At 38.5% G+C, this 288,358-nt stretch overlaps 1 protein-coding gene, 1 long non-coding RNA gene and 1 pseudogene across 5 annotated transcripts, besides 11 other annotated features; all 3 read left to right on the forward strand.

Annotated features, from left to right (window-relative positions):
• Window positions 1-4,371: 4,371 nt before the first annotated feature.
• Window positions 4,372-30,242, forward strand: LINC01525 (long intergenic non-protein coding RNA 1525). The gene is made up of 3 exons (NR_126408.1): window positions 4,372-4,609; window positions 5,426-5,539; window positions 30,030-30,242. It is a non-coding gene; the product is annotated as a long intergenic non-protein coding RNA 1525 (long non-coding RNA).
• Window positions 8,745-9,282: an enhancer, noted in NCBI's record as "NANOG-H3K27ac hESC enhancer chr1:117842461-117842998 (GRCh37/hg19 assembly coordinates)". NCBI's record gives its function as "activates a minimal SCP1, AML or CMV promoter by ChIP-STARR-seq in naive H9 embryonic stem cells {active_cell/tissue: H9 hESC(naive)}" and the evidence as "EXISTENCE:reporter gene assay evidence [ECO:0000049][PMID:30033119]".
• Window positions 9,283-9,820: an enhancer, noted in NCBI's record as "NANOG-H3K27ac-H3K4me1 hESC enhancer chr1:117842999-117843536 (GRCh37/hg19 assembly coordinates)". NCBI's record gives its function as "activates a minimal SCP1, AML or CMV promoter by ChIP-STARR-seq in naive H9 embryonic stem cells {active_cell/tissue: H9 hESC(naive)}" and the evidence as "EXISTENCE:reporter gene assay evidence [ECO:0000049][PMID:30033119]".
• Window positions 66,703-67,344: an enhancer, noted in NCBI's record as "H3K27ac-H3K4me1 hESC enhancer chr1:117900419-117901060 (GRCh37/hg19 assembly coordinates)". NCBI's record gives its function as "activates a minimal SCP1, AML or CMV promoter by ChIP-STARR-seq in primed H9 embryonic stem cells {active_cell/tissue: H9 hESC(primed)}" and the evidence as "EXISTENCE:reporter gene assay evidence [ECO:0000049][PMID:30033119]".
• Window positions 72,611-72,670: a silencer, noted in NCBI's record as "silent region_1238". NCBI's record gives its function as "represses an Ori minimal core promoter by ATAC-STARR-seq in GM12878 lymphoblastoid cells {active_cell/tissue: GM12878}" and the evidence as "EXISTENCE:reporter gene assay evidence [ECO:0000049][PMID:35858748]".
• Window positions 75,591-76,410: a silencer, noted in NCBI's record as "silent region_1239". NCBI's record gives its function as "represses an Ori minimal core promoter by ATAC-STARR-seq in GM12878 lymphoblastoid cells {active_cell/tissue: GM12878}" and the evidence as "EXISTENCE:reporter gene assay evidence [ECO:0000049][PMID:35858748]".
• MAN1A2 (mannosidase alpha class 1A member 2) lies at window positions 76,355-237,778 on the forward strand. 4 transcript variants are annotated; one of them, XM_006710302.4, is made up of 14 exons: window positions 76,355-77,391; window positions 111,092-111,347; window positions 114,455-114,551; window positions 123,619-123,737; window positions 129,475-129,555; window positions 151,137-151,231; window positions 169,395-169,518; window positions 175,240-175,333; window positions 202,053-202,168; window positions 205,669-205,888; window positions 208,288-208,460; window positions 211,761-211,876; window positions 231,731-231,843; window positions 232,156-237,778. In XM_006710302.4, the coding sequence occupies exons 1-14, from the start codon at window positions 77,090-77,092 to the stop codon at window positions 232,161-232,163; spliced, it is 1,914 nt and encodes a 637-aa protein (XP_006710365.1). In that variant the 5' UTR covers window positions 76,355-77,089; the 3' UTR covers window positions 232,164-237,778. The 4 variants fall into 4 exon arrangements, with proteins under 4 accessions (XP_006710365.1, NP_006690.1, XP_011538838.1 ...); NM_006699.5 differs by having other exon boundaries at window positions 231,731-237,778; XM_011540536.4 differs by lacking the exons at window positions 231,731-231,843; window positions 232,156-237,778 and adding an exon at window positions 223,755-227,287.
• Window positions 77,281-77,420: an enhancer, noted in NCBI's record as "active region_1581". NCBI's record gives its function as "activates an Ori minimal core promoter by ATAC-STARR-seq in GM12878 lymphoblastoid cells {active_cell/tissue: GM12878}" and the evidence as "EXISTENCE:reporter gene assay evidence [ECO:0000049][PMID:35858748]".
• Window positions 84,446-84,970: an enhancer, noted in NCBI's record as "H3K27ac-H3K4me1 hESC enhancer chr1:117918162-117918686 (GRCh37/hg19 assembly coordinates)". NCBI's record gives its function as "activates a minimal SCP1, AML or CMV promoter by ChIP-STARR-seq in primed H9 embryonic stem cells {active_cell/tissue: H9 hESC(primed)}" and the evidence as "EXISTENCE:reporter gene assay evidence [ECO:0000049][PMID:30033119]".
• Window positions 115,159-115,359: a silencer, noted in NCBI's record as "peak388 fragment used in MPRA reporter construct". NCBI's record gives its function as "represses an SCP1 promoter by STARR-seq MPRAs in K562 erythroleukemia cells {active_cell/tissue: K562}" and the evidence as "EXISTENCE:reporter gene assay evidence [ECO:0000049][PMID:32103011]".
• Window positions 243,982-244,051: a silencer, noted in NCBI's record as "silent region_1240". NCBI's record gives its function as "represses an Ori minimal core promoter by ATAC-STARR-seq in GM12878 lymphoblastoid cells {active_cell/tissue: GM12878}" and the evidence as "EXISTENCE:reporter gene assay evidence [ECO:0000049][PMID:35858748]".
• Window positions 244,072-244,311: a silencer, noted in NCBI's record as "silent region_1241". NCBI's record gives its function as "represses an Ori minimal core promoter by ATAC-STARR-seq in GM12878 lymphoblastoid cells {active_cell/tissue: GM12878}" and the evidence as "EXISTENCE:reporter gene assay evidence [ECO:0000049][PMID:35858748]".
• Window positions 258,301-259,019, forward strand: VPS25P1 (VPS25 pseudogene 1; annotated as a pseudogene).
• Window positions 271,827-272,071: a silencer, noted in NCBI's record as "fragment chr1:118105543-118105787 (GRCh37/hg19 assembly coordinates)". NCBI's record gives its function as "represses an EF-1alpha promoter that drives an FKBP-Casp9 reporter gene in an ReSE screen in HepG2 liver carcinoma cells {active_cell/tissue: HepG2}" and the evidence as "EXISTENCE:reporter gene assay evidence [ECO:0000049][PMID:32094911]".

Raw genomic sequence — 288,358 nt, forward strand, 5'->3', positions numbered from 1 at the left:
CAGAGGTATATGTGCCAAAAGGCACACTGGAATGTTCAAAATAACACCCATGATATTTCCAAACTTGCAACAGCCCACATGTCCATTAGCTGCAGAATGTGCAAACAAATACATATGCACAGAATGGACTACAATATAAGAATAAAAATGAATGCACTACAGCTAGAACCATTACTTGGATGAATCTCACAAAAAGAAGCCAAACACAAAAGAATACTTACTCTACGGTGCCATTTTAATAAAGTTAAAAAAGTAGACAAGACTGATTTATGATGTAAGGTATCAATATATTGGTTACCTTTAAGGAGGAGGGGCAGTTTGTGATTGGAAAAGCATGCAAGGTAGGCCTTTGAGATGCTCATGAATGCTTTACTTCTAGACCTGGATGATTGCATGGGTATGTTTATTTGGTGATAATTCATCAAGCTGTACTCTTAGGATTTGTGAATTTTTCTGTGTTTTGCAATTCAGTACGAAGTTTATTTATTTTGTTTTTATTTTTATTTATTTATTTATTTAAGATGGAGTCTCACTCTGTGGCCCAGGCTGGAGTGCAGTGGTGCGACCTTGGCTCACTGCAACTTCCACCTCCGGGGTTCAAGAAAGTCTCCCTGCCTCGGCCTCGTGAGTAGCTGGGATTACAGTACCTGCCACCATCTCTGGCTAATTTTTCTATTTTTAGTAGAGATGGGGTTTTGCCATGTTGGCCAGGCTAGTCTTGAACTCCTGACCTCAGGTGATCCACCTGCCTCGGCCTCCCAAAGTGCTGGGATTACAGGCATGAGCCACTGTACCCGGCCCAAAGTTTATTTTACAAATAACAAGAATAATGAATTCAAAAGTTCATAGTGACAGCTGAACACAGTGCTGTGTTCCTGTAGTCCCAGCTACTTGGGAGGCTGAGGCAGGAGGATTGCTTGAGCCCAGGGGTTCAAGGCCGTAGTACGCTATGATTGTGCCTGTGAACAGCCACTATGCTCCAGCCTTGGTAACAGAACGAGACCTCATCTCTAAAAAACAAAAGTTCATAATGACGCTAACAATTATACATAAATTGATGAAAATTAAAAAGATAAAAATATAAGATTGGAGCTAGCTTGGAGTGGTAAATAGTGAGTTCAGTTTGAATATGTTGAAAGGGAAGTATTGGAAGAACATGCAGGTGAAAATGTTCAGTAAATAGTTGTATACGGGTCTGGGGCTCAGGGTAGAGCTCTGAGCTGGAGAGGAATATCTGGGAGTCATCAGTGTATTGATAGTAATTGAAATCATGGAAGTAGATGAGATCTTATACAGACCAAAAAAAAGCAATCTGAGGAGAGAACCTTAGGGGATTGTCTAGACTTATAGAAAGAAAGTTCATGAAGGAGGTGAAGAAGGAGCATTCAGAGAGAGAGAAGACCTAGTAGAGAGCAGTAGAAGCCAGGGGTAGAGGTTTTAGGAGGAGGAAATGACCCCAAAATGCCAAATGCCAGAAATACAGAAAGCAAGTTAAAGACTGAAAAGTCTCCATTGGGTTTAATGACTAGGTCACATGTGACTTTGGTGAGAATAGAGTCAGTGGCATAACGAGGTCTAAGATGGGTTTTCCACACGGATGTCATCTAGGAAGATGGCAGAGTTTGGGAAGAGAGGAGGAACTTAAGATTTTGGTGGGGTTGGTGATAAGGAAGTGCAGAGAACAAAGTAGCTAGATGGCATGAATATTGAGTAGTACGGGTCTAAAAGCAGCGTGGGGCCTGGAAGAATGCTGACTATCTACCTTCCCACTCTTTGGTATATAGGACTAAAAAATTCTCAGCCTCTATTCAGGAGGCTACAGTCAGAATATATGTCAGGAGAACACTGGGTTTCACACCAGATCAGGAAGCTGAGGAAACATTCTATGAAGTGATTGAGGGAGTCTTTTTATTATGGATGGTAATTATGCTTGAAACTAAAGGAGAACAGACAAATAGTCTTCCCCCCTTGGCTGCTTAAGCTTTACCTCTTGTAGTCTGAATGTTTATCTTTGTAACCATTGTAATCAATTAATGAGAATCCTTAGGTAGAATATTACTCTCCTCTTCCCTTTCTCTGTCTGTTCACTTCCTGGGCCCTTGGCTATCCAGTAATTCTACATTCTTGTTAGTCCCAATCTACTCCTCAATCAAAACATTTTCTTCTTCCAGCCCCAAACTTCAGATTCCTCTTTGATTTTTTGTTATATAGAAAATTCAAAGCCAGTACAGCCCTCCTGGGTGGGAGACTAAGGTGTGTTCTGTTAATTCATGAAAAATCAATTACACAGAAAAAGTCTGAAGATACAAAAGCTGTCATAGATTCAAGGGAAAATTGGAATTCCTGATTGGTCATTGAGAAGAAATCTAATGGTCCAGGGCCTGATTCCAGACATGTGCTGTATGCCCATGACCATTATGTTCAGAGGTTCCTGTATCCACGGGACTTAACTTTTTCATGTGAATAGGATTTGATGGGCAGATGAGCAGAAGGAATGTGAATCCATGCTCTAGTCCATTTCCCTATGGCTTCAATTTCATCCTCTACCTTTTGAGCAAAAGAACGACACCATAAAAACTGCTTTCCCACTTCCTCTTCTACTTGGTTGCCTCATTCTCTTTCCATTCCTTCTTTGGGGATTTGCTCCAGTGGGTGGCACAAGCTAGAGTAAGAACTCCGTGGGTCAGAGTATGGGGAAAGCCTGGTACAGTGTCTAACATGAAACTCAGGTGATTTTCTTCTTCCCAAAGTGGGAAATCTGGGGCTGGGTGTGGTGGCTCATGCCTGTAGTACCAGTACTTTGGAAGGCTGAGGTGGGCAGATCACTTGAGGTCAGGAGTTCGAGACCAGCCTGGCCAATATGGTAAAACCTGTCTCTACTAAAAATACAAAAATTAGCCAGGCATGGTGGTGCGTGCCTCTAATCCCAGATTCTTGAGTGGCTGAGGCATGAGAATTGCTTGAACCCAGGAGGCGAAGGCAGTGAGCTGAGATCGCACCACTGCACTCCAGCCTGGGTGACAGAATGAGACTCCGTCTCAAAAACAAAACAAAAAACCAAAGTGGGAAATCTGGTGGGTGGGAGGTACTGGACCAATGAGTTCACACAGGCTAATCTTTCAGACTTCTGGGGTTCATTCCAATAAAGATTTGATTTAATTAAAGAAGAATCTATAAAGTGTCTATTTTGCATGCAGAGCAATATGAGAAATACATAGAAGAAGCATGTGTAATAGGCTGCATAATATCCCCCAAGGGCCTCAGGTCTTAATCTCTATGATTAACCTCTATTTTTCAAATATGTTAGTGTTAACATATTTGGGAAAAGGGTCTTTGCAGATGTAATTAAGGATTTTGAGATTAGAAAATTATCTGGGATTATCTAAGTGGGCCCAAAATGCAATCACATGTATCCTTAAAATAGAGAGGCAGGCCGGGCGCGGTGGCTCATGCCTGTAATCCCAGCACTTTAGGAGACTGAGGGGGCCGGATCACGAGGTCAAGAGATCAAGACCATCCTGGCCAACATGGAGAAACCCCATCTCTACTAAAAATACAAAAATTAGCTGGGCGTGGTGGCAGTTGCCTGTAGTCCCAGCTACTTGGGAGGCTGAGGCAGGAGAATCACTTGAACCTGCGAGGCAGAGGTTGCAGTGAGCCAAGATCGTGCCACTGCACCCCAGCCTGGCGACAGAGCAAGACTGTGTCTCAAAAACAAAACAAAAAACAAACAAAAAAGAGGCAGAGGGAGATTAGACACACACGCAGAGAAGACCATGTAAGGATGCAGCAGAGAGAGATTTGAAGATGCCAGCCTTGAAGATGGGAGCAATGCAGCCAACGAACCAAAGAATCCTGGCAGCTGCCAGAAGCTGGAAAAGGCAAAGAATGGATTCTCCCCTAGAGTGTCTGGAGGGAGCACGGCCCTGCCAACACTCTGATTTTGGCCTAGTGGTGCTGATTTCAGACTTCTGGCCTCCAGAACTGAAAGAGAATAAATTGCTATTGCTTTATGTCACCAAATTTGTGGTAATTTGTTATAGCAGCCACAGGAAATTAATACAGCATGTAACAGTTTGGAAAGGACATAGGAGTAGGTATGCTGACTTACACACACACACACATCCCCCAAGGTGATGAAACAAAGGATACAGGGTCAAATCCAGCACTAAAGCGCATGCCATCCAGCAGCAGTATTTTATGGTGTAAATGTCTTAGTTCACTGGAATCCCTGGTGTCATTCAGTGCCTCTCACTCAGCATTTCCACACAGGCCCACCTCACACATGACACCACCCTTCACAAAGCTCTGCATAAGGACCAATCAGAACCTCAAGCTCAACACAGACAAGAGTTCTGTTGGAACTCTAGGAAGAAAGCCATTCTCTGAAACCTTTCTGGGGCTGGAGCACTTGTCAAGAGTAAACAGAAAAGGAATAAAGCTTGCCTCTTTTTTTGAAAAACCCAGCTGGACAATGGGCATATTCAATGGCCAAGGCCTCCTCTAATTGCTGGCTTGGGAAGAACTGGAGATAACTCAGCAATGGAGAGACAAGGAGGGCTCCTAGGGAACAACTTGGAGACCGAGGAATCTTGCTGAATGCCAGCAGGTTGTAGACACCAAGTGGTGGCTCTTTAGTTGCCATTAACAGCCCTGAGGATTGAGTGCGGATCTATTTCATCTTGAGAAGTTAATATTATTTAATCACAGAAAGTAAAGGCTCCATGTAATTTCATTGGAGCAATCAATGAAAGCATGAGAAATGCCACGCCAGGTCATAACAGTAAATACCCCCAGCACCACATTCTGGCTAGCAGAGGTATCAATGGAGGTCTGTGGGTAGACACTCTCAAAAGGTTAGGAATGTGTACTTCTCTCCCTTCCCGAACAACTCTAACTCGTCTAAAGTGTGACCCATTAGCACCATTAGCATCCACTAGTTGTGTAATCCTTTGGTTTGAGAATTTAGGGCAAGAACTCTGGCTATTATATTTTCTGCTTAGATGCTGAAAAAGGCAGGGCTTCCCTTCATAGTTCAGAATGGTCAGTGGTACCTTCATAAAGTCCTTAACAACCAGTCCCAGATTAAGGTCCCTGTCAGCACAAGCCTTGTCCAGGTGACAGTTTATTTTCTATTGCCCTTCCATACGGAGAAGAACAATGTGAGCTGTCCCAGTGACCACTATATTATGCTACTTCTGATTGTGTTTGCACAGGCTGAATTAACCTCCCTGTGATTTAGAAGTGGAAGGGTCTGAATTTCATTATAGATACAACTTCCATGTTCTTCTCCTTGGCTGGGGCACAGGGATTTTCTTGGAGGGGTCTTGTCATTACTATGCAGATTGCTTTCCTATCATTTGATTGAAATTTCAGGAAGAAGGAAGGTCATTAATGTAACTTCTTCCTCAATTTCTCATTTTAGAAAATCTGGAAGCAGAGCCAGTATAATTCAGCATTACTGAGCCCACTGAGCTCTCCAGGGAAGTATAAATTGAGCACAGAAGCTCTGAAATGGATTGTAACCACAACATCAGAGGTATTCTCAAAAGATCCATTCTCTTGGAAAAAAGTTTGCCAAGTGGAGCTGGATCCACAGCTGCCACTCAAGGCCTGTTTTCCGCAGAGCGCTGTTAAAGAGATTTTACCTGCTTCATAACCCATCCAGTTGTGTAAAGCAGAGGGTGTGAGGGCAGCCACTGCAGGGGTGAGTGCGTGGGTCATTCTATGGGTCTCTTCAGAAAGAGAGCTGCTGTTATATCAGACCTACAAGAAGCAAGGCATGTGTTTCCCAATGCACCACCCTGTCATTTTACCCCCAGAGCCTATTTGGCATCAGCCACCATAAGTAAGGCAAATCTGTTGAAGGCAAGAGACTTGTCAGGCCAAGTTCCCACCACGGCTTTTAGCTCACTGTAGCCTGAACTGGACATACTGTTGTGATTGCACTTCATTCTCCTTACTTAACCAGGATATCAAGAGCGATATAAAGGACATTTACTGAAGTATCAAAATAGTATGAGATCAGAAAGAATCTAAATATCTAATAACAAAAGACTGATTAAACTACAGTACATCTATATCATGGGATACCACACATCCAGTTAAAAAAAAAAAAAAAAGACATGGGCCGGGCGTGGTGGCTCACGCCTATAATCCCAGCACTTTGGGAGGTTGAGGCGGGCGGATCACTTGAGGTCGGAGTTTGAGACCAGCCTGGCCAACATGGAGAAACCCTTTCTCTGCTAAAAATACAAAATTAGCTAGGCGTGGTGGTGCCCACCTGTAATCCCAGCTACTCAGGAGGCTGAGGCGGGAGAATCGCTTGATCCTGGGAGGCGGGGGTTGCAGTGAGCCAAGATCATGCCATTGCACTCCAGCCTGGGCAACAAGCAAAACTCCGTCTCAAAAAAAAAAAAAAAGAAGAAGAAGAAAAAAGAAAGAAAAAAGAAAGACAGGGATTAACATAAACCATATGAAATTACTTCAAAATATATTAAATGAAAAGGGTAAGGTGCAGAAACTATGTATCATGGGAACACTTCAGGTAAATACAAAATTATTTGTAAATGTACATATCTATATACTAGTATAGAAATGTTATACATATAAATTTTATGCTAGACATTTTTTTTCCAGAATATTCAAGGAAGCGTCAAGAGTGGTTGCTTTTGGGGATATAGAGCTTCTTACTTTTACTTCTTTCTATATTTTTTAATGCTAAGTATATATTGTTCTTAATTTTACTTTCATAACAGCTTTCCAAAGTCTCTCCGACCATCCCTCAGAAGGCTTTCCAGCCTCTTCCTCTTGACTCCAGGGTACCTTCTATGGTTATGTAGGCTGCATTCTGAATGTAAGCTCCTAGCCCATGGGACAGAATCCAGTCTGAAGCACGCTTGTCTAGCTGTGAACCCTGTCACTGTGCTGTATCCACTTAGAGGCACATCTTTTTTTAATTCTCCAAAATGCCACCATATGCGCTGGTGGCAGCTCTGCACAGCTCTTCATTCTACCTTTCCCTACCACCCACCCTTTATTTCTGCCACAGTTTGATTTGGTTCTTGCTTCTCACCTACCCTCTTCAGTTTACCTCTTCAGAACATCCCTCATATCCTGCCTTCCTACGCTTAGCCCAGGAATCAGTGAAACTCCAGGCCCATCCACTGCCATGCCCAGCCCAGGCCTGAAATCAAGCAGCCCTCCCAATTTACCCGAAGGGAAGCCATGCTAAGGTGCTCCTGTTGCCCCAACTTCTGCATGTGTACCTGCTGGTATTTATCATGCATAGTTTATGGACAGCAGCTCTAATTATCCACACAAAGGGCAGTGGGTATTGGCACATATCATTCAAAACAGCAGATGACCACAAAATTAGGGCTTCAGGAAGTTGTCCTTGGAAGGTCATTGGTGATTCTTTTTAATATAGATTTTGCCACCGTAGATTTACTCGAATTAAAATTAACTCATATTCTGTTTCGTATCTACTGAATGTAGTAGGACTGAAGTAAAAAAAATCTACCAGCAATTAAATTGACCAGGGATAAAAAAAAAAAATGTGTTTGGGACAATCTGCCTAAAGGGGGCTATATTTAAAACCACATTTAGATTTTTCCTTTCTGTTTTAACATAGGAGCCTTTTCTCAATACTAATATTCAACCTAAGGCCAAAGTACACTTTCTTCAAACGTTTTTCTTATCTTTTATAAAAATCTTGTGTGAGTGCATATGCTATTAGTGAAATTGGTTTTACAAAGCACCCAAAACCTACTCTTATTTAGTTGTAGCCACTTGAATGTCTGTCAGCTTCAACTCAGTTTCTTTGCTGCTCCAGTCTTTGAAGGGAAACATCACCAGCTTATTGATCTTTACATTGCTGGCACTAAATACCATTATTTCGGCTTGCTTCTTTGTCACAACTATAAACATAAATGAAACTTCACATTTTGACTGTTGACTTAAAGGCTTACGGTACCAGAAGGATAAAGGTTTCCAATATATTAATTATAATCACTAGGGGTGTGTGTGTGTGTGTGTGTGTGTGTGTATGTGTGTGTGTTGGTGGGGGGGGCTTGTTTTGTTTTGTTTTTCTTTTGAGATGGAGTTTCAAAAGGCTGCAGTGTAGTGGCGCAATCTCGGCTCACTGCAACCTCCACCTCCCGGGTTCAAGCGATTCTCCTGCCTCAACCTCCTCAGTAACTGTGATTACAGGCATGCACCACCACGCCTGGCTAATTTTGTATTTTTAGTAGAGGTTGGGTTTCTCCATGTTGGTCAGGCTGGTCTTGAACTCCCAACCTCAGGTGATCTGCCCATCTCGGCCTCCCGAAGTGTTGGGACTACAGGCATGAGCCACTGTGCCCAGCCGTGTGTGTGTGTGTGTGTGTGTGTGTGTGTGTGTGTTTACTCATCTTTTGTAATGGTTATGCTTGACTTAGCATATTGGCACATTTTATCAGAGTAATATATATCCACAAAGCCATACTGCTCCTACATGTGAGAATTTAGTTTACGCATTTATGAATGGGTCTATCCGTATCCATTCATGAATGGACATCTTCTCTAAAAAGTATAAAATAGATTATTGTATTCTACAACTATGAGAGCATTAAGAAACAGTAAGTTTTCTTTCTTTCTGTTTTTCTTATTTTCATGGGGTCTCTACTGCCCTGCATGTGGCAGTCTGTATGCTACATGTGATCCCAGAATTTCTACCTAAGGAAGGAACAAGAAGTATCTACCTAGCCCACAAAAAGACATGACTCTAGCAGCAAACTGCAGCTTGTAGCTCCCAGATAAGTTTGTCAGGATGGAAATGTCAATTTGAGCCAGTGTGCTTTCTGTTTTTATAAGACAATTTAGGGAGGTGGAATGGTTGTCACAGCGTAGGAGTTGTTATCAAGAGTTTTAAATTCAATTGAGAAGGAACCAGGAGGTACATACATAAGCAAGGAATGAGAAAGGCATTTCATAATTTAGCAAGAAACTGACACTTCCCTCTTATCCTTTACTGCAAATATTTTTTCTTTTTCTTTTTTTGACAACTGTTATAGTTTTACTTTATTCTAGTTAACTTCTTTTTTTTTAAATTTTTTTAGTGTTTATTGATCATTCTTGGGTGTTTCTCAGAGAGGGGTATTTGGCAGGGTCATAGGACAATAGTGGAGGGAAGGTCAGCAGATAAACATGTGAACAAAGGTCTCTGGTTTTCCTAGGCAGAGGGCCCTGCCGCCTTCCGCAGTGTTTGCGTCCCTGGGTACTTGAGATTAGGGAGTGGTGATGACTCTTAACGAGTATGCTGCTTTCAAGCATCTGTTTAACAAAGCACATCTTGCACCGCCCTTAATCCATTTAACCCTGAGTGGACACAGCACGTGTTTCAGAGAGCAGGGGGTTGGGGGTAAGGTTATAGATTAACAGCATCCCAAGGCAGAAGAATTTTTCTTAGTACAGAACAAAATGGAGTCTCCTATGTCTACTTCTTTCTACACAGACACAGTAACAATCTGATCTCTCTTTCTTTTCCCCACATTTCCCCCTTTTCTATTCGACAAAACCGCCATTGTCATCATGGCCCGTTCTCAATGAGCTGTTGGGTACACCCCCCAGACGGGGTGGCGGCCGGGCAGAGGGGCTCCTCACTTCCCAGACGGGGCGGCCGGGCAGAGGCGCCCCCCCACCTCCCAGATGGGGCGGCGGCTGGGCAGGGGCTGCCCCCCACCTCCCGGATGGGGTGGCTGGCCGGGCAGGTCTTTTTTTTTTTTTGAGACAGTCTCTCTGTCACCCCGCCTGGAGTGCAGTGGCTCCATCTCAGCTCACTGAAACCTTTGCGTCCTGGGTTCAAGAGATTCTCCCACCTCAGTCTCCCGAGTAGCTGGGATTACAGGTGCCCACCACCATGCCCAACTAATTTTTGTATTTTTAGTAAAAACAGGGTTTCACCATATTGACTAGGCTGGTCTGGAACTCCTGACTTCAGGTGAAGTCCACCTGGCTTGGCCTCCCAAAATGCTGGGATTACAGGCGCGAGCCACCACACCTGGCCTACTACAAAGATTTTTAAAAATCAGTGATGATAACTGTAATTGCTAACAGGTATGCCATGTAGAGATGACCAGAGTTGTTCTGTGATGAGAGGAGCCTTGTTTGTAACCAACTTATTGCTTCATGCCTGAGAGCAAAAGTGGCTTAGGTTTAGCTGGGGTTAGATCTAGGGACTGGCACTTACTAACTATGTGACTTTGGAAAAGAGGCCCACTTCGTTACCTACAATATGGGGTTCATAATAGTGCCTATCTAGTAAGGTGACTGAATGGATTATGGCTAACAATACATGTGAAGGGTTTAGCACAGTGCCTAGCACATAGTAAGTGCCCAATAAAAGTTTATTTACTGTTTTGCTTAAGTATTTGAAAGCAGTTTACCTTGTTAAGTAGGCTAACCCATTTTGAATATTTTTCAACAAATGCTCTCTTCCCAAAACATATACAAGTAAACTCCAATCAAGTCTGGGTGAAATTATTATAAATTCCATATTAGTGGTGACCTAAATAAATGAGGTGTCACTGTTTTCCACTATCTGTGTCAATACTTCCCTCCTTTTGTACAGATCATTGAGAGCTGAATTAGCCTAAATAGAATGTTAAAGTTGTAATGCCCAAGTGGACTTATTTAAGGAGTGATTATGGCTAGAAAGTGGTCTGTAAAAATAACTCTCGCCCTTACATCACATCACTTGCTTCCTGCGGCGCCTTGAAGTTGTCCTGACAAACAGGCCTGCCCTCCTGCAGACCCAGGATTCTATTCTGCCTCACACATCCCTAACACAACTGCCAGCTGAGTTCTAATTGCAGAATCTTCATTACCAGGGATGATTGAAACTATAAAAAGAACCCAGCTGAATTTTTCACATCCTGCTGGGTGAGCACAAGGACCAGCTCTCCTGTTCCTGCTCCCTCCCCCAGCAATTATCCTTGGTACATGTGTGGTCTAGCTTCTGCAGGGAGCTCTGAGCAATTGATAGATGTTATCTTCCTTCTCCTCCAAACCTCCCTGCCAAGGAGGTGTGTTGATGACCGTGACAAATATGCCTGGTCTTCCTCCACAGCTGTGGAGACAGGAGGTTCATTTCTCAACCTTTCCTACCTAAGTATCTTGTCCAAAGTCACCTAGAAGTGACAGATCAGAGAGAGATAAGAATCATTTCTCCTAGCCCCCTAGGCCTTTGTGACAACCTATTATACCCTATGTGAAAATTTGCCTTTTTTTGTTTTGTCCTTTCTTATTTCAGTGAGCATTTCTAAAGCACCTGCTGAGTGCTCAGTACTGCATTAATTGTAGTGAAAGGGGATATCCAGAAATAAGAGGCCACCAAGGAATTTAAAATCTAGTTGGAAGGCAAAAGGCAGGACTGTTCTTGGTTCTGTAGCTAATAACTTTAAGAATCAAGGAAAAAATGTATGCAAATTTTACATAAAATTTATGCAAAAAATAACTTTTCCTATCTGAAAGAGAGAGAAAAAGAGCACATGTATCTGTATATTTAGAAAGAAAAAGAAATGTCTGGAAGGAAGTGCATCAGAAAAGTTAATGGTAGCCATCTCTGAGACGCTGTGTAACAAAACGTTTGAGAAGGTGGTCTCTGAAGACACAATGACACAATCTAGGTTTAAATCCTAATTCTGCCACTCACCATTGCCTTGTGCATGTTACGTTTCACCTAAGTTTCAGTTTTCTTACCTATACAATGGGATGGTAATTGTAGTATCTGCTAGGTTTGTTGTGAGGATTAAATAGGATAATATAGATAGAGCATTTAGCAGTGCCTGGCATTTAAATTCAAGTGCTCTAAAAATGTAACTGTTTCTAGTGATGAGATATTGAAGGAGAGGCATAAGAGGGGAAGTCTTCGAGGAGGCACGACTTGAACTGGTCCCTGGTGAATGGTGAAGACTAGAATAGTCAGAGGGGAGAGCCAGGGGTATTCTGGGTTAGGGAAACATCTTGAAGGAAGAGACAGAAAGGAGCCTCGGCTGTTCTCAAAAAGAGAGAGGCCTGTACATGAACTAAGAAAAAGGTTGCATAAGGAAACACACAGTGGAGACAGAAAGTTTCGTTGCTTTCTCTTTTGTCCCAGCCCCTACGCATGCACAGCCTCTCCCATCATCAACATCCTGCATCAGATTGGTATATTTGTTAAAACTGATGAGCCTACCTAGGCACATCATTATCACGCAAAGCCTATAGTTTAAATTGAGGTTCACTCTTGGTGGTGTACATTCTGTGGGTTTGGACAAATGTCTAAGGACTTTTATCTAGAAGGTCTGGTTTTTTCAACTCCCTGATTCCCCTCCACAAAAAGAGACACAGCAATTAAGACAGCAAACAAAACCAATAAACAAAACCACCTGCAGATAACATCTTGAATAAAACCAGGTATCAAGGCACCTCCATAAACTCCAAAATGTCAGAGGGTGAGGCCAAAGCACCAAGTAAAATGACCTTATTGATGTCAACAACAAATTAGAAGGAAGCAGAGGAAAGACAAGGAACATATGACAGTTCCAAGGGCCAGGGAAATCAGAGATGACTAATAAATACTTGGCCTCAAAAAGAGGGGACTCCACTAAGGGGATAAACTGAATAGACCCAGCTGAGGCTGGGAGGGGTCGACTCAGGCTCTAAATGGTGGTTTGTAGTTGGCCAACTTCCCCTTCAGGGGGAGATTCAAAATAGAGAAAACTTTTTAAATGATTCTGCCCGCCCCAACATTATTGAGAGGCAGAAAAATTGAGTTCTAGGCCAGTAGAGGGGTGGCATGTTCACTGTATGACTCTGGAAGCCTGCTGTGAGGAGGAGGGATGGACAGGAACAGAAAGGAATACCTCAGTGCCCTTTCTTTCTGCCTTCCCATCAAGACAGTACAACGCCTATGGAAAAAGAAAACAACAACAAAACCTCAACCAGTATCTAGGACAGAGCTATGAGGACTTAGATTATGGGGGCAGGGTCGCCTTATGAAGAGGCAACAACCAGCAATGATCAAACCCAGGCTCTGATCCGTTGACTCCCTTCATCCTCCTTACAATCAACAGGAATGACCCCAGTGAGAGGCTGAGATTAGGCTTCTCCCCTCTAAGTCAAATGTCCTGTCAAATAGCTGACACCTACATGGCAAAACGAAATTACAGTGAAAAATACCAGATAACTGAGGAATGCAACCACTAAAAGAAAGGTAATAAACTTCATCACTCCTACTAGATGGGATCGATGTTAAAAAATTAAAATAGGCCGGGCATGGTGGCTCATGCCTGTAATCCCAGCACTTTGGGAGGCCAAGGCAGGCGGATCACTTGAGGTCAGGAGTTTGTGACCAGCCTGGCCAACGTGGTGAAACCCCGTCTCTACCAAAAATATAAAAATCAGCCGGGCATGGTGGCACATGCCTATAATCCCAGCTACTCAGGAGGCTGAGGCAGAAGACTCACTTGAACCTGGGAGGCGGAGGTTATAGTGAGCCAAGATTGAGCCCCTGCGCTGCAGCTCGGGCGACAGAGTGAGACTGTGTCTCAAAAATTAATTAATTAATTAATTAAAAATTAAAATAGGCATAACATATACTATCAAAGAGAGAGATTATCGTATATTATTTGTTGTTGTTGGCTTTTTTTGTTTGTTTGTTTTTGAGATGGAGTCTCGCTCTTGTTGCCCAGGCTGGAGTACAATGGCATGATCTCGGCTCACTGCAACATCTGCCTCCCAGGTTCAAGCGATTCTCCTGCCTCACCCACCCACCCAAGTAGCTGAGATTACAGGTGCCTGCCACCATGACCAGCTAATTTTTGTATTTTTAGTAGAGACGGGGTTTTGCCATGTTGGCCAGGCTGGTCTCGAACTCCTGACCTCAGGTGATCCACCCACCTCGGCCTCCCAAAGTGCTGGGATTACAGGCATGAGCCACTGCACCCGGCCTGATCGTATATTGTTAACATGAAGTGAATACAATCATTTTTAAAAGAACCAAGCAAAAATACCAGGTAGAAAAAATATAACAGCTTAATTAAGGAAATTAAGTGAAGAGAGAAAAAGCAGAATAGATTCAGAAAAATTTGAATTTGTGAACACAAGATTCAGCTGAGGAACTTCACAAGGGACCAGGAAGAAAAAAGTGAAAAAAAATTAGAATAAAAATATTAACATCCATGTAATAGAAGTCCCAGAAGGAAAGACAAAGGAATTGTGGTAGATTGCAAAACTATGCTCCTCAGTGAATCTCACCTCTTACAATGCATGATCAATCCCATCTCACATTCATGCTGAACTTGATCATTTGCCTTATTTTGACCAGTGGGACATCAATAAATGTGATGCAAGCAAAAATGTGTTAAGTACATGTGCTTTGGGGTTGGGGTGGGATATGTGATCATGTAACTTACTTTAGCCAATGAAATACCAGTAAATTTGAAGCAAACAGGCTTAGTAAGCACTTGTGCCAAAAGCTGCTTTGACCATCTGAGGAAGCCTACTATAGCTTTCTTAAGGACAAAAGATCACATGGAGAGAGGGGCCTAGCCACTGCTGTCTAGATGAACCCAGCCCTCTGGATTCTCTTCAGCTGAAAGCAGCCACATGAGTATGGCCAGAGAAGAGCAGTGGAACCACCCAGCCAACTCACAGAACCACAAGAAATAACTGTTGTTCTTGCAAGCCACTAAGTTTTGGGTAATTTGTTATGTATTTAGCAATAGATGATTGATATGGGAGATAATATATGAGTAAAAAAGACCTAAAATTCCCAGAATAAAAGATTTTAGACGAAATAAATATTTTAGATAGAAAGACTAACACAATACCAAAAGAACAAGAAAAAAAAAAGGCAGAAAAAACCTCCCTTAGGATTTATAGTATAATTCCAAAAGGCAATTCTACAATCATGCAGAAAGAGAATATATGACTTACAAAGTAACACAAATACATTTGACATCATTTGTCTCAATTGTGACATGGGAATCAATATGTCAATGGAGTGTTATTTCCTTTTTTTTTTTTTTTTTTGAGATGGAGTCTCCCTCTGTAGCTCAGGCCGGAGTGCAGTGGTGTGATCTCGGCTCACTGCAACCTCCGCTTCCCGGGTCCTGGTTCAAGCAATTCTCCTGCCTCAGCCTCTGGAGTAGCTGGTAGCCGGGATTACAAGCACGCACCACCATGCCCAGCTAGTTTTTGTATTTTTAGTAGAGATGGGGTTTCACCATGTTGGCCAGGCTGGTCTTAAACTCCCTACCTCGTGATCTGCCTGCCTTGGCCTCCCAAAGTGCTGGGATTACAGGCGTGAGTCACCACACCTGGCATAATGGAGTGTTATTTTCAAGGAGTAAAAATAAAAGGACTTCTAACCTAGAACTAAACTTTCCCATTTAAATGTGAAGATTCAATAAAGATATTCTTGGGTAAACAAGGCTAAAGGAACTTTAACATGCAAGAGACATTCCAAAAAATACTCCTTGGCTAAAAACTAAAATTAACTCATCAACTCAAAAAGTTAAATACAATAAAGAAGAAAAACAAAACCAAAATTGTTTTCTTCAAAAAGATTTGTAAGATAGACAAACCTCTGGCAAGAGTAATGAGGGAGAAAAAGTAAGATACAAATAAATAAGATATAGAATAAAAATGGAAAATAACTAAAAATATAATAGATTTTAAACATAATGAAAGAATATTATGAGGAATTATATGCTAATAAATTTGATTACACAAATAAAATGGAGGCAGAACTTTCTCAAGCAAAATTATTGAGGCAAGAAGAAATAAAAAATTGGAATCAACTATAATCAATTAAAATAGTCATCAATAACTTTGTACCTAAATGTGCACACACGCACACACACACACACCCCTCTTGCATGCACACCCACACATGCCTCAAGTAAATTTTACAAAACTTTCAAGGAATAGATACTCTCTCTCTTATCAAAGATGTTTCAGAAAATTTTAAAGGCCTGAAAGTTACCCAACTCATTTATATATAAACCGGGTTCCAAAATTGAAAGGACACAAAAAAGCATCCTGTATGCTAGCAACAGCCAGCTGAAAAATATAATATAAACAAAATACTATTTTCAATAGCAACAAAGTAATAACATATCTAAGAGTTAACCTAAAAAAAGAACCTCATAGAGAAAATTTAAAAACTCTATTAAAGGATTTAAATGTTTATGCACAAATAAAAAGACATACCATGTTAATGAATGGGGAAAGTTCAAAATTATAAAGAGGTTATTTCTCCTCCAACTTAATCTGCCTACTGTAATTTTAATATTTTAAGATCTTAAACATATACATGGAATTAAAGTTTATAAATAGCTGGTAATCTTGAAAATAATGAGTTCATGACAAGAGGGAGAGATGACAAAAGAGAAATAGGGCAGAACTCACTGTGGCAGATATTAAGTATAGAACATAAAGCTGTAATAATAAATATATTGATATACTGGAGGAAAAAACACATGAAGGTGTACTGGAGACAAGGAGATCAGCTGAACTCTCAGATGATCACAAAAGTACAGGCAAGGAGTGATGAGTCTCAGCATTATCTTGGTAGACTAGCAGTGGGAACAGCACAGCAGGGTCTGTGAGATATATTTTATCAAAAAGCCTTGAGGATTTCCCGACTGAATGGATATAGGAGTGAAGGAAAAAAAAAGATTGAGTTGTGCAATGGGAGATGAGTCTGACAAGATGGATTAAAGATAGACTGTGCGGGATCCTTTATAAGAAGTTAATCTTAGAAAGGTTAAGTGTTGGGGCACATAGGAAATGAATCAACAGAGAAAGAGGCCAATTAAGCTAATTGGAGAAACACCCATTAAACTGTTGCAATTGTCAGGTAGGGAATGATGAAGGATGGAACTAAAACTGTGGGAACTGGGATGGGAAGCGGAGAGGTAGAGATGAGAGATATTTAAAATGTTGAATCTAAATGACTTGGTATATTAGTTAAAGTGGATAGCAAAAGAGGAGAAGGGTTCAAGAAAGCTCTGAGTTTTCTAGCTTTGTTAGGAGGTAGGTGGCAGCAGCCTTAGTCAAGGAAATTCAGGGGTCACCATTTCAGCCAGAAGTCAATTTAACTTTGAATATCCAAGTTTGGATGCTTCCTACAAACGGGTAACCGGAAAGGAAGCTCTGGAACTTCAGAGAGAGTTTAGGCCTGCAGATATAGAATCGAGCATCTGGCCAGAGTTTGGGAAAGTAATAGAAGCCATGGATATGGCCATATTTCACAGGAAATGAACATAGAAGAGGAAAGTCAGGTGGTCGAGTTCTCCAGGAGTCTGTGGTCCCAAGGCAGAATCCAGCACTGCCTTTGAGAGGCCCAGGGAATGCCAGGAAAAGTGAGAGCCACACTTGGCAACTGTCACATCACATCTGCTCTCTGTGGCATGGTTTCCTCACTGACTATCAGAATACATAAATATATGTAGCACATCAAACAGACAAATCCACTCTGCACAGATCTGCCTAAATATTTAGACAGAGCAAAGCAGTGACAGAAATGATTAAGAAATTGAAATTCCAGTCACTAAAGGTGATCAGTGAAACAGAGAACAACTCTCATTTCAACCTCTCGTCATCAGACCCATGGTTGACTTGTCACTTCCAGAATGAGGAAAGAATAGTTCAGCAAATGTGGGAGGCTTTGTAGATTTCTGATGGTGTGTGGGTTAGCCCTTAATTCTCCTTTGGTGAATTTTCTTCTTGTGGCATTCCACCATCAGAGGTTAGACTGGGGAAGTGAGCAAAGGACAGGGGATAGGTGCAGTTAAAAGAATATTGAATTTGGCACCAGAAGATTGAGTTGAAGTCCCAGATCCACGGGTTACTACCAATGTGACATAGCCTCCCTGAACCTGTTCTTATCTGTAAAATAAGAATGTTAATTCCTGACCTGCCTACCTCCCAGGGCAGGTGAGAGTCGAGAGCTAATGTGTGCCAGTGGTTTTTGAACTGTGTTCTTCAGGGTTCTGGGCTTCCTCTCTGAGACCATAGGTGCCACAGCTACAAGGGGGAATGAGCTTAAGAGGTATAACCAGAGGCAGTGCTTTAGCTCCCCCATGCCTGGCTATCCCAAAGCAGCCTGACTTTTATTTGTATCTGCTACTAAAAATACAGAGGGCAAACTCACTGCCCTGAATTAATGTTGGATGAAAAAGAACATGTGGCTGAGCGTGGCTCACGCCTATAATCCTAGCACTTTGAGAGGCTCAGGTGGGCAGATCACTTGAGGCCAGGAGTTTGAGATCAGCCTGGCAAACATGGTGAAACACTGTCTCTACTAAAAATACAAGAATTAGCTGGGCGTGGTGGCATGCACCGGTAATACTAGCTACTCAGGACGCTGAGGCAGGAGAATTGCTTGAACCTGGGAGGCAGAGGTTGCAGTGAGCCGAGATCATGCCACTGTACTCCAGCCTGGGTGACAGCGCGAGACTCTGTCTCAAAAAAAAAAAAGAAAGAAAGAAAGAAAGAAAGAAAGAAAGAAAGAAAGAAAGAAAAACAACAAGTATCTGAAATGAGCTTTTTGGATTATCTGTGAACTGCAATTTCTGGTATCCTCTCTTCATTATCAGATAATTAAGAATTCATTGTATGTGATTTTTTATTATAATAAGTTGGCTCCTAGTACTATCCTAAATTACATCTCCTATAAGACCACAGATTTACTTATCGTGATTACGTCTATGGACCGGGTGCTGAGTTGCCAGGTGAAGACTGCTACCATCCTCTACTACTCCTGGTTTAATTGCAATGCCCCATCCTGCAGCCCAGCAGAACTGCTGTGAAGATGCAACGTCCCAGCTGTTCTCTACTGCAGAGACACCATTCAGGAGACTGAATCCCTGCTCAGCACAGAGTTCCTGGGGAAAAACTCAATTTCCCTCAAAGTTTTAACACAGGCCGGGCGCGGTGGCTCACGCCTGTAATCCCACCACTTTGGGAGGCTGAGGCAGGCGGATTGCCTGAGCTCAGGAGTTTGCCACCAGCCTGAGCAACACGGTGAAACCGCGTCTCTACTAAAATAAAAAAATAAAAAAAAAAAAAAAATTGCCAGGCGTGGCGGCGTGCGCCTGTAGTCCCAGCTACTCGGGAGGCTGAGGCAGGAGAATTGCTTAAACCCGGGAGGCGGAGGTTGAAGTGAGCCGAGATTGTGCCACTGCACTCCAGCCTGGGCGACAGAGTGAGACTCCGACTCAAAAAAAAAAATTTTTTTTAGCACATTATTTCACACCATTAGACCAAGCTCTATCACAAAAGAAGGTGCCAGGGACGAGAAGCAGAGCTTAGGTTTTCTGCAGGCAGATCATTAATGACTTTACTCTGGTGTGTCTTAACAGGGTTCCCAGGAGCTCAGGATCTGAATGGTCTGTAGCAAAGTAATGTGAAATGGGTTGACAAAGGAAAGAATCAGCTCTGCTCTAGTTTTACAAAGAGTGGCATAAATCTTGATCAAAATAGTGACCACAGGAGCTGGAGATAATTAATTATTATTTGTATATAAGAATATCATATGTTACTCACGAGTCCCTCCTTTATAGCAATAACACCCAATAAATGGTAGTCAGAAATAAAGGGAGTATTTACTTTAGGAAAGCTCTTAAATTCTCAATTATCTTAACCTCTGAAGACTGTAGGGCTTTCAATCCGCATCTCTCCAGGCAGTAGGTATTGTAGTCAACCCACTGTTTCCAAGGTCTGTTTCTACCTTCTCAGGGATACATCACACAGGGTTTGTCTCTCCTCAAGTGTTGCTTTCTCTAATGCCACCTGGTCATCCAGCCAGGACATGGGAGGAAGTATGGCAGATTTCGTCATTTCTTTCAACCAGGGAAAAGGGAGGATTGGAATAGTGTTTCCTAAAGTTGTGTTCAAGGCCTTGGTAGTTTCTGGATATTATTCTTTTGTCAGATGAGTAGATTGCAAACATTTTCTCCCATTCTGTAGGTTGGCTGTTCACTCTGATGGTAGTTTCTTTTGCTGTGCAGAAGCTCTTTAGTTTAAGTAGATCCCATTTGTTAATTTTGGCTTTTGTTGCCATTGCTTTTGGTGTTTTAGGCATGAAGTCCTTGCCCATGCCTATGTCCTGAATGGTATTGCCTAGGTTTTCTTCTAGGGTTTTCATGGTTTTAGGTCTAACATGTAAGTCTTTAATCCATCGTGAATTAATTTTTGTATAAGGTGTAAGGAAGGGATCCAGTTTCAGCTTTCTACATATGGCTAGCCAGTTTTCCCAGCACCATTTATTAAATAGGGAATCATTTCCCCATTTCTCGTTGTAGTTTCTAGCATTATAGGAAAATGAGAAAAGTTTTGGGTCTTGAAGTATGGGGAACAACAACACCCTATGTAGGAACTAAAGGGAAATTCCAGAATCCTTCCTTCATTTGCCCCAAGTTGGAGTAGGAAAGAGGCACACTGCCCTGTTGGCAGCTAGGAGAGCCATAGGATCCCAGCTCCCATCAGCTTGCATCATGGAGGTCTGGAGTGAGGACCATGTAAACTGAACGGCCGGGCCCAAAGTACAGAGTCCATACTGTCAGACCTCATTTGGAGATTTCTAGAACCTTACCAGGAACTCCACTTGCTTCTTCAGAGAATTTAAGAACACAAGAATTACCACATGAGCTCAAAACATGATCCATCCAGCTTAGAAGTTGCTTTATCATGAAAATTCCAGAGATGTGTTATGGCAGGACATGCTGCCCCCAAAGCCTCAAACCCCAGATGTCTTTAGCTATTGAGAGTATTTCTAAGAGCAAAGTCTCCATAATTTGGAAGAACGCTTCTATAGCATAGGCTGAGGAGAAAAACAGAAACTGGGAAGAAAACTAGTTAGTTGTGGAAAATCTATTTGTACAAAGCCCTGTGATAGGTTCTTTTACAATAAGCATCTTTAAGACTTTCAATAACCCTATGAATTGGGTAATATTACTGCCTATTTTCCACATGAGGAAACAGAGAATTAGAAAGGCCAAGCCCTGTGCCGAAAACCACATCACTAAAAAGAGGTAGACTGAGATTTTCTTCAGCCTTTGCATTCAATTAACTAATTGCTAAATCCTAGGGGTTCTGCCTCTTAAATAAGTCTCAAGTCAGTCTCCTCTTTGCCAGTTTCATTACCATGAGCCTGCTTCAAGTCTCCACTGTTTCGTTTTGACCATCGCAATGACCACTTAACTGGCCTTCCTACATGTGTCACTACCCCCGCTTTCCCCTTCCCTCCCCACCCCACTCCACCCACCACAGCATCCTTCACTCTAGCCATGTTTTGCCCATACCACTCACTACAGACTGTCTTAATAAAGTCTTTTTTCTTCCTTTAAGTCCCAACTTATGGCATCACCCCCTCTGAGAAGCCCACCCTGATATCTCAGGCACACTTAGAAGCTCCTCCCCAGTGCAGTACCTTGCGCGTGGGTCCTTCACAGCAGTGGTTGCATTGTAGCAGAACTGGCCCTTTAAGTGTCTATATCTCGCCAGACAGACACCAAGTCTCTTTTCATCCATTTATCCCCTGCACTTACACTGTCTTGCCTACAGTAGGCACTCGAGAACTTGTTGAATAAAATGAATGAATGGAATGAGTGAAATTTTTAAATACTTATCAAATCAAAGAAATGAGTAAATGAAATTTTAAACAAGTTATCTCTGACTCAAAAGCTACACTAATAAAAGAATCTTGAATCACTACTAGAATGTTAGATTTCTCTTGTAAACACAAAATGAACTAGAAAAATAATTACAGAGTAAACTTGATATGTAAAATTTGAATTTCAAACAGATGAAGTAATATTATTACTCACTTCAGCTACAAAAGGTACACATGGACCCATAATACATTATATTTATGCAACACTTCATAGTCTTCAAAGGATGTTTATATACTCTATTTCATTTGAATCTAACAGCAATCCAGTAGGGTAAAGCAGAGGAGGTATTTATTAACCCAGTTTTTCAGATGAGGAAACTAAGGATCAGGGAGGTTAAAGTGACATACCCAAAGTCACACAGAGGCAGAAATAGAAAAGATCCTGGCCGGGCGCAGTGGCTCACGCCTGTAATCCCAGCACTTTGGGAGGCCTAGGCAGGCGGATCACGAGGTCAGGAGATCGAGACCACCCTGGCTAACACGGTGAAACCACATCTTTACTAAAAATTAGCCTGGTGTGGTGGTGGGCGCCTGTAGCGCCAGCTGCTCGGGAGGCTGAGGCAGGAGAATGGCGTGAACCCGGGAGACGGAGCTTGCAGTGAGCCGAGATCGCACCACTGCACTCCAGCCTGGGTGACAGAGTGAGACCCCGTCTCAAAAAATAAAATAAAATGATAAATAAATAAATAAATAAATAATAGAAATAGAACAGATCCCAAGAATTCAAAGTGCAAGTTCATTAGTCTTGTCTACCAGGTGACCTCTGATAGCAGGCTTTGATCATTCCATTGACAGTGAAAAGGTGCAATGATTATCATTCTCACAAACTTCGAAAATCCCCTCCTGACTACAGGCAAAAGGGTCCCAGACATCTTAAGAGGCCAAAAGACTGAGGGCAGGCAACTCCTTCAGAGTCAAGACTCCATTCCGTTTGACAAGTCTCAATCTTCCTAGCAGACAGCTGACACTATGATTGATTCGGCTGCTCCATTGTCTCAAGCTCTAGGTTCCTTTCTGAACATTGTGGCCAGAAAGGATAGGTGGGGCAAAGTCAAGGCATGGGAGGAGGGCAGAGAGGTAGTGAGGGGAAATAGAGGCAGACAGACCTGGGTTCAAAATCTAGTTCCATCTCCTTCCTTTTCCAGATGGATATCCAATTGCTCTAGCACCAGTTGTTGAAAACACTTTTCTTTCTCCATTGGATTGCTATAGAGCTTTTGTTGAAAATCATTTGACTGTATGTGTAAATGGTCTGTTCTAAGGCACTCTATTCTGTTTTAATGATTTATTTGTTTCTCCTGATGCCATAGAGTCTTAATAGTGTAGCTTTATAATAAGTCTTGAAGCCAGGTAGTTTAAGTCCTTTAACTTTGTTCTCTTCAGCTTTTCTGTAGGCATCCTAGGTTCTTTGCATATAAATGTGAGAGTCAGTTGACAATTTCTACAAAAAACTCTAGTGAATCTATAGATCAATATGGGGAGAAGGTGATATCTTAACAATATTGAGTCTTCCAATCCATAAACATGGTATATCTATCTACTTATGTAGGTCTTTAAAATTTTCTCTTAGCAATGTTTTATACTTTACAGTGTAGAGATCTTGCACATCTTCTGTTAGATGTATTCCTAGGTATTATATGTTTTTGCTGTTATTGAAAACAGAATTATAGGTTTTATTTTTTTACTTTTCAATTATAATAACAGCAAATGTGAATTTACCTTGGAGTTAATACAGCTTAAGCTCCAGAGTTCTCCTTTGCAAAGGCCCTTTGCAAAACCTTCTGAGGTAGCCTAGCAGTTTTATAATCATAATTTTATATTATTTTTATTAAGTAGGGCCCTCCAAAATTGTACACCATCCAGATCACACAATACTTAGATTCATCCCCTGCCTGCTAGTAATGTTCTTGTCTCTCTGAGAGCCTCAGTCTTCTTATATCTAAAATTGAAATAATCTTTATCTATCTCCCAAGCTTATTTTTTCTAATGTGGTAAAACACACACACACAACAAAATTCGCTGGTTTTTTTTTATACTTTAAGTTTTAGGGTACATATGCACAATGTGCAGATTAGTTACATATGTATACACGTGCCATGTTGGTGTGCTGCACCCAGTGACTCGTCATTTAACATTAGGTATATCTCCAAATGCTATCCCTCCCCCCTTCCCCCACCCCACAACAGGCCCTGGTGTGTGATGTTCCCCTTCCTGTGTCCATGTGTTCTCATTGTTCAATTCCCACCTATGAGTGAGAACATGCAGTGTTTGGTTTTTTTGTCCTTGCCATAGTTTGCTGAGAATGATGGTTTCCAGCTTCATCCATGTCCCTACAAAGGACATGAACTCATCCCTTTTTATGGCTGCATAGTATTCCATGTGTATATGTGCCACATTTTCTTAATCCAGTCTATCATTGCTGGACATTTGGGTTGGTTCCAAGTCTTTGCTATTGTGAATAGTGCCACAATAAACATACGTGTGCACGTGTCTTTATAGCAGCATGATTTATAGTCCTTTGGGTATATACCCAGTAATGGGGTGGCTGGGTCAAAATGTATTTCTAGTTCTAGATCCCTGAGGAATCGCCACACTGACTTCCACATGGTTGAACTAGTTTACAGTCCCACCGACAGTGTAAAAGTGTTCCTATTTCTCCACATCCTCTCCAGCACCTGTTGTTTCCTGACTTTTTAATGATTGCCATTCTAACTGGTGTGAGATGGTATCTCATTGTGGTTTTGATTTGCATTTCGCTGATGGCCAGTGATGATGAGCATTTTTTCATGTGTCTTTTGGCTGCATAAATGTCTTCTTTTGAGAAGTGTCTGTTCATATCCTTCACCCACTTTTTGATGGGGTTGTTTGTTTTTTTCTTGTAAATTTGTTTAAGTTCTTTGCAGATTCTGGATATTAGCCCTTTGTCAGATGAGTAGATTGCAAAAATTTTCTCCCATTCTGTAGGTTGCCTGTTCACTCTGACGGTAGTTTCTTTTGCTGTGCAGAAGCTCGTTAGCTTAATGAGATCCCATTTGTCAATTTTGGCTTTTGTTGCCATTGCTTTTGGTGTTTTAGACATGAAGTCCTTGCCCATGCCTATGTCCTGAACGGTATTGCCTAGGTTTTCTTCTAGGGTTTTTATGGTTTTAGGTCTAACATTTAAGTCTTTAATCCATCTTGAATTAATTTTTGTATAAGGTGTAAGGAAGGGATCCAGTTTCAGCTTTCTACATATGGCTAGCCAGTTTTCCCAGCACCATTTATTAAATAGGGAATCCTTTCCCCATTTCTTGTTTTTGTCAGATTTGTCAAATATCAGATGGTTGTAGATATGTGGCATTATTTCTGAGGGCTCTGTTCTGTTCCATTGGTCTATATCTCTGTTTTGGTACCAGTACCATGCTGTTTTGGTTACTGTAGCCTTGTAGTATAGTTTGAAGTCAGGTAGCATGATGCCTCCAGCTTTGTTCTTTTGGCTTAGCATTGACTTGGCAATGCGGGCTCTTTTTTGGTTCCATATGAACTTTGAAGTAGTTTTTTCCAATTCTGTGAAGAAAGTCATTGGTAGCTTGATGGGGATGGCATTGAATCTATAAATTATCTTGGGCAGTATGGCCATTTTCACGATATTGATTCTTCGTACCCATGAGCATGGAATGTTCTTCCATTTGTTTGTATCCTCTTTTATTTCATTGAGCAGTGGTTTGTAGTTCTCCTTAAAGAGGTCCTTCACATCCCTTGTAAGTTGGATTCCTAGGTATTTTATTCTCTTTGAAGTAATTGTGAATGGGAGTTCACTCATGATTTGGCTCTCTGTCTGTTATTGGTGTATAAGAATGCCTGTGATTTTTGCACATAGATTTTGTATTGTGAGACTTTGCTGAAGTTGCCTATCAGTTTTAGGAGATTTTGGGCTGAGATGATGGGGTTTTCTAGATATACAATCATGTCATCTGCAAACAGGGACAATTTGGCTTCCTCTTTTCCTAATTGAATACCCTTTATTTCCTTCTCCTGCCTGATTGCCCTGGCCAGAACTTCCAACACTATGTTGAATAGGAGTGGTGAGAGAAGGTATCCCTGTCTTGTGCCAGTTTTCAAAGGGAATGCTTAATAATTAAGAGCTTACCAACCAAAAAAAGTTCAGGACCAGATGGATTCACAGCCGAATTATACCAGAGGTACAAGGAGGAGCTGGTACCGTTCCTTCTGAAACTATTCGAATCAATAGAAAAAGAGGGAATCCTCCCTAACTCATTCTATGAGGCCAGCATCATCCTGATACCAAAGCCTGGCAGAGACACAACAAAAAAAGAATTTTAGACCAATATGCCTGATGAACGTCAATGCAAAAATCCTCAATAAAATACTGGCAAACCGAATCCAGCAGCACATCAGAAAGCTTATCCACCAAGATCAAGTGAGCTTCATCCCTGGGATGCAAGGCTGGTTCAACGTACGCAAATCAATAAATATAATCCAGCATATAAACAGAACCAATGACAAAAACCATATGATTATCTCAATAGATGCAGAAAAGGCCTTTGACAAAATTCAACAACGCTTCATGCTTAAAAACTCTCAATAAATTAGGTATTGATGGGACGTATCTCAAAACAATAAGAGCTATTTATGACAAACCCGCAGCCAATAGCATACTGAATGGGCAAAATTCACTGTTTTAACCATTTTAAAGAGTACACTTCAGTGACATTAAGCACACAATGTTGTGTAACCATTACCTCTATCTGGAATTCTAAGTGCAAGTTCATCAGTCTTGTCTACCAGGTGACCTCTGATAGCAGGCTTTGATCATTCCATTGACGGTGAAAAAGTACAATGATTATAATTCTCAGGAACTTCTAAAATCCCCTCCTGACTACAGACAAAAGGGTCCCAGGCATCTTAAGAGGCCAAAAGATTTTAACCTTTTTAAATGGTTAAAATGGCTGGCCTTTTCAAATGGTTTTAACCATTTTAAAGAGTACAATTCAGTCATATTAAGCGCGCAATGTTTTGCAACCATTACTTCTATCTAGTTCCAGGACTTTTTCATTATGCTAAAAGGAAATCCTACAACTATTAAGCAGACACTACCCATTCTCCCTTGCAACAACTAATCTGCTCTATTCATGGGTTTGCCTTTTCTAGATATTTCATATGAATGGAATCATACAATATGTGGCTTTTTGTGTCTGGCTTATTAGCATAATATTTTCAAGATTCATCCATGTTGTAGTATGTATAATCATTTCTTTTTATGACTGAGTAATATTCTGTTGCAGTATACCACACTTTGTTTAACCATTCATCTGTTGACGTACATTTTGGCTGTTTCCATCTTTTGGCTATTGTGAATACTGTTGCTATGAACATTGTGTGCAAGTTTTTGTTTGTGCACCTGTTTCCAATTCTTTTGCATGTATACCCAGGAATGGAATTGCTGGGTCATATGGTAATTCTATGTTTAACTTATTGAGGAAACACCAAACTGTTTTTCCTCCTAGAGTTATTTTGAGGATCAAATGAGCCAACACATTTATAAAGCTTTTAGTATAGTGCCTGGCACATAGCAGGAACTCAATAAATCATTACTCAAAGATATAATTCAAATTATACACAAGTTATCAGCAATAGAGTACATCTGCTGTAAAATGTGTCATATGTTGGAGGGAACAATTAGTCCCTGCTCCTGATTTTTTGTGTGAAGTGACCTCCATTAGAATAACATTCCAAGCCTCTTGCTCCATCCCCTTTCTCATTCCTTCCAGAAAAAGAGGAATGATTTACCATCTGGAAGACCAAAGTAGGCCTGTTCTTGTCAGTCCATTTTACTGTTCCCTTGGGATCTACATGCCTGTAGGGAGCATGTATTTCAATCTCCTCTATAATTCTGTGCCGTAGAGTTCTAAGGGGCACGCCCCTATATTGGAGGTCTGAGGCTGTTTCACTCAAAGATTGGCATGGCAGATGTAGTGGGCAAATTTAATCTCAGGGCACAGTACTGGCAAGTATACTCGCTAATGGAGCCAAACCACCTTCTCTAAGCACCTTCATGAGTAATAAAGATTATATTTTTGATTTACAGCTGCCTGACCCCTGTGTATCTTACACAATTGGTTCTGTCAATGAGAAGAAAGGGATATTGTATATTGCTTCCCTCCAAAAAAAAAAAAAAAAAAACAAAACCCTGATATACCCAGGTAAATTAACAAGGCTGCTTCAATCCCCAAGTTCTTCTACTTCGAATCTAAGTAGGTTAAAAAACAAACTTTAAATTGAGATCAAATATAACGAGTGACTGTCTTTTTCAGAGAGTTTTTTATTCTTTGATCTTGGAAAAGTTAAAATTAAAATAGAAAGGCATTGGGCTATTCTGTGGTATTATTATAGTAAACCTTGATATAGAAAATGCTTTGCAAGCAATTCTCCATTGTGGAGAGCCTTTATTTCAACGTCCTTATATTCTTAAATTACCAACTTTGAGGTGGCATTCGTTTTCATTTTTGCACTTAGTAGAGCATAATATCACATTCACTCTTTTTTTCTCCTGGGGTGAATGCAGAATTGATAAGTAGTGAATGTCTTCTTTTAATTCAATTCAATAAACATTTATTGAGCACCTGCTATGTGCTAGGCACTGTGCCAGGCATTCTGGGGGAGACCAAAATGTGTATCCTTCAGTTTCATATGCAAACAGCTTTTAGTCTAGTGGCAAATGAAAAAAAATGATACCTACGTAAGTATGAGGCAAATTTTAGTTGATTTGGCTTTAAATGGGTTTCAGCCATTTGGTTTGGATGATTAAAATCTGATACATCTCTACAAAGGAAATTGGATTCAGAATTTTTATTTCATTGCTATTCCCATGCTAGTTATCCTCCCTTCTGTCAGACTAAATTTCTCTCTTTGGAAAATGACATGTTTTCTACAGTTGCAAACATATTCCAACCTATTCAACTAGTTTATTAGCTTATTTTATCTTTATGAACTAATCCTTTAAGCAGCTTAATTGAGTAATTTTTTGCTGCTATTATATTTTTCAGACAGGTAATAGGCAACATCAGGCTAGTGAATGAACAAATTAATGGATAAATAGAATTCCAGACTGAAACTCAGAAAACTCGAATTTTAGTTTTATCCCAAATATATCCTTTAGAAATTCCTTTCCCCAAAGTTACTTCTCAGGGTTTGGGATCACACTGTCTAAATTTATGTGTTTGTTAGGTAGATCGAAAGGTGTGGAAAACAACAACATCTAGAGTATTTATGTCCAGGAAAACCTAAGTATGAACATATTTCCATAGATGGATACATTGATCCATTCAAGGCCCAAATGAAAGGTGGCTGTAGCAAAATTATTTAAATGGGGCTATGAAGCCAGGCTGCTCAGCCTTGAATCCTGACTCTTTACCCTTCTAGCTGTGTGACCTTGGACAAGTGAGGTGACTCGGTTTCCTCATCTGTAAAATGAGGATAAATCGTATTGTCTGCTTCGCAGATTTGTTTTGGGGAATAAAAGTGAGTTAATATTTGCAAAGTACTTAGACCAGTCCCTGGCACATGGTAAAAACTCTGGAACCTCAGTTGAAATGCAGTCATGAGTTTGGGATACAGAAAGAGGGCTAAAAAATAGTGCCCCCAAAGGACATAAGAAGGTAGAAGAAGGTAGAATGAAGTGAAACAAAAGAATGGGCCAAATGAAGAGAAAGTTGTAAAAGAACACAAGGCAAGTGTTTGGCTCAGAGATAGATAGTGACTCCATTGCAGCGTATAGAAAGAAAGGACCCAAACCTTTTTGTTTCTTGTTCTATATGACCCTGTACAACTCACTTGACCTCCCTGTCCTCTAATTCCTCCCCTACAAAAAAGATGACAGGCAGTAGAAAGTAGTGGTTAAATACCAGCATCACCATTGACTAGCTGTGTGACCTTGGGCAAGTTACTTAACCTTTCTGGGCCTTAATTTCAACTGTTCCATGAGAATATTAATAGTTCCTAACATTGGGGCTCAGAAAATGATGCCCCAATCATGGTGCTTTGGCATGCTGAGTACTTTGAACTAAAGGAGATTGGAAGCCTCAGAAGCAGCCTCAGAACCAAGGTTTCTCCAACCTTCTCCTGCCCCTCAGTCTCTTGCCCCTCTTTCTTCCCCAAAGTGTCATCGAAACCAGAATTCCTCCTCCCCAACGCAAATCATAGAAACTGGAACACCTCTACCCCCAGAGAAAACCGTAAAACCTAGATATTTCTCTAACTTTCCCCTGCCTTTCTGTGTAGGAGCTGGTCATAAAGAAATTCTCTGACTTACTGTGTCTGATTATAGGTTATAAGACCCTCATTCCAGAGTGGTACTGCCCTGCGTCTGGGAAGAAGGAAGGCCACACAGAGAGACCAAGAAGAATCCTAACAGACAGGGCTTGCTTGGTTTCCCCCTCAGTCTCTTACCGTTAGATCAGACCTCTTTGGTCCTACCACGTTTCTACATGGCTGTCCATTCTTCATCGAATCTAAGAATAAAAATGGATAGTTTTCCCTGGGTCTTTGGGTCTTCATTTCTGAAGGCTTCCTGTATCAGGTAAGACTTTGATTAAAGAAATCTGTTCTGTTTTTCTCTTGTTAACCTGCGTTTTGTTATAGAAGTATCAGGCATCACCCTTATGATGGGTGAGGAAAGGTATCAAACAAACACTCAAGAGGTCTCAGGATATCAGTTTGCATGTAAAAGCATTTTATACACTTCAGAGGCCTCCACCCTACAAATATTAGAGCTTATTACGACCTTCAAATTTATTTACTGTTTTCCATTTAGATAGTGATGTGGCCTAAACATTTTCCTTCTGTCTTCATCTAACTGATTTTTAAAACAAATTGAGAATCTCGGTCAGTAGTGAGATTTCATAGCTTCTATCTCTCCTCTCTGTGGGCTGACTTCCTAGCTAATTCTTTCCCTCTGGATAGCTGTAAAAGCAAGAACTACTGCCAGGACAGCTCTTATCAAAATATTTTAGCACTTCTGCATCTGGTCCTGGCCATAAAATAGAAGTGAAGAAACACTTATGTAAAGCTTTCAGAGCTGTGAAGGAAAAAGAAAGCTCTTATATTATTGGCTCTGGTTCATATATCTCCAGGACAGCAACGAAAAAATAACTAAGATTTAAACCAAAAAGGCATTCAGTGAAAGAAACTGAAAGACATGACATGAGCACCAGCAACTAAGATAAACAAGAGAGCAAAAAAGAGTCAATGTTGTTGAGTGAATTATCTTTCCCCTGAGCTCTGTTCAGCTCTGTGTACCCAGTAAACTAATGAGCTGGGCCAGTGGGAGAACTCAATATGCTAACAAATCAGCTTCTGAGCAATTGTTCCCACCCTTGTCCGATTGCTGTGCTGGCAGCTCATGTCCATGCCAGTGGGTCCCTGGGTCCCGAAACCTCTTCCTCCTCTGCAGTCAAGTTCTTTCTGTCCTAGTACTTCTCATGATCAAATAGGAAATGGATAACACAGACAGCATTCATTTAATATTGACTGGGCATCTACCATGCTCCAGGCACTGAGCTAGGATCTGGGGTATGCAGATAAACAAGACAAAAGCCTTGCATTCAAAGAGTTCTCTTAAGTAATGGGAAAGACAATAGCAGTAAGATGTGGCAAGAACTAAGGAGGTGGGATGCCCTGAGCACACACTTAAGGGAGTTACTGTTCTCTCCGAAGGAGGTGGGAAAGACAAAAGCCTTAACGTGGCATTTCTTATATATCAACTGTCTTATAATCCTCATGACATCTCTTATGAAAGGGATATGATTTGTATCACTTTATAGATTAGGAAACTGAGGCTCAATGTAATTAAGTCACTTATTCCACGTAACAAGACGCTGAATCTAATTCTTACTCCAAAGCCTCTGCTCTTTCCAGTAACCTTATTTTGTTGACATGACAGGATGATAATGCTGGTGGGATTGAAAGGGAAGGGGAAAGGGTGGGTAGGAAAACTAGGTGAAATTGTGAGTAATTTCATGGCAGAGAGGGAAGGTAACTGAAAGAAACAGGGAGGAGTGAAGAGAGATTACATGAAGAAAGAGAGAAGGCAGCATTGTTGTACTGAAGCCTGCCCTAATCTACACTCATATTCAGGAATTTTGCTATCTGGTTGTTATACCCTTGGCAGCTTAATCCACAATGGTGGGAGTATTTATAGGACAGAAATTGGCAAATCTTACAAATTAGTGTGTTTCTCTCTCCCAGAGACCCAGTTAACCAGCACACCGCTGGTGAGAAGGCTGGGAGAGCACGTGGATAGCTGTGGAAGCATTTACAAATAGTAAATTTCTTCTGGGGGAAAACTGAAGTCTTAAGTCATATACATCCCATCTGTTCACATACCTCTATTTCTAGTGATGAAAAAAGTGCGCTGAATGGAGACACTGGTGTGTAAACGCTAATTGATTTTCCTCTTTCACATGCTATAATAGTGAGGATTCTTTGGAATGCAAGTGACAGAAACTAGTGCAACTGGCTTGATCGAAAAAAGGGGTTTATTTGCTCAGACACTCTTATCAGCAAGTCCAGGGAAGGATTTGACTTTAGGGATCCCTGAGAGTTAACAAGTGCTCTCGGTTGTCAGCTCTAGGTTCTTTTTCTCCCTCTCCATTTTTCGCCCTTATTTCTGGATGTTTGCCTTGCTCTTTCCAAATGCATAGATGCTTTCTACGCAGAAGTAGTGCAGAGAAGGGAGTCCTGAGTGGGAAAGGGATGAAATGGCCCCAGGCATTGCCATGCTTGCATCACACCAGCTTGGTGACCCCAGAGGAAAGAGACAGCTTTTCCCTTCTAGCAGCCAACTCTATCCCAGGGCACCATTGTGATAGTCCTGGCTTAAGTCATACACCATGTCTGGGTCAATCACTGTGTTCAGAGGAATGGGATACTTTGATTGGCTAGACCTGGGTGATGTGCACACCCCTGACTCCAGGGAAAGTAGGATTCTGTTTGGTAGACCTACCTGGATTGGGGTAGGTCAAGAGGGTACAGTTACCAGAAGAAGTGAGGGAAAGGTGTTAAGTGGACTAAACCAAAAGATTTCCTTTATATCTGCTCATATTATTTTTAGAAGCACTAACATTCTGGATCTTTAGGGTACCTTAAATGAGGCACTTAGATGACATGGGGAAGAATACAATCATTTGACCTTATGGTTATCTCCCTACAAAGTTGATTTATTTTGAATAAAGTCCAAAATCCTTGCGAAGTCTCAATGAGATCAGGCCCCTGCCCACAACTACATTTCTAGCCTCCTTCTCTATCACTTCCTAGCCACCCCAATTCTCCCTTCATTTATGCCACTTCAGTCACACTAGCTTTCTTTCTGTTTCTAGAAGAGGCTGTTTATCTTCCAGCCTTTCAATGACCATTTACTCTGCCAGAAATGCGCATCTCCTAGACATTCCCATGGCTGGCTCCTTCTCATAATTCATCTCAAATATTACCTTTCAGAAAAGACTTTTTCTTAACCACCGTGTACAAACTCGTTGTTGCCCCAACCATAAACAACTTCTATCTCATCATTCTGTTTTATTCCACTTGCATCTAGCACCATGTCACATTTTCTTTTTATTAATGTTTCTTTGTTAATTGACTGTCTCCCTCTACTAGAATGTAAGCTTAATCAGAGCAAGAACCATGTCTGTGTCTTATTCACTGATGTGTCCCTCTATCCTAGCACAGTGCTTCATTCGTAATAGTGCTTAACAAATACCTGTGTGATGAGCAAATAAACAGAATCGATGTATAGTTGACCCTTGAACAACACAGGTTTGAACTGCATGGGTTCACTTATACAAAGATTTCCTTCCACCTCTGCCACCCCTAAGATAGCAAGACCAGCCCCTCCTCTTGCTCCTTCTCTTCAGCCTACTTAACCGAAGATGGTGAGGGTGAAGACCTTTATTATGATTGAGTTCCACTTAATGAATAGTAAATATATTTCTCTTCCTTATGATCTTTTCTCTAGTTTACTTAATTGTAAGAACACAGAATATAATACCTATAACATACAAAATACGTGTTAATAGACTATTATGCTATCAGTAAGGCTTCCAGTCAACAGTAGACTATTAGTAGTTAAGTTTTGGAATCATAAAGCCATACACAAATTTTCGACTGCACAGGTGGCTGGTTCCCCTAACTCTCGCATTGTTCAAGGGTCAATTGTCTTATGCTACTGTTATCAGCAGAATAAGCTTGAGGCAAGATAAGAGGTTCAGGATTTATGGGTTATTAACTCAATGTTCTTGAGGCATTCTCCATGTCTTCTATCCTGCCTTTCCTTCCACTTAAACTGCTCAAAAGTAAATGATAATCACTTTATGGCCAAAGCTAATGACATCTCTTTGATTCATCTTATCTTGATCTTTCTGTTGCCTTTGACACTTGCCCAATTACTCACTTGATTTTTCTTTTTCTAGTTTCAACTTCCACAATTCTGTGATATATTCTCCTTCCTACCTTTTCTGCCTTTCCTTATCTCTCCTTTCCTGGCTTCAGGTCTTCCCATTAATCCTGGGTATCTATCAAGTCTTAGTCTGTTTTAGTTGCATATTTACCATCATGACAACACAGATCAGCCCAAAAGCAACTTCTAGAAGCCATAAGATTTACAGGATCAAGAGCTCTGTAAACTAACCAAAAATAGGAACCATAATTCTCAGTGCTATTGACATAAACTTATAATGATTTTTCCAGGAACTTTACTATCTAAATCATTTATATAGTAATGAGAATGGATTTAGGAGTATTACCAAGGAAGTTATCAATCTATTCACAAAATCTGGTGTCAGAAGATATTACTTTAATGCAAAGGGAGAAATTAGAGATGAAGATGAATATTTATACCTAAAGTTCTTCCTCACAGTCTTATTCATGATTTTAAAAATAGTATGAGAAGAACCAATGTTCAATAAAAGAGGAATAAATAAGATACCTTTAGACATCATGATTGTTTAAAATACCTAAGATACCTTTAGACATCATGATTGTTTAAAATATTTAATGTGTGAGAAAATAATCTTGTTATAATCCTGAGTGAAAAATGGAGGACACAAAATATGTAGGAAGAGAGAAAAACAAAGAGCAGACTCTTTTATGAGTGATTTTCAGCATGTCATTAGGTATTTTTATACTTCTAAAATATTTTCTAAACTGTCTACAATAAGCAAGTATGATCTTATGAAACTATTAATTTTCAAAAAGAATATATTACTTTAAAATAAATACCTTCAATAGGCTGGGCGTGGTGGCTCATGCTTGTAATCTCAGCACTTTGGGAAGCCAAGGTGTGTGGATCACCTGAGGTCAGGAGTTCAAGACCAGCCTGGACAACATGGCAAAACCTTATCTCTACTAAAAATACAAAAATTAGCTGGGCGTGGGTGCGTGCCTGTAATCCCAGCTACTCAGGAGGCTGACGCAGGAGAATCGCTTGAACCTGGGAGGCAGAGGTTGCAGTGAGCCAAGATTGTGCACTGCACTCCAGCCTGGGTGACAGAGCAAAACTCTGTCTCAAAAAATAAAAATAAGGGGCCAGGGGTGGTGGCTCAAGCCTGTAATCCCAGCACTTTGGGAGGCTGAGGCAGGCGGATCACGAGGTCAGGAGATCGAGACCATCCTGGCTAGCATGATGAAACCCTGTCTCTACTAAAAATACAAAAAATTAGCCGGGCGTGGTGGCAGGCACCTGTAGTCCCAGCTACTCGGGAGGCTGAGATAGGAGAATGGCGTGAACCCGGGAGGCGGAGCTTGCAGTGAGCCAAGATCACGCCACTGCACTCCAGCCTGGGCGACAGAGCGAGACTCCATCTCAAAAAAATAAATAAATAAAAATAAAAATAAATAAATAAACATCACTGATACATTTATTTGCATGTATAGTGTATTTCACAATATAATTTTTAAAAACATGACTTTGGATCATATTTTTTAAAAAGACAAAATATACGCAAAGTTTTGAGAAACTATGATCCATGTGGAGGTCAGGGGTGTGTCGGTCCTCATATAGACAGGGTGGAATAATTGTAACTACACTAAGGAGTTGTCCATCAACTGTCCATGTGGAAGGAGGCAGTGGCAGGGTAAAATCTGGAGTCAGCTTTTAAATTTCTGTCAGCGAAGCTTGACCTTGTTTCATTAGTGCAGGAGACTGTTTGTAGATAGTGGCTTCCTGAATTTTACAGACAAGCCTCATGATGAGAAAAGAACTGAAATTACAGATGATGAGATAGATATTTAATAGACAAGAACAGCTGATATGTAGAAAGTGGGATGCTGAGTCATAAGTTAAAATGCATAATTTAATTATTAGAGATAATCAGTAAATCTTTACATCCAGGAACAGAATAAAATACAAATTACATAGTCAGCACAATTCAGGGCTTACAAGCTATGAGACTAAAGCAAAATAACAAAAAATGGCAGCTAAGTTAATTGACCATTTCCATTTTATTAATTGGAGAATGATATGGCAATCATTTAAATGGAAAAGAACCATATTTTGTGGAAAATACATATTAACCATTCCAGATACTTTCTTCAGTAAAATATTTTCTTCCTGTTATCAGAGTATTTTTATTATTGGTGCTCTTAATATTTAAAAAGTATGCGATATCTCTGGCCCTTAATTTTCTCATCTGTAAAATAAGGGTGTTGGGGCACTAGTTTTAGTACTTCATTCTATGAGAGTGGTACTGCAAAATTTTCACAAATGTTTTATTCCATTTCATGGAAGCTGATGTTGACAAAGACTGTGATCGTTATCCATATTCCTGGATTTCAGTTTCTGTTTCTCAAACAGCCTTATTGATCTTATTGATAAGCCTTACAATTAACAAATAGTATACATTCAAGCTTATAAAATAAATGTATTCTGATGTTTCAGAATGGTTTTACTTGTTGAGTTCTTTATAAGATTTTGTTGGGGGAAACATGGTTTTATTGCTTACACAACAACAACAACAAAATTGGAAAGGATTGAGCTTCAAGGTTTGCCTGGCACTCAGACTCTGAGAGTATATACAAGCAGCATTCCTAAGCTTGTAGGTCCAAGAAGTAGTAGATGCAGGCTTTGCCCTAACCTCGCTCATCACCTCGAAATAATACCCTTGAAGGACTAGGGCCCATTTCCCCACACCACTTTCCACTTTAAAATGTCACTCAAAGGATCTAACGGTCTCTTTGCCCTTTTTGAACTGTCCCACAAGGGAAGAAGATCATGCTATATCTTTAGGTGAAAAAAGCAAACTACAAGGAAATATGAATACTTCCATCTATTTTATAAAAAAAAATGTAGCTGAATCTAGACAGATAAGTGCTAGAAAGATATAGATTGTGTTACCTTTATAGATGCACTAGGTGCTATATGAAGCGCTCTTTTTTTAAACTCATGTTTTGTCCTCAGTCTCTCAAATGAGGCAGATATTATTATCATCTTCATTTTACAGATGAGGAAACTGATGCATAGCAATTATTTATAAAACTTACCTTACAAATGCATAGAAAAAAATTCTGGAAGCATTTACTCTAAAAGTTGTAAGACTATGTGTGATGTTTGCTCTTTTGCCTGTGTATAATTTCTAAAAAGAGTTTGTATCACTTATGTAACAAAGTGAACGGGGAGACTGTCAGTTCCCACGTTCGCGGGGAGACTGTCAGTTCCCATGTTCATTTTCCCATGTTCTCATTTGGCGTGTGAGCAGTGGAGGGCTTGGAATCACAGACCCCGCCCTGCTTGGGAATGGGACAATGATCCGTTAAGATTTGCAGATGGTTTTCTGCTCTGTGTTATATGGGATGGTAGCAATTTTTATTCAATTGGAAGGAAGGGCTGGGTGCAATGGCTCATGCCTACAATTTCAACACTTTGGGAGGCTGAGGCAGGAGGATCGCTTGAGCTCAGGAGTTCAAGACCAGCCTGAGCAACAAAGTGAGACCTCCGTCTTTCCAAACATTTAAAAATTAGCTGGGCATAGTTGTGCCTGGCTGTGGTCCCAGCTGCTTGGGAGGCTGAGGTGGGAGGATTTCTTGAGTCTAGGAGGTCAAGGAAGTCAAGGCTGCAGTGAGCCGGGATCATGCCACTGCACTTCAACCTGGGCAACAGAGCAAGACCATGTCAAAAACAAACAAACAAAAAAACCATTGGCAAGAAGAAGTGGTTACAATAATTTGGAAAGAACCCTTGCTCTAGGCCGCTTGCATTTTATTAAGGGTGAGTCTTCAACCTTCCCTAGCAGGCTAGGATTATTCTGTCAGAGCCAAACCCCAGATAAGTCAGGCTTGCAGAAAATGTGTATTCATCTACCTGGTTCTATGAGAACCAGGGAACTAGTGCTAGCTCATGCCACTATTCTATTGAACTGCTTATTTTTGGTTTGTGTTATTAATATGCATTGTTTAACTTCTTCAATGAGATTATAAATTCCTGGGTGGAAGTGATGCTCTGGGAAATACCTCTTCATTTTTCCCAGAATGGATTAAACATAAAAAGTACACTTTTTATGGTACTTGAATGAAATGGAATCAAATATATATATATATATAAATAAAATGGTAGATTTTGGCAATTTGGGGTATTTATTTTCTGTAACAAATAAATCAATAAACAAAAAATGGAAGTGTCTTCCCTTTCCCTTCCCTTCCTTTTCCTTTCCCTTCCCTTCTTCTTTCTCTTCCCTTCTCCTTTCTGAGCAATTCCATCCTAAATCCATTGTATGGAGCAGAGAAAGGTAGACATCCATTCAGATGGGTGGCCTGGTGTGGGATGTCAGAGCCCAGATGGGATGGGGGCTCTACTCAGGGACAGGGGCAGCAATGATGATAAGATATTGGCTATATACAGGGGATTTGATCTAATAAAAAAATTAAAAATAATGGGAACTAAGGTTCTCGTTGTAGAAGAGAGTTAGAAATAAGGAAAGGGAGAAAACTAGAATGAACACTGTGGTGTTGAATTGATATTGGAGATACCAGTGTGAACTCATGGATTTCAGTAAATATATGTAAATATGGAAATAAATTCAGATGTAAATGTGTTTATGTATATCTTTGTCAATACGTGTGTGTCTGTGTGTGTCTATCTGTGTGTATATTCCTTACCTAAATACTTTTCTTTGTTGTGTTTTCAATTCCACATTTAATTCATCTGGGATTTATTTTTATGTGCAGTATGAGATGGGTGCCACATTTTTTTGACCAAATAGCCAGCCAATTTTCCCAACACTGTTTATTAAACAATTCACCTATCTTCATTGATCTGAGATGCTTCCATTCTGATATGCACATATTAGGTTGACTGTAAACATCTTAGAAAAGCAACATTGATCTTGTTAATGATGGAGCAATGCTGACACATCTCCATTTCTCCTGCTCTAACATCTTGGGCATCAATAGCCTATTTCCAACTGAGTGTTCAAAAGACATCCTTAAGGTCAACATTTCCCAAACTAAACTGATCCCATTTGTCTTCATGAATTCCTGACCTCAGAAAACAACATCATCAGCAGCCTAACTGCCCAGTGATCTTTCAACTACTCTGACCCTGTCCTCCCCTCTCACTGTTAAATCTCTTCCTTCTTTCCCTATTCTCTGCAACTCCTGAGTTTGGACTTTTCTCATGAGCTATTATGATTATATTATATTTGTTTCCAATGTAATATTGAAAATCTTTCAAAAATTGAAAGAATCCATGAGAAAATAAAGCATTTGGCCTGTTTGACAGTCAGGGCTGATTTGAAGAATCTGAGTGACCAGATCCCATCTAATCTACCTTTCACACTGATTTCTGAATAATAAATAGAAATAATAAGTAAATAAATATAATATAGTCATATGGGCCTGTGCCTGTGATTCTGCAACTCAAAAACCTTCAAGTCTGTGTGTTGTCTTAAACACCATAGCTGAACATTCAAGGTCACTGGGGTTGACCTTCTAGATGTTCTTTCTTCTGCCTGACTTGCACTTTCATCACTTGTATTAAGCTCCGGTCCTGGAACATGCCAAATATTTTCCCAATTTTGTACTTTTTTGCCTTGCATGGAAAGCTGCCCCTTTCCCCTCTATCAAAAATTGTATTATCTTTTAAGGTCCAGCTTAAACACAGCCCTCTTCCATAAAGTGTTTCCCTAATCCTCCAGCTGGAATTATTACTTACCACCTGTTTTCAAAGCACTATGTTTGTGCTGTATTGTATTATGTGTTTCATTATGCTTAGTATGGAAGTGCTATAACCTTGGTTTTCAGATCCAGATTTTAGCCCCTGAAGCCAGGACTGCATCTTTGTTACCTCTGACCACTGCCTGCAGCTAGCAGTTTTAGTACACTCACTTTGGCACCTAGCTAAGTGCTCTTACCCCTCTCCTCCTCTTCCCTTCCCTTCCATATTGATTTAATGAGCCGCAATGTATACCAGGCACTGTTCTAGCACTTAGGACACTGTGATGAACCAGACAAAGTTCTTGTCCTTATGACGCTTATGTTTTACGAGGAGTCTTAATTAACCCTTTCAAGAACCCTGTGACATAGGGGCTATTGTAAATTACTCAGGAGTTGAGTAACATATTTGGTAAGTAGCATAACTGGAATTCAAACTCAGATCTATGTGATATCACTTGTCCCTAGCACCATAGCTTGTTGAAATATTTGTGGAACTGGGAATAAGTTTGGTGCTTCAAGAGGATTAAATAGGATACTCCTCTAGATGCTGAACTGAGAGGAAAACAATTATGTGTCACTACTGAAAAAGCCATGACCCCCTTTGCTCTCTCCATATGCTCAGGAAATAAATATAGAAACCAAGTCTTATTGCCAAGTTTGATCTTCAATTCTAACTGAGGGCCCATGTTGCTTTATTACAGAAAGTTGAAAAGAAAGAGAAACTCACATTTTTTTTGAGGTAGATGCATCCACATATTTTATTTTTTTAAAATCTTCATAAAAACAATGCAAGGTAGATATTGCTGTCTCCATTTCTACAGGTAGAGAAACAGATCCAGAGGGGTTAAATAACTGTCCACAATCATGGCTATTTCCTGGTATTATGTTTTGAACAGGAATTTTATAAGCCATACATAGAACTTATATCAATTGAGTCATTTTAAATGTACATGGAGAAGATTCTATTTAAAGGACTTCTATAAAAGGTAGATTAATTCAATAAATGGTGATGGGATTTACTGATTTGCCATTTTGGGGTTAAAAAAAAAAAAGACAAGTAAAACTGGATCCTTATATCATCTCTTATACCAAAATAAATTCCAGATGGATCAAAGATTTACATGTAAAACATGAAATCACAGACATCCTAGAAGAACACATGGATGCATATTTTTATAATTATAGAATGGGCAAGACTTTACAAAATTTAACCCTGGCTGGGCATGGTGGCTCACGCTGTAGTCCTAGCACTTTGGGAGGTCAAGGCAGGCAGATCACCTGAGGTCTGAAGTTCAAGACCAGCCTGGCCAACATGGTGAAACCCAGTCTCTACTGAAATACAAAAATTAGCTGCACATGATGGCAGGTGCCTGTAATCCCATATACTCGGAAGGCTGAGACGGGAGAATCACTTGAACCCGGGAGACAGTTGTTGCAGTGAGCCAAGATTGTGCTGCTACACTCCAGCCTGGGCGGCTGAGTGAGACTCTGTCTCAAAAAAAAAAAAAAATATATATATATATATATATATAAAAATATATATATGTATGTATATAAATATATATATGTATGTATATAACCCCAAGCCCAGAAGTTACGAAAGATAAGATTAGTAAATTTGATTATATAAAAATTTGAATTTTGTATAGCAAACTTTAGTCTCTTTAAAAAAAAAATAGGCAAAGGTTAGCTGGGCGTGGTGGCTCATGCCTGTAATCCCAGCACTTTGGGAGGCCGAGGCTGGCCGATAACCTGAGGTTGGGAGTTCGAGACCAGCCTGACCAACATGGAGAAACCCTGTCTCTACTAAAAATACAAAAAATTAGCCGGGCGTGGTGGCGCACGACTGTAATCCCAGCTACTCGGGAGGCTGAGGCAGGAGAATCTCTAGAACCCAGGAGGCGGAGGTTGCAGTGAGCCAGGATCGTGCCATTGCACTCCAGCCTAGAAAGCAAGAGCGAAACGCCATCTCAAAAAAAAAAAAAAAAAAAAAAAATAGGCAAAGGCAAAAAGAAAATGAGGAGAAATATTTTCTTTCACTTTTTTTTCTTCTATCCTTTCTTACCTTCAAGGAAAGGAGAAATATTTTCTTTGGTTTCTAGACCTTAGGTAGATCTCACCAAAGGACTGCTGGGCTATTTGAAGCCAAATCCCTGCTAGTAATGCAGCACTGTATGGCCTGGCCATGTCTCACATGACAAAGTGATAGTCACCAGCCAATCAGAAACAGAATTGGGGATCAGTATCTATCCTGGACTGTATGTTTCCTGCAAGTCTCAAATTACAACAGAATTCACAAATTACTACCTGGGGACTTGATGGAAGAAAATAATGTGATTCACTGCTTGAGGCTTCAAAAATTGAAAGAATGAATGTGGAAGTAAAGCATTTGGACTGTTTGATAGTCAGGGCTGATGTGATGAATCTGAGTGACCAGATCCCCAGAGCTCCCTGTCATTCCTTCTTGAAGCTGGGTTTCGGTCATAGGAGAGGGAAGAAAAGCAAGAATGAAAGGGCAGGTGAAATCTATTTGATTCTTGGCGGAAAACTAGGTTTTCTGTGTGAAGTGGTGCTTTACTATTTTTGAAGGATACTTACCTGACAGGAAACTATAACTGAGTTTATGTGACTTTTCTCAGCAAAATTATGGAACATCTCAGTATAGTAAACATTGGGGACTGGGTTAGAGGGCTACAGGGGACTTGCCGTGTATTTGTGTTACATTTATATTTGCCAAGTGCATATCCTCTCTTAAGCTCTTGCTTAGGCATAACAAACGTGAGCTTATTTGGGATGAGCAATAGATATTTTATTTTGTATAGCTGTGCTTCTATTCTCCATAGTTCCACTAGTATTTAAATTATTTTCTAATGAGACTTTCTGCATTATGCTGAAGCTTTGCAATAGGAAGACCGGAGTTTAGGAAGTCCATTGACCAACCCCAGCCTAGTCATCTTTGCTTTGTAAGGGAATCTCAGTGTTTGTCATTGACCCAACCCAGTCTAGTCACCTTTGCCTGTGATAGAATCTCAGTGTTCGTGGGGTGTGTGTCAGAGTGAGAAAGAGGGATAGTTGAAAGAGGGGAGCATAATCAAAGAGCTCTAACACTTTGAGGCCCAGGTGGCTCTGGTGTGGGACATCCTTAAAGGAATATGACTCTGGTAATCTTTGCATTTCAAAAAAGATTAAGCCTGCTGCAGTGGCTCATGCCTGTAATCCCAGCACTTTGGGAGGCCAAAGTGGGCAGATCAGTTGTGGTCAGGAGTTTGAGACCAGCCTGGCCAATAAGGTGAAACCCTGTTTCTACTAAAAATACAAAAATTAGCCAGGTGTGGTGGTGGGTGCCTATAATCCCAGCTACCCGGGAGGATGAGGCATGAGAATCACTTGAACCCAGGAGGCAGATGTTGCAGTGAGCCAAGATTGCACCACTGGGCAATAGAGCAAGACTCAGTCTCCGAAAAAAAAAAAAAAAAAAAGATTAATGAGCTGTCACAGAACCCTGAGAATGAGACATGAGACATGGAGAAGACAGTGGAAACCAGGTGGATCTTCACACCTAAAAACTTGAATAAGAAGACAAGGGAGAGAAATTCCCAAGCACACCTTATCAAGCTGGGCAGTTTCTCAGTGCCAGCCTCATTAGCGAGCTGGAGTGGATGTGCACAAACACTCACATTACTTCATGGAAACAGTTAAACAGTGGAACCCAGAAAAGTTTGGACTTAGGGCAAATCAGCAAGGGGACAGGGTGAGGGCAGGAAGACTGCGCTCAGAGATGTTGCAATTTCGGTATAAATGCCTATGAGGCCTCCCAGGCAAGAGAAGTCTGAATATTGTTACATTTTAGGGTTCATCCAGGATTTTCCTGAATCCTAATGCTGTACACCTCTGTTGCAAGGACAAATTATTCCCTCTAAGAATTATGGTCAACTAGTATTTGGAAATGTTGATACTGCAGGAAGCCTAATGCATGGAAATGGGTGTGGAATCTGAGCTTGTTTGTGACTGCCAGTGAATAGTGAAGAGCCTGAAATGAAAAATACCTGACAGGTTCCTTGAAAGACCCTGGAAAGGGATAAAATGCTTGGCAAGTTTTTTAGGAAGGGGGAGGAAGCAAATGTAGCCTTACTAGAGCTTAATACTTTGCACCCCTGGAGGGATGTTGGGAAAGTATCTGGAAACTAATCTTTCAGCCCTGTCTTTTTTTTTTTTTTCTTCTGAGATGGAGTCTTGCTCTGTCACCCTGGCTGGAGCGCAATGGCACGATCTTGGCTCACTGCAACCTCTGCCTCCCAGGTTCAAACGATTCTCCTGCCTCAGCCTCCTGAGTAGCTGGGACTACAGGAGCATGCCACCATGCCTGACTAATTTTTGTGTTTTTAATAGAGATGGGGGTTTGGCCATGTTGGCCAGGCTGGTCTTGAACTCCTGACCTCAGGTGATCCACCCGCCTCAGCCTCCCAAATGCTGGGATTGCAGGCATGAGCCACCATGCCCAGCCTGAATACTGAATTTCTGTACAGACTGAAGCTATTCCTAGATCAAGATAGACAAGGAATGTCAGACATGACGCAAATCCTTAAGTAATAGTTCACCCAGTGGATTTAAACCTAAGCAGGCCATGTGTCATATGCATATGAGCTCAAGTTCTGGAACAGACATGGTGGAAACCATGGAGGTGAGGGGCAAAAGCCAGGTGTGTTTCTCAAGAGTATCACCACAGCAGCCCTGGGAGGAGAGACATTTAAACTCTGGCTAGGGAAAACCTGTGACACTGCGAAAACTGCATGTACCAGAAGTGAAGTAGTAATAGCCCCAAACACAATCCTAACAATAGCTTACATTTACTGGTTGCTTACTAGGTTGCAGGCATTGTGTGGAGCACTTTACGAGCTTTATCTCATTTAGGAAATTGAAGGGGGTTGATGGAGAACTTTAGAGGCTTGACATTTGAGGTCATATATATCCTAAGGGATATTGTACTTCAATAAGAGTGGTAAAATGTTCAAGAACTCTTCAGGAGGTATGTGGAAGTCCTATAAACTGTAGAGCTACACATGTAAAATTGCTAAATTATCAGTGAACAAATTTTTTAAAAGCTTACTTTTTAAAACTGGAAATCCTATGGTGGAAGATGGTCAAGAAGAAAGCATGGATTAGAGTCTCTGTGAACAAGCAATCATTGAGGCTGCCTGGAACAGAACACTTCAATCAAAGCCCCAGCTGCCAGTCCCAGGACAGGCTCCTAATTCCCTCCAGCTGCCAAGACTAGAGACAAGCAGCATGAAATGCCAGTCCAAATCAGGGGGGAGTCACCCAGACCAATTGGGACAGTCACTTAACTGCTAGAAAGGCAAAGGCCTTACTTCACCCTAGGGCTTCTGAGAAGTCTGGTTAAGTGGCCTTCTGCCAGCTTCAAGGGTCAGTTAGCCAAGAAAAAAAATGCGAAAGAGGGTGCCCATAAAACAGCTAAACAAAACTGTGCTTTCATGGATGGTGCAGAGAACAAGGCTGTATGCAAACAGAAAATGATCAGGATGAAAACCCATCTTTACTATTCCCAATATAAACTAGCATTACAGTGAGTCAGACATGGCAATGTGGGCCAGGATATGAACTGGTCGTATCACAATAGCAGTCCTTAGGCATGCAGAGATTTAAGGATATCAGAGTAGAGTTGAAAAAGAACATGGAGAGATTTGGTGTTCAAGCAGTGCAGGAGAGTGGATCCCAAGCAATGATTTCTTCTCAGTCTCCCCATGACCCATACCTGACCTACCTCCCTTTGCAAGAATCTGATGGATTAGGGTTTGTGGTTTTAGCATAAAGGTTACCCCAACCTGCATTTTTTGTGGGAGGACAGGGTCTTGCTCTGTTGCCCAGCCTGGAATGCAGCAGCACAATCACAGCTCACTGCAGCCTCAATCTCCTGGGCTTAAGCAATCCTCCTGCCTCAGCCTCCCAATTAGCTGGGACTACAGGTGTGTGCCACCATGCCCAGCTAATTTTTTGTTTTGTTTTGTTTTGTTTGTTTTGTTTTTTTTTTTGAGACAGAGTCTCATTCTGTCACCCAGGCTGGAGTGCAGTGGCATGATCTCGGCTCACGGCAAGCTCCGCCTCCCGGGTTCACGCCATTCTCTTGTCTCAGCCTCCCGAGTAGCTGGGAGTACAGGTGCCCACCACCACGCCCCAGTAATTTTTTTTGTATTTTTTTAGTAGAGTTGGTGTTTCACCGTGTTAGCCAGAATGGTCTCCATCTCCTGACCTCGTGATCCACCTGCCTCACCCACCTCGGCCTCCCAAAGTGCTGGAATTACAGACATGAGCCACTGTGCCTGGCCACTAATTTTTTTTTAACTTATTTTGTTGCTCAGGCTGGTCTCAAACTCCCGGCCTTAAGCAATCCTCCTGCCTCAACCTCCCAAGGTGCTAGGATTACAGGCATGAGCCATCACAAGCAGCATCCTTATGCACTTTGGAGCTGTGGGTAGGGTTCCAAAGGCTTGAATTTCCAGAAGGAAGGGAAGAAGTGGATGTGGATGTCAGTGGCTGTGTGCTTGAAATGGAAAGATAGGACCAAGTGAGAGGTGAAGCCAGCTGGACTTCCTGGGTCAAGTGGGGACTTGGAGAATTTTTCTGTCTAGCTAGAGGATTGTAAATGCACCAATCAGTGCTCTGTGTCTAGCTAAAGGATTGTAAATGGACCAATCAGTGCTCTGTAAAATGGACCAATCAGCAGGATGTGGGCAGGGCCAAATAAGGGAATAAAAGCTGGCCACCCCGGCCAGCAGCAGCAACCTGCTCAGGTCCCCTTCCACGCTGTGGAAGCTTTGTTCTTTCACTCTTCACAATAAATATTGCTGCTGCTCACTCTTTGGGTCTACACTACCTTTATGAGCTGTAACACTCACCGCAAGGGTTTGCGGCTTCATTCCTGAAGTCAGCAAGACCACAAACCCACCAGAAGGAAGAAACTCTGGACACATCTGAACATCTGAAGGAACAAACTCCGGACACACCATCTTTAAGAGCTGTAACACTCACCACAAGGGTCCGCAGCTTCATTCTTGAAGTCAGCGAGACCAAAACCCCACCGGAAGGAATAAATTCCGGACACACAAGGAGGAGCTGCATGAATAAGAACCTACTCCAGTTTATTACAAGTACTTCCTCCACACTATGGGCAGCATGTTGGTATCACAGAGATCTGGACATTCTCTTCACCCACCCCTACAGCCCAAAGCCTACAGGAGATAGGCTTGTGAAGGACCCAAAGGCATCTACTGGGTCCCCAAGAGTAAACTTAGAAGTATTAGAGCATTCCACTGCTAGGTGAAAAAAGAGATTAAGGGGAATATAATTCCCTAAAAACAAATGTTCCCTTTCTGTCAATGAGACTAAGTGGTCTTCAGGGAAACAACATAAAACAGAGCTGCATGATCCTTTTCCCTCTAGGGGAAAAGTTTGCAAAGATTGTATTGCTTGGGTAAATGAGATCACCTGAACTAATTCCTAATTGATAAATGACAAAGTTTTGAAGTCTCACGGCCTGTATGCCTTCTCTTCATGGCAGTGGGGGGAAAAATGGGTGAAAAAAGTGGTGTACATTTTAGCACTCTAAATAGATGAATTAAACCAGATCAGTGTACACGATACCTGCCCCAGAATATTAACCTGATGGACAATCACTGATTATCAGTGTCTCTTTGAGGAGACTGTGAAAACCTTATGATGACTGAAGGGAATAAAAAAAGACCATGAAATAATCTGTGTATAATTTCAACTGGAAAAATTTGGAAGTGGAATGAGTTGTCTCTAGGCCTAGATGTTATTAGCAAGTATGCTTTAAAATAACATATAATGCTATAAAGCAATAGGAAGATAACAAAAGCTGTTGGAGGGGGTGGGGCATGGTGTCTCACACCTGTAGTTCCAGCACTTTGGGAGGCTGAGGTGGGTGGATTGCTTGAAGTCAGGAGTTCAAGATAAGCCCAGCCAACATGGCAAAACCCCATCTCTACTAAAAATGCAAACATTACTCAGGCGTGGTGGTGCACACCTGTAATCCCAGCTACTTGGGAGGCTGAGGCATGAGAATGGCTTGAACCCAGGAGGCGGAGGTTGCAGTGAGTTTAACATTGCACTCCAGCCTGGGTGAGAGAATGAAACATTGTCTCAAAAACAAACAAACCGAAAACAAAGTTGATGGAGTGATTCCAGGCTGGTACTTCCCAAACTTCTGACGTTCTAGTACTACCACCTTCAAGATTTTGGCCACATCCTTGTATTTAATGTTTTTCCTTAAATTGGTGAGTATTTTAAACTTACATATACTTTTTTAAGGAAGAAACTTCATATCATGACTGTAAAAGAAAACCAATATCATTTGCCATAAATAGGAGGTAACAATAAAAACAAGTACTTACATAATAAAAACCAAAACAGTGTTGTAAAACCCTAGCTAGATACCATTACAAGCCAAAGGCTCTCAGCCTGAGGCCTTTTCTCTCTTTTAAAAAGGGAGATTAGCAAGTGATAGACCATACAAGGACCAAATGGAAACTTTCTCCTTGGAATAATGAGCAGGAGTGTGATAGAAGTGGAAAGGGAATAACTCTCTCACTATGTGATTCAATGCCATTTAATGTTGTTGTCTGGGTATCACTGATAATCGTCTCCAGTGTCAGTTAGGCTCAAATCATGATTTGTGTTCTGTATACGGTGGGAAACACAGTTCTTGACCCTCTTAGAGTGATGTAAACCTCATCCACCTGGAATGGAGTGAAAATAAGATGGGAACTCAGAGAAAAAAAGGTATTTAAAAACTCTAAAAAGCAGATTAGGAAAATTAAGAAGCAGCAACACGGCAGGAGCAAAAGATACACAAACATAAGGCAAAACATAAAAGAAGGTGAGAGGATAAACTCAATGTTTGAAAGTAAGCAAAGACAGCTCACAAAAGGAAGAAGCAAAGCTAATTAAAGACTGAAAGTGGATATGAAGTGACATCACATCCAATCAAGATAAGCATGAACAGAAATGCAGAAAGCTATCCAAATAAGCACATGGGCTAAGTCTGTAGGCCACATCAGCTGTTTACTCCCTGCCCTCTGTTCTTGAGGGAAAATGGGGGAGGTGTGAGAGAAATGGCTGACACTTCCGTGTGTGCATCATGAGATCATTACACAACTGAACCTGCTGGTGGCAGGAACAGGACCGACTGAGAGTCAGGCATTTCAGCTACTTTCAAACAAACATATTCTTCATTTGCCCATGATTTAAAAAATGCGCATTTGTCCAGCTGAGTTTTACTTCTCAGATAGCTGTTTTGCATGTAGAATTTAAATTGCCCAGTACTTAATTTGTTTTTCTAGAAGGCAATAAAAGGTAATTTATAACTGGTAGGTTCGGTGGCCAGAGAGAGTGATAAAATTCTAAACCCAAGGCATTGGTATTCAGTGCTTTTAGCTATTCCTCTATATAATCTAGTTTACGGCAAAGTAAAGATGGGTCACTTGGGGCTCCTATAGTTGCCATTTATGCCTCAGAAAATAATTGTTAATGATTGGGGCAAGGTAAATAAATAGAAGACCAATAAAGCTCAAGGTGAAAGCTGTGTTCAGATCACACCAGAAGCTACACATACGCTAATTAACATAAAACTGTTTCATTGGTGTAAACATTCCACTGTCTGGATTGTTAACAGTCGCATGGGCATAAAAAACATCAACATGTAATAACATAATTAATGTATCTAATATAAACTTTATAAATGTATTTTTAAGCTTCAAGACAGTGTTTCTCAAGTACTGTTACAAATGTGGTTTTCTGAATTTTGAATCCTTTCAATTTTCTTTTGTTCTCACATTGACAGAATGAAGTGGGAACCATACTGATGATAAGACTTGCTAGATTTTAATGTAAAATAATTTTAGAATAATATTTTACATTTATATAGTATGTTACAGTCTATAGAGTATTCTCACATCCCCACTGACCTTCACCATGACTCCGTAAGGCAAGTAGACTTTACAGAGGAGTTAACAGGCTCAGCAAGATTAAATGACTTGCTCAAGCCCACACAGCCAGTAAGTGAGGCTGACATTTAAAATGAGCATGTGTTGAAGCTAGTGTGTGTTGTCAGGGGAGAAGAGGCTGACTATGGCCTCAGAAACCTCACAGGTGACCTTACTTCATGAAGTCCCCAGGTTATATGATCTGTCCCTAGCTTGTCAATGTCCCAGAATGTTGCAATCCAAGTCAACCGAAGTACTCTGATCAAACCCATAGGAGACTGAATTCTAAACCAGTAAGCTGGTTTGTTTGTTGTCAGAAGCATTACTGCCATGTGAACCGGAAAGAATGCAGTTGCTGGTACCACCAGTATACTCTCTTCCTGTAGGCAGAATTACATGGGATGACGCACTACAATCACGAGATTAAATGATAGGCATGGAGGGAGACTAGGAGACAAATGTTGAGGAGCGGGCAAGGAAAAAAGTGACATGTATTGATACAAGATGCCTATCATTATCATGATCAATTTCATTATTACCTGTACTTATTATCTTCATCTGTCCCATTCTAGAAAGGAAGAAATTGAGACACAAAAAGATTAATTAACTTGCCCAAGCATTTGTTGGATTTCATTTTTAGGTAGCGCTTCCTGAGGTGGATTTCTCACACTTAAGCCAGAAGCTACTTGCTCTAATTACAGCAGAAAAAAAGATAGAACCCACATAGTGGGTTGGGGCATACGAGCTTGCAAGGTGTAGATACATCTATGGGTAAAAACCCACATTAAGGGCCAGGATGATTCACTTTGAGTCTTGGCTCCTCAACTGGCAGCATCAGTGAATTTATGTTATGTATTTATTTAAATGATACCCTCAGAAATGTAGCCCCCTCTGTAGGTGATCTTATATAATGGAGCCAGCTGAGAGGTGGTTCAGGACTTGAATTTAAAGTTTTCAAAAATTTCCTGGAAATTTTTTATTAAAGAGTGACATAAATACCCTATTACTAATATTTAATCTGATGAGCAGCCATAGGGGACCTTTATGCCTTCTCCTTTTGCAATTTTATAGCTTCTACATTATTTTTTAGAGGTTTAAATATATCAGCTCTTCACGACTCCGTAGGTTTTAATTATCAAAGCAGCTACATCAATTTTTACCAAAAGCAGAGTGACCTTATTTTATAACTGAAACAAAGTCCAAAGCTTGGTCCCAGCAGCAGGCAGTTAATAGGTCATTCCATAAAGATTTATGTACACTTTGTGGATACAGAAGAATTTTAAATAGGGGAAGTCAAACTTATGGACTCACTTGTCTTTCATTACTTTAGGCAAGATAGGATTTACTTCAATTAAGAGCTGTATCCTGGCTAAATGGGGCTTATTTTTATGAAGACTCAAAAAAAAATACTAAATTCAGCAACTAATCTTAATATACCTTTGGGAGTAATAAACACAATAATCAAGTTTTCTTTTGTTTCAGCATGAAGGTAGCTTCACTGTGGGATGAGAGAAACAGGCAGTGTTTCATAGTTATATTTATACACCTGACATAAGAAAAATATTCCTCCAAAGCGAAAGCAAAACCTAGGGCAGAAATAGCTGGGTGTTGGAGGGAGGTGGGTATGTGTGTAGGAGAGGGTGAGGGACATGTTTCTATTACCTCTTGGATCTAGCAATATCAATACCAACCTATCTTCTAGCTCATTTTGCCACCGCAAAATTCTTTAGGAAAAAAATCTGTGATTAAAATCCTCAATCTCTGCAACCCCATTCCCATCACCATCCTCTTCCCTGAAAAAATCTGCTGCCAGTGCCTCTTCCGTGATCTTTTCTTGTGTGGGTTTTCTCTCTAGAATAACAGCTAAATCAGGCAAAGGTCTTAGGCACAGCTCACTGCTTCAGTGACTACCTTGAGACCAGCTGGGGACCGACAGTCTCAGACTCCAACCAGTTGCCACAGATGCAATTGCTTTGAAAAGCAGATTCTCTTCTCTGCTAACCTCATGCAGAAAAATGAAAATGGGAAATGCAGTGATATTTTATTTTTCATTTTCTCCTGCTCATTCTAGGAAATAGAACCAAGGGAATGTATTGGAGTGAAACAGGGTTTTCTTAGTAAATAAACATTCCACCTGCCGAATCAGTACCAAATGCGGGTTTGAGAGTATTCTAAACAACACTATATGGCCATTCTTCATCCTCTTATCTGTGAGGGACTAGGGCAGTGGTGGAGGGAGTGTGTGGAGAATAAATGGTCAACACTTAGAGAATAGACCTCATTATGCTCATTTTTTAAAAAATAGCATTCAAATGGGTGTAAACTTTATAATTTTGTCATTCCAGAGAGTAGTATCCTTTTAAACATGTTTTGGATGTGGTATGAGGAAATAAGATTGTTGTGATGTTCTAAGGTCTCTTAATTAGGACTACTGGTATTTTCTGCAGTACAAGATATCCATTATTTGCAATTTAAAGCCCAGAGCACCTTTCCTCACAGGTGGGAGATGGAGAGAGGCCGCACTTCAAAGTGAGAAAGATACAAGCGCAACTGGAATGGAAGTGGCAGCTTGCTACCTAACAGAATCCACATCATTTAGCCCCAATGCAGTGAACACATGCCCCTAATAACCTGCCTTATTCCTGGCTCTCTTTCCCACCGTAAGCTCATATTGCCAGTTAGTAGTCTCTTGCATCTCCTGAGTGGCTGTGCTTCCTTAGTGAGGGGGCTCGCTGGGGCCTGGGTGCCTAAATAAGCAGAGATGGGGACACCCTGTGTGATCCTGCCATGTAATCACTGCATTGTCTTCACTGCGAGAAGGGCAAGGGCCTGGTTCCCTACAGTCCAGATGTCTTGTGAGCCAGCAGTAAATATCACCCGGATTAATCAGACTGAGAGAGATGCTGCTTAACTCAGGGACTAGAGGAGCTCAACCTCAGGAAACCAGACTTCAGAATGAGAGTCAGAATGATGGGAAGCTGGAGGGCAGAGAGGGGGCAGACCTGCCTTGCCAGTGGGAGAGAAGGCTGGCATCTTGGGAGGTGAGTTCAGTGCAGTGGTTATGAGTTCAGGCTGTATGGCTAGGCAAGCTGGTTTCCTACTGACCAATTGATTGTGGGCATATTTCTAGAACTCTACAGTTTCTGTGACAGCCCCAAGTTTCCTTCTCTCTAGAATGGAAATAACTATGTTCTGAAAATCCAAAGAGACAATGTATATAAATTGCCTGGCATAAAATAATGTTAAATATTATCATCACAAGCAAGTAGAAGCCAGGTACAGTTGCTCACACCTGTAATTCTAGGACTCTGGGAGGCCAAGGCAGGAGGATTGCTTGAGCCCAGGAGTTTGAGACCTGGATAATATAGTGAGACCCCATGCCAACCAAAAAAAAATTTTTTTTTAATTAGCCAGATGTGGTGGCATGAGCCTGTAGTCCCAGGTACTTGGGGGTGTGAGGTGGGAGGATCGCTTGAGCTGTGGAGGTTGAGGCTGCAGTGAGCCGTGATCATGCCACTGCACTCCAGTATGGGCAGCAGAGCAAGACCCTGTCTTAAATAAAAAAATAAAAAAATAAAAAAAAAGCAAATAGATATGGGTTTTTTAAATGGCATCTGGGATGAGACTGACAGTTATTTTGTCCTTGTGCCTAAGTTCTTCCTTCAGCAAGTAGATAGGCACGTGCAGCTGGACTTTAAATTATATCTTTTACTTTGGTCCTGCAAATGTTGATTTTTGTGTTGGGTTAATTTCTGTGTGGAGGAGCTGGCATGAAGGCAGGCTGAGCTATCAGTTGGGGATTTTCCCTTTATGCTCTGCCTGGTCTCTATAAGTTGTCTAATGAATATCAATCAGTATTAATAAATGTCTACCTGAGAGCATTGCAGAGCAGTAACCACTGACCTTTCATCCTGTCTCCCCTGTTTTCTGGGGTTTTGATAGCTACAATTATAGTTGTAACATCCATTTTTATTAAATAAGAAAAGGGACACAATTAGGAAATTGAAAGGTTTGGTTGCACTTGGCTATGCTGCTTTATAAAACATGTACTGACTATTAACGCTAACTCTGCCAGCTGCTTTACTCATACTATTTTGGTCGTTACAAAAACCTACAAGACAGTTATTTTAGCTCTACTTTACTGAGGATCAGAGAAGTAGCCTGTTTTAAGTTAACAGCTTCAAGTGGCAGAGTCCTAATCCATCAATAGTTAGAGCTATCTACCTATTTGCTCCTCAGATATTTTTGGATTGCCTCTTATGTGTTGTTCACTGTACTAGGTGCTGAGGGGATAAAGGTCAGTGACACCGACCCCATCCTGGACCTCACAGAGCTGCTAGCCTGTGAGGCTAGCAAGGCTGAGTGGAAGGCTGAGAAGCACGTAGGCAATTGCAACTCCATGTCACAATGTAGAGGGTGTGGGGTGACACAGTCATCCCAGGCAGAAAGAACAGCCTCTGCAAAGGCCCAGGGGTACAAAAGAGCAAGGCACTTTGGGGGAAGCGCAAGGAGTTTGCTATAGTGCTAAGTGTTATGTGATAAATAAGGGCACAGGCAGAATACTGTGGTCTCTCAGCGCAGAAACCCACTATGTCTGTCTGGGGAGTGTTAGGTTGAATTTGAATTTATTTGAGGAATTGTGCTGTCAGACTCTCGAATATTTTGCAAAGCAGTAATAATAAGCTCTGGGGATGATGATGTTCATTTCTCTGATTAGAGTTTTCCAAAAAGGAGTGGGACTTAAGGCTCCTCCAGGTTTGTTTCATGTTCCTGTGCCCCAACGTGAGCTGAGGGGCAGCTCTGACTGGGTCCCAACACATCAAGTAAGACATAGCCGAGACCCGACTGGCCAATATGGTGAAACTCCGTCTCTACTAAAAACACAAAACATACCCGGGCATGGTGGTGGGTGCCTGTAGTCCCAGCTACTCTGGAGGCTGAGGCAGAAGGATCGCTTGAACCCAGGAGGCAGAGGTTGCAGTGAGCCGAGATTGTGCCACTGCACTCCAGCCTGGGCGACAGAGCAAGACTCCTTCTCAAAAAAAAAAAAAAAAAAAAAAAGACATAGCATATGTGTATGTGTAGATGCATATGGAGGTCCACTGTGGGATCCTGGTGTCCCAGAGGGGTTAAAATATCTCTCCTAATAACATCATTTGGCTCTGTACACCTAACACTTTTGTGCCAGACTATTTTCTTGAGCTGGTGAGGTCCAGACTCATTATGTCTTCATAATAATCCTATCAGGTAGGAGCAATTACTCCTAATGCTGCAGATGAGGAAATTGAAGCACAAAGAATTTAAGATATCTATGCTCACGCAGCAAGTAGGTACTACAGTCAGCACTTACTCTCAGAGCAGTGTGGGCCTAGAGTCTGTGCTCTTATTCGTAGTCCTCTACCCCAGACCATACCTCTCCTCCCATCATTGCTGAAAATTTAGAACTTTTAAAAGTTCATGGAAATCATTTACATAAATTATGAAAGATAAAGCCACAGTTCTGTTCTCTGGTACATATGAATCAAGACCATTTATGGGCAATCTCAGAAATAAACCTACCACATCCGCCCCCAGTGCTTTTGACTCATTACCTCTATCCCTTTGCCAAACAACCAGATGTTGTAAAGCTGGTTACCTTCAATGGAGCAGTAAGCAAAGGCACCCCACTCAAACCTTGTGATCTATCACGGCAGTGGAGTCACTGCCTGTAGGTGGATTGTTTTGTTTGTTTTTCTCCCAAGCCTGAATCCTGGCTCCCCTGCAGAGAGAGCTCCATAAAGGCTCAGCCAAAGGTGAATGGCAGTGACACTGTGGCAGTCTTTTGTTCCTAATGAAGCACCTTAGGGTTCATTATATGACCAGGTGCTACCCCAGGAGATCCTAATTTAGTAGCTTAGGGAAGAAGCTGAGGCATGCAGATTTAAAAGCAAAACAAAACAAAACAAACTCCATGGGTGATTATGATACACAGATAGCACTGAGAACCCCTGGAATGGGTTAATTGGATGGAGGTCTTTTACCTGCCTGTGAAAGGTAAAGAATGCGTGACATCAATAATGATAATGATAACAAATTAAATTAGTAGAATGAATGAATGCTTCCATGAAGTCTTGGGATTTAATTGCTTCCTATTTGGTAATTTAATTAGAAATAAGCATATTTGGGGGTCTATAGTTCCCAGCCTCAGCATCATCAAGAGACCCATCTTTTATAGGAAGTTATGACCTGGCTTAAGTTAGTTCTCTCTGTGTCCCTCACCCATAATTGACTCTCAGCTCTGTGCCCCTTGGTTCATCTTCCCTACAGGTTGCATTTAGATTGCTCCCCAATATTCCTTTTTCTATCTTTATGCCTTGCATAGTTTGATTGGTTACCTTGGAGTCCCCAGCTCTGCTTTTATATATACAGTAGAATTAATTTCTTCTTCTACTATTACATTACCCTAAGTGAACCTGATGCCCAGGAGCCGCTGTGACTAACCCATTTCCCTGTTGCCTACAGAAATCAGTAGATAGAGAAGTTAAGGCAGAAGAGAGGTTTGGTTTAGATGTAGAAAACAACTTTGTATGAAATAGCAAGACAGACATTTGAGGAGTCTTTGTTTTACCTAAATTGATAGAAAAAAAGATAGTCATCATCTTGTGGGGACCTCGTGAATATCTTGCTGAAAAATAAGAGAAAGCACTAAAAGATCTTCCTAAGTTACTTGTTATTGTGTTATATGTTATGTTATTATGACTAACATTGCTTCTGAGGAAATGCAATAATTTTTTTTTCCTGTTGGATGCTGATTCTATCTTTGAATCTTGATGAATCTGTCTTAGTGTGTGTAAATCTTGTGTATTATTCACATCCACTGGTGCATCACTCTCCTCCTTCCTTCCTTTCTTGCATATACATTTCTAGGAAGCATGAAGATTAGAAGGAAAAATTACCAAAAAACATAAAAACAAAAACAACTCAACTGTAATACATTTCTGGCTCAACTGGAAAGGTAAAGAACTATAATTTAATTCTCTTGGCCTAATTTTGTCCGTGCTGTTTAAAACCATTAAGTGATTATAATTTTGAAAAATACCAGAGAAGCATAGTGCACCTGCTCTTTCAGCTTACATTATAGAGAAGAAGAAAACTACAACATCTTGATAGCAGCACCTCTGTGTTTTTAGTAAGTCTCCATTAAGGGAGTGATGCCTATGTAGCAGATGAGAATGAAACGATGTTTTGGGTTGGGTGACAAAATCTAACGATTGTCACTAAAGGAGAAGAGCCCACCTTGCTATTTCGCTTGCACCACCCTTCAATGGAAAGGGCTGCAATTGAAGAAGCAATATGATCTGGAGCAAAATTATATGATAATGGTTCATAACAAATAGTGGACTCTGTGTGTGAAATTTAATGCAATATCAGTCCTCGACTAAGTGTTAACATTAAAAGTCAGATACAAAAAGATTTTGTCTTTTCAAAACACATCTTTATCATCATTCAAGAGGCATTACTAGAGTCAAACATCTCATTATAGCTCTATTACTACCAGGAAACTTCCAGTCTGCAGACTTCCAAACAAATTCCCTTTAATGGGAATTAAACCAAACCAAAAGGTTTTGTGGCTATTTGAGCAGTCCTGTTCTGCATTACAGGCTAAAACTTTACTCAACTTTTTAGCCTAATAGGCTGCAGTTGCACAACACATTTGGAACTTTAAAATCTATATCTCATTTGCATTTTGGAATTGCTATAAAATAAATACAAAACCTTAAAATTAATAATTAGAAATCTGTAAGTCCTTTAAACCTTCTTCATGCTGGAAGATAATAAGTAAAGTACCTTTGGAATAATAGCTCCTTAATTTCCAGCATTTATAAGTAACCTCAGTTTGGATGTATAATATGTACCCAACTCCCTAACTCCAGTCAATGCAAAATCACTTCTGAAGGATAAACACACATTGTAAACTCAAACATTAGTTTAAAGTAATTAATAGCAACTAAGAAAAAGAAGGGAATGTATGTGCTATGAAATCTGTGACTGTAAGAAATCACAGGTCAACAGATTGGATTTACTTGATCCTAACAGCAGCTGTACACAAAGGAAAGCAGTCATGGCTGGTTTATTACCTCAGTAGTTAAGCATTTAGGAGTGTTTGAAAATCCATTATGTATAGGAAAGTAAGAAAAGCTGGCCAGGTGCGGAGGCTCATGCCTGTTAATCCCAGCACTTTGGGAGGGCGAGGTAGGTGGATCACCTGAGGTCAGGAGTTTGAGACCAGCCTGGCCAACACGGTGAAACCCTGTCTCTACTAAAAATACAAAAATTAGCCAGGCGGGGTGGTGGGCACCTTTAATCCCAGCTACTCAGGAGGCTGAGGCAGGAGAATCGCTTGAACCCAGGAGGCAGAGGTTGCAATGAGCTGAGATGGTACCACTGTCCAGCCTAGGTGACAAAGTGAGACTCCATTAAAAAAAAAAAAACTGCAATAAAAATCTAATCATAAAGAACTATCATTGTTACTTGAAAAAGTATTTAGAACGTACATGCTTCTGACATTCTTAAGGTGTGATTTCCTCTAGATTACTGAAAAATCCCCTAAGCATCAGTAGTTTAAAATAGAATGCTTTTAGATAGATATTTTTAAAAATTGATTTACATACTCCTTGTGTACTGAATATAATTTAACTTTTTAATGAACAAGTTTGAATGTCAGAATTGAGGGACTAGCAGTTAAGTGCTCTAATCAAAAACAAGGGAAGCAATATCTTCTTCTCTCCCCTACCCACCACATGTGCTTTTCCTCCACAATGCCATGTATCAAGTTGTCTAGGGGAGAACTACGTATGTTATCTTTGATCCCCTCTGCTGCCATCCAATCAACTACATTATCTGAATGCTTCTTTAAATGCCTGCTCTTTCTTTGCCAATAATACTGCTATAGTTCAGGCCATTAATATTTCCATGCTAGATGACAGGAAGTTTTCTAACGGGTTTCTCTGCCTTTATGTAGTCTGACCACCCTGAAGTCCTTTTCCATTTTACAGCCAGAGTGACTCTTCTAAAAATGCATATCTGATCTAATCATTCCTCTGCTTAAAAACCCTTTAATGGCTTCCTACTGCTCTCAAAATAAAACCCAACTACTTAATGTGGCCTCTTTCAGGCCCTATATGATTCAATTCACTATTACGTGCTTTTTGTCTGCTTGATCTAGCTGTTTCTGATTGTTAAAATCTCTCATTCATATGGTGGGCTTGTCAATTTATCTTGGTAATTCTAGAGGTTTTGTTTTCTATAATGGAAAGCTGTATTGTTAGGTACCTTAAACTTCTTGGTAGTGACCCTCTATTTCTATTAATACATTTGATTTAAAAGACTATTTTTTGTCTGATATTAGTAATGTTTCATCAGCTTTCTTTTTGTGTGTATTTCGATAACTCATCTCTTTTTATTCTCTCATATTAAGTCTTTTTGTTTAGTTTTGTGGGGTTTTTTTTTTTTGAGACAGGGTCTTGCTCTGTCTCCCAGGCTGGAGTACAGTGGCAGCCTCAACCTCCTGGGCTCAAGTGATTCTCTCATTCAGCCTCCCAAGTAGCTGGAACTACAGGTGTGTGCCACCACACCAGGCTAACTTTCGTATTGTTTGTGGAGATGGGTTTTTGCCATGTTGCCCAGGCTGCTCTTGAATTCCTGGGCTCAAGTGATCTACCTGTCTCAGCCTCCCAAAGTGCTGGGATTCCAGGTGTGAGCCACCACACCTGGCCTAATTTTGTGGTGCTTTAAGCCAAGCTGATAATCTCTGTCTTTTAAAAGTAATTCAAGTCTGTTTAGTTATTGTGCTTATTAATACAGATTTGAAATTAATTCTACTTTGTTCGTATATTTGTTTTCTTTGCTATAACTTTTATTTTTTATTTTTTGAGATGGAGTCTTGCTCTGTTGCCCAGGCTGGAGTGCAGTGGCACAATCTCAGCTCACTGCAGGCTCCGCCTCCCGGGTTCACACCATTCTCCTGCCTCAGCCTCTCAAGTAGCTGGGACTACAGGCACCTGCCACCACGCCCGGCTAACTTTTTTTTTGTATTTTTAGTAGAGACAGGGTTTCACCATGTTAGCCAGGGTGATCTTGATCTCCTGACCTCGTGATTCACCCGCCTCCGCCTCCCAAAGTGCTGGGATTACAGGCGTGAGCCACTGCGCCTGGCCTATAACTTAATTTTTTAAAACTTTTTCTGCTTTCCGTTAAGTTATCAGTTTTCTATATCGGATCTCCCCAACACTTGGCCACTCTTTCCTCTCTGCTTATTTAGAAGCTCTAGATGATATTTTATTAATATAAACTATCTTAAGTACAAAGTATTCAGAGAAGCTACGCACAGTGTGGCATGTTCCTGTAATCCCAGCTACTTTGGAGGCTGAGGCAGAGGACCCCTTGAGCCCAGGAGTTCCGAGCCAGTGTGGGCAACATAGTGAGATCTTGTCTCTAAAAAACAAAACAAAACAAAACAAAAAAAACAAAACAAAACAAAAACCAAAGTATTCAGACAAAGTAATTATTTCTAGCCCTCTTCCAAACAAATATGACAAAGTCCTTAGCTTACTTTACCCATTTTACACTTCCTTCCCTCTTGTTATTTTTTTAAACAAAAAGTGGTTATTATTTTTAATTCTACCACATATTTTAATTTCTTCCCTCACAAGTATCTCTTATATGTTTTCCCTCTGGGCTTATTTTTCTTTAGCAGTTCTTTGGGCATCAGTCTGTTGGCAGTAAGCTCCCTTAGTCTTTCATGATTGAAAATATCTGTTTTGTCCTCTCCCTTAAATGGTAGTTTATCTGGAAATCAATTTCTTGGTTGATAGTGTTTCATTCAGCACTTCTATCATTTAGTTGTCTTCTTGTTTCTATTGTTGCTTTTGAGGAATCTAGTTATAGTTCCTTCGTAGATAATCAGTATTTTTTCCCTTTGGTAACTTGTGATTTTATCTTTATCTTTTTTGTTCTGTACTTTCACTATAATGTGACAAAAGTGTTAGTTTATCTTTATCTGTGTGCTCAGTACACGTGATGTTCTGATGTTTTCATTAGAAAACCTCAGCCAATTCTCTCTTCCTTTGTTTTTTTTTTAAGACGGAATTTCACTTTTGTCGCCCAGGCTGGAGTGCAATGGCATGATCTCGGCTCAATGCAACCTCCGTCTCCTGGGTTCAAGCCACCATGCCCAGCTAATTCTGTGTATTTTTAGTAGAGAGGGTTTTTTACCATGTTGGTCAGGCTGGTTTCAAACTGGTGATCCACCCGCCTCAGCCTCCCAAAGTGCTGGGATTATAGGCCTGAGCCACCGCACCTGGCCAGCCATTTCTTTTTCTTCTCTACTCTTCCTTTCAGTGTTTCCTTCCAGAACTTCTATTACACATATGTTGGAGCCACTCAATCTAACCCCAGGAATCTGAACTTTTCTTTCACATTTAAAAATCCCTTTATTTTTCTAAACTCTGTTCTGGGTGAATTCTTTTTTTTTTTATTTTTTTTATTTCACTATTGTTTCTTTTCTTTTTTTTATTATTATTATTATACTATAACTTTTAGGGTACATGTGCACAATGTGCAGGTTAGTTGCATATGTATACATGTGCCATGCTGCTGTGCTGCACCCATTAACTCATCATTTAGCATTAGGTATATCTCCTAATGCTATCCCTTCCCCCTCCCCCCACCCCACAACAGTCCCCAGAGTGTGATGTTCCCCTTCTTGTGTCCATGTGTTCTCATTGTTCAATTGCCATCTATGAGTGAGAACATGCGGTGTTTGTTTTTTTGTCCTTGCGATAGTTTACTGAGAATGATGATTTCCAATTTCATCCATGTCCCTACAAAGGACATGAACTCATCATTTTTTATGGCTGCATAGTATTCCATGGTGTATATGTGACACATTTTCTTAATCCAGTCTATCATTGTTGGACATTTGGGTTGGTTCCAGGTCTTTGCTATTGTGAATAGTGCCACAATAAACATACGTGTGCATGTGTCTTTATAGCAGCATGATTTACAGTCCTTTGGGTATATACCCAGTAATGGGATGGCTGGGTCAAATGGTATTTCTAGTTCTAGATCCCTGAGGAATTGCCACACTGACTTCCACAATGGTTGAACTAGTTTACAGTCCCACCAACAGTGTAAAAATGTTCCTATTTCTCCACATCCTCTCCAGCACCTGTTGTTTCCTGACTTTTTAATGATTGCCATTCTAACTGGTGTGAGATGGTATCTCATTGTGGTTTTGATTTGCATTTCTCTGATGGCCAATGATGATGAGCATTTTTTCATGTGTCTTTTGGCTGCATAAATGTCTTCTTTTGAGAAGTGTCTGTTCATATCCTTCGCCCACTTTTTGATGGGGTTGTTTGTTTTTTTCTTGTAAATTTGTTTGAGTTCATTGTAGATTCTGGATATTAGCCCTTTGTCAGATGAGTAGGTTGCGAAAATTTTCTCCCATTTTGTAGGTTGCTCATTCACTCTGACGGTAGTTTCTTTTGCTGTGCAGAAGCTCTTTAGTTTAATGAGATCCCATTTGTCAATTTTGGCTTTTGTTGCCATTGCTTTTTGTGTTTTAGACATGAAGTCCTTGCCCATGCCTATGTCCTGAATGGTAATGCCTAGGTTTTCTTCTAGGGTCTTTATGGTTTTAGGTCTAACATTTAAGTCTTTAATCCATCTTGAATTAATTTTTGTATAAGGTGTAAGGAAGGGATCCAGTTTCAGCTTTCTACATATGGCTAGCCAGTTTACCCAGCACCATTTATTAAATAGGGAATCTTTTCCCCATGTCTTGTTTTTCTCAGGTTTGTCGAAGATCAGATAGTTGTAGATATGCGGCGTTATTTCTGAGGGCTCTGTTCTGTTCCATTGATCTATATCTCTGTTTTGGTACCAGTACCATGTTGTTTTGGTTACTGTAGCCTTGTAGTATAGTTTGAAGTCAGGTAGCGTGATGCCTCCAGCTTTGTTCTTTTGGCTTAGGATTGACTTGGCGATGCGGGCTCTTTTTTGGTTCCATGTGAACTTTAAAGTAGTTTTTTCCAATTCTGTGAAGAAAGTCCCTGGTAGCTTGATGGGGATGGCATTGAATGTATAAATTACCTTGGGCAGTATGGCCATTTTCACAATATGGATTCTTCCTACCCATGAGCATGGAATGTTCTTCCATTTGTTTGTATCCTCTTTTATTTCATTGAGCAGTGGTTTGTAGTTCTCCTTGAAGAGGTCCTTCACGTCCCTTTTAAGTTGGATTCCTAAGTATTTTATTCTCTTTGAAGCAATTGTGAATGGGAGTTCACTCATGATTTGGCTCTCTGTTTGTCTGTTATTGGTGTATAAGAATGCTTGTGATTTTTGTACATTGATTTTGTATGCTGAGACTTTGCTGAAGTTGCTTATCAGCTTAAGGAGATTTTGGGCTGAGACAATGGGGTTTTCTAAATATACAATCATGTCGTCTGCAAACAGGGACAATTTGACTTCCTCTTTTCCTAATTGAATACCCTTTATTTCCTTCTCCTGCCTGATTGCCCTGGCCAGAACTTCCAACACTATGTTGAATTGGAATGGTGAAAGAGGGCATCCCTGTCTTGTGCCAGTTTTCAAAGGGAATGCTTCCAGTTTTTGCGCATTCAGTATGATATTGGCTGTGGGTTTGTCATAGATAGCTCTTATTATTTTGAGATACATCCCATCAATACCTAATTCATTGAGAGTTTTTAGCATGAAGGTTGTTGAATTTTGTCAAAGGCCTTTTCTGCATCTATTGAGATAATCATGTGGTTTTTGTCTTTGGTTCTCTTTACATGCTGGATTACATTTATTGCTTTGCGTATATTGAACCAGCCTTGCATCCCAGGGATGAAGCCCACTTGATCATGGTGGATAAGCTTTTTGATGTGCTGCTGGATTTGGTTTGCCAGTATTTTATTGAGGATTTTTGCATCAGTGTTCATCAAGGATGTTGGTCTAAAATTCTCTTTTTTGGTTGTGTCTCTGCCCGGCTTTGGTATAAGGATAATGCTGGCCTCATAAAATGAGTTAGGGAGGATTCCTTCTTTTTCTATTGATTGGAATAGTTTCAGAAGGAATGGTACCAGTTCCTCCTTGTACCTCTGGTAGAATTCGGCTGTGAATCCATCTGGTCCTGGACTCTTTTTTGTTGGTAAGCTATTGATTATTGCCACAATTTCAGATCCTGTTATTGGTCTATTCAGAGATTCAACTTCTTCCTGGTTTAGTCTTGGGAGAGTGTATGTGTCGAGGAATTTATCCATTTCTTCTAGATTTTCTAGTTTATTTGCATAGAGGGGTTTGTAGTATTCTCTGATGGTAGTTTGTATTTCTGTGGGATTGGTGGTGATATCCCCTTTATCATTTTTTATTGCGTCTATTTGATTCTTCTCTCTTTTTTTCTTCATTAGTCTTGCTAGCGGTCTATCAATTTTGTTGATCCTTTCAAAAAACCAGCTCCTGGATTCATTAATTTTTTGAAGGATTTTTTGTGTCTCTATTTCCTTCAGTTCTGCTCTGATCTTAGTTATTTCTTGCCTTCTGCTAGCTTTTGAATGTGTTTGCTCTTGCTTTTCTAGTTCTTTTAATTGTGATGTTAGGGTGTCAATTTTGGATCTTTCCTGCTTTCTCTTGTGGGCATTTAGTGCTATAAATTTCCCTCTATACACTGCTTTGAATGCATCCCAGAGATTCTGGTATGTTGTGTCTCTGTTCTCCTTGGTTTCAAAGAACATGTTTATTTCTGCCTTCATTTCATTATGTACCCAGTAGTCATTCAGGAGCAGGTTGTTTAGTTTCCATGTAGTTGAGCGGTTTTGAGTGAGTTTCTTAGTCCTGAATTCTAGTTTGATTGCACTGTGGTCTGAGAGACAGTTTGTTATAATTTCTGTTCTTTTACATTTGCTGAGGAGAGCTTTACTTCCAACTATGTGGTCAATTTTGGAATAGGTGTGGTGTGGTACTGAAAAAAATGTATATTCTGTTGATTTGGGGTGGAGAGTTCTGTAGATATCTATTAGGTCCGCTTGGTGCAGAGCTGAGTTCAATTCCTGGGTATCCTTGTTAACTTTCTGTCTTGTTGATCTGTCTAATGTTGACAGTGGGGTGTTAAAGTCTCCCATTATTATTGTGTGGGAGTCTAAGTCTCTTTGTAGGTCACTCAGGACTTGCTTTATGAATCTGGGTGCTCCTGTATTGGGTGCATATATATTTAGGATAGTTAGCTCTTCTTGTTGAATTCATCCCTTTACTATGTAATGGCCTTCTTTGTCTCTTTTGATCTTTGTTGGTTTAAAGTCTGTTTTATCAGAGACTAGGATTGCAACCCCTGCCTTTTTTTGTTTTCCATTTGCTTGGTAGATCTTCCTCCATCCTTTTATTTTGAGCCTATGTGTGTCTCTGCATGTGAGATGGGTTTCCTGAATACAGCACAGTGATGGGTCTTGACTCTTTATCCAATTTGCCAGTCTGTGTCTTTTAATTGGAGCATTTAGTCCATTTACATTTAAAGTTAATATTGTTATGTGTGAATTTGCTCCTGTCATTATGATGTTAGCTGGTTATTTTGCTTGTTAGTTGATGCAGTTTCTTCCTAGTCTTGATGGTCTTTACATTTTGGCATGATTTTGCAGCGGCTGGTACCGGTTGTGCCTTTCCATGTTTAGTGCTTCCTTCAGGAGCTCTTGTAGGGCAGGCCTGGTGGTGATAAAATCTCTCAGCATTTGCTTGTCTGTAAAGTATTTTATTTCTCCTTCACTTATGAAGCTTAGTTTGGCTGGATATGAAATTCTGGGTTGAAAATTCTTTTCTTTAAGAATGTTGAATATTGGCCCCCACTCTCATCTGGCTTGTAGAGTTTCTGCTGAGAGATCCGCTGTTAGTCTGATGGGCTTCCCTTTGTGGGTAACCCAACCTTTCTCTCTGGCTGCCCTTAACATTTTGTCCTTCATTTCAGCTTTGGTGAATCTGACAATTATGTGTCTTGGAGTTGCTCTTCTCGAGGAGTATCTTTGTGGTATTCTCTGTATTTCCTGAATCTGAATGTTGGCCTGCCTTGCTAGATTGGGGAAGTTCTCCTGGATAATATCCTGCAGAATGTTTTCCAACTTGGTTCCATTCTCCCCGTCACTTTCAGGTACACCAATCAGATGCAGATTTGGTCTTTTCACATAGTCCCATATTTCTTGGAGGCTTTGTTCGTTTCTTTTTATTCTTTTTTCTCTAAACTTCCCTTCTCACTTCATTTCATTCATTTCATCTTCCATCACTGATACGCTTTCTTCCAGTTGATTGCATTGGCTCCTGAGGCTTCTGCATTCTTCACGTAGTTCTCGAGCCTTGGCTTTCAGCTCCATCAGCTCCTTTAAGCACTTCTCTGTATTGGTTATTCCAGTTAGCCATTCGTCTAAATTTTTTTCAAAGTTTTCAACTTCTTTGCCTTTGGTTTGAATTTCCTCCTGTAGCTGGGAGTAGTTTGATCGTCTGAAGCCTTCTTCTCTCAACTCGTCAAAGTCATTCTCCATCCAGCTTTGTTCTGTTGCTGGTGAGGAACTGCGTTCCTTTGGAGGAGGAGAGGCGCTCTGCTTTTTAGAGTTTCCAGTTTTTCTGCTCTGTTTTTTCCCCATCTTTGTGGTTTTATCTACTTTTGGTCTTTGATGATGGTGATGTACAGATGGGTTTTTGGTGTGGATGTCCGTTCTGTTTGTTAGTTTTCCTTCTAACAGACAGAACCCTCAGCTGCAGGTCTGTTGGAGTTTGCTAGAGGTCCACTCCAGACCCTGTTTGCTTGGGTATCAGCAGCAGAGTCTGCAGAATCGGGGATTTTCGTGATCCGCGAATGCTGCTGTCTAATCGTTCCTCTGGAAGTTTTGTCTCAGAGGAGTACCTGGCCCTGTGAGGTGTCAGTCTGCCCCTACTGGGGGGTGCCTCCCAGTTAGGCTGCTTGGGGGTCAGGGGTCAGGGGTCAGGGACCCACTTGAGGAGGCAGTCTGCCTGTTCTCAGATCTCCAGCTGCGTGCTGGGAGAACCATTGCTCTCCTCAAAGCTGTCAGACAGGGACATTTAAGTCTGCAGAGGTTACTGCTGTCTTTTTGTTTGTCTGTGCCCTGCCCCCAGAGGTGGAGCCTACAGAGGCAGGCAGGCCTCCTTGAGCTGTGGTGGGCTCCACCCAGTTCAAGCTTCCTGGCTGCTGTGTTTACCTAAGCAAGCCTGGGCAATGGCGGGCGCCCCTCCTCCAGCCTTGCTGCCGCCTTGCAGTTTGATCTCAGACTGCTGTGCTAGCAATCAGTGAGACTCCGTGGGCGTAGGACCCTCCGAGCCAGGTGCGGAATATATTCTCCTGGTGCGCCATTTCCTAAGCTCGTTGGAAAAGCGCAGTATTCGGGTGGGAGTGGCCCGATTTTCCAGGTGCCGTTTGTCACCCCTTTCCTTGACCAGGAAAGGGACCTCCCTGATCCCTTGAGCTTCCCGAGTGAGGCAATGCCTCTCCTGCTTCGGCTGGCGCACGGTGTGCGGCACCCACTGTCCTGCACCCACTGTCTGGCACTCCCTAGTGAGATGAACCCGGTACGTCACATGGAAATGCAGAAATCACCCGTCTTCTGCGTCACTCACGCTGGGAGCTGTAGACCGGAGCTGTTCCTATTCGGCCATCTTGGCTCCTCCCGCTCTGGCTGAATTCTTTAGTACATCCCTTTAATTCACTACTTTTTCTCTTTGACTTTGATTAGCTCCATATATCTTTTGATTTCAATGACCATATTTTTATTTTTCAAATTTTTGTTAGTTCTTTCTCATATTTACCTGTTTTTTAATTCAGCCTGTATCTGTTCCTTAATTTCTTGTCCTTTCAAAATGGGTGCTATGCATCCATTTATTGCATATCAAATTCAAAAATATTTAATTTAAAAATATTTGCCAGATAGTTCCATAGAATTATTTTTATCTGGAGTAAATACATGCTCTGAGTGTCCGTTTTGTTGGCTAGCTTTCATAGTATTAGATATTTTTATGTGATTGAAACTTGGTGGTCAGGCTCATTTTGAGGGAACGTTTTTATTTGCTTTTTCCTGTTTTGTTTTAGTTTATTTTCTTTTTCTCACTCCTTCTGGGCTCACCTCCATGCTTAGTGATTTTACCTCCATGCTTAGTGATTTTGCCTCCATGTGTCTCCCCAGACCTCTATTCTAGAATTAGATCTAAAGCTGGCATCTTGATGCTCCTATTCCTAGTGATGCCACAGGCCAAATCACATGGCCAGCTGCTTGGCTTGGTTCCTGACTCCAAGGCTGTGCCTTTGTTCTTCTACTTTACCAGGTAGTGGGTTGGCAGCGGTTTATATGCAGCCTCCTTTCAGGAGTTCCTGGCTTCAAGCACTAAGTCTGGCTCCTGCCCTCAACTGAACCATCTGTAATTCCTTTCACCTTGCAGGAGACAATAATCTTGGCTTTTGAGCCTGAGACCACAGTGAGCTTGTAGCTCCAGGCTTGCTGAATGCTTTCTGTTTGGTTCCACTTTAGATCCATGAAAATGATCATTTTGTTCTTGAGCCTGGTTATGTCTTTTTGGTTTTCTCTATTTTTTAGCCATCATTTCTCTGTGTGTGGAGGAAAAGGAGTAGATGAAAGCATGGTGTTACTGCACCAAGTTGAGTAGACATATTTCTGTGTGTACTTCTCCATTTTCACCTCTCACCATCGCTACCTTACAATTTATGTTCTAGCCATAATGAACTACTTTCAGTTTCCAGAGGGTCAATAAATTGCATGCCTGTCTCCCAACCCCCAACTTTGGATGAAATAAGACAACAGACGAAAGTCATATAGAGACTTAAAAAAATTGATATCTATATTATATCTATCTACCCTTATGCTTCATTACAGATAAGCTAATAAAACTAGGTTATAGATCTGTAACCCAAAAGGGCTTGCCAACATTCTCTGCTGACTCTCGACCCCCACAGAATCTAGCCTTGGAACAGCCCACTAAAGGGGAAGTTTAGGTCTGCTGCCAAACATGTTTATCTAAGATCATTGTCTGCACTGATCTAGGGCAGAAAGGGAAAAAAAAGAATGAATTTATTAGATTAGTTCCATCCAGTCAAGAACTATGAGCTAATGAATGTAACAGTACTCACCAATCAAGTAACGCACTCCTGAGTGTGAAGAATAGTGGTATAAGAAAGCAGAACTAGCACTCCAGTAGAAATTCCCCTCTCCTCCCATGGAAACATGGTGCCAAGGGAGAGGAGGTTCCCTTAACACCTTAACACACAGGACATGCTCCTTCTCATTCCTCTAAGTCTTGTCTTTTTCTTTCCTTCCTTCCTTCCTCCCTCCCTCCTTTCTTCCTTCCCTCTCTGTCTCTTTTATTTTTATTTTTTGAGACAGAGTTTTGCTCTTGTTGCCCAGGCTGGAGTGCAATGGTGCAATCTTGGCTCACTGTAATCTCCGCCTCCCGGGTTCAAGAGATTCTACTGCCTCAGCCTCCTGAGTAGCTGGGATTACAGACGTGTGCCACCACGCCCGGCTAATTTTGTATTTTTAGTAGAGACGAGTTTTCTCCATGTTGGTCAGGCTGGTCTCGAACTCCCGACCTCAGGTGATCTGCCCACCTTGGCCTCTCAAAGTGCCGGAATTACAGGTGTGAGCCACCGCACCTGGCCCTTTTGTCTCTTTCTTTGGAGACAAGCTCTTGCCAGTTTGGAGTCCAGTGGTACCATCATAGCTCATGGCAGCCTTGAACTCCTGGGCTCAAGCTATGGGAGACGAGTTTCCCTTAACACATGCCATGCCCTTTCTCCTTCCTCTATTCCTTGTCCCCCCTCCCTTCTTCCCTTCCCTTCCCTCCTTCTCTTCCTTTCCCTCCTTTCCTTCCCTTCCCTCCTCCCCTACCCTTCCTTTCTCTTCCCTCTCTTTTATCTTTTGAGACAAGGACTTGCTCTATTACACCTTGAACTCCTGGGCTCAAGCTATCCTCCACCTCAGCTTCCTAAGCAGCTAGGACTACAGGCGCACACCACCGTGCCCAGCTAATTTTTAAATTTTTTTGTAGAGACACGGTCTCACCACATTTCCCAGGCTTCCAAAGCTGGGATTACGGGTGTGAGCCACCACACCTGGTCCCTGTAAGTATTTTCAAAGGCTCTTCCTTCCTCTCTTTATCTACCAACTCTTACTTTTTCTAATGCCTATAATAAAAACAATAGTTAATACTTATTGAATCCCAACTATGGGGGGAAGCACTATCACATACATTATTGAGTTTAATCCTCATAACAACCCTATGAGGTGTGTATTTTTATCCTGATTTTATGGATGAATAAATTAAGAACAAGTAAGATTTCCTTTGTTTCCAATATTATGCAAGTAAATGTCAGAGGCAAGATTAGGCCCAGGTTTCTCCAGCTCCAGAGCCCATGTTCTTTTCATCATATACAGCTGCTTCTCATGTTTTATTCATCTCTGGATGCCTAGAACACTGCATAACACCAACAGAGAGTGAGTGCTCAATAATAATGAATGAATGAATATATAAATCAATGAAACATATTCTCAAATTAGCTGCCTAGAATGGATTTAAAACAATTTTAATATAAGGATTTATAAAGAATTCCTAACCTCTTTTGGAGTCAAATTCCTTTTCATAAAGGTGGATATGAGGATCCAACTTGGAAGGTTTCTGTAGGGGTTGCTAGCTTTGATATACCTCTGCAGTCACATCTGTCCAGCCCTCCCAGTTTTAGGTTTTCTTTCCCTGGCCGACCACAGAGACATCTCTGCTGGTTTCATTCTGCTTTTGTCCCTGCCCAAGCTTGTTGCCTACCTGAAAGAGTAGGTTCCTTCTAGTCCCTGATCACTTATACTTGTAAAACTACTGAAGCTTCACATACTACTACCAGCCACAATACCTCCATGTAAAGACACACTGTGTATTAGTCAAGACTCTTGAATGTAAGCCACAGAAACTAATTCTGACTGAAAAAGAAATTTATAGACTTATACAACCGAGAAATTCAAAAGATGAAATAGCCTTAGATATACCTGGATTCAGAGAAGTAGATTTACAATGAGCCCAATGAAGTTTAAATTTCTGGGTTACTAATTGCTCGGTCCTGTCTTAGGCTCTGGGAGAGGTCCTAGCAACATGTATACATAATCATGTTTTTCTAAATCTTGTAAAAATAAAATATTTCAATCACGATTGGTTAAGATTGTGGTTTCTTTTCTACTCTGATTTCCTATCCGTCACACTGCTCCATTGGTCGCGTGGGTCGGGTGGTGGTGGTGTGGTCTCAGCATTACTAAGACATACTCACTTGTAATGGAATTCAGTTTAGCAAAATCCTTTTTTTTTTTTCCTGAAATGGAGTCTCACTGTGTCACCAGGCTGGAGTGCAGTGGCGCGATCTTGGCTCACTGCAATCTTTGCCTCCCGGGTTCAAGCGATTCTTCTGCCTCAGCCTCCTGAGTAGCTGGGATTACAGGCGCTCGCCACCACACCCAGCTAATTTTTGTATTTTTAGTAGAGACGGGTTTTCACCAGGCTGGCCATGATGGTCTTAATCTCCTGACCTCATGATCCACCTGCCTCGGCCTCCCAAAGTGTTGGGATTACAGGTGTGAGCCACCACACCCGCCCTAAAATCCACTTTAATAATTCATTTTGTATTATTTTTCTTAAAGAGGACTCCTCAAATTAGGTATGCTTCCAGCCCCACAAGACCCAGATCCACCCTTACCAAGGGCTCAAGTGATACCATGTAGATACTTTCTCTCTCACTGTTTCAGCTCTTTTCTTCTCTGTTTGCTTCATTAGTAGCAAACTTCCTCACATGGTGGCAAGAAGGCCACTGGCAGCTCTAAGGTTATAGCACGCTCAGGGCTGGGAATTCTAAGGTAAAGAGATACCACTTTTGCTGATGACATCAGGAAATGACCTAAGGAGGGTTTGGATTAGCTTGGTTTGTGTCACTTGCCCTTTTCCAAACCAATCATTATGGCCAGGGAAATGTGGAACACAGGTTAGTCAAATCTGGGTAACATTCCTGGATCTAGTTAATGGTGGGAGCAAGTGCTATAGTGGGTGGTTGAGAGGTCATCCCAATCTAGACCAATAGACTAAGACCGGGGAAAAGATAGTTTTCTAAAGGAATGCTAGACAAACTGGAATTTCATGTTTCCAAGTCACACAAACACAACCATCAGCAACCTATTATTCTGAATAGAACAAACAAGTCTTTAGAGCATTTTAGAAACAATAGCTCATTTGATCCTTAAACAGTCCTATAAAATAGGTAAGGACTATTATGTTTTATAAATAAGGAAACTCAGTAAGGAGTAGAGCTAGGTTTGAAATCCATGTCTTTTGACTCCTAGTTCAGTACCTCATATACATTTAAAGGGCTTCACTTTATTAATGGATTTAAAGAGGTGAAACATTGCCTGAAACAAGAGGGTACTGCCTGTGAAAGCACGAATACCATCTATGTCTTTTCATTACAGAAACATGTTGGCAATACCCATTAGTCATTCTGAACCCATTTTATTTGCAATGCAATAGCACTGCCCCACCATTTTCACTTTCCCAGCTCAAGAGTGTTGTGAGATTAGGGCCAGGCAAGCTATTTACTGGACGAGTAGAGCAGGAAGTGTTCTGCGTAAATGGCAGGAAAAACCAGCTATGGGTGCCTGCGCATGCTCTGCTCCCTAGGCTGGAGCACGACCCTTCTCTTATGGTTCAAGGCTCAGCTCAGGTGACACTGGATTGGGGAACTTTCCCTAACTTTCCCAATCCACCTCCTCTCACTCTGTGGCACCTTCAGTGTTCCCATAAAGCCCGTGACACTTTGCTCCAACAGCATTCTTCCCACTGTCTTGTAATCGTCAGTGTTCATCTACTCCTCCACACTAGACTGCAAGCTCACTGAGCATAAGGATTCTGACTTATTTCTCCAAATCTCCAGCACCTAGTACAGGATTTGTCAAATAGTAGTCCTCCAACAAATGAGTCTTTTATAAGCAAATGAGCCTCACGTACTTTGGCTCAGAGAAGCAGCCAAGATTTTTTGGCTTTGCCGACTTTCACGGATCTTACTTGAGGGCTTCACAGCACTGAACTTCAGTTTATCCCTGACCTCTGAGGAAAATGCCTCATAGAGGAAAGCAAGATTGGAAGGAGCAAGGCTGAAGCCTGTTATTTCCCTACACATTCAGTGGTCACGTCGAGTAATTTCTCCTCCAATATCTTCCTTGTACATTTTGGGCACCAGTTGGAACAGGTTACATAAGTAAATCAAAAGCCTCTTTTTGCATACCAGCTTTTATTTTTTTCCTGTAGCACTTCAGTTTCACTTAAAACAGAGCTAGGGGTGTATGTGTGTGTGTGTGTGTGTGTGTGTGCATGCGTGTGTGTATAACAGGTGTGAAATGGTTTCAATAATAGAAAAGTCAACACATGGTTGAACAAATACAAGTAACTTCCACATTGCAATACGAGTGGATCTTAGGAGTGGTCCTGTAAATCTGCAGGAGTAAATTTTGTTAGTAATTTATTAATTCTAATTTCTAAAATATTAATTTATATGGATTTGTAAAAGGGAAATCATCACTTTGGAATCTCTGATCAAAGGGTAACTACTCTTTGAAAATGAAATATTCTTTTTAGACTCTCTGGAATGAAATCCTTCCCTGTTGTACGTGTACACACACATACACACATACATAGAACAGGCTGCATACTGTTTCTGCCGATTGCCTTCAGATGGGCCGGTCTGTGTGTTCATCTTGATACTACCGAGTCTACCTATTTGAAATTTGACCTTAACTTTTTCAGGCACCAGTTCCTTTATAATTTTTATTTAATTGTAAATATAATGCAACAGAATACAATGGAGAAAATCATACGTAAAACCAGTATCTTAACAGAATAGTTGCAATCTTTTTCAAATATTCTTTTTCTATGTTTTTAAGTGCATATAATTATAATTAATGGATACATTTGCAACTTTTTTTTTTTTAAACAACATGATTCTTTAAAAACTCAGACTTGCCTTTAGAAGAGTGGATATATGTAATACTATGTATACAGTATTTTCATTGCTGGTGTAGGAGTGTGATAACTGACGGTATCATCAATGACTTTAAAATTGCTGGCTGCATTTGGACATCTGCAATAACCCCTAAATTGTTTTTACTCTCATGAAGGAAAAATGAATTTTGCAAAACAGACAAGCAAAGGAAAAGGGGTCTTCTCCATCAGCAATGAGGTCTTACTTGCTTAAGCTATACTTGTCAACTAGGTTATGTCAGGTTTCATGATTGAAATCTCTTGTGGTTAAGTCTAGTGTTAACCTAGGTAATATTTATTTTTCAAGATTTATATAACTTGCTATTTCATTCAGAGTTCAGTATTTATTTCCCCTGAACTTTTCATGGAAACTAATGATCTCAACAGTAGGAAAACAGTGTGTTCTTCCCCGCCTCCCCACCGCCCCCCCCACTTTGGCTTACGGAGTCTCAACATTAGAGACTTATTCTTAAATTTGGCACATTTTATAAAGACATATTGGGAAGGCTAAAAGTTTCTTATATCTACTCTTCACAAATGTTCAACATAAATCTCACTAGGGACCGGGCACTCCTTGCTTACCAGTCTCCCTGGGTGAACTGGTGAGAGGTGGCCCTCAATATTTTTACTTTTTATTTGGTGAAGCAGGATCAATGACAATGACTTTTGTCATGTGGTAGGCAGTTAGATATGCAGAGCTTCTAGAAATAATGCAGACTGGGAGACTGGAATGTAGTTACAAGTGTGCCAATGAACATGAGACTTTTCTGCTTGATTTTTAAGCTAAGGCTGACTTACTCTCCTGACATTTAAGGGCCTCCTCTCCAATTCCCAGTCATCAGTAAAGGATGTGTACAGGGAATGACAATATTAGAACAAAAACAACCTGCAAGTAAATCGGATGCAAGAGTCTATGTATCTTGCAAGGAAATCTTTTGCACTTAATCACAACATGGCTCTCCTCAATACTACGGAGAACAGAATTGATTCAGATTGTTTTTAAGCCTGAACGTAAACAATATTGTCGCCTTTTTGGGTTTCAGCACCTCCTTATTCATCCATTTTCTCTTTTATGGGAAGGGGGTTGATGAGGTGTGTGAAGATGATAGAACGTGCCCCAGAAACTGAACAATGAAGAGACGCCTGTCATATCGGGGGTACCTAGATTCCTCTGAAAGGAAGCCCAGCTGAAGGAGCAGGGTCACCACTTTATTTTAAAAACGTAACATGGCACATGTTGGTGCTCTATTAATCGAGCCTCGGGGGCCCAATAACGTGAGCATGGGCTGCTGCGTGGAAGTTTGAGACCCTGTTGCTGAATCCTCGGGCCTGACGGTCTATCGCTGAAGACAAGACTTCCAAAGAATCACAGTAAACGTTAACCTAAGCCATCAGAAGCCATTAACTCCGGTGACACTACATTTCAGCGAAACCTTCGCGACCCAACCCCTCGCTCCCTCTCGCCCAAACGCTGGGTCAACCCCACGAACTGGCGGTGGCAAGGCCCTGGGCACCGGTGAAGTTCTCGTGGCAGCGCAGATCGGCGACCTTCTCTTCTTTCGCGCTCAGACGGCGGCGGCAGCAGTACGCTTTCGGGCTGCTGGAGCCGGCAGCGGCGCGAGGCCGGAGCCCGGGCAGCCAGGCTGGGTGGGGGAGGGGCGGCGGCAGCGGAGCCGGGAGCGTGCGCGCGCACCTCACACTCCGCCGCCCGGGGACGCCCACTCGCGAGCCGGGGCCGGTAGGCCGGCCCGGGTCCCATCGCCCCCGCCCTCCGGTTCCTCTCCGGCGTGAGCCCAACGGGTGTCGGCCCAGCAGCTGCTGCGCTCACCAGGCCTGGGGAGGCAGGGTACGGGGACCGGGCCGCAGCCCCGAGCGGCGTGGGCGCGCTGCCTCTCTGGCAGCCGCCGCCAGAGCCAGCAGCTGCGAGCCACCGGAGGCGGCGCGGAGGAGGCCCCCGCGGCCGGGCAGGAAGGAGACGCGGCCGACCTCTGCCCGCCCGAGGCGCGGCTGCTCCCGCGCGCCCAGGCCCTCCCGCCGCTCCAGGGCTGAGTGAGGAATGAGCCGGCGCCTACCCCGGGCTCTCGGAGCGTGGGCCCCGGCTCGGCTTCTTAGGCGCGAGGGCTCGGCCACTGCGGCCGGCGGCCTAGCTCGGGGAGCAGGCGCCGGGGTTCACTGAACCGGCCGCGGAGAGGAGGAGGAGGAGGAGGAAGAGGAGGAGGAGGAGGAGGAGGAGCTCGGCGGGGGCGGCCGCCGCGCCTCCCCTCCCCCAGGACACGCCGGGGCTTCTCAGTGGCCGCCGGAGGAGGAAGTTCCGCTCCCTGACAGACCCGTGCGGTAGCAACAGCGGCGGCGGCCGCGGCGGCTGGCCGGACTCAGGTGTTTCGGACGCTATTGCCCTTCGCGCCAGCCGTCGAGTGGGCAGCAGCGGGACTCAGCCGGGCGCCAGGTTCCTGCCAGGCAGCGCCGGGAAGCGCGGGCGGCCGAGAACTCCTTCCTGCTACTTCGCCCAGCGCCGCTGCTTCGGCTTCCCAGCGAAGTGGGAGACCTTCCTCCCTGTTTGCAGACGTCCGTGGGAGACCCTTATTTTTTCCACCGCTAAGGTTAAGAGATTCTGGAATAGAAGCGTCGAAGGAGATCAAGTGAACCTTCTACAACTCCTCGGATGTCGCCAGTCTCCCTTTCGGGGCGGAAGACTACGTTTGAGCATCTCACTGAGGTGCAGGAATGGAAGAACCCACCTTGCAGCTTTTCTGCAGTGTGGCTTGCCTGATCTACCCCTAGGAATGAAGAGGAGGCTTGTAATAATCCGATGAAGTACAGATGTTGAAGAGGATATCGCAGGACCTAAACTTGTGATCGTTTGGGGGAGGTCACACACGTTTCTGAGTGGGAATGGATGGGCGTGAATGACGTGCCCTCTTAAAAAGCACAACAGTCCTTTAAGAGGAGCAAAATTGAGTTTTCCCATTTTGGCCAAGATTTTGAAGACAGTTCAATGTATTCTACATTTGACATAAGATGAGAACTTTCTAAAGTATTCTCTCCAAGAGCGTAAACGATGACTACCCCAGCCCTGCTGCCCCTCTCTGGACGTAGGATACCACCTCTGAACCTGGGGCCGCCTTCCTTCCCACATCACAGGGCTACCTTGAGACTTTCTGAGAAGTTTATTCTTCTCCTTATTCTTAGTGCCTTCATCACTCTGTGTTTTGGGGCATTCTTTTTCCTTCCAGACTCTTCAAAACACAAACGCTTTGATTTGGGTTTAGAAGATGTGTTAATTCCACATGTAGATGCCGGTAAAGGGGCTAAAAACCCCGGAGTCTTCCTGATCCATGGACCCGATGAACATAGACACAGGTTTGTTTATTTCAGAAGTTCTGGTACTAACATTTGGCAGAGCAAGGTACGGTGATTGGATCGAATCTGTCTTTTTTTTTTCTTGCAGTAAAATGTAATTTTTCGAGTCATAAATATTGTATTGTTACTTCAAGACTGGCTGAATAAAACCATAGACTGGAGGGACTCTACCTCCAGTCTATGGTAGAGTCCATAGACTGGTAGGACTGGAGTCCTACCTAAGTCGTTCTTCTCTTCGGTTTTATATAAGAAAAACATTTGCGTTCAGAGTTGTGTCTAATGTGGACATCTGGGAAGGGAGGTATGAAAACTTAACCTAAAGAAATGGTGACATAAGCTGTGCCTGCATTTATTAATAACGTGTTGGAGTCAGTCATTGTGCCACCATGTGAAATCAAAGCATCGAACCTTGACAGCTCTTTTGGGTGTGCTCTCCCAGAGGGCTCTCGTTTTCTGGCTTGTAGTTGAAGCTTAGTAGTGAGTCAGCTTTTTAGGATGACAAACGTGGGCAGAATATACCTGTCATTTCTTAACGTGAAAATATCCTGATTTTTGTTCTTTTTTTGGGGATGTGTGTTGGTGCTGTATATGAAATCAGTTAAGTTAAAAGGTATTGAATCCTAAGTTATTGCACTTTGTGAGGCTTGTAGACAAGATTTATTTTTGTGAAACTTAATTTTGCTCTCTCTTTTAATGTAATAGATGGACTGTGTCAAGCAACTATTGGAATTTGGTTGATTAAGGGGTTCACATTCTTTCAGATCACTAAATCTAAAGTGAGCTCTGGGGAGAGCATAGCCAAACTAGGATAAAATGGGAGCTCTAGTTACAATTTTTATAATTTTTATATTTGTACTCAAGAGTTTGGGAAAGTAGTTGACTTTTCTTAAACCTGCCATCTTTTCCTTGTTTCTTAAAATAATTCTTGAGTATGTGGGAAAAAAAATCATGTGCTTGAATTCATTTCCCATCTGATGATAGTTTTAACTTTTTGTCAAGCACCGAAAAAGCTTAGGTTCACGTGTAAGCCTACATTAAATATTTGGGAAAATGCACTGTTTTATGAGAACTGGTTTTTCTTTTTTTCTCAACCTAGTTAATTCATTACTTGTGTGATGGTTCTTTGACTTTTGGATGAATTTTATGGAGTAGTTACTTCTAATATTGTTTCATGCCATTCTTTTGTAACTAAGTTAATTTGGAATTTTTGCCATTTTCGACTACTGTACTCCTGTATTTGTTTCTTTAATTTTGCACTTTGCTTGTTGTGACTTTAAGAAAACACTAATATGATCTGTGAAATATGTTACTGAAAAATTAACGGTGAAAGTAGTTTTCCTTGAAAATCTTATTTCGCATGGTATTTGTATAACATATGAAATATATTGAAAAAATGTGTTAAGGCTGTTTTTAGAGCTGTTTCACAACAGCCACACATTAACATTACTTAGCTCTATTATTAATAGTATCTGTCATGTACTAAGCAGTTTAAAAAATACATTTTGAATGGTCTAAAAGTTTAAAATAATATGACCACATTTTAGTTTAAAAACATTTACACAAAAATTCTCAGTAAATGGAGTTAAAATATGAAATTTGAATGAAAATACAGATATGTGCCTTTTATTCACATTTTTAACAGTCTGTATAAATAGTTTAAACAAGAATTCTTAAATTTATGAAGCCCTTGGATATATATGCATATGTATTTAGCTATCTAAAACTATTGGGTTCCTGAGTTTGGAATGAGAGATTGGTTATTGTTCTGATAGCAGGGGTGGTTTGTGAGCCATGCCCTGAGTTTTGGCTAGTAAGAGTCTGGATAGCAAGTGATACATGTGAGTCTGGATAGATTCCAATGCAGTTTTTGGAATCTATTCGGTTCCTGAGTTTTGGAAAACGAGAATTCAAATAGAGTTCAGGTGGCAAAGGATCCTTGTGTTATCTCTTTGTATTTCTGTGGTTATATCAGTTGACATTTGCTTTAGCGTATTATTTGCTGTTGTTTACTATATCAGAAAAGAGTCTGTAGTAATAAACTTTCTTTTACTTTGAGCAAGGAAATACTTTTTAAATTAAGTGTATGTTTAAAATGTGGAAACAGAAAACATCAAATGTATAAACATTAACTTATTTAAAAATAATTCAGAAAAATAGCACTTTTACAGTTGGTACTAAGATCATATGTATTTTGGGTATGGGTCAGAACTTACCTAATTTAGAAGAAACAAATTGACAGTTTATCTTCATTTAGTGTGTGTGTGTGTGTGTGTGTGTGTGTGTAAGGGTACAGGATAGAGGGCTGAGGAATGTTACTTTAACTAATAAGTAATGGAAAATAAGTCATGGTCACCATTTCTTATTTGCAGTACTTAAGAGATACTTGTTTAGTTAGTATTTCTTTATTAATAGATTAGTATAATAATTTGGTGTTTAAGTTCTGGAGTCAGACTGTATAGATTCATACCCTAGCTTGCCACTGATTAGATTTATGATACTGAGAAATTTTAAAACTCTATATTGTTTCCTTTGTATCACAGTGGCATGTATCTACTTTACAGATTGTTTTATTGAAAGAGATAGTACATGCAAAGCACTCAACATAGTTCCTGGCATTTAGTAAATGATCAATAAATGTTAACTATTATTATCATCAGTGATTATAATTGTAATGGAATATTTTTATTCGGAATCTACTTTCCTTTAAATACTGTATATTTTCTGAAAAGTAGGGTACAGTTTGATTAATATTTAGAAGTATACTAGGATCTTATTGTCTAAAGGAACATTTTATAACCAAACTGGTTGGCAACAAATGTATGCCTACTGTGGCAGGCCCCGCTTTCATGAAACTTTCAATCTAGGGAGAGATGATGGGCATTAAATAAATAATTTTGTTTTTGAGGTGTGATGAATGTTACGAAGTTGTACTCAGTGCTTTCAGAGCAAGGAATGTGTGACCTAGTCTATAGAGTTGGGGGTGGAGGGGCAGTGGGAATAAGGAAGACTTCATTGAGAAAGTGTGCCTCAGAAACGTAGAATGAGTAGGAGATTGCTTAATGAAGTGGAATTGGAGGTTGAGGGGAGGTTGAGGGTCAAAGCAGAAGACACAACATGTGTGAGAGCCCTAAGGAAAAAAAGCTTGGCATCACTAAGAATCTGAGAAATGTTAAGTATGGCTGTTGCAGAGGGTGTGGGTCTGGGTGATGAGACTAGATGAGAGGTCAGGTTTGGCCTGCTTACAAGTTTTTTGGCCTCCTTATTGTTGTTACAAAAGTTTGAATTAGTTGTCAGCATTCACAGATCAGGAGATTTCATGTTAAAGTCTGGATTTCTGATCTTTCTTGAAAAATTAGAGGTTATGGCAACATCCAGTGTATTTTCAGATGGTAATATTCAAGCCACAACCCAGTAGCAGCTGCTCCCTTGGGAGGGGGACGGGGGCGGGCATGTGCCACTCAGAGTGCGAAATAAGTAAATACAAATCAATCAATATTTAACCTGGTTGTTGTTGAGTTTGCAAATTCTAGTCAGGATTCTAGAGAGTTTGTAGTTAAATATTTTGGTTTTTATCATAAATACTAAGAGAAGTTATTGAAGGATTGTAATAAAAGCAAGGGAATGACATGATCATTTTAAATTAAAAAAATTAAATAATCACTTTGGTTGCAATGATTACTTACTGGATGGTAAGAAGCAGGAGGATAACAAGTTAAGAGGGGCTGGGTCACAGAGGATATATTGGCTTAGATCGCAGTGGTGATAGTGGAGAATGAGATAAATTAGTGGAGAAAAGTGGTTGAGTCAAGAGGTGTTAAACTATTAAGTTTCACAGAAAATGGTGGTTGGTTAAATATGGGGCCAAAATAGAAAGAAAAGTGAGTCCAAGATAATGTCTAGGTTTCTGGGTGACATGGCCATGGATTAGTAAGAAATACATACTATATTTAATTAATGCCCTAATTTATAGATAATAGTGGTATTACATGAATTTAGTATATTTTCATGAGGAAACCAATATGTTCCCTTCTATTAAGTAGTTCATAAATAATCCAGAATTTTCAAACACTGTAGATACACTTTATAGATGATAAGGATATATCAAATGTGTAGTTTGGTGTTGATTATGGTTATTTATAGTATCTATGATTTTGCAGTACCCAAAACCAGAAGTTGTTATAATATACATGTTGTTATACGCTAATATACATAAAGTAATATACGTAAGTATACTTTGTGTACATAATAGATCTCAATAATTAAAAACTTTTTTTTTTAAAACTGACATTTGTTTTATATAATGGCATTTATAGATGGGCTTTGTGAGTTAAAAAAAAAAAAACCCAGCTTATGAGCTGTTTATCTGAATAGCTAATAAGTTTCACCCTCCAGTCAGAACTTTGTTAGTCTGAATTGAATACTTGAGGGTCAGGTATATGTTTACCTTTGATACTTTCCTCAAAGGCATTGGAGTTATAAATAAGGCTGCATCTTAGTTCTACTAACTAGCTGTGTGGCATTGTGCTAGACGTAATCACTCAAACCTGTGCGCTGTCCAGTACCATAGCCACTAGTTATATATGACTATTGCACTTAAAATGTGGCTAGTCCAGGCTGCAGTGTGCTTTAGTGAGTTTCTCAAGTTCTTCATGTTATGATTCGTGTTTTTTTTTTGCTTGATTCAGTTTTGTTACAAGAGTAGAGATTTCAAATCTCACTATTGCAATTTTAATTTTCTTGTCATCTTTCTTTGTCTCATCCCTCTTCTGGACCTTTTTTTTCTATCCTGTTTTTTATTTGGGGCTTTCTGCTCCTGTTTGGGCGACGTCACATTGTTTTATGCACTAATATTAAAGTCTGCTGGATGTTCCATTTCCCTTATAAATTGCTCATGGTTATTTTTCCCACTTCCCTTTACTCAGACATGAATTATTGTGAGGTTTGTTTGTATTTGACGTTTGTCAACAACAGACTGGTGTAGATGCCTTTGCTGCATTTGTTTTTTTTTTTTTTTTTTGGGTACATTCTGTGGTCCAGGCTGGAGTGCAGTGGCACAATTACAGTTCACTATAGTCTCAAACTCCTATGCTGAAGTGATCCTCCTGTCTTAGCCTTCTGAGTAGCTGAAACTATGGGCATGAGTTGGGACTACAGGTGTGAACAACCATGCTAGGTTAAGTTTTAATTTTTGTAGAGATAGGGTCTTACTTGTTGCCCAGGCTGGTCTCAAACTCCTGTGTTCAAGTAATCCTTTTACCTTGGCCTCCCAAAGTGTTCGGATTACAGGTGTTAGCCACTGCACCCAACCGAATCTTATTTTTATCGATATGGATACTTTCAAATTGGAGCTCATGCCTAAGATTGGAAAGTTGGTAATGCAGAAGCTAAGTATCTTCTAGAAATCAGTAGTACATGGTAAACATTAATTGATTTTTTTTTTTAAGTGAAAGCAAGTTTATTAGAGGAGGAAAGAAACAAAGGATTATAGGCAGAGCAGCCAATTTATTTTTAACTGGGCAAATGTTTTGTTTACTATTGTTTGAAAATTATAGAATATTTAACTTATGTGGGAGGTGGAGGTGGGAGGATTGATTGATTGAGGCCAGGAGTTTGAGACTAGCCTGGGCAACATAGTGAGACCCTGTCACTGCACATACTCGCACATGCACACAGCTGGGCATGGTGGTTGGTGCCTGCCTGTAGTCGGAGGCTGAGGTGGGAGGATCACTTGAGCCCAGGAGTTCGAGGGTGTAGTTAGCTATGATTGTGTCCGTGCATTCCAGCCTGAGAGACAGAGGCTCTGCCTCTTTAAAAAAAATTAACTTCTGGTTTGGGCTGACTCCACATATTTCTTGGATAGGAAAATCATATTGCTACTTTTATTTTCCCTAGTTGTGCAAATTCTGTCAGAAAAGTTTATTTTCACTGCTATTGAATTTTTGCTAGAACTTTATTCCTGTTAAAACATGGTTGTAATGAAGTCTGCACTGGAGTTTTATTTTCAGATTGGGTATTAGGATTTGTCATTAAAAAAAAAATCTCCTTCAAAGGGCATTCTTTCCAATGATCTGTTTTTGAATTTAATGTAGTCCAGAAGGAAGGCATCATTATATATTAGAAAGAACATTGGACTCAGTGTTAAGAGACAGGGGCTTTAGTTTCACCATTGTCCTTGGTTGTTGAAGTATATTTAGATATGCTATTCAACTTCTCTGTGCCTCGATGTTCTTATTTATGAAATGAGGGAATTGATTGAATCTTTAAAGATTTTTTTCTAGCTCATGCATATGAAATACAAGTAATTTTATGAAGTAGGGAACTGAAGAGTGTGCAGTAATTTAGTTCATACATCTCAAATATTACAAAGATAAAATGTATTCTAAAGGAATTAGTGTCTTTTTTGTATATAAAAATTAGTTTAAAATCACTTTGGAAATGACTAAAATTTATTTACATAATATTATTATTTACATAATGAAATCTATACCGATTTAAAATGTGAAAATGAACGAAATGACTTTTATACATTCTTGTTTCTTGTTAGTTTTAAAGTATAGTTTATTGAGCATTTGATATGCCAGCCTGAATGTAGTGGGTATATTTACAAAATTGTTTTCAGGTGTCATTTCTTGAGCCCAGTTATCAATTACACGTCTTCACCTGTTACCTGAGACTTTAGGATAGATTCTGTGGAATACAGTCCTTGACTGAGGCCTCAGACCCTTTGAAGGCTCTTACTACTCCTGTGGCACAATTTTCTTTGATTTAAGGCTATAATTTCCTTTTTTAAAAAAATTTATTTTAATTTTTTAACAAAACACACCTCTCATGGGAAGGACTATAATTTCCTAACCTTAATATTGAGAGATTCCACTGAAAGTGTTCTCTCCTGTTCTCCATATCTTAAGAACAACTTTTGGGACAAGTTATACAAATAGTTTTTTTAAAAAAAGAGGAAATTAAGTAATCTGGAGATTACAAAGAACACAGGTGTTGTTTTTCCTTTTGACTTTTTAAAAAAATATTTATATAATCAACCTGTTATGTAGCTCTCTTGGCCTCCCCTTAGTGATGTTGATATTACCATTAAAAAATATTAGTCACAATCATTTGTTCAGCAAGTGTTTTGAGTGTTTATTATGTACCAGGCATTTTGCTAAATATTGGAGATTATTAATGAATGTTACAGAAGATTAATTTTGACTATTGAAAAATTCAGATCTTAGACTCACGTCTTGATATTTTTCTTAAAGCATATTATTATGTTTGGAGCCAGATTCCAGGGGTCTTAGAGATAACTTTCCACCTATGGGAGGTTCTGGTACAGGCATTTAGGTCATTGGCATTTTTTAAGAGTTCAGATAAGTTATTCTATCTCTCCCCATTTTTGTTTTCTTTTTCTAAGATGTATTTAAGATAATTAATTTATGTTTTTTTTTTTTTTGAGACGGAGTCTTGCTCTGTCGCCCAGGCTGGAGTGCAGTGGCGCGATCTCGGCTCACTGCAAGCTCCGCCTCCTGGGTTCACGCCATTCTCCTGCCTCAGCCGCCCGAGTAGCTGGTACTACAGGCGCCCGCCACCACGCCCGGCTATTTTTTGTATTTTTTGTAGAGACGGGGTTTCACCGCGTTAGCCAGGATGGTCTCGATCTCCTGACCTCGTGATCCGCCCGCCTCGGCCTCCCAAAGTGCTGGGATTACAGGCGTGAGCCCACTGCGCCCGGCCCTAATTTATGTATTTCTAATATACGGTCTGGGTTATCTGGTATAAGGAAGATGGATGCTGCGGTCAAGAATAGGTCGAGGCAGACATCCGGTCCAGCATGACTCAAGTGAGTTTGGAGTGCAGGCATACAGCTCCGCTTATTATGTAACCATGTCATGTGAGGCGCATTAGGTGATCACCCATGTGAGTGTGTGCTTGGCTTGGAGCCACTATGGTCTGTGAAAGGTCTAATTACCCTGCTAACGTGGTACAAAAGGCTCGCGCCAAGGCTCGCTCACGCCCAGAGAGTAAAGCCATGTTGAAACTATGATTCCTCTAGTGTTTTTCCAACTACCTGCCACTCACCCACCAACTCTCCTCAGACCTCAGTTACAGCCTGACATCTGGAAAAAAGAGACAAATATTTTGAAGCGTTTTGGTAAGGAATCAGGCTCTGGCATCTGAAAAGAATTCCTAACATTGTGTGAAGTTGAGATCTGGTACCTTTGTATGTACAGTTGGCCCTCTGTATCCATAGGTTCCACATGTGTGGATTCAACCAACTGCAGGTTGAAAATATTCAGAAAAAGTTAAAGATGATTGTGTCTGTACTGAACATGTACAGACTATTTTTTCTTGTCATTATTTCCTGAACAATACAGTATAATCACTATTTACATTGCATTTACATTATATTAGGTATTATAAGTAAGCTAGAGTTAATTTTAAGTACAGGAGAGGTTGTACATGGGTTATATGCAAATACTACAGTATTTTATATAAGAGACTTAAGCATTTGTGGATTTTGGTTTCCAAGGGAGGTCCTGGAACCAATTCCTCATGGATATCAAGGAACAACTGTGTTTATATTTAGCCATATATACATGAACATATTTACATATGGCTATATATGGTTATATCTGTATGTTTATAATGTTATACATGCATACATGACTTTTTTCCAATTAGTTGGCAGTCAGGTGGCATCTGATACAAAGTTTGTATGTGTTTGGTGTGTATCTGTTAAATATAATAAATGAGGATTATTTTCTATTAATTTGTGTTGTCATTAATAAATATGTTTTCATGACCTAGATTTTTTTCTCTCTACATAAAAAGATTGGTAACACGCTGAGTAAGGTGAACATTGAGCCTCTGGCTCTTCTTCAGTGCCGTTGGTGTAAATGTAAATTAATAGAATTTTCATAAAGAGCAATTTATTTATATCAACTAACTTATAGTGCATATTCTTTGATTCAGCAATCCTTCTAGGGATTTATCCTTGGGAAATTTTCACAAAGAAGTGTTCAAATCACTTCTTTCACAAATCCGTGTGAAACTGAAGTTTCACAAATCAGTGCACAAAGAAGTGTTCAAGAATGTCCCCTGAAGCTATAACATGACATATTGTAAGTGACCTAGATGTCTGTCAGCAGGGTATTAGTTAAATAAATGATATATCCCATCCCAATATATACAAAGGGTTTCTTTGTTTTTTTGTGTTCGTTTTGTTTCTGGTGCTGTGAATCTTTCTGGTTACTCCCAAAAGCACCACACTATTTTAATTTCATAGTTTTATAATAGTATGCTTTCATATCTGGTAGGTTAAGTTTAATGTATCATTCTTATTTTAAAAGTTATTGGCTCATGCCTGTAATCCCAGCACTTTGGGAGGCCGAGGCGGGTGGATCACGAGGTCAGGTGATTGAGACCATCCTGGCTAACACGCTGAAACCCCATCTCTACTAAAAATACAAAAAAAATTAGCCAGGCGTGGTGGTGGGCACCTGTAGTCCCAGCTACTCGGGAGGCTGAGGTAGGAGAATAGTGTGAACCTGGGAGGCAGAGCTTGCAGTGAGCCGAGATCGCGCCACCGTACTCCAGCCTGGGCGACGGAGTGAGACTCCATCTCAAATAACAAAATAAATAAATAAATAAATAAAAAAGTTATAAGTGTACATGAAAAGTCTTAGTGGATAATATTACTGAATGTCAGTGTAACTACTAGTTAGCTTTGTCAAATCCTAACATTTTCTTATTTTGGCTGGATTACCCTTCTTGAGGTAAATTCCTATACTGAGTTGGACATTGTCATTGTCAGTGCATGGTTTTATATTTCCATAACGTGTATTTGTTGATATAAATTATATACAGTTTTTCATGTTTTTAAACATTATTTATCATTCTGCAAGTTGTTTTCCCCTTCATGTTATCTTTACAATTTCACTTTTGGGCTCTGGTTCAATTATATAATTATATTATCTGCCTATTCAGTGATTAAACCTCAAGTTATTTGTGTATTTCCCTGTTGATAGATTTTTAGTTTTTAGTTTTTTTTGTTGTTGTTGCAAAAACATTCTGTACATATGTTCTTGGGCACATGTGTTTTTCTCCAAGGTAAAAACTTAGAACTATAGTTACTGGGTTGTAGGGTATGTGTATCATTGACTCTAAATTTTTTTGTTTACAGCCCCTGAAGTGGTTATTATACCAGTTTATACTTCCACCTGCATCTTAACAAACCATGATATTGTTAGAGTTTAAAACTCTTTTCCAACCTGCTGTCAATTTGTTTGTACTTCCCTGATTACTAGAGGTGAAACACGTATTTTCAACATATTTATTGACTATTTGAGTTTCTTAATCTTTGAGTTACTTGTTCAGTTTTTTGCCAGTTTTCTTTTGGGTTGTTGCCTTTTTCTTATTTATTTGTAGAAGTTATTTGTACATTCTGGATGAATTCTGTGTTAATATGCATTACACATTTCCTCCTGTGAATACCTTATTTTTTAATTTTGATTATGATGTTTTTAGTTTTACACAAGTTTGAAATTTTAATATATTTAAAATTGTTAATGTTTTCATTTATGGTCTCTACTCTGAAGTAACAGTTTCCTGTATTTTCAGTTCTGATAGTTGTAAAGTTTTGTTTTTCACACCTAGGGATTTAATCTACTTGTTGATTTTTGTGTATGATGAGGTGGGGACTGAATTTATATTTTTCCGTATGGGTATCTAGTTGTCCCTGTGTGACTTATTGAAGAGTCTGTTTTTTTCTCATGGATTTGTAATGTCATTTCTGCAATATAAATTTTCATATATTCATAGATTTGTTTATGATTTCACTTGGTTCTTTTGTATATTTCTGTTGGAATAACGTGCCGTTTTGTTAAGTATAGCCTTTAGATATATCTTGACATCAGATAGTGTGGGCTCTTCTACCTTGCTCTTCAAAATTTTTTGCTCTTAATTCTAAGCTCTTTCATAAGCATTTATTTTTTTATTCAGGTTAAGTTCATTTAACATAGAATTAATCATTTTAAAGTGAGCACTTAGTAGTATTTACAACATTCACATGGTTGTGTAACTACCACCTCTAGTTCAAAAGCATTTTCATTACTCCAAAAGGAAACTCTATACCCATTAAATGGTTACTTTCCATTCCCTCCTCCCTGCTTCCCCCTAGCCTCTGACAACCATCAGTCTGCTGTTTCTATAGATTTACATGCTCTCCATATTTCACATAAATAGTATCATGCAATCTAAGACCTTTTTTGTCTGGGTTCTTTCACTTAGCATAATGTTTTTGAGGTTGATCCACACTGTAACAGGTAACAGGTATTAGCACTTCATTTCTTTTTTATGGCTGAATAATATGCCATTGTTTGTATATATGTGATTTGTTTATACATTAATCTGCTGTTGGGCATTTGGGTTGTTTCTACCTTTTGGCTATTGTGAATAGTGTTGCTGTGAACATTTGTGCGCCTATATTCGTTTTGAGTACCTGTTTTCAGTTCTCTTGGTTATATACCTAGAAATGGAATTACAGGGTCGTATGATAATTCTATGCTTAGCTTTTTGAGGAACCACCAGACATTTCTGTAGCAGCTGAAATGTTTTGTGTTTCCACCAGCAATATAGAGGTTCTAATTTCTTTATATTCTCTCTAATATTTATTCATTAAAAAAATTACATCCATCCTAGTGTCTATGAAGTGGTATCTAATGATGAATTGAATGAATGAGTAATGATGAATAGGAATGAATAATCATGTTGAACACATTTTCAGGTGCTTGCAGACCATTTGCATTTTTGAAGGAACGTCTATCCAGGCTTTGTCCATCTTTTAAATTGGTGGTTATGTCCTTTGCACAAAAGTTTTTAATTTTGGTGAAGTCCGATTTATCTGTTTTCTTTTGTTGCTTGTGCTTTGGGTGTCATATCCAAGAATCAATTGCCAAATCCAGAGTCATGAAGATTTACCCCAGTTTTTTCCATAAGATTTTTTAAAAAAGAGTTTATGGTTTTAACTCTTATTTAGGTTGTTGATTCATGTTGAGTTAATTTTTGTGTATGGAGTGAGATAGAGGTCCAAATTAATTATTTTGTTAGTGGATATCTGTTTGTCCCAGCACCATTTGTTGAAGAGACAAATTTTCCCCTATTGAATAATATTGGCACTCTTACTGAAAATCAGTTGGCTATAGATGTATGGGTGGGTTTCTGGACATTCAGTTCTATTCCATTCATCTATATGTGTGCCCTTATGCCAGTATACACTGTGTTGCTTAATGTAGCTTTGTAGTAAGTTTTGAAATTGAGAAGTGTTCCAGGTTTGTTATTCTTTTTCAAAATTGCTTTGGCTATTTGGAGACCACTGACCATTCCTTATGAATCTGAATATTGGCTTTTCAATTTCTGCAAAAATGACTGTTGGAATTTTGATAGAGATTACATTGAATCTGTAGATTGTTTTGGTATTATTATCATCTTAATAATAGTAAGTCCTCCAACCATGACCACAGGATATCTTCCCATTTTTGAGGTCTTCTTTAATTTTTCAGCAATGTTTATGGTTTTCAGCATACAAATGTTTTACCTTCTTCATTAAATTTATTCCTAGGTATTTTGCTCTTTTGTATGGTATCGCAAATGCAATTGTTCTCTTAATTTTCTTTTTTGGTTTTTAAATTTCTGGTGTGTAGAAGCGCAACTAATTTTTTTTTATTATACTTTAAGTTTTAGGGTACATGTGCACAATGTGCAGGTTAGTTACATATGTATACATGTGCCATGCTGGTGTGCTGCACCCATTAACTCGTCATTTAGCATTAGGTATATCTCCTAATGCTATCCTTCCCCCTCCCCCAACCCCACAACAGTCCCCAGAGTGTGGTGTTCCCCTTCCTGTGTCCATGTGTTCTCATTGTTCAATTGCCATCTATGAGTGAGAACATGCGGTGTTTGGTTTTTTGTCTTTGCGATAGTTTACTGAGAATGATGATTTCCAATTTCATCCATGTCCCTACAAAGGACATGAACTCATCATTTTTTATGGCTGCATAGTATTCCATGGTGTATATGTGCCACATTTTCTTAATCCAGTCTATCGTTGTTGGACATTTGGGTTGGTTCCAAGTCTTTGCTATTGTGAATAGTGCCGCAGTAAACATATGTGTGCATGTGTCTTTATAGCAGCATGATTTATAGTCCTTTGGGTATATACCCAGTAATGGGATGGCTGGGTCAAATGGTATTTCTAGTTCTAGATCCCTGAGGAATCGCCACACTGATTTCCACAATGGTTGAACTAGTTTACAGTCCCACCAACAGTGTAAAAGTATTCCTATTTCTCCACATCCTTTCCAGCACCTGTTGTTTCCTGACTTTTTAATGATTGCCATTCTAACTGGTGTGAGATGGTATCTCATTGTGGTTTTGATTTGCATTTCTCTGATGGCCAGTGATGATGAGCATTTTTTCATGTGTCTTTTGGCTGCATAAATGTCTTCTTTTGAGAAGTGTCTGTTCATATCCTTTGCCCACTTTTTGATGGGGTTGTTTTTTTCTTGTAAATTTGTTTGAGTTCATTGTAGATTCTGGATATTAGCCCTTTGTCAGATGAGTAGGTTGCGAAAATTTTCTCCCATTTTGTAGGTTGCTCGTTCACTCTGACGGTAGTTTCTTTTGCTGTGCAGAAGCTCTTTAGTTTAATGAGATCCCATTTGTCAATTTTGGCTTTTGTTGCCATTGCTTTTTGTGTTTTAGACATGAAGTCCTTGCCCATGCCTATGTCCTGAATGTAATGCCTAGGTTTTCTTCTAGGGTTTTTATGGTTTTAGGTCTAACATTTAAGTCTTTAATCCATCTTGAATTAATTTTTGTATAAGGTGTAAGGAAGGGATCCAGTTTCAGCTTTCTACATATGGCTAGCCAGTTTACCCAGCACCATTTATTAAATAGGGAATCCTTTCCCCATGTCTTGTTTTTCTCAGGTTTGTCGAAGATCAGATAGTTGTAGATATGCGGCATTATTTCTGAGGGCTCTGTTCTGTTCCATTGATCTATATCTCTGTTTTGGTACCAGTACCATGCTGCTTTGGTTACTGTAGCCTTGTAGTATAGTTTGAAGTCAGGTAGCATGATGCCGCCAGCTTTGTTCTTTTGGCTTAGGATTGACTTGGCGATGCGGGCTCTTTTTTGGTTCCATATGAACTTTAAAGTAGTTTTTTCCAATTCTGTGAAGAAAGTCATTGGTAGCTTGATGGGGATGGCATTGAATCTATAAATTACCTTGGGCAGTATGGCCATTTTCACAATATTGATTCTTCCTACCCATGAGCATGGAATGTTCTTCCATTTGTTTGTATCCTCTTTTATTAGCACAACTAATTTTTAGTGTTGATGTTATGCACTACAATTTGCTAAATTGACTTATTAGCTCTATTAATCATTTTATGAGTTCATTGGGATTTACTATCTGTAGGATCATGGTCATCTGTGAATTGAATTGATTTTACTTCTTCCTTTCCAATTTGGATGTCTTTTATTTCTTTTTCCTGCCTAACTGCTCTTGCTAGAACTTCCAGTACAGTTTCAAATAGTAGTGGTGAAAGTGGGCATCTTTGTCTTACTCCTTATCTTAGGGGCAAAGCTTTCAGTCTTTCACCATTGAGTGTGATGTTAGCTGTGACTTTTTCATAAATGCCCTTTATCATGTTGAGGAAATTCTCTTCTATTTTTAGTATGAGCATAAGTCCTTTCACTCTATTAATGTGATATGTTACATTAATTGATTGATTTTCTTATGCTGAACCATCCTTGCATTTCTGGGATAAAGTCTACCTGCCTATGCCTGTAGTTCTTTTAATATGCTGTTGGATTCAGTTTGCTAGTATTTTGAGGATTTTTGCATCACTATTTATAAGGGACATTAGTCTGTAGTTTTCTTGGAATGTCTTTGGCTAGCTTTGGTATCAAGATAATTACTGGTCTCATAAAATGAATTAGGAAATCATTCCTCCTCTGTTGTTTTTAGAAGAGCTTGAGAATGATTGCTGTTAATCCTTCTTTAAAGATTTGGCAGAATTCACCAGTAAAGCTATCTGGTTCTGGGCTTTTCTATTTTGGGTGGTTTTTGCTTCTTGATTCAGTCTCTTTACCTGATTCAGATTCTCTTCTTGAGTCAGTTTTTATAGTTTGTTTTCAAGAATTTGTCCACTTCATGTAGATTATCTAATTTTTTGGTGAATAATTGTTTATCATATTCTTTAAAAATTTTTTTTTTTTTTAAGCGTTGGGGGTCTGTGTTGCCCAGGCTGGAGTGCAGTGGTTATTCACAGGTGTGATCATGGTGCACTGCAACCTTGTACTCCTGGCCTTAAGTTATCTTCCTGCCTCAGTCTCTTCAGTAGCTGGGACTACAGATGCACACATCAAACAAACCAGGCCATAAGATTCTCTTTTAATCTTATTTATTTCTGTAAGGTCAGCTGCAGTGTCTCCACTTTTATTTGTGATTTTAGTTATTTGCATCTTCTCTGTTTTTCTTCTTTGTCATCTAACCAGAGGTTTGTCAATTTTGTTGATCTTGTCAAAGAACCAACTTTTGGTTTCATTAGATTCTCTCTATTGTTTTTCTATTCTCTGTTTTATCACCACTGTAATTTTTCATGTTTTTGTCTGTTGTGCAGGTTATGGGCTTGGTTTGCACCTCTTTTTCTAGTTCTTTAAGTTGTAAAGATTATTGATTTTAGATCTTTTAAATGTAGGTATTTACTACTATTAATTTTCCTCTGAGGATTGCTTTTGCTGCATCCCATAAGTTTTGGTATGTGTTTTTGTCTTCATTTATCTGTATTTTCTAATTTCCCATGTGATTTCTTTGACATGTTGGTTAAGAGTGTGTTGTTTAATATCCACATATTTATGATTTTTCATTTTCCTTCTATTATTAATATCTAACTTCATTTCATTGGGGTCAGAGAAGATACTTTGTATGATTTAATATCTTTAAATTTATTGAGACTTATTTTGTGGCTCAAAATGTGGTCTGTCCTGGAGAATATTTCATATGCACTTGAGAAGAATGTCTGTTCTGCTGTTACTGGGTAGGTGCTCTGCATATGTTGGTTAGTCTTCTCTTTCCTTATTGATCTTTCTAGATGTTCTAGCCATTATTGAAAATGGGGGTATTGAAGTTTCTATTATTGTTACTTTGTCTGTTTCTCCCTTCATTTCTGGCCATGATTTCTTCCTATATTTTGGGGGTTCTGTTGTTTAATGTATATATTTATAGTTTTTATATCTTCTAAATTGACTTCCATAAGTATTTTAGAATCAGGTTATGAAGATACCATCCTTATGCTTTCAAGTTTTGCTTTAGTGCTTCCTGTTGGTGGTACCTAGTAGGGAACCAGCTGACAAAAGAAAGATGTAATTTGCAGAGTCTAAGCCCCAGCATCATGAAGCATAGACGACGGAATTTGGAATTATATAGAAGAGTGGATTTGGAATTGAAAATTTTGGTTTACTTACTGATGCTGTCTGGCTGTCTGAATTTTAGCGTATGAACTTTGATTAGGTCTTGATAAGCAGTCAGTGGAACAGCCTATGAGGGACCTCTTCCTTGTAGAATTAGAATTGAATAGCCAGCAGCTCACCTCAGACAAAATGGATGCCTGTTGAAATGGGCCTTTTCTCAGTAGATCCCTGCAGAATTTTATGACTTGTGCAGTCTGAGGTTTTGCCCCAGGTAGATGAGCAGGAGGGCATCTTTCCAGTAGTAACAGAGACAAGCTCTCTTCACCTGTGCTGGAGGATATACCAGTTCTCAAATCAGACATGTGATAGACTTGCCAAGAGAAGAACCTATATAGGTGAGTTCCTTGCTAAGTTCCAGGTCTCTTCCTAGATTCCTGACAGTGCCTTCTATCTGAATGTGTAGTAGTAATTATGGTCTGGTTGACTGCCTTCCTGCATTCCACCCTATTCTCATCTACACCATATTCAGAGTAACTTGGAGTGTTAATCATATAGGTAGGATCCTTCTCTATTTTTCACGGATGTTGTGATGGATCAAAGTTTTATGTTCTGTATTGTTTGACTTGCCTTAGCAAGAATTGAGGGGGTGGGGTGATGAGTTAAAGGCATGTGCTTAAATTTTATTCCCAGAATACTTTTCCATTTGTATTACAAATAATTACAGGAGAGGAATCCTGGATACAGACAGTAGACAGCAACTGTAACACATGCAGAAAAGGTATTTATTGGAAGGATGTTAGACTGTAACACATGCAGAAAAGGTATTTATTGGAAGGTTATTAGGTTGCTTCAGAATTGACATAAAAGTCTGAAGAACTAGGTTTAGTAAATAGGCATTAAGTGAAGCCAGATACACAGAACCACTGTCAGTGCTGCTGATTAATGAGCATTGGTTATGGCGTTGCTACCTCTGGATACTGGATGTGTCTGCTTCCAGAGTGATTTCTTAAATTGAGTCCTTGTTTCTTTACAGGTATATAGTACCAGCCATAGCATCTCATTGCTTACACATAGGTGATAGGCAATACCCTTGCTGCTAGATGTTAGGAAGATTAAGTATCTTGAATTTTTCTGACTTCTGTAGGAAGAGGAGGGATTCTGTTACCATTATACTAATTAATTCCTGAATGTTTTGGCAGCTTAAGCAACATAAAGGAAACCGAAAGGAATCCTACATTTTATTACAGTGACTTAAAATAAAATAAGGGGATGAAGTTTTTATTTGTGCTGTGCTATTTAGAAATGTAGATATAAATAGACTTTCTAGACTCTATCCTTTCAGCACTTTCTGTTCAGGGGTTTAAAGTAGGGGTTGGTACTGTTCACCTGAGAGGCAGCTTGGAAACATGGGGACATTTTTTGGTTGTTAGAATGATGGGGATGAGGGCACTATTGCATTTAATTATATGTGGGCTGGGTATGCTAAACATCCCATGGTGCCTTGGTGGTTGTGCACAATAAATAATTGAATTATCCTCCTCATAATGCCAGTAGTGCATTTAAGAAAAACCAGGTTATATGGCTATCTTGGTGAAGGACTAAAAGTTATTACTAGCTTCCTTTGCTTCACTGTCTGCACCCTCTGGCTGAGGATTATTTCTCATTTCGTTGCTTTGCTGTTTTCTTTCCTTAGTTCAAGGGACTTGATTCCTTTCAAGCTCCAAAAATGTTATTTTTAAACTCTGGCTTTGGCTCGGCTCAGTGGCTCATCCCTGTCTCTAGAGTCCCTGTTTCTAGAGACCCTGTCTCTAGAAAAAAATAAAAAAATTAGCCAGATGTGGTGGCACACACCTATATTTCCACGTAATCGGGAGGATCATTGAAGCAGGAGGCTGTAGGGAGCTATGATTGTGCCACTGTACTCCCACCTGAGTGATAGAGTGAGACCCTATCTCTAAAAAGAAAACAAACAAACAAAAACTGTGAAAAGGTGCCCGGTAGCATGGGAGAAAATATTTGCAAATCATGTATCTGATAAGGCATTAATATCCAGAATATATAAAGAACTCCTACAACTCAACAACAACAACAAAAAACCTGGTTTAAAAATGGGCAAAGGACTTGAAAAGATATTTTTCCAAAGAAGATGTATAAATAGCCAATAAACACATGAAAAGATGCTCAACACCACTAATCATTAGGGAAATATAAAGCAAAACCACAATAAGATAACCCTTCACATCTATTAGGATGGCTGTTGTAAAAAAAAAAAAAAAAAAACAAAGTAACAGGTGTTGGAGTGGATATGGAAAAATTGGAAACCTTGTGCATTGCTGAGGGGAATGTAAAATGGTGTAGCTGCTGTAGAAAACAGTATGGTGTGTTCCTTTCAGCAGTCTTTGTGTAGCCAGTAGTTGTGATTCTAATAAAAGTAGCAGTTGGTTTGGGACTGATAGTGATTGTTATGATTTCAATTGGGTGGTGCTGACAGTATGTGGTTCTTGGTATCTGTGAGGATAAACCGCATAAGCTATCTCATTTCTATCTTACATGAGTGGTGTGGATCATTCCGTATCAGTAGGTTCACTAATGCAAATAAAGTACATTTAAAACAATGTAAAAGGTAGTAGTAAATGCAAAAGTATGGAGGTAAAGGTGTACCATTAGTTTTTGGGCTTCAAGGCTTGGAACTCAGGGTTGGCAGCTGTCTTACTTAGTTTGCTTGAGCTGCCTTAACAAAGTACCATGGACTGGCTGGTTTAAGCAACAAACATTATTTCCCACAGTTCTGGAGGCTGAGAAGTGATGAAGATGCTGGCTGATTCAGTTCCTGGAGAAAGCCCTCTTCCAGGCCTGTAGACTGCCACTTTCTCTGTGTGTCCTCTCATGGTCTTTTCTCCATGTGTGCTTGTGAAGAAAGAGACAGCAGCTCTCTTTCTCTTCCTTTCCTTATAGGGCCCCACCCTCACTACTTAATCTAATCCTGAGTACCTCCCAAGGCCCCCCACCCCCCGCCGTCATCTCCAAATACCCCCTCCCCCTATCATCTCCAAATACTATCACTTTGGGAATTAGGGGTTCAACATATGAATTTTGGGGGGACACAAACATTTACTCTATAATTGAATCAGTCTGAGAGATAATATCTTAGTAACAAACCAGGTAAATCTAGGCTGACCACAGAAACAAGTTGTCAGTTTGGAGAGGCCGGACAGAAAGGAAAGATGTGAGCCAATAAGACAAATTAGAGACACTTGAAGAGAGGGAAGGTTCAAAGCCTGAAAATGGGATGGCAGAGATTTGAGAAATTATCTATAATAACAAGGAGTGATGGCTATAACAATTTTGTTTTGGGGTTCTTACTACCTTAGATATATGTAGGCAGGGGAGACATGGTAAAGATGCTGTATTAGGCTGTTCTTGCATTGCTATAAAGAAATACCCGAGACTGGGTAATTTATAGGAAAAGAGGTTTAATTGGCTCACAGTTCTGCAGGCTATACAGGAAGTATGATGCCAACATCTGCTTCTGAAGAGGCCCCAGGAAGCTCATAATTGTGGCAGAAAGTGAAGGGCGGGGGGAGTGTAGGCATCTCACACAGTAGGAGCAAGAGCGAGAGAGTGAGTGGGAGATGTCACAAACCAGGTCTCATGAGAGCTCACTATTGTGAGGACAGCACCAAGCCATGAGGGATCCATCTCATGACCCAAACACCTGCCAACAAGCCCCACCTCCCCAACACTGGGGATTACAATTCAACATGAGATTTAGTGGGGTCATATATTAAACTGTATCAGATGCCTGTAGTACTAATAACAGCTTGGGGCCAAGGTCTGCACAAAGACTGAATGGGTGATGTTTTACTCCACAAGAAAAGAATGAATAGTGTACCAAAACCTTTTTAAAAATAATATTTACAATAAATTATTTTCATGTCTTCACAGATAACCCATAATGACTTTTTGCTTTGTACTGATGGTGATTTCTGATATCAACATCCTGGTGTATCAGTGCTGTTTCTGACCTCTTTCTGATGGTAGCTTTTGATGAAAATATACAAATTTTTGGTAAAGGATCTTTATGGTGATCAGAAATCCACTTCAACTTTTATCCTTTATACTTCAAAATGTCAATGAGAATGACTACTTAAAATACCAAATCCCATCTAAAACAACCCCCCAAAATCTCATAAAATATTGAAGCTAAAAGAAAGAACGAGTTACTATGTGCATGATAGTTTCTTCTTTTTCCTTTGGGTTTTATACCTTCTTCAGTTTCTGATTTGTTACAGCAGCAGTCCCCAATCTTTTTGGGACCAGGGACTGGTTTCATAGAAGATAATTTTTCCATGGACAGTGGGTGGGGTGGGGGATGATGGCTTCAGGGTGAAACTGTTCCACTTCAGATCACCATAAGGAGTGTGCAACCTAGATCCCTCACATGAGCAGTTCAAGGTAGGGTTTGCGCTGCTATGGGATTCTAATGCCATCGCTGATCTGACAGTTATGTGGAATGCAAGTGGTAATGCTTGCTTGCACAGCTCACCTCCTGCTTGCCAGCCGAGTTCCTAACAGGCCCTGGACTGGTACTGATCTGTGGCCTGGGGGTTGGGGATCACTGCATTACAGGAAGGCCAGGCCTTATTTTATTTAGAACCTGTATACTGGGGTAGTGATTTTTAGTATTTTTTTCATTATGTGTTTTAAAACTACAACAAAGCAATTTAAAGGTCTTATAAGGTTTATACCTTTTTTTTCTTTTTTTTTTGTGTGTGTCTGATTGCACTGCTAGAACCTGTAATAGATTTTTGAGTAGCTTTTTGTTCTTGATCTTAATGGGGAAGCTTTCAGTCTTTCACCCTTGAGTATGATGGCTGCTTTAGGTTTTTAATAGGTGCCCTGTATCAGATTAGGAAATACCCTTGCATTCCTAGTTCGCTGAGAATTTTCATCAGGAATGGATATTGGATTTGGTCAAATACTTTTTCTGCATCTCTTGATGATCATGAGGTCATTCTTTTTAAGTCTTTTAATGTAGCAAGTTGTTACATTAGTTGAGTTTTGAATGTTAGACACCCTTTGGTAATTATTCTGTAATCTTAAAAGTAGTTTTCTGTGTTTATGAGGGATATTAGTTTGTTTGTTTATTTATTTATTATATTTGTCTGATTCTGGTATCAGAGTAATGTTGGCCCCATGAAATGAGTTGGTTTTCCATTTTCAGTGTCCTGAAAGAGTTTCCATAGAACTGGTATTGATTTTTACCTAAATGCTTGATAGAATTCGTCAGTGAAATAATCTGAACTGGAGTTTTCTTTGTGGAGAGGTTTTAACTATACATTCAGTTTCTTTAATAGATACAGGCTGTTAAGGTAATCTAGTTCCTGAGTTCACTTGAGTAGTTTTTTTTTTTTAAACAAGGAATGTAAATTATTGAATTGTTGACATAAAGTTGCTAATAATAGTTTCTTACTGTCATTTGAGTATTTGTAGGATTGTAATTATATCAGTTCTCTCATTGCTGATATTGGTAGTTTGTGGTTTCTCTTTTTTCCCTTCTCGTCATTATTAGAAATTTATCAATTTTATTGATCTCAAATAACTAGCTTTTGGATGTATTGGTTTTTCTCTGTTCTTTTGTTTTATATTTTATTTCTTGTTTTGCTTTTATCTTTATTATTTTCTTTCTTCTTCTAACTTTGGGTTTAATTTTCTCTTTTTTCCATTTTCTTAAGTTAGAAGCTGAGGTTCTTGATATAAGATCTTTTTTCCCCCTAATATAGATTGGTTAATGCTATAATTCTCTCTTTAACTTTTCTTTTTTTTTCTTCATATTGGCATTTAGTGCTATGAATTTCAGTCTAAGAAGTACTTTAGCTTTATCTACAGTTTGATGTTTCCATTTTCTTTCGGTTCAGGGCACTTTCAAATTTCACTTTTTAAAAAACGCCTTTATTGAGGTATTATTCACATACCATACCATCCACCCATTTAAAGTATACAATTCAGTGGTTTATTCAGAGTTTGGTATGTTTAGTATATTCACAATTATCTGCAATGATCACCAGTCATCTAGTTTTACTTTTGATTTCTTCTTGGACCTGTGATTATTGAGAAGTGTTTTATTGAGTTTATAAATATTTGGAGACTATCCAGATACCTTTATGTTACCTGGTTTCTACTCTAATCCCATTGTAGCAAAAAACATACTTTATATGGTCTGAATACTTTTAATTTCATTGAAACTTGTTTTATGACCTAGAAAATGGTCTGTATTGGTACATGTTCCGTTTGCATTTAAACAGAATGTATATTTTGTTATAGTGTTCTGTAAATGTCAATTAGGTCAAGTTGGTTGATGGTGTTGTTCAAGTCTTTTATGTCCTTATTGATTTTCCTTCTATTTTGATCAGTTATTGAGTGAAGGATGTTGAAATTACCTATAACATTGTGAATTTGTTTACTTCTTTCATTTCTATCAGTTTTTGCTTCAGGTATTTTGAAATTTTGTTATTAGGTGTGTGACGTTTATCATTGTTACATTCTCTTGACATATTGACCTCATTAATACAAAGTGACCCTTTTTATACCTGCTCTAAAAGTTACTGTTAGATTTAATATAGCTGTTCTCACTTAAACTTTATTGAGTTACTTTACACACTGTAAAATTTACCCATGTTAACTGTACAGTTAGGTGGGAGCTATGCCTCCTGTACATAGGATGATGATTTCCAAATCTGTGTTTTCAGACTTTGACATCTGAACCTACGAGCTTTGTTGACTTCTTAAACTTAACAGGTCTAAAATCATACACATTCATCTCTTTCTCACTCCTTCCCTTTATCCCAAATCACCCTTTCTTTCTTTGTTCTTGGTTCAGTTAATGGCACCCGTTTCTATCCAGTCAGTATTGTGAAAAATCTATTATTGTTAATTAATTCCTTTTCCTTCTCATGTTTAATCACTTGCCTAAATTTCTAGCTTTCTAAGGTCTCTTATATTGGTCCTTCTTCTCTGTATCTACTTTAAATACATTTTATTAGGCCCTTGTCATTTTTTGCCTGGGAGGACTGCTGTGACTTCCTGACTCCTTTTCCTACTTCCAGCCTTATATCCCCTCCCTTTCTACTCCCACCTTGCCTCAAGTCAATCCTGAGGAGGCATTCTTTCCAAGATTTAAGTACAATCATGCCATTTTCAAGTTGAAGTTCTTTAGTGCCTTGCATTTTTCCCCAGGCTGCATTGTTAGCTCAATTAATGATTGAGCTTTTGTCTTCTCTAGCTTCCTTGCTATAGTATATTGTGTTACTTCTTCTGTGTCTTTGTACACTCTGCTATCTTCGTCTAGAATGCCCTTATTACTTGATCTGCATGGCAAACTCTTATTCTTTTAATTTTTATTTGAAGATCATGTATGTCTTTCTCTGTTTCCCTATGTAAATCTGCTTTCAAGTCATATACTTGTATGGTTAACAAGTAACTATTCTTTTCTATGTATATCTTACCTTTTCTATAGCTGTCCGTGGTATTTATTTTCTCTTTCACACATTTTGTGCTTACTTTGTTTATGTATTCATTAGATTGTGAACTCCTGTGGGCAAATCATGTGCCTTATTTTTCTCTGTATACCTTGCCTTTCACATTTCGTAAATTTTACTGAGTTAAGCTGAAATTACTTGAATGACAGATAACCATTGATTTAATCTGAAATTACCATAAACGCAAACTGAAATCCTTTGAAAACCCTAGTTAGAATAATCTATAACTGCTTTCTACAGAAACAAAATCTTTTAATAGCCAGATAGGTGACCTATACCTAACTAGAGACAGTAAGTTTGTGTTGATGGTCCATGGCTGCATTATTAAAGTGGGAGTGCTAAAGCACTTAGTATTTTGTAGGTGCCACATGACCAAAGTAATTGGATTTGGTATAAAAGCTTGAGGTTCTGTGGATTTCTCAGTGCTTAGCCTTAAATCTTTTTTAGCCTCTTTCATGTGGCCAACCAATTCATATTGAGAAACAGTTGGGCTTCTTCATTAACGTGTTATTTTAGGAAAGGGATTACTGTTAAGGAGTGGTGATCCCAAATGTGATACAATTTGTCTTGTTTGGCCTTTAACTACAGTCAGTACACTGGAAACTATGTGATTCTTAAGATGATAATGTTCAGAAACTTTTGGTCATTTGTAAGACAGTATTATTCTGTGCTGGTAGAGTATGTTCATTTGCTGTTGAAAATCATCTTAGACCAGATTTGTAAACATCTCCCTTATAATAACACCATTTTAATTAACCTCTTGGTTATTTCCAGGTTTAAGGAGATCTTTTTATTACCTTGAAGGTGTGGCATTTCTTTTAGGAAGGTCTTAAATTCCTTCAGGCACTTGCCACTAAAGGAGTGTAGAATGCTGTTGTTTCATTATTTTCTGTATCAGTTGCTGACTATCCTATAGTCATTTCCCAAAATCATTCTTGGCCTATATTGTGCACAAGTAACTATTTATATAACTGCTTCAACTATTTTTTTTTTTGTGTGTGTGTGTGTTTTCCTGGATTCTCTGAAATTTCTTTTGAATATTATTAAAATATAGGATGTTTGAGAAGGCTATTTAATATCTAACTTTGTCATAAAAAAACTTTTAGTATTGGCCATTGTTACTTATCTTTTAAAAGGTAGCATTACATTGTTGATTCATTTAGCATTTTTTTTTAGTCATTAAATGGAGCAATGGGGAGTTATTCTTGGAATTTGGCGATGAGAGTCAATGTAAAATTCATTTATGATTGTTAACAATAGTTATCTGCCAAAGTCTTTAAAGGGCTCTCATATTCTTAGACCTTATTCGGAAGAAGATGGTCTAGAAATCTTAGCAAGGTAGTAATGGATGTGAATGAAAGCTGATATAAATAGTGGTATTATCATAGAAGAAATAATGTATCAATGGAAGTTTGAATGTGTGGAGTCTAGTGATGGGACCCAATAGATAGGGAGGGAAGGAAATTATGTTTACTGAGTACCTGCTGTCTGCTCGTAGTTTCCTTCCCTTGCTGAGCTCTTATTTATTTGTTGATTCTTTTGAGTTTTCTATGTAGAACTCCTATTGCCTGTGACAAAAGACAGTGGGTTTCCTTTTTTTTTTTTTGAGATGGAGTCTTGCCCTGTCGCCCAGGCTGGAGTGCAGTGGCGCAGTCTTGGCTCACTGCAAGCTCTGCCTCCCGGGTTCACGCCATTCTCCTGCCTCAGCCTCCTGAGTAGCTGGGACTACAGGCACCCGCCACCATGCCTGGCTAATTTTTTTGTATTTTCAGTAGAGACGGGGTTTCACCGTATTAGCCAGGATGGTCTCAATCTCCTGACCTCGTGATCCGCCCGCCTCGGCCTCCCAAAGTGCTGGGATTACAGGGGTGAGCCACTGCGCCTGGCCTTCATTTTCTCTTTTTATGTTGCTGGCTAGGACTTCTAGTACAATCAAATTGAAGCCGTGATAGTGAGCATCCTTACTTGTTTCCCTCACTTTGAGAGAGAATTACTTTTGTAGTTTATCAAGAATGTGATTTGCTGTAGTTTTTGGAGATATCTTTTATTAGGTTGAAGAAGTTCTCTTTTTCTCCATTCACTTTCTTCTTCTGTTTCTACTGAATGAGTGTAAGAGCAGAAGTGACCAAAAGGCTGGAACACTGTACTTTTGAGGGTACATTGAAGATGATAAAGCCAATGATCAGAGGCCTGTTGGTAAAGCAGGTTTGAGGAAGAGGGAGCTTCAAAGGAAGGATCAATTTTTAACAGTGGTGGATAGAAGAGTGATGTAAAGTGTAGGAAGTGGAAACAGCAAGTGTAGTACTGTTTGAAAAAGTAAAGTGAAGGAAGGAGAACACCAATGAAGGTTGAAGTGGAGGCAGTTTTGAGGGGAGTTTTTATTTATTTTTTAAGGACGGGTGAAACTTCATATTTGTAAGTAAAGGTTAAAGCTCCAGTAGAGAAGGAAAGAGTGAATATAAAGGAAAATTTCTGCCAACCAAAATTCCAGCGTAATTTTATGTATCCCTATGTAAATTAGAATCATCCAGAATGCTTCCAAACATGATTCAAGAGCCACAGCGGCTTAAGCAAGATAGAAGTTAATTTCTGTTCACACGTATGAATTCTGCAGGACAGTTTCAATAAGAGAGGCTGAGAAATAGAGTTTTTATTTAGCAGGATCATGGGTCTAGCCAAAACTTGAGGGCTCTAGGACTAAGGAGGAAGAAAGAAAAGATTTTGGGAGACAGTTTTCAGTATCTGCACAGTAAGTGTGAGAAAACTCTTAAATAAAATTTATCTCTCTCAGTATTTGCATAGTGTTTAAGAAGTCAAAATGCATTTGTTTATATCTAGACTCTACTTACTAGCTCCTTGACCCTGAACAAACTATTTTTCTCTTTGTGCCTTAATTTTTTCATAACAAGGTAGAGAATAATGGTGTTTGATAGAGAGTACCTCATAAGTTGGTATGATAATTAAATAAGATAATATATGTAATTGATGAAGCCATTGCCTTGTACATCTAAGCCACAATTACTAGTTTTGTTGTCATTTGCCCTTGCTCTTCAAGGATCAGGGATGTGTTGAAGGACAAAACACAAAAAAACAAAATAATATAACAAAAACAACAAACAAAACCTTATATTACTTATGGGATATCCAAAAGTTAATTAAATATTACACATTAAGATACAATTGAAAAGAGTAACTTCAAATCTCATGAGAACTTGTAGATATAAAACTAGATTTTTTTGGAAACCTTGGAAGGTACTCAGCCAAACTGCAAAGTTTGAGGACACAGTTCTTCACATGACCACTCTCACATCTGGCACCACTTGCAAATTCAGAGGGCTCCCCAGACCACCCTCTGGCTTGATAATTTGCAAGGACTCACAAAGGGATTACAGATTACAGGGATCCAGATTAAAATCAGCCAAGGGAAGAAACACATAGGGTGAAGTCAGGAAAGTTCCAAATGTTGATCTGCCAGTGTCCTTTTCCCATGGAGTCAGGACATGTTCTTCCAGCACCAATGTGTGACAGTATGCATGATTGCCAACCTGGTAACCTCATCCAAGCTTCAGTGTATAGAGTTTTATGGGGCTTCATTATGTAGGCATCATTGATTGATTACTCAATTACCTGTATGGTTGAACTCAGTCTCCCAATGGACTGATACTGTGTAACCCAGAGCCTTGTCCTAAGCCATATTGTTGGTGTTTATGACATGGCCAGCTTTTGCTTTAAAACTATTAGTTGTGGCCAACCCTACCTGAAGATCTGGTATGGCCAGCACCCATAATAAACAAGCACACTTCTATCAACTATGACACATTACCTCCCAGAAGCTGAAGTCAATGGTGAGACTTCTCTTTGGACAAGGCCAAATTCTTTACTACACAGGAAGATACAAGACACTGATGAAAAGGAATGATCTTTACAAATGAAAGTCTAACATAATTATCTGTTGAAAATACCAAAGTTAAAAACAATCTTAAAAATATGTATATAAGAGAAAGATCATCCAAGTGAAAATAAAACCCCCAGCTGGAGTAATTTAAAAATCTAGAAATTTGGCTGCCAAAGCAAAATTTGAGGAACCATTTGCATGGAGATCAAAATGAAAATAAAATTTTGAGTCATATAGAGAAGAAAACTAGCAAGAAAGTTCATAGTGCTACTAAATAATTATTGTGAAAACTCAAGGAAAAGAAATAAAGCACATTATTTGCTTTGGCAGTTGTAAAGATTGCTGCATTAACTTGTAATTTGGAACAGAGAGGTTAGAAGGATTGAAATTATTGACTTACATGTGTATAGAACATTACTTTTTACTTGATTCCAAGGTAAGTACAAGGAAGTACTTAGCAAAAAAGGGTTATAGTGCTTTTAAAGTGGTATAGTCAGGGTAGTGTATGTTTTCCTATCTCTGTTAATGAAGGTACTAATCATAGAGGTTTTTTTTTTTTTTAGTGATTGTTCCAGGTTGTAGTGTGAGGCATGGGCAGAGATGGAACTAAAATCTTTGTCTCCTGACTTTTGGGTTAAGTATACTTTTTTTCTAACTGCAAAATGATTCCTCTTGGAACCCAGTTAATAGGAGGTCTGACTGAATTTCCTGGAACTCTGGAGTTTCTCTTAGGACCAGTCTGGTTAGTCTTTTCTTGCCCTCTAGTTGATATTGGTTCTTCTGAAATAGTTTACTCACTAAACTCTTAAGCAAATAGTGCTTGTTGAGGAACAAATAAAAATAAATCTATAGATTATTTAGATTTTCAAAATGTGTTTGAATAAGGCTCTTCACAATATTGCAACAACATAGGTTCTGATGAGCAAAGTTTGACTGCTGTAACAATAACAAGTGGGATAAGATGATTGGAGCTTTCCTTTAGAGCAAACATTTAGAGGGCTCAATTTTTTATTTTTAAAAATAATTATAAAAATTATTATACATGTTGCTATCAAATGTACTTTGCACCTGTGGAGGAACAACTGATGCTAACACGAAGTTAATAGCAATAGTAAGTGAAAATGGAAAACTGTTACATGGCAGTGTTATTAAGGGGTCTCACCATAACACCTTGTCATTAATTTTAATATGGATTTTAATATTTAATATGCATTTGTATTGCCTACCCTGTAGTCAGAGCCGCTGTTTATAACCCCCTTTTTTTTTTTTTTTTTTTTTGGAGACGTAGTTTCGCTTTTGTTGGCCCAGGCTGGAGTGCAATGTCACGATCTCAGCTTAGTGAAACCTCCGCCTCCCAGGTTCAAGCAATTCTCCTGCCTCAGCCTCCTGAGTAGCTGGGATTACAGGCACCTACCACCATGCCCAGCTAATTTTTGTATGTTTAGTAGAGACGGGGTTTCACCATGTTGGCCAGGCTGGTCTCGAACTCCTGACCTCACGTGATCCACCCGCCTTAGCCTCCCAAAGTGCTGGGATTACAGGTGTGAGCCACCACACCCGGCCTTACAACTCTTTTGACTGTTTGTAGCCTCATGATGGTATATAGACTTTGTATATCATATTTACTTCAGATGGGGTCTTAGAATCTGTATTTGCATTTTAGTATTTTTAAACACCTATTATATGCCAGGTAGTGTCCTAGGCATTGAGGGATATGTTGGAACAAAAATCAGATAGGGTCTCTGAACTTAATGGAGTTAATAGTCATCAGGAGAGACAGGCATTACTCAAAGAATCACATGTGGTTAAGTACTATGAAGGAAAGATACATGGTGCCATCAGACTGTATATTAGGGAGATTTGTCTAATCTAGGAGAAGTTATGATTGATCAGTGACTTGAAGGTAAAGAAGAAATTGTAAGAGTGTTTTAAGCGAGGAAACCTCATGCATATGGGGCTATTGATGGGAAAGAAAATGGTGTGTAAAAGAACTGAAAGAAGGTGGCTGGGCACGGTGGCTCATGCCTGTAATCCCAGCACTTTGGGAGCCTGAGGTGGGTGGATTGCCTGAGCTCAGGAGTTCATGACCAGCCTGGGCAACATGGTGAAACCCCGTTTCTACTAAAATACAAAAAATTAGCCAGGCGTGGTGGCGTGTGCCTGTAGTCCCAGCTTGTTGGGAGGCTGAAGCAGGAGACTCTGTTGAATCTGGGAGGCAGAGGTTGCAGTGAGCCGAGATCGTGCCACTGCACTACAGCCTGGGTGACAGAGGGAGACTCTATTTCAAAAAAAAAAAAAAGAACTGAAAGAAGGTGTGTGGCTGTAGAACAGAGAGCTAGAGGAGTATGTATGAGATGAAGCTTGAGAGATAGATAGAAGCTACATTATACAGAATTTCTTAATAGGCCATAATATAATAGAATTCCTTAGGATAAGGGAAGCCATGAAGTGTTTTAAGTGAGAGTGAGGCATAGTCTGAATAATTTCAGAAAGCACATTGGGTCTATAGTATGGATGGAGAATAGCTTGTGGGTGGGTTGGAGAGTGGTTGGAGAGTGAATGTGTGAAGACTATTGGAAGCGTATTACAGTAGTTTAGGTGAGGCATGATGGTAGCCTCCTTATTGTGGTTCCATCGCATGCTAAAAAGAGTATGCAGAAAAGGAGGACTATGACTAAGTAAGTTCAAGAAGTGTTGTGTTAGGCAACTCTATTGCAGAACTTCTCAGGGCTTTTAAAATGCCCATGTGCGTGGTGAAGCTCTGTGAGGGGATATGGGATGTTTTGTGGCATATATGTCTTGCCCCCCACAGGGTGGACTCTAGAAAATGGTGTGTAATACCTGTTCGTGGAAGCTCACTGGTAGGTGAAGATGCTTTCTGAGTGATAACATATGAGCTATTGCAAACATGGTCGGGGATTCCACATGCCATTTAGCAATAACTTGGGGATAATGTGGTACGTGGAGATAGAAATGGAAAGCTTGTTTTCCTGGGGCAATCTCCCCATTTGTCATCAGGACAGAAAATTACCCTTGAAAGAGCCAGTCTTCCCCATTTGATGTTGCTCTTCTTTGGGGCCCATTTCCAGGTCCTCTGTTTTTCTGAATCTGTGTGCCTGCTTGCACAGTGAGTGGGTGAGTTGGGGAAATTCTCAGCTGGAAATGTCAGAATACCCATTGATAGTTACTCCATAGAATCTGAAATCTGGGGACAATTGAGGGCCGTGGTGGTAACTCATGATAGCAAGCACTTTCCCTCTTTCTCTTCTGTCCTGAACCATGTTGGCCACTTGACCTCAGGCTTATAGTCTCTTGATTGCAAGATGGCTCTCTTAGCTTTAGGCTTCACAAATACATTTGAAGACAGGAATAGGTGGTTGGGTGGGTTTAGACTTAGCAGGTAAATGTCCTTTTCTCAACTGGCTCTGTCCATTTGTTAATCCGTAAAGGAAAATTCCTGGTAGTTCCCTTTTTTCTCTCTGGTTGAAATAGGGTTTTATGGCTACCCTTAGCTGCAAGGACAGCTGGGAAAGACTTGATTAACATAGATGGATTATGATCTGTTCTCTGGGGTTAGTAGTACCGTGTTTTTCTGTTGGTAAAATGTGGGGCTGGGATTGGAAGACTCTTGGGTGTTTCTGCCTTGGATATCTTATATAAGACTTCAGTCAGCACCTATGTGCTGATGATGCCCTTGTCTGCCTGAGTCGCCTGAACAGATCAGCCCTCATGTCAGTTTCTCATGGTTTCATTCAGGGACCAACCTTAGTTCCCTGCCCTGTTCCTCCCACATCAATCCAGTCTGTCTGTAGGGCCCGTGGATTCTTCCTCCCTGCTGAATGACCTTTTGTGTTACTGACCGTCTAGCCTACTTCACCTCCCTCTCCCTTTCTCTCTCTTGTTTCTCTTATCAGCACCTTTTCAGTGCTAATAACTCTTTTTTTTTCTCCAGTGTTTAACATTTTATTGTTAATACTAGATAATATTAGATTGTGAATTTTTCTTTTGGCATACAGGTTTATGATTTAACACGTGCTATTCATGTAACTACCATCATAATTATATATGTAACAATTCTATCATTAAAAAAAAAACTCCCTTGTGTTATTCCTTTATAGTTAGCCCATCCCTCATCCATAACTCCTGGCTACCACTAATCTATTCACCATCCCTCTTTTTTGTCTTTTTTGAGAATGTCATATAAATGGAATCATATAGTATATAACCTTTTGAAATTGGCTTCTTTCACTCGGATAAGAATGCCTTTGAGATCCATTCAAGAAGTGTGTATAAACAATTCACTCCTTTTTATTGCTAAGTAGTAGTCTGTAGTGTGGATATACCACAGTTTTGTTTAACTGTTTATTTTTGGAGGATATCTTGATTGTTTTCAGTTTTTGCCTATTATGGGCTATAAACATTTGTGTATAGTCCTTTGTCCTCCATTTTTTTTCATTATGGCAAAATACAATTAACATAAAATTTACCATCTTAACCATTTTAATGTGTACAATTCAGTAGCATTAAATACATTCATATTGTTGTACAACCATCACCATCATCCATTTCCAGAACTCTTTTCATCTTGCAAACCTGAAACTCTGTCTGTACCCATTAAACAATAACTTCTCATTATCCCATCTCTAGTTCCTGGCTACCACCATTCTACTTTTTGTCTCTAGGGTTTTGCCTTCTTTAAGTACCTTCTACAAGTGGAATCATACAGTATTTGTCTTTTTGTGACCAGCTTGTATAAAGGTTTTTTTTTTTTTTTCAGTGATCATAAGTCTTTATTTCTCTGAGATAAATGCCGAGAAGTGCATTTGCAGGATTCTATGATAGTTACATCTTTAGTGTTTTAAAAAAACACAAACTTTTCCAAAGTGGAAAAATTTACACCATTTTACATTCTCACTAGCAATGTTATAAGTTCAGCCATCTGCAGAGCTTGAATTAAATTTCTGGAGAGATGACCTATTGACTCTTGGGTTAGGTGTTTACCCTTAGAGTAGTCATCGTTGGTTGACTGATTTGGAAAAGAGTGTTTTACAGTAAGTACCACTCTTGTATTCATTCCTGTGGATTGGGGTGGATATAGAGGGAATATTGAACTCTCTTTCACAAAAGTAGGGCTGGGTGGAAAACGGTGTAGGTGTCCATTGCAGTAGTGGTTTCCAAATCTGTGTGTACACCAGAATCATCTGAGGAGCTCTTCATGATACAGATTCATGGGTTTCATATAGACCTACTAAATTGGAATCTGTTTTTAACAAGAGTTCAAGAGAGTTTTAAGTAGTCATGCCCACATCTGTTGGGAATGTTACATTATAGTATCTATGCACTTTTGAAAACTTAAAGGTTTTAGAAGCATATGCTGTACTATATAAATGAAAAACTTCCTGTTCTCTTATCTTTTCCTCTTATTTTTTTCTTTGGCCTTATGTTTATATTTTTGTCTCTTCTCTGTTACTTATTCTATTTTTGTTTTCTCTCCTCCATTTAGTTTTCACTGGTGTCTGTTTTTTGCAAGTGTCTATGGATAAGTTACTGTTATCTTTGCTCTTAGTCTGGAAATTGTATAAAGAGATTATAAACAGAGTTTGATCTTAGGCATCCAGGGTTCCTTTTCTTTCTCATTCCAGATCTGAATGTGTCTCACTGATAATTCTTTCCTTTTAATGGCAAAAGTAGAAAACAAGTTCCTGGGTTTAATGGAGAAACCTTTATGTTTTATATTTAAAGGTTGACATTCTTAAGTAGGCTCACTGTTACGTTTTATTTCCTTCTTTTCTCACAGGGAAGAGGAAGAACGTCTGAGAAATAAAATTCGAGCTGATCATGAGAAGGCCTTGGAAGAAGCAAAAGAAAAATTAAGAAAGTCAAGAGAGGAAATTCGAGCAGAAATTCAGACAGAGAAAAATAAGGTAGTCCAAGAAATGAAGATAAAAGAGAACAAGCCACTGCCACCAGTCCCTATTCCCAACCTTGTAGGAATACGTGGTGGAGACCCAGAAGATAATGACATAAGAGAGAAAAGGGAAAAAATTAAAGAGGTAATAAGCTGAGTTTTGTGATATGGAGTGTTTATGGATTTGTATTTGGATACAAACAAATATATATAATCTATGGTATCCTGTTTTGATCTGTTTATTCTTGGGTCATAGTTGTAGTATAGTTTCCAGGTTGGTAATAAGGACTAGAACTCTTTCTTGTTTTTTTTTTTAATGTTAATTATAATGTAATTATTGGACACTTAAAATATTTTTGATACAACTTTTGGATGGTTAGTGCCACTCATTCTTTGTTCAGAGATCTTTTGAAATTCAGCGTTTTATTAATAATATATCTGTATATAACTTATTGTCTAAGCAGTTTCTTAAATGTTCAGTTACAAAGGGACTCTGCTAGATACTATGCAGATCACCTCATAAACATGCTTCTAAAGAGCTAGCATTATATCTCCAATTTTTTAAGGAACATGTCATGGTATCCCTCAACTATACTGTAGATTAAGAACACATTCCTTCCAAAAAGTCTCCATGGATTGAAAAATGGGAAAGAATTGATTTCAAAATTCTTTAAATTTATTTAGCCTCAGAAGTCTTTCAATTTGTTATTCTGTAGTTACTTAAAAGTAAAGAGAATACCAGATGGGAAAAATCTAGTGAATATTTGGGTTAAACTTTGTTAATTAGAACTCCTAAAAATTCTGGGTGGAGTTTGTGATTATACTGCCTGTGAAGAAAAATATTTTATCAGAGTGTAATTGTACCAACAATATTTCAGAAGGTTTAATTATTATAAAGTAAGATAAATTTAGTTCAAGTAATCAAATATCTATTTGGATATATTCTAGTAATGGATATGGAAGGTATAGCAGATACTTTAAGCTTAGCCTTATGAATTATTATAAAACCTTGACCTTGATGGAGTAGAAATAGAGCTGTGCTCTGATTTTACCTCACCTCTAGAGTCTGTTTTATATGTAGACTACTTAAGGCACTTCCTTCGGACAGTGTTGGGAGAGACAGTGATAGATTTTTTTTCAGATGCCTGACTTGCTTTTTTTCAGATGTCATTACAATGTACTGAAATACTTTTTTCAAATACGTAATAATTCAGATAGATAACCATGTGTGTTCAGGGGACCCCCAGATGATCCTCAGGTTCAGTGACTCACCAGAAGTACCCACGGAACTCAGCATATAGAAACATGTTTTAGTTTGCTGAACTTTTATCCTGTTATTTTACTGAAGTTATTTATTCTTATAGCTTTTTTGTAGATTGCTTGTGATTTTTCTTATACGTAGTCATGTCTTCTGTGAAGAGATACTTTTACTTTTTCCTTCTTGATTTTTATACCTTTTATATTTTTTTTCTTGTCGTACTGCAGTGGCTAGGAGTTCTAATACATTGTTCAAAGTAAGTGGCGAGAATGGACATACTAGGTTTGTTCCCAACTTTAGGGGTTAAGCATCCAGTCTTTTGCCATTAACTATGTTGTGTCAACTGTAGGTTTTTTAAAGATGCTGTTTATTAGGTTGAGGATGTCTCCTTGTAATTGTAGTTTACTGAGAGTTTTATCATGAATGAGTGTTGAATTTTGTCAGATGCATTGTCTTCATTTTTCTCTAGATGACTGTATGATTTTTTTTCCTTTATTCTGTTAACATGGTAAATTACATTGTTTTTTGGATGTTAAATTAGTCTTATATTCCTGGGTTAAACTCCACTTTGTCGTGGTATGGTATCTGTCTTAGATGTTGCTAATTTTTCTTAAGGAATTTTGCATCTGTGTTCTTGAGATACATTGGTCTTGAGTTTTCTTGTAATATCTTTGCTTGATTTTGGTGTCTGATTAATGCTGGCTGCATAAAGCAAGTTGGGAAATGTTTAATGAATAGTATGCTGTTAAATGAATAGATTTTTGGTCTACTATTATATAATTCGTCTGATATATAATTAAATACTCTGCTATTGTATAACTCAGAACTCCTTGGGTTGTAAGACACTCAGCTCAAACTAAGTGATACAAATAGTATTTATTGGTTTAATGGCTCTAAACAAGGGCTTCAAGTTTGGCTGAATCCAAGCCTGTAGATATTATTGTGAGTGTTAAGCATCTGTCTCTCTTTCCTTTTGCTAGTTTCTCCATGCTGGCAGAGAGCCATTATCAGCTCCAGGATTATATATTACATAGACCATCAGATTGCAGAATAAAAAAGCCCTCTATCTCATGGTGTCAATAACAATATGTGTAAAAAGAACTTGATTGTTCCTACCTGAATCACATGTATCCACTCACTTTGTTTAGGGCAGGGGTTGACAGCTGCAACCTGTGGGCCAAATTCTGCTTGCTGTCTGTTTTTTAAAAATAAATTTTAGGCTGGGCATGGTGGCTCACACCTGTAATCCCAGCACTTTGGGAGGCCAAAGTGGGCGGATCATGAGGTCAGGAGATCAAGACCATTCTGGCTGACACGGTGAAACCCTGTCTCTACTAAAAATAACAAAAAATTAGCCAGGTGTGGTGGTGGGCACCTCTAGTCCCAGGAGGCTGAGGCAGGAGAATGGTGTGAACCCGGGAGGTGGAGCTTGCAGTGAGCTGAGCTGGTGTCACTGCATTCCAGCCTGGGTGACAGAGCGAGACTCCATCTCAAACAAAAAAAATAAATAAAATAAATTTTAATTTGAACACAACCATGTCCATTTACTTAGATATTATCTGGGACTGCTTTTATGCTGTAACAGCAGAGTTAGTTTGTTGATCTCTGGTCTAAGGATAGGGGATTTTCTAGCTAGGGTGAGTTAATTGGTGGTAGAAGCAGAGCCTCTTGATTGACAGCTCTGTTATATGTGAGGAAAGGAGAGCTGTCCCCAAAAAGACTTAACATTTCTCAAAAGGAAAGAATGCCAAACAAATATGTACCTCCTGAAGAAAGAAGACTTTTCTATTATGCCCATTTTTTTCCTGTCATATAGATGAGATTAAACATAGTTATGTATGTTTTCATACTGATACAAATGCTAATTGAATAATGTACTAATATAGATCTGGAAGAATGGGCAAGGATATAGTAATAGAACCCAAAATTGTATGAAATAAAAAAACAGTTTGTGAAAAATTTAAATTGATGGATTATAATTTTTCTCTTTTCAGATGATGAAACATGCTTGGGATAACTATAGGACATATGGGTGGGGACATAATGAACTCAGACCTATTGCAAGGAAAGGACACTCCCCTAACATATTTGGTAAGTTTACTTTTTCTAATTACTATTTCCATTTTCTACCTCCATCTTTTAAAACAAGATGTAACTTTTCAAAGTACTTTCTAAAATCTGAGTATTTCTGTGGAACTATAATTTGAAGAAACAGGTATGATTTTTTGCAAGTGTCAGTCACGATTAAGTTCCAGTTGCTTTGGAGTACACATATATGTGGTAGATTTTCTATTTACATATGGATGCTTTAGTCATTTATCTGAGTATTTAAAAGCTTTTTTTTGGCATTTTTTTCTTTAGTGTCAGGAAAAGTAGGCACCTACTTGTCATTTTTTTCTTCAACACAATACCTATTCTGATATTCACATTACAGAGGAAGAGGGGAGGGATAGGAAATTCTTGTAGTTCTGTGTACATTTTTTAAAAAAGTGACATACCTGGGATGATTGGGTTACTGAATTCAGTGGGTTATGTTGTACATTCACAGTTCCTAAGGAAAAATTAACAATGTGTTCTGTGAATGGAGGTTTGGGGAAGAGCTGTGTTCATCTTGAGTTTGTTCATCCTACTTTCCCTGAGCTCAGTTCACTTGTAAAACTTCCCAGTTTAACTTAACCAATTTAACAACTTTTACTAAACCCAAAGGTAAGTCTTCAGAATTGTTAAGCTACTCTTTGTAGTCTTCACTCCTTTCCCCCATTTTAAATGCTTCTTGATGTGACTTGATCATTATCTTTTAAGTAATGATAGATGAAGGCAAGAAAATTTTAATGGGCTAAAAAGTCACAAACTAGTTATATGCAATCTGATTTTATTACCTGTAGTAAACCATCACAGTAATTCAAATAACAGCAATTTTCTTTTTGACACTAGGGAAGGATTTTTCTAATGCTGTGAGTTTTCTTATAATTTGTTCATTGTTGCTTGCTTTTGATCAAAAAAGAAAATGTCTTAAAAAATAATTTCTGTTGGGTTTGGGAGATGTTGTGGTAGAGGAGTAAAGGAAAAAAGTTTCCTCTAGGTAATCAGTGACTACTAGAGACTTCATAATATGATATTTAATTTATCAGCCATTATGTAATGAAATAAAGTATATTTTCTTAACAGAGTTTTGGACTGGAAAGTTCTTACTGCTTTGTGGATGTCACAATATGAGGCGTTAGTGCAATAAAGACATTAAATTTAATAGTCAATTAAATTTAGAACCTCCCTTCAAGTAACTATTTTTATGTTAAACTCAACGGTAAATTGTGAGCCTTTTAAAAAGATTGGAGTATAAAAATGTATTGAAAATAAAAATTGGATGTCAATTTTTTACTTTTTTCAAACGATATTTCTCAGAACATCTAATGTATTAATATTTATCAAATAGATACTGGTCCTATCTGTTTATCAGATAAATATTGATGCTTTAGTAAACTTTAAAGGTAGAAGAAAATTAATTTTGACACTTAGGAAACATCTATTCTGCGAAGAAAATTATAGTGAAATGGTAGAAAAAGAAAATCTACAGAATTTTCAGTAGTCAAAATTAGGTGCTGCTTATTTTTTATTGAATTTTTGAGTGGTTACAGTTTCTTTTCCAGCCAGATAAGCTAAGTAGGAATAGATCCATTATTATGTTTTGTCTTATGTTTGTAGCTATGCAGTCAGTTTGTTAAAGGATTATTTTTTATAGTTTAATACTTTGTTTCCTACTTACTCTGTTTCTTTTGTGTATCTCAAATTCTTGCCAGTAAGTACAATTTGAGTTTTTTTAATCTATTTTTTGATCTTTTTCTTTTTTAAAAAAACAGTAAAAGTCTAAGAGAAGCGTGGTAAGTAGTTCTCAGTGTCTCATTTGACATCTCAAATTTAGTATGCCTTTACAGAATAGGAATATGTAGGTGGATACTGAACCTTTGCTTGCAATATTCTAGATTTTAGGGAAAACATTAACTTAAAACACTCTTTTTGTTAGCCTTGATTATTAAACAATTCTTTTATATGGTAACTGAGATAGGGGCTCCTCTGACTTCTGTCTAGTTAGTTCTTGGCATCAGAGTCCTCTTTACATGCAGATAACAGAAAATCCATTGCAAAATGGCTTAAACTAAAAAGAAAACTTAATCAGCTGAATGAATTCCTGGTGTATATCTGATTTTACCTGAGCTTTTTTACTTTATCTTTTCTGTTTTCCTGTGTTTTGATATAATCAAGCTGGTTTCTTAGCAGGATGGCTGCAGCAACTTGAAGCTTCATATCTTCATACTACCACAGCTGTGGGAAAGAGAACATTGTAGAGAAGAGAGCACTCGGATGTCTTAGAAATATAATTGAAATACTCACTGTTTCTTATTGTCTCTGATTAGGTCTTGTGCCCATTGTTGAACCAAATGCTGTGCTTAGGAGGATGGGACATGTTCTTTTTGTTTTGCTTAGTTAGGGCCTGGCTCTGGAGCCAGGAGAGGGGAGGAGGAAATGTTGCTGGATGTAAGTTAGCACTGATACTAATTATTCTAACAATGATTAATAGTTAGAATGGCTGGGTGCAGTGGCACATAGTCCCAGCTCCGCAGGAGGTTGAGATGGGAGGATCGCCTGGGGCCAGGAGTCCAAGGCTATGGGGCACCATGATCATGATGCCTGTGAATAGCCACTGTGCCCTAACCTGGGCAACATAGCAACATAGCAAAACCCTTTCTCTTAAAAAAAAAAAAAAAAAAAAGCAGAATGAGTTCTTTCTATTTAGATATTCTGGAAAGTAGAAAGTTTTGTTAGGGATAGGTCTTTTTGCATGTAGAAGAAATTATTTTAATTTGTAAAAAGTATTCTTTGATTTTGCAATGCTCTTTGAAGGGTGCATTTTATTTTCCAGGTGTGTGTGTGTGTGTATTTATATGTAAATATGTTCCTTTTGTTATTTCTGACTTAACTGTGATTTGATTTGTACATGTTTTGTTGAAGATTGTTGCTTCTATATTAATAAGAGATACTGCTCTGTACTTTTCTTGTATTATCTTTGTCTTGTTTTGATATCAGAGTAATGCTGGACTCAGAAAATGATTTGGGAAGTGTTTTCTGCTTTTCAGTTTTCTGGATGAGATTGTTTAGGATTGGTTTTATTTTTTTCTTTAATGTTTGGTATATGTTGCTGAAGAAACCACTTGCATCTGGAATTTTTTTTTTCTTGAAGGTTTTTAAACTACAAACTTAATTTCTCTAATAGTAAGGACCATTCAGTTTATCTGTTTCATTTTGGTTGAGTTTTGGTAATTTGTGGTTTTTGAGTAATTGGTCTGGTTTTATCTAAGTTATTGATTTTATATGCATAGAATTGTTTGGAGTATTGCCTTGTCATTTGAATGTCTGTGGCAGCTGTAGTAATAATCCCCTTTCATTTCTAATATTATTGATTTATGTTTTGTCTCCTCTCTTGTCCTGCTAGAAGTTTATTAATTTTATTGATCTTTTCAAAGAAACAACTTTTGGGTTCATTGATCTTTGTAATATTTTCTTTGTGTTTTCATTTCTTTGATTTCTACTCTTTATTGTTTTCTTCTTTTGCATGATTTGGGTTGATTTTGCTCTTGTTTTTCCAGTGTCTTGAAGTAGAAGCCTAGATTATTGACCAGAGATCCTCTTTTCTAATGTGTTTATTACTGTAAACTTTCTAACTACTGCTTTTGCTGCATCCCTGAGGTTTTGATATATTTTCATTTTCATTCAATTCAGTGTTTTAAAATTTTCCTTGCGTAAGTTTAAGTATTTAGAGTTTAAAAAAATCCTTCTGTTACAGATTTCTCGTTTTAATTTTGTTAGGATCAGAGAATGTACTTCACATAATTTTCATTCTTTTAAATTATTTTTGGTTTGCTTTTAGACACAGGTTTGTCTTGGTGAATTTTCCATTTGTTCTTAGAAAGAATGGTATGTGTATATTCTGCTGTTATTGTGTGGAATGTTCTATTGATGTCAGTTAGATCCCATTGGTTAATGGGGTTGTTCAGGCTGTCTCTATCTTAGTTGGGTTTCTGTCTCATTCTGTCAGTTACTGAGAGAGGGATGTTGAAGTCCTCAACTCTTATTTTGGACTTCTTTCAGTTCTGCCAACTTTTGCTTAATGTAATTTGAGGTACTCTTGTCAGGTGTTTGTCCATTAAGGATGATGTATTCTTAGGAGCACCACTAAAGTCCTAGTATCAAAACCAGACAAAGATATTTATAAAAAAAGGAAACTATAGAGCAATATCCCTTATGAACATAGACATAAGAATATTTAATTAAATTTTAGTAAATCTTATTGAGTAATACAGTTGTCCTTTGGTATCCATGGAGGATTGGTTTCAGGACTCCAGAGAATACCAAAATCCATGGATGCCCAAGTCTCTTTTATAAAATAGTATATAATATTTGCATATAACCTAAGCATATTCTCATATATTTAAAATTATCTCTAGATTACTTAGAATACCTAATACAATAGAAATAGTTGTTATACTGTGTCTTAAAATTTTTGTTTTTTAAATTGCTGTGTTATTTTTAAAATTATTTTCCCCAAATATTTTCCGTCTACCGTTGGTTGAACCTGTGGATATGTAACTGGTGAATACTGAAGGCTGAGTGTATATTACATTATGACTAAGTGGAATTTATCATAGAGATACGTGGTAGGTTTTACATTTGGAAATTAGCTAGTGTAGTTTAAGATATCAGTATAATAAAAGAGAAAAATCATAGGATTATCCCAGTAGTTGGAGAAAAAGCATTTAATAACATTTAACATCCATCGATGATAAAAACTGTCAGCACACTAAACTAAAAAGGGGATTTCTTTAACCTGATAAAGAGAATTTCAAAACAACAACAATAAGCAAAAAATGCAAAATACCCCCCACATACTTAATATTGAAAGACTATATGCTTTCCCCTAAGATTGCAAGCTAGGCAAAGGTGTCTACCCTCTCACTTTTATGTAACATTGTACTGGAGATCCTAGCCAGTGCACTAAGGCAGAAAAAAGAAAAAGAAAAAAAAAAAAGAATAAAGATTGGAAATGAAGAAGTAAAACTATCTTTACATTTTTAGTCAACATAATTGCCCACAGAGAGAATCCTAGGGAATGTACCCAAAAAAGGTGCTAGAATAAACAAATTTAGTAATGTTATAGGATACAAGTTTAATATGCAAAACCAATTATGTGTCTTGGTATACTTGCAACAAACAGTTATAAACACAGTTTAAAAAATAAAGTCATTTGCAGTAGTATCAAAAAATAAGAACTATATGTGTATAAATTTGACAAAATATGTACAGAACCTGCACATGGAAAACTTTATGTTGTTTTTGAGAGAAATTTAAAAGGACTTAATGGAGAGAAATGCCATGTTGATGAATTTGAATATTCAATATTGTTGGGATGTTAATTCTTTCTAAATTTATGTTTAAATTTAGAGGAGTCCAATGAAAATGACTAGGCTTTTCTGTAGAAATTGGCAAGTTGATTCTAAAATCTATGAAAATACAAAGCACTTAGAATAGTCAAGTAATTTTTTTAAAAAAAACCAAGTTGAAGGATTTGCACTACCTGATTTTATAAATTACAGTAAAGCTACAATTCAGGACAGTATGGTTTTAGCATAAGGATGGGCATAGAGATCTGTGGAAAAGAATAGAAATAGAAGTGTACATACATGGTTAATTGATTTTCAACAAAGATGCTGAGGTTCAGTGATTAAAAGGATAGCCTTTCCAACAAGTGGTGCTGGGTCAACTGTATATTTGTATGGGAAAAGAATGAGCTTTGCCTCTTCCTTCAACATTGTATAGAAAAATGGATCACAGAGCTAAATATAAAAGCTAAAAGTAAAAAAATTTCAGTAGAAAACACTTGAGAACATCTTTGTGACTTTGAGGTTAGCAAGGATTTTTTAGAACACAAAAAGCATTAAGTATAAAATAAAAATGTTGGTAAATTGGACTTAATGAAAATTGAAGATTTCTGCTCCCCAAAGACATCAGGAAATTGGAAAGACAAACCAAAGACTTGGAGAAGATATTTGAAATATTTACATAAGGATGTATCCAGAATATATAAATACTTCCCCACCCAAGGAGGTATATGAATAGCCAGTAAGCACATCAATAAGCAGGGAAAGTAAAATTCACACCACAATGGAATATTTCTACACACCCATTAACATGTCTAAAATTTGAGGATCAACAATACCAAATATTGACAAGGATGCTAGAGCAACTCTGTTATACATTGTATTGGGAATGTAAAATGGTACACTGTGGAAAGCAGTTTGTTGGTTTCTTATAAACTTACTGTATAGCCTAGCAATTCCACTCCTAAATATTTCCTTGTTGCTCACAAATGAGATCAGGTGTAGTTGTATGTTTCTTAGTAAATTCGATTTTTTTCCGCCAATGATATAAAGAATTTACAAATTGAATTTTAAGATCTTTTTCCCTATGTTATATAAAAGTTTGTATAGAATAGGAGTTATCATCCTTAAAATTAAAGTAGTAGTCATTCTATGAAACTTCTAGAATATGGTATTTTGATAGCGGGTAGCTCTTTGAAAACTTTTTTATTTCCTGTGTTTTTCGGTCTGTTTAGATTTTCTGTTTCTTCTTTCATAAGTCAAAAATAGTATTTCTCGAGAAAGATCAAATTTATTGTGAATATATGAATAAAATGGGCCTTTTATAATTTTAAAAAATTTTCTCTGTGCTTGTCTGTTGTTACATTTTTATTTATTTTGTGTTTTTGTCTTGTCTACCTTTTAAAAACGAGGTTAATGGTAGATTCATTGTATGGTTCTTCATGGAACCATTTCTTGAATTTATTATTTCAATAATTTTCTTCATTTCTAATTCATCCATTTCTGCCTTTAGTTTTTCTCATTCTTCTATTATTTTGCTCAAATTTGTTTTTTCTTTCTTAGAATATTCAGTTATTTTCATTTGTTCTTATTAACTAGTATAAATATTTTAAGTGTTTTTGTGAGAACTGCTTTAGTTGATTCACTTGCTCTCATACTAAATTTTTATGATGTTTTATATATTTTGCAATGTCATGTTTTGCTGCTTCTTTGACCCAAGAATAGTGTTAGGCTTTTTCATTTTTTCCTGTTCAAATCTTGACTTCCTCTAGGTAAACAATCATGATGATAGCCAGTAATTTCAATTTTACACTTTTCTTCCTTGAAGCCTTTAGCTCATGGCACCTAGTGCAACTAACCAAGACTGGTACAGAATAGGTGGGTCAGGCCTTTTTCCACTCCAGAATAGTCAATACCTTAGAGAAATATGTACTTAGAGGACTAAATAAATAACTAGGTAACTGGAGGAGCAGAACTATCTACAAAAATTAAAATAAGGACACAAACAGTAGTCTCAAGGATTTAAAATAAGTTTGGTAAATGTTTTGGATGAAATGCTAAAATTAAAAGAGAATACATATTCAAGAATTTATGCAAGAGATAGAGATATATGAGTGATTAAATGGCTTGATACCATTTTTATCGTAATAAAAAGCTGAGGAACGTAACAACACATAACTTTCTAGATAATATCAACATGAAGGGAACTGAGTAGGTAGAAGACCAAGGAATTTATCAGAGTGTGTTGGAGTATTTGTCTTGTTAGCTAAGAGAAGATAGATGTATTGATAAGTTGAAGAAATTATTAGGAACACATGAACAAGAAAATGGCATGTAAATTAAGAACAACCATCATAAGAACAAATTTGTGTAGCTTTAAATCATTGGAAGAAAACAATTTCTACTCAGTAGAAAGAGGAATGGAAAAAGAAAGAAAAGAGGAGAATAGTAAATGGAAAATGTGAACTAAGTAATGTTGAATGCTGGCTCTGAAAATGTCACCAAGAAAACCCGTTGATAAGACAAAGCTGTTAATTATTACTTTGGTAAGGAGATCACTACCTCGCTGGAGTCGTAACCTTTCAGAGTTTTGGGGTATAAATCATCATTTGATACTTTCTGTTGTAGAGTTGATGGGTCTTTAAAGAAGTTCCTGGAATGAACAATAAATTTTTTTTGCAACTTTTATCTTTCTGAGCAAGAGCTCCTGGAACAGTAAATTCATGTTGTTGAAGACAATGTAATATAGTAAAGCCATGTTAATGCAGGCAGTAAGCTGTGTGGATCATTTGCATTTTCATAGGACACAAATAATAATTGCATTAATGGGATTGGGGTGAACCCATCTGCTCCCTGATATTTATTTTTTTGCTGTACTACTAGATTTTTTACTCTACTAGTAGCAAAACAAACCTAGTTTATTTAGGATTTGTAGAGTTATATTCATTAGTAAGATTGGCCTGTTTTCTTCTCTTAAGTTTTCATTATCTAGTTTTGGTATCAGTTAGGCTGGTTTTGAATTAATTCTTCCCTCTCTTCCTCCCTTTCTCTCTTGCTTTCTTCCCCTCAGAACATTTTTTTAATGATAAGGATTATCTCTTTCTTAAAAGTGGATACATTTTATTATTTTGATTTTCTCTACTCATATTTTGTTTGATGGTTTCCTTTTTTCAATTTGATCTACCTGCTTGTTGATTGTTAAGGATTGTTTTTTTTCCACTGTGGTTATCCAGCCCTGTTGTACATTTATTATTATTTTTAAATATATTTTTTGTCCTTTATATGAATTTGGACCAGACCAGAAGGACATGGTTGTCTTATTACTTAGCTTTGTCATTGTGAAGTACTCTCCTCTTTTCTTGAATTAATCCTCTTTTTTTTTCCTTTCTCAGTTAAGTAGATAGATATCTCATATTCTGACGAGGCAGAAAATTAAGGAAAAGTATGCTTTTAGTTTTCTTTTATCTTCCTATTTTTAGTAAAGTACTATTTTTAGTAAAATATATTAAACTATGTATATTATCTAATATATACATATAATTTCTAATGTAAAAGGGAACAATATTGGGTATTCTAAATTTTTAGTCCTTATACTCTTACTTTAGTTTACCTTTATACATAAATAATTAAAATACACTGAATGTGAAGGGAATCTTTTTTTTCCCCCCAAAGAGAACAGGAACCTAAAGGGATCTTTTTAATGATAATTTTTTTCTTCCCAAATATAGGAAGTTCACAAATGGGTGCTACCATAGTAGATGCTTTGGATACCCTTTATATCATGGGACTTCATGATGAATTCCTAGATGGGCAAAGATGGATTGAAGACAACCTTGATTTCAGTGTGGTGAGTGTATGATTGATAACTAATCTCTTAGATTAACCATGAAAAGACACAATGTCTAACTGCTATGGTCTGAACATTTGTGCCTTCCTAAAATTCATATGTTGAAACCTAATCACTAATGTGACGGTACTAGAAGATGGGGACTTTGGGAGGTGATTAGGTCATGAGGGTTGACCTCTCATGAATGGAAAAAATATATATATATATTTTAAAGTTGAGTAATTAGCACAGCTTCGATGAATTTTCATAGTTAGGCCTACACTCATTCTTCTGGCACTTTAGCATGGTCAAGTGGCACTGCTTAGGTTTGGCATAGTTGTTAAGTCACACGCCCAGCACAGTTGCATTCTTGGTGTGCGACTTGAGAAAGTTCCTTATCTTCCTAAACCTGTCATAAAATTGATATTCCATTATAGTATTGTGAGGATTATTTGAGATAATGTGGTACATATTAAATGCTCAGTAAATGGTAGCAATTATTTTCATTATCACCAGTCTTCACCTAAAAGATGTGTGGACTGTTTTGTCATATTCACATCTTTTGTGATATTTGTGCTTGCTTTTCCTTTTGACTGTATTATCCTTCACTACTTCTCTATGTACTTCTCTCTGGCAGACTCTTCGTTATTTAAATTGTGATATAAGTCCATAATTATTTCTTCTCTGATGCCATTCTTGGAGCTAACTAGACAAAAATGGTTTACTTTCCTTTATATTACTGTAGAATTTGGACGTATCTCAAAGAGAACAATTTTTATTATCAATTAAGTTTAGGTTTGATGGTGAGTGATAGAAAACCTAATATAAAAGAGCTTAAACAAGATAGATATTTATTTTTTTTTCATGTAAATCAAGTACAGAGTTAAGCAGTTCAGGGCTGGTTTGGGTGGCTCCTTGATCATCAAGGATCTAGGATCATTTGTCTTGTTGTTCTGTTGGCTTCAGTGTATATCTTAGACCTCATGATATGAAATGGTTCCTAAAGATCCAGACATTTTATCCAGTTGACAGAAAGAATGTGACTGTTCTCTAAGAAGACTTCTCAGGAGGTAGTCTCCCCATTTTTGCTTTTAGAGTTTACTAACACAGCCTCAACTAACTCCAAAGGAAAGCTGAGAAATGTAGTCTTTTTTTCTGTGTAGCTATGTAGCCTTTATACAACAGATTGTGCTTTTTGTATCTTGTTTAAGAAAGCCCTACTCCTAGATCATGAATATATTTTCTTATATTTTATTCTGAAGGTTTTAAAGTTTTGCTTTTGTATTTAGTCTTTAATCCAAATGGAATTGAATTTTTTTTAATGTAGGATGAAGTAGGCCACTATTAGTTGATCCTAGTACCATTTCTTTTCCTGCTACTTTTATATGCCACATTAGTCATATATTAGTCATATTACAGTTTATTCTTTAACATTGGCTTTTTTCTTTATCCATATGTCAATACTAAACTATCTTAACTACAATTTTTTTTATAAGAAGCTTGATGTCTGTATCTGAATCTGTTCTCTGTTGGTATCTGATCTTGTTCTCTGCGGAAATTGTCTTAGTTCTCAGCTTTTTGTTCTTTCAAGTTCTGGAAAACTGTGTGGAAATTTTGAGGAGGATTGCATTTAATTTGCAGATTAATTTGGGGAGAATTAGCATCTGTGCAATACTCCCATTCATTGACAGGACAGCTTTATAATGGCTAATAATTCCCTTGTATATCATTATTATCAGTCAGGGTTCAATCAGGAACCAGACTATGCCATTTATTTTAACTAGAGGATTTAATGTTTAGAATTGTTATCCAACTAATGGGGAACCAAAAAGGCAAAAAGAGAGCATTGTGATATCACCAGAAGTATTAACTCTAGGAAACAGGAAACAGCTGCCACCTGTGGGGACTATAAGAACAATGGGAAGAGGTTGGGATCATTAAAATGCAGTAGCTTGGGCTCTATGGAACTGGTACCTGTGCTGCCCAGGTGTTACTGGTACCTCAGGAAGACTGTGTCAGAGCTGAGACTCAGAACTCTGAGGAGGAGACACCTAGCCAAGTGCTTGATATCTGTAAAGGAAACCATGAGGCTGATTTGGGGATTGTGTGTCTGTATGTGTGATAAGGGAACAGTACTCTGGAAGCAGTTGCCACTGCCAGGGTGAACCCTGGCTGGTGAGACACTATCAGAAACTAGAAGTAAGCAGGAGGGAATAAGACTCTTCTTCCTCCAGTCTTGTATTGTCTTTTTAGAACCTCCTAATGTTAGTGCCTAAAAGGGAGCCAGTTGGTAAATTAAATGCATTTGTGTAGTTCCAACTCCCATATACCAAAGTAGAGTATAGAAGAATGGATTTGAACCTGAGAGAAGTAGTGTAATCATCAGCACAGTCATTTTTTGTTCCTTTCTTTCAACCTTTAAATGTCATTATGTTTTAGCTGCTTATTTTGCATATATAGTATGTATTTGGGTTTTGTTATTTTTATCCAACCTTAGAGTCTTTTTAACTATTAAGTTTGATATATTTACATTTACTATGATAACATATTTGGAGTTAGGTCTTTCATCTTTGTTTTGCTACCTATATTATGATCATACTTTTCATTTGTTTTTAGTTTGTTTTCCTTATTTTGGATTAAATTACATCATCTCTCTTTTTCCCTCTACTAGTTTAACATTATACCTTCCATTTCTATTGACTTTGGAGATATCCTTGAGTTTAAATATATATATATATATATATATATGTGATATATATGTTTTATAAAAATACATTAAAACTGAGTTTTATCTCTTTTTTGTGTTTGTGCTCTGGTGTCAGGAGCAAAACAATAAACAATGTATGTTTAAACTTTAAGGGTAACTCCAAAGTAGGCGTGCACACACACACACACACTCTCTCTCTCTCTCTCTCTCTCTCTCATCAAAGTATAGTATATATAAATATATATAAACTTTAAGGATAACCCTAAGTAGGCAGTTTGAAATTAATCAATTTCAGACAAGGAGTCATGGCTCGTGTCTGTAATCCCAGCACTTTGGGAGGTTGAGGCAGGAGGATCGCTTGAGCCCAGCTTGGGCAACATAGTGAGACCTGAACTCTACAGAAAATAAATCCCAGCTACTTGGGAGGCTGAGGAGGGAGGATTGCTTGAGCCCAGGAGGTTGAGGCTACAGGGAGCCATGATCATGCTACTGTACTCTAGCCTGGGCAACAGAGTAAGATCCTCCTTCTGAAGAATATAAGGATTTTAGAATGCTTTAACTTAACTCATCCCCCTTTTGTTTTATGTGTCATTGTTGTCTAGTTGATCCCAAGTTATATTTTAAACTTCCAAATTAAGTAATAGATAAATAAATGCACACATTTATCAAATGCAACAGGCACTGTTCTAGATTCTGTGGATATAGTAATCAACAAAACAGAGTTTTATCTCTTTTTTGTGTTTGTGTTCTAGTGTCAGGAGCAAAACAGTAAACAAGTTATATATAGTACATCAGAGGGTGATGATAAGTGCTATGGAGAGTAATGGTGGGGTACTGCTATTAGTATTTTACATGGGGTGGTCATGGAAGAACTCTTTGTTAAAGTGACACTTCTGAGAAGAGACCCAAGGGGAGCCATGTGGATATACAACTCTGTCTTAATAGATATTAAAACTGAGAATAGAGGTACAGTTCCCTTGTCTTTCCTGCTTCTGTTATACTATTGCAAAGTGTGTTTTCAGTTTAATTTTAAAAAGGCAATCTGTTTTTTCCCTTGTTTTAATATTTTATTTTTTGCTTTGTTGTTCTGTAATTCTATTACTATATGTCTATGTGTGGGTTATTCTTTAAAGGACTCATAATGTTTCATCAATCTGAAGACTTACATTTTCATCAAGTTTAGTAGGTTCTCAGTTATTACTTCTTTCAAAAATGTCTCTATCCTATTTTTCCGTTCTGTCCCTCTAGAATTTCTGATACCTTTTGTTTCTGTAGTGAAGGAAGATTGTTTTACAAATGAAACTATTTGATTACCGTGTGATTATATATAGTTAGATGATGATGTGTTAATTAGGGAAATAATGCAAGGTAATTGGTATTAATATTTTATATTAGATGGTCAGAAAAAATTTCTGATAAGGTGACATTTATTCAGAGACCTATAGGAAGTGAGAGTGATTTGTTCAGTTATGTGAAAGGAAAGCATCCAGATAATAGGGTAACAATTGTAAAGCTGACATAGGAGTCTCAAGTTTGACAATTCTGGGTACAGCAAGTAGGCCCATATAATTAAATGAATCAAAGGGATATTAATACAAGGGATGTCAAAGAGGTTGTAGGGGATCTGAGCATGTTGGATCTTATTGGTCATTTTACTCTTGAGTGTTATGTGAAGGCATCGTAGGGGTTTGCACAGAGTAGTGATCTAAACTGATGTAAGATTTAAAAGGCTCATTTTAACTATAGTGTGCTGAATAGAGGGTAAGGAGGAGGGTAAGTATTAAAGCAGGGACTGGTTGGAAGGTTATTGTTGCAATTCTGGTAAGAGATGGAGGCCCTCCCACCCTTTTTTCCTTCCTCCTCATATTTAGTCAATGTCTGCTATGTGCCCTGTAGTATGTTAGATGTTGGGAATATATGAAGTAATATTAAGCACTTTGCTTTCATGGTGGGATGGAATGATGATCGTGTTATCAAAAAATTACATTATATTGTAAAAATTCTATACTGAAGAAATATGTTAGCAGATGATGTGCCTGCCTATGAATGTTGGAAAGACTTTAGAGTAATACAGTTTCCTTTTAATTTTTATTAAAATTAACTATGAATGTTTTTATGTTAGTTGTATATCTTCTGTAGATTCTTTGATTATGTTCTCTGCCACTTCTGCTTTTCTTTCCATGTGTTAGAATATTTCTAGCAATATCTATATCAATATGTAAATACAAACATAGAGACTCTATTTAGTAAGGTTATTAATATTACTATATTTGTGCTGTTTCCATCTGTTTGCCATTTAGTTTTGTTTATGATTCTTTTTCTTATAGGTAATTTGCATTTTAGAAAAATTTCATGTCTGTCATCAATTTATCAAAACTATTGGTTTTATGCTTAAGTACCTGCTTTCTCAGGGAAATTTATATATTGCCACACTTCTACTTTAAAAATTTTTTTAAACATTTATTTCCAAATAATTTAGATTTCATTTTGATATTTGTGAAATTAGTATTTATGTTAATTTCTTACCCAGGAGGCAATTTTCTCAACATTATTATTGAATAATCCATCATTCTGCCATTTTTTTGGTGCCTCCTTTAACACTTATTATATATTCTAGGAAAAATACTTAAAATCCAGGAGGAGAGAGGAAGTAAAAATTATGCTGTAGTGATTAGAACAGAAGAAAAAGGACCACCAGTAAAGAGTGCTATTCTAGAATCATGACCCAGAATTCTAGAAATGAAGGCTTTCATGAGGAAGGGTAATAGTTAACAGTGTTAAATATCCTGATAAGTTCACAGTACTGTGTAAGGTACATAAAAAATGGCTTGTTGGTTTCAGGAATTAGGGAGCTGTGGTGACAGCAGTAGAGAAGTTTCAGTAACATTAACAAACGAGAGGAGAGATTGCAGTTGCATGAGAAATGAAGATGCAGAAAGTAGAAAAATATTTTCCACAGGGTGTTTGTGAAAAACAAATGAAGTATTGATAATATTTTGAAAACTATAAAGCATTACGTATTTGTGAATGTTTTCAATATGTTTTTCACAGAATTCAGAGGTGTCTGTGTTTGAAGTCAACATTCGATTTATTGGAGGCCTACTTGCAGCATATTACCTATCAGGAGAGGAGGTGAGCAAAATCAAGCAATGCATTGTTTGTTTTGGAGGGGAGGGTTGGAATTTAATAAAATGAACAATTTCCCTAGAAGCATATTAGTTTTCTAAATTGGTAATATTGAACCAGTCTAGAACTGGTTGCTTCAGGCAGAACTATTCCTTGGGAATAATAATTTTTCCATTTTGAGGCTCTCAATAAAACATGAATTCATCACAGATCCTAGCTTTATATACACCATGTCTCCTTTGCAAGAGTGATCCTTCTCCAGGATTTTGCCATTGCAATTAATTCCATGGCCCAAGTAAAGGGGGAAAATAAACTAATAAGGACAAAATTAAATAACAAATCAGAAAGAATTAATATGGATCCTCCTAAGACCAAAAATTAGTAATTCAAACTTACTGTTTAGAAATTGAATCCAGTTTTTGGCTATAAATAATAACAACTCTGAATTCTCCTCTCTGGAAATCTTGGTACAGAACACATGGAGACACTTGAGACCTAAGGTGATGGAGAAGTGGGTGTAGGAAATTCCCTTTTACTATTGAAATAGGTTAAAGAATGAGGTTGAAGAGTGGGAGAAAGAGAAACTAAAGGAAGAGGTTATAAGTCATTTATTTGTTTTTTGAGCAACTGTTTCACCCATATTTTGGTTTGTTGATCTAGACAATTTGTAAGAGCTCTTTGTAGATTTAAGAAAATTTACCTTTTGTTATATGTATTATAAAGATACATATCTATGTTAGCTGTATTTTGTTTAATTTTTTTTTGTTGTTAATGTTGAAGTAATCATTTAAAGGATTTTTTTTTCCCCCCAGTGTTTTGGCTTCTAGATTTTGGTCCTTAGAAAGCCTTTCCTATGTCTGTGTTATTACAAAACAAAAATTCCCATTTTCGTATGGATTTTTATGACTTTATATACTTTTATCTATATATTTCATTTATTGTTGTTCCTTTGTGTGTAAAGAGTGAGCTATTTATGTACTACCTTTTTTTTTTAGAAGAAATATGTTTAAAGATGCTGGTATTTAATATATTAGATTACATTTATCTTAATGTGTAATTTTATTGTCAAATTATATTGTGTGATTTGTTTATACCTCTAACATATATTTCTATAGTCAGAACATTTAAATTCACATTTAATAAAATAGAAAAAAATGATATATACTCTGGCCAAGAGGTTATCAAACTTTAGTATGTATTAGAATCACATAAGGTGTTTTATAAAAATGAGGATTCCAAGCCCTGCCCAAAGGACCGATTCAGTGGGTTTAGCGTGGAGACCATTATCCTACGTTGTTCATGCCAAATACTCCTTGTTAAAGGTGATTTTGGAAACATTGGTTCTATATTTTGAGAAACTCTGACCTGGCTTATAGGAATAAAATCATTGTGAATTAATTGTTATTTTTAGTAAGGTTTATTGAGGTATTATTTACGTACAGTAAAATTCAGTATATAGTTTTATGAGTTTTTACAGTGCATAGTATTGTAATCACCAGCATGATCAAGATACAGAATTTTATTATCCTAGAAAATTTCCATTTACCATTTTATAATTACCCTATCCCATTGCCAGCCCCTGATAATTACTGATCTCTTTTCTGTCTCTACAGTTAAGAATGCTGGCTTCTTTTACTTAGCATAATGCATTTGAGATTTATCCATGTATTAGTAGTTTATTCCTTTTTACTGTATTACAGTACTCCATTATGCATTTTATATATTTATCAGTGGAATTATTTACAGTTTTGGAGATTGTGAATAAACCTGCTATAAGCATTTGCCTATAGATTTCTGTGGGAAAATAAATTTTTATTTATCTTGGATAAATACATAGGAATGGGATTTACTGAGTCAAAGGTTAAGTGTATATTTAACTTTGGAAGAAACTGTCAGATTCTTTTCCAAAAATTGCCTCTCATTGTTGTGAGTACTTTGTATTGTGAGTCTCTTTATTATTGTTAGCCATTCTAATAGATACATAGTAGTATCTCATTGTGGTGGTTCTATTTTGCATTCCCTGATGACAAGTGATGTTGAGCATCTTTTCCTATGTTTATTTGTCATATGTATTTTTTGAATTAGCTGCTCAAATCCCTTGCCCATTTAAAAATTTTTGTTTTTTTTGAATTATTAAATTGTGATAGTTCTTTACATATTTTGGACATAGGTCTTTTATAATCTATACATTTGCAATTATTTTCTCTATCTGTGGCTTGTCTTTCCAGTGATTTAACAGTATCTTTTGAAGAATTGATGTTGTTAATCTGGAAGTACAATTTACTAATTTTGTCTTTTATGGTTCATGCATTTGGTATTTTGTTTAAGAAATGTTTGCCTAATCCAACATCACAAAGATTTTCTCTTAAGTTTTCTTCCAAAACTATTATAGCTTTACTTTATTTGTACTTTTAAGTCTGTAATTGATTTTGAGTTAAATCCTATATATGCTGTGAGGTATAAGTTGAAGTCTACTTTTTTCCATATGGATGTTGAAAAGACTACTTTTTCATTAATTGACTTTGTACCTTTGTTGAAAATCAGTTGATTAGGTATGTGTGGGTCTACTCTAGACATTCTGTTTTGTTCTCTTGATTTATGTGTCTGTCTTTGGTACTACCACATTGTATTCATTATTATGGCTTTATAGAAAGTCTTGAAATCAGGTTGTGTGAGTCCTCCAACTTTATTCCTTTTCAAAATTGTTGTGGCTGTTTTAGTTACTTTTCCTTTTTGTATAAATTTTAGAATCAACTTGTTGGTTTCTATAAAATCTACTGAGATTTTAACTGGGATTATAAATTTTGAGTGATTTGACATCTTCACAGTATTGTTTCAGTCCATGAATAATGGTATATCTCTCCATTTATTTATTTTTTTATTGGTGTTTCTACTTTTTAGCATACAGATCTTGTATGTATTTTGATAAATTTATACATATTTCATGTTTTTGGTAGTTCTGTATTTTAAATTTTGGTTTCCCATTGTTCATTGTCAGTATATATAAATACATTTGATTTTTAAAAAACCTTTAATAAAGACTTAAATTCTCAGTTGTCTCAGGACATTTTGTTTCTTCTAGAAAACTTTGTGATACTATCATTTTAAAAAAGTGCTAAAGGTACACAACATAAAATTTACCATTTTAACCATTTTAAGTGTGCAGTTCAGTGGCATTAAAAACAACATTTGCATTGTTGTGCAATGTGCAATTGATTTTTCTTTTTTTCTTTCTTTCTTTCTTTTTTTTTTTTTTGAGACGGAGTTTTGCTCTTATTGCCCAGGCTGGAGTGCAATGGCGCGATCACAGCTCACTGCAACCTCTGCCTCCCGGGTTCAAGCGATTCTCCTGCCTCAGCCTTCCATAATTGATTTTTATATTGACTTTTTACCCTGTGATTTTTCTAACTTCATTAATTAATTCTAGTAGCTTTAAAATATACTTTAATAGATTCTTCAGGATTTACCTTATAAACAATCATGTCATTAGTAAATAGAGATGAGTTTTATTTTTCTGTATAGAGAATGGTTATTTATTTATTTTTGTTCTTTTCCTGCTCCTTCTCCTGAGGCAGAGAATGGTTTTATTTGTGTGGTCCTTTTCTTTTTCTTGCCTTACTGCATTGCCTAGGACATCTACTACAAAGTTGAATAGTAATGGGCAGAGTAGGCATCCTTGCCTGGTTCCTGATCCTAGGAATTGCAGTGATAGCTTTATTCTCTTCCACGATCATGGCATATGGCTTCAAAAGTACTGTAATCCAAGAATGTTTATTATTTCTGTTGGTCTGCTCCTTTAACTCTCCACCTTTCGTACCCATAAGATTTTTGCCTGGTTTGTCCTTTCTGTGCCCTGGAACGAAGATAGTTCCTGGAAAAACTAGTCCCAGAGGGAGAGCTTTTGCTCATGACTTGGGAAGGAGTGCTTTTGCTCATGACTTGGGAAGGAGTGGGATTTATGATTTGGACCTCTAGTCTCTTTCAGTCCCCTCAGCTCTCCTATATGCGTTTCACTCCTCTGCCTTGAGTCTGCAGTCTGCTGCATACCCCATCCTCCATCTGCCTCAGCCTTACATACAAACAGTAGGTCTGGGCTCTTCCTCTCAAAGGTCACTCAGAGAGGTGCCTTTCTTCATAAAATCTTTGGGATTTAGATTTCCCCGGGAAGGATGGAATGTTCATTCTTGGGTCTCATCTTTTCCCCTTGACCCAAAACTTCTTCCCCACAGAAATGTCTTTAAGAATCTTCTGAGCTGCTTCATCTGCTAACTGCCAGTTCTCTAACACTGAAATGTGGTAGGTAACTGGACATATTTGAAGGACATCTTTATGTAAGTGATATATGGAGTCAGGAGATAGCCACCTTCATATATTGCTCTGTGCCAAGAGAAATAAAACCGATTTCTTTTTCCAAAAGAAGGAGACAAAACAGGAGAGGGGGAAGGGAAGAAAAGGAGGGGGAAGGGAGGAGAAGGGAAAGGGGGAAGGAAGGGGAAAGGAAGGAAGAAAAGGAGGGCAAAGGGGGGAGGGAAGGGGGAAGGATCAGAACTCTATCTATAAAAAGATGCAAAGTTTTAAAACTTGGAAAGGAAAAAACAAAACTCCCAACCCAAGTTGCTTCACTGGCAAATTCTACCAAATATTTAATATCGATTATATGTAAATTTCTCCAGAAAAAAAAGAAGAGTAATTTTTCAGCTCATTCTATGAGGCCAGCATTAATCCTATGTGACACACACACAGAGGTATTAAAGTAAAACTATAGATCAGTATCTCATGTGAATATTGTAGATGCAAAAAATTCTCAACAATGTATCACAAAATCAAATCTAGCAATATATAAAAAGGGTAATACATCATGACCAAGTGGGGTTTCTTCCCAAGAATGCAAGGCTGGTTTGATGTTCAAAAATCAACCAATATAATTCACTATGTCAACAGACTAAAGAAAAACATCATATAATCTTATTACATAACCACAGAAACATCTGACAACATGTAACGTCTATTCATGATAACAACTTGCAGCAAACTAGAAGTAGAAGGGACCTTTCTCAAGGTGATAAAGGGCATCTACAAAAAACCTATAGCTAACAATATTCTTTTTATCTTTTTGTGTATGTTGTTATTATTATAGATTTCAGTTTTATGCTGCAAATCCATAGTACATTGCTACCACTTTTACCTTAGGTGATCAGTTATCGTTTAGAACTATTAAAAATAAAAGAAATGCCTTTTTGTCTTCATTTCAGTCATTTTTGTTGGTCTTTTCTTTTTGCAGGTTCAGGTTTCTGATTTTTCAGGTTTTTCAGGTATTTTATTCCTTCTGTGGAAACAGCTTCCTTTAACATTTTTTATAGTATAGGTCTATTGGTAGTGAGTTCTTTTAGTTTTTGTTAGTCTGAAAATCTATTTCCACTATATTTTTGAAAAATTTTCTTTGGGTATAAAATATAGGTTTACAGTTTTTCCTGTCAACACTTTAGAAATGTCACTGCATTATCTTATAGCTTGCATAGTTTGTGATGAGAAATCTCCTTTAATTCTTTATTCCTCTGTATGTAATAGGTCTTTTTTTTTTCATTTGGTTGCCTTTAAAATTTTCTGTTTATATTTTGTTTTGTATGAAGAGTCTGAGTGGTTTTTACTTTGTGTGTGTATGTGTTGGGCTGCAGGGGTATGAGTAGGACTGTTTATTTTGCCTGAGGTTCTTTAAGCTGCTGGGGTCTGTGGGTTGATATCTTTAATTATTTTCTAAAAAATTCTCAGTTATTGTTTTTTAAAATATAGACATCCATCGACTTATGATAGGATTATGTCCTGATAAACCCATTGCAAATTGAAAACATCCTAAGTTGAAAATGCATTTAGTACACCTAACCTACCAAATATCATAGCTTAGCCTACCTTAAACATCCTCAGAACACTTACATTAGCTTACAGTTGGGCCAATTGATATAACAAAGCCCAGTTTATAGTAAAGTGTTGAATAGCTCGTGTAATTTATTGAATACTGAAAACGAATAACAGAATGGCCATACGAGCACTTGAAGTATAGTTACTACTGAATACTTATTGCTTTCATACCATTGTAAAGTTGAAAAAATCATGAGTTGAACCATCCTAAGTCAAACTGTCATAAGTTAGTGACCATCTGTATTTTTTCTTATCAATACTTTAAAAATGTCACTACATTATCTTATAGCTTGCATAGTTTGTGATGAGAAATCTTCTTTAATTCTTTGTTCCTTTATATGTAATGTCTTTTTATATATTGCAAGAGCCCCCTGCCCCACTTCTGGGATTCCAATTATATACATATACTAGGCTGTCATAGCTCTTGGACTCATTGTTAGATTTTGAGTTTAGCCAAATTTAAGTGCTTTTTAAAACAAAAAATGTGCACTTCTCAGAAGATATAACAGAATCAGCTTCCTGTAAAGCCTATCAATCACAGTGATCAGGATACAGTTTAAAATTACTCAATGTATGAAAAAAATAGGGAAAATGATCCATTTTTTTTTTTCCAAAAGTCAATCAATGGTGACCTGTTCTAAGGTAACCCAGATACTGGCATTAGTTGACAAGGATGTTAAAGCAGCTGTTATAACTATGCCCAGTGACATAAAGGAAAATATTTCTGAAATGACCAAATAGATGAAAATCTCATCAGAAATGAAATAACATGGAAATTCTAGAATGAAAACTTCAGTGTTTAAAACAAAGTCATCATGTTGACTGTTGTCATTGGAAGGGTGAGAGTCAGTGAACTTGTAGATAGATCAATGTAAATTATCCAGTGTGAAGAAAGAGAATTAAATATTTATTAAAAATGAATGGAGCTTCAGAAACTTATAGGACAGTATTCCAACATACATATAATTGGAATCCTGTATGAAGAGAGCAGATAGCTGTAAAAAATAGTTGAAGAAATAATGACTATATTTTTTCTATATTTGGTGATGGACCTGAATTTCAAGAAGCTAAGTAGATCCTAAACATGATAAATACCAACCAAATGTAGGCATATCATGGTCAAACAGCTGAAAGCCAAATACAAAGAGAAAAGTTTGAAAGTATTCATAGAGAAATGACACATGTTATATGTGGAGGTACTTTAATTTGACTGATGACTGAACACTCATCAGAAACCACAGAGATTACTTTTTCAAAATTTCTTTAAAATTATGTGAATGCTTAGGCAAAAACCATAGCATTTTATATTGGGTTATAACATACATAGATGTAATACATGCAGCTGTGGAATAAAAGAGGGAGGGAGGAAATGGAACTACAAGATTGTAAGGTTTCTCCATTTTATATGAAGTTACACCATATTACTCTTAATAGTCTGTGAAAAGTTAAGGACATAATTAATCCCTGGGACAAACATTAAAGAAAAATATTGCAGACACGTATAGCTTAACCACCAATAAATAAACTGTAAATCTCTCTCTCTCTCTCTCTCTATTTTTTTTTTTTTGGGGGGGGACCGAGTCTCACTCTTGTCACCCAGACTGGAGTGCAGTGGTGTGATCACGGCTCACTGGAACCTCAACCTCCTGGGCTTAAGTGATCCTTGCACCTCAGCTTCCTGAGTAGCTGGGACCACAGGTGCACGCCACCATGCTTGGCTAATTATTTTATTTTTTGTAGAGGTGGGGTCTCTCCATGTTGCCCAGGCTGGTCTTGAACTCCTGGGCTCAAGAGATCTTCCTGCCTTGGCCTCCCAAAGTGCTGGGATTACAAATGAAAGCCACTGTGCCCTGCCTAGAAAATATTTAAATAAAAAAAACAGAAAGGAAGGAATAGAGGACAACAACAAAAAGCAATGGAAATGGCGAACAGAAAACCAAAAATAATATCATACACCTATATCCAGTAATATCAATAATGCCATTAAGTTTTAGTGAATGAAATATTCTAAGTCAAAGGCAAAAATAGTTAAAACGACATAAAAGCAAGACCAAACTATTCACAGTCTAAAAAAGACACACTTAATAGAGAGGTTGAAAGTAAATGAATGGGAAAAAAGATACATAGTATATGAACAGCAAGTGTAGAAAGGTTTAAATGACTACATCAATATCAGAGTATACTTCAAGATGAAAAGTATTGTCAGAGACAAGAGGAGACCTTTCTTTTTTTTTTTTTTTTTTTTTTTAAATTTATTTTTTTATTGATAATTCTTGGGTGTTTCTCACAGAGGGGGATTTGGCAGGGTCATGGGACAATAGTGGAGGGAAGGTCAGCAGATAAACAAGTGAACAAAGGTCTCTGGTTTTCCTAGGCAGAGGACCCTGCGGCCTTCCGCAGTGTTTGTGTCCCTGATTACTTGAGATTAGGGATTGGTGATGACTCTTAACGAGCATGCTGCCTTCAAGCATCTGTTTAACAAAGCATATCTTGCACCGCCCTTAATCCATTTAACCCTGAGTGGACACAGCACATGTTTCAGGGAGCACAGGGTTGGGGGTAAGGTCACAGATCAACAGGATCCCAAGGCAGAGGAATTTTTCTTAGTGCAGAACAAAATGAAAAGTCTCTCATGTCTACTTCTTTCTACACAGACACGGCAACCATCCGATTTCTCAATCTTTTCCCCACCTTTCCCGCCTTTCTATTCCACAAAGCCGCCATTGTCATCCTGGCCCGTTCTCAGTGAGCTGTTGGGCACACCTCCCAGACGGGGTGGTGGCCGGGCAGAGGGGCTCCTCACTTCCCAGTAGGGGCGGCCGGGCAGAGGCGCCCCTCACCTCCCGGACGGGGCGGCTGGCCGGGCAGGGGGGCTGACCCCCCCCACCTCCCTCCCGGAGGGGGCGGCTGGCCGGGCGGGGGGCCGACACCCCCACCTCCCTCCCGGACGGGGCGGCTGGCCGGGCGGGGGGCCGACCCCCCCACCTCCCTCCCGGACGGGGCGGCTGGCCGGGCGGGGGGCTGACCCCCCCACCTCCCTCCCGGATGGGGCGGCTGGCCGGGCAGAGGGGCTCCTCACTTCCCAGTAGGGGCGGCCGGGCAGAGGCGCCCCTCACCTCCTGGACGGGGTGGCTGGCCGGGCAGGGGGGCTGACCCCCCCCACCTCCCTCCCGGACGGGGCGGCTGGCCGGGCGGGGGGCTGACCCCCCCACCTCCCTCCCGGACGGGGCGGCTGGCCGGGCGGGGGGCCGACACCCCCACCTCCCTCCCGGAGGGGGCGGCTGGCCGGGCGGGGGGCCGACCCCCCCACCTCCCTCCCAGATGGGGCGGCTGGCCGGGCAGAGGGGCTCCTCACTTCCCAGTAGGGGCGGCCGGGCAGAGGCGCCCCTCACCTCCAGACGGGGCGGCTGGCCGGGCGGAGGGCTGACCCCCCCACCTCCCTCCCGGACAGGGCGGCTGGCCGGGTGGGGGGCTGACCCCCCCACCTCCCTCCCGGACGGGGCGGCTGGCTGGGTGGGGGTGCTGACCCCCCCATCTCCCTCCCGGACGGGGTAGCTGGCCGGGCTGAGGGGCTCCTCACTTCCCAGTAGGGGTGGCCGGGCAGAGGCGCCCCTCACCTCCCGGACGGGGCGGCTGGCCGGGCGGGGGGCTGACCCCCCCACCTCCCTCCCGGACGGCACGGCTGGCCAGGCGGGGGGCTGAACCCCCCACCTCCCTCCCGGATGGGGCGGCTGGTCGGGCGGGGGGCTGACCCCCCCCACCTCCCTCCCGGACGGGGTGGCTGCCGGGCGGAGACGCTCCTCACTTCCCAGATGGGGTGGCTGCCGGGCGGAGAGGCTCCTCACTTCTCAGACGGGGCAGCTGCCGGGCGGAGGGGCTCCTCACTTCTCAGACGGGGTGGTTGCCAGGCAGAGGGTCTCCTCACTTCTCAGACGGGGCGGCCGGGCAGAGACGCTCCTCACCTCCCAGACGGGGTCTCGGCCGGGCAGAGGCGCTCCTCACATCCCAGATGGGGCGGCGGGGCAGAGGCGCTCCCCACATCTCAGACGATGGGCGGCCGGGCAGAGACGCTCCTCACTTCCTAGATGTGATGGCGGCTGGGAAGAGGCGCTCCTCACTTCCTAGATGGGATGGCGGCCGGGCGGAGATGCTCCTCACTTTCCAGACTGGGCAGCCAGGCAGAGGGGCTCCTCACATCCCAGACGATGGGCGGCCAGGCAGAGACACTCCTCACTTCCCAGACGGGGTGGCGGCCGGGCAGAGGCTGCAATCTCGGCACTTTGGGAGGCCAAGGCAGGCGGCTGGGAGGTGTAGGTTGTAGCGAGCCGAGATCACGCCACTGCACTCCAGCCTGGGCACCATTGAGCACTGAGTGAACGAGACTCCGTCTGCAATCCCGGCACCTCGGGAGGCTGAGGTTGGCGGATCACTCGCGGTTAGGGGCTGGAGACCGGCCCGGCCAACACAGTGAAACCCCGTCTCCACCAAAACCAGTCAGGCGTGGCAGCGCGTGCCTGCAATCGCAGGCATTCGGCAGACTGAGGCAGGAGAATCAGGCAGGGAGGTTGCAGTGAGCCGAGATGGCAGCAGTACAGTCCAGCTTCGGCTCCGCATGAGAGGGAGACCGTGGGGAGAGGGAGGGGGAGGGGGAGGGGGAGGGGGAGGGGGAGGGGGGAGGCCTTTCATAATGAAAAAAAGGATCCATTCATTAGAAAGACATAATCACAACATTAAAACATAAGCAAATGTGTAGGCATCAAATAACAGAGCTTTGAAATGTATGAATCACAAATGGAAGAATTAAAAGGAGATTCCTTTTTAATTTTTTATTAAAAAGGTAATTCCACAAAGATTGTTGGATCCTTCAACATTCTTCTCTTCAACTGATAGAATAAGCAGACAGAAAATCAAAGATGATGTAGAAGTCCCGAATGACAGTATGAGCTATTTTAAATGAATTGATATTTATTTATACAGCACTTTACTCAACAGCTGCTGAGTACACTTTCTTTTCAAGTGCACATGGTATGTTTACCAAAAATAAATTGTATGCTGGATCATAAAACACATTCAGTCAATTTAAAAAGTTAGAAATAGTACAGAGTATGGCTAGGTGCAATGGCTTATGCCTGTAATCCCAGCACTTTGGGAGGCTGAGGTGGGTGGATTGCTTGAGCTCAGGAGTTTAAGACCAGCCTCGGCAAACATGGCAAATCCTCATCTCTACAACAAATACAAAAATTAGCCGAGTGTGGTAGCATGTACCTGTAGTCCCAGCTACTCAGGATGCTGAGGTGAGAGGATTGCTTGAGCCTAGGAGGTTGAGTCTGCAGTGAGCTGTGATCACACTGCTGCACTTCAGCTGGGGCAACAGAGCAAAACCCTGTCTCTCAAAAACAAAAAACAAGCACGATCTTTGACCATGATGGAATTAAATTAGAAATCAATAATAGACATCAGGAAAAACTTCAAATATTTGAAAATTAAGCAATATGTTTCTAAATAAATAGACATCAAGTAAGCAATTACAAAGGAAATTGAAAATATTACAAAGTTGATTCTTTGAAAGAATCAACAGAATTGATAAACCTTTTTAGCTAAATTGATCAAGAAATAACAGAAGACAGATTACCAATAGCAGGAGTAAATGGTATTGCCAATATGAGGCTATCATTGCAGATTCCACATACATTAAATGCATAATAATGGAATATTATAAGCAGTTTTTTTGCAAAATTTAATAATGTAGACAAAACAAGGAAAATATTACAAAGTCGATTCTTTTAAAGTATCCACAGAATTGATAAATCTTTTTAGCTAAATTGATCAAGAAATAACAGAAGACAGATTACCAATAGCAGGAGCAAATGGTATTGCCAATATTAGGCTATCATTGCAGATTCCACATACATTAAAGGCATAATAATGGAATATTATAAGCAGTTTTTTTGCAAAATTTAATAACATAGACAAAACAAATTTTCTAAAACAATCTTATTGAAACTGAGTCAAGGTAAAGCAAGAAGTATGCCATTTGTAGTATTAATTGAATTGGTAATAAAAAGCTATTTCACAAAATTAACTCCAAGTTAAATGGCTTTATTGGTGAATTATATCAAATAAGAAAGAAATATCATTCTTCCCCAGAGGAACAGGGAACATTTTGCAGCTCTACTTCAGAGGCCAGCATAGCACTAACATCATAGCCTGAAAGGCAATATAGCAAGAGAAAACTACAGACCAGTATACTTTTTAAATACATTAGCAAGAATCCTGAACAAACTATTAATACTTGTAAAGCATAGCTAGCAATAATATAAAAGATATATATATTATATATAAGAATATAAAAGATAAAAGATATATAAAAGATCTTTTATATTCTTTTTATATAATATAAAAGATAATATATCAAGAAAAATTTCTTTTATTGTAGGAAAGCAAAGTTAAAGATTTGAAAAAGCAGTTAATGTAATTAATCATATTAATTAACAATAAAGGAGAAAAATCATATAATTATTGCAATAAATTTAGTAAAAGCATTTGATAAGATGCAACACCCATTCATGATTAAAATCACTCAGTAAACTAGTACAGCGTGATAATTCCCAATCCAAAAACCTGAAATGCTCCAAAATCCTAAACTTTTTGAACACCAACATGGAGTGCAAGGGAAATGCTCATTGTAGTGTTTAGGATTTCAGATTAGAGATACTAAACTGGTGTAATGCAAATAATTCAAAATTTAAAAAAATCGAAAATTGGAAACATTTCTGGTTCTAAGCATTTCACATAAGAGCTACTCAACCTGTACTAAAAGGTAATTATTATTTTTCATTCTGATAAGGGACACCTACGAAAACTCTACAGCAAACTATATGTTAATTATAAAATATTAAAATGTTTTTACCCAAGGATCTGGAATAAAGGAAGGTGTTCCATTTTCACTATTTACATTTAGCATTGTAATGAAAATCTTAGCATTGCAAGAAAGCAAGAAAAATACCTTGTTCATATTCACTTATATAGTTTTTTTGCTAGATTCCTTTTGATTTCTGAGATACACAGTCATATTGTCTGCAAATAATGACAGTTGTACTTCTCCTTTTTTTCTAAATTCTGTGTAGCCAGGAATGCCATCGCAATACTGATTCATTGTAGTCATTACTGCACACACTTTGCAGTTTGCACTGATGGTCCCACTGATACTGAATACTGTCCTTAAAAATTTTTGGAAATGAGATGAACTTGCCACTACCTATTAGCTGAATTGCTAAATGGATTCCCCACCATCTCCTGTCTCTAACTTCCCCTTACCTAACCTAATTTGCATACTACCTGAGTAACAAGAAAGGCCGTGTTGCTTACTACCTTAGTTGCAGAGGAGGCTTGGAAATGTGATTATATGGCATTTGCAGCAGCTTTAAGGTAATAGATGGAATGGAGTTTCTTGTTTGTCAGACAGATAGAATGACAGTTTCCATAGAAAGTAGAGGGAGTACTTTCTAAAGAGGTCAAAAGCTGTAAAAGAGATTATCTGAGGGATCTATTTACTATTTCCTAAGATTCTCCAGACTTGACACTTATATTAAACCACAGTATTGTGAAACTATTTATTTAGACCACATTGTTTTATCTCCCTGTGTTTATAGAGCTATATCACGATTTTCTGTCTGTAATAGTCTCTCACCCTTCCACATTCTTTGCCTGGTAGAGACTTTCAAGACCTTACTGAGGTTAATTTATATGCAATAAAATGTACCTATGTTGTATGTATAATATGTAATTAAATGTATACTTTGCATTTTAACAAATGTGTGATAAATTGTTAGAATATAAATTGATACTGTCTTTTCAGAAAATAATTCGGCTGTGTGAAGTAAATATTTAAAATTTAAAATACTCTGACCCAGCGACCCACTTCTAGGAATCTATTATCTAAAAGTAACAGAGTAGATACACAAGGGTATACTCAAAAGGATGTTTAATTGCAGTACCGTTTGTAGTAGAAAATATTTGAAAAAGACCTGAATATTCATCCATAGGAGAGTGACTGAATAAATTGATATATCTGTTACCATAGGATAAAATTAAACTATAAACCTAAATTTGTATATTTTAACGAGGAAAAATGTGCTTGATGTATTCAGTGACTAAAGCAAGTTATAGACCAGTAGTTGGTTACAGCTGTGTGTGTGTGTGTGTGTGTGTGTGTGTGTGTGTGTGTGTGTGTGTGTATCCATTCAGTCAGCTAGTCATCACAGTATTTTGCCAAGAAATAATGGCACCTTGGACTAAGATGGTGTTGTAGAGATGAGAGATATAAATGATTTCAGGGTATTTTGGAGATAAATTTAAAAGGATTGGGTGATACGTGGAGGGGGGTATAAAACAGAAGGAATTGATTTTGTCTCTCAGGTTTCTGTTTTTGGTGCTAGATTGATGGTACGATAGTTATTAAATATCAAATGCTTAAAGAATACTAGATTAGAGGGGGAAGATCATGAGTTAATTTTAGGTATTTTGAGTTTGAGGATTTTTTTATATTTAAGCGAAAATAAGTAGTAGAGAGATGTAATGGGTCTGGTGTTCAATGGAGAAGTATTGACTGGAGATATAAGTTTGGGAGTCAGTTGCTGGGTAGCTGATAATTGAAATCAAGCACATTGTGAAATTGTCCAGAGAGACAATTTAGGATAGGAAGAGAAAGGGGCCTAGAATTAAGCCCCAAGAAATACAACATCAAAGGCCAGATAGATGAGGATAAACCAAAGGAAGCAGGGAGATTATAGGATTATTGAACACAGAGGAAGCATGTATTTTAAGGAAGAACTCGTGAATAATAACAAAATGCTTTTGCTCACATGTGTGGTCAATCCTTAATAAGATCTGTTTCAGTGAAATGATGGCAGCAGAAGCCATGTTGGAATAGGTTGAGGAGTGAATAGAAAGGAGAGGATATGGATATAGTAAATTAGACAATTTTGTAAAACTGGAAAAGTTACTTGTGTTATTATGTCAGTAGCAGCCAAACATGGAATAAAAATCCAGCTACTTAATTGTATGTTATGTATAGAAAAAAAGGATGGAAATACATAAAAACATTAATGTATTTGGTTCAAGATAGAGGAACTGTTTATGATTTAAACTTTTTTATTTTTTCTATTTTTGAAACTAAGCAAATATTTTGTAATAGATAATAAAATATGGATTATTGGCCTTGCGCGGTGGCTCATGCCTGTAATCCCAGCACTTTGGGAGGCCGAGGCGGGCGGATCACCTGAGGCTGGGAGTTTGAGACCAGCCTGGCCAGCATGGTGAAACCCTCTCTCTACTAAAAATATAAAAATTAGCTAGGCGTGGTGGCAGATGCCTGTAATCCTGGCTACTCGGGAAGCTGAGGCAGGAGAATCACTTGAACCTGGGAGGTGGAGGTTGCAGTGAGCCTAGATCACGCTGTTGCACTCCAGCCTGGGCAACAGAGTGAGACTCCGTTTCAAAAAAAAATGTATATGGATTATTTATTTTTCAGAAGTCTAGTCAAGAGACAGAATCCATCTAGTTACTTGAACAGAGAAAATTTAATATAAAGATTAATTAGGTATAAAGTTGTTAACTAGGTAAATGCTAGATTAAAAAGAATACTCTGTAGGAATCATAGAGGTGGCTCCTACAGGAAGCAAACAGGGTTGACATAATATGGGGAAGAGGTTTTAATTAGTAAAACTTAGAAACCTTAAGAGGAAGGGGTATCCGAAGCTGAAACTCAGACCCCTGAAGAGAGTGGGCTAGCAGGTTATTGCTGGTGCTGATGTCTTTGGGGTGGGTGATAATGACTGATGTCTTTGAGGGTGATAAAACTGGTTCTACAAGTATTGGAAAAACTTCCAAATGGATCCAGCTGCTGCTATAGGAAGGGACTCCCCTTGCTGATGTGAAGGCTTAGAAAAGCAATCCAGCACTGGGGCCTGAGCATATCCCTGCACATTTGTGCTAGAAGTACCAGGAATGCAAGTCCCTGACTGCTCTTTATCCATATAATCACAATTGTGCTTGTAGGGATGAGGTAATGTCCACCCTGGATAAACAGGCTTACTTTCGCTTACTATAGAAGAGATACCACAAGCTGAGTGTTCTCCTATAATGTAACCCACTGTGTGTACAGGCATTCATCATGGGCCCTGTGCATCATCCCAGTGTGATTGGGGTGGAGGTGGGGCATGTATAGTCCAATGCAAATGAACTTGAAGCTTTGGCTGCTACTTTTCTATAAATAATAAAGCCTTTTATCTCTGACCCAGTAGTCTTGTGTCTTCTGCCAACATTTATAAAACTGTGAAAGGCTGACTTATTAGCTTGCAAATATAATAAAATCTTAGATTTCATTATGAGTTTTAAAATTATTATTTGCAGGTTCATTTTAAGAGGGAAGTGTGTGTGAATGTGTTTCTGTCTCTTTGTGTTAACCCTCAGTTTTGCAGTGACCTTCACTTGGTTCTGAGGAACAGCCATCTAGCCTTTAAGGGTACTCGTGCTCTCTCAGTGATACTGAAAAATTTATCCAGAATGAAGTATAGAGAGTCAAAGAGGGAAAATAAGCAAAAGAGTTGAGAGATGAAAATAGATTGAGAGGTTTCAGAGAATATTTGGAAGAAGTCTCAGATGAGTTTAATGGAACAAATAATATGTGAAAAGATAAGAACAAAGAGGAAATATTAAAAGCTACCAAAGAGAAAGGGCTGATTACTTAAAAAAGAATGACAGCTGACAGTGGAGTTCTCAGTAGTAATTGAAGTCAGAAGATTTTAGAGTAGTATCTTTAAACTGCTGAGATAAAATAGCTACCAACCCAGAATTTGAATCTGTCATTCAAGAGGGAAGGTACAAGATAAAAGACAAAGAGGTATACACATCAATTAATAAAATATTTTTGAGGAATTTAAATATTAACTATAAAAATTAAGATTAGATAATGCAAGGTGTAGGAGTGTGTGTGCGTGTGTGTGTGTGGTCAAGAACATGGACTCTAGAGCTGGATTGTCTAGGTTTAAATTCAGACTAACTGCTTAACTACCTGTATGACCTTGTGAAATACATTACTTATTCATTTTATATCAGTTTTTCTACTCTGTAAAATGGGGGCAAAATTAATACTTATCTCACTGGCTTGTTGTGAGGATTAAATGAGTTAATATGTTTGTCATCATCATCACCATCATTATCCCAACATTTTTGTAGAACATATTAAAAAGTCCTTAAAGCCCTTGTATATTAATATCACATATTAGGGGGCTAGAGTTGGTATGGAAATGGGAGGAGAAAATTTGTTTATTTTAAATCTCCACCTTTTGTCTTAATTTATTCAACACTTGTTGAGCATCTGCTATATGCTAGGCACTCTTCTAAGCATTGAAAACAAATTTAAAACAAATTGTTGTACCCCTATGGCTTATGGTTTACTGTGGGGTAATAGGCAATAAATAAATAAGATAGATATGTGAGAGAGCATGTATGTATACACATATACAGTCATGTACCACATAACTGTGTTTCAGTCAACAATGGATATGTTGGTGGTTGCATGAAATTATAATGGAGCTGCAAAATTCTTATTTCCTAGTGATGTTTTAATGATCCTGACCCTGTGTAGGCCTAGGCCAATGTTTGTGTTTGTGTCTTAGTTTTTAACAAAAAAGTTTAAAAAGTAAAAAAAAAATTTTAATAGAAAGTAGCTTATAGGATCAGGATATAAGGAAAGAAAATCTTTTTGTACAGCTGTAAAATATATTTGTGTTTTTAAGCTAAATGTTATTATAAAAGAGTCAAAGAGTTAAAAAGAAAAACCCTAAAACGTTTATATGGTAAGGTTACAGTAAGCCAAAGTTAATTAATTATTTTGAAGGATAATTGTAAAAAATAAATTAGTGTAGCCTAAGTGTACAGTGTTTAAATCTACAGTAATGTTCAGTAATGTCCTAGGCCTTCACATTCACTCACCACTCATCCTCTGACTCGCCAGAGAATTTTCAGTACTGCAGGTTTCGTTCATGGTCAGTGCCCTGTACAGATATACCATTTTTAATCTTGTATTCTGTATTTTTACTGTACTTTTTCTATGTTTAGGTAAACAAATACTTACCATTGTGTTAAAATTACCTACAACGTTCGATACAGTAACATGCTATATAGGTTTGTAGTATAGGAGTCATAGGCTGTACCATATAACCTAGATGTGTGGTAGGCCTTACCATCTAGGTTTGTGTAAGTATACCCTATGATGTTTGCACAATGACAAAATTGCCTAATGATGCATTTCTTAGCACTATCTCTGTCATTATACATGATGGAACATACACTGTTAGCAGTAAGCACCAAGGAGAAAAATAAAGTGGGATGGGGCATAAAGGAGTTTAAATTTCAAATAGGATGGTTAGGGAGTCCATGAAAAGGTAACATTTGTGTGAAGACCTGAAGGAGATTAGTGGGTGAGGATATTTTTTGTAAGAACATTTAATAGGCATAGCAAATAAAAAGACAGTGAAACGAAAACATACCTGGCATCCTTAGAGAACAACAAAAGAGGCGAGTGGAGCTAATGTAGAGTGACTGAGGGACAGAGTGAATGAAGGAGAGTGCATGAAGGAGGGGGTGAAGCCATAGAAGGTAATGGGGATACATCTTTGATATAGGTATATACCCTTATTAAGGACTGTGGCTTTTGCTCTGAGATAGGGAGCCATTTGAGGGTTCTAAACTGTTGACTTCTATTTAACACTCCCACATTGACTGCTAGATTGAGAATAGGCTGCAAAAATATTATCTTAGTAACTTAAGTACTCTAATAGAGAAAACAGGCATAAGAAGCATATATAGATCCTAATGTCACTTCCCTCCTCAAGAAACTACAGTGGTTCTATGTTACCTATTGTGTTGTCTTACTTTTTTTTTTTTGGAGACAGAGTCTTGCTCTGTTGCCCAGGCTGGAGTGCAGTGGCGTGATCTCGGTTCACTGCAACCTCCGCCTCCCGGGTTCAAATGATTCTCCGGCCTCAGCCTCCTGAGTAGCTGGGACTATAGGCGCGCACCACCACACCTGGCTAATTTTTTGTGTTTTTAGTAGAGATGGGGTTTCACCATGTTGGCCAGGCCAGCCTCAAACCTCTGGCCTCAAGTGATCCACCCACCTTTGCCTCCCAAAGTGCTGGGATGATAGGGGTGAGCCACCACGCCCAGCCTAACTTTCGTTACTTATACTTTAAAGCTCTTTGTGTTAACAAGATATCATGAAAAAGCCACTCATAAATTGCTGGTAGAAGTATAAATTAGTAAAGCATATATGGAGGGCAAATTGGTAGTAACTTACCAAAATTTCAAATGCTTATACTGATTGAGACAACAAATTCACTTCTGGAATTTATCTTAGATAGCCATATACTGTAGAAACAAATTAAATGTCCATTAATAGAGGACTGAGTAAATAAATTACAGTGTATCCATAAAAGAGGAAATTCTGCAGCCACCAAAGAGAATGAGCTGGTAGTCCTTTGTAGGCTGCTTTGGAAAGCTCCCCAAGGTACAAAACAATATGTTAAAGTAACAAGTTCAGAATGTGTGATATTCTGTGTTAGAGAGAGACAAAGACTCTGAGTGTGTGTAAATTGCAACAGAATTTCTGTTTTTGTGAGGTTTGGGAATGAGGATTTTATGTGACATGACCAGGAACCATGTATACCATGGGACTGATTTGGCACAAAATACAAAGAAGCTAACAGGTGGTTGCATTGTAAAAGGAATTGTGTGGCTGAGGGACAGAACTGAAAAAGAGACTTAATTTTTTACTTTTGATACTTTTTGGATTTTGTATTATTTGCCTGCATTGCATACTGAAAACTAATTTGCAGTTGCCTACCAAAATATTTTTCTGAAAATAGGGAAGATAAGTCTAAAATATATTGTTAAAGAGTTTATATATTTATAAATTAAGATTTATATACTATGTAAGGGATTTTTTCTCAATGACATTAGGGTGTTGTTTTCTTTTAGACCTGTCTACTATAACTGTTTATATGTTAATTGCTATTAATGATACAATATTTTTAGTTGAAAATTAGACAATATATTATTGGTTTATTCTGGAAGTGAATTGAGCATGCTTTCTATTTAGAAAAAGTTCATAGGTCATTTTATCAGTTTTAATTTTATATGTAGAAAAGATATGATACAAAATGTGTGATTAACAAAGATATAGTATTAATATTAGTTTCTAGATAAGAAAGTTGATTTCTTTGTCTTTATGGTAAACAGAAGCAATACTGTTTGCTCTATAAGGTAACTTGTGTTTACTAACATGTAAATGTTAATAAAGAGAGAACTGATTTTACATTTGCTTTTCCTAATTAATGAGATGAATATGAGAACATTATTACAACTTTGACTTTAAATTATAATGTTTTTCTTTGGGGTTTTGATGTTAAAGTAGATATTGAAGGAAATGGTAAATTGTAGATGTGTGAATATATCTAATTAAAAGTTCTGCTAAGAAGCTTGTGCCTTGTTGAGGGAACTTTGGAACATCTTAATGAGGGACAGAGTGAATGAAGGAGAGTGCATGAAGGAGAGAGTAATGGGGATGCATTACCTCTATGATATTTCCTTATCTACTTGTACATATTTCTCTCTAATATTTTCTATCCCCAGTAATGTTGGTATGCTTTGTTATAATATAATCTCAACTCAAAATTTTGATTCATTCCAGATCTTCAACTACTTATTATATTATTAGAAGAATCTAATAATATTTTTATCAAAAGTATTTGGCTGCAGTAAAAAGATGGAATTTTAAATAACTACTCAATTTGGAGACCATTTGAGAGGGGATAGACTTGATGCATATAAGAGAATGTGCTACTTTTCCTAATAGAACATTATGACCCAGTCACAGTTTGGAATCTGTAAGTCAGTGGTCTCTAAAGTTACGTACACACACTTACCTATTGGGATATACTAAGAAAATAGTAGAAATTTTTCTATATACATCTTGATAATACTACATGCTAAGAAAATAGTAGAAATTTTACTATCTATATGATTTTAAAAGTTTGGAAACCACTGATATTTAGGCAATTATTTTTGGATACCAAAAAAGCAGCAATTGGAACTGACAAATGAAGCATTTATAACTCTCAAAGTAAACTTAGTATGTGAACTCAAATGTTTTCTTTCCTTTTCTATCATATGATTAAACCTTGATGGAAAATTTTGAGACATAACATATTCAGAGTAATTTAAGGGCATTTATGCAAATTGAGTTACCTCTTTCTTTTGTTTATATTTTGAACTAAACCTGTTTACCTTGGATGAAAAGTCCATAGCCTAATGTTTCTTCTTAAATTTTTTGCCAGATGAAAATAGACTATCAACACCAAAACTATGTCCTTCCTTTTCAATTAATTGTTGTTTTAGGCCTTTTGCATGGTTAGCTTTCCTTAGTATCCAGTTTGCAAACATGCTCTCTGATTGCCAAATGCTGCCTGGTACCAATGAGATGCTTTTTCCTACCCTGTGCTCCCGTGTACCCAGTACCTTGTGCTATGTATACTATGAGAGAGAGAGCAATAAGTAAATGCTTACTAATGGCTATAATTTATGAATATTCATGTTTTAAATCTCAGATATTCAAGATTAAAGCAGTGCAATTGGCTGAGAAACTCCTTCCTGCCTTTAACACACCTACTGGGATTCCTTGGGCAATGGTGAATTTGAAAAGGTAACTCTATGTGGGTATTCTTATTCTGGAAGAATTATTTTGACCTTTTTAGTCTTAGAAATTTCTAATGAGTCACCCCCACATTTTTTTTAAAGACATATTGTTTTTCTCTCTATATATAATCTTTGTTTTCTTTTGTGTATATGCATAAATGTGTTTCTTTAAAACATTTTCTGATTTTTAAAATAAGTCCTTTGAAACAGGTTAATTGTCTTAACTTGATTGCAGTTTTTACTACTCGTTTCTGTAAGTCTAGATTTCTCTTCCTCACCTGTATGGTATACAATATTTGTTTCTTTTATTTGCTTATTCATTTCCATTTAGTGCTAGAATAGAGTCAAAGTACATCCTCCCTCTTTTTCTTTTTATATACCACCTCCTGATCTTCTAAGTGAAAATAGAAAATAATATACCTAGAAATGAGGGCTTCCTATTGCTGAATGTCATATTAAAGATAAAGAAAGACGTAATTTATGATGTTGACTGCGGGGTTTTTATTATAGCATCTACACTAGTGAAGTTCAAAGTGAACTCTTAAGCATCAATCTTTATAATCTGTTTTCTAATCGAAAACATTGGTTTTTTACTTAGAAATAGATGAAATGTTTTCTTTGGACAACTTTATAAATTATGTAGAGATATACAATTAACATTTGAATAATGTCAACATATTTGAACTTGCATTTAAGTAATTTATGCTGACTGAAATTTGTTGTGCTCATTTTTTCTCCTAGTAAAATTTATTCATCATAATGTTGGAATTTGGAAATTACCTAAAAATTTGATTGTTGTTCTCTTTGCACTCAGACCCTTTAGAATAAAAGTTAGGAACATTTATTTTTCTGGAGATGTGAATCTATGACATTATTTTTAGAAACGACTCGACTTTAGTAAAATTTTTCTAATTGAAGAACTTTATTGAGTTTAGATTTACATTGAGATGTCAGCAGCATTTAATACTGAACATTAAATCTAACTTTACTATCTCTGATTTCATGCACTATGTATAGTGCAGATTACCTCTTTGGTGAGGAAAAAGCTGGCTGAAGTTCCAGAGCAAGCTCCATGGAAGGATATGGCCAAGTGATGTTGTGTATACGCTTGTTCTCGTTCCTTAGTTTTGTGACAGATTTTGTGATATTTCCTTCAGGATCATCGTCAGAATCAGACATTATTATCTACTTAGATAATAATTAAAACTTAATTCCGATAGGAAGACAGACTGGAGGCTCTTTTTTTGTCTACATAGAGGAAAAGAACTTGAAAATCAAGATTAAATTGCAGAACTTCTAATTTAAGATTGAGATTAAAGTAAAAAGGTTTCCAAGGACCATGTTGTGAGCTTTTTATAAGATTAATTTTAATTTAATTTCTTTGGTATGTAAACAAATACATAATTTTACTTGAGTTTTTATATCATGAATGTAATTATTTACCTATTTAAAACTTTTTAAGTAAATTTTTTGCAGAGAAGGGATCTTATTTTGTTGCCTAGGCGGATCTCGAATTCCTAGGCTCAAGTGATCCTCCTACCTCAGTGCTGCGATTATAGGTGTGAGCCACTGCACCTAGCATTATTTACCTGTTTTTGAAAATTTTTTTTTTTTTGGCTGGGGTCTACGCATTTCCCACACATAGGCCTTCCCTTAGTCTTGATGACTGAAAGCCAACCCATCTTAATAATCTATCATATTTATCTTCTACAATATGATACAGCAGACAGAAACAAAAGCAGAGCTTTTTTTGTAATGTTTATTTGGTTTATCACTTTAATGGCTTGCTTTTCTGCTTCTTATCTTTCTCACTCAATAATACTCCATGGAAATACGATTCCAGGTTACTCAATAAAGATCTAAATAAATCTTTGTGATGAATACCAAGTGAGAAATGGGATAGTTATACTATAATTTATTCATTAATTTTCATATCAGTGGTATTTGTTTCCATTATTTTCCTACCACAAACATTGCTACAATAGCATCCTGTTATACATGTTCTTGTGTAGTAGGAATTTTATTTCTTGGAAAATGGTTCTCAAGAATACAATTGCTGGATTAAAAAGCATCTGCTTTTTTTTTTTTTTTAATCTGTGGGACAGATTTCTAGATGTAGCGTTCCTGGATCAAAGGGATATGTATTTTTAAATTTAATAGATATTGCCAAAATGTGTTCCAGAAAGGCTGTAGTACATTTCCACCAACAATATGTGAGAGTCTCTAAATGTCTGCAGGTATAAATTCTTTTTAATTTTTGACACGATGGTTGCTATAAAATCTTCATTGTATTTTCTGACTAGTGAATTTTGAACATCCTTTTCATAAATTTATTGGGCATGTAGATTTGCTTTTTGGTGAATTGTCTATTCCTAAGTCTTGCTTGAGTTCTTTGTCTTTTTCTAATTAATTTATAAAGTGTTTTGTAGATTATATAATTAATTCTCCTCTCTCTACTCTTCTGTTGGTCTGTTGTCTTTATAATAATATATGACTCATAAGTTTTAAGCTTATATATACAAATATATGTTTTATAACTTTTAGTTTACAGTCTTGGTTAAAAAATTGTCTCCATCTATATTTTTTACATTCTTCGAGATTTCCATAAAAGCTTTGAAATACTGCTTTTCTAAAAGAATTGAAGTATGGCATTAGTTGTGGAGTTTTCATCAGTTATATCAATTTCCTTTATCACATTGAGGAAATTTCCTTCTATTCCTATTTCACTGAGATGTTCTTGTTGTTGTTTTATCATGAATGGATGTTAAATGTTGCCAGATACTTTTTTTCCATCTATGGAGATAATCATAAGGTTTTTCACCTTTATTCTTTTAATATGGTAAATTACTTGTAAGATTTTCAAATGTTAAATCAACCTTGAATTCCTTAGATATTCCTTGGCCATAATGTATCCTTTTTATATTTTGCTGTATTTTATTTCCTAATACCCTTTGAAATTATATGATGGATATTGGTAGGAATTTTATTTTTGGAATGCCTTTGTCAGATTTTGGTGTGAGTTACCTGGTCTTATTAAATGAGATATTATTAAATTATTAAAATTTTTGTTTGCAGAAATAATTCGTGGAGTGCTGTAGTTACTTCTTTCTTAACTGTTTGATAGATAGACCTAAATGCAACTACCTGAGCCAGAAATTTTCTTTGTTGGAAAGTTTTTAATAACAAATTAAAATTTGTGTGTGTGTGTTTGGAGGGGGCTGGTTTAGAGACAAGGTCTTGCGCTTTTGTATCGACTGGAGTACAATGGCACAATCACAGCTCACTGCAGCCTTGACCTGCCGGGCTTAAGTGATCCCCCCATCTCAGCCTCTCTAGTAGCTGAGACTACAGGTGTGTGACACCACACCTAGGTAATTTTGTTTATTTTTGTAGAGGTGGGCTCTCACTGTCTTGCCTAGTCTGGTCCCAAACTCCCGAGCTCAAGTGATCCTCCCTCCTTGGCCTCCCAAGGTGCTAGGATTACAGGTGTGAGCCACTGCACCCTGCCCAAATTTTCATATTTGTGTGTGTGTGTGTGTGTATGTGTGTGTGTGTCTGTGTGTGTGTATATATATATATATGTATATATGTAAATTTATATGTATACATATAAAAGAAAATTTATATATAAATTTATATATATTTATATATGATATATAAACATATATCTTATATTCAGATTTTGTTTTATTTTGTGTCAGTTTTAGTTAATTTTAAAGAAATTTCTTCATTTCACTTAAATTAGAAAATTTGGTGTAAAGTCGTTCTTGTGTTACTTTGTTTTACCTTTCATCTTTGTAGATTCTATAGCAACAACCACTTTCATTCCTGATTCTAGTAATTTGTATTCTTTCTTTTCTCTTTACTAGTTTAATGAGGCATTTGTCAATTTTGTTAATCTTTTCAAAAAAGTACTTCTGTTTTTGTTAATTTTTACTTTTTTTTGGTTTTATTGATTTCTGGTTTATTTTTATTATTTCCTTCTCTTTTCTTATTGGAGCTACTTTGCTCTTTTTCTGGCTCCTTACATTGGAACTGTAGGTTGTATCTTTCTACACTGATCTTATATCTTTCTCTCTTTTCCCCCCATAAACTACTGTTTTTCTATAGAGCTATAAATTTCCCTCCAAGGACTGCTGTAGCTGCATTCCAGAAATTTTGATTTTTTTTGTTATTATTCAGTTCAAAATAATTTCTCATTTCCTGTAGAATTTTTTCTTCAATGCATTAGTTTTTTATAATTGTGTGGTTCAATTGCCAAATTTTAGGACGTTTCTTAGATATCTTATTGTTTTGATTTCTAATTTAATTTCATTGTGATCATAAAAATTACAATTTGAATCCTTTCAAATTTATTACAACTTGTTTATAGCTCCGCATATGGTCTTTCTTGGTAAATACACTTGATAAGGAAGTGTATTCTGCAGTTGTTGGGTATAACATTCTGTATATATCAGTTAGGTTAAGGTGGTTAATGGTGTTTAGATCATGTATATCTTTCCAGATTTTTTTTTGGTATAATTGTTTTATGCATTCCTGAAACGAAGTGTCAAAATATCCCAAGTATGATTGTGGAATTGTCTCTTCTCTATTTCTGTCAATTTTTTGCTTCATGCATTTTGACGAAGCTTTACTCTTAAGTACTTACACGTTTATTATATGCTTTCTGATTACTTGAGCCTTTTGTTATTCCACTGTGTCTTCATCTCTGGTAATGTTTTTGTCTTGAAGTTTATCAGATATTAATGTAGCTGCTCTACTTTATGCTTACTGTTTTCATGGTTTATCTCTTTTTTTCCATTTATTTTCAGCTTCACTGTATTGTTTTAACTATAGTTCTGCTTTTGGAGACAGCATATAGTTTGGATCATAATACAAATTTTGTTATTCAGTCTGACAATATTGACATTTTACATCATTTAGCAATAGATCTAAAAAATTATTCTGTATCAACACTTTATATATAATCTCATTATTTTTAAGAGCTTCATAATATAATGCTTATGAAAATGTTGTGACTTAAAATTAATTCTGTATTAGTGAACTATTAGATTATTTCTAGATTTTAATATTATCAAAAAATATTGGAAGAAGTATCCTGCATATGTTGGGAATGGTGTGTGTGTGTATGTGTACATAGACATGTGTTGGTATGACTTTAGTAGAAATAGTGGATCAAAGAATTAAATACATTTTTTCTGTTGATAGGTACTGTCTTCTAGAGAGGATATGCCAGTTGACATTTCCTTAATAAGTGTGTGAGAATGGCTCTTATCGAACCTTTTGAAAATATGGTTTACTTTTATTTATCAGATAGATAAATATAAAATCTTGTTCCAATGTTTATTAATTTTTGAGTGAGATTGAATTTATTTTATTCAGTAGATAGCCTTTTTATGTCCTTTGTTTGTTTTTTATTGGCTATTTTTTAAAAAATCAGTCCTTAAGGTATTTTTGTGTATTAGCTAGATTAGTACTTTGTCATATAAATTGCACATTTTTTTGCTATTAGTAGTATAGTTTGAAGTTGGGTAATGTGATGCCTCCAGCTTTGTTCTTTTTGCTTAGGAATGTCCTGGCTATCCGAGCTCTTTTTTGATTCCATATGAATTTTAAAATAGTTTTTTCTAATTCTGTGAAGAATGTCAGTGATTTAATGGAAATAGCATTGAATCTATAAATTGTTTTGGGCAGTATGGTCATTTTCGTGATATTGATTCTTTCTATCCATGAGCATGGAATGTTCTCCCATCTGCTTGTATCCTCTCTGAGTTCCTGGAGCAGTGGTTTGTAGTTCTCCTTGAAGAGGCCCTTCACTTCCCTTGTTAGCTCTATTCCTGAATATTTTATTCTCCTTGCGGCAATTCTGAACGGGAGCTTATTAATGATTTGGCTCTCTGCTTGTCTGAATATGTTTAAAAGAAAACTGAACATGTTTTAAAGAAAGAAAATAAAATTCAGATATCCAACAATATACTTTTATAATATCCGTAATCCAATCCAAAATTACTTTACTTTATGGCATGCAAAGAAGCAGCAGAAAAATGTAGCTCATTATTCTGTAGCCCAGAGAAAAATCTGTTCATAGAAACAGACATGGAAATAACAGAGGTGATGGAGATAGCAGTAAAGGACTTTACATAGCTATTGTAAGTGTGCTTGAGGATTTAAAGGCAAATGTGAAGAATGAGAAAAGAGATTTTAAAAAGGACCAAAGTGGAACTTCTAAAGGTGAGAAATATATGAAATAAAAAATTTACTTGACAAGCTTGAAGGCAGATTTGACACTGCATCAGAAAAGATCAGTGAGCTTGAAGACAAAACAATAGAAACCACCTAAACTGAAGCACAGAAAGAGAAATAAAAAAGCTGGAGTATGGAGAGAAGCATATCCAGTGACCTATGGGGCAGTGTCAGATGGTTTAACATACCTGTAATGGAGTGATGGGAGTGGCGAATTTGGGAGTGGGAGGAGTGGCAGAAAAACTACAAGCATGAATTGTTTTATTGTGCTTCACTTAATTGTTCTTTGCAGATATTCTTTTTTTCCTTTTTCTTTTTTTTAAACAAATTGATGATTTGTGTCAACTCTGTGTTGAGCAAGTCTATCGGGGCTATTTTTCCAACAGCATATATCACATTTTGATAATTGTCACAATATTTTAAAACTTTTCATTATTATTACATCTGTTATAGTAATATGTGATCGGTGATCTTTCTTATTACTCTAGGGCACCATGAGCAAGCAGTCATAGATGATGGCAAACTTAATCACTAAATGTTGTCTCTGTTCTGACGGCTCCACAGATTGGCCATTCTCCCTTCTCTCTCCTTCTCCTTGGGCTTCCCTACTCCCTGAGACAGAACAATGCCAATAAATAACCTTTCAGTGGCCTTGATGTATTCAAGAGACAAGAAGAATAGCATGTCTCTCACTTTAAATTAAAAGTTAGAAATAGGCTGGGCGTGGTGGCTCACACCTGTAATCCCAGCATTTTGGGAGGCTGAGGCATGCAGATTGCTTGAGCCTAGGAGTTCGAGACCAGCCTGGGCAACATAGTGAGACCCTGCCTCTACAAAAAATACAAAAATTAGCTGAGCATGGTGGTGTGTGCCTGTAGTACCAGTTACTTGGGAAGCCAAGGTGGGAGGATTGCTTGAGCCCAGGAAGCAGAGCTTGCAGTGAGCTGAGATCCTGCCACTGCACTCCAGCCTGGGTGACAGAGCCAGACCCTGTCTCAAAAAAAAAAAAAAAAGCTAGAAATAATTAAGCTTAGTGAGAAAGTCATGTCAAAAGCTGAGATAGGCCAAAAGCTAGGCCTCTTGTGCCAAACAGTCCGCCAAGTTGTGAATGCAAAGGAAGAGTTCTTGAAGGAAATTAACAATGCTATGCCAGTGAAACACAAGAATGATGAGAAAGTGAAATAGCCGTATTGCCAACATGGAGAAAGTTTGAGTGGTCTGTGTAGAAGGTGAACCCAGCTACAACATTCTCTTAAGCCAAAGCCTAATGCAGAGGAAGGCCCTAACTCTCTTCACGTCTGTGAATGCTAAGAGAGGTGAGGAAGCTGCAGGAGAAAAGTTTGAGGCTTGCAGAGGTTGGTTCACAAGGTTTAAGGAAGGAATCTGCCTCCAAAACTTAAAGGTGATGGGTGAAGCAGCAAGTACCAGTAGAGTGGGACATCGCTGAAAAGATGCCTGAAAATGTGGAACAACTTTGGAACTGGGTGACAGGCAGAGGTTGGAGAAGAAGAAGACAGGAAAATGTGGGAAAGTTTGGAACTTCCTTGAGACTTGTTGAATGGCTTTACCTAAAATGCTGATAGCGATATAGACAATAAAGACCAGGCTGAAGTGGTCTCAGATGGAAACGAGGAACTTCTTGGGAAATGAAGCAAAGGTGACTCTTGTTATGTTTTAGCAAAGAGACTGGTGGCATTTTGCTCCTGCCCTAGAGATGTGTGGAGCCTTGAACTTGAGAGAGATGATCTAGGGTATCTGGTGGAAGAAATTTCTAAGCAGCAAAGCATTCAAGAGGTGACTTGGGTGCTGTTAAAGGCATTCAGTTTTATAAGGGAAGCAGAGCATAGAAGTTCAGAAAATTTGCAGCCTGACAATGTGACAGAAAAGAAAAGCCCGTTTTCTGAGGAGAAATTCAAGCCTGCTGCAGAAATTTGCATAAGTAACAGGGAGCTGAATGTTAACCCCCAAGACAATGGGGCAAATGTCTCCAGGGCATGTCAGAGGTCTTCATGGCAGCCCCTCCCATCACAGGCCCAAGGCCTAGGAGGAAAAAGTGGTTTCGTGGGCCAGGCCCAGGGTCCCCTTGTGTGCAGCCTAGGGACTTGGTGCCCTGTATCCCAGCCTCTCTAGCTGTGGCTGAAAGGGGCCAACCTAAAGCTCAGACTATGGCTTCAGAGGGTGCAAGCCTCAAGCTTCCATGTGGTGTTGAGCCTGCCAGTGCACAGAAGTCAAGAATTGGGGTTTGGGAACCTCTGCCTAGATTTCACAGGATGTATGGAAATACCTGCCTGTCCAGGTAGAAGTTTGCTGCAGGGACACGACTCTCTCTCATGGAGAACCTCTGCTAGGGGAGGGCCGAAGGGAAATGTGGGGTTGGAGCCCCAACACAGAGTACCTGCTGGGGCACCACCTAGTGGAGCTGTGAGAAGAGGGCAACTGTCCTCCAGACCCCAAAATGGTAGATCCACCAACAGCTTGCATCATGCACCTGGAAAAGCTGTACTCAATGCCAGCCAGTTCAGGCACCCAGGAGGTTGGGCTATACCCTGCAAAGCCATAGGGGCAGAGCTGCCCAAGGCTGTGGGAGTCCTCCTCTTGCATCAGTGTGACCTGGATGTGAGACATGGAGTCAAAGGAGATCATTTTGGAGATTTAAGACTTGACTGACCCAATGGATTTCAGACTTGCATGGGGCCTGTAGCCCTTTGTTTTGGCCAATTTATCCCATTTGGAATGGCTGTATTTACCTAATGCCTGTACACCCATTGTATCTATAAAGTAACTAACTTGATTTTGACTTTACAGGCATGTAGGCGGAGGGGACTTGCCTTGTTTCAGATGAGACTTTGGACCATGGACTTTTGAGTTAATGCTGAAATAAGACTTTGGGGGACTGTTGGGAAGGCATGATTGGTTTTGAAATGTGAGGACATGAGATTTGGGAGGGGCCAGGGGCCGAATGATGTGGTTTGGCTGTGTCCCCACCCAAATCTCATCTTCAATTCCCATGTGTTGTGGGAGGGACTCAGCGGGAGGTAATTGAATCATGCTATTCTTGTGATAGTGAATAAGTCTCACGAGATCTGATGGTTTTAAAAAGGGGAGTTTTGTTACACAAGCTCTTTTCTCTTGTCTGCCACCATGTGAGATGTGCCTTTCACCTTCCACCATGATTGTGAGGCCTCCCCAGCCACGTGGAACTGTAAGGCCATTAAACTTCTTTCTTTTGTGAATTGCCCAGTCTCAGGTATGTCTTTATCAGCAGTGTGAAAATGGACTAATGCAGCATGATGGTGCATGCCTGTAGCCCCAGCTACTTGGGAAGCTAAGGTAGGAGGACTGTGTGAGTCCAGGAGGCGGAGCTTGCAGCGAGCTGAAATTGTGCCACTGCACTCCAGCCTGGGGGACAGAGCCAGACCCTGTCTCAAAAAACAAAACAAAACAAAAAAACAGAAAAAAACCCAGCCAGGCACAGTGGCTCACACCTGTAATCCCAGCACTTTGGGAGGCCGAGGAAGGTGGATCAGCTGAGGTCAGGAGTTCGAGACCAGCCTAGCCAATGTGATGAAACCCCATCTTTACTAAAAATACAGAAACTCGCTGGGCATGGTGGTGCATGCCTGTAATCCCAGCTACTTGGGAGGTTGAGGCAAGAGAATCACTTGAACCTGGGAGGCGGAGGTTGCAGTGAGCTAAGATTGCGCCACTGCACGCCAGCCTGGGTGACAAGAGCAAGACTCTGTCTCAAAAAAAAAAAAAAGTTGGAAATAATTAAGCTTAGTGAGGAAGGCATGTGAAGTAATTAAGCTTAGTGAGGAAGGCATGCCAAAAACTAGGCCTCTTGTGCCAAACAGTTAGAGTAGTTGTGAATGCAAAGGAAGAGTTCTTGAAGGAAATTAACAGTGCTATGCCAGTGAACACATGAATGATGAGAAAGTGAAATAGTTATATTGCCAACATGGAGAAAGTTTGAGTGGTCTGTATAGAAGATGAAACCAGCTACAACATTCTCTTAAGCCAAAGCCTAATGCAGAGCAAGGCCCTAACTCTCTTCACGTCTGTGAATGCTAAGAGAGGTGAGGAAGCTGCAGAAGAGTTTGAGGCTTACAGAGGTTGGTTATAAAGTTTAAAGAAGGAAGCTGTCTCCAAAACATAAAGGTGACAGGTGAAGCAGTAAGTGCTGATGTAGAAATTGCAGCAAGTGATCCAGAAGATCTAGCTAAGGTAATTGTTGAAGGTGGCTACACTAAACAACAGATTTTCAGTGTAGATGAAACAGGTTTCTACTGGAAGAAGATGCCATCTCATAGCTAAAGAGAAGTCAATGCTTGGCTTTCAAGGACAGGCTGACTCTTGTTGGGGGCTGATAGAGCTGATGATTTTAAGTTGAAGCTAGTTCTCATTTACTGTTCTGAAAATCCTAGGACCTTTAAGAATTTTGCTATGTCTACTCCCTGTGTGGTCTGTAAGTGGAACAACAAAGTTCAGATGAGAGCACATCTGTTGATGGCAGAGTTTAAGCCCACTGTTGAAACCTACTGCTAAGCAAAAATCTCTTTCAAAATATTACTGCTCATTGACAGCGTACCTGGTCACCCATTTTCTACAGTGAAGATGCCCAAGATTAATGTTGTTTTCATGCCTGCCAACATCCATTCTGCAGCCCATGGGTCAAGGAGTGATTAAGACTCTCAAGTCTTATTATTTAAAGAATGAATTTTGTAAGGCTATAGCTGCCATATATAGTGATTCCTCTGACAGATCTCAGCAAAGTAAATGGAAAATCTTCTGGAAAGGAGTCACTATTCTAGATGCCATTAAGAACATTTGTGATTCATGAGAGGAGGTCAAAGTATCAAACAGGAGTTTGGAAGAATTTGATTCCAGTCCTCATGGGTGATTTTGAAGGGTTCAAACTCAAGTGGAGGAAGTAACTGTAGCTGTGGTGGAAATAGCAAGAGAACCAGAATTAGAAGTGGGGCCTGAAGATGGGACCAAATTACTGCAGTCTTATGATAAGACTTGAATGGATGAGGAGTTGCTTCTTACAGATGAGCAGAGAAAGTGGTTTCTTGAGATGGAATCTATTCCTGGTGAAGATGCTATGAACATTGTCAAAATGACAATAAGGATTTAGAATACTACGTAAACTTAGTTGATGCAGCCAGTGTCAGGATATGAGAGTGGCCTCCAAGTTGGAAAGAATTTTTACTGTGGACAAAATGCTGTCAAACAGCATCACATGCTACAGAGAGATCTTTCGTCTTGCAGAGAAATCAAACAGGAAGAATCAATCAATACAGCAGACTTTATTGTTGTCTCATTTTAAGAAATTGCCCCAGCCACCCCAGCCTTCAGCAGCCACCACCCTGATCAGTCAGCAACCATCGTCATCAAGGCAAGACCCTCCACCATCAAAAAAGAGTATGACTTGCTGAAAGTCTCAGATGATCATTTGCATTTTTAGCAATAAAGTATTTTTCAAATTAAGATATGAACATTATTTCCACATAATGCTGTTGCACATTTAAAAGGCTACAGTATAATGTAAATATAACTTTTATATATACTGAGATACGAAAAAGTTTGTGTGACTCATTTTGTTGCAATATTTGCTTTATGGAGGTAGTCTGTAACCAGGCCCATAATATCTCTGAGATATGCCTGTTTTTAAAGAAGTAATGTCTAGAAATTTTTCAGATTTGTTAAACAGCTGTAAATTCACAGATTCCAACATTTGATGGAACCCAGCAGGATAAATATAAAGAAACATGACGTCTGAAAATCTGTGACTAGAAAAAGAAAAGTTAAACAGCCAGAGAAGAAAGGCATTTACATTGGGGAACCAAAATAGAAATACTTCCTTCTTATCATAAGCAATACAATCCAGAAAACAATCGAATCCATCTTGAAAGTGTTGAAAGAAAAAAGTCGATCTCAAATTCTATAGCCACTGAAAATATTCTTTAAAAACAAAGGTGAAATTAAGACATTTTCAGGCAAACAAAAGCTTAGAGAATTTATTGCCAGCATACCTGTATTGTTAGAAATTTTAAGGAACTTTCTAATGACAACAGATGGAAAAACAGATTTACACAAAGAAGGGAAGGGCACTGGAAGCAGTAAATATTTGAATAAATATAAAAGGCTTATTTTTTCTGTTTTGGTCTTTGTTTAAAGCAAAAATAATAACTCGCATAGTGGGGCCTATAGTATACATAGGAGAAAAATTTGTTACCACAGTAGCACAGAGGATAGTATGGAGACGTGAAGCCCTTACATTATATGTGAAGTGGTATAATATATAAAGGTCTACTGTGGGAAGGTTAATGGTTTATGTTGTAATGCCTAGAGCAGTCATAAAAAAATAAGCCGGTAAAGAAAATGGAATACTAAAAACTACTGAATCCAAATGAAGGCAGGAATAGAGAAGGAAACAACTAATGGGAAAAATAGACAATGAAAAGGCAAGATAGTAAACTTAGGTTGGTAGGATGTAAAATGGTAGAGACACTTTGGAAAACAGTTTGACTGTTTTTCAAATGTTTATCACATCAATAGGATATAGGTAAATAGTTGTCATATTCATCCAATGGAATACCATTTAGCCATAAAAAGAATCTAACTGCTGAGACACACAGCAATATGGGTGAATCTCAAAGACATGTTGAGTGAAAGAGCCAAACACAGGAGCATATACTGTATGATGTTTGTATGAAATTCTAGAACATGCAAGACTAATCAGTAGTGAGAGGAAGCAAATTGAGAATTGTTTGAGACTTGGTGGAGGAAGTGTGTGTGTTGATTGCAAAAGGGATAAGGACATGTTTTGGAAGGATTGACTTGGTTTGTATACCAGTCTTTGTTTTCATTTGTCATAACCCATTGAATGGTGTACCTGAAAGGATGCATTTTTGTATGTAAATTATACGTCAGTATATACTTAAAAAGAAAAATAAACCAGATCCTACACTTGGCTGAGGGGCTGTGTAATAACAAAAAATAACATTACCTTATAATTGAAGGACAATCTTAACTTTGAAAACATATTTAGAAAAAAGTTTGTAAAAATACAGAATTAAAATTAGAAGAGACCAGTGAGTATTTAAAATGTAATAGACAACTCAAATTATGCTTATGCAGTTTTCCAGAAGGATAGATGAGAATGTGTTAACAGATTGCTTTGGTACTGAGAGTGATTGGAAGAGGTAGAGGGCTTAGAGAGATACTTTTTTTTTTTTACTTTATGCTTTTTCAGTGCCATTTAAATTTTAAATCATGAGTATATTACATATCCTCTCAAATTAAATGAAAATGTAACAAAAATCAGACTTCATTTTAAAATAAAAATTAAAGCTGTTATATTCATCTGCTGTCAAACAAGGAAGTTTTTACTTAAAAAATTTTTAAAGCATCTGCTATAATAAAAAGGTGAGAAGAAAGCCATTCTTACATTTCAGCTTTACTTGTAGACTAGTGTATTATCTGTCAAAAGCCCTTAAAGCTTGTTTCTTTTGACCCAGCAATTCAACCTTTGTTAATGTGCCCGAAGAAATTGGATGTATGGACTAAGGAAGACATCTACAAAATTATGTTTATCACGGCGTATTTCACAAAATCATAAGTACAGGTTGAACGTTCAAGAGTAAGGTCATTTGTTAAGCAAATTTGGTAGTCCATAAGGTAAAACAATATGTTGCCACATAAATGATATCATAGATAAAATATTTACAGTATATTAAAAATGTTTTATAAGCCAGATTATGGCATCATATAATGAGAATGACCATATAGTGTGTTGTTCATAAGAGTACAATTTAAGAATGAATGGGGGAGCTGAAATAATTAAAACTATTTAATTTTCTGAGTATTTAATCACTGACAAATTGGTTTTATTTTATTGGGTATCCTGTAAAATAATTCTGCTATAAACCTATTTTCTAAAATGAAATTATTAAAAACATACATTCTTGTGTATTTATCTAAATTTGAAATTATTGGCACTTTCAATTGACTCTTGTATGCTTTTATTAGAGAAGGTATTCTCCCTACAGTTGCTCAGAGCAAATTCTGCTTAATTTTAGGATATTCTCAATTCTAAATTTTTGCATATTAAAATGTTTAAATATTTCAGACCAGATATTTTTACAAATCCCATTCTTTTGCTTTCATTCAGAATACCTTCCACAAATCTGAGATATTTTTACATTGACTTTTATTTGTAATTATTTTAAATAATCATCCAGTTTAGATGATACAGAATCATAGGGCTTCTCAATTTCATTCCATTGAAGTATACAATATAAATAAATCTAATTGAAAATAGGAGCTCCATCAAACCATTATTCCTACAAATGAAGATACTTCAACTTAAGCTTACACATTGAGTGTTTTAATTTCTTCAGTTCATTCTTTGCTTTTGTCGGAATGCATTTCAATATCAGTGTGTTTGCAAGCTTTGTTTCTAATAATTGCAGTTTACTGAAAGCTTTACTCCATTCTTTCAATACATTGATTAAATATATTCGACTGACTTTGAACAAAATGCAAACCAAAATATAGAAGACTCATTATCAAAACAATTTAATATGATTGTAGACCACTTAGGGTGATTTACTGTCAAGAGTTTACCAAACATTTTTAGAATCTTTCCTTTTGCTGGTGGTCAGGTAAGAGAAACATACGTTTTGCTTGCTTGTTTTTGTTTTTTGGTATTCATTGCAAATTTTTTGTTACTCAGGTTCTCTGAGTATATACGTAAATTTTAGTATCCAGACCTTTTATTTTGATCAGTTGAGAAAAAAACATAACATTTGCATGAAATGATGATCCGGTTATTTTTTGGCAGCTCATCATCATTTTATAGTTGGAAATTTTGTCCTCGGCAGCATTATATCTTGTTCTTAGGGATTTTCTTATTTTTCTGAGTTGCTAGGATATATGTAAGTATCAAATTTAATATTTTAGATTCTTCCTGTGACACTATGTAAAAAATTTAAAAACCTTATTTAGAATTTAGTATTTTGAAAAGTGTTACTTTTTGACTTTTGGCGAGATGTTCTTTTTATAGAGAATGGCAAACTGTTGGACTTCCTAAGTTTTGTTTTTATACTTGACCACACTATAATTCATCCGCTATGCTGAAACCTAGTTAATCTTTCTAAATGGTATGCTTTATTCCTTAAGTATTATGTTATAATCCTTAAAGTTATTCATGACTTTCCATCACACTTAAAGACTAAAATTTTACCATGGCCTACAAAATTATTTCATAGTCCAGATTATACCTTGCTTTCTAACCTCATCCTGTGTCATTCACTTCCCCTTACTTTCTGAACTCTAGCCAAACTAGCCTCCTTCCTTTCCCTCAAGGCCATTACATCTGCTGTTTCCCTTACTGGGAATTCTGTTCTTCCAGATATTTTCATTAGTGGCTCCTCATCATTCAGGTCTCAGTTCAAATCATATCATTTTAGAAACATTTTCTCTGAACATAATATGTAAAAAGCCTTTTTTGTAACTCACTTTCTATCTCTAGTACTCAACATTCTATTTTTCCTTTTTAATTTTCTTCACAGCAACTATCACTATTTAAAATGATCTTATTTATTGTAGGAGCAGGAATAGTATATGTCAGGTTCACCACTCTCTCACAGCATAGTAAACACTTACATTTGTGAAATGAATTACTGTCTTATGTAGTTACTATATCCATATTTATTCTTTGATTCTCACTTCTAGCTATAAAATATCCTAGTGGTATTTGCCTTCCATATTTTCAGACAGTTTAAAAATAGCACCAAACAATGAAGGAACTTTAAGCAAGGTTGTGATATGTTCTTACATCTATTTTAATGTTCTCTAAACACAAATAAAATATAACATATTGAATTGACAGAATACAAGTGAATATAAGATGAGAAATATATATATATCTATATATATATATAGATATATATATATTTTTTTTTTTTTTTTTGAGACAGAGTTTCGCTCTTGTTGCCCAAACTAGAATGCAATGGCGCAATCTTGGCTCACTGCCACCTCTGCATTCTGGGTTTAAGCGATTCTCCTGCCTCAGCCTCCTGAGTAGCTGGGATTACGGCGCCTGCCACCATGTCCGGCTAAGTTTTTGTATTTTTAGTAGAAATGGGGTTTCACCATGTTAGCCAGGCTGGTCTTGAACTCCTGACCTCAGGTAATCTGCCCACCTCGGCCTCCTGAAGTGCTGGGATTACTGGCGTGAGCCACCGCGCCTGGCAAAAATATTTATATTTATACTTCTCCCAAAAAATAAGACAAGATCCTAGAGAATGGTCTAGAGTTCTTGTAGGAATAATCCAGGAACTCTGCTGCTTGAATCATCTAGACTTCCAGTTCCAACCAGGAAATACTGTTTATCAGACTACCCTTCTACCAAAAGCAGTCATGAAAGCTAGACAAAATATATAAAACCAAATGGTTTGAAGACACTGAAATGCAATTAGGTAGAGCTTGAGGGGCTGTGATCCTAAGGTCATCGCCATATAAACATTGGCTTTTTCCCTGAGGATATGTTCTAAAACATGTTCAGAGCAATAGAGGCCATATCTAAAGTGGCAGTCATTTCGGGCAGAGGAGACAATGGTCAGGCCCCAGAGCTGCTAAAATGACTGAAACATAGGGACAAAATCTCATATAGAAAGAAATTGCAGAGGAAAAGCCCAAAATTTATGGACAAATTTCCCTGAAGTCATTGGTGATTCCATAACCACATATATGGGGCAAGCAAGACTCAAAGAAACCCAGCAGAAAATAGCAGAAGAAATTTAAGGGCTAAGGAGGAAATTTAACAGCCACATGCTAGTGGGGAAACAGAGGTTAGGCTGCTTAGGTGCCCTTGGTAAATACCCCTGGCTTCCAACTGAAATTCCCAGGGCCATTTCTGGAAGTTGGGGTAAAAACGGAAATGGACTATTTTTAACAAAACCTAAAACACAATGTAATCTGCATTTACTCAGTCTGTGTTCAGAAGAAATTTAACCTTTTTAGAAGATAATGTCATTCAAAGCCTCTACAATTTTTCATTTTATGTAGTTTGCCTTCAGATAAAAAATTACTAGACAGATTAAAAAAATAAAACGCAAGAGCATATTCTAGAGATTATATCTGCACAAATGAAATGTTTATGAGATTATTCACTGAAAAATGTTCATGGTAACAAAATATTGGAAATAGCCCAAGGGACCATCAATAGGGAATTTATTAAATTGTGTATATTTATGTAATATATTAATTTTCACACAGGCACTATCATCGTTTGGTGCAAGCCAGTTCTTTATTGTATGATACTGTCCCGATCATTCACTACAGGGCAGTTTATAACTTTGGACCTGGCACAATAAGTGGAGGTTGCACATTCAAATTTTGAGACAACTCAAAATGCTCCCACACATTTTCATGTGCCTCTAGGGTGGGGCATTCCACTTGAGAATCATTAATATTATGGAATTCCGTACAACTGTAAAAAAAAAAAAAAAACTGAGAAAGTTGTTTATGAACTGATATGGAAAGACCACCAACTTGCTATGTTTTGTTTAAGAAAGGAGGACAATGAGCATATATATTTGGATTGCCTACATTTGCATAAAACATTCTGTAGTAATATGTAAGAAACGAATGAAAGTGATTTTCTGTGGAGCCTGATGAGGTGAATGGAGATGAGAATGGGTGAAATGTATTTACTGGATTTAAAAACTACTGTTTTAATTTTTAGAACATGGATTTATTACCTATTTAAATTTTTAATACAATTTTAGATATAAATAAGCTATCGTGTCAGATATAATAATTTATAAGAGATCTATTTAAAATTTACATATTCATTAAACGAATGTTTTGGTCTTTTCCCAATCCTGTGTCTCCTTTTACTTTTCCTTTTCATTCAGTGGAGTAGGGCGAAACTGGGGCTGGGCATCTGCAGGTAGCAGCATTCTGGCTGAATTTGGTACACTACATATGGAGTTCATCCACCTCAGCTACTTGACAGGGGACCTGACTTACTACAAAAAGGTTTGTTTTCTTGCCTTCTATTCTTTGTTTGTTATAAAGAGTCCTTTAAGATTGGCCCAAAGATTTGATTAATGCTTAAAAGGTTTGCCTTTCTAGATATATGTTTATTAGGGCTGTAGCCTTTATTTTTTCTTTTGAAGTTACTCAAAGAAATGTCCTTTCTATTTAGAACATATTTAAAATATGTATTGTTATTTGAGAAGTTATAACCACTGTTACATTTTTCAAAAATTTCACTGCTATTTTTATGCAGCATTGTGCTGCGGTACCTACCCAGCCTGGTAAGACAAGAAAAACAAAATAACCAGATGTTTAGGAATTGAAAAGGAGGAAAGAAAACAGTAGTTATTCACAGATTACGTGATTATTGACCTAAGATATTAAGACAGTCTATATTTAAATTACTAGAAATAAGAGTTTAATATGTTTTTTTAAATAGATGATCAATATGGATGTTAAAAATCAGTAGCATTTCTCTACACCAGCTACAAAAGGCAAGAAAATGTCATTTTGCAAAAAGATATCTTATGTAATAGAACAAAAGTATATATGTTTCCTACAAATAAATCTAACAAAAGATAAAGTTCAAATTTTTACTCAGCCATGGAAAAGAATGAAATCCTTTCATTTGCAGCAATATGGATGGAACTGCTGGAGGACATTATGTTAAGTGAAATAAGCCAAGCTTAGAAAGACACGTATTATGTGTTCTCATTCATATGTGGGAGCTAAAATAAATTGATCTCACGGAGGTAGAGAATAGAATGGTGGTTATCAGAGGCTTGGAAGGGTAGTGAGGAGAGAAGGATAAAAAGGGGTTGGTTAGTGGGTACAAAAGTACAGTTACATAGAATGAATAAGATCTAATGTTTGATAGCACAATAGAGTGACTATAACAATGATTTGTTGTATATTTCAAAATAGCTAGAAGAGAAGACGTAGAATGTTTCCAACAGAAGAAATGATAAATGTTTGAAGTGATGGATGTTTCAGTTACTCAAATTTTATCATTATACATTATATGCTAGTATCAAAATATGTATAACTCTTTATATCCATAAAAATTAAAAATAAAAATTTAAAAATACAAAACTTTATTAAATGATATTGAAGAGGATATAAATAAATGGAGAGATATCGTATTTATATATAGGTAAACAATATCATAAAAATTTCAGTCATCCCCAAATTGATTTATAGCATAAATTCAGTGCCAATAAAATCTCTAATGGCCTTTTTCCTCCCAGTGGAACTCGAAAAGACACTTCTAGAATTTATACAGTAAAGAAACATTCTAGACACTTGTGAGGAAAAACACACTGGCTGGATTTACATTGCCCAGTTATCAACATTGACAGTATAGTATTTGTTAATAGGGACAAACAGACTGACAAACAGAATAGATAGCTCTTAAACAGACCTACATATATGTAGAAACTTGTTTTAACAAGTGTCGCACTGTGGATTATAATAGTTAATTCCAGGAATATTAAAGGCTTAACTTTAAAATATAAAACCCTGACACTTTGAGAATAAAAAAATATATGCCCTTGGGGTAAAGAAGGATTTTTACAATGGGAAACAAAAAATATTACCTAGTAAAAATACCCTGTAACCCAGCAATTCCATTATTCGGTATGTACATTTACATTGTATACGTAGAAGCATTGTTTATATTGGCAATTTATATAATAAAATACAAAATAGTAATGAAAAATGAATTATGTTTATATCTGTTAGTTAAAAGAATATGATACAATTTTTATAAAGTTCAAAACAAAGCTGAACAGTATATTGGTTAGGGATTCAAAATGGTTTTGATAAATTGTTGAAGTAAAAATAATATATAGAGATGAATCTCTAAATTAAATGTTTTATTTGGAAGCACAGAACTCCAATTCAGGGCATACACACAGAGTAGGGTGGTTGGTCCTCAGTACATCCAGAGAACAAAGAGAAGGTTGGAAGTTTTATTAGAAATGTTATGTATAGTTTTGAAAGGAAATGTGTTGACACGAGTAAAGCTTCTAGAAGCTGTCTGGCTCTGATTGGTGATGGCAGTAGATAAAACTATAATCTTAGGGTTATAGCAGCTGAGCTTGTGGAAAACGTAATTTTTGGAGCTGGTGTTATGTGCCGCAGGTGATTTTCTGCTGGGCCCCTTGACTCTGATTTAGTTGGGTATGACAAGAATGACCCAATTCGTATAATTTGCTTTCACAAAGTCAAGATAATGACAAATATGAAACTCAAGACTACAGATACATCTGGGATATGGGGAATAGTATGTGAATGGGCAGTGAACAGACCATCAAAGGTGTTCGTAGTGTTGTATTTCTTAAATTGAGATGTGAGTAGAGTCGAGATATATATGTATATTCCTTTCTGTGTATGAAGTACTTCATCAACAGAGAAGAATTTTCAGGAAAATGGAACTAGATGACATAATTTTCCCTGTTCTGACTAAATAAATAATAAAAATTAAATATTTTTATATTAATTATGTTAAAAATTATTTTTATATCAATTATATTAATAAAAATATTAAAGACAGTACAAATTCATCAAAGGCAATAAAAGAAGGAAAAAATGTAACTTCATGTCATATTTGATAACCAAAATAAACAAAAACGAAAAGATTTCTGATTTCTGGAATGAGACATAAGTCTGCTTCCTACCGTATCCTGAAACCTTTCTGGGAAAAGAGAGTCAGCCAACTCCTAGTATTCCCTATCTGTCTTGCCAGGGAGACCAGTGCCCAGGGCGTCAAATATGTAATTGCCTACAGCTCCAGCAGAGTTCTCACCTCTCATCCTTCCTGAACACATAGGCTTCAAGTGATCAAGTAGAAGTACACTAGTACTCCAGATCTCAAATTGTATCCAAGAAGGGAGAAACACACACATACACACACACACACACACACGAGGAACTCAAGGAGAAATCAACAAAGTTCAGGTCAGAACTGACCCTGGTAAATGTGAACAAGATAAAACAGAAAGCATGGCAATTGTGCAAACATACTGCTAGAAACAAAAGCAGAGTGGTATATAGCATGTAGAAGACTGATAAAGAATCCAGTTTCAAATTTTAAAAACAGTAAAAAAAAAAAGTCACCATGAGTAATTCATACCATAATAGAAATTAAATTTAACAGAGTTAGAACTCAGAACCAAAATAAAACAATAAAGTGATACAAAAATATTGTGGAGCTAAAGAAACAAGCTGAGACCTAAAATGATGTATCCCCATAGCTAATGGAAAACAACAAAGAACTCGTTGCACATAGTTAAAAACTGAATTACTTACATGGAATAAAAGCAAGAGATAGTCATAGTCAAAACAAAGGAAAAGCAGAGATTAAAAAGATAATAGATTTGTAAAATAAACATAATTTAACGTATGGGCCTTCCTGAAGTAGAAGACCTAAATCATAGGAATTAACCTAAAAGCTGCAAGAAGAAGAAACACTGCTGGGCACAGTGGTTCACACCTGTAGTACCAGCACTTTGGGAGGCTGAGGTGGGTGGATCGCTTGAGCTCAGGAATTCGAGACAAGCCTGGGCAACATGGTGAAACCACTTCTCTACCAAAAATTAGCCATGTGTGGTGGGGCGTGCCTGTACTCCCCAGCTACTTGGGAGGCTGAGGTGGGAGGATCACTGAAGCCTGGGAAGCAGAGGTTGCAATGAACTGAGATCGAGCCATTGCACTCCAGCCTGGGCGACAGAGCAAGACTCTGTCAAAAAAAAAAGAAACAGAACACTGCAAATTCCATTTCTAACAAAATTAAGGGATACTTGATGCTTCATAACACCAAATAGGAAGAAAAGTAGGCATATAAGCAGTAAAGATCAGAGAGAGGTTTGGTATAAATGGAAGAGAGGATGTTTGGGTCTGCAGACTGAAAAATACAAAGCCAGTAGAGCACAATTCTCTAAATTAGATGGTGTAACTTGACATACAAAACTCAAATTCTCATGAGCAGCAATGAGAACAGGATCACAGGCTAATGGTGAGTACTTCTTTGGACCTTACTAGATATAATGTGTTGAGAAGCTGGAAAAACAGAATCGAGTAAGGTTTCTCACAGACAAGCTGTTTGCGCCTGCGAACTTTGGTGAGGGAAGGGAATGAATGACAGATTCACTATTGTGCTGCATTTCCAATCTCAAGTGGCTGGGGAGAAGCAAAGTCTAAAAAAAACATTTATGTCTGGACTCTTACCTGGTGTTTTATGTCAAAACTTTCATTCAGGAAAATAGTAATGAGTAATTTGTTAAAAAAGAACAGGTACAGAATTTATACAAAGATATTACCAGAAAAAAGGAAAAGGAGGGAAAATTGTGGGCACAAAATACGTAAAAGAGCAATTGAAAATTCCAAGCAAATATCACCATGAGAGAAAACATAGTAAAGCCTTCATCTCTGTAGAACAAGTATATAAACAGAGATACAAGAGCTCAGAGACAATAAGATGTGATATCAGTAACAAAGTATAAGAAAAAATAGTTATCAACAAAATGAAGGCCAAAATGGAAGCAATACAAAGAAAAACAGTGTTCAAAATATAAGGAGCTTAGAAGACAAAATTGAGAAAAGCTAGTAAATGTGTGGAAATAAAAGGAGACAGAAAGAAAATGATAGATAAGGAAGAAAAAGAATAGTATACAGTTTTTGGATGACAGAAGAGTTAACTTTCTCACCTTTTATAACATCATTCAGAACTATCTAAAAAGTGGTCTATGGAATTTTTCAGATTGAGATTGTTATACATAGTGTTGGTCTCAAATGTGAAAGAACACAGGTAATATAGACAGCATCCCTGAGTCCATTCCTAAAACTACTTAAAGACAAAATCCAGCCAAATGAATGACGATGGGAAACCTTGTGGCAGAAGAATTGATATTGTACTCAGGTCCAGAAAAGTGAAGTATATATCAGGTCCTCTGAAAAAGAAAGTTTTCCCAAGTTTATACCAGCCAGGTTATTCATCAAATGTAATGACAATATTCTCAAACAAATAAGAGTACAAGGAACATAACACCTCCTCCCACCTCCAGGGGCCCCCTTAAAAGCACTTACAAAGTTCACCTAATCTATAGTTGAATCAAAATAAATCCCTAGGAAAGTCTCCAGCTTCTTAATATATTTCATGATTTTTCTTTCCCCCTTACTCTCAGGGAGATATTTTAAAATTTGGAATTTCAGGAACTTAAAGATATCTATTGTGGGAACAATATTTAAAGTTCAACAGTTTGTTTTACTTCATTTACTTTTTTATCTGTTCAATTCAAATTAATAACTTTTCAAAATACAATGGCATTTTATGATTCAATTCCTGTGAAGTTATTTCTGTTCTTATATTTGAATATATATGTGTTGACTGTGTCTAGAATGATGTTTAAAATAACTGATGTTTCAGATGGTATTTCTAGGTAGTAGCATGTTGAGATTTAAAATGGTTTCTATCTGTGCAGTTTTCTCTGTATTATTTTTATTATTGCTTGATTTTAAAATAATGAACACATATCATCTTATAAAAATGAGTCATTTAAGAAATAGAAGGCTTCCCTGACTTCCCCCTGCCCCTCCAACACACACACAAAGGCAGGGAATAGGTGTAGATTCTGAGTAAGAAAAAACACAAAGCCTACATTAAAACCAAGCCTTGATGACACTTATTTTTATTAATTGCATTCTTAATTTTATTTTACTCAGGTTATGCACATTCGGAAACTACTTCAGAAAATGGATCGTCCAAATGGTCTTTATCCAAATTATTTGAACCCCAGAACAGGGCGCTGGGGTCAGTGTAAGTATTCTAGTATACCTGAGGCTTTCTTAAAAAATTATTTGTCTGAAAACTCTTTGCTTGATGTTGTAAAAAGTACACTACGTGGAGTTAGAAACCCTCAGTGTCTAACCTTGTGGTCTGCTGGTGCTGTTCTTAGGCATGTTTCTGATCTCTCTTAGCTTCAGTTTTCCCACTTATAAAATGGAAATGTTAATAACATGTCTCCTAAGAGTATTTTATTTCCTGTATTGCTAAAATATAGTGTGGCAGTTTGAAGGTTGTACTTAAAAACTCTTATTAATAAATTATATCTTCATGTAAATAAAAGCACTGCTTAGGAGAGGGAGGTAGAGGAGGAGTATGAAAAACAAATGAGTATTTACTAGAAGGGGGGCAGTTGTTCTTGGATAAGCCATGTCTGTTCATTCATTTTAGAAGAGGGCATCCTGGCCTTCATTATTTACCAGTCTCTGTGCTAAGTTCTTAGAAGAGATTGAGATGGAGAAAGAACATAGGGCTTGGCCTGAATTCACAGGCTGGCAGGATAGGCTGACACATAAATGTTACTGTACAGGAAGGAACCAATTGTTATATGAAACTGTGGTAAAAATGATTCCCTCTGCCTGAGGGGAAAGTATTTTGTTTAGGGAGAGGGTAATTTTTCTTATTAGAACTCATTTATTTTTGAAGGAATTGATTTTTAAAAGTAACAACTAATATTTCTGTGGAAATGTGGAACTTACAGAATTTTAGTAATTGTAGGTTTATCAATGCTATTCTCTTTTAAAAGTTAGGAAAACAAAAACAAATAATAGAGATTGCAACTTTGCCGCTAATAAAACATGATTCAGTTATTTTTGAGACTAATGAAATCTTAAGTAGTAAATAAGAGACAAAAGTAATGATCATTTAATTTTAGTATTGAAAACACTGCTGATTCTGCCAGTAAGAAAATAAGCTGGTGTGAGTACCAAGAATAGGAAAACATTTGCCCTGGAATTGTCTTTTTGTTCCTTTCTAGGAAATTGTCTTTTATTTTATGAAAGGAAAGCAGATAGGTCAATATAATTATGTCTTTCATGGATCTGGGAATAGATCTCAATCTTCTTTGACTCTTTTTATACTTACTTTTCCTGTTTCCTGAAATTATTTACATATGACTCATTTTTCTCTTTATTTTGAAGAAGATAAAAGCTCTAATGCCTAGACTGAGTGGGAATGATATTTTCTGGAAAAACAAAACCCTGAGAGCTGCATTTCTAAAATGTAAAAACGTAGTTTTCTTATTTCAGATAAGAGTGACTGGATTGGATGTCTACTTAGTAATTTGGATGAATTCTATCAATCATAAATCTTTACCCCTGTGAGTTGTATTGAGATTTGAGAATATTATGATAATATAATGATATAATAATGTATATGAAAAATTATGTTCAGTTCCTGTCTTAGACTATATGCCAGTGTATATTCTATATGGTATTACTATTTAAATGTAAAAGATGAAATCATAAAAGTACTAAAAAAAGGGTTGAATATATAATCAGGAAAGCCTTTTCTAAGCATGTCATGTAAAACAGAAACTACAAAAAAAAGATGTCAGTTTTCCTGTATATTATTGTTAACCTCTGTATTAGTCTGTTCTCATGCTGCTATAAAGAACTGCCTGAGACTGGGTAATTTATAAAGGATAGAGGTTTAATTGACTCACAGTTCCACAGGGCTGGGGAAGCCTCAGAAAACTTACAATCATGGCAGAAGGGGAAGCAAACACATCCTTCTTCACATGGTGGCAGGAAGGAGAAGTGCCAAGCAAGGCGGGGAAAAGCCCCTTATAAAACCATCAGATCTTGTGAGAACTCACTCATTATCAAGAGAACAGCATGGGGGTAACATCTTCCTGTACCCACTCTCCAGAGTGTATATATTTGTATGCTTTTTGAGCCAGCAACTCATTTCCAGCAATTTATTCCAAATAAATTTTCAGAGCTATATATTAAAGTTTATTTACAATAATCTTGGGGTTGTTTATAATAGGGATAATTTGGAAGCAATCTAAAGCAGTTCTATCTAACAGAACTTTCTGTAATGAGGAAAAGATCCTATTATCTGTATTATCCAATACAGTAGTCACTAGCCACATGTGACCATGGAGCACTTGAAATGTTGCTAGTATGGTTGTGGAATTACATATTAAATTTTAATTTAATTAACTTACATTTAATTAGCTACTTGTAGCTAGTGCTTCTACATTGGACAGGGCAGTTTTTAAACGTCTTGTAATAGGGATTTGGTTAAATACATTTTGGCCTGTCCAGATATAGTATACTATGCAGCCATTAAAAGTTATATTTTAGAATACCTGACATAGATAAATGACATATCTAGAAAGATATTTAGAAAAGGAGAGGAAACACTATAGAAATAGAAACCAAAGTGTTATGTGTGGTTTTCTTTGAATTTGTGTTTTTATTTTCTCCTTTTCATTTACTGTTACTATCCAGATTTGATTATGAACATCTATTACTTTTGATGTTAGCTTAAAAACATTTTTAAATAAAAAGAGAATCCCATTTTCCATGCCAGTATAAGGATACTCAGAAAAGTAAATCACAGTTTGAGAATTGCCAGCCTTAAAATGATCAAAAGTACAACATTGATGACATGGAGGCAGGAGAGTCACTTGAACCCAGGAGGTGGAGGTTGCAGTGAACCGAGATTGTGCCACTGCACTCCAGCCTGGGTGACAGAGCGAGACCCTCTCTCAAAAAACAAAATAAAACAAAACCAAATCCAAAAAACAGAACTCTTTCTCTTCAACGTTGTGTTGAGAAAACTGGATAGCCATGTGAAAAATAATGAAGTTGAACCCTTACTCTATATTATCTACAAAAATTAACTCAAAACAGATCAAAGACTCTAAATTTGAGAACCAAAACTGTAAAACTCTTAGAAGAAAACATAGGGGAAAATCTTCGTGACCTTTGATTTGACACTGGATTCTTCAATATGACACCAAAGGCACAGGTAACAATACAAAAATAAAAGATAAATTGGATTTGATTAAAATTGAAAATTTTTGTGCATCAAAGCATACTATCTATGAGAAAGAAAGACGACCCACAGAATGAGAGAAAATATTTGCAAATCACATGTCTTTTAAGGGTCTATACACAGAATATATAAAGAACTCCTACAACTCACTAACAGAAGGCAAACTACCTACAACTCAACAACAGAAGGCGAATCACCAAATTAAATAATGGGTGAGGACTTGAATAGTCATTTCTGCAAAGAAGATATGCAAATGGAAAATAAGTACATGAAAAAGATGGTTAACATTAAAATACAAATAAACTCACTGAGATACCACTTCACAGCTACTAGGAAGACTGTAATCAAAAGGATGAAAAATAAGCATTGGCAAGGATGTGGAGAAGTTGGAACCCTTGTACACTGCTAGTAGGAATGTAAAATGGTGCAGCTGCTGTGAAAACCTAGCAGTTCCTTAAAAAGTTAAACATAGAATTACCATATGACCCAGCACTTCATCTCCTCTGTATATACCCAGAAGATTTGAAAACAGAGACTCAAACAGATACTTGTAGCCTAGTGTTCATTACATTATTTATGATATCCAAAAGGAGAAAGTAACTCAAATGTCCAACAGATGAATGGGTAAACAATATGTGAGTATAAACATACAATGGACTATTACTCAGCCATAAAAAGGAATGGAGTTCTGATACATGCTATAATATAAACAAACCTTGAAAACATTATGCTAATCAACAAAAGCCAGTCACAAAAGGACAAATATTGTATGATTCCACTTATATCAAATATCTAGAGTTGTCAAATCCATAGAGACAGAAAGTAGATTAGAGTTGACCAGAGGCTTTGGATGAGAAGAAAGTGGAGAAGAAAATGGAGAGTTATTGCTAGAGTTTGTATTTGCAGTGATGAAAATTTTTGGAAATAGGTAGTGGTGATGGTTTTACAGCACTGTGAATATAATTAATGCTGCTGAATGGTACACTTTCAAAATAGTTAAAATGGCAACTTTTGTGTTATATACATTTCATCACAATAAAATTTACAACAAAAAAGATAACTTTTATTCCTCTGTTTTTTCCTCACAAAATAAATTCAAATTACTTTATAATATATTCACTCTCAGCAGTTTTTAATTTCAGTGTTATAGAAAGAGCTATTCACTGGTTATTTTGGCAGAAGATCTTTAAAATCCTAGCGAGCTGCCCTGATATCCTTTTAGCAGCTGTAGTCCTTACAGAATTGTCCAATTTGTTCCTTTTAATGTTTTTGTATATTTTATATCAGCCTCTGAAAAGTATATCAAATTTTATTATTATCTTTGAGCTATATGCATCTGTCATATTTATAAATAGTCTGCAAAACAAACATTTAATTGAACTGAAATTTAACAATTCAGCTTTGGCTAACTGTATTATAATTAGAGTAATGATAATGTCTGTGACATGCACATAGCAATCACAGAAGATAATTACTGGTAATTACCTTCAGGAAAAGTGCTTGGCAACAGATGTAAAAGAATATAGCAAGAAACCTAGATTTAAAGGCAAATTACTAGTTTTTTTTTCTTTTCTAAAACTTTTTTTTTTGCTAGTTTTCTAAGCACAATACTTAGCCTATGTCATTTAATGATTAAAGTGAAGAAAATATAGGAAATCAGTCATTACTGATTCATTGTTTTATATTACTAAATTTATAATTGTGGAAAAAACAAGAATGGACATGTTATGCCCCTTTGAGTTAGAAAATGAATTGATTGTCTTGCTTAATAATTTAGATAATTTATTTAACTTCTCTATGCATCTTTATCTGTTCTCATTGTACTTATTTAATAGAAAATTCATGTGGATCATATTTATAATATGTTTGAAAATGCTTCAAATTAGTTTTTATTCTAGAATTTCCCATAAGAAGACTTCAAGAAATAGCTTCTGTTAGAAACCTGCCATTAACTGTATAACATGTTGAAATAAATCATATGAATCATTGCTATTTAGGAGTATTTTATAATATGTTAATCAATTTCTGAATATCAAAAGGACCTTAGAGTGACATGGTTTATCAAATTTGACATGTAGGCATATAATCTACAGGAAAGAGAAGTAGCTTCAAGTTCCTTAGTGGTATCCTTTTGCTTTAATGTAATTTCAGATGTTCTGTAAAGCAAGATGGACAGAATTCTCACTTGAGAAGGTTTTTTTTTTGTTTGTATATTTTGTTTTTATTGAAGATAATTGACAAGAAAATGTAAATTCTCTGTTCAATAATAAGGTTAATTTTGTTTTAATATGATTTGTTATTATAACATTTCTAATTCACATTCTTCCTTTTGCACTCAGTGAATATATATACTCTGTTAAAAGTTAAACAAGGCATATACCATAAGGTGTCATATTCAGATACTGAGAAGAAACCGGATCAGGTTTTGAGAAAACTAATGAAGGAACAAGATTAGTTTTATTCTGTTAAAACTGTCTATAAAATACATTGTAATAAATAGGCTAAATTAGGAAAAGGAAAGGCTTACAGCAGAAGGACATACTAGAAAGCTAATATAATACGGATCTGGATCTAGGATAGCTGTCTGTGGGAGTGGTAGTCATCATAGATTTTATCTTTCCCTTTGTATCCTACATTCATTCTTCACTAAGTCTTGTCAGTTCTGACTATTTCTGAAATATTCGTTTCCCCATTTTAACTGCACCTTTTTCCGTTTGGAATACCTTCCGCCTTCTCTATGTCCTCTTATCAATAAATTCCTACCTATTCAATGAAAACAGAAAAGGAAAATCCTAAGTTAAATAAACTATTCAAATATAGTAATCTCTCTTGCAACCACCTGTTAGGGAAAAGGAAAAATATTAGGGTATATATATAAATACCCATTAAAAGATTAATATCAATTTTATGTGTGATAGTATTATAGGAATATATTTTCTCTACAGGATGTTTGCATTCACTAATTTCACTGATACTAAATATCAACCACTGTTCCAGATGCTAGGTATATAGATGTGAACAAGTAGACAGTGTCCCTAATACCCTTGGAGAACTTACATTCTGCTGGAGAGATATGAAATAAACAAATACATGATGTGATGTAATATAATGGTAAGAATTTCTTTTTTCTTAAAGCACTTTTAGTTTCTAGGACAATACATTCTTTTGCTTTTCTCATAGCCTTACTTAGCTTCATGCTTCACTCAGTCTTTTTATTATTATTATTAGTTTTCTCCTTTTCTCCTAGCCTCTTAGTGTTGGAATGCCTTAGAGCAAGCTTGCCCAACCCAGGGCACTGGATGGCTTTGAATGCAGCCCAACACGAATTGATAAACTTTCTTAAAACATGAGATTTTTTTTTTTACAATTTTTAAAAAGCTCATCAGCTATCATTAGCGTTAGTGTATTTTATGTGTGGCTCAAGACAGTGCTTCCAGTGTGGCCCAGGAAAGCCAAAAGATTGGTGGACAACCCTGCTGTAGAGGTCAGTCCTCCATTCTCTCTTCTCTCCAGTGTCATAGTTTTAAATACCATTTACATGCTGGCATCTCTCAAATCTAGAACTCTAGTCCTCACCTTGTCCTTGGCCTCTGTACTCATATATCCAATTATCTACTTGACATTTTTACTTAAATATCTTATAGATACCTGAAACTTAATATATCTGTAAATGAGCTCTTCCTAATAATTCTATCCACCTCAAAACCTGTTATTCCTCCAGTCTTTCTCATTTCAGTTAATGGCAGGTCTATTCTTGCTCATGCCATAAATCTTGTTGTCATCCTTTACTTCTTTATCTCACACCCCACTCCAGTTTCTCAGCAAATTCTGTTCTGTCTGCCTTTGAAATATGTCTAGAATTCAATTGCCACTACCCTGAGCCAAGTCACCATCTCTTGCCTGGATTGTTATAATAAATAGCATCCTAATTGGCCTTTCTGTTTCTGCCTCTGCCCCTTTCAGTCTATTCCTAATACAGGAGCCAGTAATTTTTTACAAAGTAAGTCACATTATGCCATTTTATTTAACTCTTCATTACTTTTCATGTCAGAGTAAAAGCTAAAGTCCTTTTGGGGCCCTGTGATCTGGTTCTTATTATCTCTTTTCCTTCATTTATTCTTCTCCAACTACATTGGCCTTCTGTCACTTGTTGAATCCATTAGGCACTTCACCACCACAGAGCTATTGCAGCCACTACTCCCTTTGCTTGGAATGATTTTTCGAGAGATATTCACATAGCTCAATCCCTCACTTTCTTCAGGTTTTTTTACTCAAAAGTTACCTTTTCAATGAAGTCTTCCCTGGTCACCTTACGTGATAGGCGGAAGTACAGAAAATTGAAAGACATGTTTTATAGATTTCTTCCACCGAGTGGTCCATATTTTCTCTGTGAATTAGAAGGCATTTAACTGCTGATAGCAGAGAAGAAGGTAGAGCAGTAGGGGACTTAAGACAAATAACAAATATCTTCTTCAGGAAATAGGAAAGAACATTAATGAAGGAGTTATAAAAAAGTTGACAGGCAGTGTTGAGGCTCATGTTGATGGTGAAAACGGTAAATTTGGAGGTAATAGTAAAACAGACTGACAGCTGGGCTGACCCACAGTTGATGTTTAACTGTCTGGGTACAACAGGAGAACAGTGGAGTAAGGGTCTTGAATGGTTGGACAAGTGGGATTACCTGTTGCTTCCTTTCGTATTCAACCTGACTGCAAAGGATCCAAACTTATTTGAGAATATATATATGTATACTTTTCTCTTTCTATTTTATCTAACAAATCCCAAAACTCGTATCAACCCAGCCACCTACTTTTCCCATTTACATACAGAGTCAACTAAGCATTGCTGGTGAAAATAACAGTACAGATTAAAGTTACTATAAACGTACAATTTCCAGTTTTATGTGGATCACCAGTATTCCATGAGTTTTTTTTTTTTACTTTGATCAATTTACTTTCCTATTCTTTACTCTCCTTAAGTTTTCTATGTAACCCCTCTATCCATCTCCAGCTCTTATTTTGACCATTTCTTTATTTTCAAGTTCCTAGGCAATTTTAGTTTAGATATATCTTTAGTAAAAATAGTATTTATATAGATTTAAAAAATTTCAGTTTGAGAGTCTCAGTGTTTTAAAAACTGAGTCAAAACAACTAAATTGGTGGAGGTTACTGATAGATTTGGACTAATTCCAAATATTCTTTGGTTTTGTTTATTTTTGAAAAACTGCTTTATTAAGATACAATTTACATATAATAAACTGTACATATTTAAAATGTACAACTTGGTGTTTTAAAATAGGTGTACACCTATGGAAATCATGATCACAATCAAAATAGTGAACATATCTATCACCCCTTTTCCTCATACCCTTACATGTTCCTTCTCTCAACCTCCTCCCTTCCCCCTCCCCCAAAACAACTACTGATCTGCTTTCTGTCATTAAAGCTTGGGTTGCCTTTTCTAGAATCTTAGATAAATGGCATCCTTTATTTGTACTCTTTATGTGGCTTCTTTCAGCATAATTATTTTGAGATTGATCTATGTTGTGTATATCAGTAGTTCTGAGTGGAATTCCACTGTATGGAATACCATAGTTTGTTTATCCATTCTCCTGTTGATGGACATTTAGGTTGTTTCTGGTTTGGGGCTATTACAAATAAAGCTGCTATGAACACTGACTTACACACCTTCATATGTTCTCACTTCTCTCGGGGAATACTTAGGAATAGGCTGCTTTTATCAAATAGTAGATGTGTATGTTTAACTTTTTTAAGGAACTACCAAGTTGTTTTCCAGAGTACATATACCATTTTACATTGCTATCAGTAGTGTTTCTCCATATACCTGCCAACACTTGATATGATCAGTCTTTTAGTTTTAGCCATTTTATTACATTGTATTTTTTTTTCCTTTTTTTAAAAATTATACTTGAAGTTGTGAGGTACATGCCAGAACGTGGTTTGTTATGTAGGTATACACGTGCCATGGTGGTTTGCTGCACCCATCAACTCGTCATCTACGTTAGGTATTTCTCCTAATGGTATTCCTCCCCTACCTTCCCACCCACCGACAGGCCCCGGTGTGTGATGTTCCCCTCCCTGTGTCCATGTGTTCTCATTTTTCAACTCCCACTTAGGAGTGAGAACATGCAGTGTTTGGTTTTCTGTTTCTGTGTTAGTTTGCTGAGAATGATGGTTTCCAGCTTCAACCATGTCCCTGCAAAGGACATGAACTCATCCTTTTTTATGGCTGCATAGTATTCCATGGTGTATATGTGCCACATTTTCTTTATCCAGTCTATCATTGATGGGCATTTGGATTGGTTCCAAGTCTTTGCTATTGTGAACAGTGCTGCAGTAAACATATGAGTGCATGCATCTTTATAGTAGAATGATTTATAATCCTTTGGGTGTATACCCAGTAATGGGATTGCTGGGTCAAATGGTATCTCTGGTTCTAGATCCTTGAGGAATCACCACACTATCTTCCCCAATGGTTGAACTAATTTACACTTCCACCAACAATGTAAAAGCATTCCTATTTTTCCACAACCTCTCCAGCATCTGTTGTTTCCTGACTTTTTAATGATCGTCTTTCTAACTGGTGTGAGATGGTATGTCCTTGTGGTTTTGATTTGCATTTCTCTAATGACCAGTGATGATGAGCTTTTTTTCATATGTTCGTTGGCTGCATAAATGTCTTCTTTTGAGAGGTGTCTGTTCATATCCTTCGTCCACTTCTTGATGGAGTTGTTTTTTTCTTGTAAATTTAAGTTCCTTGTAGATTCTGGATATTAGTGCTTTGTCAGATGGATAGATTGCAAAAATTTTCTCCCATTCTGTAGGTTGCCTGTTCACTCTGATGATAGTTTCTTTTGCTGTGCAGAAGCTCTTTAGTTGAATTAGATCCCATTTGTCAGTTTGGGCTTTTGTTGCCGTTGCTTTTTGTGTTTTAGTCATGAAGTCTTTGTCCATGCCTATGTCCTGAATGGTATTGCCGAGGTTTTCTTCTAGGGTTTTTATGGTTTTAGGTCTTAGGTTTAAGTCTTTAATCCATCTTGAGTTAATTTTTGTCTAAGGTGTAAGGAAGGGGCCCAGTTTCAGTTTTCTGCATATGGCTAGCCAGTTTTCCCAACACCATTTATTAAATGGGGAATCCTTTCCCCATTTCTTGTTTTTGTCAGGTTTGTCAAAGATCAGATGGTTGTAGATGTGTAGCGTTATTTCTGAGGCCTCTGTTGTGTTTCATTGGTCTATATTTCTGTTTTGGTACCAGTACCATGCTGTTTTGGTTACTGTAGCCTCATAGTATAGTTTGAAGTCAGGTAATGTGATGCCTCCAGCTTTGTTCTTTTGGCTTAGGATTGTCTTGGCTATATGTGCTCTTTTTTGGTTCCATATGAAATTTAAAGTAGTTTTTTCTAATTCTGTGAAGAAAGTCAATGGTAGCTTGTTGGGGATAGCACTGAATCTGTAAATTACTATGGGCAGTATGGACATTTTCACGATATTGATTCTTCATATTCATAAGCATGGAATGTTTTTCGATTTGTTCGTGTCCTTTCTTATTTCCTTGAGCAGTGGTTTGAATTCCTGGACACATACACCCTCCCAAGACTAAACTAGGAAGAAGTCGAATCCCTGAATAGACCAATAACAAGTTCTGAAATTGAGGCAGTAATAGTCTATGAACCAAAAGAAGCCCAGGACCAGACAGATGCACAGCCAAATTCTACCAGAGGTACAAAGAGGAGCTTGTACCTACCATTCCTTCTGAAACTAATCCAAACAGTAGAAAAAGAGGGAAATCCTCCGTAACTTATTTTATGACATCAAGATCACCCTGTTACCAAAACCTGGCAGAGACACAACAAAAAAAGAAAATTCCAGGCCAATATCCCTGATGAACATCGATGCAAAAATCCTCAATAAAATACTGGCAAACCGAATCCAGCAGCACATCAAAAAATTTATCCACCATGATCAAGTCGGCTTCATCCTTGGGATGCAAGGCTGGTTCAGCATACACAAATCAATAAACATAATCCATCACATAAACAGAACCAAGGACAAAAACCACGTGATTATCTCAATAGATGCAGAAAAGGCCTTCGACAAAATTCAACACTCCTTCAAGCTAAAAACTCTCAATAAACTAGATAATGATGGAATGTATCTCAAAATAATAAGACCTATTTATGACAAACCCACAGCTAATATACTGAGTGGGCAAAAACTGGAAGCATTCCCTTTGAAAACTGGCACAAGATAAGGATGCCCTCTCTCACTACTCCCATACAACATAGTACTGGAAGTCCTGGCCAGGGCAGTCAGGCAAGAGAAAGAAATAAAGGGCATTCAAATAGGAAGAGAGGAAGTCAAATTCTCTGTTTGCAGATGATATGATTGTATGTTTAGAAAACCCCATCGCCTCAGCCCAAAATCTCCTTAAGCTGATAAGCAACTTCAGCAAAGTCTCAGGATACAAAATCAATGTGCAAAAATCACAAGCATTTCTGTACACCAATAATAGACAAACAGAGAGCCAAAATCATGAGTGAACTCCCATTCACAATTGCTACAAAGAGAATAAAATACCTAGGAATCCAACTTACAAGGGATGTGAAGGACCTCTTCAAGGAGAACTACAATTTTAGCCATTTTAATAGATGTGTAGTGGTAACTCATTTTGGTTTTAATTAGCAGTTCCCAAATGACTAACGATGTTGAACATCTTTTTTATATACTCTTTGCTATCCATTTATCTTCTTTGATGAATTATCTGATCAAATCTCTTGTCTACTGCCTATTAAAAACATTATTTTCTTAATTGTTGAGTTTTGAGATTTCAGTATATATTCTGGATACAATTCCTATATCAGATATATTCTTGGAAGGTATTTTCACCCCATCTTTTAATTCTCTTAATAGTGTTGAAAAGCAGAAGATTCTAATTAGGAAGTCCATTTTTCCAATTTGCTTTTTATGAATTATATTTTATGTCATATCTAAGAAATCTTTGCCTAACTCAAGCACGCCTAACCCAAGCACACAAAGATTTCTTCCTATGTTTTCTTCTAAAAGTTTATAGATTCGGGTTTTGTATTTACATCTGTGAGACATTTTGAGTTGATTTTTCTATAGGGATCAAAGTTTATTTTTTTTACATATAAATATTCTATTATTTCAGCATCATTGGTTGAAAAGGCTTTCCTTTTTTCACTGCATTGCCTTTGCAGCTTTGTTAAGAATCAGTTGTACATTTAAGTGTATGTTTATTTTTAGACTCTATTCTGTTTGTTATTAAATCTACACAATCAACACAGTGTGTACCATCCTGTTTTGATGAGTGTAGATTTATTATAAATGAAGTCAAATAGTGTTAGCCTTCCAAATTTGTTCTTTCTCAATAGTTGTTTTTGCTCTCTAGGTCCTTTGCATTTTCTTTCTTTCTTTTTTTTTCTTCTTCAACTTTTATTTTAAATTCTGGGCTACATGTGCAGGATGTGCTTGTTACATAGGTAAACGGGTGCCATGGTAGGTTGCTGCACAGATCAACCCATCACCTAGGTATTAAGCCCAGCATCCATGAGGTATTCTTCCTGATGCTCTCCCTCCCCCTATACCTCCAAACAGGCCCCAGTGTGTGTTGTTCCCCCATGTATCCATGTGTTCTCATCATTCTGCACTCACTTATAAGTGAGAACATATGGTGTTTGGTTTTCTGTTCCTGTATAGTTTGGTTTTCTGTTCCTGTATAGTTTGCTGAGGCTAATGGCTTCCAGCTCCAGCCATGTCCCTGCAAAGGACATGATCTTGTTCCTTTTTATGGCTGAATAGTATTCCATGATGTGTATGTACCACATTTTCTTTATGCAGTGTATTATTAATGGGCATTTAGGTTGATTCCATGTCTTCACTATTGTGAATAGTGCTGCAGTGAACATAAGCTTGCATATATCTTCATAATAGAATGATTTATATTCCTTTGGGTATATATCCAGTAATGGGGATTACTGGGTCAAATGGTATTTCTGCCTCTAGATCTTCAAGGAATCAGCACACTGTCTTCCACAATGGTTGAAATAATTTACACTCCCACCACCAGTATAAAAGCATCCCTTTTTCTCTGTAACCTCACCAGCATTTTTTATTTTTTGACTTTTTAATAATCATTCTGACTGGTGTGAGATGGTTTTTCATGGTGGTTTTGATTTGCATTTCTCTAATGATCAGTGATGTTGAGCTTTGGATCAGTTTGATCAATTGATCAGTTTGGGATTGATTTTGATTCAATCCTTATTCTTATTGTGCATTATTTTTTTTTGCCTCTGCATGCCTGGTAATTTTTGACTAGATTCTATGTGCTGGATATTTTTTTATCCCTAGAAATCTTCTTGAACTTTGCTTAGGGTTACAGTTAAGTTACTTGGAAATAATTTGACCTGTTTCTTGTTTTGCTTTTAGGATTTTTTAGGTGAATCTGGTGCATTGCTCAGTGAGGCAAGATCTTCCTGAGTACTCTACTAAATGTCCTGTGAATTATGAATTTTTCTTGTCTGGCTGGTATGAACATCCACTGTTCCCAGTAGGCTCTTTGTAAGCACCAGGCAGTGTTCCCACCAGTCCTTTCATGTGGTTCTTTCCATTGTCTCAGTTAGTTTCTTCACGTGCAAGTGCTGCTCAGTACTCTGCTTAATACTCAAGGGAGATCCTTTGCAGATCTCTGGGGTTCTCTTTCTTTGCACATTTGTTCTCTCTGGTATACTATCCTATAAACTGTAGCTTCCCCAGTCTTTCCAGACTCAGCCTTATTTCTGAAACTTAGAGAGTCCATAGGTCTGTGCCTTAATTTTTTCTCTCTGTGCCTTTGCCTGAAAATTTTCTTGATGCAGTAATTTACAGGCAATAATGGGACTCACCTTGTTTGTTTTCCATCATTTAGCGATTACTATCCTCTGTTGTCTGATGTTCATTGTCTTGAAAACCAGTGTTTCATGTATTTTGTCCAAAGTTTTTGGTTGTTTTAGGTTTCAGGCTAAGCTCAAGTACCCATTACTCTATTTTAGCCAGAAGCACTTTTTTAAAAAAAAAGTCAATTCCTATTATGTTATTTTTCCTCCTATTTACTGGGCATTCTTAAAATATCCTACCCCATGCTGCCTCATTTTTTTACTCATTTGAGTATTTGCATATATGTATATTTCCATCTTTTTCTAACAGTTGCCCTTGAATTTTAACTTACATCTTGTTTATATTTTTTCTAACAACATCTAGACTTAATCATTACTGTATCTTCCCTCTGAACAACATGAAAACTTGTGTACTTTCACTACCCCATTGCCTAGCCTTATCATGAACTTGAGGTTCAAAGAGTTAATCCCTCTGTTCATTATTGCTTTTTGCACACTCCATTCTATTCTCTTAGATTTTTTGCTGTAATTTTTAGAACACTTCCTCTAGGAGTTTCTAATGGTTCGTTACCTACACCTTTCCCTCAACCCCACCCAGATGACCTAAGTCAAGATGAAAGAAAAGATCCTTCTGCAAGAAATCTCTTTACCTATCAACTCATTTATTTGCCCACTTGATCTTCTGTTTCTCCAGTCTCAGAGAATCCAGCATCCACTGTTCTGCCCAGTATTTATCCATTGACCTGTGCTCTGTCTGGATCCTATCTTCTCTCAACTCTTGAACTTTTTCTTTTTTGGTGTTTGCATTTACTTATGCTATATTAAACCTCTTGGTTCCTTTCTCATAGCCAGTAGGTTCCTCTCTCTACTTCAACTGTTTTTCAATGCCATAGATTCCTTCTGGCAAATATTCTGTACCTCTTCTTCATGTCTTGGTAAAGCCTATTTAAAAAAAAAAAGGAATAGTCTATTTTTCTTGTTTGCCTTCTGTTCACTTCTCAATACATTGCATTCTGGGCTCTGCTCCCCATCACTTCACTAAAAATAATTTGACCCTCTTACTGTCCTATAGACTAGTCCAAAAAAAGGACAATGTACTAGGTATTGCTGTATAACAAACCCCTCTAAAATTTAGTAGCTTAAAACAATTTTTTATTTCTCTGGAATCAACAGGTTGCCTGAGTGATTGTGCTTTTCTGGCTTGGGCTTTGCTTATCTTATCTGGGTTTGTTCATGTGTCTGCAGGTAGATGACAAGTTGGCTGAAGGCTAGCTTGGCCCCACTGGGGAGGACTCAGCTCTGCTTCATGTGGTCTCATCATCTATCAGGAGATACCATGCTTTTTACATAGCAGTGATAGTTCCACAAAAAGAAGTGGAGCATGCAAGGCTTCTTGAGGCTTAGGATTGAAACTGGCACACTGTTAACGTTTTACCAGATTCAGTTAAACAAAGCAAAATGCAAGGCCAGTCCAGTTTCAAAGGATGGAAATTTGTTTCATGTTCTTTACACAGCTTCTTAAATGTTGATATTCCTAGAAATTTTTCTTCTAACCCTTTCCATTTTGCCTCACCAACCTCATCTCTTTTTACAGGATGACAAAATTTGCCCTATATATTGGTGACATCCAAATCAGCAATTAGCAAACTATGGGAGACCAGCCTGTGGCCTGTTGTTATATGGCCCACTAGCTTAGAATGGTATATATATATATGTTCTAGGGTACATGTGCACACGTGCAGGGTTTGATACATAGGTATACATGTGACATGTTGGTTTGCTGTACCCATCAACTCATCATTTACAACTCACCGTATGTCTTTACAGTAGCATGATTTATAATCCTTTGGGTATATACCCAGTAATGGGATTGCTGGGTCAACTGGTAATTCTAGTTCTAGATCACTGAGGAATTGTGACACTGTCTTCCACAATGGTTGAACTAATTTACACTCCCACCAACAGTGTAAAAGTGTTCCTGTTTTTCCACATCCTCCACAGCATCTGTTGTTTCCTGACTTTTTAATGATTGCCATTCTAACTTGCGTGAGATGGTATCTCATTGTGGTTTTGATTTGCATTTCTCTGATGACCAGTGACGATGAGCATTTTTTCATGTGTCTGTTGGCTGCATATACAGACATATATATATGTCTCAAAAGAAGACTGTTTTGAGAAGTGTCTGTTCATATCCTTTGCCCACTTTTTGATGGGGTTGTTTTTTTTCTTGTAAATTTGTTTCAGTTATTTGTAGATTCTGGATATTAGCCGCTTGTCAGATGGGTAGATTGCAAAACTTTTCTCTCATTCTGTAGGTTGCCTGTTCACTCTGATGGTAGTTTCTTTTGCCATGCAGAACTTCTTTAGTTTAATTAGATCCCATTTGTCTATTTTGGCTTTTGTTGCCATTGCTTTTGGTGTTTTAGTCATGAAGTCCTTCCCATGCCTATATCCTGAATGGTACTGCCTAGGTTTTCTTCTAGGGTTTTTATGGTTTTAGGTCTTAGGTTTAAGTCTTTAATCTATCTTGAATTAATTTTTGTATGAGATGTAAGGAAGGCATCCAGTTTTAGCTTTCTACATATGGCTAGCCAGTTTTCCCAGCACCATTTATTAAATAGGGAATCCTTTCTCCATTTCTTGTTTTTGTCAGGTTTGTCAAAGGTCAGATGGTTGTAGATGTGTGGTGTTATTTCTGAGGCCTCTTTCTGTTCCATTGGTCTATATATCTGTTCTGGTACCAATACCATGCTGTTTTGGTTACTGTAGCCTTATAGTATAGTTTGAAGTCAGGTAGCGTGATGTCTCCAACTTTGTTCTTTTTGCTTAGGATTGTCTTGGCAATGCAGGCTCATTTTTGGTTCCATATGAACTTTAAAGTAGTTTTTTCCATTTCTGTGAAGAAAGTCATTGGTAGCTTGATGGAGATGGCATTGAATCTATAAATTACTTTGGGCAATATGGCCATTTTCATGATAGTGGTTCTTCCTATCAATGAGCATGGAATATTCTTCCATTTGTTTGTGTCCTCTTTTATTTAGTTGAGCAGTGGTTTGTAGTTCCCCTTGAAGAGGTCCTTCACATCCCTTGTAAGTTGGATTCTTAGGTATTTTATTCTCTTTGTAGCAGTTGCAAATGGGAGTTCACTCATGATTTGGGTCTCAATTTGTCTGTTAGTGGTGTACAGAAATGCTTGTGGTTTTTGCACATTGATTTTGTATCCTGAGACTTTGCTGAAGTTGCTTATCAGCTTAAGGAGATTTTGGGCTGAGACGATGGGGTTTTCTAAACATACAATCATGTCATCTGCAAACGGACAATTTGACTTCCTTTCCTAATTGAATCCCCTTTATGTCTTTCTCTTGCCTGATTGCCCTGGCCAGAACTTCCAACACTATGTTGAATAGGAGTGGTGAGAGAGGGCATCCTTGTCTTGTGCCAGTTTTCAAAGGGAATGCTTCCAGTTTTTGCCCATTCAGTATGCTATTGGCTGTGGGTTTGTCATAAATAGCTCTTATTATTTTGAGATGCGTTCCATCAATACCTAGTTTATCACTGGTATGTGTTTCAGGTATGGGGAGGGATTTTGCATCAACTTTTAAGAGCATCTTGACAAATAATCATTGTATAACCACAGTTGACCCTTGAACAACACAGGGGGGTTAGAGTCACCAACCCCTTGTGTAATCAAAACTTCACATATAACTTTTGACTCCCCCAGAAGTTAACTACTAATAGCCTACCGTTGACCCAGAAGTCTTACCAATAACATAGTGCATATTTCGTATGTTATATATATTATATACTGTATTCTTAAAGTAAGCCAGAGAAAATAAAATGTCATGAGGAAAATCATAAGGAAGAGAAAATACATACACAGTACTGTACTGTGTTTATTGATGTTGTAAATTTATGTTGTCTGTTTACAAGATGAATAGTCTGTGTCAAATGGTGGCAACTACAGTGGCAAACCTCAATCTACAGTACAAATCAAACAGTCCAACTTTTTGTTGTAATATCATGACTTTTCGCTGCTTCTTGGGAACACTTTCAGATTGCTAGTGGCACTTCATATGGGTCCCATGGTGTTTTTGAAGGTTTACACTACTGTGCCAAACAATGAAAAATATGCAAGAACCATGAGAAATCGCTTTTTACTGCAATATGCAATTTACTGAAGACACGGAGATGATTAGTGTCACAAGTTGTTTTAAGTGGATGCTCTTAACACTTGAGTTCACTGCATAGCAAAAAGAGGTGTCTGTGAAATTATTACAGTAGTAAAGTATGTACTGCAATAAATCTTACACATTTATGATTTAATACTGCATCTTTACATTTGTTTACATTTCTCTTGACTATCAATGGCACCATGTATGTCTGTGTATATGTAAGTTTTAATACATTTTAACTTTTTATAATAGATTTGTATTTCATGATACTAAATGGTAAAATAGACTAGTATCTACACATATGTTATTCATTCGTGACACACTCAACTCTTTCTTAATATTTTCTCTATTTCTAGGCCATGTGGCTTGTCTATATGTTTTTCCACATTGTTGCAAATCTTAAAGATAATTTCAATATATTTATTTTTAAAAATTCACGTGTAAGTGGATCCACGCAGTTCAAATCTGTGTTCAAGGGTTAAATGTTTTATGATTTTTCAAAGGTTTTTCTGTGCAACACATTTTAAAAAGGTTTTCTATGTAAAATCATCTTGAATAACAAAGTGGTTATAAACTTACAAGTTCCATGCCATAAATAAATACAGGAATTAAACCAAGATTCCTTTAGCTTCCATGTGCTTTGGTTTTTATTCATGATAGGACAAACAATGGGAGCAGATTATGAGACAGAGGAATAAGAAGTTAAGCATGTATAGTATTAACTAATTGCAGTTATCAAAGAAGTAGTGAACTTGATAAGGTTATAGTAGTACTTCTGCTTCATGGAAGAAGATTGAACTATAACGTCACCACTGTGGCCATTCATCTTTCTTGAGACCATAATGAAATGAAAGTAGATAAATATTTATAAATAGGCATAAACTCATAATAATAAAAAGATTTGAAGGCAAGGGGGAGGTAATAATGGACAAGATATTTCAACAAATTTGCAGAACATAGAGTGGCTGGGAATGGCTACAGAGGGACTACAGGAAAGGTAACTGATGGAATCCCAGAGAGATTTTGGGTTCATAAACAATAGATACCAGTAAACAAATATATTCAAAGTACAGCAAAAACCAGATATTTATTCAAGGTCGTTATGTGGAACATGGGCTCTACCTGAAATCCTTATGTTCCACCTCCATCCCTGGTATTTACCACTAGAATAACTATACAGCCCTCTTTTTTAAAAAATCACATGATTTCATTGAGGAAAGTTAAAGCTTTCAATATGGATGTTAGTTTCCCAAAATAAAGTCTCCCTTCATTGTGAAATTTAACCAGGTCCACAGTCCCTCAATATCCATTCCTGATTCTGAAACAAAGCCTACCAGTTAGCCCATCCTTCCTCAAAGTATTCTACATAGAAAGCAGCCAGTCAGTATTCCCACTCAGGGGATAGAATTAGTGACAATTAGGTCTACTCAGTGGAGGAACACCTGCTATTCAGTAGAGGAAACCCACACTAGCTACCCAGAACTTTATTCTTAAGCACGGATAATTAAATAATGGTTGACTACTACAGTGGGATAACATACAGAAATGCAAATAAATGATACATAGTTACATATAACAACATGGTTGAATCTTGAGCTATAGAAGCTGGACATGACAATACGGTTACATTTAATTAATATATTAAATATACCAATAGGCAAAATAAGCTCATAGTACTTGGGAGAGGGTATCAGATGGTAAATGTATTAAAAATTCAAAGAAGTAGTTACCCCAAAAGTTAAGATATTGGTTACTTTTTTGGTGGGTGGGAATTATGATTTTGTGGGATACATGGAAGGTATTGTTCTGACTGTGGGTTATACAAGTATTCTCTATAATAAGGAGAACATTTATGTTTTATATGCTTTTCTGTATACATGTTAAATTTCACAGTAAAAATATAGTCAAAAAAGGGATCCCACAGGAGACAGACAATTCTATAAACATTTTTAATTCTCCACTTTAGTCAAATAACTCGGAGAAGTTATATTCATAGAGTAAAAATAGGATGCTATGAAAAGGAAGCAATTAGAGAATGAAAAAAGAGTTCAGATTAAAAGTATGATTGCTGACATTAAAGCTTCAGTGAAGAGACTAAAGATAAAATTGATTTAATAAAGTTCCTGGAATATACAGGGAGAATAAAGGACTAAAATTTGAGAGAAAATAATAGAAACTCAGTCCAGGAGGTTCAATTTCCAATTAATGAGCGTTTCAGAGGAGATAACTGAGAAAGTGGAGTACAGAAAATATCAAAGAAATAGTAGAAAAGATTTTTCCCAGAGCTGAAAGATACTGATCTTTAGTTTGTACCTAGCACATTGTACCTAGCACAATGACTGTAAGAACAAACAAATAAAAAAAAGACTATACCTAAATTTAATCAGTGTTTAAGTGAAGATTCTAAACCTTGGAGAAGAGAGCTGAGTGTGAGTAAGTAAGATTGGGAACATATTAAGCCTATTAAAAATAACATCAGATTTCTTATCAATTATACTGGATGTTAGAAGGTATTGGAATGGTACTTTCAAGAAGCTCTGGGGGAAAATTATTTCCAACCTTAAATTTGATACCCGTATGAAATAAAATTAAGTGAGAGAGCATAGCAATGACATTTTCGGATGAAAGGGTTTGCATCCCACACACTTTTGTGGGAAGTTATTTCAGAATGTGATTCAGTAAAACAGGTGTAGACAAAGACTTAGGACTGAAGAAGCAATAGGCATAACTCTGGAAAGCAAGAAAAGAGAAGTGGCAAGATGACAGCTGTGGAGTATCCCTAGAAAATGACCAGATTGGGAGGAAGGTCTCTAGCGGAGTAAGGAGGGAGGGGTGACTCAGTATAAGTAACATGGTTGATAGGCTAGGATACAATAAATGATTAGGGAAAGTGATGGGAGACAATAGGAAACCAGTTAGAAAATCTGGAGAAAACTAAAAGCTATACAAGAAAGTCATAGTTAAAACATAAGGACAACTAAAATGTAGCATGATTTTACGCAGTTGATGTCTAAGAAAAGACTGGGCAGCTGATAAAATGGTAGCGTCACTGAATGAGTCAAGACATTTTAACATAACCGCAAAATAGATGTTGTAATATTGATGGGAATATTTTGTCATAGTTGTTTTGATATATACATATTTCAAAATAGTTAAAATGTAAAATCACTGCTCTCTTGTTTATTACCAAAAAATGTGCTGAAAAGGTACCACTAACCTTTACCCCATCCCAAATGCCCATTAAGTATAAGGGACTCTCCCTATCTACTCTATTCATTTCTGTATTGTTTTAATATTTTACAAGTTATGTGTTAACTTTTATGATTTTTTTGTGATTATAAAATGTGTCAATTTGTTAGAATTAATTTAGCTTCTAACTATAATCTATTGTATAAATCCATCATACATTACCATCCTTATAAAATTATTAATGTAAGTATGATGAGTATGGAAAGCTATTCAAAATTTAATTGTGAATTTCTTGTTCTATCTGAAATGTAGAATAAGACATCTTATTATTGCCCTGTCTTCTACTCCTCCAAGTGACTTCTGTAATACCCAGCCACTTAATGTTTGACATTCAGGAAGCTTTCATAAAGCAGAGGTGTCCTTTTAGATATTTAGATGGAAAATAAAGAATATCATTAATCTTAGTTGAAAGCAAATGGCTTTTTTTTTTTTTCTTGAGACAGAGTCTCACGTTATTGCCCAGGCTGGAGTGCAGTGTTGCAACTTCTGCCTCCTGGGTTCAAGGTATTCTCATGCCTCAGCCTCCCAAGTAGCTGGGATTACAGGGGTGCACCACCATGCCTGGCTAATTTTTGTATTTTTAGTAGAGATGGAGTTTCACCATGTTGGCCAGGCTGGTATGGAACTCCTGACCTCAAGTGATCTGATCACCTCGGCCTCCCAAAGTGCTGGGATTGCAGGCGTGAGCCACCATACCCGGCTGCAAATGGCCATTTTATATAGTGTTCAAAACCTGGCAAAACAAATTTATGGTGATAATAGAAATTAGAAAAAAATGGTGTCATTAGGTATTGACTGTGAAGGCCACATGAGGAAAACTTTTATGATGCCAGAAATGTACTATAGTTTTATCTTGGTTGTGGCTTTGTTGGTATATACATGTGTAAACATCAAAATTATACACTTAGCATTAAATTAAAAAAAGTGAGAAGTAATAGCATTTGAGATGAGGTAAAAGTGAATTATGGGAATATTAGCAGACATACTGCTTAAGGTGAATGATAGCTCTTTTCCCCCATTTATTACTTTCTACAACGAAAGATGATTTTTAATTATATAAGTTACATGTATTTAGATAATTGTAAGTGTCTAAAGTTAAAATTGAAGGGCTCCTTCCTTAGAGCATCGCTTAGCCCAGGAGTTTGAGATCAAATCTTTTCTATGTATACACCAACATTCTTTAAAAACACATTTTGAGAAGTATCAAACTATATAGATAATTCTGAAATTTGCTCCTTCTGCCCACTCAACAGCATATAATAGATATCTTGCAGTGTTGGATTATAGATTCACCCTGATTCTCTTTAATGATTGTGCAGTCCTCCATAGTACGTTTATATCGTAACTTAGCCTCCTCCCTAAACATTTCAGGTTATCTTTAGTTTTTTATTAATGAAAATAATTCTGATTAAGTTCTTTTACATTTATATTTGTATATTTCTGCAAATATTGTTATAGGATAATTCCAGAAGTACAATTCCTAGGTTAAATTTTGTTAGCTTCTGCAAAATTGTCCTTCAGTTTCAACAACTGGGAACCATAATCTTGCCAACATTGGATATTATCAGTCTTTTAAAATGTTCACTGATCTAATGGACAAAAATGGAATCTCACTGTTTTAATTTGCCTTTTTCTGATCACTAGTGAAATTGGGCATCCTTTCTTATGTTAATTATAAATTGATGTTTCTTTTTTTGTTGTGTGTACCCTATTTTAATTTTCCTTATTTGTCAGGAGTCGTCGTTTATGAGAGTAATCCTTTTCTTGTTACGTATGTTGCACATTTCTTCTCCAATTTCTAGTCTTTTAGATTTATTTGTCTTTTAGCTTTAACGTACGAAGCTATCCATTTTTCCTTTATGACTCCTTCATTTTGTATTTCGCTTAAGATCATTTACTTGGGAAGACCAGATATGTTCTTATATTTTGTTCTGGAAACTTATTCTTTTGCATTTTACTTTTAAATGATTAATCATCCACAAGTGTGTTTTGTGAGCTAAATATATGAATATTAATATGCTTTTTCTTTCCCATAATGGATAGCCAGTTTTTGCCATAAATCACTGAATAATCTGTCTTTTCCTCACCAATTTAAAAACCAGGGATATTACTGTATGAGTGAATGAGGGTTATAAGAAATGTACTTTTTTTTTTTTTAATGCAGAGAGGAGGATGTCAGTTTTGAAGCAGAGTTCAAGGATATAGGGCAGGGTTTGTAGAAAATCCAGGATAAAGGAGTGTGGTTGCCTTGGGAGCTGTAGTGTCAAATTGGATAGGTTTAAAAGTATAGGTGGGATGAAGTAAGAATATATCTAGGACAAACAAATATAGGCATACCCATATGTTTATATGCTTAGCTATATGCTTTGCTTTACTGCACTTCACAGATATTGCAGGGTTTGGTGTGTGTGTGTGTGTTTGCAAATTGCAGATTTGTGATTACCCTGTGCTGAGCAAATCCGTCAGCATCATTTTTTTGACAGCATGTGTTCGCTTTGTGTCTCTGGGTCACATTTTGGTAATTCTTGCAATATTTCAAATTTTTTCCTTAGTATTATGTATGTTATAGTGATCCGTAATCAGTGATCTTTGATATTATTATTGTGTTTGTTTTGGGCAGCATGAACAGCACCCATAGAAAATGACAAACTTAATAAATTATGTTGTGTGTGTTCTGACTGCTCTACCAACTAGCCATTTCCCTGTCTCTCTCCTTTGGTCTCCCTATTCTTTGAAAGACAACAATATTAATATAAGGCCAGTTAATAACCCTATAATGTACACCTAGTATGCATCAATATTAATCTTTCAATGGCCTCTAAATATTCCAAGTAAAAGAGTCATATGTCTCTCACTTTACATCAAAAGCTAGATGTAATTAAGCTTAGTGAGGAAGGCATGTCAAAAGCCAAGAGAGGCCAAAGGCTAAGCCTCTTGCACCAGTTAGGCAGATTGTGAAAGGAAAGGAAAAGTTCTTGAAGGAAATTAAAAATGCTATGCCAGTGAACACATGAATAATGAGAAAACAAAATAGCCATATTGCAGGCATGGGAAAAGTCTGAATGGTCTGGGTACCATTCAGACCAAACCAGCTACAACATTCCCTGAAGCCAAAGCATCATCCAGAGCAAGGCTCTAGCTCTCTTCAATTCTGTGAATGCTAAGAGAGGTGAGGAAGCTGTAGGAGAAGAGTTTGAGGCTTACAGAGGTTGGTTTATGAGGTTTAAAGAAGGAAGCTGCCTCCAAAACATAAAGGTGACAGGTGAAGCAGCAAATGCTGATGGAAAAACTGCAGCAAGTGATCCAGAAGATTTTTTTTTTCCAGAAGATCTAACTAAGTTAATTGATGAAGGCAGCTACACTAAACAACAGATTTTCAATGTAGATGGAACAGGTTTCTACTGGAAGAAGATGCCATCTCATAGATGAAGAGAAGTCAATGCTTGGCTTTCAAGGACGGGCTGACTCTTGTTGGGGGCTAATGCAGCTGTTGATTTTAATTTGAAGTCAGTGCTCATTTACCATTCTGAAAATCCTAGGGCCTCTAAGAATTTTGTTACATCTACTCCCTGTGTGGTCTGTAAATGGAACAACAAAGTTCAGTTGAGAGCACATCTGTTGATGGCAGAGTTTACTGAATATTTTAAGCACACTGTTGAGAACTGCTAAGCAAAAAAGATCTCTTTCAAAATATTACTGCTCATTGACAATGCACCTGATCACCATTTTCTGCAGTGAAGATGCCCAAGGAGATTAATGTTGGTTTCATGCCTGCTAACAACATCCATTCTGTAGCCCATGGGTCAAAGAGTGATTCAGACTCTCAAGTCTTATTTAAGGATTGCATTTTGTAAGGCTATAGCTGCCATATATAGTGATTCCTCTGTCAGATCTCAGCAAAGTAAATGGAAAACCTTCGGGAAAGGAGTCACTATTCTAGATACCATTAAGAACATTTGTGATTCATGGGAGGAGGTCAAAGTATGAACATTAACAGGAGTTTGGAAGAATTTGATTCCAGTCCTCATGGGTGATTTTGAGGGGTTCAAACTCAAGTGGAGGAAGTAACTGTAGATGTGGTGGAAATAGCAAGAGAACCAGAATTAGAAGTGGGGCCTGAAGATAGGACTGAGTTACTGCAGTCTTATGATAAGACTTGAATGGATGAGGAGTTGCTTCTTAACAGATGAGCAAAGAAGATGGTTTCTTGAGATGGAATCTACTCCTGGTGAAGAAGCTGTGAACATTGTCGAAATGACAATAAGGATTTAGAATACTACGTAAATTTAGTTGATGCAGCAGTGTCAGGATATGAGAGTGGCCTCCAAGTTTGAAAGAATTTTTACTGTGGACAAAATGCTATCAAACAGCACCACAAGCTACAGAGAGATCTTTCGTCCTGCAGAGAAATCAAACAGGAAGAATCAATCAATACAGCAGACTTTATTGTTGTCTCATTTTAAGAAATTGCCCCAGCCACCCCAGCCTTCAGCAGCCACCACCCTGATCAGTCAGCAACCATTATCATCAAGGCAAGACCCTCCACCATCAAAAAAGAGTATGACTTGCTGAAAGCCTCAGATCATTTGCATTTTTAGCAATAAAGTATTTTTAAAATTAAGATTTGAACATTGTTTATTTAAATATAGTGCTGTCAACACAACTTTTATAACTACTGGGAAACCAAAAAGTTTGTGTGACTCACTTTGTTGCAATATTTGCTACATTGCAGTAGTCTGGAAACAAACTTGCAGTATCTCTGAGGTATGCCTGTGTGTACTAAAATTTGTATGAATAGTAATCAAGGGGAGCAAGTCAACAGCTACTTATGTTATACAAGGTGATATTATAAAGGAATTCTTGGGCTTTTTTTCTTTTTGTAGATGTATTTTAATTTATTATCTTTGGCTTAGGAATTACCATTAACCATTGTATAGGAACATGTCTAAGAGTGAGCTCTTTTTGCTTAACATCAGCTTTAAGTTGAGCTTTCATATTTAGACATAACTTATTTATTTAAAGCTATTAATATATAAAAGGTAATTATCAATTCTGGAAAAGTTTGGCTCTATGACAGTGAACAAACTGTAATTCAAGAAAAAGACTACTAAGTATGTGAAGCACCACATCCAGAGAAAAAAGATTTTCTAGCAAATTGGATACACATATAGAGGAAAGTGATTATGTGTGATTACTTCTGGGACTAAATTTGAAGTATGTTGGAAATAGGGTTGTCAATGTAATTTTAAAATTATTGACCTCTAACATAGTCATTATAATTGAAAATGTTACTTTATTTGTCTTGTCTTCCCTTGCCTTTACCTCTATCCTTCTGTTTTCTCCTTTGTTACAGATCATACATCTGTCGGTGGCCTGGGAGACAGTTTTTATGAATACTTACTGAAAGCATGGTTGATGTCAGATAAAACAGACCATGAGGCAAGAAAGATGTATGATGATGCTATTGAGGTGATTATTTCCAGAACATTTTTCTACTTAATGGATTGAATGTACAGTGTATTTTGTAGTGACTAGATGAATATCTTATAACCATTTTATTATAGACATTCAGTAAATACATACAAACATTTTATTATATGCATTCACTGTAGAGTTTGTTACTATTTTAATAGAAAAGCCTCATATTAAGTCTTCTTTTATTTGTGACATTTTTAAAGAAATTTTTGAAGAAAGAATTTATTGTAGTCCAGGTGCAGTGGCTCACGCCTGTAATCTCAGCACTTTGGGAGGCTGTGGTAGGCAGATCACTTGAGGTCAGGAGTTCAAGACCAGCCTGGCCAACATGGTGAAAACCCATCTCTACTAAAAATACAAAAATTAGCTGGGCATGGTGGTGCATGCCTGTAGTCCCAGCTACTTGGGAGGCTGCGGCAGTAGAATCGCTTGAACCTGGAAGGCAGAGGTTGCAGTGAGCTGAGATCTCATCATTGTACTCCAGCCTGGGTGACAGAGCGAGACTCCGTGTCAACAATAAATAAAATAAAATAAGAATTTATTTTAGTGTATTCATGAAAATTGATTTTATTTACTTTTAGTTAATGTTTACAGAGACTGGAAAAACTTCTGACTTTATATACATTTTCATAAACATTTTTCTTTCAAATGAACCCTTGAATCTACACATTGAGAGCCTTATGGGTAAATACTTAAATAATGACAACACACTTATATAGTATTTTCTACATGCCAGGCACTGTTCTAACCCTTCTTACATATATGAGATCATTTAATCATTATCACCATTTTACACATGAGGACCTTAAGGAACAATGAAGTTAAAGTAACTTGCTGAAGGTTGCATTGCTGGTAATTGATGGGGCGTGGAACTGAACAGTCTGGCTGCCGAGCCAGTGTTTTTAACCACTGTATTATATTGTTTCATATTTAAATGACTTCATACCATGATATTGTGACAGTTTATAATTGGAACAAGATTCATTCTAGGAAGAATTTATATGGAGTATTTCTAAGAAAAAACTGTGAAATAGAAAAGTAAGTCAGAAGTGTGTTAAGTGTGTTTAGCAGGTTATTAGCTTCCTGCTCTATTATAAACTGATACCCACTTAACAATTTTAGTTATTTTTTAAAAGTTGTATATTTTGTATATAACAACTCTGCTGATGTAGTCAGTAATTAGTTGTCAGAGTTATAATTTCTGTTTGGTTTGTTTTTTTCATTAAACCAAGAATCTTATCCATTTTATATCCCTACTGTTCAGGCACATAATTTGTTACAATTGTTTTTAAAAAATGCACAGGAGTTGAACTTAATATGTGGCTCACAGTGTTTTGCCCATTATAGGTACTCAACAAGTGTTTATTGAGATATTGTGTTAAATAATAAATTGAACTAAAGGTACAACCAAGAATATAAATTTTAGTAGGAGAACTTTATTCTCTTTTATTAAAATTTAAACGTAGAAAGTTGTATGATCCAAGATGGGTTATTATCTGGGAAGAATTTAATATTCTTAGAACCATATTGTTGAAAATAGCTCTTAGTAATTCCCACTAGACTGTGGCCTCCTTTGAGGGCAGAGACTAATTTATTTATCATTATCTCAGCACCTAGCACAATACTTGAAACATAATAAGTATTCCGTAGTATTTGATAAATGCATGAATATATTTAATATTATATTTGAGAACATGTGATATATCATATACCATGTAATAAATTAATTTTGTCTGTTTTCTTGTAATTTTCTTTAAAACTATTTTGACTTTTGCTTAATTTTTTCCAAAGGAAAAAAATTGTATTTGTCATTGTTTTTTTTAATCATACATGCTTTGAAAGGCATGATAACTGCTTTGAAAGTTAACCTTATAAATTCACACTATTTTTCATGAATCATCTGCTATATGTTATGTATCTTGTAAATATTTCTGTACTTGCTTTCTTTTCCCTGTTTTTATTAGTTTTATTAGTTTATTAAATCAAGAATAGGTACCTAATAAATGTTTTTTAATAACAGTTGATCAGCTTTCACTTTGAGACATGATCTCAAGTATGCAGTCTTTGCAGTGTTAATTATTTTCAAAAACTATTCTATTAGCGTATTATAAAATAAATGACATATGGAATGTATGAAAGAGATAGGAATGACCACTTAAGACTCATTGTAATTTGAAATACATTATTTTTAAACTTTGTCTTTCTGAGCTATTTTACTTAAATTATTCCATACCCCTCCTACCTTCCCCTATCCTTACAGATACCCATATTCTTTGTTTCTACTTTCTTTTAAAATTATTGGTAAAAAGCCCTAACTGACTGCCTTTTACTTTAGTTCTAGTAAGTCCAGGTGGATATGCTTGGATATCTTTTAATTGTAATATGGTAAGATTTAGGTTACAATGAACAGAAATGACAAACATATGGATACCATCTTTAGGCATTTTTGGAATACCTTATATGTGGAAAACATGGTACTATCATGAGGTTCAAAAAGATGAAAAATACCACCCCATACTCAAAAAACTAATCTTTTTGTGCTTCAGAGTGCTATGGTTAAAACAATGACAAAAACTTATAATCCAAAGATAATTATCATTTTGGTTATCAGCCACCTCTCATTCCCCAACATCAAATACAATTATCTAAGAGCACCATTCATTTATGAAATTACTTAATAATTAAACATGTATTGAGTGCACACTACATTATATGCCTTCTGGAATACAGGTGATGAGTAAGACATAGTCACTCCAGTTCTGTTAAACTCACATTATTATTATGGAGAATACAGAGTAAAATTTTCCAAGGCTGATTGTTACTAAACTTGTCAGAGAACAACTGACAGTAAAAATACTCTTTTTTCAGAAAGAAAAGTTAACCACTAATCATGTATAATAGTTTCTACTAAAGAAAACTGAGTTAATGGCCATTGCTTATACTTTTCCATAGAAATACCTCTAAAGGTAGAAAATAGCTCATCTCAGCAAAGTCTAAGAACATATTCCAAAGGAGCAAAGCTCTTGAAAATCTCATTTTAAAACTGAAATGTGATTGTTATACTCTGATATACTCAAGTTTAATATAGACTATTTCTCTCACCATTCCTACATCTTTTGAGAAAAATGTATGTTCCAGTAGGGTAGACAGTGTTTATAATATGGCTTCTCTTATCCATGACAAAGCATCCAAAACAAATGCCTAAATTTGAGAAGTAAGGGACTAAAGATAATATTATGTAGAAGGTAATCTTTAGGCCAAGTCTCTCCTCTTCCACTCTGTCTTATTATGGTAGTGATTCAGATATTGGTTCCAGATTATATGCAATTTGATCACCCACTCCGACACTTGCTGTTAATTAAGTCTCAGTTTGGGAAAGTTACTACTTTATAGACTATCATATTACCCAGGTTTTATAATGGCCAGAAGGATATAGTAAGTTTGAACACTAATAGTTTGCATCTAAAATTTTGAATATCTTTTCTTTCCTGTAGGCTATAGAAAAACATCTTATTAAGAAGTCTCGTGGAGGTCTTACCTTTATTGGAGAATGGAAGAATGGGCACTTGGAAAAAAAGATGGGGCATTTGGCCTGCTTTGCTGGGGGAATGTTTGCACTAGGAGCAGATGGTTCCAGAGCAGATAAAGCTGGTCATTATTTAGAGCTAGGGGCAGAAATTGCACGTACTTGTCATGAGTCATATGACAGAACTGGTAAGAATATTAATAAGGCTAATTATATAGTCTAAAATAATCTCTAAGTTAAAAATGTGTTCAGCAATAAGAAGGAGAATATATAGGCACTTTTTACTTCCAAATAGTTTACACCAACAAGGCAAATCATTTTCTTAAGAACTTGAATTTTAATTCTGGAAATGTGTCTCTGCATTATTTTTTAAATTCTGAATTCTGCTGCTGTTTCTGTTAAAGATTTTGAAGTAATTGTTTTAAAGACAAGAATCGTGGGGTATTTGGGAATATATGGAATAACTTTTAATATAAGAATCTATTTTTGCCATTTCAGCTTCTATAAAAACAGTTACTTAAAAGAACATAAAATTGACTGACTTCAGTTATATTGCCTTGCCTATCCTCTTGTGATAAGAAGAATAACCAAAAGATAACAATATTTATCTTTATTGGTATCTGGCTAACTAGTAGTTTTTCAATTAGTTCACCAGTAGTTTTTGGAATTGTTTATGGCTTTAACTAAAAAGATCCTCTGACATTGCACTGGGCAAATATTTTCTGAACTTCAGTGTCCTTACTTGGAAAAGGAGATGATTCCTAAATGGTGACAAAAATTGTTTTGGTTGGGGCTGAGAAAATTTTTACTCTTTTTATGTATAAAGCACAGATATACATATAGTCATAAATAGATACACAGTATATATTTGGTATTAAAATTTTATGGAGGGAGAAGGCAATTAGGCTTTTTTAAAAAAGACAAAAGGTTTCTTAGGGGTGCAGTAATGAAAAGGGGGCTGAAAAACACTGGACTAGACCTTCCAAGGTTTTCTCTGGCTTTAAAAACATGAGTTTCTATATGAAGTAATAGATAATGAGCTCCCTGAAAGCCAAAAAACTAGAAATTTCTATTTGATTTCGGAAGTTGAATTGTTGATTTTATTAAATAACAATTTCTGTTTTAGGGTTAATTTATCATCAGATACCATGAAACAAATATGATTGACCTAAAATTTATGCTAGTTCATAAATCTGTCAAGTTATTTTTATACAGTAAGGAATTAAACTTATGGCAAAATTGATTCTTCAGTTCTCATTAACTAAATAAGGGTTCCATTTCTTGAAAGAATATAAGTCAAGAGGACGGTGAAGTAGTGTTATTTTAGGGTAGTTTAAGTGTTGTTGTATAATACATATAATGGCAGCGATCTGAGTTCAAAATAGAGGCTAAATTAAATTATCGTGTTGATACAGAATGCCAATTATGCCTTAAAATATAGCTAAAATTAGTAAAACATTGAGGACCAGGATGGATATTCAATTTTATATTAGGATCCATGAGAATAAGGATTGTTATTTTGCAGATTTTGACCAAAAATCAAATAATAGACCTAAAATAATTGAATTTCATATAGCATACATTCTAAAATATGGTATATCATAGTTACTATAATTAAATATTTACTCCATGAAACAGGGAACAGCCATTATATGCCAAGTATTATGCTAGATGCTTATAGGTTAAAGTATGAACAAGATACATTCCCTGCCTTTCAGAAATTCATAGTGTACCAGAGTTTGAAAGGATTTCCTTATATTTCTGATTTTAATGTTTCATAATGACATTGCTGATGCTGATTCTTGTTCTGATTGTCATTTTCACATTGCAAGTTGATGAACCCATGACCCTCTTTGTTATGGTAAACCAAAAAATGATTATTTGATTTGTGTCCTGTATTTTCAAGTCTTCTGTTGTTTTTACTTGTCTTTAATCTCAATTTAGATCCTTTAATTAAAAAGTACAATCCTAGTTTTGCTAACTTTCCAGCAGGTTATTATATCCTCTGCTGTGTTTTCTTATAGCTGTGCTATAATTTTTGGCCACCATATTTTAAAATATCCATTCATTTTTCCTTAGTAGTTATTCCAGCTAAATATATACTGTAATTATCTACAACTAAATCAATTCATAATCTAAGCTCTAAAATGTTTCCTTATATGTGTGTATTATGGCAAAATGTCTTTAAAATTACCTTGCCTTTAAAAAAAACATCCACACAGTGTCATTATCTATATACTTTTATTTTAGACCACAATGGACTGTATGATGTGCAAATGTCTAGTTTGCATTTGTTTCCAAAAGATTACTAGACTCTTTTTGGTAGAATTAGATTTAGCAGTATGTTGATACACATTATTCTGAGAAACATTTTATGTTAGAATAACAGGAATGTTTATAAGTCTATTTTAAGAAAACCAAATGTGGATCTTTTAAAATGACTCATTTTGCACTGAGTGCAAACAGCAACAATAAAAATAAACAACAAAAATTACTTCATATTCTGTTCTTTCAGGGAAGAAAGAAGTCCTTGCAAACAAACATAAATGGTTTATTTTGCTCAGTTATTTCTTTTGTCATGTTACAGCATTAAAGCTAGGTCCTGAATCATTCAAGTTTGATGGTGCAGTGGAGGCTGTGGCTGTCCGGCAGGCTGAAAAGTATTATATCCTCCGTCCAGAAGTAATTGAAACCTATTGGTACCTATGGCGATTCACTCACGATCCAAGATACAGGCAGTGGGGCTGGGAAGCAGCACTGGTAAATAAGCCAATATTCCATTTTATCTGCAAGAGTGTTAACTCATGCCCTCCTATGATGCCACATACCCTCACCCATGTTACCTCATTTTTAGTATCTGTAGGGCAGTTTTTATTTATCTGATGAAGAAACTCTTAGTCAATTTAAGTTTCTGGGCAGTAGAAATAAATCTTACGATATATATTAAATATATATTAAAATATATTAAAAATATATAAATATATATATTTCAAAGGAGGAATTTTTAATGGTTAGTTAAGTAAAGGAAGCAAGTGGTTTACTCTTAAAGTCTTTCAGGGAATCCATAGCTATCAGTACCTAGGGAGGAAAAAACTATTAGTCTTTTATGAAAGTATAGCTTATTCCCAGGGTAAGGGGTTGTTTTATTCTTTGAGATTTACTAATTGTGATAAATAGCACTAATTATGGTGACTATTCGTATTCAAATTGTTTAACTTAAGCTTACAATCTAGATAGAATGACTAAGGACATCCCAAATGAGGTCAGTAGTGCTGGTAAATTGCCCAGACAGGAATGTATGAGATATATTTTAAGGCAAGATGTATACCAGTTTATGTAAAGCGAACGTTTCACAGTGGCAAAGTGGGAGAGAAGATTGGAGCCATTATGTAGACAGCCTTACACACCAAATCAAAGGTTCTTAGTTGTTCAGGAAATAAGACGTGTGCACAACTCCCTCCCCGTAATACACACTCTCTTAGTTACTTCTGTCAGCTACTGCGTTAAGTGCTGTCATATGGGAAATGGTAACAGAAAGTTCTTTGCTTATCCAAAAAGCCCTTCAGATCTTACTTTTCTTTTTTCCTTAGCATCTTCTACCTGCAAAAGCTCCTTGACTTTTGAGAATTCCTTACAGAACTGCTAAATGTTTTATAAGGGGGAAGGAACTCCTGAAGGCTTTTTTCAGTGGGGAGTAACAAAGCAAAAGGATCTGATTGTAATCCACAAATTGGTGGGTTTGGGAGACCACAGCCATAACCTAGGAATAATGTGAGATCTTGAACTAAGGGGAGTACACTTATTTTTCACCTGTCATTCAGACCTAGATAGTCCTGCTGGACTTTAACAATAAGAGCATATTAATGGAAACAAGTGGTTACACAGGACAGGAACAGATGCAGCATTTATTGATGCTGCTTTTCCTTGGCCCCTTGGCTCCAGAATTGGGAGCACAGCTACTAGTGAAATTCTCTGTGTAGGAGGGTGCTGCCACAGTTGAGAAGACAGCCAAACTATTGCCACAGTGGTTTGGGAATAGAATACACACACACTTCTATTGTTAGCAGTGGCTTACTAATGCTTCCGTAAATTAAGCACTCTTTCATGTAAGGGAAATAGGTAAAATAATCATATAATGAATCTGTTTCACTTGAATGTCCCCTGATATTTAATGCTCCTTATTTACAGGAATGAGGGGGATATGTCTGAATCACGTGAGGAGTGGAAAGTGGTGGCAGAAGCACTTTTTGTCATTGAGGAATACTTTAGGATAATTCATCCTTTTCCTAATGTCCTTTTTTCCTGTGTGCTTTCTTCAAGTATGGCCCTACTTTTGTCTGTTAAGGAGAGGTGTGACAGGGTCAAACTTTAGCCCATGTCTGTCTAAATTTGAATTATAGGAGGTAGAATTTTGCTTTTGTAGCCTATATGCACAAACACAAACTCAATGTATAATCGGTCAAGAACAAGAACTAGAGTAGTTATACTCTAAATTCAAGTTTCAGAAGTGTGCAGTGGAAGTGATGAGAAGAGGGAGGAATGGAGGCAAAAGAGGCGGTGTCATATCTTAAATAGTATTTGCTCATGCATCACCATTGGCCTCTCCTCTTGGGTGCGAAGAAAGCAAAGGGAAGGCTGGGTGAGGCAGAATAGCAGTATAGCGTGTCTTCTGTAGCCTTAGCTATTCTGTTTACATATTCAAACTTCCAAACTTGCCCTCATGACTTTAAATGTCTTAAAGATTAGTCATGCCTCCCCACTACTTTCTTATTATTCTTAAACCATTTTGATAGTTCATGTGGTGGTGAAGACACATGATTATTGTGAAGAAAAGTACTTAAAAACTCTTGTATCCAAAATTTCTTTAGAATATATTAGAGAAAAGCACCAAACCCCTTAAATTTAGTTATAATCAAAATGGAGCTATAAAATGAGCAGATTGATTAAATAAACACCTTTTTAATGTTAATTAGCTTTTCATAGGAAGGAGAAGCCCAGAAGAGTAAGAAAAGTAGCAAGACTAGGAACAACAAGCCATGGCAGACAGCGATGGTTAGTTAAGTAACCATGCCTTCATTGGATGACCTTGCAGGGTTAGGTAGAATAGAAAAACAAAACTACCACATGTGCTTTCCACTTTTCATGATTGGTTGAATTCTGGACTGTGCTGTACCTGCATAAGCAGACTGTTTGGTTGCTTTGAATTAAAAAATAAGGTTGTGAATAGATTCCATTTGATTCAGTATATTTTATTTAGGCATGCCCAAAGATGCAAAAAGAGTAAGAATTTTAACTCTCAGTCAAGCAGTAAAGCACAGTAGTTAATAATGTAGAGCAAATTACTCTGTGCCTCAGTTTTCCCATCTGAAAAGTGAGGCTGTTAACCTCATAGAGTTCTGAAATTCAAATGTGACTGTATTTAAAGCTCTTAGAACAGCATTCAGCACATAGTAAATACCTTATAATTGTTAACTCTTTATATTGTAATTATTATTGTAGTAGGTGGGCTCTTTCTGCCAGTTGGTACCACCTGTAATGGCTAACTCATAGGATTATGATAATGCAATGTCTGGCATATGGTATGTATTTAGTAAATATTATCTCTTACCGCTATTACTATAGAGTGCTCCTAAGTAATATTTTTTAGCATGTTGTGGGTTATTGTTTGTCCTTGGAAGTGATAAAATTGCATTAAAAATTGTTAATTGAAACTGACCTCCATCTTGATTTGTTAGAACTAATGGACCTTTATTTTGCCAGACAGACCCCTCATTTAGAAAAAATAGCCTAAATTTGATTTCTAAGTTAGGAAAATATAAGATGTCTTAAAAAGATTAAAGAGTTTTGGAGACAGAGAAGTTCTATAGGAAACATCCTGTTTCTCGTATGAGTTAATTTTTCCAGTATGAGAATATTTCCTTTTGATAATATATTATTCTTAAGCCATCAAATTTTCATACAAATCTTTATGAGCTTTTGACTATTGTCCTTCAAAGTTTTGTTGTCCTTCAAAACTTGAAATTCTACGGAATTGCTTATTTTGTCTGATCTCTTTCATAGGCCATTGAAAAGTATTGCCGAGTTAATGGTGGGTTTTCTGGAGTCAAAGATGTATATTCCTCTACTCCTACACATGATGATGTACAGCAGAGCTTTTTTCTTGCTGAAACATTAAAGTAAGTATATAGCTTTAAAAAATATTTTTATACTAGACTGGTTTTGCTGTGTGATCACTAGATGATGAATTACAACTATGTGACAGGTTACACTAAATTTTGTTGTAAATATCTTTTTATGTAATTGGGTGTGTAAATTTTTAGCTACATCTCAAAAAGAATGACTTAGACTATAAGGTAGGTATTTTATCAAAAAAGTACTTAGTACCTGTTAAAATTTTTTGTTCTTTGCTCTTTAATGTGCATTAAAATCACCTGGAAGGCTTCGTAATACACAGGTAACTAGGTCCACACTCACGAAGTTTCAGTAGATCTGGAGTTTAGCTTAAAAATTTGCATTTCTAACAAGCTCCCATGTGTTACTGATAATGCTGGTCCTGGACTCATACCTGAGCTCCCTACTGTAGCTAATGAAATCTGTTAGGAATGATCATGCAGTTTTGATAGTACTAAATGACCATAGCCACTCATCCACCCGATGAGCCTTACTGTAAAGATACACATAAAAGGAACAATGGAAAAGAGTAGACAACTTTATTTTCGTCTTATACTCCAAACCCCAGGTAGAGGTCTCTGTAAACAGACCTGGAAGAGATGGAGATTGTAAATATGTCCACTTCCCTAAAGACTGACCAAATAAATATCTCTTCATACTCGCTCTTAAATTTATTATTTGTATTTCTTGCATATCTGTACATGAAAGCCTTGTAAACATTTTATTTTTTCAACAAATGTGTATTACCAGGCACTGTTCAAGCCACTTGAGGATGTTTCAGTAGGCAAGCAGGACAAAAATTCCTGCCTTCTGGATTTTACATTCTAGTATACTTGTAGTTTACATTCTCATATATTACAATTAAAATGTACCGTTCTCAAACTAAGTTTCTAAATGTCTATCTTATTCTAATTTTTCTTTTATTACCCCAGTACTGTTGTTTTCCTATCTTTTTAGCTTATACATTATAGAATCATCTGCTTCCTCCTTTTAATATATCACCAATTCTTTATGCTTCTTTCTGTTACATTTTTTTATTTTGCTCCCTCCTTTCCATTTCTACAATTTACCCTAATCCAGCCCCTTATTACTGCTGGGATGGTTTAGAACATCTGCCTGGTACTCAGTTTCCTACATCTAGATGTTTCTTATTCTGACTTATCCTTTGTGATTAGGCTTGAGACTGTAGAAGTTGAAAGAGCACTAGACTAGAAAATAAAGTGACGGGAACTTTAGTTGTACACTAGCTACATCTAGCTGAATGAACATGTCAAAATAAAATTTTTTGCTTTTGGTTTACATGTCTGTAAACTATGGAATTTGGCCCAGATTGTGTAGTATCTCTCCTGTTTTTTTTTTTTTTTTAAACTTCAGAAAAACTGTAAGATAGGACAATGATTATTTGTGTCTTTTCACCTAGTTTTGCCACATTTCCTTCTCTTTCTTTCTGTGTACACTCACATATACACATAGTTTTACTTTTTTTTTAGCTTTTTATTTTGCTGGACAAGTTGATGGTGACCAGCAATATATTTCAACAGTAGGTTTCAAGAAAAGGTCATCATCTTACATAATCACCATTCAGTTCTCACACTTGCGAACCTTAATATTCATATAATAATGTTGTCTAATATGTAATCCCATTTTCAAATTTCTCCAATTGTTCCAATAATGTACTTTATTTTTGTTTAATGCCAATTCAGGATCCAGTATGGGATCATTTGTTACGTTTGGTTGTCATCGTCTCTTTAGTCTCCTTTAATCTAGCACAGAGTTTTCCTGTTTTTCTTTTATCTTTTATGAAATTGACATTTTTAAAGTTTTCAGGCTAGTTGCTTTGAGGAATGTTCCCCATTTTAGATTTTTTTCTAATTGTTCCACATGATCAGATTTAGGTTAAACATTTTCAGCATGAACATTATATGGATCTGTGTTCTTATCATTGCATCCCTTAAAGAGACACATAATAGTTTAGCCCATTATTGGTGATTTTAAATTTGAGCATAGGTTATATTTGATTATTGTCATGTAAACAATCTTTTTTCTTTTTGTAATTAATAACTTATCTGTGGAGTGATAATTTTGAGACTGTGAATATTCTTTTAATCCTAGATTCTATTCTTAAACCAACCTAATGTACATTCAAATATTTACGTATATATAAAGTTTCTTCTCTTGCATTTGTCTATTTTATATTTCATTGCTTCTGGCAGGAATGCCTTTATCCTTTCTATCAATTAATGCCTCTCTCTCATTTCTAATTTCAGTTCAAATTTCACCTCTTTGCAGACTGGCTTTCATAATTAATTCTCAAATCTCTCATCATTACAACTTGGAGCACTTTAGTACATGCATGGCATAGGGCTGGAAATAGATGGTATGCTGCCTCATCCCCTTCTAGTACCTATATGGAATATCACCAGTTAATCTTGGTACTTTTCCTTGCCAAGTTCAGTCAGAACTCTTCTCAACACAACAGTATGCTAGGTAACCAGTTATTTATGTATATCTATCTATATATATATAGATAGATATATTTGCTACAATTTTTGCTTTTAGAAAAACATATATCTGGAGCAATAAAAGTGAAAAAGGTCAAACAAAAAGAAACATACAAATAATTATAACATCACCTAGGCTAAGAAAATTGTCACAGTTGAGCAGTACATTCAGCATTGCACTTCCTGGCAGTACATTCAGCATTGCACTTCCTGGCAGCTAAAGCAAAAAGGAATCATTCTGCACAGTGTCATTATCATTTTTGGGAGTTGAGGGAGCATATTACTTTGACAAATGAGACAGAATTTTTTATGTTGCTAAATTATAAAATGACTTAAATTGGATAACTCTATAAAAATATTGAACTATTAAGTGAACCATATGAAATTACCCTTTTAAAAAGGGTAATTTGAATATTGGCAATTTAGTATAGTTCAACCTAATACATAATGGTAATGGTAAATATTTTGAAAATATTTATTTTGTTTGAAACAGTGATCTTAGGGAAGATACAAAAACACTCAATCTGATTTACTCTTTATAAAAACTGATGGCATAATATTAAAATACAATTGAATAAAGTCATTTCTGTGAAGATCTAAATTAATGTAGCTGTAGTTTTATTGTAAAAATAGAGCTTAAAACTTTATAGAGGAATGAAGATAAGTATGGTCTCTTAAATATTTCTCAAATATCAGTTAATTTAAATAGGCTTTGTCAGAAGCTGTCAGTTTAAGATTATGTATTCTCCCAATTGGTGGGAATTTACTGCGGATTCATTAAAAGGCAACAATCAATGTGTTTTAGCTACCAGAGATGGAAACTGATTGTCACGGCAGTGGCAAAGTTAAATGAAAAAACCTGTATTCTTGACGTAAGTTGAGGCTCATTTTACCTTTTACATGTGTCATAGGTGCTATACCATGGAGTAGTTATTGCTATAGGCATACTTTTTTCCCCAGAAGAGGCCATGTCTCCTACTTTTTTTGTTTCCCTCAATAGACCTTACTTCATGGATTAATATTTATCTAGCATATATACTGATGGCATAACAAAAACTATGTAATGAGGAAGGTCAGAGATAGATTCCTTCAAAGGTTCTAAAACTCTTATACTCTAGTACAGGAAATAAAACACAAGCAATATATACAACAAATTTTAAATACATTAAGTGCATAAGAGAAATATTAACAAAATGCAGAAGTCTTTTAGAGAAGAAAGAGTTTGCTTAACCTGAAAAACAAGGGAATACTTCCTGGAAGTAGTAGCATTTGAACCAGACTTGAAGGCAAGGTGGGTAAAATAGGATGAACTGGTATTCAGGGTAATAGCTATAAAGTAGACCATGGGATATTAAGAATGAGATGAGAGCTCTAAAGGTAGAATTGACAAACCTGAATATCTAATTAGATATGAGGAGATTCAGTAAGAAGGAAGAATCAGAGATAATATTAAAGTTTCCAGTGCCAACCTGACTACAGTTTCTAATCAGCATGTTAGTGCCTTACTTTTAAATATTAATAAACAGTATTGACTTAGAAATGTTTATTGAACGATAAACATGTAAGATTTGGCATATTTGTGTATGTGTGTTATACTTTGACTTTTAAAGTTTAAAATATGAATATAACAAGGTTAAGAAAATATCCAAAAATAGAAGGATATGTTTCCAGCTTGAAAGACACCATCAAGATCCCAGCATAGAAGATGAAAACAGACCCACAACAAGGCACAGCACCTTGGAATTTCAAAACCACTGGGGTAAAGGAAAGATCTCAGCTTCCACAGGGAGAGAGAATAGAATAAAGTCTCGTAGATCTGGATTCAGAGTGCCTTCAGACCTCTCAAGAACAGTCATGAAAGCTAGAAGCATTGGAGCAGTTGATTCATGAGAGAAAATTAATTCCAACTTAGAATTCTGGGTTTTTAGCCATGTAAGGTATCAAAAATCCACTTCCAATCCTCTTTCTCAGTAAGTTTTTGGAACATATGCTCCATGAAAACTGGATATAAACCAAAAAAGAAGACATAAATACAGGAAAGAAGTGAAAGGAAGATAAAGGGATACTGTATTGAGATTGAGGAGGACAGAGGCTCTGAGAGATTTCTTCAAGATTAAATGTATAGACTGTTTATTTCTGAGTATTTTGAGACAAGAATTAGTTGCTGAAGATTTTAGGTGCATTATTACTAATAAATACAAGTCAGCTTGCTTTTTAAATAAGGGGAGGAGTCATGTAAGAAAGAAAAGCCATGAATAGCTTTTAGTTAACATATGAACTTGTTTAAAGACACTTGGTTGGAGTCTTGATTGTTTTGTAAGAAGAGCTAAATGGTACTACTGTCCCCTCTCCAGCTGCAAGAAAGAGAAATATGTTCTTTGATAATGGCTTTTGTCCCTCCAAGGATTGTCTTATTCATTGGATTCAGTGAAATAGCAGTTGGTCAAAAGTCTCTTAAGCTGAAAGAATTGCGAGGAAATTAGCAGATAGAACACCAAGACTCCTAGGAGCGGTTCTCTAGTAGCAGCACTTGAATTGCTGAATGAATATCTCCCACGTGGATTCTCTATGGTTCTATCACTTTATACCATTTACTGTCATAAGCCTCTTATCAAAAACTTTGAAGGTGTGTATTATTTTATATATGTACCTTAGTGTCTACACCCATTCACCTAGATCTTTCTTTGAATTAGATTTTCATTGCACCTTACCTCAATTCTGTTGCACATTTATTTAAAGATCTGATAAACTGAGAAAAGTATACATTTTGAGGATACATTTCAACCATTTTTTTCTGAGTTCATATATATCAGGCATTAGGCAGCTCAGAAATCACAAGTTGGAAACATAGTCTTAACAAATTTGTTATTAAAGGAAAGAGAAATAGCATAAAATTAAGATCAAATTTATCACCACAGTATGTCTACTTTCACTGGTATCAGAGTCTCTGGGGCAGAAATTATGTCTGTGTCTCTTGCTTGTGTGCTTTTTTCCTCCGTATCTCTTGAAATTCAAACTTTGAATATAGTAAAATTCTGGAAAGCTATATAAGAATATGTCTTATATTCTTATATATACTTATATACTTAAGAATAAGTAATCTTAAATAATCAGAGTTATGGACAAAGATTTATGTACAGAGATGTTTATTGCTGTTATAAAAATAAGTCATTATTTGTTCAATAATAGCTGAATGGTTAAGTAAATTATGGCACATCCACAATAGTATCATGAAGCCAAAACAATTGCATTTTTATAGACTTTTCACAGTATAATATTAAGTGGGCTATTAAGTCCACATGTGCATACGTAACACATAGATGAACATGTTAATAGTATTTCAACAATATCAAAATGTGAACTGTAGTTTAGCTTAATTGAAGTTATTTTAGTTTTTAAAAATACTTTTTGTTTTTGTCTCTGTAAATATTTAAAAACATCTTTAAAAATACTCTATTTTGAAAAAAATAGGCTGGATCACTGCTAAGTACCAAAACTAAGTTTCTATAGAGCAAAGCTTTAAATATTAAAAAAAGAAATAAAATCATGAAACAATTGGAAAGTTTTTTTCAACCCTAGGGATGAAGATGGCATGATACAAAACCCAAAGATCATTGAAGAAAAGATTGAGAATTCAATTACATAAAAATAAAAAACATCTGTACAAAAAAAAGAGCACTAAGTAAAGTAAAAGACAGATGGCACACTGGGAAAACATTTCTTAAAATTAGAAATTATTAAGAAAAAATACTAAGCCTACTAAAAAAGGTAGTAGCAGTTCTTAGAAAAGAAATGGCTGTAAACACATGAAGAATGCTTGATCCACTTGTAAGAAATAAATGAAATAATAGATCAGATGCTATGTTTTATTTACTTTCACACTGCTTAAGATTTAAAAGTTTTTGTTCTGGTGTTGGCAAGGATGTAAGAATCTAGTCACTTTCAAACACCCTAAGTGAGAGTACACTGGAAGTATATTCTTTTTCGTTGTTGTTAAGGAAGCAAGGTCCACCTGTGGCCCCTGCCCCGACTTGGAAGTATATTCTTAAAATATCCTTAAGTGTGTATTATCAGTACTTCATTTGTCCTGATAGTCTATGTGAAATATTAATATTCTCAGTGCTTTAGTTTAGTGTTTGAGTTAGAACAAGCATGCATGCAATCAATGTGTTTGTTGAGCTATATATACATAACAGCATAGCACTTGTCATATTAAAATCAGTTGTTTAAACACTATAATGTGTAGCTCCTAAAAAATCAAGTTGTTTTTAATACAGCTTTTTTTGAATTATAAAAATAGCATGTGGATATTGCAAAACGAGTTAAATAGTGCAGAACTGAAGAAATGACAAAAAAAAAAAATGAGTTTCTTTGTGCCTCACATCCAATCTCACTTCCCAAAGAGAATAATTATTAAATAGTTCTTGATATAGCCTTCTGGAAATTTTCTGGGTATATGCAAACATATAAAAATATATATAATATATATCCTTTAGCCTTTTTTCTCCATATATAAGATTATATATACCTATTATTCTGAAACTTGCATTTCCACCTTTTTATCTAGGAAAGGTTTCCATATTGGCATATATAAATCCACTGAGGAATGTTTTATAATTTGTTTAATCAGTACCCTATTGTTAGATATAGAACTTGGTTCTGTTTTTTTGCTCTTATAAACAGTGCTTCAGTGAATGTCCTTTTACATATATCTCTGCTCCCTGTGTGAAGATAAATGTTGGTTAGATTCCTAGAAGTAAAATGGATGACTAGGGCAGTGGCATGTGCATTTGACATAACTATAATTAAGCAAAATAAGCTGAGAGAGCGAACTTTTCAGAAAACTTCTCAGAGAGTTTCAGAAAATTAATTAGAAATGGTTAAAATCAGATGGGTATTCTGAGAAGTATGGAGACATTTAGGCACTACCTGATAATGTGTAGTAAGATTTGAATGAACAAACCTTTTGTTTTAAGTAAATCTTAGACAACAGAGTAAATCACTTAAAACTTGTTTTCTGTAAGTTAAGAACACAGATGAAAAGTCAAACAATCAGATTCTTAGGAAGTAAATGGAATGACAGTTTCAGTGTTTGCTCATCCTTTTAAACTAGTGCTTTCTGGAATCCTTAATTCCACCTCTTTGTTCTTTATCAAGATGTGAGCTCTTTTTCTACTAAGTAAATAGTGATTAAAATATATAAACAATACAAATGTAATATATGAAATGATTTATCCAACAAATGTTTGTTGTTAAGTGCCTGATGTGTGCCAGCTGTTTTGTATGCTAGGGCTGCATCAATGAATGTAAAATAATCCTGACATAAAATAACTTACATCCTAAAAATTTCATTCACTCTCCCCCTAACTTATAATTATGCTGTTTTGAGTGCCTGCCTGTAAAAATATGCCCTATGTGTATTATCCAAACCCTTCATTATTCTCTGTCCTTGCCCTCCTTTATTTTTCTTCATAACACTAACATCATCTGTATTAGTCCATTCTCACACTGCTATAAAGAACTGCCCAAGACTGGGTAATTTATGAAGAAAAGAGGTTTAATTGACTCACAGTTCTGCATAACTGGGGAAGCCTCAGGAAGCTTAAATCGTGGCAGAAGGGGAGGTGGGCACATCTTACGTGGTGGCAGGAAAGAGAGCATGTGAAAGAGGAACTGTCAAACATTATAAAACCATCAGATCTCATGAGAACTCACTCATTATCAGGAGAACAATATGGGGGAAACCACCCCCATGATCCAGTCACCTCCCACCACATCCCTCCCTCTACATATGGGGATTATGGGGATTACAATTCGAGATGAGATTTGGGTGGGACACAGAGCCAATCCATATCACCATCTGACATAGGTGTGTGGTGTTCTTGTTTGGTAGAGATGCGGGTCTTGCTAATTGCCCTGGTTGGTCTTGAACTCCTAGGCTCAAGCAATCCTTCTACCTTAGCCTCCCAAAGTGCTGGGACTACAGGTATGAGTCATCATGCTCAGCCTAGATGGATTTTTTTTTTTAATCTATCTTCCAGTAGAATGTAAGCCTCATAGCCGTAGGGACTTTTTCCTTTTAACTACTATGATCTCCCCAGCACCTAGCACATGAGGCACTCAGTAAATATGTATTGAATTTGTTGATAAATTTTTAGTCTGTTAGGCAAGAAAAGAACTTGGCTATTTGCATCTTTACTCTGATCCCTCTTTAGTTTTTAATTATATCATTTTATCAGTTGTGTTTAAGGCATTACCTGATCATCCTGTATACAATTTCAAATTGTTCCCTTACTCCCTCTTACTTTTCCCTGCTTTACTTTTCTTCATAGCACCTATCTTCCAACATAGCACATAATTTTCTTAAGCATTCCCCAATTAGAATATAAACTACATGAAGAGTTTACAGTATTTTTGTATATTTGGGTTATTGTTTTATCCGCAGTATCTACGGTAGGGCCACTCATATACTATGTATTTCAGTATTAAATGTTTGCTGAATAAAGGATTGAATCATTTCATTTCAAAGGAGACAGCTAAAAAACCCCAGCAATTTTATAAGATCTTGTATATAATAAGAGTAGGAGGGGGAAAGAGAAGAGAATAATAGACCTACTTTATTTCCTGGTTGGGGCTTAGAGCTTGATCTCAGAATTCACTTAGTTTTAGGAGGTGTCTGATAATGAGTCAAAGAATTGATAAAGCAAGAAGAAGGGACCCAAGGCAAAATGTGAAAGCTGAGGATGTCAGGGCTGCGGATTTGTTTTCAGTAGAGAGTCAAAGGTCCAGATGCCCACATAAAGGAGAAAAGCAGAAACAGTACCAACTAATTGTTGTTAGAAGTTACACAAAGTTGGTAACCTAGAAAAGTGGTTCTCAAACCTGAGTGTACATCAGAATCACCTGGAAGGCCTCTTAAAACATGGGATGCTGGGCTCTGTTGAGTTTCTGATAAATAGGTCTAGAGTGGGGCCTAAGAATTTGCGTTTTTAACAAGTTCCCAGGTGATGCTGATGCTGCTGGTCTGGGGGAATCACACTTTGATAACCACTGACATCTGTGACCCAGTAAAACACTTATGGAGACAATTAGGGATTAAGAAATTAACTATACTGGCAGAGAACCTAGCATAAAGTCAGGTGGGCAAGTCTTTGCTTAACTGCTGTATTTATGTAGTTCAGTCTCTTCAAATAGGTATACTGGAAGACCAGAACCGTGGTCTTTACATTTTTAAGTGCTTCCTATGTCCTAATACAATGCAATCTAAATATTAGGCACTGGGATACACACACACACACACACACACACACACACACACGTAGGAACACACAAAGTGAATTTCACTTCTACTATTTAATATAAGCATTTTTCCAGTTTCAAAAATTTAATCTTTGAAATATGCTTGCCAATTTCTTTTGCTACAGTAGAGGGAGCTACAACCCAAATTTTACTAATGTAGCAATACACAATAAGGCTATTCTTCTCCATCCTTGTTCATTAGTCTTTTTAAAAAAACTTTTAAAATCAGCTTTATTGAAATATGTTAAGTGTACAGTTTATTGCATTTTGGCAAATGTTTAAGCCTGGGTAAACATCAGCCTTACTTGATGCATGGAATATTTCCATTCTAATTTGGCAGTCAGTTCTACCCACCCCCAAACTCTAATCTGCTTTCTGTCACTATAGGTTGCTGCTTGTGAAATTTCATATAATTTGAATCATGCAGTATTAGGGAGGAGGTAAAGGATAATCATTGTTTAAGGGGTATAGAGTTTGAGTTTTACAAGGTAAACAATGTGAATATACTCAACACTACTGAACTGTACACTTTAAAATGGTTAAGGTGGTAAATTTTATGTTACGTGGCTTTCACCACAATAACGTTTATGTTTGGTTTTTTTTACATAATATTTTTTAGGTTAATCCATGTTGCATTTATCAATAGTTCATTCCTTTCTATTGATGAGTATTATGCTCTTGTTTGGATATACCACATTTTATTTGTCCATTCACTTTTTGATGGTCCGTTAATCATGTGTTTTTGAAAGGAATCAGAAAAAAAGAATTGTTTACCATTTGGCTACACTTAATCTTGCTCTTAATTTTTTCTTTCTAGTAATTTTCAAATTCATCCCTTAAAAGTAATTTCATCTAATTTACTATTATTAAATAAATATTATAAAATAATTTGCTATTTATTAAATAAAAATTCTAAATGTTTTTAATCTGGTGCTTCTAAAAGCAGAAATGTAGGAGCTAAAATTTGTGGCAACAGTTTTTCTCTCAAAACTCAGGTAAATATTGTTGCCTGCAGTTTATTGCCCTAAGTTTGTCTGGCTTTTTAAAAAATTTCATTGTCTTCTAGTTCTTCCTTTGCAAACAATTTTACTAAGCAAGTTATTCTTGATATTTAGTTTGGTTTGCTAACTTAGCTACTTTTTCTAAGGGAACATATTGTAGTATTGTAAAGAAAGCTAGTAATAAATGAATAGAGTAATAGATTTGTGATACCAACTTGATACCAATTTGTGATACCAGCTTACCTCTAGGAGGTAAGTATATGTGCACTTCACTGTAAAATTCTTCCAACATTTCTATGTTTGGAAGTTTTACAGGCTGGGCACAGTGGCTCATGCCTGTAATCCCAGCACTTTGGGAGGCCAAGGCGGGTGGATCACCTGAGTTCAGGAGTTCGAGACCAGCCTGGCCAACATGGTGAAACCCCGTCTCTACTAAAAATACAAAAATTAGCCGGGCATGGTGGTGCATGGCTGTAATCTCAGCTACTTAGGAGGCTGAGACAGGAGAATCACTTGAACCCGGGAGGCAGAGGTTGCAGTGAACCAAGATCATGCCACTGCACTCCAGCTGGGGGACACAGCAAGACTCCATCTCAAAAAAAAAAAAAAGAAGAAAAAGAAAGTTTTATAAAATACTGGGGGCCAAAGGGAGGGGAAAACTAGTAAATTATCCAGAATAGGTATTGGTACTGATGTTATTGTCGTATCCTCTCATAGTTTTAATTCTCTTTTTTACTGCTGTTGTTATCTTCATTTGCTTATGAAGTTATTCTCAGTATAAGCAAATGAATGCACAGTTAGCTAGCTATCAGACTATTAAAGCAAATTCCCTGAGCAAGGTTTTGAAGTAAGTTCAGAGACAACTCTGTTAGTGGCTTTGTCCATAAAACATCAATAGTAGTATGACTTTTAAATTTCTGAGCACAAGTGACTAAGTAATATATTTTGGAGAGAGAGAATCAGTGGGATCATTGTGGGTGAGGATTCTCAGATGAGGGGAAAAAACGGTTAGAGAAGACTGAAAAACAAAGCCACTATTTCCTTTGTTTATCTTTTATCTTGTCTGCAACTGGATCTTGAAGTTAGCCTCCTACCATGAGAGAACTGTTTTTCCAGCTGGATGAAAAGAGTAGCATCAAGTCCCCTATTCTGCTGTTTTCTGCTCACTTACTCCTGGAGACAAGCTAAGTCAAATCAATATGTACTTATAAGTACCTGCTTTCTCAGAGTTGTATTTGAGAATTAAAGTATATGAAATGTATACTCTACCCATAAATAGCTTGGAGTCTGGTTTAGAAATCTCTTACCTTTAGGCATGGACAAATTTAATAAAAGTACAAAGTATATATGCAGTTGGCCCTCCATGTCAATGGGTTCATGGATTCAACCAAACATGGATTGAAGATATAGTTTTTTAAAAATTACATCTGTTTTGAGCATGTATATACCTTTTTCTTGTCATTATTCCCTAGGCAATATAACAACTATTTACATAGATTTAAAGTATGTGGGAGCATATGCATTGGTTATATGAATATACTATACCATTTTATATCAAGGATTTGAGCATTCAAGGATTTTTGTATCTGCGAGAGGTCCTGGAACCAATCCCCCATAGATACTGAGGGACAACTGTATTCAGTGCTAAATAGAAAATAAATGTTTTAGAAATTCAGAGAAGGGAATTTTGGTGCAGGCCAGAGTAGTCATGAAGAAAGACTAAAATGATGCTGAATTAGTAAGATGTTAATAGGTGGGGTAAAACAGAAAGTAGCTTTGTGAAAAGAAGGATTCAGCCTGAAAAAATACCTTTAAAAAAACACTAAAGAAACTAGACCGACTAAAGTACATTCACTAGGAGAAGTAGTAGGAAATAAGAGCTCTAGAATCAAAATCAGGGAAGCAGCATGGATGACCCTTGAGGACATTATGCTAAGTGAAATAAGTCAGCCATAAAAAGACAAATATGGGGTGATTCCACTTCTATGAGGTCTCTAAAGTAGTCACATTTATGGAAACAAAGTAGAATGTTGGTTACCAGGGACCTGGGGAGGGGAATGGAAATGAGTTTTAGTTTTGCAAAGAACAGTGTGAATATACTTAATACTACTGAACTATACGCTGAAAAATGGTGAAGATGGTAAACTTTATGTCATGTGTTTATTACCACAATAAAAAAAATATAAGGAAAGCAATGGCATGCTAAAAAGGGAATTATAAGATAAAATGCAAAGCACTCATACTTTAACTCCAACCTCCTCTCCTCTAACCCCTTCAATCCAACTTTTCCCTTCTTTAAAATTATCTTTTTCCTATCCCACTGCTTCCCTCCATTATTCCTAAAATATTAATATTAATTGCAAAATCACATTTGAAATAGTATCTTGATATATAATTTATTTGGATTCTTGCAGTAATTTAAAATAACAGATTATATTCCAGGTAAACAAATATGGCTAAGATGAAACTAGAACCCCAAAGGAAGAAAAGTAACTGATTATTTTAAATTGCTACTACAAATGCAGTTGGATTGAAGAAAATATAGATGTATTTAATGTCCATTTTCACAAAATTCTAGGAAGTCATGGTATGAAGACAGAAAGGAACTAGTCATCATGAAGAATCAGAAAGGATTTCTAAGAACAAGTTCTTGCTGGACCATCTAATGTTCTTTTTGGATTGGATTAATAATAGACTTGAGAGTAGGGGATTCCATGAACATAATTACATGGCATTCAGCAAATTGTTTGACACAGTCTCTCACAATGGATGAGTGGAACTTCTGCTTACTCTAAAGATGGAACCAGATTTACCCTTCTGCCTGAAATAAATGACAAAATATATGTGAAATAATGGTTTTGAAACACCAGACAGGAGGCAATGAAGGACAGTAATCTCTGAGAAACAGGAAACAAATGAAGTAAGCCCTGTAATTGCCCCAGCTGTCTTGATAGAGTTTCCAGGACATGATACAGGGAGGGGACTTGAGACAAAGCCCAGCGTGCTCCCTGAGGAGATGAAGCTGTGAGTGTGGGGAAACTAAGGTAGCTAGAATTCACAGGACAGTACCAGAGAGAAGAGAGCTGCAGAGAGAAATAACCAAGGGAATGCACTGGAGTGTTCAGCAGAGTGCTGATCATCACATGCATGTGAAGAACCTACCTGAGGTGAGGGAAAGAATCATCCTAGAGGATTAAAGGCAGCAGTTTCTGGCACTCACACAGGGCCACATAGGGTTGCAGGAACAGTGCCTGTTACCAGCAACCAGACTGTAAAAATTCATATTCAAGTGGCACTGGGTAGAGTGAGTACTCAGGAAGGTCCTGCCTCAATAGTGGGGAATAACCTGCTGCTTTGGACCTATGTAGCAAATAATGAAAGCAAGACCTGAAAGGATCAGACTGTTTCTAAGTGATCTAACTACATCCCTGAACAAAACTCAAGGTTTATATAAAGGAATATAAAAATAACTACCACCCAACAAAGTAAAATCTGTAATGTCTAGCATCTTAGTCAAAGATTACCATGCATGCCAAGAGGCAGTACAATGTGATCAATAATTATGAAAATAAAACCAACTTAGAACTGATAAAGATGTTAGAATTAGTAGACAATGACAGTTAAAATATTTATGATAACTATGTTCCCTCTATTCAAAAAGTTGAGACCTAGAAGATATAAAAACCCAAATCAAATTTCTCTAAACAAAAACTGTAATGTTTCAGTTGAAAAATATACCAGATGAGATTATTAGCATGTTAGACATTGCAGAAGTAAAAATTAGTGAACTTGAAGACTTAGCAATGAAACTATCCAAAATGAAACAAGAGCAAAAAATAAGAATCTTATAAAAATAGAAAGTTGTCAGTGATGAGCTATGAGACAACTTACAGTGGCTTAAAATACATGAACTTAGAATCTCCAAAGAAGAGAACACAAGAAGGTGGACCCCCAAAAAAACCCTTTTTTTGAAGAAATAATGGCAAAAAACTTTCCAAACTTGATGTAAACTATTTACCCACAGGTCCAAGAAGCTAAACAAACTCCAAGCACAAGAAACATGAATGAAGAAAACTTTACCAAGACACCTTATAATCAGATTGCTCAAAACCAGGGGTAAAGAAAAAAATCTTTAAAGCAACAGAGGAGAAAGAAAAATTAGGTAAACAGGAACAAATATAAAAATGGCAGCAAGAATCAACCATGGAATTTTAAACCATCTGATATAGGAAATGGAAAGACTTAAAGTAATTTTACAGAGGATCTTTATATCATGACAGTTCATGAATTTCATAAAAATAAAAATATTTGCCACTGAAGATTGATCCAAATTCTGAAAAAGCAAGAGTTTACTATAAAACAAAGACAAAAACCTATTATAAAGAAGCTCGTCTGATTACCCAGTGAAAATGCATAATTTAAAAGAACTCAAAAAGTACCAACATGAACTATCTAAGAATAAAAGAAAACTTGTTATTTAGCAGCGCATATACTTTGGCAATGAATACTGGAGAAAAGATAAAACTATTTTTACTTTTCACATTATTCTTGGAAAATCACTGTTCAAATCCCTTTTATAAGTACATATTTACTAATAAAAACATGGTAACAGAAAGGGATGTAGTATATTTTAAATGGTGTATGTTTTCTTTTATGATGAAATGTTATGGATGGCCCACATCTTTTATGAGGTGAAACCATTTTGTAAAAATATTAGCGAAAGAAAGTGAAATTGATTTAAAAAAACAGTAAAGAAGAAAAAGTTTTTAAAAAGAATGATAGTTGCTTTAAACTTTAAAACAACAGCAATTAAAAGAGACAGAGGGACATTATATAATGATAAAAGGTCTTGTCCAACAGGAAAATATCACAGTCCTAAACATATATGCACCTAACACTGGAGCTCCCAAATTTATAAAACAATTACTGATAGACCTAAGAAATCAGATAGACAGCAACACAACAATAATGGAGGACTTCAGTACTCCACTGACAGCACTAGACAGGTCAACAAGACAGAAAGTCAACAAAGAAACAATGGATTTAAACTATACCCTGGAACAAATGGACTTAACAGATATATGCAGAACATTCCATCCAATAACCGCAGAATACACATTCTATTCAAGAGTGCATGGAACTTTCTCCAAGATAGACCATATGATAAGCCATAAAACAAGCCTTAATAAATTTAAGAATATTGAAATTCTGTCAAGCCCTCTCTCAGACCACAGTGGAATAAAACTGGAAAGCAACTCCAAAAGGAGCCTTCAAAACCATGCAAATACATAGAAATTAAATAACCTGTTCCTGAATGAGCATTGAGTCAAAAACGAAATCAAGATGAAAATTTAAAAATTCTTTGAATTGAACAGCAGTAGTGACACAACCTATCAAAACCTCTGGGATACAGCAAAGGCAGTGCTAAGAGGAAAGTTCACAGCCCTAAATGCCTACGTCAGAAAGACCGAAAGAGCACTAACTGACATTCTAAGATCACACCTCAAAGAACTAGAGAAACAAGAACAAACCATACTCAAACCTAGCAGAAGAAAGGAAATAACCAAGATCAGAGCAGAACTAAATGAAATTGAAACAAAAAAAATACAAAAGATGAATGAAACAAAAAGCTGGTTCTTTGAAAAGATAAAATTGATAGACCATTAGCAAGATTAACCAAGAAAAGAAAGAAAATTCAATTAACCTCATTAAGAAACAAAACAGGAGATATTACAGCTGACACCACTGAAATACAAAAGATCATTCAAGGCTACTGTGAACACCTTTACACACATAAACTAGAAAACCTAGAAGAGATGGATAAATTCATGGAAAAATACAGCCCTCCTAGCTTAAATCAGGGAGAAATAGATACCCTGAACAGACCAATAGAGAAGCAGCGAAATTGAAATGGTAATTTAACAATTACCAACAAAAAAAAGCCCAGGAACAGACGGATTCACAGCAGAATTCTATCAGACATTCTAAGAAGAATTGGTACCAATCCTTTTGACACTATTCCGCAAGACAGAGAAAGAAGTAACCCTCCCTAATTCATTCTATGAAGCCAGCATCGCCCTAATACCAAAACCAGGAAAGGACATACCCAAAAAAGAAAACTACAGACTGATATTCTTGATGAACCAGATGCCAAAATCCTTTACAAAATACTAGCTAACCGAATCCAACAACATATCAAAAAGATAATCCATCATAATCAAGTGGGTTTCATACAAGGGATGCAGGGATGGTTTAACATATGCAAGTCAATAAATGTGATATCCCACATAAACAGAACTAAAAATCACATGATCATCTCAATAGATTCAGAAAAAGCATTTGGCAAAATCCAGCATCCGTTTTATGATTAAAACTCTCAGCAAAATCGGCATACAAGGGACATACCTCAATGTAATAAAACCAACTGTGACAAACCCACAGCAAACATAATAGTGAATGGGGAACAGTTGAAAGCATTCCCTCTGAGAACTGGAACAAGACAAGGATGCCCACTCTCACCACTCCTCTTCAACTAGCACTGGAAGTCCTAGCCAGAGCAATCAGGCAAAAGAAAGAAAGGGCATCCAAATTAGTAAAGAGGAAGTCAAACTGTCAGTGTTTGCTGATGATATGATCATTTACCTTGAAAACCCTCAAGACTCCTCTAGAGAGCTCCTAGAACTGATAAAATAATTCAGCAAAGTTTCCAGATACAAAATTAATGTACACAAATCAATAGCTCTTCTATACAACAACAGCAACCAAGTGGAGAATCAAATCAAGAACTCAGCCGCTTTTACAATAACTGCAAAAAATAAAAATAAAACACTTAGGAATATACCTAACCAAGGAGGCAAAAGACCTTTACAAGGAAGACTACAAAACATGCTGAGAGAAGTCATAGATGACACAAACAGATGGAAACATCCCATGCTCATGAATGGGTAGAATGAATATTGTGAAAATGACCATACTGCCAAAAGCAATCTACAAATTCAATGCATTTCCTGTCAAAATACCACCATCATTCTTCACCGAACTAGAAAAAACATCCTAAAATTCATATGGAACAAAAAAAGAGCCTACATAGCCAAGGCAAGACTAAGCAAAAAGAACAAATCTGGAGGCATCACACTTCCTGATTTCAGACTATACCTCAGGCCATAGTCACCAAAACAGCATGATACTTGTATAAAAATAGGCACACAGACCAATGGAACAGAACAGAGAACCCAGAAATAAAGCCAAATAGTTACAGCCAACTGATCTTCGACAAAGCAAACAAACAAAGTGGGGTAAAGACACCCTTTTCAACAAACGGTGCTGTGATAATTGGCTAGCCACATGTAGAAGAATGAAACTGGATCCTCATCTTTCATCTTACACGAAAATCAACATAAGATGGATTAAGGACTTTCAGACCTGAAACTATAAAAATTCTAGAAGATAACATTGGAAAAACCCTTCTAGACATTGGCTTAGGCAAGGATTTCATGACCAAGAACCCAAAAGCAAATGCAACAAAAACAAAGATAAATAGCTGGGACTTAATTAAACCAAAGAGCTTTTGCATGGCAAAAGGAAGAGTCAGCAGAGTGAACAGACAACCCACAGAGTGGGAGAAGAAGATGTAAAAGTGGTCCACAAACATGAGAAAATGCTCAACATCACTAATGATCAGGGAAATGTAAATCAAAACCACATTGCGACACCACCTTACACCTGCAAGAATGGCCATAATCAAAAAATCAAAAAACACTATATGTGGGCGTGGATGCAGTGATCAGGGAACACTTCTGCACTGCTAGTGGGAACGTAAACTTACACAACCACTATGGAAAACAGTGTGGAGATTCCTTAAATCACTAAAAGTAGAACTACCATTTGATCCAGCAATCCCACTAGTGGGTATCTACCCACAGGAAAATAAGTCATTATACAAAAACGATTCGTGCACATGCATGTTTATAGCAGCACAGTTCACCATTGCAACCCAAATGCGTGGAACCAACCCAAATGCCCATTAATCAATGAGTGGATAAAGAAACTGTGGTATATTTATACGATGGACTACTACTCAGCTATAAAAAGGAACCAATTAACAGCATTTGCAGTGACCTGGATGAGATTGGAAACTATTATTCTAGGTGAAGTAAATCAGGAATGGAAAAACCAAGCATCGTATGTTCTCACTGATATGTGGGAGCTAAGCTATGAGGACACAAAGGTGTGAGAATGATACAGTGGACTTTGGGGAGTTTGGGGGAAGAGTGGGAGGGTGGCGAGGGATAAAACACTACAAATATGAGGCAGTATGTACTGCTTAGGTTATGGGTGCACCAAAATCTCTCAAATCACTGCTAAAGAACTTACTCATGTAACCAAATACCACCTGTACCCCAGTAACTTATGGAAAAAAATGAATGACAGCAGAGTCCTCATCAGAACCAATATTCCTCCTGAACATAGATAGAACTAAACAAGATTTTGACAAATCAACTCTAACAACAAATTACATAGATAATATGTTATGACTAAATGGGTTTATCCCAGGTGTGGAGGGTTGATTTAATGTTTGAAAATCAATGAACTAAAATAGACCACCTCAGTAGACAGAAAAATTATTTGGCAAAATCCAACACCCATTTCTGATAAAAACTCTCAGCAAACTGGGAATAGAAGGAAACTTCTTACCCTGATAAGGGCATATATGAAAAACCTACAGCTAACATCATATTGAAAAACTGAATGTGTTGCTCTTAAGATTAGGAACAAGACAAAGGTGTCTGCTCTCTTCACCACACCTGGCCGGATTTTTTTTTAAACTGTTTTATTTCAGTAGGTCTAGTTGTTCATCTTACTGGATTTCTTATACACTATTCTGAAACCTCTTGTCTTTGTGTTTAGATCATTTGGGTGTCTGAGGTTTATTTCTTTGATGTTTTTCATCAAAGCTGCTCAAAATACGTTATTGGTTTTCTGTGCCATTAAAAGTGAGCTCACTTCATGTTCTTGTTGAATTCTAACTGAAGCTCATTTCTCCCCTTTTTATTTTCAGATATTTGTATCTGCTGTTCTCCGGTGATGACCTTTTACCTTTAGACCACTGGGTGTTTAATACAGAGGCTCACCCTCTGCCTGTGTTACATTTAGCCAACACCACACTTTCAGGTAATCCTGCTGTTCGATGAAAGCAGTTCCAGAAGGACCATTCTCACCTGTGTTTTGTTTACATGGACCACTACAGAAATTAGTTTGAAGGGGCGGCTTTTGAAAACCTGGACCTCTATGTCAACATGACAGGGTGAAACTATTCCCCCTAAGACTGTTCAACTTGTAGATACATCAACTTTGAAATTATTCCATTTTATACCTGACCAAAACATGTTCTGATATGTGTAGGACAGAGACCTGGATGTGCTTTGATCGTTAATGAGGTGGTCACATGAGAAATGATACCTGTTACTACTGTATTGTTTTTAGAGTCCTGAAGTCTGGAGGCTAGACTTCCTGAAAGCAAGTCAAGAATATAGAGCACCTTGCAGGAGTTCAAGATGGCCTTTGGAACCAATTATGTATTTGTTTCCTCCTACAGTGGAGCAGCATTCAAATCAAATATTTACATATTGCTTATCACTTTTTCTCCATTTTAATAATGGAATGAACTAAAATAAACAAGAACAAAAGAATAGTATAATTATATCAGTAACAAGAAGACTCAAAAAAGAAACAGGAGTACCTATCCCTATCTGAATTTTCAAGTTCCCCATTGGATGACCAGACTGGCAACCATTTCAAATCCCAGTCTATTTCATTGAAATTTCTTGGTTAAGTTTAATTTTCTCTGGGGGCATGATCTCACAAAGAATACTCAAGTCTTTTTCTTCTTATGGAATCATCGAAACTGCTATTTATCATAATCACCACTTATGAGCCTGGGTTTGGGATTTTGTGCATGTAGTTCAGTCTAGTGTTGGTAGCATGACAGAAAGTGGGGAAAATGCCGCAGTTTGTTGCCTTGAAACCTAAGAGCAATCCTTGGTTTTGTTGCTACATTATTTTTCCAGACCAACACATCTACCAAGTAAATTTTATTCACTTTAATTTCATAATAAAGTTAGTAGAGTCACTCAACTTACAACTTTATTTATGTGGCTTGGCAAAAATCACTATAAGGCAGCTCTAAATTTGCCTTGATAAGCTAAATAAATTACTTTTATAACTTACTAAAGCAGAACAAACAGTGAAACTTTCTAAAATATTCTATCTGGAATAGGGACAGGGGATCTTTTATTTATAATCTCATCAGATGAGTGAGTTGTTCACAGATATTTTATGTTTTTTTAATTTTCTCCAAGAATATTTATAGAATTCCAAAGAATCAGAATAGTTTCAAAATAATTTTCAGTGATAAAAGAGTGTTGTAATTAATCATATTACACTAAAATTGGGATACATCTAAGGAACTTTATCTTACTATCAGTAGGTTTTGCATTGATATTTCTTTTTAAATAAACTACTAGTTCTTTATATTTTGACAAAAAGAACTTAAATTTTATCAGGAACTGTAAGATAAATATCTAGTGCTTATAAATTTTCTGTCCTTAAATTTATGTGACAGTGCAAGATACTTTTGCTCTTTTCATTTAATATAGGCATCTTCCATTGACATTAATAAAACTTAGAAACAGTATAATTAGTATAACATTTACTCTGAATTTGAAGATTTCCTGAAACAAAGTTTGTACAAGAAGCCCACCTTGGAATTCTGAAGGCTTATTTTCTTGTTTGATAAGCTTTTCTTTTAAACTTAGGTTTTAAGTTGGGGAAAGACTTAATTAACTAATATAGTATTTTCTAAGGTTGATCATCTTATACCACGAATCGTTAATTTTGACAGTTCTACTGATCCGTAAATGATAACCACTGCAAATTTTTTCAGTATAAAATTTTTCACTGCAAAAAAATTTCAGTAGAAAATAAGGATGCAGGGCCAGTTACAATAGTCCTTAAGAGAGTTAAATTATAGCACATGTTTTGACATTGTAATATCTTTTACTACTTGAACATTTAAATTTCTAAATGAGAAAGGTATATATATTACTGTAACTGTAGAAGGGAAAAGGGAAAGTATTTGGTTCTAAAAAATGTTAGCCTTCCTCGTAAAAGTAGCACAAGCCCACTTATGAATCACTGAGAAAAAGTGAAAAACTTGAGTTGGCAAAGATGCAGAGCAGCAGTGCAGATGGCAATGAACTCTCTGAATTCTCTTTTACCTTATTTAGAAGAATGCAGAGTAAAGGGACCTTCTTGGTTCTGCAGGAACTTCTCAAGGGATGAGGAGACAGAACCCCTACTTCCAAGTGCTCTATTTGTATTACCCAGATGACTGAAGCTTAAGAGAAGGCAGGGAAGTATACAAGCAGAGCCAGTTCTGGTACAAACAAAGAATTTGACAGGGACAATGGAAGGGTCTTCTTCACCACTCCTTACCTTCTATGTGATGGAAAGACTAGAGCTTATAAAAGTACTTCCATTTTTTTATTCTCCTGAATACCAAAGGCAATTAAAGTCAGCTACAAATGACTTGCCAGTGTCATGTTTTATTTTTGTTATAGATTTTTAAATTATTTCCTTCAAGATCAATTCTTATCCCATATAATGCTTAGCTTCCAAGAATATTCTTTACTTTCTTCTGTCTTTTACAGCTCTTTGCATTTTGTAGACCTTAATACTCAGGTTAAATATTCATTGCATTTATAAGATCTTCTGCAAAAAGCCCAGAAATGGTCCTTTTCAGGTGCCTCTTCAAAGAGCTGACACCTTACCTTGTGCCTTTGGCACAAATGTGCAGAATAGATACATCAGTTGGTGCATAATCGAAAAAAATAGGAATTTTGAACACTGTTCTTCCTTCTACATTTATTTCTCTTCATTTTAGAATCACACTTTTTATGTTAAACCAGATTATTATTATTATTATTATTCAACCAGTATTAAGTTGTTAAAACCAAGGGAATGGGGCCCTAACCAAAAAGAAGTCTCAACTCAGAAAAATAAGTCCCCAGTCAGGTGGTTCTTACTTTCTTGTGGGTTGCACATTTTGTATCTCTCTAACATCAGCGTATTCCTGACTTTAAGCAGGTGTTTATATGTAAAATAAAACCTGGGTATCGAAGGGAAATGCATTCTTTTTATGGAGTATTGACCCTGATCCTCTATGATGTCATATAGAGCAACTCAGGGCTATACTTGCTAGATTTTAACCAAGCAGTTTGAAATATTAATCATCATCCTCTCATCTTCTCCACTCTCCATTGCCAAAGTCTTTGTCAAAACTCCAAATTTGTTGATAAAAGATTGTGTTTGCCATTCTCATTTATAATGCAGTTTCTCCTTAAGCCTGGAGTTTTTTGAATGAGTGCATGAGTAAATGAGAGAATGTGTGAACGAACATTTATGAAGTATCTAACATGTGCCAAGCATTGTGCCTGGCACTTTCAATCATTAGAATGTTTTATGTGATTCCACAGCATTTTCTGTATGAGAGTAGCTCACAACATTTTAAATGTTTCCAATATGAATCGTGTTACAAAATTCTTAATTTTATATTTCATATAAATTAAAGAGGAAAAAGAAAAGGTTTATAATATATTTTAAAACAATGTGTTACTGTATAATACAACTATAATTGTAGTTAATAACTAAAACCTCTTGAAAATGTCAAAGAAATACTTGATTTCTGATGCAACTTTGACTAAAATATTTACTTTAGAAATAAAAACGTTCTTATTTTGCTATATCACTTTAATTGCATAATTAAAAAGCAGTGTTTTATAGAAATGCTGGTTATTTTATATTCAAAAAGATTTTGTCACATAATTCATGGGTAAAACTTGCAGTTGTAAATTGTGTCTGCTCTGGTATGGGCCCTATTAATAGTCCCATGCTGTTAAATATAAAGAAAAATATACTAAAATATTCAAAGTTCCAAATAACAGTTCCTAGTAATAGTATTTTGAGTTATTTTTCTTTAGGTTTCCTTATACTCAAATTGGCTAGGTCCTATCTTTTCCTCTCTCTCTCTCTCTCTCTCTCTCTCTCTCTCTCTCTCTATATATATATATATATATATATATATATGAGAGATATATGAGATATATGAGAGATCAAGATCTATATATGTATATAAATACAATTATACACAGATAATTTTTAATACTCTTTGTTAACAAACACAGTTGAAAACTGGTTTCGGCTGCACAAATAAGCAGAATATTTGAGTAACTATATATGATATGGAGATATTTTAATCCATTTATCCTGGCTCAAGAACACTGATAAAGATGATTTTCTGTTACTTTAGCTCATTCAGATCAGGATGGACATGCTCTTTTTGATCTATAACTGTTCAGCCAGCTTCCAGATAATATTTTAGGCTATGAGAGCTATACAGTCTCTCTTATTACTCATTTCTGCTGTTGAAGTATCGAAAACAGATAGAGATACTATGTAAAGAATGGGCGTAGCTATGTTCCAGGAAAACTTTATTTACAAAAGCAGATGGAGGGCTGGATTTGGTCCATGGGTCATAGTTAGTGACCCTGATCCCAAGTTTATTTTGTGTTAGACCCTCTAACCTTTGATCTGCGTCTTTTCTGTTTTGATTTACATAATTCATTTTTAAATCAAAAAGATGTGCGTATATATGGTTGTGTGTATCTGTATAACCTAAAGCTATAATATTTTGTTGTCTTGAAAGCAGATACACTCTTCCTGGAGTCTGTTCAGGTTTCAGGACGATTGACTATAATGAAAGAGACAGAATAGGGTAAGGGAAGATGGGTATGCTATCAGCCATTTTCTTTGCCTTGTCATTTAATGCCATAATTTCAGATTCTCTATGTAAAAAGAAGGTCTGTGTATTGTCAAAATAATATACTCTCCAAGTTCTCCTGCTCATTGACCCTTGAACCAGGATTCTGGATTGCTAGAGCTGCAGAAATTCACCCACTTGGGTACTCTTAGAGCTCTACAGCAAGAATATGATAGAATGTCTGATCTTTGTGCTGCAGAAAGCAAACTTTTGAAGAATTCTAAGCAACAGAAAATGGGTTATGTGACTCATCTGCTATTTGGCAGCCACTATTCCTTTTTTAGACTGCAGAACGGTACTGCCCCTGTTACCTCTAGAATAGCCTGAGTCTGAGGAGTGCAGAGAAAAGATATATCCAAAAGGAGAATCCCTTTCTCTTGCATAACTCTCAATCCTTTACAAGTAAGTAGCATTATTTCAGAATGTCTATATGCATCATTTTCAACTAAAGCATACCTCATCCTTAAACTTCCACTATTTAACAGCTAATCCATTTCAAACTTGGTTTGAGCCTAGCAATTGCAGAACTCATAAAATTGCTTGTGAAATTACACACCATATTACTAGCATATACATTGCAGTGCTCCAATCATGCTAACAGATAATAGATTTTTCTTTAAGAATTTTATCAAATATTTCACTATTTGGGGAAATTTTAGAGGAGGGGAAGCCTGTATTCAGGATGATAGAGGGAGCAGAGACTTACTGTCTCTCTTCCACATTATAAATGAACTGCCTTTCCAGGTCCAACATGCTGTCAGGTTGCTTCAGCTCGGTGTGAATGTAAGTGTGGGGATCAAACACACACACCTATACACATACATATTAATATGCAGAGGATTTTAAATAATTGCAAATGTCTTGTGGCTGTTTTATTTCTACAAAATTCTGTAAGATGTATACCAGAAAACATAATAAAGATAAGCTCAGTTCTTCATTGGGAAAAAATATTTTTAAAGAAAATTTAGAAGTTTTTGCTGAATTAAAGTATCTTCAATTTTAATTACTGGATTTGGAAGTTGAAATGCCATCCTTCAATATCACTGGTCTCAAATTCATTGATAGAATTTTTTCTTAAACTAATAAGTGGGGTAAGTATAATCTCCTAAATTGGTACCCACTGGCTGCTCCTAAACTGGTTTCCAGTCATGTCCTCCAGTATGTGATTTTTATAAATTAAAGGTAATATTGTATATTAAAGTTCAAATAAAGATGTTCTTTAAGTGAAAATTCTTTGTTTAGCCTTCATTTTTACCCGCTGATGACAGTTCAGTTTCTTCCTATGTACAGAAGAGCAACGTTGGCTTTTACAGTAACTGGTGGTCTTCAGTCTCTCATTCAGAGAGTATTTCTTTTGGATCAGCTAATCTTTACATTCTTGATGTTATAGAAAGATGAAGAGCTTGCTTAGAGAGTCGTATTTTATTCCAACTGATTTTGAGAAAACAAACCATAGACTTATGTGACAACCTTATAGTATTACTGTGATGTTATCTCTAAGACCTAGTCCAGTTCAGCCTCTGAGATCATTAAGCTTAAAGACTGCCTCAGTCACTGGACCTCATTCTGTCACACTAAAATCTGACCTGACCCTTCTTAAGTGATTTTTGGGCAAATATAGGCCCAAAAGCCTTCAGCAATAGTATCAGCTGGACTATAGATAGTGGTTTAGTCTGTCAATACTGTAAAAGTAAAGGATATTTAAAACCCCTTACCCGGGGAGCATCAAATAAGGTAGTGGTAAAAACCTTCTGAAATAACAGCTAGTTTACATCCTTGATTTCTTAATTCTTCCTGGCACAGTGGATTTCAACTTGATCAAAATTTTAGACTTAAGAAATTACATTGTGGATGTATCAAAATTAATTGCAGACATATTTTCTGGAACAACTAAAACAGGACCAGAAAAAATTAAAAAAATAAGGAGCTCTAAGTGACTATAATTTGATAAAATCTGGGCTTCTCTTTGTTTGCCAGATAACTGAAATATCCATCTTTATTTCATTGGATTGCAAAGGAACTGTCATTATGCAAATAATGCTCAGAATGGTTCAGATAGTGAGTGAGCCTGCACCCTTACTTCTTGGTTGACCTAACAAGTTTCTTTTATTTTTATTGTAAAATATATCTAACATAAAATTTGCTATTTTAACCATTTAAATGTACAATCTGATGTCATTAATAATTACATCAGCAATGTTGTGCAACATATTGCCACTACCTATTTCTAGATTTTTCACCATTCCAAACAGAAACTCTGTAACCATTAAGCAATAACTCCCCAGTGCTCCCTTTCCTCCCCCAACTTCTGGTGTATTAGTCGGTTCTCACACTGCTAATAAAGACATACTCGAGAATGGGTAATTTATAAAGAAAAAGAAGTTTAATGGACTCACAGTTCCACATGGATGGGAAGGCCTCACATGGTAGAAGGCGAAGGAGCAAAGGCATGTCTTACATGGCAGCAGGCAAGAGAGCTTGTGTAGGGGAACTGCCCTTTATAAAACCATCAGATTTCATGAGACTTATTCACTATCACAAGAACAGCAGGGGAAAAAGCCCACCCCCATGATTCAATTACCTCCCACCAAGTCCCTCCCACAGCATGTGGGGATTATGGGAGCTACAGTTCAAGATGAGATTCAGGTGGGGACACAGCAAACCATATTACCTGGTAACCTTGAATCTACTTTCTAAGACAAATTTCTTAACCCTACTAAATCTCAATTTTCTTGCCTCTAAAAGAAGGATAATACAGGATTTCTAGGATAATTAAATGAGAAAAATCCAGGCACCTAGCCCAAATTTAGCTTAAAGCTTTAGTTGTTTTTACGTATTTTTGTTAGCAGATTGCAGTAATCATTTCTAAAGGAACAGAAAAAAAATAATAAGGGCAATTAAAACAGGGCAGTGAAGAGCCAATGAAACATCTAATTATACCTTCTCATTTTAGGCACAAGGAAAGTGAAACCCAAAAGGGAGGGTAAAATGAAGGCAAGTCTTCCAGTGTTATCCTTCATGGTTCTATGAAATAAGACGTGTATTTTTGTTGTGGTTATAAAAAAAAGTTTAATATGCAAATACATCAATAATGCATGTGAACCAAGCACTTTAAAAACTATAGCAGAAGTCACTTTTTGTTGGATACACAGCAAAAATATATACAAAAAGTTAATAGCAGTTATCTTTATATCATAAGGACATAACAATTTCTTGCAATTTCCTTAACTTTTAAAAGAAACTTTTACTGAGGTATGATTTACATAAAATATTCCCACTCTTAAGTGTATGATTTAATGATTTTTTAGTAAGTTTATAAAACTGTACAACCATCCCACAATACACAAAGATCCCATGTATTGATTTGCAGTCAATCTCCATTTCCATCCCAGCCACTGGTAACCACTGGTCTACTTTCTGTCTCTGTAGATCTGCCTTTTAACTGGACATTTTATATTATGAAATCATACAGTATGTGGTCTTTTGCATCTGGCTTCTTTAACCTAGCATAATGTTTTGCATTTAAGGTTTGTCAATGCTATAGCAACTGTCAAGAGTTATTCCTTTTTACTGCTAAATGAATTTCATTGTATGGATATACCATATTTATCCATTCACTAATTGATAGACATTTGAATTGTTTCCAGTTTTTGGTTATTATGAATGATGCTGTTAAGAATATTTGCATACAAGTCTTTGGGTGGATATATGTCTTCATTTCTCAAGTATATACCTAAGAGTGGAATTTCTGAGTCATATGGTAAAGTTATGTATAACTTCTCAAGAAATTACCACACTGTCTTCCATAGTACTGCTTTTACATTCTCACTAGCAATGTATGATGGCAAGGGTACCAGTTTCTCCACATCTCCACTAATACTTGTTATTGTCTTTTTATTATCTGTCTTTTTTATTATAGCCATTTTAATGGGTGTGAAGTTGTATCTCATTGTGGCTTTAATTTATGTTGCTCAAATGACTAATGGTGTTGACTGTCTGTGATAGTAGCTGTTCATGCCTTTGGTAAAATGTTTATTCCAATATTTTGCCCATTTTAAAAATTGAATTGTCTTATTGAGTTGTAAGAGTTCTTTATATATTCTATATCTATTTTCTCTAAGATTGTGGTTTGTCTTTTCAATTTTTTATTCATGTTTTTGACATGCAAAAAATTTTAATTTTAATGAAGCGCAGTTTATCAATGTTGTCTTCTATGGATTGTGCTTTCTTTCCTAATCCAAAGTCACTAAGAGTTTAGACCTAATTTTTTTTCTAAAAGTTTTATAGTTTTAGCTTTTACATTTAGGTCTATGATTCATTTTGAGTTAATTCCTCATGTATATGAAGGGTCTAACAATGTTTTGTGCATGAATACCCAGTTATCTCAGTATTTATTGAAAAGACTATCCCTTTCCTATAAATTGCTTTGGCACCTTTGTGAAATATCAACTGACATTAATTTCTGGACTCTTAATTTTATCCCATTGATATATGTCTTTTCTTATCCCAGTATCACACTATGTGATAACTAGCATTAGAGCAGTAGTTCTCAGCCAGGGGGTGACTTTGCCCTTCCTCCCTTCAGGGACATTTGGCAATGTCTGGAAACATTTTTGATTGTCATGACTGGGGGTAGGGGGTGATTCTGGCATCTAGTGGGGTAGAATTCAGGTACTTCTTTTTCCTGAAAGTAGGCCACTGTTTCCTGTTTCTTTGCATATCTTGTAATTTTTTGTTGAAAACTGGACATTTTAGATAACATTATTGTAGAACTCTGGGTTCTGATCTCATCTCTGTGACCCAGGGAGGTGGTAGTTGTTGCAACTGCTGTTCTCTTTGTTTAGTGATTGGTGTAGACTAATTCTTTGGAGGCTCTTTTCCCCATGTTGCACAGTCATTGATGTCTTTGCTTAGTTTTGTATTTCTAAAATCTTGTTTATATTTTTTAAGCCTGGCTTCCTAGGAGTCAGCCCTCTGTCAGTATAGTTTAGTGGTCAACAAGTGATTTGTCAGAGGTTGTACCCAAATACCTTTGACTAGGAAGGGCTTCTGCGTGTTGTCAGTGGATCCGTGTGTAAGCTGGAGAACACATTCAAAGTTTATGCAGTTTACAAGTCTTCCCAGCTTTTACTTCACCCAAGGCCTTATGTCTAAGGTCTCACATTTAGTCAGGAATGTTCAGAGGTAGCTAGGGCTTTCTCTGGTTTCTCTTAAATTGTGCTCAACCTTGCTCTTGCGTTCATCCTTCCATGCCACCAGAGATGTGTGGCAAGTACACTATGGCTGTTTCATTCCGTGAATCTCCCTGTTAGTTTCTGGCTTGTCTGTCAATCTCTTGCTTGCCCCAACCAGAACCTCAGGCTAACTGCACTGGCCTTTCCTATTCATTTGCTACTGAGATTCCTTTCATTTCTAACAATGCCCAGGAGCACGGAGTTTTTCTGCATTCTACTCCAAATCAGGTAACCCTCACAGCCTGTCCTGCCCTGATAGAGCTGCCATGCTGATGGAGCTGGAAGGGGATGAGAGCAGCTCTGGGCTAAAACATCACAGACACACTGTTCTTTCCTGGTTCAGGAGTTTTTCTTGGATAAATACTTCTCATTTTGTTGTATGCCTTTGGTCAATTTCCAGAATCCTGAATGGTTCGAGTTTTTTAATTGTCCATTTTATTCCTTTTGAGGGAAATGATTTGCTGAGCTTCTCACTCTGCCATTTGCCATTCCAGAAATGAATAGATAGATGTGTATATAGATACCTTTATTCATATTCTTTATAAGTTCCTCTACAAATTTCAGCCTTTATTTTTATTTTTGAGACAGAGTTTTGTTCTTGTTGCCCAGGCTGGAGTGCAATGGCGCGATCTTGGCTCACCGCAACCTCCACCTCCCAGGTTCGAGCAATTCTGCCTCAGCCTCCTGAGTAGCTGGGATTACAGGCATGCACCACCACAGCTGGCTAATTTTGCACTTTTAGTAGAGACAGGGTTTCTCCATGTTGGTCAGGCTGGTCTCGAACTCCCGACCTTAGGTGATCCGCCCACCTCGGCCTCCCAAAGTGCTGGGATTACCGCCCACCTCGGCCTCCCAAAGTGCTGGGATTACAGCAGTGAGGCACTGTGACCGGCCTATTTTCAGCCTTCTTAAAGCTTTACTCTTCCCATCTGAAAGGCCTTTATCCAATTCCAGCAAAGCCCTGCACATCTTTCCTATTCTCACAAGACTAAAAGCTTTCACAGAACCTTTCCTGATTTCCCAAACTTTGAGTGATTCTTCCATGTTTGTACATCCATAGTTAGTTCATAACTTCTACAACTCTTCACATTCTGCCTTATAATAATCATTTGTGGACATGTCTTTACCTCTTCTATTAGGTTATCAGGTGCTTAAGGATGTAGACAGTATCCTAGTCATCTTTTTATTCCTCTTGACAACAAATTTACTGAATAAACACCCTAGTTCTCAGAGGCCGATACTCTTTCCACCAGGCCAGGCTGCCTCATTTAAGGGTGATTGTAGTCCATTACTCTTGATTCTGAGTTTTCTATCAATAAAAGCTTTATCAAAACCATACACACTAAGAAAAGTCTACGCCTTATAAAAAAGATGGCACGTATTGCTTTCTTTTTCTGCAAATGTAGAAAATACACAGCAAACAATGATTCACAGAGTGTCGGGAGGGCCTAGTGTCAGGGATCCTTAATTAGTAAGGAATCCAAAATTGTAGTCCTTGGTCTTCCCCTGACTGGTTGTAAGGCCTTAGGCAAGTTATTCAACTTCTCTGGACCTCAGTTTATTTTCTGTAAAACGGAACTGGACTAGAACATTGGAATGTAATTCATGAGATCATTAATATAGTTATTCCACACATTTTTTGAGCTTTCACCTACTGTTTGCCAGAAGCTTTCATAGGCTTCAAAATATATATAGAAATCAAAATAAAATCTGTACCCTCAAACAGGACTGGCTTGCTTAATATTGTGGCTTTCAGTATTATATGGGTAGAGTACGATCCTAATCAAGCTTAACATAGATTCGGGAGGGAGGAGGATAATGAGGAAAGTAACTGACACTGGAACTGAATTTTAAGAGTTAATTGAATTTGAAAACAAGGGGAAAGGGAGCTATTTGATAAGGCAAAGATACTTGACGAAGGGGCCAGGACTATGAGATCCAAAGCACAGGTAGGAAGATTGGCCTTGAACTTGAACAAGGACATCCATTTTACTGAGAGCTATAAGACAGCCCTCTCCTGTAGCTCTTAAAGGCCTTGAGTGGGGGTCCAACAGGGGCACCTACCAAGATCCCCAAGAGTGATTCTCCCTTTTAAATTCAGCGTTCAGTCCTCCCCCAGTACCAAAGAGCCCATAAGATGCAAAAGTGAATGTTACTTAAAAAGAGGTTAAGGGACTCCCCTGGGAATAGCTTTCAAAAATACTTATCACTCATCAAAACTTCGAATGACTCAAAATGAATTTGGTGTGGGCTCAGCATTTTGAAGCAGTTCAGCAGTAAGAGTCTAGAAATTTTTGCCACTAGAGGGCAGTAGTATGTTTCTCCCCTCCCTCTCCTCCCTCTCCTCCCTCTCCTCCGTCTCCCCTCTCCCCTGTCCGCTCTCCCCTCTCTCCCTCGCCTCTCCCTCCCTCCCATTGTTAGCTGATTGAAGCCTGGGAGGCTGGAGATACAGTGAAACACCTTGCTTAAGTTTGTCAATACACCCTGCCTCTGACTGACGGTAGGATGCCAAGGTTCTTGGTTGTTCAGGCAAGCCTACTATACCAGCAGCCTGCTGGGGCCTCCACTGGAACCAAGTCAGTGATGAAACGTTCTACAAACAGAAGACTAAAAAGACTTTCCCCTTTCCTTTAAAACGTGACTGCCTTCTTTTAAAGACATTGAGCTAATAGTTAAGAGTTATTAGAAGATGAAAAATGTAATCTCGTGACAGAAGAGAATCCTAGAAAAATTCCGATTTGAACCCTATGAATAATTTTAGCTCATGTAGAACAATAGGTGTGTTGTGGAATAGTTTATTTCCTGACATAAATTGTAGTTGTCCATAGTTGTTAGGACATAACTCTGCCTAAGTCCTTTTGAAATTATTTTTCTTTAAACATTTATTGAATATATATGTACCAAAAACTGTGTGAGGCACTGGAGATCCAGAGCCAACCATGACATCGAACCTCTGGAGCCTCCAAGCCGGAAGAGGATGATGGGCAAGCCGAAGGTTATGTTTTGCTAGTAAAGGTGTGTACCAAATGCCACTAGAGTGTAGAAGGAAGATGAGTCAGGGAACAGGGGAAGTGAGTTTACCTAATTTAAGGGTGAGGTTTGGGGGCTGGAATTGAACCTTTTGAAGTAGGGAAGAGCTACGTGGTGATGAAGAGAGAGTGGTGAGAAATTTGTAACTTGAGCTTTCAGAGAGGAATTACCCATTTGAAATTTGAGCAATGAGAAATTTGTAGGTTGTGATAGGAGTCTAGCTGCAACAAATGAGGGAAAGACATTCTAGGAAAAGGAGTCATTGACGCACGAAGGCAAGGAGGGCACTGCAGTTTACAGCACCCAGTCCTTCTGGGCAGGGCTGCCAAAGGGTTACCACAATGCACGACCCATTCAAAGAAGAGCAAGAGGCTGGAGCAGAATGAGCTAGGGGAAGGTAGAAGAGGAGACCAGCAAAGTAACAGGGTCCCATCTTGGAAGACCCTGTGTAGTCCCTTGTCAAGAGTTTGACTTTTGGCCAGGCGCAGTGGCTCACGCCTGTAATCCCAGCACTTTGGAGGCTGAGTGGGAGGATCACTTGAGCCCAGCAGTTCGAGAACAGCCTGGGCAACACGACAAAACCCTGTCACTACTAAAACTACAAAAAAATTAGCCAGGTGTAATGCACACCTGGAGTCTCAGCTACTGGGGAGGCTGAGGTGGGAGAAGCCTGGGAGGTCAAGGCTGTAGTGAGCCTTGATCGTGCCACTGCACTCCAGCCTGGGCGACAGAGTGAGACCCTGTCTCAGAAAAAAAAATTTTTGACTTTTACACCAAGTAAAATAGAAGCCCCAGGAGACTGAGCACAGTTGTGACATGATCTGCTCTGTTTTCAAAGGGTCACTCTGGCTTCTGTGTGGAAAACAGATGGTAGGGGAGCCATGATGGGAGAAGGGACACCAGTTTGGAGGCTACTGAAATAATTCAGGTGAGGAATGCTGGTGACTCAGACCAGTGATGAGGGAGAACAACTATGGTCTATATTTTGAAGGTAAAGTTGACGCAATTGATTATGGGCATGAAAAAGAAAAGGTTTGACTCCAGTGTGTTTGATCTGAGCTATTGGAAGAATGCAGTGACCATTTTTGAATGGAGAAGATTAAGATCTAGGAGGGGTGCAATGATGAATTTGTTCTTGAACATGTTAAATTTTCATTTCTTATTAAACATCTGCCTGTTTACTGAGAGTAAGTAGTTAACTATGTGAACCTGGAATTCAGGAGAGGTCTGGGCTGGAGATACAAATTTGGACATTTGTCAAGGTATATATAGCCTGTAGACTTGAGATCCCTTAGGGTAAGCCACTTAGAGGTTGAGAAAAGAAATCACCCAAGGGCTGAGCCCTGAGGCCATCCAGTGTTTAGAGGTCTGTGGGATAAGAAGGGAGCAGAGAAGACCAGAGAGAGCCAAGGGACTCGGGGGGAAACCCCAGAAACCAAGGAGAAGGGAGTGAGCCACTGATGGATTAAGTAAAATGAGTCCTGAGAATTGGATTGGGTTTGGCAACATGGTGATGATTGGTGATCTTGACAAAAACTGTTCTGTAGAATAAGGGGGCAGAAGCCAGCTCAGAGGAAGTTCAAGAGGAAATGGAAGAAGAGGTAGAGACAATGAGTGTAAACAACCCTTTATAGGAGTTTCACTTGCGATGAGGAGCATAAAAACAGGTGGTAGCCAGGCATTAGAGATAGAGGATCAAGAAGAGATTTTCTTTTGGAGGGCAATATTACAATCTGTTTCTCTTCTGATGGGAATACTCCCTCAGAGAGGAAAAGTTTGGTATTGCAGGAGAGAGGATAATTGCAGGAACCATGTCCTTAGGTAGGCGGTAGGCGTGGCCTCGCCGGAGTGTTTGGACAGTTCCCTCATTGTAACCGGAGGGAAGCTGAGCACCGGGAAGAGAAGCAGGTAGTACGAGGAGCAGCACAGGGGAGTCCTCTTCTGATTGCTTCTATTTTCTCAACGAAATAGGAAGTAAGATTATTAAGAGTGGGAATAGGGGAGAAGATGTTGGCATTTAAGGCAAAAGAACTTGAGAAAAAGGATAAGAAATAGTTTTATAGGAAAGTGGCAGTCTGAAGGATAGGGAAACTGCCTGTTTTATTTTCTGTCAAACTGGACTAATAATGTTACCTGTGGACTCTCTACCAACCCCCCCGACTGAGGACAACTTGAAAAGCCAAATAAATCTTAAAACGAGGCTTAGTGCAGTAGCTCACACCTGTAATCCCAGCACTTTGGGAGGCCGAGGCAAGCGTATCACCTGAGGTCAGGAGTTCAAGACCAGCCTGACCAACATGACAAAACCCCATTTCTACTAAAAATACAAAATTAGCACGGCATGGTGGCACGCGCCTGTAATCCCAGCTATTTGGGAGGCTGAGGCAGGAGAATTGCTTGAACCCAGGAGGCAGAGGTTGCAGTGAGCCAAGATTGCACGACTGCACTCTAGCCTGGGCAACAAGAGCAAAACTGTATCTCAAAAAGAAAAAAAAAAAAGAAAAAGAAAGAAAAAGAAAAAAAATCTTAAAAAGAAAAATCTTTTAAAAGCATTGAAGAACCAAAAGCCTAGTGAAGGATGACCAGACCAAAATCTAGGAGGAATGAACCCAAAGAAGTAAACTGCCCAGCATTCCAGGCTACCTTGACCTGAAGGCGTTTGTTAATAAGGAAGAAACATCCAGGACACTGAGTTCCTCAACTGTGCCTGGAGGGGAGCATCGAAATCAGCCACCCACCTGCACTCCCAGTCCTTTTAGGCTCACCTTCAATTCATATGTCTATGGGATGCTCTAGGAAGAGGAACAAGGCAGAGCCTCTGCCTTATAATCTGCTGGGTTTGAGGAAGGAGAAGCCAGGCAGTTGTCCCTGGAGATTGGGTTGTTTGTTTTATCTTATCCGCCTTAGGAAGCAGAAAGCAGTATGGTAAAAGGAGAGGACCCCCGATGAGGAAGGAAAAGAAGGCTGTGTATGGTAGCTCACGCCTGTAACTCAGCACTTCAGGAGGCTGTGGTGGGAGGACTGCTTGAGGCCAGGAGTTTGAGACCAGCCTGGACAGCATAGTGAGACCCTGATTCTACAAAAAATAATAAATTAGCCAAGCGTGGTGGCTCACACCTATAGTCCTAGCTACTCCGAAGGCCGAGGCAGGAGAATTGCTTGAGCTATAACTTCAGCTGCAGTGAGCTATGATCATGCCTCTGCACTCCAGCCTAGGCAACAGACTGAGACCTTGTCTCTAAAAATGAAGAAGATAGACGCAGAATGGGAGCAGCAGTAGGGTCGTTCAGGGATTCTTCATGCAGAACTCCAACCACAGCACAGTTCTGCTAACTTCTGGGAGCAGGGAGCTACAGAGAGCAGCAGTCCCCACCTAGCACCCCAAGATCGTATATGCGATACTGCACTTCAGAGGTCCCCTGTCCTCACAGGGAGGTATCAGCTTAGCCCCTCCACATTGTTCTAGCCTCATCACCCACCACTTCCTGCTTCCCAGCTCACACTGTTCCAGCACCAAAATGGGTAGGTGGCTCAATTGGCTGATGGGGAAGAGAAATAGACTGGGCCACGGGAGCCAGAGGGACAAAGAATGTACACATGTGGGGTGTACATGCAAATGGAGAAGGGGGAAGATGTGAAGCTGGCATTGTTTGTAAGAGTGCAAGGATCTATGGGTACATGTGTCACTGTGTGACCAGTGAGAGGGGTTATATATCATAGGGGTTACTGTCTGGGTGGCCCCTAGCCCTCTCTGCTGGAGTCCCACCCCACTTGACTATGCAGCCAAGCTAACATAATGGAGACCAGCAGAAAGCCCTGCACTCCTGGGCTTAGCAAAAGGCACTTCAGGTGAGAAAGAGCAGCCAGCTGAGCCCTGTAGGGCCAAAGCATCACCCACCTCCTATTCCCAGTCAAGGCAGGCGGCATCACTGAGGAGACAGCCTGCTGAGGCTTTGGACTGTCAGTGTTCTTCAGGGCAAGGAGCAAAAACCAACTCTGGCTACTTACATAAAAGGTGTTTATGGAAGGATATATGGAGGTTCAGATAGTCTGCAGAAAGTCAGAGGCCTAGGCTTGAAGAATAGGCAGACAGCAGGGGTTTTAGAGGCCAGGCCACAGAAACCCCTGGACAGGGGCCACTTCCAGACAGCCCCATTGCTGGACCACCCCAGACCTGTTCTTAGTGTCCCCTTGCTTTACAGCCTCATGTAAGCTTTGAAGTTTGTGTTTAGGTGAACAGTGTCTGTTGCATATTCACTGTATGATCTTGGGCCACAACTATAACATCTCTTTCTGAGCCTCAATTTTTTCATCTGAAAAATGGGATAATTATACACCTATTACAGAGTGGTTATGAAGATTGAATAGGTTGTCCCACATGGCATCACTAGGCCCGACCAGCTGAGGCTCAGACCATCCTTCCTTCCGGAACAGTTTGTCCTGTTGGACTGGAGTCTGGGGCAGAGGAGTCTAGGACTTCACTCACAATCACCACTTGGCTCCAGCCTTACTCAACACCTTCCAGTCTACCACGACTTTTGTAAGTGGAGGGTAGTTGCCGCATGTCCTGTGAAGACTATATATCTCTCTACACCTCAGGCTCTTCTCATTCAGCTTAGCAATAACACCCTTATAGGTCAAGCCCTTCTAAAATGCCAGGCACTCTGCTAATCACACTGCAAACATCATCTCATGTATTTCTCATAACAAACTGAGGGAGGTAGTAGCATCACTCGCATTTTCAGGTGAGGAAACTGAGCCTCAGAGAGGCTAAGGGGCTTCCCCACGGTTATTCGAAACAAAAGCTTGCACTCCTAACCACTAGGCGATACCACCTCTAACAATGGCTGGTTGAGTCCGCCTGTGGGCCCAGCCCTCACCACTTCAGCTTAGAATACGAAGCCAACCATTCCTGAGAGCCAGTGCCCACTGGAAATGTTACAGGGATCCTTCACTCCCCTGCAGAGCTTGGGGGGCCTCTTCTTCCACAGCTTGGTATAAGGTTGTTGCCCAGGCTGGGTGAGTTTCGCTGGAGCTCTGGGCTGCCCCACAAGGGTCTGCAGCTGACTGGGACCTCAGAAGCCTGGCCAGGCCACCCTCCTGGCTCACAGTAAGCAGCACCAGAGGAGGAGGAAGTCATGGCCTTGAGGTTACCCTCTGCCTGGGGTAGGGGCAAGGGTGGGCTGCAGCTTCCAGGAGCTGTGCAGGACCAGCTTTTTTCGGCACTGTCCACAGCACAGTCCCTGAAGACGTCAGGACTGAGAAGAAAACTGGAGACTGCTGGAAGCCTCCCAAAGACATGTCAGGCAGGGATGTTCTCCTGAAAGGGCACCCGTGTGACGCAATCCGCAGTTCCCTCTGGGCATTCAGGGCCTCAGCACTCTTCAGACCAATACTGGGAAATGGCAACTCTGTTTGTGGAGAAAAGAAGGAAGCAGCTCTCACCTGGCTCCAGTAGAGATGGCACATTTTATTTTGCCCCTTTGATGAAATGTTTCCAAGAAACACAAAGTGAAACATGCTGAGGGTTTGGTATTTTTCCACTTGACAAACATCTGTGATTTCAAAGGCACATGGTGCTTCTCACATACTTTATTCCTTTCCTTCTTTCTTCACCCACATTCACTGTCAGCCTAGCTCAGGAAGAGGGTATTGAAGATCACCTGTGCATATGCAGCTCAAAGTGCATTTCTGGTGTTGTGGGGAGGCCCAAGGGAGACGGCCTGAAGAGGTGCAGCAGCCTCATTCACCCAGAGCCCATGGCTTATTGTTCACGGGCCAGCAAAGTATCTTGAAAAGTGACAGCAGGGAGCAGAATACTCCTTGGCCTCTCCAGGAGCCAGTGGATGCCGGAAGAGACCTTGGTTGATACGGTTCCTGATCTCCCAGCAACACTGGAAGAGCAAAGGCTGCAGAAAGCACAGCCACAGCCACTCAGCACACCTTAGCCACACAGTGATGCTTCCCAGAGCTTTCACTTTCTTGGACTTAAGAACTACAAAACTCCTCCTAAATGAAACTAGACATTTTTAATCATCTAGCTTGAGGGGGACCTAGAGATCGTTTCTGGGGGTACTTTGCAAATTCAAAAACTGCAAAGGGGGGAGGGGCTTTTAAAAAAGTCATGCAACATTTGTTTGTTTACAAATCACATTGGTAATCATTAGTGCTGAGTTACTGTAGGATTTACAATGATTCATTGTATTTAGTCCCTACCATCCAGAAGCTATCAATATATTGTCATTTCTACTTTGCTCTCAGGCTGCTTTGAAGCAGGAAAATTATCTAGAAAGAGCTTCATTCCATTTAGTCTTTTTGTCAATAATTTTAAAATCTGGTTTTTGTTGGTGAAAGTGACTCATTTAACAGTTAAGCTAAAGACATTTTTGGCTGGAGTGAGTGTAGCCATTATGGGTTTAATTCAATTTGACAAGCATTGATTGAGCATCTGTTCTATGGCAAGGACGAGGATAGGCACCAGAGGTGCAGAGGTGACTGAAAGATGGCACCTGTTCTCAAGAATATCACAGCAGTCTAAACGTACCCAAGCTGGAAGGTGGACTCTGTGCTATAGAACAGGCCTAATGTGCTGTGGGCAGAGAGAGTTGGAAATTAGGAAAGCTTCATGAAGAAGGTGGCATCAGAGAGTTAAAACACTGCCTGCAACCCCTTCTATCTATGGGTCCTATCTTTCTTTTTCTCTTCCAAATCTAGCCTGTTTATTAATTCATGTAATCATGTAATTCACACATTTGCCAAATAGTCATTAAGCCCATGATGTCCCAGGCACAGTTCTAGACATGGGAGACACACTGGTAAGACAATTTGTGTACTTTTAGTAGGGCAGGGATGGATGACGATAACCTACAAATGAATAAACAAATAGAATGTCAATTGTAATGGGTATTGCAAATAAAAGTAAAATAGTGTGAGGGGTGCAAACAGTGAGTGTGGATGGGGAAGGCATGTGTATCCTGTATTAAACATAGTGTTAAGGAAGGCTGTCTAAAATGGAGATACTTGTGCAGACACCTGAATGGAGGGACAGAGGGAGCCATGGGAGTTCTGGGCTGACAGTATTCTTGGCAGAGGGAAGGAGTGGCAAGCACAAAGACCCTGAGGCAAAAACACATGTGATGGCCCAGGATGGCAGGAGGACCACGATGAGCAGAAGGATGGGGAGAGCTAGGCTGGAAAGACAAGCAGGGGCCAGATCATGAAGGCCAAGGTAAGGAGTATGGATTTTTTTTTTTCTAAGGGTGGTAGGAAGCTACTAGAAGCTTTGAAGGGAGTCATATGATCTAATTTGTATTTTTGAAGATTATTATGGCTTTGGGGTTTAGAATAAACTTTAAGAGATCAAGAAGGGAAACAAAGAGAACTTGAGAAATATTTCCCATTTGAGAAATGAAAAACACAGTTGACATTTCTGATATAGGGAAAATAGAGGAGTAAATTTGGGGAAGGAGGACTTCATGGACTCAATGTTGGTCATAAGTGTAAAATGCTCACTAGCTATCTGAGTGGGGATTTTGAACAGGCAGTAGGATATTTGAGTCTGAAGTTCAGGAAGTAGTCAAGAATACCCATTCCACCCAGAAGGCAAATTAGATAAGGACTAACAATAGTTCTTTAATATTCAATACCCAGGAAGTTATTAGAACCTTTTTTTTTTTGCCATAGTAACATTCATAGAATGACAGAGAGGTAAAAGCCAAATTGTCGAGGTGAAGATAATGAGTATAGATTATTCTTTCAAAAGAATCAGATTTCAGCTTTGTTAATTCTATTTTTCTTTGCTTTCTACTTCATTAATTTCTACTGTTTATTATTTACCTCCTTCTATTGTCTTTAAGGTTTCTGTTCATTTTCTTAAGGTGGAGACTTACCTGATTAATTTCTTCTTTCCTAATACAAGTATTTAAGGCTTGTACAAATTTGTTTGAAAGGTTTCTTTCAAGTATTTGCTTCTAATGTTGAATTTGTTTCAAATATTTGGAAAAAAGGTCAAATATTACATATGCTGCTTTCAATAAGCTTTGATATGTAGTGATTTCACTATCACTTACTTCTAAGTATTTTTAAATTTTCGTGATGAATTCATCTTTGACCCTGCCTCCTGTCTTTATTTCAAAAAGGATGCAATTGCAAAGATGAGTTTACTGCAGAAAACCAACAAAAATGACAGATTTGAATAACAAACAAATGGAAATTCTAGGAATGAAAAATATAACCACCAAAATGAAAAACACAGTCAATAGATTAAACAAAAGATTAGACACATTGAAAGAGAATGTTTCCAGAGTGCAGGAAATAAATATAAGAATAAAGAAAAATGAAGGAGAAGTTAAGAGCAAAGATGTTAAAAAGTCAGAATTAAATTATTCTAAACAATACTCTGAGTTCAGGGCAGGAGCACTGGAGCTAAATCTTAGGAGAGGAATGAAGATATGGATTGACTGCAAGACTTTATGATAAACACGTACAGTCAACTTTGCAGTAACCACTAAAAGAATAAAAACAGCATGTAAACATTCCCAATCTGTAGAGAGAGAACACAATGAAGTGAAAGAAATAGCTTGGTAATTTTTATAAAAGGCAAGAATGAGGAAAGACAGGAATGATCAGGCTAAGGTGAAACAGTGATGTGCTGTTTATGTGAGGCATAACTAAGTGATAAGAATATGGAAAAGTTAAGTGTCCCATCCCACACAAATTGAGGGGTTCAACATAAAAGAGACATGATCAGACTTGTGCTGTAGGAAGGTGATACTGACTGCAACCACCTGTAACATGGGATGTGCACTGTAGGAGGACAAGATGGAGGCCTGGGCTTGGGAGCTTTGAGCTAGCTTGGGCCTGCTCTAAGGCTGTGGCAGTGGCAGTGGGGATAGGCTGGGTGGGCTGCGGAGATGAAAAGGCCGTTTCAGTTATGCTGAGATAAAGTTAAAATGACAGCCACTGGCCTCTGGTCTCAAACAGGGAAATCAAAACCTGGCCTGCATTGTGAACCCAACATCAAGGGTTTGGGAATTGTGTAAGTCTGACCTTTGTTCACTTCCAAGTGATGTCATCAGTTCACGGGGCCTCTGAGCCTCCTAATCCTGCCGTTGAGGCAGGTGGCTGTCAAGCTGTCATGTTGAAAACCTGCTTCTGGAGTTGTTGTTTGGGGCTCTGCTCCTTCAGAAAGTAGAGAGAAACTCACACGGTATCTGAAAACTACCAACCCTCATGTTATTCCAATAAAAATAATCTCTTCCACTTAAATAAAGCTTGCTTGGTTCAGATGTTTGCTCTCACAAGTTCTTCACAACTTGCCATGTGAGGAGATGCTATTATTTTATTAGGCTGTGCGGATATTATTTTTCACATTTCTTTTTACTGAGAGGAGACAGAGATCCAGAGAGTTGATATGGTTTGCCCAAGCTCACCCAGTGTCAGTGGCAGAGCTGAGAGTGCAAACCAGGTTGTCTGGTGTGGGCTCAGGCTCTCTGTGCTGTCAGGTTTGAACTCGTTTTGGTAATAGGAGGGAGTCAGGAGAATAGAAACTGGCCAACTCCAGCCTATATTTTCATCCTCTGCCACCCACTAGTCTTCCTCCTTCTTTATGTAAAGAGTGTTTTTTCCCCCAACAAATAAGAAAATTTTGGGATAAATATAAAACCCTGCATTTAGATTTTAACAGTAGGTTTCTCAAGTTTAAGCTGGAGGAGGCAGTTCCTGAGAAAATGAACAATATCCAAATAATCGTAGTTGCTAAAAGAGAAAATAGAGGCAGAAAATAAATTTAAAAAAAATTCCCAGAACTAAGAAAAACATGATTTTACAAATTGAAAGGACTCTCCAGTAGCTATCACAGAAAAAAAAAATAGACTACATATCTGAAACTGTGGCATTTCTGAACACTATGAACAAAGAAATTTGGAATGCTTCTAGAGAGAGTAGGGGGATAAAAAGGTCATATAAAAATGATCAGGAATCGAATGGATTTGGATTTCTCAAAAGTAACCCTGGAAGCAAGAACATGTGGACCATTGCTTTCAATATTCCATGGGAAAATGATATTCAACCTAGAATTTGTATTCAGCCAAATTATCAAGCGTGTAAGGAGCATAAAGACATTTTCAAGGCCAGCACGGTGGCTCACGCCTGTAATCCTAGTACTTTGGGAGGCCGAGGAGGGTGGATCCCCTGAGGTCAGGAATTCGAGACCAGCCTGACCAATATGGTGAAACCCCCTCTCTACTAACAATACAAAAATTAGACGGGAGTGGTGGTGCACGCCTGTAGTCCCAGCAACTCGAGAGGCTGAGGCGAGAGGATCACCTGAGCTGGGGAGGTCGTGGCTGCAGTGAGCTGTGATCAGGCCACCGTACTTCAGCCTGGGAGCCAGAGCAAGATCCTATCTATCAATAAATAAATAAATAAATAAATGACATTTTCAGACAAGCAAGGTCTTAAAAAATTTACCACCTAATGAGAGATGGCTACACTAAGATCAGTATTTAGCTGAAGCAATGAGTCACCATTGAATGAATGAATGAAATGGAATGAAACCCCAAGACACATGAGTAAACTAGAAAATTTATTTTTAAGGCTTACTTATTAATATAATTTTATTATTAAAAGAGGTCAGTTTTTAAAATTTGTCATTAGAAGTCACTAATAATAATTTGTCATCACTTCAATCTGCTGGATTACTCCTGTGTCATTACATTTGTCGTATAAATAGAAACTTTGGACTGAGGTTGGTGAGGACACAAGCTGTTTTTTAGTATCTTCTTGCCAGTACAAGGCACACTAGTGGTGATGTTGCTCCCAAATAATTAATCTTTTCTTTTCTCCGCAGTAACTAAGGTAATGTTTATTTCCCTTTCAACTCCTACTTGCAGATTTGATTGCTGGTAAAGATGCTGTTTGAAGCATATTGAAGTTTTGTGCTATCTGAATGTTTCAGAAGGAAATTTCCGATTTTTGCCCTCACATAGATTGTGTATTTCTTTAATCCTTGGATAAACAAGGATGTAAATAAAGTAATGTAACTAGATTTCAGAATAGCAAAATCTATAAATTTCCATCTGTATTCAAGATTTCATTGCATGCATATCAGTGTCAGCATCTTTTCTTAAGTAGAATGAAAGGTGGGTCTTTCAATAAGGATAATTCAAGAAAAAGTTATCCTCTCAAGATCCATGATTTTGATTACTTCTCCAGCAGAGTCCAGCATATGAATTGATTTCTCTCCAGTCAACCTTTGGGCATTAGCAAATCTTGCTAACAAGTTATCATTATTATTACCTGAAGCATACAATATTAAGGTATTTTTAAAAATCAAGCTGTTTTTTAATATGTGACGGCTGCTGTTCCATCTTGTTTTCACATCTCATGTAAGTAAATAACAAAACAATTTCAAAGCCATGCAGTTTCTCTTTAAAGCAGAATGATGAGAATGGCTCACTATCTTCATGCTTTGGCCTGTAATTCAGTTAAAATATACTGTTATAATTATATTTTAAATATGCAACTTAAGGATGTGTACAGAATGTTTTGCTTGTGATTCCTAAATCACTCGTTACCTTCACCACGTTTTTCCCATGGTCAGTCTATAGATCTGTTTTCTACTTTATGAGTATGTCTATCAGTTTCACCATTCTCTTGGTCAAACTGCCTTACCCTGATCTCCCACCTCATTTCTTTGCAAGCATTCATCATTAATCCATTGTATTCTCGCTTTGTCACCCAGGCTGGAGTGCAATGACACAATCTCAACTCACTGCAACCCCTGCCCCCCATGTTCAAACGATTCTCCTGCCTCAGCCTCCCGAGTAGCCTGTAGCTGGGACTACAGGCACATGCCATCACACCCAGCAAATTTTTGTATTTTTAGTAGAGACAAGGTTTCACCATGTTGACCAGGCTGGTCTCAAACTCCTGACCTCAAGGGATCCACCCTCCTTGGCCTCCCAAAGTGCTGGGATGACAGGCCTGAGCCACCTCTCTCGGGAGTGACAATCTTTAAGAACAAAGTCTCTTTCTGCACATCCAAATGACTAATGTTCAGGATACAGAAGTAGCACATTAAATAACATTATTAAAGTTTATACTTCTGGGAATGCTTTTTGCAGACCAACCCCTGCACCAAAAAAAAAAAAAAGTTATAAGAGCAAGACAAAAGACAAAAATAAATCTCTTTGAAGACATTACATAGCTATTAATAGATACAGAGTCAGTTAGAGTTAGGTGGCCAGACTTGAGTGGCGAGAATATCAGAGCAAATAAATACATTTTGAGATAAACCCAGAATTCTGCAGGGCTTTTTCCTTGAGGCATTTGGCAATTTAAAAGCAGCACAGGGCTGAGAAGCTAGGAAGCTGGGCAGCAGCAGACACTTAAATAAGGCTAGAAAGCTGAGCAGAGCTTTCAGCAGTCTAACAAGCCTAAGGAAACAAAAATTAGAGTTCAGGGTTCACCAAGAAAAGGCCCCAGTAAACAATCTAGACCTCCCATTAAGACACCCAGAAGCCTAAAACGGTGAAACCCCGTCTCTACTAAAAATACAAAAAATTAGCCGGGCGTAGTGGCGGGCGCCTGTAGTCCCAGCTACTTGGGAGGCTGAGGCAGGAGAATGGCGTGAACCCGGGAGGCGGAGCTTGCAGTGAGCCGAGATCCCGCCACTGCACTCCAGCCTGGGCGACAGAGCGAGACTCCGTCTCAAAAAAAAAAAAAAAAAAAGACACCCAGAAGCTATACTCTAAGAGGTAAGGTAAACCAGAAATAAAAGGTGTTCACAAAAGACTAAAACCTAGTCCTGAACCAGTGTAATCCCAATGTGATTAATAGGGGTTAATATGATCTGCTCCGTCTCTACCTCCCTACCAGAGAGTTATACAGCAGAAGAGAGAATTCATCACCAGGAAGACAGACTAACTGAAAATATCCATCCTAAAGTTCAGGGAGAAGGGAAAAAAAGAGATGGAAAGTACAGAAAAGACCATGAGACATATGTGATACAGTGATGAGGTCTAATATATAACAATATGTAATAGTCTCAGAAAAACAAAAAGAGAATGGGGCAGAAGCAATATTTTAAGAGCTACTAACCAAGAATTTTCTAAAACTGTGAAAAAAAAATTCAGTTAACAGATTCAAAAGTTCTGTGAGGCTGGGCGTGGTGGCTCATGCCTGTAATCCCAGCACTTTGGGAGACCAAGTCAGGTGAATCACTTGAGGTCAGGAGTTCAAGACCAGCCTGGCCAACATGATGAAACCCTGTCTCTACTAAAAAATACAAAAATTAGCTGGACATGGTGGCATATGGCTGTAGCCCCAGCTACTTGGGAGGCTGAGGCAGGAGAATCGCTTGAACCCAGGAGGCAGAGGTTGCAGTGAGCTGAAATCACGGCACTGCACTCCAGCCTGGTGACAGAGCCAGACTCTGTCTCAAAAAAATAAATAAACATAAATTAAAAATTAAAGGAAAAAAAAGTGGGATTTCCTGGGCTATTATGATGGTGACGAATTTCAAGTGGTTGTGGCAGTATCGCTTTCCCGCCCTTTACATTACAGCTGAACGTGGCCACTTGGCAGAAGCAGCTGGCCACCTGGTGTTTGTTGGTTCTGTCCATCTGCTGCCTGCACAGACAGTCAAGCATGATGGTTATGGATGCTCAGGAGATCCTGCTCTTCAGCAACATCAAGCTGTGGAAGCTTCCTGTGGGATCAATCCAGGTTGTATTAGAGGAACTGAGGAAGAATGGGAACTTACAGTGGCTGGATAAGAGCAAGTCTAGTTTCCTAATCATGTGGCGGAGGCCAGAAGAATGGGGAAAACTCATCTATCAGTGGGTCTCCAGGAGTGGCCAGAACAACTCCGTACTTAGCCTGTATGAGCTGACCAATGGGGAAGACATAGAGAATGAGGTGTTCCACGGACTAAAGGAGGCCTTCTGTGGGCTCTGCAGGCCCTTCAGTAGGAACATAAGGCTGAGATCATCACCATCTCACTCGGAGACCAGTGATGGCTGAGGTGTCAGGTCCATCTGTCAGAGACCTGCTTCCTTTTACTTTCTATCTCCCACCTTTCCAGGGCTTTCAGGAGGAGACAGACTCGGTGGACCCACACATTGAACCTGTGAATCCACCAGACTCAAAAGGGCTCCAGTCCTGAAGCCTGGGACCCAGGGGTGGGTTTCTCATACACAACATGTCTGTCCCTGGGACAGGGTGAGGCTGAGGCACTCCAGAGAAAAATGCTTCTTCAAAGCTTGCCTACTTCCTTTCCTATCCTAGACTGCTTCTGAGCCAGGGTCTGTAAACCTAACACTTTATGTGTGTTCACATATGTAAGTTCATACACACATGCACCTGCACATGCTTCTGTCTCCTCCATCTTCTATCCCCTTAGCTGCTGTTGCCTCCCTTCTCAGGCTGCTGCTGGATCTTTCCTAGGGAATGTGGGAAGCCTGGCTGCAGGCAGCCATCCAAGCAATAGAAAGATAGGAGGCCCATGGGCCTGGCACTGACAGGCAGGGCCCAACATTGATTTATGTTATTAAAATCTCAACTGCCCCCACTTCAGACAATAAAAACTGAGCTATATGCTGCTCACAATAAATTCAGTTGAAATATAATGATTAGAAATGTAAAAAGTAGTAAGAAGGAATAAGGTACGCCATGGAAATACTAATCAAAAGAAAGCAGATATAACTATATTAACATCCAAAGCATGACAAATCATATCTCCATTGCATAAAAGAATATAATCAGGAGTGTTTTTAAATATCTTTTTATTTAATTTAATCTGGAATTCATAGCTTGAACAAATCTCAAAAATCCATCATCTTTTTTTTTTTTTTTTTTTTGAGACAGTCTCACTCTGTCGCCCATGCTGGAGTGCAGTGGCACGATCTCAGCTCACTGCAACCCCCATCTCCTGGGTGCAAGCAATCCTCCTGCCTCCGCCTCCTGAGTAGCTGGGATTACAGGCACCCGCCATGACGCCCGGCTAATTTTTGTATTTTTTATTAGAGACAGGGTTTCACCATATTGGTCAGGCTGATCTTGAACCCCTGAACTCAGGTGATCCACCCTCCTCGGCCTCCCAAAGTGCTGGGATTACAGGCATGAGCCACCTCACCCAGCTAAAAATCCATCATCTTTAATTACTGAAAATTTATCATAGTCTATTGCAACTCTTTGAACAAGTATATTATTTACATTTTTATCCTCCAAAGACTCAAAACTAAAAAAACTTAAAGAACTCTTGTGATGTCTGTTACTTTGATATTTTATCAGCAAGAAAAATATGTGTTTTGTTTACCTCAGTTTTTTCTAAAATTGTGAAATGTATTATTTGTATCTTTGTTATGTCTACATTGAAGATGATTAATCATGGATGATGTTGTACATGGTTTTGGAGTTTTTTCTTTTCATGAAATGTTGAGAGGGCAAAGCATATCCTCACAAGCTGTGACAAATTTTTTTGAAATACCTTCGGCCTAAAGGGAAATAACAAAAAGTTAAATATAGTTATTAAAGTTTATTTTGTTAGTGTTTTGAGTGCTAGTACCTCAAACAATTCTATAATGATGTGAATTATGATATAATCTAATCTTTGTTATTCTTTCTTGTATCATTTAGTTTTTAATTAACATTTTATTCAAAAAGGATATGAAGTTCTTCCTATGTTTATGTCACGAATCCACTCTTTTTTAACCTTCAAATCAACACTCTGTTTCCTATATATTCAGCTATTTGGCTGTTTTTAATAATTGTTTTCATATGTAAAATTGCTCATTACTTTTTATAGCATTTCAATTTTTTTAATAGTTTGAGGGGGTACCGATGCAGGTTCGCTTCATGGATATGTTGTGTAATGGTGAAGTTTGGGTTTCCAGCGTGTCCATCACCCCGATAGTAAACACTGTACCCAACAGGTAATTTTTCAACCCTTACCCCCTCCTACTGTTACCACTTTTGAAGTCCCCAGTGTCTGTTAGTTCCTTCTCTATGTCCATGTGTACCCACTGGTTAGCTCCCTTTATAAGTGAGAGCATGTAGTATTTGATTATCTGTTTCTGAGTTATTTCACTTATAGTAATGGCCTCCAACTCCATTTATGTTGCTGCAAAAGACATAATTTCATTTTTGTGGCTGTGTAGCACTCCATCGTGTGTGTGTGTGTATGTGTGTGTGTGTGTATATATATATAAATACAATTACCACATTTTTTATCCAGTCATCTGTAGATGGACACTTAGGTTGATTCCATGACTTTGCTATTGTGAATAGTGCTGCAATAAACATATGAAAAACTATACCATGCAAACAGAAAACAAAAATGAGCAGGAGTAGCTATATTTATGTCAGATAAAACAGACTTTAAATCAATAACTGTAAAAAAGGACAAAAGTTATTATATAATGACAAATGGTTCAATTTAACAAGAAGATATAACTATCCCAAATATATATGCACCCAATACCAAAGCACCAAGATCCATAAAACAAATACTACTAGACCTAAGAAAAGAGACAGCAATGCAATAATGGTGGGGAACTTTATCACCCCACTGACAGGACTAGACAGATCATCAAGGCAAAAAATCAGCAAAGTCTTAAACTGGACTCTAGGCCAAATGGACCTACCTAATAGACATTTACAGAACATTCTACCCAACAACTGCAAAATATACATTTTTCTTATCTGAATGTGGAACATTCTGGAAAATAGACCATATTCTTGGCCATAAGGCAAGTCTCAATAAATTTTTAAAAAATCATATGAAATATCTTTTTAGACCACTGTGAAATAAAATTAGAACTCAATATCAAGAGGAGCTCTCTAAAGTATTTGAATATATGGAAACTAAACAAGTTGCTCCTGAATGATCTTTGAGTAAATGATGAAATTAATACAGAAATTAAAAAGATGGAAACAAATGAAAAGAGACACAACACACCAAAACTTCTGGGATATAGCAAAAGCAGTGCTGGAAGCTTATAGTGTTAAATGGCTACATTAAAAAGATAGAAAGACCTAAAATCAACAACCTAATGTCACACCTCAAGGAACTAGAAAAATAAAAACAAACCAAACCAACAGCTAGCAGAAGAAAAAGAAATAGCAAAGATTAGAGCAGAATTAAGTGAGGTTGAGACAAAAAAAAAAAAAAAAAAAAACATGATATGAAGGATCAATGAAACAAAAAGTTGGTTCTTTGAAAAGATAAACATAATTGATAGACCACTGGCTAGACTAGCCAAGAAAAAGAGAGAGAAGATTCAAATAAACACAATCAGAAATCATAAAGGTGACATTACAATTGATACCACAGAAATACAAAAGATCAATTGAGACTACTTTGTACATCTCTATGCTCACAAACTAGAAACCCTAGGGGAAATGGATACATTCCTGGAAATGTACTACCTTCCAAGACTGAACTAGGAAGAAATAGAAATCCTGAACAGACCAATAGCGAGTAATGAAATTGACTAGTAATAAAAAATTTCCTGACCAAGAAAAGCCCAGGGCCAGATGAATTCACAGCCAAATTTTACCAGATGTTCAATTTTTGAATAATACAAATGCATTTTGTGTTTGGGAGTACATGTTCAAGTAACTGATAGATTTACAATGTATAAAGCACACAAGTAGATTCTCACTCCAAAAGTCATCTAAAGTGACTACTGATATTTGAAGGTGAATATTCTAATATTAGCAATAATTTGAATGGTGTGGCTTATTCACATTACTGATGATTCAGCACTAATTAGATATGGTGGTAACCCTGAAGGTCACAAGATTATTGATTAGTAAAAATTTATAGATGCCAGAAATTATGTTTAAGTATGCATTTGGCTTTTTGGCCTTTTTAAGGCTGAGGCTTAATACCAAGGCCAGAATTGAACTATATGCACCCTATTCATACTATGCACCATTTCTTAGGAGGTCTTTTACCAAAACAAAAGTATAAACCAAGAAAGTGGCTTCACATCTCCTATAGGTTCTGCATCAATCAAGTTAGTACTAAATTATGCCTTGCTTTGCTTAATATTTTTATTATTTATTTTTAGACAGGGTCTCACTCTGTTGCTAGGCTGAGTGCAGTGGCAAAATCATGCCGTATTGCAGTCTCAACCTCCCTGGTTCAAGTGATCCTCCCACCTCAGCCTCCTGAATAGCTGGGACTAAAGGAGCATGCCAGCATGTCTGGCTAATTTTTTGTATTTTTGTAGAGACGGGGCTTCACCATGTTGCCCAGGCTGGTCTCGATATCCTGGGCTCAGGCAATCTGGCTACCTTGGCCTCCCAAAGTGTTGGGAGTACAGGTATGAGCCACTGTACCTGGTCACTGCTTAATGTTTGTATAACTTAAACCTACCAACCTATTAATCTCTTTTAAAACTGTAAATGTGTTGTGGGCAGAAACCTTATCTTAGTTGTGTTTTGCCTCTTTAATTTTATAGGGAAATAATGATAATTTGGTAATTTTCCTCTAAGGATTATTTTTTTATTATTATTATTATACTTTAAGTTCTGGGATACATGTCCAGAACATGCAGGTTTGTTACATAGGTATACATGTGCCATGGTGGTTTGCTGCACCCATCAACCCATCATCTACATTAGGTATTTCTCCTAATGCTATCCCCCCACCAGCCTCTCACCCCCATAACTGGCCCCGATGTGTGATGTTCCCCTCCCTGTGTCCATGTGTTCTTATTGTTCAACTACCACTTATGAGTGAGAACATGTGGTGTTTGGTTTTCTGTTCCTGTGTTAGTTTGCTGAGAATGATGGTTTTCAGCTTCATCCATGTCCCTGCAAAGGACATGAACTCATCCTTTCTTATGGCTGCATAATATTCCATGATGTATATGTGCCACATTTTCTTAATCCAGTCTATCACTGATGGGCATTTGGGTTGGTTCCAAATCTTTGCTATTGTGAATAGTTCTGCAATAAACATATGTGTGCATGTGTCTTTATAGAATGATTTATAATCCTTTGGGTATATACCCAGTAGTGGGATTGCTGGGTCAAATGGTATTTCTGGTTCTAGATCCTTGAGGAATCACACACTGTCTTCCACAATGGTTGAACTAATTTACACTCCCACCAACGGTGTAAAAGCGTTCCTATTTTTCCACATCCTCTTCAGCATCTGTTGTTTCCTGACTTTTTAATAATCACCATTCTAACTGGTATGAGATGGTATGACCTTTTGGTTTTGATTTGCATTTCTCTAATGACCAATTATGATGAGCTTTTTTTCATATGTTTGTTGGCCGCATAAATGTCTTCTTTTGAGAAGTGTCTGTTCATATCCTTTGCCCACTTTTTGATGGGGTTGTTTGTTTTTTTCTTGTAAATTTGTTTAAGTTCCTTGTGATTCTAGATATTAGCCATTTGTCAGATGGATAGGTTGAAAAGAAGAAGATATGTAATTCAGGAAACAGTTTCAACTTAAGAGACAGAAGGAGAAAAACTCAAAATGACGGTGAAAGGAGATTTCAGGATAACAGCTGTGTACGAAGTATAGATGTCAACCAGTCCAGAGTGGAGTATGGTCAAATGGATCCAGAGATAGAGCTCCAGGAAGTGGAAAATGATGGAATACCCTCATTTATTTGAGTGATTGAGAGGAGTTTTCAGTGGATAGGTGAAAGCTGGGGTTGTATCAGTGATAAGTGTATAGAAAACTATATGAGATGCAAGCTCCCTACATCTCTTGTAGCTATTCTTGAAGCTAGGCCAACTAGCCATTCCTTCAGAGTTTTTCTCCTTCCGTCTCTTCCAGGGTTGGATAAAACACTACAGCACAGGGTGTGAGATCTAGGATCTCAAGTGGGCAGCCCATGAAGGGACTGGGTTAATGCAATCTAGAAGTACAAGGGAATACATTCACATGAGATGAATTTTACCAAACAAGAATCCAGAGACAAGAAGGAGCCTGGAGGACAAATCACTTTTCTTCTTTTCTTCTATGGTGGACATTGAAGCATGATTTATTCTTGCAACCCATCTGGAGAAGTCTCGGGTGCCAAATGAACAGACCTGCTGAACAACCCGCTGTGTCACTAAGTGGTTCTTTATGCAGCAGCAGCCAAGTGCAGTAACATGTCATTTTGCATTGCTTCACGTCTTTATTTGCCTCCCTTCCTTTTTCCTCAACCTCAGTGATCTGGATTTGCATCTCCCAAATAGAGTAACAGCACTTTAATTTTTGCTTCAGACTCTACTTTTTAGAGGCTAAGATTAAAACTAAGCAAATAATTAAAGAAGAAACTTCAAAGAAAACTAAAAGTAGGGCAAGAAAGAAAAAATAATAGGGTGGCTAGTATTATTATTATTAGGCTCAGTCCTTAATAGAGTTTAGTAGTAACATTAGAAATATTAAATATCCAACAATTGAGATATAGCTACACTGGAAGAATAGGGTAAGGGAAGAGATATTGGTCATGTAGTAGTGGTGGTTAAACAGAAATAAATCCTTATCTTCACTAGTAAAAAGTCAATTAGACTGAAAAACCAAAAAAGTTAAAGTTAAAAAAGAAAAGAAAACTAATGGAATTGAAAGGATTTCCCTCTTGAGAAAAGGAAATAGGGAGTTGATAGTTCCTCTTTTTTAAGTCTTACTGAATTAAGTCTGACTCTTCTATCATTTAAGTCTTACTGAATTAAGTCTAACTGACTCTTCTATCATGTACACTTATAACATTGATTTTAAAAAACACATTTCAAATGCTAGTTACTGATGAAGGCATGTGGTTTTATTGTTGTAAGCTATAAAATCAAACTAAGGTAGATATTTAAACTCTGAAGAAACTTCAGTTTTGTGAAGTGACTGCACATTTTACACTTCCTCTAGCTATGTATAAGATCTTATCCTAGCTGTTCCACATCCTCTCCAACATTTATTGTTGTTGATCTCTTTTTATTTTAGCATTTGGTATTGTCTTTTTCATTTCCGTCATTCCTGTTGATATGTACTGATATCTCATTGTGGTTTTAATTTGCATTTTGCCTAATGCCTAATGAGGTTGAGCATTTTGTCATGGGCATCATGGGCTTACTGGCCATTGGTCCCTCTTCTTTTATGTTCTTTTTAATTGACTTGTTTCATTCTTTAGTTATAGGAATCTTTATGCATGCACATACAAGTCATTTGTCAATGTTATGTGTTGCAAATATTTTCTCCCAACCTGTAACTTAAGTATTTTCTAAATTGTGTCTTTTAGTTAGAAAAATTTTTAAAATTTTGCTGAAATTGCAATTTAGCAATTTTTTCTTTTATGGCTAATATTTTCTGAATCCTCTGGAGAAAATTTTTTTCTTCTCTAAGGTCATGAAGACATTCTTCAGTGTTTCTTTCTAGTAACTTTCTAGCTTTTCCATTTAGGTCTGTGGCCCATTTATTGATGTGATTTTCCTTTCCTCATGTATCAGTATTCTATGCTGCATAACAAATTACTACAAATATAGTGATGGACAACAGTGAACATTAATTATCTCACAGTTTCTGTAGGCAGGAGTCCAGGCACAGGTTGGCTGAGACCTCCACTCAGGGCCTCACAAGAATAGAATCAAAATTGCCATCGGTTTTTGTTCCTTTCCAGAGCTTGGGGTCCTCTTCTATGCTGACATGGTCGTTGGCAGAATTCAGTTGTGGCTGAGGTCCCACTTTCTTGATGGCTGTGAGCAAGGGGCTGCTCTCAGTTTCTAGAGGCCCCTGTAGCTCAAGGGAGAGTCTCTCATTCCAGTTGGCTAAGATGGAGTCTTATGCAAAGTAACATAATCATAGAGGTGACATCCATCACTGGTGCCGTACTCTGTTGGTTAGAAATAGGTCATAGATCCTGCCCACACTCAAGAGGAGAGGGTGTAGAGCCAGGAGGCAGAGATCATAAGGACCATTTAGAATTCTGCCTACCTCACCCCATCACATTTCCCATATGACCTAGTACTTCCCCTCTGTATTAGTTCATTTTCATGCTGCTGATAAAGACATACCTGAGATTGGGCAATTTACCAAAGAAAGAGATTTACTGGACTTACAGTTCCATGTGACTGGGGAGGTCTCACGATCATGGCAGAAGGTGAAAGGCACATCTCACATGGAGACAGACAAGAGAAGAGAGCTTGTGCAGGGAAGTTCCCCCTTTTAAAACTATCAGATCTCATGAGACTTATTCACTATCATGAGACAATACGTGAAACACCAGCCCCCATGATTCAGTTACCTCCCACTGGATCCCTCCCACAACATGTGGGAATTCAAGATGAGATTTGGATGGGGACACAGCCAAACTATATCATTCTGACCCTGGCCCCTCCCAAATCTCATGTCCTCACATTTCAAAACCAATCATGCCTTCCCAACAGTCCCCCAAAGTCTTAACTCATTTCAGCATTAACTCAAAAGTCCACAGTCCAAAGTCTTTGGACAAGGCAAGTCCCTTCTGCCTATGAGCCTATAAAATCTAAAGCAAGCTAGTTACTTCCTAGATACAATGGGGGCACAGGCATTGGGTAAATACAGCCATTCCAAATGGGAGAAATTGGCCAAAACAAAGGGGTTACAGGGCCCATGCAAGTCCAAAATCTAGCAGGGCATTCAAATCTTAAAGATCCAAAATCATCTCCTTTAACTCCATGTCTCACATCCAGGTCATGCTGATGCAAGAGGTGGATTCCCATGGTCTTTGACAGCTCCACCCCTGTGGCTTTGCAGGGTACAGCCTCCCTTCTGGCTGCTTTCATGGGCTGGCACTGAGTGTCTGTGGCTTTTCTAGGTGCATGGTGCAAGCTGTCAGTAGATCTACCATTCTGAGGTCTGGAGGATGGTGGCCCTCCTCTCACAGCTCCACTAGGTGGTGCCCCAGTAGGGGGGCTCTGACCCCATATTTTCCTTCCACACTGTCCTAGCAGAAGTTCTCCATGGGAGCCCTGCCCCTGCAACAAATTTCTGCCTGGACATCCAGGCATTTCTGTACATCTTCTGAAATCTAGGTGGAGGTTCCCAATCCCCAATTTTTGACTTCTGTGCACTCGCAGGCTCAACACCGTGTGAGAGCTACCAAGGCTTGGGACTTGCACTCTCTGAAGTCATGGCCTAACCTCTACATTGGCCCCTTTTAGCCATGGCTGGAGCAGCTGGGACACAGGTCACCAAGTCCCTAGGCTGCACATAGCACAGGGACCCTGGGCCCAGCCCATGAAACCACTTTTTCCTCCTAGGCCTCTGAGCCTGTGATGGGAGGAGCTGACATGAAAACCTCTGACATGCCTTGGAGACATTTTCCCCATTGTCTTGGGGATGAACATTCGGCTCCCTGTTACTTATGCAAATTTCTACAGCCAGCTTGAATTTCTCCTCAGAAAATGGGCTTTGCTTTTCTGTCACATTGTCAGGCTGCAAATTTTCCACTCTGCTTTATGCTCTTTGTGCTCTGCTTCTCTCATAAAACTGAATGCCTTAAACAGCACCCAGGTCGCCTCTTGAATGCTTTTCTGCCTGGAAACCTCTTCCGCCAGATAGCCTAAATCATTTCTCTCAAGTTCAAAGTTCCACAAATCTCTAGGGCAAGGGAAAAATGCCACCAGTCTCTTTACTAAAACATAACAGGAGTCACCTTTGCTCCAGTTCCCAAGTTCCTCATGTCCATCTGAGACCACCTCAGCCTGTACTTTATTGTTCATATCGCTATCAGCATTTTGGGCAAAGCCATTCACAACAAGTTCCTCATCTCCATCTGAGACCACCTCAGCTTGGACTTTATTGTCCATATTGCTATCAGCATTTTGGGCAAAGCCATTCAACAAGTTCTAGGAAGTTCCAAACTTTCCCACATTTTCCTGTCTTCTTCTGATCCCTCCAAACTGTTCCAACCTCTACCTGTTACGCAGTTCCAAAGTCGCTTCCACATTTTGGGGTATCTTTTTCAGCAATGCCCCACTCTACTGGTACCAATTTACTGTATTAGTCCATTTTCACACTGCTGATAAAGACATACCCAAGACTGGACAATCTGCAAAAGAAAGAGGTTTATTGAACTTATAGTTCCACGTGGGTGAGGAGGCCTCACAATCATGGCAGAAGGTAAAAGGCATGTCTCACATGGTGGCAGATAAGAGAAGAGAGTTTGTGCAGAGAAGCTCCCCTTTTTAAAACCATCAGATCTTGTGAGACTTATTCATTATTACGAGAACAACATGGGAAAGACCTTCCGCCATGATTCCATTACCTTCCACCAGGTCCCTCCCATAACAAGTGGGAATTCAAGATAAGATTTTGAGGGGGTGGACACAGCCAAACCATATCACCCTCGTAGGTATTTACCCAAGAGAAATGAAAGCATATGTCCACAAAAACCTGAACACAAATTGTCATCAGGACTTTGTTCAAAATAGCCAAAAACTATAAACAACTTGTATGTCTAACAACAGAAGAATGGAAAAGCAAACTGTGATATGTTCATGCAATGAAATACTAGTTAGCCACAAAAAGGAATGAACTGCCAATATACATTTTGATATAGATGAATCCAAAAAATATGCTGGGTGAAAGAAGCTGGCCACAAAAAAGTACCCATGATATGAACTCAATTATATAAAGTTTGAGAAGAGGTAAAACTAACCTATGATGATAGAAATCAGATCAGTGGTTGCTTAGGAGGTAGAATTGACTAGGAGGGGGCATGAGGCAACTTTCTGGAATAATGGAAATGTTCTGTGTCTTGATATGCATTCATTAAAACTGACAAGTTTGAGGTTCACTATATGTAAAGTATACCTCAATTAAAAGGCATACATTATTTCAGAGCAAGCATGTATTGGACATGGGATTTTGGCAGGGGTCATTAAACTTTAGTGTATATAGGAATCATTTGGGGTGCTTTTTAAACGTGCAGATCCCTAGGCTTCACCCTAAAGATTCTGATCTAGGTCATCTGCAGTGGTGCCAGGGATCTGCATTTTTAATAAACAATTCAGGTTATTCTGGCACTGCTGGCCCCTGGAATAACCTTGGAGGAACACTGTTTAAGACATGTGCTCTCACTAGCTGGCTCTCTCCCTCCCTCATTCTCATCCTGAGCAGGGGCTTCTCATAGCTATCATGCCATGGCAGGGGGATCTAGGACAAATTGCTCAAATCTCAAGCAGAGAGAGGAGGAGAGACAGCTTGTTGTGCCTCTGGTGGGCCAAGGTACTCCTTACTCCCTGAATTTTTATATATCTTGGAGGGGAACTCTCTTGCATGAAGTCTCCCTGGGCACCAGTGAAGAAAGCTCAGGTGTGTACTGCCTGGGCTGTGCCTCAGACAGGCTGGAGAAGGAGCGGCTGCCTCCTCCCCACTTGCTCATGACCAGCCCCAGCCCTGGCCTAGGGGTACAGGCTTCACTGAGCATCAGCTCAACTGTAGCTGGGCCCGGAGCCCAGCCAGTCTCAGAATGGGTGCTCTGAGAGTGTCATCTGGGGAGCCTTGAGGCTCCCAGGGGCTCCATGGCTACACTTTTGGTTTGGCCCAAGATTAAGTTTTACTGTTGCTCCACAGTGCACATGAGACTTTTGTCCATGAGGCCTTCTCAAAGGTAGAGCCGTCTTTTCAGAAACTCATGGCAGACAGCAATGGGTGGACAGGGGTTGTGGGGCCCTGTGTCCATCTGCAGTGACCACAAGATGGAAAGTGATGAGCCCAGGCAGGTGCTGTGTGAGTCAGATTCAATGTGTACTTCTCATCCCAAGGCCACTCTTGGCATCAGATGCAAGGCTTCCACCTGCCCCAGGGGGTTGATGGCTCTCCCTGCACCCTGCAGGTATTAAGCTGTGCACCAATTCTGGCAGCCAAGCCAAATCAGAAGCCAAAGATGGAGGATGGAGTAACTTGAAAGCACTCTCTACCGTGAGAGCTTCCTGTGTGCCAGCAAAGAAGCCTTATGGTTTCTGGGGCCCAGGCTGGTCTCACCCAATGCACAGACCCATGTTTGAGCAGAGAAAGTTCTGTTGGACCAGGATGCGCCAACCACAGGAGGGAAGAATAAATACTTGAGAAATACCTACTAAGTGCCAGATGCCCTGCTGGGTGCTTTACATGCATTATCTCTAAGCCACACAACAGCTCTGTAAGCTAGGCCTTGGTCCATCTTGTAGATGAGAATCTGAGGCTTAGAAAGCTTAAGTAACTGGTCAAAAGGCACACAGTGCGAAGTGGAAGATCAAGGATCCATCTACCTTCACAGCCCCATATTTCTTCACTAAGATTCCCCTGGCCCATTACCAGAAAGAAGTGTGAGGTGGGCAGCTGCTGGAGGCTGAGAGCTAGTGGTTGATGCAGAGGTCACAGGGAAAAATATTCTAGAACATGTGTGCTCTCAGAGCACAGCCACAAGACTGGGCTAGAGGCTACTCAGCAGCACAGCAACACCTAGGAAGTTTCAGCAAATGCTTTCACCTTCACTGTCATTGTTGTCATTGTCATTATTGTTGCTATGCTGCATAGCCTGATGACTGAGGAAAACTGTGCACATCCCTTCTTTTATTTGAACTTACTCTGGGAAGTAGGTGTTACTATTCTGTTCATTTTTCAGATGCACAGAATGAAACTCAGAGCAATCCTGTCTCTCAGATCCTTCCTTCCTAGCAAGCTAGCTTTGGGCTAGAGAGCTCTCAGGACAGCCCCTCGCAGGGATGGGTGCAGGGCCTGGAGTAGGCTCCCCATCCCCGTCAGTGAGGGGCCCTGCCAAATATGTGTGGGTGTGAGCCCTCACCCAGGTGAGGGAGGAAGAGGACAGGCTGAGTGGATTACTGAGCATTTGAACTCAGCCTCAGAACAGCAAATATTGATTCAAGAAGCTGCCCAAAGGAGCTGACATTTTTATAGTCAACAAATAAAGCTGAGCCCCTCCCTGGCCCCCCAGTCAAAGGCCCTTTCTCTCTGCAGCTGCCAGGGTACATTTCTGTCACCACGTGTAAGAAGAGGAGGAAGAGCTGGTGGGAAATGTCCACAGGGGCCTGGTTGGCATCATCACCTCACCTTTAGGGAGAAGTGGGAGTCCCAGGCCCCAGGGTGTGACCTCGGTGAACCAGCCAGCTATCTGACAGGTACCAGAGTCCCTTGAGTTGGAGCAGAACCTGGCACCGGAGCCCCCAAAGACAACACACCCCTCCCACACACAGCTTCCTCATGTGGTGGCTTTTGGCAGCCTACACAGTTCTGGTTCCCTCATTCATGGACGAGGACCTGAACTCCAAAGAGAGATGGCTTTCCAAGGTAAACAGCCAGAGAGCAGTGAGGGCTGCCTAGCTCCTCTGTTTCAAGGCAAAGGGAGGATCTGCGCTCACTAAGCTACTCAGCTGGGAATGAGAACTCATCATCTGCCAGACAGCTGTCCTTGCCCTCTGGGCTCAGCCAGCATGACCCACAGCCTGGCATTCCTGAGCCTGCCTTCACGCTTTGTCCAGCAGGTCCCTTTACCTGAAATCCTCCTACCCAAGCACTTTTGCAGGAGGACTCATCATGCATGACCCTGCTCACTTTTCACCTCTTCAGGGAATCTTCCTAACCCGCTTCCCACCCTCACTCCCGCCTCTGGCAGGCAGAAACCACTGCTCCTTCCTTGGTGCTCCCAAAGCACATGCTTCCTTCCTGTCTTGTGGCATTTATGCTATTTTGCCTTGGGTGGATCATTTCTTAGATACTTGTCTCAGTCCTTCTTGGTCAAGAGCTGCAGCAAGAGGTTGGTTCATTTCTGTTGCCCCAACGAGCCTAGAAAAGCCCCCAGCACTTGGCAGGTGCTCAGTCAATGCTTGCAGCGTTGAGTTAGAATAATCCAAAACATGTGACTAAGAAACCAGAGTTGCAAATTCAGCTGCATCTAGACCAGGTAAGGAAGCTGGCCATGCCTCAGGCAAGCCCTCCCTCAGGAGGGAGATTTGTGCGGGCCCCAGGAACTCTGCCATTATTTCCTTTACTGGCCCACCCCGCCTTCTATTCACCCATCTATCCATCACCTAGGGGTTGAACTTCTACTCTGTGTCTGGTCCTGGTTGAGTGCTAGGAAGGCAAAGGCCAGGGCACACACCCTTGAACTCTTCCTGGAGCTGCTGGAGCATGCCAGGGTATGTGATGAGGGGAATCTAAGAGGCCTTTTGCCTTCAGACTTGTCTATGGGTCAATTGCGGTGAGCTGTGGCTCCAGGGACTGTGGCTTTTGGGCTTCAGGGAAGAGAGGGCAGCTCTTCACTGGACTGGCACCAGGCAGAACTGTGGAGTAAGCTCCATTATCATTATTGCTATTCACCGAAAGTCCTTCCCCTTCTAGGCATGTGGCAGGATTAGATTTCTCTGCCCCTGTGGTTGGGTGGGTCCATGGAGCTAGCTCAGGGGAGCAGTGGCACAGATCACTTCTGAGCTGGATGTACAATTGGCCAATTTAATTGCCCGTGTAAGACCCTCAAAGGTGCTTTTCTCTTGAGTAGGCAGCTCTGCGCCTTGAGGTTATTCAAGGATCAGCCGTGGGTCCCAGCAGTGGATCTCTGCATCCAAAAGTATCCAAGGCAGCTCCCCAAGTGGCACCATTTCCCAGAGAGCAGGAAGGGGAGCCAGGTGTGCAGGCCAATGACTTGTCTTTAGGAAGATGACCCGGAGGTGTCTTTGTTCACGTCTTTTAGCCTGCACTTTGTCACATGACCACACCCACCCACAAAGGAGCCTAGGAAATGTAGTTTCTAGTGGGGCAGATGTGTGCCCATCTTAAACTCAGCCATGTTCATTACTAAAATGAAACAAGGGAGAATGGATACTGGGGACAATTCGTGGGCTTCAACAGACTCACTCACCATCTCTCTCTAAACAAATGCCTGATTCTCCCAGACAAGCCCTGGCCCCTCCCTGAGACCGGCTGAGCTGCTGACCTTTTCTCTCCTCTCACCATCAGCCTTCCAGCTCTGAATGGCCATGAGCAAAATGCCTCTCTTCCTAGGGCTTCCTTTCCTTATCTGTCAAAGAAGGGTTTAGAGCAGTTGATTTCTGAAGTTCCTTCCAGAACTAACATTTGACCACTGTGGTTACGGGCAAGTCCTTTAACCTCTCTGGATTTCAACTTCCTCATCTAGAAAATAGAGATAAAAATAGTTCTTACCTCCAAGGGTTGTTGTGAAATCATCTATGGTTATGCCTGACATTTAAGAAATAATCAATAAATGTTTGCTGTAATCAAAACAATATGAGTTCCATTTGTCACTTCCTTAGAAAGAATCTGATGTACTCATTCATACTAAGGTCTAAGGCAGAGTCAGCAGATATCCGGCACAAGGGCTGTCATAATCCTCTCTTCTGTTACCGACATCACTGATCAATGAGGGCATTCTCCTCAGTAAGTGAGGATACAGCCACTGGACGCAGCCTCCTGGCTTTTCTCAACCTAGGGCTGCGGCAGCCTCCTCCTCTAGGAAGCCTTCCTGGTTCAACCCCAGGCATGATGAAAAACAAAAAGCCCACACATACCCCTAAAATGGCTCTTGTTGCTCCATATTATGTTTTCTTTTTATTTGTTAGTGCCCCAGCTAGACTGTGAGTTCCATGCTAGAGGGACTACAATCAGTTTCTCTATAGCCTAGATGAGTCTGCAGAACATTGCAGATGCTCAAAAAGTGAATTCTAGATCCTGTGGCTGGCAAGTAGGGGATGTTTGGGGGACGGGCAGTGTGTTGGCTTTATAAAGTGGATGGCTTTATAGAAGCCCATGTTCCTTGCCTCTGGAAGCTGCTGCAGGAGCTGTGGGGAGGGTCTCCCTGCCCACATTTCCCCTGCAGGGTTCCCTGGGCACCTCCAAGTGAGCTGGTGCAGCCACCACACATGGGGAGAGAACAAGGCCAGCAAACATGGAGGCCCCAAGACTGCTCCGAGGGAGATGCCCTCCCCAGGCCCCGTGGGTATCTGCTTGCCCCGCAGGCTCCCAGCTGCAAGGCAGTTCCAACTTAGCAACTAATGGACCTGCGAGAGCTCAGGCACCTGCCTTCTGCTCTCACAGACCTGTGCTCAGCATCACCTTGGCGATAGAGTGGAACATGGGGTGGAGTGGGGGGAGCTGCCATCTGTCCAGTCAATGCAGAGAGGTGCTCCCTGCTGGGGCTCAGGCAGGCCAGGGAAGGGGGAAGGGCAGTGACCACACTGCCTTTGGGGGATCCTGTTGAGCTGCATGGAGTGCTCATGGACACAGGAAAAGCTTGGCACCTGAGACCTGGTTTCCAGTGTCCTGGCTCATGGCCAGACAGTGTCGTCTGATTTTTTTGTCTGTGGAATATGATTGCCAGATCTGGGTCATATGTGACCCATGCAGAGTAAGCGATGAAGCCCCGGGAAGGCCTGTGTGTGCCATCTGCCTACCCTCTGGCCTGTCACAGGCCCTGAAATACCAGAATCAGGACAAAGCCAGGAGGACCCCTTGCTAAGAAAAGTTCCTGGTTACTCAATCTATTATTGCAGCTGAAGAATCTGAGACTCAGGGAACATTAAGTGACTTCCAAAAGTCACACAGCTTGGAAAGCAGGCCATATACCTCCAAGCATAGGGCTTGCCTCACTCTCCCACAGGACTCTGCAGCAGGGACCTCCATTTCTCTGCCAAATCCTTGATACCACGCTCTGGTAGCAGACACAGAATCCAATGGGCAAAGGGTCACTTAAGAATAATATTTTTAAAATATTAAACATTTTATGTCCATGAACTGGAGTGATCCAAACAGCACCCCTGGGCCAAGTGCTGGGGAGTGGGATAGGTGTAAGCCATGGACTGTGACCTCCAGGACCTCGGGGCTGGAGATGGACTCACAACTACTGGATGGTGGCACCTCACGTATTCAATGATGGGTTGGTGGCATTGCCCCTGGCATCCTTGGATAAATAGTAATATTAACACAACATACACCTGTTGTGCAGGAAGAGTACGTATTGAGCTGTGTTTTGGGCTTTCCCTTCACTCCCACTGCTTCCATGTTTGCATGGTGCCTTCTCCAAGGTCAGACAGAGCCATCCATTGCTTTCAAGAGGATTGGGATGTTACAGCAGGAATACAAAGGAAAGAAAGTCATTACGCAGATTTTTTACTTCCAAAAGAGGTTTTTAAGTCTCCCTTTCAGGAGCAATAGTTATGAAAGTCATTGCTTTTAATTTATAAAATCAAGGAGCATTGAGTGGTAAAAAGATTTTTTGCTAATCCAAATTGATCACACTCACTTATTCAACAGCTATTTACTGAGAACCTGTTTTGTGACACACTGTTCTGGATACTAAGGCTGTTGTTTGTCCATATACACAGTGGGAAAGAGAACAGATAAGGAATTATTCTGCCCCAGGAGGGGTTGGGATTACCCTGCCTTGTGGGCTTGAGGGTGGGGGTAAAGTTGAGGTGGGGAGTGTGGAAGGAAGAGATGGAGTCCAGTGGAGCCTCCCAGACCAGGCGTCTTTGGGAAGAAGAGGGAGTCAGTGTGGAGGACACTGTCCAGCTCTGCTCAGGTACCTACAGCCTCCCATAGACATGGCATTGCCCTTGGGGGGGAGTCTTCATAGTGCATGGAATCTGTGCCAAGAACTGGCACAGCCCCTGGCATCCCGTGGTGTCCTGGACCTCCAGGAAGAGAGGTGTTCCTCCACGCCTCCGGACTTGACCCTGCATGGCAACGCCTCCTCTTCAATGGCCCGGGACACTCAAAAGCCATGCCCTCCTAGAGGACGGGACCCAGGCTGGCCGGAGGGGACATACTTAGATGGAATTGAAGAGAAGCAGTTGAGAATTTCCGTCTCAGCGCACAGTGGGGATCACACATTCATATTGGCACTGTCCGCCTGACACCTGTTACACTTCCCTGTGCCATGTCACTGCCCCCTGCTCATGATGCTCCCTACCTTTGGGTCCTAGGTACTGCCGCTATTTCCATTATGGACAGAAAGTTGAAATTCCAAGTGCGTCGCTCCTTTACCCAAGGCCATATGTTACCAAGTGTCAGAGCTGGAATTCACCCCCAAATCTGATTCCAGAGTTCTGAGTCCCTGGCACCACTGCACTGCTTCTCAGAAACGTTCCTGTCAATGGACTAATAAGCTGGACTGCAGGGAGAACATTTGTTGGTGACAGAACCAGGGTCCAAAAAGTTTTGTCTAGCCAGAGTGATGGTGACTCTAACAAGACGAGTATGAATCAGGTCCAGCTACATAAAAACCCAATGCCCGAGTCATGGTTGGGTGGCAGCAGGCCCAGGGCTCCCCCTTGGCAGCTGTGCAGGGTGTGGGGGCTCAATGGGACATGGAGCCAAACTGGCCCTATTTGATCCTTGGCCACATTGGAGCCCAGAACAAGAGAAAGAGAAGTCACTTTCACTCTGCATTCATCAGTCCATGCAGAGAAGGCAGAAAACCTGGAGCCTCTTCAGGGAAAGAAAGTGTAGAAAGAACCTGAGCTCAGGCAGGCCTGGGTTCCCACATCCCTCCACCATGTACCTGTGTGTGACCTTTGACAAATTACTGATCTCCCCAACCCAGTTTTCTTGTCCTGTGAAATTGGTTTAGGAGTCTACTTTGCCTGGTTGTTGTAGGGGTTAGAGCTAAATAAGCTGTAGAAGGATACCTTCTAAATGGTATTATTCAGAGGAAACTAATCAAAATGTTGATAGCTGACTTGTTGAAAATCAGTCACCAGGAAAAGGAATTAAGCTTGTTCCATATCCAACCAGAACCAAAGAATGATTAGAAGTGGCCAGGAAATAGATTTTGGTTGGACTTAAGGCAGCGATTCCTGGCCTGGGCTGCATCAGGAACAGGGAAGCAGGTAGGCCCAACAGCTGCTTGGCCCATATAGGAATCTGGAGGATCGAAGGTGATGTTGGGCCAGAGCACTTCACAGCTCTTTCTCTTGAGGAACTTAACATAAGCTAGTTTAGAAAGGAAATTAATTTAAAAATCCTTTCACCTTCACATTCAAGGGAAGATGTCTGCACATAAATCTATGTCTTCATCTGTACTTATCCTCAGAATAGATCAATAGAAGTCCTGGATCAAAGGACATCAGCACTTTTAAGACTTGTCCTACATATTGCCAAGTCGTTTTCCAGAGAGATTGCACCCATTAAAAATTCTACCAGTATCAGGCAAGAGCACCCCGTTCCCTGTGTCCTCCTCATCATGGAGAGTTAGCTTTCGAGATCGTTTCTGTGTTGGTGGTAAGAAGGCACCCCATTGCGGAGATTAAGTAAGCATGGTGTCTTGGCTTAAGTTCTGGGGGCTCTGCCCCCTACAGGCTGTGTGACCTAGGGCTGGCTCCTCTGCTTCGGTTTTCTCATCTGTAGGATGGGAATACATCATGGACTTGTTGTGAGGCTTAAATAAGAAAATGTCAGCTGTGTGCAGCATAATACCTGCATTATAATATATAATATATAAATTATGTATAATTATAAATGATATATAAATTATAATATATAAATAATAAGTACATTATTTGCATTCCATGTGCATTATTTGCATTCCTTAGTTAATAGTGAAGTTGAACTTTTTTTCATTTGCCTTGCCTAATAAAGGAGAACTCTGGCAAAAAATGTGCTTTTTTTTGCCCATTTTACTGTTGGAGCACAGGACTTTTCTTACTGATCGTTTAACATGTCTTCCTCTGCTAGTTATATAATATTAGACCCTCTAAATTTTGTTACTAGATACACATCAGCATCACCTGAGAGGTTTTAAAAGTTAAATCGATGTCTGCAGGTAAAGCCAGGGCATCAGACTGGACTTGGGACGATTCTCCTTTGCAGCCAGGGCTCAGATGCGGTGTTCTATTTTAACATTGTCATTTGCTTGCTAATTTTGTTTATATACACTTGAGGTTCAGAAGTTTAAATGTTTGTGTATGTAGCCATATTTCTCTTCCTTTTCTTTTATGACTTCTTCAGTATCCTTTATGTTTAGGAAGTTCTCTCCCGTGCAAATAGTCACAAGCTTCTCCTGGCTTCCTGTGCTGTGATGGCTTCCCGTCTCACCTGCTTGTGTGATCTTGGCAGGTTGCTGAACCTTTCTGGGCTTCCGTTTCCCCTAAGGGAGGGAGTTGGACTAAATCAGACTTTTCCAAAGTCTTCTGAGATGCTCTTTTGGAAAAAGATTTTCCCAGCCAAATAAGTTTGGAAAAAGCACATTAACATGTCAAAAGTTCTGAGAAATATTACAGTAAAGAGAGATTACCCAGCATTTCCACTCCTGGGTATATGGCCAAGAAAATTGAAAACATATGTCTGTACAAAACTTGTCTATGAATGTTCATAACAGCATTATTCATAATAGTCAAGAGGTAGATACAACCAAAATGTCCATCAACCGATGAACAGATAGCAAAATATCTATACAATGGATATTATTCAACCATAAAAAAGAATGAAGCACTGATTCATGCTAACCTGAACAAACTTTGAAAACAATGCTAAATGATCACAAAAGATCACATAGTCTAATTCCATTTATAGGAAATGTCCAGATTAAGTAAATCTATAAGGATAGAAAGATTCATGGCTGCCTGGGGTGGAAGGAATTGGGAGGAAATGGAAATGACTGCTAATGGGCATCTGGTTTCTTTTGGGGTATAAAGATGTTCTATAATTACATCGCACTGATGGTTGCACAAGTCTGTGAATTACTAAATACTAAATAATACTAAAGACAACTAAACTGTGTACTTTGAAGGGGTGAATTTTATGGAATGTGAATTATATTTTATAAAGCTATTTAGAAAAGAAAAGAAAAATTAAGACTTTGGAAGAGCTGGGTCCTTCCCAACTTTGTCTCTGGCTAATCCCAGGACCTTAAGAAAGCTTTCTTCCCAGCATCTTCAAGCCTTCGTTTCCTTATCTGAAAAACATGGCCCATAACACTACTTTGCATTGTGCAGTTGAAAGAACACTTCATACCTGCTTCTTGCAGCATCTCCAAGAAGAGGTTAAAGCAACAAATGGAATCTGAGGTGCTGTGAGGGCAAGTTGCCTTGGCTCGCACAGCTGCTAAGTGGTGGTGTGTGGATTTGAATGCATTTCCGTCAGGCTGGGCACTGTGAATAATATCTGCCCAGCCTGGGTCACTGGGTTGCTGAGAGTTTGTGGCAACACCGTCTGAGAACCTGCTCTGAGAACTGACAGGTGCTCTGCCGTGTGGTGTATCGTTCTAGCCAGTGACGATGGGAGAGGTGTGGTCTGGGAGAGTCACTCCACACCCACTTTTTCTGAGGCTGGAACAGCATTGTTTCCACCTGTGTGGCCCCTGATCAGCTACTCTGAGCTTTACGTTCCTTCTTGTTAACGTGGGAAGGTTTGTTCTTATTTCATGGGAGCTGCTGGGGACTGATATAACCGGTTTATTGAGTGCTTACCTGGTGACCTGCGCTCCACTGGACACAGGACCTGCAACTGCAAGTGGCAGCCTCAGTAAAGCTCACAGCAACCCTCTGAGTGAGGTGAGGTCACTCCCTTTCACAGAGGAGCAAGTGGAGGCACAGAAGCTAGTAGGTTTATAGCCTGATTTCTTTCCATTAAACTTTATGTTCATTGTTGGTCTTTGAAGAGATTATTAAAGGCTATATAGTACTCTGTCATAGACATGTAACTCCTTTAACCATTTCCCTTGTATTTGACATTTGTTCCTATGTTAAGACACAAACAGTGCTACGGTGGACAAACTCATAAAATTCTGTGCACCTCTATGCCTATTTCCTTGAGGTAGATTCCTAGAAGTGGAGTTACTAGGTCAAAGGGCATGAACTCATTTACTGCTGCCTGTGTGCTGCCAAGCAGCTTTCCAGAAGAGAAAGGCTGAGGCCCCGACACTCCCACGAGAGGTATACAGGAGATGACCGTGCAGGAGGATTGGAAACCAGGCTTAGCTCTGTTTTTTCTCTCATATGTTCAGATGATCTCACAAAGACTGATCTTATCCAACCTCAACTTGTTAAAACGTACAGTAGCAAGTAATCTGGAATAGTCAATTCTGTGGGCCTATTCTGTGGATCTCTGAACATCCACAGGTAACTTCCCATGGATGCTCCTTGGCCAGTTAGACAAGTCAAGGGGGAGTTAGTCCTGCAGGAAGTCTCAAGCCAGAGACTCTGTGCTGAGATCTGAGGTGTCATCTGCCACATGAAAATGCCAAGCCTGTACGTAAGAAATATAAGACTTGTCATCAAACCTGCCAGTAATGATAAATTCTAACATTTATTATTTACTTAATAAATTATGCATATTTATTAGTGTAATCCTGGTATTAATCTTAGGAGGTGGACTTTATTAGTATGCTCATTTTAATAGTGGGAATGAGGAAACTATATAAGATGCAGAAAGTGGCTTGTCTGAGGTCACGCAGTTAGTAAACAGGTGGTGGATCCGGACCGATTCTAGTCAGTCTGACTCTACGGGCCACATACCCACCCACCGTACTACACTGCTCTACTGTCTGGCTGATAGGCAACAGATACTCTAGGCCAACCAGTCTTGAGTTCCTGGTAAACACTGCTGAGAACAGCACTGGAAAGAAGCTTTGGCAGCACCTGAGGCAATCTGATGAAGTGCTGTTGTCCACTGGATGAGACAAAGTATAAAACGCAGATGGCAAGTGGCTTTTATCCCTTTCCTTGGCATCCGGCAAAGGGTACATTCCTTGTACCTCTTCCTTGTACCTCTTCCCCGTGCTACCAAGAGTGACCAGGACTAAGAATCAGTGTGGCCACCAAGATCCTCTGGCTTCTGCCTAACCATGCCCATCTGCTCTCCTCCCTCCTGCGCAGGGCTGTGGGGGGTGTGGTGTGCTGGTCATGTTCACTTCCTGTTTTGCTGGTGCAGCAATGTGCAACACTGAGACCTGGGCCCTGCATGGCAGAAAGCACTGTGCTAGCCCGGTGTGGTGGGAGCACAGCATATGCTCCAAAAGATGGATGGAGAGAGGAAAGGCCAGGTATGTGCATGGATAGAAAAATGAATAAATAGGTCAATAAAGAGCTCAGGCCAGGTGCAGTGGCTCACACCTGTAACCCCAGCACTTCGGGAGGCTGAGGTGAGACGATCACTTGAGTTCAGGGGTTCAAGACCAACCTGGGCAACATGGTGAGACCTCATCTCTACAAAATATATGTGTATTAGCCAGATGTGGTGGCACATGCCTGTGGTCCCAACTACTTGGGAGACTGAGGCGGGAGGATCCCTTGAGCCCAGGAAGTTGAGGCTACAGTAAGCCTTTTTCTTGCCACTGCACTCCAGCCTGGGTGACAGAGCGAGACCCGGACTCTAAACAAATAAATAAAGAGCTCAGCACCATTTTTTTCACTAGTCCACACTACACTATGAGAGCTGGGGCCCTACTGCTTCATTACCTGTGGTGTATCCAGGGTCTAACACTAATTGATGCATGGTTGGTAGGGGACAAATGTTAGATGAATGAATGGTGGCAGGTGCTGTAGGACTGTCAGACATTTGAATAAGGCATTCCATTTTCTGGAGTTAGGAAGGATGTCCCTGCGTGCGGCTTTGCCCCAGGCCCCAGCCAGCTGTGGGCCTGTGGGTCTGTGGAGGGGATGAGGCACTGCTTCCACCATCCAGGTCCAAGAAGCCAGGCTGCAAAACCCAGCAGGACAGCTTCCTTTCATCTGTGGGGTTTCCCTTCAGGGAGGGCGTGACTCACAGAGGCAAACTACTCCAGCTTCCCGTGGCCTTGAGTTCTGCTCAGTCTGGCTCTCAGAGGCCCAGCCTTACGGCCTCAGCCTGCCCTGATCCCAGACCTCGGTAGGATGCTAGGGCAGGGGTTGTCATGTCAGGGATTCCATCAGTTTCGTCGTTTTTAAACTTGAGTGTGCACGGGAATCCCCTGGAGGTCTTGGAAAAACACAGATGCCTGGGCCCCACCCCTGGATTTCTAATTCAGTAGGTCTGAGGTAGTACCCAGGAATCTGCATTTCCAACCAGTTCCTGGGTGATTCATCTTTTGAGAACTGTGTTAGGCCCACCTCTGCCAGGCATTATCAATTCCACGTAAAAGGGTGCTTAGGCCTGATGTCACCAGCAAGGGGTTCTGGGAGCCTCTGTAGGCTGGTGGCTGCTGTGTGGCTCAGCTTGGACCCTCAACACCTGCTGCCGCTGCAGCCACTGGTATCTGTCATGTCCCATGGACCCTTCCCTTCCACCGTTCCTCCCTGACCACCTCTGCTTCCTTAGCCCTCTGCTCGGGAGGGTGCTCACACCTGAACTGAGCTTGGGAGCTCCCTGCCCAGTAGAGAGAAAGAACCATTCACCCTCCTCTCCTCCCTCAGCCTTTGCTAGGACCCAGCTCCATCAGCCTTCGGGGCCCCTGTGGAGTTTCCTGTCATGGCCAGGCCCACCATGCCCCGCAGGATTGCCTCCCTCCTCACAGGCCTCCTATCACAGGGTGCTCCCTCGGCTGCCTCTTAAGCCCCATCCTCCTTCTCCTGCAGCTTTCCCGCCTGTCTGTCCTCCCTTCCCACACACACCCAACTCTCACCAGCCTGGGCCTTTGTCTTGCTGGGCCCTGTGTTTGGCCAAGGCAACTTATTTGGAACTTTCCTCCAACTTTGTGAAGGGGACAGTAAGTAAAGGGACCAGGACCCAAGGCTCGGGAATGTATTGGTCCTGCTGGGAAATGCTTGCTTCCTGTGGACCCAGCTGAAAAGTACATAGGAAGCAATTATTTAACAAAGGGAAAGGTAATAAAAGAGCTCAATAAATATTTGTTGAATAAGGGAACACAAAAGCTGCTTTACAGATGCACAGCCAAAAACACCTCTTTAAAAAAGCACTTTGATTCTGTGAGAGCCCTGCAGGTATGCATGCAAAGCCCTTGATCATTTGACCCCAAGTGGGGAAATGAGAATCCCCTACACAGGACATTTCTAGGTTGGAAATTTTTCTGGCACAATGATTGCTTGTGAGTTCTGTGGCAGCTAGTGCCCTAGGCTAATAGGTGCTAAACATCAAAAAGCATCCTAGAGATAATAAATTTGGGAAACACTGACATAAATAAATATAAACTAGTCCATGTACTGGGGGGACTTCTCTGAGCCTGCCGTAGGGAGGCCTCAGGCCATTCCCAGGTTCTTAGACCTTGAGAACCTGCCCCCAAGCCATCTGCCCAGGGGCTTGCATCTGCTCGCTAGGGCTGGGAACCTGGGGGAGGGTAAAGGTAAGGGGTAGGATGGGAATGAAGGCAGTTTTCCATTTTCTCACCTAGCTTCTGATTTGTGCCTAGGAAGGAAAAGATTTCCTTTTCTTCCAGGCTTCCACCAGCAAGGCCTTAGAGAGGCTTCCCCCTTCCCTAGACTCCCACAGAGATACTGGGGCCTTGGGGGTGACTGCCAAGAAACCTGAGTAGCCTGATACCCAGGTCAGAGGTCTCTCTGTACACACACACACACACACACAGAGATACACACACACACACACACTTGCAAGCACGTGAGCCTTGCAGCCACAGGCCACTGGAAATGGAGTCATGGTCACCCCACATGGGGACCCTTGATATAGAGGAAGACTCTAGCGGAAATATGGGCAGACAGCTGGACGAGAGTTTGGAAGAGCATTCCCAGTGCCCTCGATGTGCACTCTCCTCCTGTCTGGACACAGGGCAGGCTGTGTTCTGACAATCCAGGGATGTGAGGTCAGGAGCGCAGAGCAGGGTGGAAATCACCAATAAGAGAGTGAGCTGGAAGCTGGCATTCTGGGGAAGGTAGTGCCATCCCATCCTCCCCCTTCCCAGCTTCATGGCAGCCAGTAAGCTTTGCCCTCTTTGAGGACCTGCATCCCCCAGGGACCCGGTCAAGGCAGGGTGGGGGTGGGTGGAGCCCCTGTTGGGGAGAGCTGGGCTACGCCCAGGCCCTGCATGGGAGATTAACCACCAGGGAGGGCATCTGTGCCCAGCCTGGGAAGCTTGGGCTCCTGGTCCTGCCAGTTCAGGTTCCTCTTCTAGAGAAATGTTTTCTCTGGAGCTCTGGGAAAAGAAGTTTTCTGGGACACCTGTTGAGTGTTACACCCACCGTTCTGTGGTTAGAGGAGAGGGTGTGCAGAATCCCTCGTCACCCAGCTGGTCTGAGACAGCAAAGGTCAACACCAAGCCTCCTTGGCCTCTTGCCCTGTTGGGGGGCACCCAGAGGACGGTGTCCCAGCTCCATTCCAGTAGAGCTGCAGGAGGAAGAAGATGACCGGGCGATTTTGACTCCCAGGAAGGGACTTTCAATTTGAGGCCAGATTAGGGTTGGAATGGGGTGGGAGGTAGTCCTAATTGCTCTGGAGAGAAGCTCAGAGATGGGGAGGAGTGGGGATAGAGCAGAGTGGAGGCAGGGCTAGATCAGAGTCTTCTGAACACCTGGTAATGGCTCACACCGGCCCAGAACCTCATTCACCTCAGTCAATCGTCATCCAGTGAGAGCCTCTCTGGCCTGGAATGGGCCCCTTCCCCCAAGTGGTCAGTGGATGTATGGCTGTGGGGCCTCTGTTTATGTCTTCCCAGGCCACCCTCCATGGGCACAGTGTGGTCGCAGGTTAGGCTTGTCCATCATAGCAGCCCCCATCCCTGGAGACCACTGGAGAGCTGTTCCTCTCTTTGCCCCCATTCATCTGGCACCCACCTGGGACAGGCCCTGCCCCAGCATGATCTCCCATCTGCCTCCTTGGCCCTCTTCTTGCCTGCAGCTGTCCCAGGGCCTTCACCTCCTCTTGTCCTCATCCATCCCGTTTGCTCCATGTTTGGAGTCTTGGCAGGGAACCTTCATGCTTAAGAAGGGAGTGGGACATTAAGAAAGACAGACTGGTGCTGATGGGAGTCCCCAGGTTCTTGCTGAGAGGTAGTGACACCTCATTAGACAGGCACAGATGGTTACTCAGGGCCCCCTTACCTTCTGCCATGGCAGTGCTGGTAGGGAGGACCACGTGTGTCTAATAACAGCCAGAGTTCCAGCTGCCTTAGCCTTTCCCCTCTGGAAGCTCACTTTAGTCTGTCCTTCAACTCTTGGTGCCCCTCATTGCTTCCATTTGTGGCCTCCCAGAGCCGTGGCTTCCCTGGCAGTCAGTGGTGAAAAAGTCTACAAAACCTGGAGCCCACAGAAGGGTTGCTATGTAAAGAAATTGTCCCTGGAGCCCTACAGTCAGAGACTCCATCTGCCCTTGGCCTCTCCATGGGTAACTGGAGCACAGGTACTGTCCTGGTGTGGCAGCCCTTCTGGGATGGTCTGATTCTCCCTGAGCTGATGTTGGCACTGGTTTCTAGGTTTCCAAAAAGCTGTTCAGGTCTAATTGTGCAGAATAGAGGGGAGAGTGTCATTCTCCTGCTAAGAATCTGGGGCTACCTTTTCCCCCTTCCTCCTTCCCAACAGCAAAATGTCCTACAACAGTGATGGGCAAGGTGGGGAAAGGCCCCTGTTGTCCAATCATCTCCCTTGTGGCCTGTGGAGTCTGGGATTTTTGGGGCTCAGCTCTGTGCCTGGCTGAGGCTGAGGCCTTGAGCAGTGGTCATTCAAATCTCTAGAGTCTAAGTCCTCACCTCTGAATCATGGGGCAGGGATGGGACCTCTGCCTACCATCTTCAGAGTTGCTGGGAGGCCAGTGTGGGCCCACCCAATGTGTGTTTGCTGTGGTCACAGAGATCCTGGGCACTCCAATATCACAGAGATGGTATAGGAAGCTTTCAGACAGTAAAATCTGAGAGCTGGCCCTTTAAGAGACTAGTGGATTCCTGGCTTAGCCCAACAACCAGGCCAGGACCAGGAGGGCTGCAGCAAGAAATGGGAAAGCACTTCCGCCAAGCTCTCTACCTAGGATTGCACCCTGTTTCCAGGTTACTGGAATATACTGGGGCCTCAGCTCACCTGCACATGCAGGGAAGTCCCCAAGCCCTACAAATTCTATTTACCCTGAGTGACTGCAGCTGGACCGTGTGTGTGTGTGTGTGTGTGTGTGTGTGTGTGTGTGTGTGTGTGTGCGCGCGCGCGCAATGAGGCCCCTCCAGGCCCATGGTTTGGAGACCCAGGCAGCAGGACACCAAGCCCCCTGTGGGTAGTGCCAGCTTCTCAGCAGCTGAACAGGGTGGCGCTGGAAGAGCTTGGAGCCAGCTGGCTCTCAGCACTGAATCACCCAGGGGCGGGACCTCTTGGAAATGTAAGCCTGAGCTCCTAACCCTCTACTCAAAGCCCTCAACAACTTTCCTCTCCATTGTCCTCGGAAGAGTGAGGCCCAGGGCCCTGCCTGGTCTGGCCTCCCAGGCTCTGGCTTTCTGTGCTCCCCACTCCTTCCCATTCTCTCAGCCCACCCACACTCACATGCCTCTGTCGCTGTCATTGACCTGCTGCTGCACACCCCAGGAGCCTTGGTAGATGCTGTTCCCTCCTAGTGATCCTTCCACTCCTCTGCTCATTACCTACTCTTCCCTCAGACCTCCTCGACTAGGTCAAATCCTCATTTTAGAAGGCCACGTCTTTCTTCTTCGAAGCATTTTTTGTTGCTGCAATGTTGCTTGTATCGTGCTACGCAATTGATATCTACTTCCCTGACTGGGTTGCAGAGGTTCAAGGTGCTCTGGCTTTTGCCTCCCAGAGTTCCCCAGTGCCAAGCTCTGAGCAAGGCTCAGTTTGTTAGATGAATGGATGGATAGATGGTTGGATTAACGGAAGGAAGGAAGGAAGGATGAGTGGATGGATGGATGGATGGTTGGATGGAGTGAAGAAAGGATGGGTAGATGATGGATGGATGGGTAGATGATGGACAGATGGATGGATGGATGGAGGATAGGTGGACGGACGGATGGATGATTTTCACTCTGCATGTTTGCCATCCCCAGTGCTAAAATGAAATGCAGCCCTCAAACCAAATGGCCATTAACTGAACTCAGGACCATTTGCTTTGGCCAATTCAGCCCTTAGCCCTAGGGAGCGTGGGGAAGGGTGATATTATTCCTCCAAAGGCTGAGATCCTGACATCCTTGACCTGGTTTAACCCTCCCACCTCCCATCCAGGGCAACCCAGCCTGGTAATTCAGGCCTTCTGGAGGCACACAGACCATCGATACAAGTGGGCAAGGGAAAGGATCGTGTCCTTTGATGGGCCTGCTTATGCCTTGAGTTTGCCATCTACTTTCTGTGGGACCTTGAACAATCACTTAACTTTTCCTGGGTTTAGTTTCCTCATGCGCCCTGACAGCTTTACAAGGCTGCCTTTGCAATGGAACATGGTCATGTATGAACACCTGTAGGTGTTGTGAAACATGGCACCCTGCAAAGACCTGAGAGGCTGTGTCTGTGGCCCTGCAGCGGAGGTCTGCAGGTATGGGGGCTCACTGCACTCAGCTTGAAAGTGAAGTCTCCCAGCTCCTCTCTGTTTTGTGCTCTCTTCCAGCCCCTGGCTCGAATCCTCTGCTGGGACCTCTTCTGTCCCTAGGCCCCTAACAGGTTTACTGTCCCTCAGCCTGGGGGAAACATGGCCTTCTCTGCCCAGAGCCCCAGGCTCAGCCCTCGGCTTCTGGCCAAA

The sequence above is a fragment of the Homo sapiens genome, chromosome 1, assembly GCF_000001405.40.
Source record: "Homo sapiens chromosome 1, GRCh38.p14 Primary Assembly".
Lineage (NCBI taxonomy): Eukaryota > Metazoa > Chordata > Mammalia > Primates > Hominidae > Homo > Homo sapiens.

Bases quoted from the DNA above. Each gene is read 5' to 3' on its own strand.
- MAN1A2 (NM_006699.5), top strand. From the start codon at position 77,090: ATGACTACCCCAGCCCTGCTGCCCCTCTCTGGACGTAGGATACCACCT. The intron at 175,334-202,052 runs GTAAGTATTCTA...CCTTTGTTACAG, and splicing joins AACAGGGCGCTGGGGTCAGT to ATCATACATCTGTCGGTGGC. The intron at 211,877-231,730 runs GTAAGTATATAG...TTTTATTTTCAG, and splicing joins TTTCTTGCTGAAACATTAAA to ATATTTGTATCTGCTGTTCT.